Raw genomic sequence first — 288,358 nt, forward strand, 5'->3', positions numbered from 1 at the left:
AGTAAGCTTTGCTTAAAATGTGCGCATGTGAACATTTGAAACGCGCTTAAATCTGTGTCTGCACCTCATGTATCGAAAACGTGCAGCTGCTGTGAACGATGGTTAGTGATAAATGACGCTCTGTTAACGGTCACTGACATAACTGCAGGCACGATAGCTCTCTTGACGACGGTAATTAATCGGCTGGTTTCGGCAGCCAAAATGCGCTAAGTGTCCACCTTACGTGTGTGAAGTTTTAAACACTTTATAAAACATTTCTTGCTTTCTGACAATGATAAGACAACTTCATATGCTTGCTGAAAATCATTGCACCGCCTTTTGTACCAACGTACTGCGCCTTTGCGAGCGAACTTTGGAGCTGTTCGAGCCACGGGAGTATTTTATTTTTGGGAATCAGAGGCGGTCCGACCCCCTATTTGTACGTTCATGCGTGCGTTTGTATATATGCGTGTTTACATAGGTACATACAAAGTTTCGGTTGGTTGGAAGCCCACCCCCTCCGACTGCACGAATGACTCGTTCGAGCGTAGCCTGTATTAAGAAGTGCCCTTTGCTAAGCGCCTGCGAACAATTGGCGCTTGTAGCTCGCGACCATTAGAGAAAAAGGCGGAACACCGCCCGGCATTTGGCTCCTGCGCGCGCGAGGAGTGGCTTCGCTGCAGAGCTGGATCACGACGGCGGACCTATGCGCAACTCTGCTCCCTGCGGGAGCATATACAGGAACACTAAGGCAAACTTCATTGCAGGGTGCCTGCAGTATCGCTTGGGACGTGCGTGGAAGTATTTAGGAACGAGCTCAAATCTTCGCGTAATTTCAAGCCCGTAATTTACGCAACATTTTTTTTCCTTAGTTCTGGTTCTTCGTGGACAAGAGAAAAACATGTTAGTGCGTGAGTCGCACGAAAGTGGAAGATCTGCGGAGTTTATTCGGAATTTGTGGATTGTTTTCAGAGGACGGTGCTGTCTTCACAGCCTGTGCTTGTCTTGCCAGACTTTTGCAGAGAATTCACTCTGGTGTGGCGCCAGCAACCGTGGCCTAGGTGTCGTCCTCGCCCAAGTTAACAAAATCGGTGGAGCGCATCCCGTGCTGTACCTTAATCAAAAATTGACACCGCGAGAAGAGGCGTTTAGCGTGAACCTCGGAGAATGAGCGTTTTTCGCATGGTACGGGCAATTCAAAAGCTAGGGTGCTATATTCAATGCACGAATTTCACGGCCAAAAAAAAATTATGGGGTTTTACGTGCCAAAACCACTTTCTGATTATGAGGCACGCCGTAGTGGGGGACTCCGGAAATTTCGACCACCTGCGGTTCTTTAACGTGCACCTAAATCTAAGTACAGGGGTGTTTTCGCCCCCATCGAAATGCGGCCGCCGTGGCCGGGATTCGATCCCGCGACCTCGTGCTCAGCAGCCTAACACCATAGCCACTAAGCAACCACGGCGGGTATGGCCAAGAGCGACCATTGTCCTTTCGCATGACTGAAGCAAATGTCGGGAAAAAAAATACGGGAGACTGCTAAGACGGAGTTTCATTTTGCAGGAATTCAACTTCGAGGTAAAGTATAGGAAAGTGAGCCGGAATAAGATGCAGACGCGCTGAGCCGGGGATTTTCGGCAACAAGCTCAAAGTGTTTTTTTTTTCTTTGGGAACGTGTTTTGCACGAATCGCTATCGATGTTATTGAGATAGGCAACCTATTTCTGCCTTACCACGAGCTGACCACGACAAGAAAGGAGAGAGACCGAGAGAGGGGTAGAACATCGTAACGCGATGCGGAGATCATAGCGCCCGGTAGGCGGGTCGCTCGGGCATGCCGACCAGTGCGCTATGTATTTATGCGCCTACTGTTATAATCGACTGGCAAGGGTACTGAACTGCAAACCTTTCACAGTCCGCTGCAGTTGTTTCGATCGACCTGCGGTGTTAACGATATTCGGAGAAGCGACCTTCGAACCTTTCCCGGCCCGCTGCGACGACTCGCTTTGTAAAACAGACAATGCGCCTCCTGCGGACAGCCAGCGGCGCCAGCGAGTCTAGCCACGTTCGGCGGACCGAGTATTGTTAGTTGATTCGCTGTCGCCTTCACGGTCTACTTGGAGCAAGATAACTCCTGGAAAATGATGTTTTGCGGTGCTTTCTCACGGGCCCCAGAAGTCGTCACAGTCAATGGACAGACGCGGTGGCTAGCTGCGGGGTCAGCTCTGTGATCAAGAGGCGCCTGCTTGGGTCAAGCGTATCAACCCAGGTCTACGACGACCCACTGTCCTCGGTGTGTTCCGTGAAACCGAATTGCGGAAGTGAGTGTGTGAACCCTCCCCCTAAAAAGCGGGTCGACTACGATGACTCTCCCATTGGACGAAGGTTGAACGGCAGTTTTCCCTCACATAGGGATCTATGGAGGACAGATGGTTTTTAAGCAGCCATTGTCGGCTGTTCCGCGTGCTTTCTTTTTCAGTCATACTAGACTGATGAAATGTAACGTTCTCCACCCTTCATGTATGTTTTGTAAATAATTCCCATATTCCTCGTTCTCGATGAGAACAAGTCCCTCCATTCAACAACTTCCTCAGCGTGGATGAGTCGGACGACAGCATGGGCCACCTACCACTTATTTAATGCCAGACCCCAACTCTTACCCTACGTATTCCCAGAAAGGTTGACACAACGAAGCGAGGGCTGGGTCCTCGAGTTGCAGTGTGACATCAGCCATCACTTCTAGAACAATACCCGAGGCCGCGACCAAACATCGACGCTTCGGGCAACCTGACAGCTGCTCCCCCTCAGGCCGAATCTCTTGGCGGCGGAGGCTTTTGTTACGTCTCTACACGACGAAATGCGTCAATTAAACGTTTGCCAAGAGGCAACCCCACGCATCCATCAACGCCTACCAAGAAGTCAACGCAGCGTTGACACCGACTGCTGACGGGTCCACAAAAGGCACCCCCCCCCCCACACGCACACACACACCACCACCGCAACCAAATAGTCAACGTAGCGGAATACATTTGCAATTGTTAACCCTTCAAGGCGTTCTTGGATGGTGCGATCGACCCTCGCTGAAAACAAATTGCTAAGAACGAGGGCTATGTATGACTCGATGCAAACGCCTTGTCGTTGTAAATAAATTTGACCATCTCAATGTCCCAAGTTGCAAAAGACAGCCTTTTGCAACAATTGCAACAGATAGCGAGGCAGCATTCCGATAAGCAACAAAGCCGAATCTGTCAATGCAATCGCGCATGCAGAAAAGAAGCTCCTTGTGTGGCAATGAATTGTCTTCGATAAAGATAATGAACTCACCTGAACTCTTCACAAGGAAGGATCATCAACCTTTAACAGATTCAATTCTCCCTGTAGAAACAGTGCAACGGGCTTGTGCCATGTATCGGACTCCGAAATAATGACGGGCAAAGGCTAGTTTACCTAAGTGCGTCATTGTTGAGAAAAAAAAGTTCCAAACTAGGCAATTTGCCTTCTTCTGTACTTAACCAAACATTCTAGAATTAGTGTTTCGTACAGTTTCTCTAGTGTCAGACTTTATCTTGAGAAGATAGATATTTCCATGAGGCCGGAATACCGACGTGTCATCATCATGAGCCAATTTTATGTCCACTGCAGGACGAAGGCCTCTCCTTGCGATCTCAAATTACCCCTGTCCTGCGCCAACCGATACGAACTAGTGCCCGCGAATTTCCTAATTTCATCGCCCCACCTAGTCTTCTGCCGTCCTCGACTGCGCTTCCCTTCTCTTGGCACCCATTCTGTAACCCTAATGGTCCACCGGTTATCTAAGCTGCGCATATTTTTTTTCTCTTAATGTCAATTAGAATATCGGCTATACCCGTTTGCTCTCTGATCCAAACCGCTCTCTTTCTGTATCTTAACGTTATGCCTAGCATTCTTTGTTCTATCGCTCTTTGCGCGGTCCTTAACTTGTTCTCAAGTTTCGTCAGTGTCCAAGTTTCTGTCCCATATGTCATCACCGGTAAAATGCACTGTTGTACACCTTCCTTTCCAATGATAATGGTAAGCTTCCAGTCAGGAGCTAACAATGTCTGACGTATGCGCTCCAACCCATTTTTATTCTTCTGAGAATTTCCTTCTCATGATCATGGTTCCCTGCGATTAATTGACCTAGGTAAACGTACTCCTTCACAGACTCTAGAGGTTGACTGGTGATCCTGAACTCTTGTTCCCTTACCCGGTTATTCATCATTATCTTTGTCTTCTGCATATTAATCTTCAACCTCACTCTTACACTATCTCTGTTAGGTTACTCAATCATTTGTTGTAACTCGCCTGCAGTGTTGCTGAATAGAACAATGTCATTGACAAACCGAAGGTGGCTGAGGTATTCGCCGTCGATCCTTACTCCTAAGCTTTCCCAGCTTAATAGCTTGAATACTTCTTCCAAGCACGCAGTGAATAGCATTGGAGAGATTGTGCCTCCTTGTCTGATCCCTTTCTTTATAGGTCCCTTCCTACTTTTCTTGTGTAGAATTAAGGTAGCTGCGGTATCTCTGGATATTTTCCAAGATATTTACGTAAGCGCTCTGTACTCCTTGATTACGTAATGCCTGTATGACTGCTGGTATCGCTACTGAATCAAATGCCTTTTTATAATCTACGAAAGCATATAGAGAGGCTTATTGTACTCTGCCGATTTTTCCATTACCTGATTAATTACATGGATGTGATCCATTGTAGAGTATCCCTTCCTGAAGCCAGCCTGTTCCCTTGGTTGTCTAAAGTCCAGTGTTGCCCTTACTCTATTGCAAATTATCTTGGTGAATATTTGATATACTGGGAGTAAGCTAATGGGCCTATAATTTTTCAATTCTTTAACGTCTCCCTTTTTGTGGATTAGTATAATGTTTGCATTCTTCCAGTTTTCTGGGACATTTGCAGTCGATAGACAATTTGTATATAGAGCCGCCTGTTTTCCAAGCATTATGTCTCCTCCATCTTTGAATAAATCGACTGTTATTCCATCTTCTCCTGCCGCTCTTCCTCGTTTCATGTCTTGCAAGGCCCTTCTGACCTCATCGCCAGTTATAGTAGGAGTTTCTGTATCCTGTTCATTACTGTTTCTAATTGAGGTATCCTAACTCCTCTGGGTACTGTACAGGTCAGTATAGAATTATACCACTGCTTTTACTATGCCTTCGATATTGTTGATGCTTCAGTGCATACATCTTAGTTTGTACTATGCCAAGTTTCCTTATCACTGATTTCATGCTGCGTCCATATTTTAGAGCTCAGTCTTTCTCACGTTATAATTTCGAATATTTCTTACTTTTTCCTTGTTGATAAGTTTTGACAGTTCCGCGAATTCCATCTTATATCTTGCGTTAGACCCTTTCATTCTTTGTCGTTTCTTTATTAGGTCCTTCGTTACTTAGGAGAGCTTGCCTACTGGTTGCCTTGGTGCCTTACCTATCACTTCAATTGCTGCCTCTGAAGCCAGCCTAGTTACGGTTTTATTCATTACTTGTATGTCATCTTCATCTCTCTGTTCTAAGGCTGCATATTTGTTTGCAAGTACCAGCCTGAATTTGTCTGCTTTTGCCCTTACTGCATCTAGGTTGACCTGTTTCTTCTTGACCAAGTTTAGTCTTTCTCTCTTCAAATGGAGGTGGATCCTAGCCCTCACTAACCTATGATCACTGCAACTTTACCCTGCGTGACACTTCTATATCCTGCACTATGCTGGGACCAGCAGAAAGTATGAAATCTATTGCATTTCTTGTTTCGCCATTAGGTCTTTTTCAGGTCCACTTTCTGTTGCTACGCTTCCTGAAGAAGGTGGTCATTATTCGAAGCTTATTCCTTTCCGCGTATTCTACCAGCATCTCTCCTCTAGCGTTCCTAGAATCGACGCCGTAGTTTTCAATTGATTTTTAACCAGCCTGCTTTCCCCCCACTTTTGCATTGAAGTCGCCCATTACTACAGTATACTGAGTTTGCACTTTTACCATCGCTAATTCAACATCTTCATAAAACTGACCTACTTCATCATTATCATGACTGGATGTTGGAGCGTAGGCTTGTCCTACCTTTAATCGATACTTCTTATCAAGTTTCATTACGACTACTGCTACTGTTGCAACTCGGGGTTCCGAAGACGTGGGATCCACTTTGCTCGTGGAGGAGTAAGTGAATGTTAGGCTTGTTAGATACGGGACCTTTTCCTGAGCCTCCTTCGAGTTCACCAGACCACATCGAATCGCGCCACAGCTAATTAAGGAGCGCAGAAGCACGTATACCACATTCCCGAGGCGCGGCACGTGCAAACAAGTTGGCGGCCCCCACCTCGTACGCCGCATCTGGAGCTATTCACAGCTTGACTCTTCCCGAAAGTGTAGCGAGAGCCTGGCACTGTTCCAGGTAACGTGAGTCCCGAAGCAAGACGGCTGTAATGCACCGTGAAGGCCTGGCAGCTATCCCCCCATCCGCCTTTGTGAGGGCATTTGCAAGCCAGCGAGGAAATACCGCAGGGGGAAGAAAGCCCTCGGACAATTGGGGCCCAAGGAGCGACCCTCTCCGCCGGGTGTGACACAATCTCACGGGCACCTACCATTGGCCGAAAATGACGTGGCTCCGAGACACCGAAGGGCTTAAAAGACACAGACCGGGAGCAGCAAAAGAGCATTTCTGAGCATTCCTTGATTCATCTCTTTCGAGCTTCTTGCCACGGTCCGCAGCGTCCGAGTTGCTGCCGGCCCGTAATGACTCTATGACTGTTAATTCCTTGTCGTCTCACTGTAAATAATGTAAATAAACCTCCAGTTTTTCATCCCGACGTCCTCCCCAACTCTTACAGGCTGAGTCCGATATTCAGGAGGTTTGACAAACACGTTTATACTTACATATGTACAAGCAAATTTAAAGCAATAAAAAAAAGTTAAAGGGACCCTGAAATGGTTAGGACAAATTTTTTAGGCCCGTACGTTCGCACCACCACAAGTGAAGCGTTACGTTGTAGCAGCCGATTACTCCCGCCATCCGTTGCCCTTTTTATGCCTTGCGTGGTCATTGTTCAGTCACTTCAGCCAATTCGGCGTCAGGAGACCGATTACAGGTCCCACCAATCCGGACGTCGGTTGCCCTTTTCCTTCGAAGGGAGCTTTGTCGGAAACGCACGCACGTCACTGGGCACCACGGTATATTTCTTACACCGTGCTGGGCACAAACAGGGACAGGGAAACGCTGACTCCGATCGTACACGGACTCCGTCCCCGGGGTGGTCATACCAATTTGGGCGGCTGACAGGTGATGGCCGTATCATTGCACTGACCGCCCCTCCGGCTTGGACGTGCCAATTTGTGCGGCTGACAAGTGATTGCCGTATCCATGCTAATTGCTCAAACTTCTCCAGAACGAGGTGCTCCCGCGCTGGCCATAAATCATCCGTTTTGAGAACCGTTTTGACGAGGCTGTCGGCCCGTTCCCCATAATCGTGCGAGCCGTGACCGGAAGGTGTCGCGGGGTGAACGGCCGATCACAACACTACCCTCTCATTAATGTTGTAGAATTCGTCGATGTTGCCCGCTATGTCCTTATGAATTAGGAATCCTACTCCGTATTGCTTCTTATCTGGGATACCTCTATAGAAGAGGACATGGCCGTTAGTCAGCACTGCATAAGCCTCGCCAGTTCTTCTAACCTAAGGCCAATGACATACCAAACAATGTCTGATATTTCCTCAAAGAGTCCTGCTAAGCTAGCCTCAGTCGACAGAGTTCGGGTGTTAAAGGTTGCCGTGTAGCTTCACTAAGAGCCTTACACTTATAGAGGTCGTTCTATTCCGGCGGCGGCTGCTTACAGAGGAAGCTTTAGCTCGGGTGCTCCTATCTAAATACACGTAAAATGAGAATTCGTTTTTCTCGGCAACCACTGCAGTGAATTTGACGAGGTTTATTGCATTTAAAATAAAAACTGAAAATGTAGTGACTTTTGGTTTCCAATTTCTTATTTAGATCGTGCATTTATTATTAAAAATTGGCAAAAATCGAAAATTTTCAGAGAACGAAACTATCAAGTTTACAACTCTCTAACTCGGAAAGGAAAAATGATATCACAATTCCGTGAATTGCATCTGATAGTACATCTAAAGCGGACAAAATTGATATGTTACATATAAATGTAATAAAATGCAGTAATATGGAAATACGGCTTTTGCAGAACCCTTGTACACAACATAACAAATTCACGTAAGATATAAATTGACATATTGAGTTCATCCGCTTTGAATGATCTAATGGGTGCCGTTCGCAGAACCGCGATATCTGTTTTTGATGCAGAGCTATTAATTGATAAACTTCGTGCATCTATTTTTTTCGAACTTTCGAATCCTTGAAAATTCGATTAACAAAATTCAGGCCATAAATCGAAATTCCGCTTCCAATAGTCACTAGAATTTAACTTTCTCTCTCAAATTCAACAAATTTCATTAAAATCGGTCCAGGGGCTATCTCAGAAAAGTGTTTTTGCGTTTTACATGTATTCGAATAGGACGCGTCGGAGTTGGACCCGAGCTCCGCTCGCGCCCTATCTTGAAAGCGATCTTCGATGTATTGGACAGAGTGCGTCGAATCTCATAGCTTCGTGTGCACTGTGTTCTCGCCGCTTAGTTCGCGATGAAGCGAAAGGCAGCACGAAGGTCATTTCGCTCGCTACTGCTGCCGCGCTTTCTCACTCCAGCGTTTTGACAGCGAGTGTAAGCGGTTATCGAGTGAGATGTGTTCATTTTTGCTTGTGAGCGCGTGACACCATGCTTGTCAATTTAGTTAGTAAGCGAATGTTTAAAAGTTTATACGGTTGATAAAACTAGCATGCATACTTCGTATAGTTGTCTACTAATTTGGTATCGCAATCGATGCTTCGTCTTTCGGGCGAAACTGCTACTTCTTTAATGAATTAGTACTTCTTTAATGAATTTACTAATTGGGACCGGTGTGTTCGCGAAGCGCACCCACTTGGAATGAGTTTTCAGAATGGCACCAATTTCTAGATAGTCATTCCCAAAGTGTGCGACAAAATAGATGGGCATTTAAGAGGAAGCTTTAGCTCGGGCCCAACTCCGACGCGGCCTATTCAAATACATGTAAAACGCAAAAACGTTTTTATGAGATAACCCCTGGACCTATTTTGATGAAATTTGTCGCATTTGAAAGAGAAAGTTAAATTCTAGTGACTGTTGGAAGCGGAATTTCGATTTAGGGCTTGAATTTTCTTAAAACAATTTTCAAATATTTGACCGTTTGAAAAAAATAGAAGCACGAAGTTTCCAAATTCATAGCTCTGCATAAAAAACCGATATCGCGGTTCTGTAAACGGCATCCATTAGATCATTCAAAGCGGACAAATTCAATATGTCATTTTACATCTTACGTGAATTTGTTACGTTGGTTACAACGGTTTTGCAAAAGTTGTATTTCCCTATGATTAATTTTTTTTATATTCATTTGTAACATATCAATTTTGTCCGCTTTAGATGTACTATTAGATGCAATTCACAGAATTGTATTATCATTTTTAGTGGTTAAGTTACAGAGTTGTAAACTTGATAGTTTCGTTTTTTGAAAATTTTCGATTTTTGCCAATTTTTAATAAAACATTGACAATCTAACTCAAAAATTCGAAACCAACAGTCACTAGATTTTAAGTTTGTCTTTTAAATGCAACAAACCTCGTCAAATTTGGTGCAGTGGTTGCCGAGAAAAACGAATTCTCCTTTTACATGTATTTAGATAGGAGCACTCGAGCTAAAGCTTCCTCTTAAGTAACATTAGTGCTTCAATGCATACAACGACGATTTCTTTAAAAAAGTCTCAGTTTCGCCCGAAAGGCCAGACATTGACTGCGGTAGCAGATTAGTAGACAGCGAAACGGTGAAACCCGGTTGCAACACCGAGCTGTTCAGACCTGCGCGAGACAACGTAGAAGAGGCGAGTACAAGCAATGTTCGCTCGTGTTATAGATAGCCCGCAGCGGATGTGCACGTGGGATGAAATGACGAGGGAGCCGTAGCAAATGAAGGAACTATATGCGCGCTTGTATTTCCTGCGCTTGTTGATCGTTCAGGTTCACTCTTTGTTCCCAGTGATGCTGGGTATTGCGCGCTTGTATTTCATATATGCTTGTTCTGCGTTGCGGCTTCCCCTATATAGAACGTCGGTGTCGGGCGGCATTAGCCCGCGGCGTCATTCCTCCTGTTTATTGTGTCCGGCAGCGTGTTGCTGTAGTTTCCAGCTCTGCGCAGCGTCGTTGAGTTGTTTCTATCGTAATTTGTATTGACTCTGACATTCTGCATTTCTGCGTTTCCGTTCGTCTTAAGTAAGCGGCTGCGGTCGTCTTGCGCCATTACGGTAAACGCGACAGCGCTGCGGCGACACGAACTGCTGCGGAAGGCGGCGCAACGTGAACTGATGAAGCAAGCAAACTATACTGCAGGTGGCGCCGCCAGGTGCGCTCATGACTTTCCGATCATTATAAGCCGTTATTGCTCTTTAGCGCCTTCCGTCCGCGTCGAACCATTCATTATGAACCGTGATCATTCGTGCTCCGGCAGTGGCTACGTCTGGCACGGCGCGGCGCGGGCCGCATCTTGAAAGCGATGTGCGATGCCGACAGAGAGTGCCGACTGCTGATAGCTTGGCACGCTATGTGCTTGCCGCTTACTTAGCGTTGAAAAGAGACGCGCAGGCCCGTATCTTGAAACCGACCTGCTACACACAGGCTGAGTACGCCGTGTGCTGAGAGCTGCGTACGTGAGCGCTGTGTTGTTCTTGCTGCTTCGTTCGCGTCGAAGCGACAGGCTATAGCACGAAGGTACAGTTGCTCGATGCTTCGAGCTCTATCTTGAAAACGATCGTCTTACATGACGGACGGACGGTTTTCTCGTTGGGTAAGCATAGAAATGCTCACGCATTAAAAAAAAAAGAGCCGTGGATATATAACAATACACCAGCTACACCAGCAAGGCGCATCACGTAAGGCAAGAATGTGGTGTTGCAGGCAGACGCTCTTCTTACCAACGTGTCCTTCGGGTTCGTATGATGTCATACCTACGGTTCGCCCGAAGCAAAACATGCCGACGGAGGCTCACAAAACGGTAAAAATACAGAAATATCCGGTCGGAAATAAGGGAAACGATGGCTACATTCTTTCTTTTGCGAGCATAGTGTAAGTGGTTTCTTCTACTTTTTTATTCAATAATTTTAAGACATCTGGCAGAGAGCTTTAACAGCCCCCTGCTTACCGTTGTGTCATTCAGAGCGCTTTATCCAAATACCATACAGACTCCCAACGAACTTGCAGTGGACTTGCACTCCCATCGTACAAAAAAAAAGGGGGGGGGGATCACAGATAACAGTTCACAAGCCCAAGGCTACGTCTTCGAAATTGTAAAGAAAAGTTATTAATCGAATTGTTGTCGCTTATTGTTATGCGTATTTCCATAACTTCCCGAATTTCCGCATGAATCTTTTGGCTACACTGTGGTTGAGGCACATTGCTGTATAGATAAGGAGGTATGAAAGGCGAGCTATTTTCAAGGGAGCAATTACTTTCGAAGATCCTTATTGATACTTAGAGGCAAACTATTAGAGTTGCGTGAGCTTTGTTTTATGCAGGAAGGTAGCAATTGACAGGGGTGGGTAGGATGTGAAAAATGGCCTGAAGATTCTTCCTCTATCTAGCCACAGTCTAGCCGACCGTTGATAAGCGACGCCATCTACATCATGTTACCGCCTTCGATACTAAACATCTTAGCCCCGTATTGAAAAATGGGCCTTAACTTGAAGCTCATGCTTGACTTCGTCAAAATAACGTTTGATGTGAACCCGCCGAAGGAAACGCAATGAGCGTTTTGGACACAGTCACTTCAGGCATCATCTAGATTAAGTGAAGTATGAGCTTCAAGTCAAGGCACATTTACGAGTACGGGAGTAATTGTCTGCAAGAACCCATCTCAACTTCTGTAGAGGAGAACAAGAAATGGTGGCCTACTAATCCACAACCTCTAGGATGCTGCAGGGCGGAAACAGCAGCAATTTGCGTTCGAAAATGCAAATCTATAAGCGTTTGTACCGAGTTCAAGTGAGCCGACTCGACCAACTTCCCTCGGAAACGCCACGCTAGCGGCGGTTGGAAGTCCGTGACCCAACTTTGCCGAGCGCGCGCTCCCTTCGGCGTAACGGAACGTTAGCTGCACGCCACGCCTCTGCGCTTCGCCTTTTTCACCTGTTCCGAGGCTCGGCGGATTCGAGTGCACGACAGCGGTGGCCTTGCACGCACCGCGATGGCGCAAGCACATCGCGCGTGGCCACTACGGTAAACGACCGGTTCCAGCGACTCGGCTTGGGAGAACATTATCGCGGCTCCACGGATAATCCCACTTGCACAGCCGGCGGGACCTGCGTGTGCACAAACGTTCAACAGCGCGCCGCAACGACAGGCAGATGCTCAGCTGCGCGGAACGGTTCCCTGTCGTACGTATATCCTGTACTGTTTGTACCGTTATGACATCCGGTGTACTGCGTGGCTCGTTAGTGCATCGGCCGTAATTTAGAGAAAGCGCTCTGCATCCGTTATGTAAACACTGAATGATGACGGATGAGTGACGGTCCCAACGCTGTCGCGTGGGGCTGTGAACAGAGCCGTGTAGATGGAGAGCTTGACTTGCACCGAAATCTAAGCACTACGGGCGTCTTCAGCTAAACTAAACCATACTAAATCGGCCAGTACAATCCGTGTGGTCCGTGTGCGCCTGACAGTGCGGAGCATAATTTTTTCCCAATCGAGTTCCTTACTTATACCACATTTTTGTCCATTGCGGTTTGCCAATTTAGCCATAATTTTGACGAGTGAGTTCTCAACAATGCCTATGCAGTCGTTCCCGCGTGCTGAAGCATTATCGGCCGGCGTTTTGCCATTGGCGGTATTTTGGACAACGAACACAGGTTTTTCTTGCTGTCACTAAATTGTAAGAATCGTTAGCTTGCTCGAGCAGCCGTGTAATTTTAACAACGAACGCGCGGTGATTACCACTAGGTGCGTGTTACAAGGTGGGCGTGACAGCTAAACAAAATGCTGCTCCGAACAAGAGCAACAACAATAATATTGACAATGACAAAAAAGGCACTCATGCATCGGTGGTTTATTTATTTATTTATTTCGTGTACCCTCAGGGCCAGGGGCATTAACGAGGGGAGTGGTTACATCAAATACAGAAAAAAAAGTACAGCGCAGTAAAATGGTTAATAGTACATAAATAGATGGCTCTCGGTTATACAGTGCTATCCGAGTGTTCCTGGAGTGCTGGTTAATAAAATGAAATACGGTGCATGCAGTGCAGTAATACAGTGTTCCGGTAATACAAAAAGAGCGATACAATTGGTAGTACGAAAACATGAATGCAATGCTCTTGTTTGGTTGAGGCGGGTAGGCGATTCCACTCAGCAGATGTACGCGGAAGGAATGAATGAGATATGACATTGGTTTGGCATAATGGAATTCCAACTTTGTTATTGTGATCTAACCTTGAAGAAATGTATTGAGGAGGGGAGATAAGTTCATCGCGAAGGGAAGGATGATGAAATATCTTATGAAAAAGTTCAAGCCTAAGGCCTTTACGGCGAGAGGCTAAAGATGGCAAATCAAGGTTTAATTTCATTACAGAAGTGCTGGCAATTCGGTTATAATTAGAAAAAAAACGAAACGAGCAGAGTTATTTTGTACCATTTTTAATGAGTGAATTAGGTTTTTCTGAAAGGGATCCCAAACTGCCCCGGCGTACTCAAACTTTGAGCGGACTAGTGACTTGTATAGCATTAATTTTAGGGAAGACGGTGCCTTAGTGAAATTGCGTTTTAGGTATCCCAGCATGCGGTTAGCGTTTTAATTACGTAAGAAGCGTGCATGGACCACGAGAGCTTTCTAGTAATATGGGTACCAAGATATTTGTAGGATGAAACAGGGTCTAAGGGGAGATTATTAACGCAGTAAGAAGGAAGCTGGTTAGAACTTCTGGACACGCGCATAAATTTACATTTTTTTAATATTTAATTCCATTGACCATGATTGGCACCAAGTAGAAATAGCGTTAAGGTCGGATTGAAGAGAGGATATATCAGTGTCGCATATTATTTCCCTGAATATTACGCAATCATCGGCGAATTAATGAATGTTAGAGGAAACACAAGAGGGTAGATCATTTATGTAAATTAAAAAAAGGAGGGGACCAAGTACCGGCCCTTGAGGTACGCCGGACTGTACTCTGCTTGGTTGTGAGTTTGATTCATTAGCAAAGACAAACTGAACGGTTAGAAAGAAAGCACTCAAGCCATGCAAGCAGTCTGGGATCAATGTTAATTCGATTCAGCTTAAACATTAGAAGGTTATGGCACACTTTGTCAAACGCTTTCGAAAAGTCTAAAAATATACAGTCGGCAGTAGAAGAGCGGTCAAGAATGACGTTTAGCTTATGCGTAAATAAAACTAGTGTTTCACATGAATATGTCTTGCGGAAGCCATGTTGAGATGGTGAAAAGAATGAATTAGTTTCAAGAAAGCTAGCGAGATTAGAGGCAAGTATATGTTCTAACATCTTACATTGAATGGAAGTGAGCGAGATAGGGCGGTAGTTATATGGAGAATGCTTGTCAGCCGACTTATGGAGTGGGATCACCTTCCCGATCTTCCATTCAGCAGGCAAAGAACCCTTATCTAGCGACTGTTGGAATATCACTGCTAGAAAAATTGAAGAGTAACAGCTAGTGCTTTTCAAAAATTTCGCGTTTATTAAATCGTGTCCTGGAGCCGAAGACAGTTTTAAAGATGAGATAATTGGTATGATGCCTGCTGATTCAATGATTATGGGAAACATTGCTTGGTAATCGTAGTCGTGCGTGGATGGAAGAGTAATGTGTGTATTTGATGAAAAGTTGTGCATGAAAACATCATTAAGTGTGGACGCACATTCGTCAGTTGGAATAACATTTCCAGAGCTGTCGATTAAGGTTATCATGTCATCCGCCTTGGGGTTAATGACGCGCCAGAATTTCTTGGTGTCGGTTTTAAGCATTGATGGCAAGGTATGGCCAAGAAAGTGATCCTTGGCTTGTTTAAATGCGGCTACATTCTCATCTGCCACCAGTTTGTACTTGGTTCAGCGGTTTACGCTAGGTGAACGTTTGGCTAAATTGTGCAGGCGTTTCTTTTTATTAGACAGGCGCCTGAGACGGATGTTATACCATGGGGCGTTTAGATTACATGCAAGGGTGCGCAGTGGGATGTATTTTTTTTTTGTTATTTCAGGAATTTTTGTACCAAACATATTCCAGTTGGTATGAACGCTACGGCTGTCGAAGTTGTTTAAAAACACGTCTAGAAAAGCAAATAATTCGGCGTTGATGGTTTCAAAATTTCCTTTCGCGTAGTCTCGAAAAGATTTGAATTTTTTACCGGGTTTTGGTCGCAAAATATTTGCGCCGAAAGAAAGTGCCGAATGGTCGCCCAAGCCGGGTAAATAGGTGATGTCGGAAACTAGGTCAGGCCGCGATGTTAATACAAGGTCAAGTGTGTTCTGAACGGATTCGGTAGTTCGTGTGGGTTGAGTAACAAGTTGTGAAAGTGAAAAAACAGTGCACATGTCTAAGAACTCATTGGCTAATGAAGAAAAAGGGCGTAAAGTTGGAGGTTCAGTGTTCCATATTATGTTCGGTAGATTAAAATCGCCAAACAAAAATAAAGGTAATGTAGAATGACGGGATGTAACAATGTTAATGATATCATGCATCTCATTTACGAAATTAGATGAATAAGTGGGGGGGGGGCGGTAATAAACACCAATGATTATCTTCTGGCGATTTATTTCAATGATGACCCAAACAGTTTCGAGGTCAGTATTGACATGAATGCACTGAGATGGAAATCTTTAGAAATGGCTAAGAGCACGCCGCCTCCCTGACGCAGTGTACGGTCACAACGATACAGTGAAAAATGGTGTGCAGTTTGAAGAATTTCGTTATCTTGAATCTGTGAATGTAGCCACGTTTCGGTAAGCACAAAAATGTCAGCATTGCAAGCTAGTCTCCAATGCAGATGCTAAGGAAGTGCGCTTATTCATGATGCTTCGAATATTAGTAAAGAACACAGATACGATGCATGATTCTCGTCCACATCCCTCACGTTTTCCTAACTGGGCATCTGCTGGGAATTTACATGCCGGCCGTTATCTCGTGGTTCATATGGCGCATGCTCGTTGACGGTGTCTGTCGCCAGATCATAGAACTGTTTTTTTTTTTCATTATTAGTGTGGTGTACCTTAACTGGAAAGGGCATGGTTGGGGCTGGCTTTTAGCGTACTCAATTAGTTTTTTACGGACGTGACGGGTGGCGGGCGAAAAATCTTCGGAGGTAGAAATACCCTTTTCTTTCAGCTGTGCGCGCATGGAAAGTACTTTGTCTTTTATTTTTGTGCTGGTGAATTTAACTACAATTGGGCGACACTTACTAGGCGTGTAGTATCTAATGCGATGAGCACGTTCGATTGCCGTGTCAGGCAGGCTGTCGATTACGTCAGTCAGTGCTTCTCTTATGCGTGATTCGGACTGTTCCCACGATTCGTGAGAGTCACGGATGCCATGAAATACGAGGTTATTGCGTCGCGATCTGTCCTCAAGTTCGTCAACACGCAGCAGTAAAGAGTCAAGCCGAGTTGTTTGGGCTTGAGCCGACGCCTGAATGCCAGTCATTTCATCATCGAGATGGTCTAAAACATTTGTTTTTGCTTCAAGGTTGTCCAATCTTTTCTGGATACATTCCATTTTGGTCTCGATATTCTTTTGACCGACCTTAAAAGCCTTGACGTCGTTAACCAACTCGGCCTGGCCCTTAGCAGATTGTACAGAACGAGCCTGAAGATCTTTTAACAGCCGGAAAAGGACTTCCGTCTGCTCAGAAGCATTTGAGGGCAAATTCTGCAGCTCAAGTAATGCCTCAGTTGTGGGGTCTCTCCTCCCGTACTCTTGGGACAAAGGAACGACAACACAGTAGTGCAAACAATCACAAGGGCATTTATTGCACCTTTCATAGATCAATGCCTGCTAGCCGAGTTGCTATCCACAAAACATGCCGATGGGCGCGCGACAAATCTAGAAGTCCGACTTACCGCGACCGCATAGCGAGCGAATATGTTCGCCCCATGCTGGATCCCAACGCCTGGTCGTTCGCGTGTACGGTCACGCCAACGGTGGCGCATTCCAAGGCGGCCACGCGAGACGGTCTCGCAGAAGCATGGGTCGGCGCACGCGCAGCACGGCACGTCCGTCCCGCTTGCTTCCCGAACCCCAAAAAGAGAGCGCCTACTGCTCCCGCACCCAAGTAACCCCGCCGGTAGCAGCGCAACACTCGCGCCATCTCTCGCGCTGCGCTTCAACCACATCGACCGCCGCGGGCGTCACGCAGGCCACGCGGCGAAGCGGGATTGCAGGAGATGGGGGAAAACAAGATATCTGGGGACGCGCGTGAGTCGCGCATCCCCACACAGTACGCGTAGTAGGACTCGGATTAGTTTCCACGTCACCTGAGCGCATTAACAGCAACGCCATAGAGAAACAATCTCCGACAATTTCACAGAGCCCTTGATGGCACGGAAGCAAGAGCAAAAATGGGTCGTCACCTTTATTAGCATAAAGCGGAAAGTTTTTCAAGACCTGCGAAGTGGAAAGGTGCGCTGTATGAGCCATGGTGCTCCAGATGCTGCTTCCGTGCCAACTAAACGGACTGACGCTCGCACAGCCGCTTAAGTTGCCACTGCGATGTGACGACACAGTTGACGACGATGGTGCGCAGAAGGCTGGGCGCAGTAGTTGTAGTGGGTCGATGTGGAGATAGTTGCCGGTCTGCTGGTAGATTGTGGCCTTGCTTGATAGTTGTAGTGGTTGCGAAGGGTCATACTCCGAATACGCTGTGCACGGACATAGCAGCAGCAAGAACGCGAAGATCGCCTGCGAAGTGGAAAGGTGCGCTGTATGAGCCATGGTGCTCCAAATGCTGCTTCCGTGGATTCACGAAAAAAAAGAAAGCCTGGACAATGTAACGACTCCAATTCCAGTGCTTTTTCCCTTTCGCACGCCGTCAGCGGTCTGAGCAGCGCTATGCCTGCACTTTATCACCAGGATCGGCTGGTCGTTAGCTTTGGATAAGAATGGAATATGATCGAGCGAAAGGAATCGTTACTTGAAAAGGCGGCAGCGCAATAAGACAAGGAAGGAGAGGAGACGATAATTAAGGACGAGCTCTGATCGTGTACCAGCGCTCGTCCTTAATTGTCGTCTCGTCTCCGTCCTTGTCTTATTGCGCTGCCGCCTTTTCACATATGTACCGAAACGCCCAATTTGCTGCTTTAATGAACGAATCGTGACATTATACCGGCCGAGAACTCGAGAATCGTGACCGTCAATTGCTTGTTATATGTAGAAATCGTTGCGCAGCCTCGTGTGAAACACGTATAGGTAAGGCTAGCATTGCTCATTGCACTGCATCGTTTAGTAATTTCAGATTGCCCGTAGCACAGTTTCGGCACTCATGCATCTTATACCGCGGTTTATGTGTTCACTTTCATACGCTCGCACATCTATGTTTACATCTCACGTGTACCGAGGCAACGTTCCAAAGCTAAATACGTGAAGGAGGGAAAACAAGCAGTACATGACATTTTTGCTTTATCACTGCTGGATGTCATGCGCATATAGTATTTGTCATATGAGAAAAACGGGAAATTTCGTTGGTTTGATTCCCAAGAAAATTATCATTTAAAGCGTTCGAAGGAGTGTACTTACGTTGAAATTTCAGCTTTTATTCTTTCTTTTTCCCTCCTTTTTGTATATTTTGTTGACGGCTAGTTGCTATTAAAGATAAATTTGCGCCACGTTATTGCCGAGGTTACAAAAGATGCGGTCAGAAAAGAGCGACTAGCAGAATCAGTCAGACGTGCTTCGTGAATAGTCCAGGGGATACACAGCGTGTTTCAGCGAACACTTTCAAAATTTTTTAAAGGTTGCCTGTGGCAGAGAGCTCAATTCTAGTTTATGAGTCGGTCTACTCGAAGCGGCGGACACTACTTGCACAAAAAATTGAAACGCAAAATAGACTAATTATTAAGAATTCACTAATGAACTTTCTAGCTGATTATCGTATGACCCATATTGCAATCTACAAATTCTAGCAGTGGACTTTGCAAGGCGGATCCACTTGGAACGAATTCTCAGGACGACACCAGTTTCGAGATATAAATTCCCGAACTTTGCAGAGAAATGTATTGGCGCTCCAATTGTGTGCTTCAGCGTATGAGACGACGTTTTGTTAACAAATTAACTGGAACACCAATGCATTTCTCCGCAAAGTTCGGGAATTTATATCTCGAAACTGGTGTCATCTTGAATATTCGTTCCAAGTGGATCCGCCTTGCGAAGTCCACTGCTAGAATTTGTAGATTGCAATATGGGCCATAATGTAACTAGCTAAAAACTGAATTAGTGAATTTTTATTAATTAGACGGTTTCGGATCTCAATTTTTTGTGCAAGTATTGTCCGCCGCTTCGAGTAGACCAGCTCATGAACTAGAATTGTGATATTTGCCACAGGCAACTTTTAAATATTTTTGAAAGTTTTCGCTGAAACACCCTGTATACTGCGACGATCACTTCGGCGATACTATCGCCTTCGCCTGACGTAGTGCTATCGACGTCAAGCGCGCGCTGATTGGCTGGTTGACCAGTACGTCGCGCAAAGGCGATAGTATCGCCGAAATAATCGTCAGAGTATACATATCCGAGGTGACACTGTTGCCGATAGTGATCATCGCAAAATACGTCCCCATATTTGCCAACTTGTTCTGTTCCGGCCTTTTCTTCTTTTGCCTCCATCATGACATACCAACAAGCCCAACGTGCAACTTTAGTCTACCAAAGGACAAGCAAAAAAATGAAAGAGAAACAAATGGTAGAAAATGCAGCGTCACACAATTATAGGCACAAGTTAAAGAGAGAAAAAAAAAGCTCACTAAGAGCAAACGCGAGCAAACCATGACGGTATACATAGAAGCTTGGTTACACGTAACAAAACAAAACAAAAAAACTTCGCAGAGCGCATGTCATCCTTGTAATGTCTGGATATCGTGCATATGGCCAAGATCTAAGAAAATATCCTGAAAGGGCCTTTAGCGTAAATTCTCCAGCATTCTAAGCTTGAACCACAGTTTTCGCCTCTGCCGGGCATACACGCGAGATGTCCTCACCTGGTTTAACACAAGCACGTCATACGGATTCAGCGCGCCCAATTTTACTTAGGAAGTCGTTTCTGAATGGAAGGCCTAATGCTGGAGTCGATGAAATAGTTTCCGCGTCTCTGTGTAAACTAATAGAGTCCGAATTTTAGTCCAGGGCCCGCTGCATGCAGAATTATCTTTTTGCTGCGTCGACGAAAACATTTTATCGAAAAAAAAAAGAACCTTCCGTACTAAGTTTCCTCTAGATGTGCTTTATGCCACTTCTAAACAAAGGACTGATGCGTAGAGTCTGCCGTGTTCGTGGACCCGTTTTGCCAGTTCATCTGCTTGGTAATTTCTGGAAGCGCCAATGTAGCTGTGTGTCCATTGAAATACAACATTATGTCCAGGAGATGCTGCACCATGTGCACCTTCCGTGATTAAAATAATGTAGTGCCACTGTATGAGTTGTTAACTTGGATGTTGGTATGCATAGGCGCTGATTACGGGGGGGGGGGAGGGGGGGAGGGGCCCGAGCTCCCTCCGGAGTTTTCCGGAGGTGGCCGAGCCCCTCCCGCCCGACGACGGTGATGCCGAAACCTACCCCTACCCCCCAACACACACACACACAACAAAAATTTCATTGCCAGAGTTTTGTCACCCACATCATTTGAGGTTTCTTTTGACTTGCCTCGGCTTTCCCACTTAAAATTTTATTGTGGCTAATGATTTGGGAATTTACCGCAAGAAACACACGAAACTAAGAAAGGACCGCACGAAGTGGTGGCTTATAGCTGACTGCATCATTGTTGGCGCGGACGTGCACAGCTTTTAATGCATACTTTCACTTTATTTGCAAATCCTGACAATAGGAGGACAAGCGCATTAGAAGCACTAGCAGCGGCTGGCTCATCCATATTTTCTCACTTCAGCATTGTTCTAAATTTACACTTTAAACACCATGCACATATACAACATATTTAAATATACACGCAGGACAAAGTGCATTATATATTTGAAAGTGAAGAAGGGCCAATTAAATATTATTTCTAAAGGTATGACTAGTATATGCCTAGAGAAGGAATATGTTGCTGTATGTTCACCTCGCTTCAAATTGCTTTGCGTGCTTTTTTGACCCCTTCGGCAGTCTTTTATCAACGGCGTGTGAAATGCACATGAATGATGTCCTCGACGGCCTTCGCTAGATGTTTTACCGGAAACAATTCTAACAGTTGTCAGCAGCCTCGCCCATTTGTGCTGCAATGGAATGTCAGGTCGATGCGACCGCGGCACGCTGACTAGTCCTTCGACTCATCGCTATGAAGACTCCACCAGACGTTATAGCGCTTCAGGAAACTAACGTTAGGAAAGACGAGTATCGATTGCCAGGCTTCGTGGGTGTCCACAGTAACACTCGATGCGCGGAACCAGCTTGTGGCTCTTTCCAGTGTGTGGAGGCGGCGCATACGCGCAATGCTTCAAAAGCATCAGTGTACGTTCGTGCTGACTTGGACTTCGCGGTTATTGACACAGACGGCATCTGTGACGATGAGTTTGAGTGTGTAGCTGTTACTGTGAGCCTCAAGGGTGTGTGTACGACGGCGGCAAGCATATACAACAGGCCTATACACGTTCTTCCGATACCTCGCTACTTGAGTGCTTAGTGTCTCGGTGTGGTGCATCGTTTGTGTTATGCGGAGATATTAATGCCCACCATCCACGATGGTGTAGCCGTCCCCAAGACAATCATGGGGCAGAGATTAACGAGATCATTATAAAAAACGATCTCCAAATACTAGATACTAGAAATTAGAAATACTAGATACTAGATACTAGAAATACTAGAAATTCATAGATATTAAGGGCACACTGAAATCTGATGTTTTTCTTTTTTGTGCGCAGGATTGCCAATTCGGCTCATTTAGAAGTGTATATTTACTTTCTTGAACGCATCGGTTTTGACTTTTCTCTACAAGTGGGTCGCTTCTCGGTCTGTTTATTATTGCGCTTTTATTTTTTGCCACGAACCTGTCTTTAGAGTATGTATACACTCGCATGAAAAATAAAACCGTCCCCAGTGGCGTAGTAAAGGGGGGGGGGGATAGAGGCCGTGGGCCCCCAGTGCCAGATGCCAGGTGGGGGGGGGGGTGCCATATATGTCTGAAGACCCCCCTCTTTACGCCAGCTTGACTGGGCGTAAATGGCAGCGGAACATTTCATGTGAGGGGCACTGATGCGGCATGCGCTTATGGTTTGTGTGTCGTCAGTATGTATACAGTGTTCCATTTATCAGTTTTGTATCGTTTGTATTAGTTCTTTATCAGTTTCGCGGTGTTGAATAAGAACACTGTCTCCTAGTCATAGCCAACCATCTCTTTGTCATTTTGTTGTTGTCACGGTGGTGGCCCACAGGGAGGGGTATTGAGCCCTATTCTCTTTAACCTAACTATGGTTGGCCTTGCTGAAATATTACGCAAAACAATTCATATATCAATGTGCGCTGATGATATTTGTCTTTGGTCTTCTGCGGTGACTCGTCTTCAAGTGCGCGCAAGAATTCAGTGGGCAGCCACCCGAACTTGTTCGTATCTCTGCAAACAAGGCCTTAGTGTGTCCATCGAAAAATGCGCGTTAATCGCGTTTACTTGCAGAAACATGGCACCGTATCCTGTTTCTCTCAATAGCCAGGGTATCAAATACCAAAAGTATCACCGCTTCTTAGGTGTGATAATTGACGGGGACCTTTCATGGAGCCCCCGCTGCATCTACCTGAAGCGGAGACTAATTTCGATTGTATACATAGGGAGGTTCCTGTGCGGAAAAACCTGGGGCACGTCGGTACGGTCCATGCTGCCGCTATACAGAGCACTGTTTCTGGGCTTTTTACGGTACAGCTTGCCGGTTTTGGCGAACACATGTAAAACAAACATTCGTACCTTCGAAAGTTTGCAAGGCCAGGCGACATGTCTTGGACTACCACGATGCGCCTCGACTCACGTAACAATCATGATTGCTAGGGACTACATGGTTCCAACATATATAGCGATTGACAACCTTAGAGCACACATTCCCCAGTCACTATATTGCTGCTTTGCCAGCCCAAAGACCTCAACCCACATTTTCCAAACTTGTTGCGACACATCAAGTATACCTTTCGTCGGGCTTTACCCAGCAGCAAGACAACTACCCCTCTGGTGCCTACGACAGCCACAAGTACGCCTCACGATCCCGGGAATTACGAAGAAGACCCGTCAATCAACAGTGGCTCTACGTCAGTTCAAACTGTCATTACTGAAAGAGACATATTAACAAAGCACGCAGATTTACACTAATGGATCTGTCTCAGCCACCAGCTCCACAAGCGCTGCTATCATCCCGGCCTTACAAGTCACAATTACGTTCAAAGTGTCCCGTATAACGACCTCTACGGAAACAGAACTTGCCGCTCTACGTGCCGCTGTTAATCCTACATTGAGGCTGCGGATCACCCGCCGTGGTTGCTCAGTGGCTATGGTGTTGGGCTGCTGAGCGCGAGGTCGCGGGATCGAATCCCGCCCACGGCGGCCGCATTTCGATGGAGGCGAAATGCGAAAACACCCGTTGTTAGGATCAGCCTGCAGCTATTTCAGCCCGCTGCAGGTGCGTCGATCCACCCGCGGTGGCGCCCTTCAGAGAACCAGCGAGTACAGCGCTAACCAACCGTGAACTTCCTTTGGAGAACTTCACTACGGCGGCGTTCATCCACCAAGCGCCTCGTTCGGAGAACAGGAGAAAGGCAGCTCTGGAATATTAGAGGCGCCGGCTGTGGTCGGGCGTGACCAGCTGACTATGGGGACGCAGGACAATTGATACCACGACGACTGCGCTGAAAAGGTCGTCTGCCCTCGAGAGTGCACTGAAACCCGTGCGGCACGTGTGTGTGAGCCCTCCTCCTCCAAAAGGCGGGAAGTCTACTATGACGTCGAACGATGACGTCGAATGGAGTGGTTATCGGCTGCTAGCGAGTGCTCGTTGTCGTGCTCGAAATGTACTCGTGAGCTGTGTGCTCGTTTGCTGTATGCTTTGTCTTTCTGGCTCCATTTGGGAGTCACGCAAGGTCCAAGATGTTTGACGAATCACGTACGACGCGTGTGGGTTCTTTTACTAACTGGATGAGATTTAAATTTATGCAGACGTCAAGGAAGTTAGTTATTTCTTTATGCTATTTGGTGTTAAGTTCTGCCAGTCAATAGCCGGGAAGTTAAAATCGCCAAAAAAAAGAATGCGCGCTTTGGGATGTGTAGCAGTAAGTTGATTTAGGCTATCATTTAGGTTATAAGAAAAACTTGGATTGCTGTGGGAAGGTCTGTAGCAGACACCTAGTATGACGGTTTGAGGTGCGGAACGGCAGATAACCCGTAGTATTTCAAGCTCTGAATAGATGCTAATAACATAACCAGCGAATTGCTGGTTAATGGCAATTAGAACACCTCCTCCTCTGGAGCCCTCGCGGTCCTTGCGGAAAACATTAAAATTAGGTAGATCGACAAGAACGTCAGTATCAGTGACGTCATCTGTTAGCCACGTTTCAGCTAGTATGAGTCTGTTGCTGGTAGATGATGAAACAAGATTACAGATATGTCCGCGCTTGGGGAGGAAACTGCGTATGTTCGTGAAAATAATAGAAAAAGAAAGATTTGGAAGTTTACCACGAGGGCTGCTACAAGGAAGTTCAGTTACATGACGATGAACCGTATGCTATGAGATTTCTTTTACTGTCTGCCATGACTCGTCGAATGCGTACCGGCTATAGAACCGATGAACCATGTTTTGTAGCGCAAGGAAAATGTTGTGGTTTTAGTTTTGGCACATCTAACGAGATGCTTTCGCGCATCTCGGACAGAGCGTGAAAAATCCTCCCCAATGCTGTAATCAGTCCCTTTTAACTTATGGCCATTAGAAAGGATTAGCTCATTGGTTTTAAAAAATGTAAAGTTGACTATTATTGGGCGAGGGCGCTCAGAAGAATGGCACCCAAGACGGTGAGCCCGTTCAATTTCTTTAGGGTCAATACTTAGATCTATGTGATCACGGCAGAGGCGGAGGACTGTTTTTTCAGATAGGGCGAATTTTTCCGATACATTGTTATCTGTGATTTTATTGCTACGTCGCGAGCGATTTACGGCGTCATCCAGGTGGGCTTCTATTCCTCTGATTTCTTTGGCTGTTTGGGTGATGTTAGTGCAGATCGTTTCCATGTCGGTGCGTAATGTTACCAGATCTTGATAGTGAGTTTATAGGTCGGATGATCCGTTACTTAGGTCAGATATAGCCCGTTGGGTAGTTGTTAGGTGGTTTCTAAAACCTTGAACCTCGGTGAGTAGTTGTGACTGACCATCAGACAGCTTCTTTAGTTCCGTGAGTACCGTGTCGGCACCTAGGTTTGACTCGACATCGCCAGCCAACAACAACAAGGTACGTACTACATCAGCACATTCATTAACAATGGAAATGCAGCACTGTGGGCTCGGTAGCTGTAGGAGACCGGAGTCGCTTCATTTTTTTTTTTTTTGTGTGTGTGAGAAGGCAATACTGGTTACAGACCTGCGCAGCGAAGGCGAACGGGTTTGATGACTGCATCGTGGCACAGCCACCGAGCCCACAGAGTGCCGCGCGTGGGTGATGCTGCTTTAAGGTCGCCTGTTCGGTTGTTGCCGATGATGGTAAGGGAATCCGGGGGCCGTTGAGGACCAGTAGCGGTGGTGCTGCCGGACTGTCCGAAGCTGTAGACAGCTGACAAGAGCCGGCGGTACACTCGAAGCGAAGTGGTTGGCTGGGAGCCGTGGCATCGGAAGCGGTGGGAACCAGGTTCAGGAACAGTATCTGGATGATGAGCGGGGCAGACACCTGGGCAGCGAAGGCGAACGGGTTCGATGACTGCATCGTACGCATGCAACTTTGTACGCATATTATCGATACCCTTTGCGCTTATTAACTGTAGAAAATATCTGCGTTCAGAAGCTGTGCCTTAGCGCGACGCGCGGTGGTGGGGAGAAGGGTGCACAGGAACCAGAAATGCTGCTGTGTTGCTGTTGCGGAACTCTGCTTCGCTAACGTTTGGGTTTCGTTTCATTACATTTCATTTTATTTCCTTAAAGACCCTGTAGTCGGGGTATTACATAAGGGGGTGGGGATACAACATATACAAACAATTGTTACAATGCATACAACTCTGTAAATAAAAAGTTACATCTTGAACAAATTGTGAAGAGTAGGTGACGGCAGCGACTTGATGAGGTAGGGAATTTCAGTCTTTAACTGCTACGTTGAAAAACGCGGCTGAAAATGTATTTTTGCGTGTATATGGTTGTGCTACCTGCAGGTCATGGCCAATGCGTTGTGACCGGCGCGTTGTAGGGACAGTGTATGGTGGGTGATTAAGCGTCAAATAGTAGAACCTGTGAAAGTGGGAGAGGGTGGAAATGCGGCGACCAAAGAATAGAAGCGATAAGGAACATCATTTTTTTTCAAGTACGATATGCTGATAAATATACCTGGTGGCGCGATTTTGAACTGCCTCGAGGGCTTTGGCGAGATATGCTTGATGCGGATCTCAGATGGAAAATGCGTACCCAAGTTTTGTTCTTACCAATGATTTATAAGCTTAACAGTTTTACATGCAATGGAGCGAAGCGAAAATGACGTTTTAGAAATTTCAATGTTTCGTTAGACGATGAAATTACATTAGTAAAAAAAATTGTGGGGTTTTACGTGCCAAAACCACTTTCTGATTATGAGGCACGCCGTAGTGGAGGACTCCGGAAATTTTGACCAGGTGGGGTTCTTTGAAGTGCACCTAAATCTTAGCACACGGGTGTTTTCGCATTTTGCCCCCATCGAAATGCGGTCGCCGTGGTCGGTATTCGACCCCGCGACCTCGTGCTCAGCAGCCTAACACCATAGCCACTGAGCAACCACGGCGGGTGAAACAACATTAGTAACATGCGCGTTCCAGGTTAGGTCATTAGCCAAGGTGACACCTAAGTATCTATAATATTCTACTAATTCCACGATGACGTTACCAATCTGATCAGAAAAGCGAAGCGGGCGGTGACGACGGGTAAATGAAACAAGTGAGCATTTATTAGGCTTGAGTGTCATCAGCCAAAGATCACACCATTCTTGTACGTAGTTAAGGTTAAATTGAAGAGCTGCTTGGTCCGTGATGATATTGACTGCGCGGTAAACAACGCAGTCATTCGCAAACGTACGCATATGGCAGGACACGTGCAAGGGTAAGTCGTCAATGTAAACTAAGAAAAGAAGGGGGCCGAGGACGGACCCCTGTGGTACGCCTGGTGTGACGGATGCAATGTTAGGAGAGTGGTTGTTAAATGTGACATACTGCGAGCGGTTAGTTAAACATTGCTCAAGCCATTTTAGGATGTCAGCATGAAAATGAGAAAGCTTGAGTAATACGCGCTGATGAGATATTTTGTCAAACGCTTTCGCGTGATCCGTCCGCGATCGCACAAGTCTGCCGGTTTATTTTTTTTTCAGTTTCCTTTTTTTATTATTTATTGTGCTTTCGTGCTGTTCAATCGCCGCCGTGGCGCAGTGACTTTGATGTTGCGTTGCTAAGCACGAGGGCGCAGGGTCGAATCCCAGCCGCGCTGGCCGCATTTCGATGGAGACGAAAAAAAAAAAAGCAGATCCATTGGGTGCACATTGAAGAATCGCACGTGGCAAAAATTAATTCGGAGTCCCCACACTACGCCGTGCCGCGAAACCATGTAGTGGTTTTGACACGTGAAACCACAGAATTTCATTTTAATGTTCAATCCCTGCACTGCATGCCGATAGCCAGTGGCGACAGTGTAGCGCTCTCATTTTCCTGCTCAAAACGGCACGTAAACTCACGACGCCCGATCATGCAAGGAGTTACTTTGCAAAAAATATTGCACTTTTCTTTTGACGCTGCGCGTACACACAGAGTACCGTTTATGTTTTTCCTTTTCTGAATGTTTCAATCTTTTTACCTGGCAAGCCCCTGCCCCGCCATTTTTTATGCGTATACAGATGGCCGGCCGGAACATGCTGTGGTTCACTTCCTTCCCTTGTCCAGTCTTTCTTTGAATATCTTTCTCCCTCGCTTTCGTTCTAAATATTAGCTCAAAATGACGCGGTATAACCTCAACTAAGGTTCACTAGTAACATATACAGTTCACCAAGTCGCTTCTCGACAATCAGGAAATATTTGAAGCTGTCCGTCAGCGTACAACGTTCACCGACGATCCGTTTGGAAGGTTGGGCACGCACAGCGATATAATGCTCTGGCAGTTCAAGGTGCATGCAATTGCCTCATTGCGAAAAAAGAAAGAAATGACGTATGTAAGGCAGCGAAGCAATGCGCTCCAAGAACTTGTTGCATCACAGTATAGAGAGGTGAGCAGAAAAGAGAAATCTGAAAGCGTCCCGATAAGTGCATTATGCTCCCAGCACATCGAGTCACGTCGTGACGCTTACATAGCTAGAAGAAATCAACGTGTCTATAATCTACGAACGTTTTGTTCGGTCGGGAATGATGGTGCATGATTGTTCAACGTACACGTTTTTCTTGCACAGTTCGTGTACTTTCTTTTATTATGGGGTGGACAAACTGATAGCACAGGAAGAAGATTCTCACGAGGCCCGCTGTGCGTACTTATTGCAATGAAAATGGCTATAAACTCCCTTGGGCCGACAGCCACAACATGTTAACTAAAGTATCCACTACTTGGAAGACGGGGTGCCGCCTGCAGGACGGTGTCGAATAATCGGTAAGATATTTAGCAGCGCAAACGGAAGCCGCGAAGAAAAGGACGCATGCAGAACGAACGACGGATAAGGAGTGAAACTTTGTTGCGGGTCAGCTGGTCCATTGCGAAATGGGACTGAGATAAGGGCAGAAACACATGGCGAGAAAACATCGCATGCAGAGTTGAATGTCCGCCCTTGTCCTCGTCTGACGTGCGTCCGCGTAGTGCAGCTAATTCGGCTGTCGTCTCGGCGGATCAAGAGCGCGTTTTCTTACCCTTGTCCCATCACTTAGCACTAGGTAACACTGCTTTATGTTTCAAATTACCTTGCGGTCCTATGTTTGAACCACGTAGGTGACGACCTTCAAACGTGTTAAAGCGCACACAATATATTGGCCTCGAGCTCCACCACTGGAAAAGCTGGCGCCACCATCGGCGTGACGTGCTAGGAGGCATCACGTGGCCGCGCTGGCTGCTTCGGGCGCGCCGAAGCGAGCTGAAAACGAGTTTAAATTCCCTCGTAATTCCCTCGCGGTCGTCATTTAGTGGCGAAATTTTCCCGCTTCGAGTGTCTCCTTTACAACGCTTGAAAGCACTACAATAGGTAGTGGCTGCCTTTGAAGGCGCGCAACATGGTAGGCTACTGCTCGGTGCCGCAGGGTCGGACGCTCGTAACGGAGGCCGGTGTCAGCCTTATTCACACGTAGCCGCAGGACAAGAAGCTGCGTGAAGCTTGGCTCGCGAAACATAAAACCGGCAAACAGTCATCGGCTACAACTCGGGTATGCAGCAAGCACAGACGCGAGGAAGATATCTGCTACGGCGCCCGGTTTGCGATGTTCTGAAAACGCGCACTGAGACGCTCGCCCGAGTCCGCTGCCCGACTAATGTCATGACGGTTTGGTCTATGAACTTGTCGATGCTATAGATACTGGCAAGTTCAGTGGAGTGGAAAGGCAGCGGTAAGAAGCACATTTAAATGAAGCATGGCATATGGTCATGTTTGTGTTATGAATTAATGCACCGGATTACAAAAAAGGAGCAGCGGGAAATTGCACGCTGAGAACACTGATAAACATACAGTGCGACGCAACTGGAGAAATAGTATTGAAAGGTCAAAGAATTTAGAAGAAAGAAAAGATTGAATCGTCGCGACGGCACATTAGTCCCCGTAGGCGTCGAAGTTTCTACAATGAAATTATTTTTGAACAGCTCTGATAGCGCCTACGCAACAATGGTTGCTTGTATACTGTCAAATGCTCATATTCTGCGGCCTAAAGCTCATGGCACGGTGCGAAAACGCGCGCGCGGAGAAAGCGAAACAGTGCGCGGACAAGCATGCAGGCGCGCAGTCGGTCGCTGCATTGAGGCTTCGTTCTATTACGCTCCATTTAGTTATACAAACGCTATAAGAACATATTTCACATAGTTTGCTCTCAGCGTTTACCTACCTTTCACGCAAGAAGCCGGTTCGGGAGACTCCATCGCGGCGACCGCGCGCAGTGGTGTTCACTGTACGTATTCGGCAAAGAGATAGCGTCTGTAAACGATTGTGTGCTTTCAGTTTGCCCAAAATTATTATTTAGACAGTAAGAAACTTCTCTCATTTCGAAAGCACTTACAGAAATGTCCGGGAGAGCTCGCGCGTGGTGTTTTCAGTGAGCGCTGACAGCAAAACCTATGAGGAGCGCGCCACGTGATCCCTCATACTACGCCAACGAGGCGCTTCCGATAGATGGCGACTCCGTAACTCCTCGCAGCCAATATCTGGTATGAGCATTGCCGCTTGCTCGCCGGCTATCGCAAGTGGTGCGCGAACGGCGCGAAGACAGTCGCAGGAAATCCATGGAGGAGTGATGGGGCCTGTCGCTTCTCCTGCATGACTGCGATGCGACTGTTTTTACTTGCAGTTCGGGAAGTCGTTGCGACGCTTCGGTAAAAACGAGTCGTTGCGAAAGCCAAGCGTGAGAACGTCTACCGCCGTTAAGAAGGTAATATTTATAAAATCTAGATGCGAAAGCGTCAAATGCCCCCTGAGCGAAAAAGCCGGCAGCGTCTGTAGCAGCGAAGAGACGCTGACTTCCCCCATCCACAGCGAGGCCACGCTGGATCGCGCTTGCTGGCTCGGGCAGCACGTACTGCTGCAGAGTCTGAAGCATCTACATCGTCGGCGGCCACAACCTCGGCGAACGTGGCCGTCCACGCCAGCACACCGCAGACGAAGTAAGGGAGCGGAAGAACGCAGCAAAACGAACGAAGAGGCAGGCAGCGAAATCCACTATCGTCGTCAACGTACACGACGATAGTGGACACGGCGGGCGGAGCGAGCGTTAACGCAAACATTACTCGCAGCGCAAAACTCGAAGGATCACTCCGTTCAATAGGACATAATAGCTTTTGCATTGCGTTGCTCAGGTGTCCTCGAATTTTTTTAAAATTATACTTTTACCTTACAAAGTTGCACTTGGTTTATGGGAGATGCCGGCGGAATGCTGCAAATTAATTTTGGTTACCTGCAGTCATTTACCGAGTAAGAGTTGTGCACGTTTTGCAGCGAAGTATAGAAGCGCTCCAAAACGCCAGACCCGTAAACGTGAGACGCGTACACACAAACGCGCAGGCGTAAGCGCCCGCCTCTCTGAAACACCAAACATCGCAGCGTGCTGAAAATTGGGCGCAATAAGGAGGGTGATGCGATGGGCAAAGTTACATGCGACGGGTGAAATATTGTTGCGTTAGGTAATGGCTTACCTGAATCCATTTTGATGCTGTATATGAAACCGCCAGGAGAAAAATATATGCTAAATGTAGCGGTTAGCCCTTCTTGCGAATAGTGTAATCGTTTGAAAACGTACCGGGGAAATATGAAAGTTGGAGGACGTACTGGGGAGCCACAAGGTAATGATAAAATTGCACTAATTGTGGTGCGCCTCGGCACCGGTCGGGATTCCGAAACGCTTGACGTAAGAAAAAGAATCTAATGGGTGTACCTGGTTGGCAGTTCGTATAAGATAGAGTGTGTGCTTGGATAAACATGCAGGTGAGGTTTCAAAGTCATGGAGAAAATGAGTGGCACCACGATAAAGCGGCAAAATTCCGCGGAAGTCGCGAGAACACCCTTTCGCGTAGCGAAATAATTTTGATATTGTCGATGTATAGAGAACGTGTGTGTGTGTGTGTGTGTGTGTGTGTGTGTGTGTGTGTGTGTGTGTGTGTGTGTGTGTGTGTGTGTGTGTGTGTGTGTGTGTGTGTGTGTGTGTGTGTGTGTGTGTGTGTGTGTGTGTGTGTGTGTGTGTGTGTGTGTGTGTGTGTGTGTGTGTGTGTGTGTGTGTGTGTGTGTGTGTGTGTGTGTGTGTGTGTGTGTGTGTGTGTGTGTGTGTGTGTGTGTGTGTGTGTGTGTGTGTGTGTGTGTGTGTGTGTGTGTGTGTGTGTGTGTGTGTGTGTGTGTGTGTGTGTGTGTGTGTGTGTGTGTGTGTGTGTGTGTGTGTGTGTGTGTGTGTGTGTGTGTGTGTGTGTGTGTGTGTGTGTGTGTGTGTGTGTGTGTGTGTGTGTGTGTGTGTGTGTGTGTGTGTGTGTGTGTGTGTGTGTGTGTGTGTGTGTGTGTGTGTGTGTGTGTGTGTGTGTGTGTGTGTGTGTGTGTGTGTGTGTGTGTGTGTGTGTGTGTGTGTGTGTGTGTGTGTGTGTGTGTGTGTGTGTGTGTGTGTGTGTGTGTGTGTGTGTGTGTGTGTGTGTGTGTGTGTGTGTGTGTGTGTGTGTGTGTGTGTGTGTGTGTGTGTGTGTGTGTGTGTGTGTGTGTGTGTGTGTGTGTGTGTGTGTGTGTGTGTGTGTGTGTGTGTGTGTGTGTGTGTGTGTGTGTGTGTGTGTGTGTGTGTGTGTGTGTGTGTGTGTGTGTGTGTGTGTGTGTGTGTGTGTGTGTGTGTGTGTGTGTGTGTGTGTGTGTGTGTGTGTGTGTGTGTGTGTGTGTGTGTGTGTGTGTGTGTGTGTGTGTGTGTGTGTGTGTGTGTGTGTGTGTGTGTGTGTGTGTGTGTGTGTGTGTGTGTGTGTGTGTGTGTGTGTGTGTGTGTGTGTGTGTGTGTGTGTGTGTGTGTGTGTGTGTGTGTGTGTGTGTGTGTGTGTGTGTGTGTGTGTGTGTGTGTGTGTGTGTGTGTGTGTGTGTGTGTGTGTGTGTGTGTGTGTGTGTGTGTGTGTGTGTGTGTGTGTGTGTGTGTGTGTGTGTGTGTGTGTGTGTGTGTGTGTGTGTGTGTGTGTGTGTGTGTGTGTGTGTGTGTGTGTGTGTGTGTGTGTGTGTGTGTGTGTGTGTGTGTGTGTGTGTGTGTGTGTGTGTGTGTGTGTGTGTGTGTGTGTGTGTGTGTAAAATTGCCGCTCGAAGCACTTTGCGTGTAATCGCGAGCTTCTTTCACGCTCGGAAAAACACTGTAATGTAGCACGTACTGAGCAACAGAAAGTTGTGTCGGTCGGGAGTTTTCCATGTCGCTGTAAAATTTTCTCACTGACACTTTTAATGTAACTTTAACATATGAGAAGTTAATCAGTTAAGACTAATTATCTAATTAGGCGGAATGAAAACAATTGTGCGAGTATCTCCAAGCGACGGCAAGCATTATCTTGGTTGTATCCAGCTACGTGGAATTCGCGTATATTTAAACTCTGGTTAAAGTTAGCTGGGACACTGTATATATGCATATATATACACAGACGACCAATTATTTCGAGGTTGCTGCCGACATGCCTAACACCAAACGCCACGTAAACCACTGTAGTGCCTTCACCAAACGTTACTCTGTAACGATACATATCACTAAGTCAAATGGAAGTAATTTAGGTTACCAGAATGTTCAATTCACCCTAAGCTTAATGTCTGTGCTTTATTCTTTGCTGCCACTGCACGCTGTGACTGAAGGGATATATATATATATATATATATATATATATATATATATATATATATATATATATAAACGCTTGTCTGTATAATGAAGCGTTGTTCCGCACTGTGAGAAGATCGGTTTTCATGCCTACAAAGCTGTTCACAGATGTGCAAAATGACAACAAATATATATATATATATATATATATATATATATATATATATATATATATATATATATATATATATAATGAGCTTTCCTTGTGCAGAATGGTCGGCGGAGCTGTGTCGATCTTGCCGCAGACAACGTATTCAGCGTTCAGACTGAACTATCCGCGAAACCTTAGATCGCGTCCGAGAACGGCGGTTTAGTGTGGTGGGCAAACCGGCAAGAATGCGCATGCATCTCGAAAGTGTACATTTCAAAATGCATGGAGCTTATGCGCTGACGCTGCTCCCTACACTAACGCACCGCTGCCGTTGACGCCCTGAAAGCTATAGGGAAAAGCCTGAGGCACAACTAATGTTTAACGTCTCAAAACTGCACAGTACGTACGTGGGTTACGAGGGACGCCCTAGTGAAGGGGTCCGGATCAATTCGTTAAAGTTCACCTAAATAATTCACTTCGAAGCTTTTTCATTCGTAAGTGCCGGTCAGATTCGATATGTCCTACATCACGATTGACTAGACGTGCTCTTACGAATATTTCTAGCGTAAGAACCTTTCTGTGAATACGGACCCTGGATAATATGTAAATGTCTGGAGATTGCCCGGCGCTCAAGGCGGTTCGCTGAGGAATATGAGGCGGAGCTTTGATAGTCGTACTAACAGATTCGCTGGATGTTACCTTGTTATCCTGCAACGTCACACAAACCTGCCGTTTTTTTTTTACACTGCAGTGGCGGATCAGGGTCAATATCCACAGAACTTCGTTTACGTAAGAGCTGTTTCGGATGTTCGCCTGTCACTATCGTAAGTGGCAGGCTCCCGAGCGCCAGTCAATGAGGAAACGCTCTTACGAAAGAGGGTCCCTTGTCACAAAAACCTCTTACGCTAGAATAGTTCGTAAGAGAAAACTTCAGGCAATCCTGACGCTGGACGTGTTATTAGCGAAGGCGACCAGCCAATGGCAAAGCTCACTTACCAACGAGGGCCTGTCCACGCAAAAAATTCTCCCTAGAAGCTGATGCTGACCAGTCATGATGTCAGACATATTATTAGCGAAGGCAGCCAGCCAATAGCACACCACACTTACGAACGAAAAGCTTTGTGAATTTGGCCTGAGGTTTCTTGAATTCAGGTCCAGGAGTGTAGGCCGGGGGAGAGGGATGAACACAGGAAAGTCGTCCAACACCGCCCTTTCGATACCTCTATTAAGCTATTTAGCACACACGTTTGCACCTTTTTTCGTGAAATGAATTAATGAACTTTGTTGTCATTTTGCACATCTGTGAACAGCTTTGTAGGCATGAAAACCGATCTTCTCACAGTACGGAACAACGCTTCATTATACAGACAAGCCTTAGCCGAGGCCCCCTAGAATCACCAAAAAACAGGCTTGCAGGATCACCGATATATACGATTGTCACGGAAACCTATTACAGAATGTCGGTGCATATTTGTTTAGTAAACAATGATTTAGAACATTTGATAGCCTCATTCTTCGAGGTAATTAAGTTCAAACGTTTCGTACGTATGCGTAAAAAAAAGCACTGGGTGAAAATGCATAGGAATATATTCCTATGCATTTTCACCCAGTGCTTTTTTTTTTCTTAACGAAGTTACTTAGGATTTCCCTTGTGGACTGTTCGTTTTTACAGCGTGCAGAAGCTTCACCATCTACGTGTCTAGTGCCGGCAAGATCATGACGGGCACGCCGTTGCTTCCCAAGCTGCGACAAATCGCCGAAGAAGAGCTGGGAGAAACGGACGAGGTCAGGCAGCAGGCTCTGGACGATCTCACCAAGCTTCTGAACGGTCAGCCCCTCACGTTTGTTCCTCGATGACTGCATAGTATTGTGCGAATACAGGAGTAAATGGTGGCACACGTGAATTTGTGCTTTCGCACGCTTGAACTTGTAAACAGCACACTCAGCCAGAAAAACGCGACCGTTGCGGCTTACACTATGCAGTCATATGCTCCACAGAATTTGCGCGGGTATACGAACACTATTGGCCTCGAGCTCCGCCACTGGAAAAGCTGGCGCCACCGTCGGCGTGACGTGTTAGGAGGGATCACGTGGACATGGCGGCCGCGTCGGCTGCTTCGGGAGCGCCGAATTAAGCGAGCTGAAAACGAGTTTGAATTCCCTCGCACGCTGCAATCCTCATTTAGTGACGAAAATTTCCCGCTTCGAGTGTCTCCTTTACAACGCTTCAAAGCACTACAATAGGTAGTAGCTGCCTTTGAAGGCGCACAACATGGTAGGCTACTGCTCGGTGCCGCAGGGCCGGACGCACGTAACGGAGGCCGGTGTCAGCCTTATTCACACGTGGCCGCAGGACAAGAAACTGCGTGAAGCTTGGCTCGCGAAACATAAAACCGGCAAACAGTCATCGGCTACAACTCGGATATGCAGCAAGCACAGACGCGACGAAGATTTCTGCTACGTACGGCGCCCGATCTGCGATGTTCTGAAAACGCGCACTGAGACGCTCGCCCGAGTCTGCTGCACGACTAATGTTATGACGGTTTGGTCTATCAACTTGTCGATGCTATAGATACTGGCAAGTTCAGTGGAGTGGAAAGGCAGCGGTAAGAAACACATTTTAAAAAAGCATGACATATGGTCATGTTTGTGTTATGAATTAATGCACTGGATTACAAAAAAGGTGCAGCGGGAAATCGCGCGCTGAGAACACCGATAAACATACAGTGCTACGCAACTCGACAAATAATAATGAAAAGTCAAATGATTCAGAAGAAAAAAAAAGATTGAATCGTCGCGACAGCACATCATAGTCCCTGTAGGCGTCGAAGTCTCTACAATGAAGTTATTTTTGAACAGCTCTGATAGCTCCCATGCAACAATGGTTGCTTGTATACTGTCAAATGCTCATATTCTGCGGCCTAAAGCTCATGGCACGGTGCAAGAACGCGCGCGCGGAGAAAGCGAAACAGCGCGCCGACAAGCATGCAGACGCGCAGTCGGTCGCTGCGAATCTGCGCGATCGCTGCATTGGGGCTTCTTTTTATTACGCTCCATTTAGTTATACAAACACTGTAAGAACATATTTCACATAGTTTGCTCTCAGCGTTTACCTACCTTTCACGCAAGAAGCCGGTTCGGGAGACTCCATCGCGGCGACCGTGCGCAGTGGCGTTCACTGTACGTATTCGGTAAAGAGATAGCGTCTGTAAACGATTGTGTGCTTTCAGTTTGCCCAAGATTATTATTTAGACAGTAAACAACTTCTCTCGTTTCGAAAGCACTTACAGAAATGTACGGGAGAGCTCGCGCGTGGTGTTTTCAGTGAGCGCGGACAGCAAAACCTATGAGGAGCGCGCCGCGTGATCCCTCATACTACGCCAGCGAGGCGCTGCCGATAGATGGCGACTCCGTAACTCCTCGCCGCCAATAGGCACATATAGAGCGGTCCTATCGCGTGCGATTAACATGGCAGAACACGACACGATAAAGTCGAGTCGAGCCGGCTTGTAGGACGGAATCCAATATGCGAGTCGGAATGGATGCTGGGGAGTGGGATCATTTAGTGTGGGGTGTCTAGAGGTAACTGAGGGGAGAGAGCATACTCACGCTACGGCCTCCGAGTACGCGGCAGCGCGTCCGTATCTTGTTCTTTATAGTTCAGGCAAAAGCCTTAGGCGACTCATGGGACAAAAAATCCAATGTTCGACATTACGCCGTCCGGTGTTGTGGCACCAACATTCATAGGGAGTCGAACCCTCGACCTTTGATGTTAAGGCGAATTTAAGACCCACGACCTTTTTGTAGGAGTCGAACCCTCAAATTTTGGTGTGAGTAGAGCCCGCTACCTGTGATGTTAATTAGGGCGAATTAGGCCATCAATTTCTTTATAAGAAAGCGTGATGCCGAGGCGAAGAAGCGTCAGCACGACCTGTGGTGTTCAGGCACAGTTAATTAAGATATAGTAAATAAGGCACTCGAGCCCACGACCTTTGGTGGGATTCGAACCCAATTGGAGATATGGGCTATGTCGGAGGCCACATTACCAAGCGTGCGCTAGGGCGCGGGGAAGAAGAGCGCGTCTCCTCTTCTAGCCCAACCGTGGCTATACATGGCTGTCCGCGCGGCTGAGCGCGTACGCGGCCCGCGCGCCGTATTTTGGAGGTAATCTGCGGCGGGCGCAAAGCAAGGGCGAGCCGAGATGACTTGTGGCTTTATGCGCGATGTCTTCATGTGCGCCTACTGTTGGAGGTTGCGTGTTCTGATGTTTCGGAGACGCGCTGTGAAGCGAGAGGCAACACGAAACGATTGCTCGCCGTCGCCGGCGCTCTTCTCACTTCAGTGTTATGACAGCGAATACTCACGGTCATCCAGTGAGATCTGTTCATGTTTTCCTTGCACGCGGGACACCGTGCTTGTTAATTTAATGTTTAAAAACAGCGCTAAAGAGGTACACTGGACAACACAATAGAGGATGGGACACAAACGGCGCTTCTTAAAAAAAAAAAAACAGGGCCGTGTGTGTCCCATCTTCTATTCTGTTGTCCGGTGTACGTCTTTAGCGCTGTTCTTAAACATTTTATGGAAAACCACCAACTCGCCCAATATGCCGTTCTTCTTCGGTTGTTAATTTAATCAGTAAGCGAATGTTCGCTGCAGTCGCCGATACTGCACTGTCACTGCAGTATATGGCCGATTAAACTGCGAACCTTATTTCGTGTAGTTGTCTCATGCTTTGATATCGCTAACAATGTTTTGCTCCTTGGGCGAAACTGCGACTTTCTAAATGTGAAAAATTGGAAGATCGGCCTAGGTAAGGCCCGCTGCCCTAAATCTTCGGTAAATAAAAAAAGATATTGATAATACAAATTCTCAAAAGTCTATAACTAAGTGGCAAAATATTAACAGAGCAAGTACGTGGATCACGGCGAAAATAAAGAGAAAAGAAAAAGGTTTACTTAACTACATGGACAACACAGGCATGTGCAGATAATGTGCAAATAGAGAAAATCAAATATGCACATTAACTGCAGTTCGCAAGGAATTTATCTATTCACTGTCTATATACAGGAAGATCTCGTAGAGCCAATCTCGGTTTGTTGGGGCACGACAAAGGCGCCCATTGTCTGCCCAGGGTATGGCCGCTTGTTTCGAACTGTTCAGACGACTGCGAAAGATCTCTCGCTGCTTGTCATGTTGTGGGCACTCAACGAGACAATGCTCAACAGACGCTTCTATTATGCTTCGGTGCGGGCACTCAGATGTGCTTTTCTTTAAACGTTTCGAGAAGTGAGGCGTATAGGCTACCCCAAGGCGCGTAAGTGGTGCAGAAGCGCGTATACAATGTGTGGTCCATATTCGAGAGTGATTTACCTCTCCCGTACGGCTCCCCTCGACAGGGGACGACATTGAGCACCGTCTTCCGTCTCCCTAAAATACGGCAAACGCAGTTCCAACTGCACTTGCCACATTTTAGGGTGTCAGAAGACAGAAGTGCCGTTCAAACGTTGCAGATGGCAAGTCGGGAGGGATGATGACCTCGCCTTCCCAAGTGTAGGGTAGCCTACCGGTCACGTCCTTGGTTAACCTCCCAACCTTCCCCTCTTCGTTTCTCTCTCTCTCTCTCGCCGGACCCGTCAGCTGATTCGACTCACAGCTGTCGGGTTCGTGCGAACGAGGCTCGCATAGCGCTACTTGAACCATGACGATCACTTCACCGACAGTTCGGAAGTCGCGACTTGTTGCTTGGTGGGCTCTTTTATGTTTGGTGGGCTGCAGCTTGACTAAATGCACATAAAAAAGGAGGGGAGTCTCGCGCAACGTTACGCAATTATATAAACCTGGGGTCAGATTCACTAACATTTTCGTTCATAAGAACTGTTAATGGCGCCTTCACAACTATTTCTGCGTTGTCATGGTCGACTAGCACCAGTTTTAGCGCGGATCGACCATTCTTGAGTACGAACCGCTTTCTTCGTATTGCTGGCGCGCGGTTAACAGGGATTTCGCAAATGGGATTACTTTCATACCTTGATAAGGCAGATAATTAGACTAGAGGGACTTAGAAGTACATAAAAATATAGGGAAACACCAATTGAGTCACTGTTAAAAATAAGAAAGTTTCATGTTGTCAATGTTTTTCCCCAAACACTTACAAAACAGGGGAAATTCAAACCGTTCGTAAGACGAACAGATGGTGACGTCGCTAACAAGACTGTATTCCACGAGGAAAAAACAACGTTGATTCCGTGTGAATTTTTGTTTGGGAGCTGCAGGAGCAATGGTTCTGCATAAAAAAACGGTAGCAGGTTCCCATACTGCAAGTTTTTAAATGGAGCCTTGTCATGGATTCAAATACATCAATGCACCGTTCCGTTAAAAAAACAACGTTTCTAATCCGTCACTTTCTTGCCCGATCTAGGCGAGCCCGGACTCAACTGGCACAACGACCCTGACTTTCTGCTCCGGTTTCTCCGTGTGCGGAAGTACAATGTTGAGGCAGCATTGAAGAGCATCACAAAGTACTACCGCGTCCGGGACAACTGTCGGCAAATTTTTGACGACTTCAGACCTTCAACTATTGTTCCAGAGTGTAGAGATATAGCCGCTGTTCTACCTCACCGAGATGCTCAAGGGCGGCAAATTTTGCTGATTAGAAGTGGTGAGTCCATGCCATTGCCTTTTTTACCTTCGTCGCTGAAAGCAGTCATTCATGGATTAGCACGTGTTTAGCGCCAGTTTTGAAAGATTAATAGCGCACTTCGCATTTTTTTTCTTTTTTTGGTGGGGGAGACATTTACTATTCTAGAATTTCCTACTGGTTCTAATGGATGTCATTTTATCACACCAAACGTAGACCATGCATGGATACGCTGATTTCTTGATATTACACTAACCTATAAAAGTTCGGCAGCATGTTACACTCCTGTAACACGTGAAGGCAAAAGCCTTCTGCACAATTGGTAATGCATTAAGTTATACTATAGGAGGGGTCCGACTTCTTGCAAGGCATAACGAGCCGCAGTGCGAAGTACACGTGTGGCAAGCCGTTGTCTGCGAGCTTTGGCCTCCTCTCTACGTTGCCGTCTCGCATTGTCGCTTTGCTGCTTTCCCAGTTCAGCTCGTGTTCAACGCTTAGCTGTGGCTTCACGCGCCCGTATAGCGGGATCAGACTCACTCCAACAACGTTAGTCTTCGATTTTACGCTGCATCCTCTCGGTAGGTGAATGCAGCACTCGCGGTCAAACTCATTGCTTCCGCCGCTTCGCAAGTAGCACCTCGTTTTTTGCTTGGCGAGCATCCTCGGCCGTAGCGTACTTCCTACACTCTAAAATAATTTACACCCTTAAAAGTGAAAAAAAGGGTGTAAATGCGGCTATAACTCACACCCTTATGGTGTAAGTTATATAAATCACACCCTAAGGGTTTGAGTTATATACACATTTACACCCTTTTTCACTTTTAAGGGCCTAAATTATTGTACAGTGTAGGGGAGTATGCAATGCTTTATTGATGATTCGGATGCTTGTTTTAAGCTTGTTCGTTATAGAAACGTATACTGGGTATGAACCATTGCTTACGGGGGTATGAGCCATTGCATCTTTGCTTGCTTACGGGGGTATGAGCAATTGCTGATGATAATACTTTTTGAACCACTCAAGTCGATTAGATGCCGCGTTCTTCTTTTTTTTTTGGGGGGGGGGGGGCATGAACCATTGCAACGAGCTACTTAAGGCATTCGCCTTAATATCAAGTATGCGTGCGTACGTAGGGGTTCCAGACAGTTTTCTCGCTTCGCCACCACACGACACACTGCTGCTTTCCCTTCTATACTAGCCCTACAATTAAACATTTCCGCAATCACAAACAGTGACGTAAATCGCTATGTGAGACCAATTGGTGAAATTATCAGTGATGAAGCGAACAAAGGAATTCGTCAACGTCGGAACCGAAACAACGAAATAATATTCTGAGGTATTGTCGGAAGTTATATCGGTCACCGCTTAGGTTTACATACACTTCCGTCACCTTATATATTTGAACAGTTGCAAACTGATGTGGTGGAATTTCACGTCCAAAAGCTGAGATATGCATGAGGAGCACCGTACAGGGTAAAGTTTGGCCACTTTAGGTTCCTTTACGTTCCCGTTAACTGAGCGAAACGAGCGTTTCTGCATTCCGCTCCCGCCGGAATGCGCCCACCGCAGCCGAAAATCAAACAACGGTTTTAAAAGTGTCTATCACGTAATTTCGAAACATGTTAGAGGTGAGAGCCGTGTCAGCTATATAAATACTTACACATCAAACACTACTTTCTTTGCAAAACACTTTTTCTCTGCGCAAATTTTTTTATGATACAGTGTAGACAGTGAATCATAGGACAAAACTGGGCCAGCGTTCGGATTCTTATGAACGTTCGACCATATATAGAAAAGAGTACCGCTGCGTTCGTGATGTGCGTTTGGGCGAGGATCCGTTTCCTTGCTCAAAGTCTGGTTTGTTTCCAATACGATTAGATATTTGCAAAAGATAGAGTTTAAGCGCTTGTGTCGTCAGTTCATGGGCACCAGAGGCGCTAGCTTTTTGTGCCCGGTAGAGTGCCTTCACACGGGTGCCCAGGCTGTGCGTATAAAAGACGTGTGTATGAAGGCTCCCGAGTGCCCAAAATTTCTGATCATTTGTGAGTCGTGTCAGCGTTCAGCACACGTTTTTTATTATGCAAAAAAAGGTGAGGCGCGCAGACAGGACACAAGAGAAGAGAAGTGGACGACACGAACACCGACTATCAACTGAAGGGAGCACAGAGGCGAAAAAAGAAAGACTCAAAACTAATCTGCGCATGCTCTGGAATGGTATCACCACTTGTCAGTCGGGTACATGTGCATGTCTACGTGAGAGATAGCTGTTAAGGCACTTAATCTCTTCCTTATGTAAAGTAATCGAAGGTTTACTCACGCACGCACTTCCACCGTTATAGATATGCCATGCCTCTACCATAAGACGCGTATCTTCATTCTTGTGTCTGTACAATATCACGCATTCATCTAACTCTGGCGTGCAGTTACAATCTTGGCAATGTAGGGAAATATTAGAAGGCGATCCACCGGTTAACGACCTTTTATGTTCCATTAGCCTCTGATTGATACACCGCACCATTTGTCCTACGCAGAACTCGCCACAGCTAAAGGGAACTTTATAAACCACACCCATACGACAGTCAGTAAAACCGTTGTTCTTATTGTGCATCACTGGACAAATATCTGTTCTTCTTCTGCCTTTTACCGGCTCCTTTTCCCTCTGCACGGCAGCGCATATGTTACCTAGCTTATTGGGGGCGGTGAAAGCAACATTAACATCATATGTACTTGCAACTTTTTTAAGCCTGTGCGATACTGAATGAATGTACGGAATAGCCACTACTCTTTCTTTGCTATTACTGCTTTCTGTAATCACGTCTGTCCCCCTCGAAACCGACTTCTTTAGGCGTTCAGCCACAGTGGCCACTGTTACGCTAGGATAACCTGCTTCTAATAGGCGCCGGACCTGTGCATTAAAACTGGTGCTCATTTTGTGCATGCAGGATCTGGTCAGAGAAGGCACGAATGGCAATTCCGTTTTTTACTACTTTGGAATGCTTGGATTGAAAGTTTAACAACGGCATAGAAGATCTTGGGGAGTATTGCTAACAAACGTGATTTTGTTCGAAGACCAAGGCAATGTCTAGAAACTGAATTACGCGTCGCTGAGGAAATTCCTTGGTAAACTTTAATCCTCCTTCATAAAGTTTAAATTGCTCACTTACTGAGGTAGCAGCGGAATCGAATTCTTCCCTCTTGTAGAAAATCAGGTAATCATCAACGTAACGAAATATCTTGATAACGCAATCACCTAAGGCTTTCCCTAAGCATGCAGCTGTCAACTTTACTCAGGTAAATATCTCTAAAAATAGGGGGCAACCTTAGAGCCAATACAAATGCCTGACTTCTGCAGAAACACGCCATCTCTCCACGCAATCAGCGTCGACTTTAAGTACATTGAAAGAATATCTAGAAAAGCTCCCGTGGAAACACCGCATCTGTCAATAAAAGCCGACTCTTGCACTTGTTCTTTAATGCACTCATTTACGGAATTTAGCAACTCGTCATGCGGCAAGGAGTAATACAGGTCTTCGATATCTATGCTGAAAGCTGTACAATCACCAGGATTTTCCTCTCTCGAATACTGAACTAGTGCCTGAGAATTACGCAAGCAAAAGGGGTCTGAACGAACTAGTTAAGCTAATTCAGTTCTGTAGGTAACTAGCGACACAGACCTGCCACGTCCCTTTTTCTGACACCATAGCACGAAAAGGAATTTCTTGCTTATGGGTCTTCGCCGAGAAAAATAGTTCTAAGGTGAGGTATTTTGCTTTATTGACATTATAGACAACCCTATCAAGATTATTTCTTGACAGGAGGTCAAGCGCACGTTGCTTAACTGCCGAGGGCTTGAGTTTTACTGGCTGTAAATTCTTTTCTATGGCTGAAATCGCTTTTTTCTGAAAACATGTCATCTGGCATAATTACGAAATAACCTTCCTTGTCGCATATTACTGGTCTAAGCTTATGTTCCACAAGATAATTAACTAGCGGTCGGACAGGGTCAGACGTCTTAAAATGAGAATTCGATTGTTTGATGCTTGCAATGCAATCTGAAATATAGCGCGAGCGTTCTTCTTCCGGGACGAACCTGGTTATGCAGCGTGGTATGCTTATATGCTTAAAACGTCAACGGGTTTTATGTTAGGCTTAAAACAGTGCTTAGGACCTAAAGCAAGGGTTTTTCTATGGGTATTACTTACGATGGCGTCTCCAAAAACCAGTGCGTTATTTGACGCTGAATTATTCGAAAGGTGTTTCCTCTTACTTTGTTGAAGCTCAGGAAGTTTCATCCTCCACAGGAAGTCCGCGTGTTGCTCGGCTAACCTGTTCCAATCGGCGTAAAGACTGTTCCAATGACGACCGTCTCCCAGGGCCTCGCAACGGACCTTTAAACACTCCTGATAGAACCTAACTTGGCGCCATGATTCAGTGGAAAGAATAGCTCCAATCCTCCTGGCGTGTCCAGTTAATGGTTGAAGGAAGCCGCACATAATTTAAACTTCCAATGGGACTACACGATTACGCGTAAACCACGACATGGTTCTAGCGCGTAAGATACATGTCGCAATTAAGGAAGCTAACGAAGCAGGATTGTGCAGAAGGGGAACACGGAAAAGGGCTCAGAGTACTAGAAATGAAGCTTAGAACGACAGAAAGCTGAGCTAGTCGGTAAGGATTCATTATGCAAAAAAAGGCTCCCTTCAGTTGTGCTCCCTTCAGTTGATAGTCGGCGTTCGTGTTGTCCACTTCTCTTCTCTTGTGTTGTCTGCACGCCTCACCTTTTTTTAGCATAATGAATCCTTACCAACTAGCTCAGCTTTCTGTCGTTCTACTTTTTTTGCGCACACAGCAAACTCAACGCTGGCAGCAACGCCTCAATGTATGCAAAGTGGTAAGCAAAGTGTCCACTTTAGCCTGAGCTTTGAGTCCAGACTTGTTATTCGTGCTGAACAGGTCGTCTGTAGTACTGCAGTGTCGTCACAAAATTGTACGTGTCGCCGACAATCGGCCATCGCCTTATCATTTTCTTCTTTTTTCTTTTTTGTGGTGATGGTGGTTTCAGGCATGTGGAACCCCACTTTGGTGCCGCAGATTGATGTACATCGAGCCTTTATGCTGTGTCTGAAGCACCTCGAGCGAAGCCCTTCAGGTCAAACGGCCGGCGTCATTGTCATCAATGACTTCCAAGGGTTCGGTGTTGAGCACGCTAGGAACTGCAAATTGGCCCCAATGAAAGACCTAACGGACTACGTACAGGTGGGCCCTTGTGCATTACCTTCGCTTCAGAACGAAAATTATGCAAATAGGAGGGAATATGGAAAGGGATCATGCTAGCTCAGTGCTTGAAAAGTTGGGAAGCAATGTGGATGTTTGGGCTTGTTAGTTCGACGTCATGGCAAATCGCAGCGCGCAGAAACAGACGGACAGAAAAAGAGACGACCAGGCGAGCTCTCATTTGTCCGTCTTCCTTTCTGTCCAACTGTGTGTTTCTGCGCTACGATTTGTGATTTTGGGAAGAATGGATTGGTAGCGCTCTACCATTTCATGGTTCAAAATCTTTCATACGTGTTGGACACCATCTCAGATATTCCTTTAAAGATTCTTGCCTTGTTGCTACATATTTTGCAGAGCCGTTTGTAAAGGGTAGCCCTCCCTTCAATGCTTTTGAAGATTTGCCAGGGCCGTCTTGATTTCAAACTTTGCTTTGTAATTATTGCAAAAATAAAATTCGGAGAATATCGAAGCCTGCACCTTTACCAAATGTAGAGTTGGCATGCTTATCAGGACCCTGTCCTTATGTTTGCAATTGCGCCAGTGAAAATATATCAAATGCATGTATTGCTACTTGTGCATGCGTCTAATGATAATGAAAGTTGGCGTGCATTGTCATTTTCGTGTGGTCAACTTGTTCATTTCTGCAAGTCTTCTTAAAACTAACTCACTAATTAATAAATGCAAATGACCCGAAATGTTGATTCTTGTGTATCAAAATGTGTAGTTTTCGCACTGACTTGATCGAAGCAATAATATGTCATGTGGGGCAGTAAACATCAATGGAATTTTATTCTGGGTGTCACACGAACTTTGTTTTTGTGCGTGTGCGCGTTTCAAGCAGCCATTCCTTTTTTTTTTCGTTCTGTTAGCTAATTTAGGCAGAAAAGTATTGTTTATATGAATCCAGAATGTTCACAGTGGTTCCTTGGGGTTAAGTGCTTTCACTATTGTTAGAGCAATGGCCAAAAAGACTACACGGGACACTGACTAAAAGTGCGCACTGTATAAATGCTCACCTTCTTGTAGTTTCTAACGAACATGTCTTTTGAAAGACTGCCTCTAGCAGACATGTGCATTTCTCTTGTATTCAGCTGCATGAATTGCACGAAGAAGCGGGCTTTTCTTGCACAGTGAATCGCAGTTTCCAATTACCTAATTAACACTGTTACAATAGTAACTTTTTCATTATTTTTTTTTCGGGTTAGATATTGCAATTGAGAAATCCAAAGACGGGAATCAATAAGTAAATTTCATTGAACAGAATTTCTGAGACTGGCTCCAGCTTCCATATGTCTGTCCCCGAAATTTGCTAAGAAGTGCTGTGGCGTTCCATTTATTGTTTTCCCCAAAAGCTTACTTTGTGCACTGCATGTGAAAGCTAAATGGAACGCCAATGTATTTCGTATAGCACATTTTGGGAACAGATTTCTCGGAACTGGCGCTAACCTCGGAATTCGTTCCGACTGACACTTTTCTGCCATTCCGCACATATAAAGTGATAATTAAATGGTGCATTATAGAGTAACCTTGTAATTAGGCAATTGCATATTGCGATTTTTTGTGCAAGCAATGTACGCCTCCGCTAGTAACATAATACACGGCGGCATGAACTGCGCTGTCTGCCACAAGCGAGTGCTTAACGAAAATCCTCGGAATTAAAAAGATCGCTTGCTGTACTCTACTCGTTAAATCGAACAAAAACTAGAAATATTGTATTGAATTCGGCGAGTTGGAATAGCAAATTCATAGCATGCAACCAGCGCTGAAAGGTCACTATAACCATATATAAGAACATCCAAAAATACGTATGACGCAGCGCTGTCTTCCAATAAATGTCAATTTGAATCGTACATGCATGCACATATACGTTGAACGGATGCTAGTAAAGCAACCAAGAACCAAAGAAACAACAGACAAACAAAACATCTGCGGGCGCTTTGCTCACTTAAACCACGATAGGCAAACGCCTATATCTGACTGCCTCTGTCGCTGTTGTCTGAACTGTTCTGCGAACGGATGCCGCCGGGGCCGCGAGCATGGGATGCAATCACAGCCATATGGCTGCAAGGTTCGTCGCCGATGTGCGCGCACCCCCACGCGCCCACTCGCACAGCGCTACGGGCATGGCGCCTCCTCTCCTTGCTCCCCTCGCCGGAGATCACCGCTTTCCTGCGTCCACCACGGACTGCGCCCGGACACTCATGAGCCACTAAAGGCTTACGCCTTAATAATAGCGATCGTAAACAATATGTGCACGAGCGTGTGCAAAAGGGCTGTGAAACCCGTAGCCACCTATCGTACCCTCACGATCTGGAAAGAAACGTCGGCTATTTGTCTGCAAGCTGTACTGACGCCGTGCTTACGCATCCATAAGTCGCCCAGCCGCACTATCTACGCTGCCTCAGCGACAACGAATTATCTCCGCTACAGCGCGTTGTCCTCCCAATATGGCACGTACGCGAAGGGCGCAGCAAACCTTCTACACTGCAGAAGTGATAAAATTTGAGAACAATAATGAGGTATGCTCATCGCTATGCATGCATTTAAACTCGAAAACCTAACGTCGCATGTTTGTGCCAAGTGTCTCTCTATTTCTCCTTAATTAGACGGAACATTAGTTCTTAACCGACGCTGCCAACAGTAGATCACTGCCACATTACAAGTGTAAGAATTCAATTCAGCATCACTATCATTATGAGTAAATCCGTGCTGCTGCCCAAGCATGACAAAACGGTAAAATTACGTTTGGGAGCTTCCGCTACTGCAGCCCGACATCTGACTTAGCACTTTTTGTGAGCCTAATTATTGCCAGCGTATCCAAATGTCGTGTAGAAGGAGGCGTGACATGGTCAGTTCATGGGCTAGTAAGTGCAGTATCATCCTAAATTTTTTTTTTAATTCTTGGGTTCTACGCGCCAAAACCGCTATATATGCATCCTAAACTACGTCACATTTGATATTATGTTTATCTTTTGACAGTTTCTACTGTTTTGCAGGCATATATAGATGCTGTGGGCCGGCGCAAGGCAGCGGTAGTACGAGATTGACGGGAGAGGCTTTCGCCTTGCAATGAACATAAAATAGACTTGCGATGATGATGTTGATGATTTTTACTGTGCGTGCGTGTGCGCGTCCCTGCGCACGTCACACAATTACCTTGCTCTCTATATTGCCGAAATTAAGTAAATGACCACCATAATTAATTCCAGTCTGTTTTTTTTTTATTCAGACCGAAATGGTATCCCTGTCAAGAATATGCTATACCTACATATACTGTGTTGTAAAGTGTGCGACGGTGAGCTAGTTGCTTTGACAAGGCTTGCAACGGTAAACGGCACAAGGGATCCGCCATGGTTCCTTAGTGGCTACGGTGTTGAGCTGCTGAGCACGAGGTCACGTGATCGAATCCCGGCCATAGCGGCCGCATTTCGATGGGGGCGAAATGCGAAACGCCCGTGTACTTAGATTTAGGTGCACGTTAAAGAACCCCAAGTAGCTCGAATTTCCGGAGTCCCCCAATACGGCTTGCCTCATAATCAGATCGTGGTCCTGGCGCGTAAAGCCCCATAATTTAATTTAAAAAAAAAAGAAGGCAAGGAGAAGGAACACGTACCACGAAGCGCTAGCTGATTAATAACTGAAGAGCTCTACTGCGAACAAGGGAGTAAGTAGCGCTCACAACCTACATGTGAAAGCATGAACTACCTGCCACGGTAACTCAGTGGCTATGGCTCTGCGCTGCTGTGCGCAAGGTCACGGGTTCGATGGAGGCAAAATGCCAAAATTGCTCGTGACTGTGCGTTGGGTGCACGTTAAAGAACCCCGGGCGATTAAAATTAACCCGGAGTCCCCCACTACGGTATGCCTCATAATCAGATCGTCGTTTGGGTGCATAAAACACCACAATTTAGTTTTTCTTCCTTTTCTTTTTAAGCATGATCTCCTATGACGCGTGAGAAAAACTAAGCACGGAGGTTGCCTAACAAAATAAAATATGCGGAGCCTTCTGCGCGCTAATATTATGGTGCCCCGTCAAGCTACATATATTTTTTTTTTCACGTGTACGTTGTTAAAGCTATCTGTTCCTTTCGCAATAAAACCCTTCAGTTGTTTGTCAGCACTTCGAGGTATATGTGTTCCTTCTGCTTGTCTTCATCTTCTGCCCTGTTTACTGTAACAATATGAATATAGTAAACTTTTGACTGTGCATACATATTCTTACTAGGGTTTACGTTTCGCTTTAGCCACAACGTGAATTGATTTTGACATATGCTTACGACTATATTCCAGCTCTGTGTTTTATTTGCGAGGTTAAAGAATGTTTCATATCTAATTGCTTGATTAGTTAAATTGACCAGCGTGCATCGTCTGCCTGTTTCTCGTCCCAGGAAAGCATGCCGCTGCGTCTGCGGGCCGCGCACGTCGTGCGAGAGTCGAGGGGCTTCGACTTCTGCTTCGCTCTCGTGCGTCCGTTCTTGAAGAGCAAAATTATCCAGAGGGTGAGTGCGTCAAAAACGACTGCGGCTACACGAAAGTGTTCAAAGCCAGTGGCGTGAGCACACACGGATAACAGGGTACGACGACCCATTCCTTAATTTCTGGCAGTGCCATGTACAGTTTTCTCTCTTTCTTTTCCTTGTTCAATGACTATACAGAATTTTTTAAAAAAAATCGCCTGTGGCAGTTAGTATAATTTTAGTCTTTAAACTAGATTGCCGAAGGAGGCGGACATTACTTGCATGAGAAATCGAAATGCATAATCGACAAATTAACAAGAAATTGTGACGTTTCTAACTAAGCACTTTAGGGCGCATATTTCAATTTACGAATTGTAGCCGGTGATTTCGCAAGGCGTATACACTTGGAACGAATTCCCAGGATGACGCAAGTTTCGAGACATTCATTTCCAAAGTGTGGGACGCAATACACGGGCGTTCCAGTTATTTTAGTGCTTCAGAGCATAAAACGGCGTTTTATTAAAGAAGTACGTGAAACAACAGCGCATTTTTACCGCAAGTTTGATAGTGCATGTCTCGAAACGAGTGCCATCCTCATAATTCGGGAACTTCGTGTTCAAGGCAACGAGACTGTAGTTAATATGACGCGTGGTTTCACCGGCAAGAAAAAAAGTAATAAAAACGGGCAGAACATATCTCACGATGACTGTCGACGGTAAGGAGTTAGCATTAAATCAATATACCCGCACATTGTATATTGTCACAGTCGAAACGAGCCACGTGTGAGGCGCAGTGGGATTCCTCTTCCGCGTTTCCCCGTGTCACGTGCACCTAGTTACCCAAGTTGGCGTCAAAGGAGTCCCGCTGCATTACACGCCTCATACGTAACTCATTTCGACAGTGACAATAAGCTGTGTCGCTATATTTATTCACGGCTACCGCTTTACCATCGACAGTCATCATGAGATGGGTTCTGCCGCAATTTTCTTTTCACAAATTGGTTGTCAGCAGCGCCTATAGGATTCAACCACTTTGGAATCGACCTTGGCAAACCTCTGGAGCTTCCGCTACAGTTAGTGAACACTAAGTTGTCAGACTGACTGTGCAACGTCAGCCGCACAACACATTTCATGACTGTATTTATAGTGTCGCGTACTGTCGAGCGTGTTAACATGCGACAGGAAGCTTCTGTCTCCTCGGTATAAATTTTCTGCAGCAGTACTGGTTTTGCGCTTTCATCCTGCTTGGGCCTTGTTTGCAACAGTGTAGTACGTTTTCTCAGCTTGAGAACCATATGGCTTGGCTTTGGTAGCCGGCTTCACAGAAAGAGAGATATAAAACACATTTTATTCGCTGTAACAGTAGTCCGGGTCGTCGAAGATGCATGCTTTCGGTTGCATCTGGAACACGTGATGCATCGATGAGACTGTTAAGCGATGTTCCTTCTCGGTTCAGCACAAGCGTCAATCTTCGCGCCATAGAACCTCACTTCTTTCTCTCGACACTAGGGATGTTCGCTCGTTTGCGCTCTCACAACACTTTTTCCTTGAAGGCTGACGCTCAGTGTTGTGGAAGATGGCGACTGATGGATGTTGGGGTCTAAGACGTCCATGCCGACTCGAATGTAGCGGTGTATCTGAATGCATTTGCGTCCTGTTAAATACATAGGCCGAGCTTTCTCAAGACTCTCCACTTGAATTTGAATGGGTTTAATCAAGAACTGCTGTCTTGCGTCAGTTAAGGCAGTGTACGCTTCAGATGTGGCCGTCTGAATGCTAGTAGAAGTGATGATGATAGTCGATGGCTTTACCGCGTTACAACAGTCACTCTAGCTGGCATAAGGAAACGAGGTCCAAGTTCCATGACTGGAACGTTTCAAGAACACGTTGGTAAATTCTTTTGAAGTGATAAATTGATTTCGATCGAACGGCTTTCAGACTCATTTCCTGGCTAAAAAAAAAAAAAAAAAGAACGCATGCACGTCAGCTGCTTTGCTGCGACTGCGTAGCGTTGTCACATTAAAGGTCATCGGAATCGAAAAGGAAAAACACAGTTCGCATTCCTGCGTGCGTTTCTGTCGAAGAGAACTCGCCCATGGTTGCACTTTTGGGCTTCATTTGCAAGGATCACACTAAGACGTGCACTCTATTATTTGTCGTCAGCTGAGATTCATGCGATAGTTCTCCGCGTGCACATGAGTCGGACTTTGCAATAAGGCACAATAAAGCAATAAATGTATGCAGGAGGGACCGACCCGCTGTGGTTGCTCAGTGGCTATGGTGTTAGGCTGCTGAGCACGAGGTCGCGGGATCGAATCCCGGCCACGGCGGCCGCATTTCGATGGGGGCGAAATGCGAAAACACCCGTGTACTTAGATTTAGCTGCACGTTAAAGAACCCCAGGTGGTCGAAATTTCCGGAGTCCCCCACTGCGGCGTGCCTCATAATCAGAAAGTGGTTTTGGCACGTAAAACCCCATAATTTATTTATTTTTAATTTGCAGGAGGGATAAAAATGAAAGCGAATGCGACATAAGCGTTCATTGAAATACAGAGGTTTGGCTTTTTATTATGAAGTGTAACACCTATAACTTAACAAAGTCATGTTCACATCAACGTCGTTTTCTTTTTGTTCCTTTTTTTACGTACTTTTTAGATACACTTCCACGGACAGAAGATGGAAGGGCTCCACGAACACGTTCCAGCCAGCATACTGCCCGAAGCTTACGGTGGTCTGGTGTCTGACAAAGTGTTTCAGAACTTTTGGCGTCAACTGGAAGCCGAGGATCACTTTTTTGTAGAAGATAGTAAATACGGCTATGAGGGCGACAGCCGCGAGACATCGTCGGAGCGCACGAACATGATAGTAACACACCTTTGATATGAAGACGAACGCTGGTACGCGGACTGCCCAATCTTGGACCACTGATCCACGATTTTAGACGTCGACGAGTGTGACTACGTATCTTATGGGCGAGAATAACGCCGTATCTGGGCAGAATAACGGAAACACCAGCAGTGCATGTTATTTGACCCACACTAATTTGAATCGTTTCAAGATTTTGCAAATGTTCGAGAAAGCAGCAGCGTGATCTGTGATGCGCAGCTATATCAACACAATGACCTTCCTTCGCGGCGTCCTCTTGTCAGCATTTTTGCAATCTTCCTAAAGCGCGCGTCTTCTTCTATTTACTATATGTCATAGTAATTTCCCTGACATGAGGAGGAAGTGGATGTTGACTGCAGGCGTGTCTAGCCTTACTTAAATTGCCAGACGTTGCTCCATCTGAGCGCCTCTTTCCACGAGTTTGATTAAGCTAGGCCGACAGGCACGTCGTTTAGTGCCGCATCAATTGAAGCCAGCGCGAGACAGGTGAACACGACAATGCGCACAAAGAGGCGGCACGCACCCAACCTTGGGCGCCATCCAGCGCACAAACCACCGCCCACCTAACGCATACAAGGCCCTCAAATGAATCTGCTGAACGTTACCGCCACCTTTGAGCGAAATCTACATCGCCGTCAAAAGCTAAGAGTATGAGACCGTTAAGACCGCCAGGACACCTTCTTCCTGAATGTTCAGTGTTCTTGCGGGCGTACCCAATACAGCTGTTTACAACCATGTATGATTAAAACTTTATGACTGGCGTTTCTCTACATGTTGTCGCAACAGCATCCAAACAATGCAAAGCATTTGCGTTCTGAGTCAAGACGTTACGTACAGGACCGACAGTCCTTGCAGTCATCACACGGAGTCGCCAAAGAGCGAGCGAGTGGCGCATCGTTTCTTCGCCTTCATCATGCGGGGCTTGCCGGTTCACTTATGTTCCGACTCGAAAAGCGTTATCCGGTGTGACGTTTCATGGATAATCAAACCACATTATAAACGCTTTGCTTGTCAGTGTTCAGTGACAGAATACATATATCCGTCACGTATTTTCGACGCATGAAGAAATGGGGTACCACGGTTCAGTAGCATCGACTATACTGTCTGCGAAGGCGGACACGCCGTGAAGCGTGCGGATGCGCGTTGCGCAGAACAGTAGTAGACTGCGCAACTCTTTGGCCATGCCACCTGACTTCCCCTGGCTCTTGTCTCTGCCGTTTTCCAAAACCCGTTTCCCAGAATGGAGTAGAAGGCCAGAGATAATCCCATTCGCTTCTAATTTAATAAACAGCTAATTATATCGTTCAATTCCCATAACAAAATTATCGCAAGAAAATACATACAGGCGAGGACCGTGGAGTGCGAAGGAGGACTCAATGTGTGACCTCCAACGTTCTGGCGAGAACAAAGGCTGGAGCGGCATCTGCGCTATATTATCAGGCTTGCTCATGGCACAAGACCTACGGTGCGTTTGTTTTCTGCAGCGATTCTCATTCGCTGTGGTCATCACTGTCTTTCTCTCCCTTGCTCTTCTTCCCTCCCCTCACAAACGTGCACGCAAAAGACTTCCTTTGATTTCCCAACAGTGATGCGTTGACGTTTCCTTCATTTTTAAAGTAAAAAAAAATATTTTTCGGTATATAAGATATGTACTGAATATTTTTTTTCAGTCAACGCGCCGCATGCATTCATTTGCAAAAATTGGCCTCTACCGGTTGCCACCCATAGGTAGATAATACAATAGTGGTGTATTAATAATACACTCTAACATCATCATCACGTTCTCTAACGTCCAAAACCACCGTAATGCCTTTAAGGCACCAGCGGACCACCAAAAGTTCATTTAAAGTCATTTCTTCATCTATGGGAAACTTCGCACTATGTGGCTCGCCTGCTACAACATATTGTCATAGGTGATTTGCTGCCCTTGTCACTTTGGGTGTGTAGCAAGGATGTTTAAAATATAAATTCTGGGGGCTTGTAAGGCGTCCCTAAAGTTAATTCCGACTGACTAATGCCATCTTAATATAGGCGTACGAAGAAACATTATCGCGTCACGGAGCGAATGAACTTGTGGGAAGGTTATATGGAAGACTACTATTTCAATATTCATCCAAAGGTAACAATATGGCCAGATACAGCAAGTTTTTATTTTTAGTTATCTTAGAATTTATCCGGCTCGGGCGGCTCGAACCACCCGAGCCGCCCACGCCGCCTCGTCCCCGACCCAAACACTCCCCATATACTGCCTTCTCCAGATTCCGCTAGCGGCGCGCTGCGCGATTTGTTACTCGCAAGAGCCAGTGCGGAAGAAAAACCCTGCCGCTCTCTTTTTTTGGCCGAACCGCGTCGTACGCCTACCGAAAGCAAGCTTTGGAGGCGTTCTCAGGAACTGATTCGGGTGCGAGTGAATATAACATAACAAGGCAACAAATCGACAAACACAGAAAGAACCCTACAGTGAAGACGAGCGAGCACGAATTTCAACTAAGCAAAAAGAATGCATACATGAGTTAACGAAGGCGAACATTCACAACGCCCTCACACCATCCCTTGCGCCGTAATCTCAGAAACGCATAACAGGTTTTCATTCATTGCGCCTCAGATAACGTTTTCATACTAAATACGCTGCTTTCAGCAGTATCTTTATACACAAAGCGACGCTTAAGATCACTTTTTTCTTGGTTTAAAATAGTCAAACGATGCCTTTAACTGACCATTTACAAAATAAGAGTATCACTTGAACGAAAAATACAGCGTCTGCTGCACCGATGCAGCATTGGCGCCGACGTGGTCTGAAAAGGCAGGTTCAGTCTGTTGCGGCTTCGGCGATGGCATTCTGCCACACACGAAAGCGAAAGGGAATTAAGAGCGCGTGCAATACATAAGCCACTCGGACACGCCCTGACCCCGGCAGTGAGTACGTGTCATAGTCAACCTAGGATCATAATTAACGCATCTCGCTGTAAGCACGTTTCATTCGATGTGAGGCAGAAGAGGGGACATTGCACGGGATGGCAACGCGCAGCGCGCCAGGGGGGAGCAATTAAGCACTGTCCATTTCACTGTACGGGGAGCGCACTGTTACGATCGGCCTGCGGGGGTTGGCGATCTTCGGAGAAGCGACCTCCGAACCCTTGCCAGCCCGCTGCGATGACTCGCTTTGTAAAGACAACAATGCGCCTCGTCAACAACCCGACGGCACCGGTATGTCTAGTCACGTTCGGCGGGCCAAGTATTGTTAGTTGATTCGCTGCCACCTTCACGGTTTGCTTGGAGCAAAAGAACTCCTGGGAGGTGATGTTTTGTGGTGCTTTTCCACGGGCCCCAGAGGTCGTCACAGACAATGGACAAACGCGTCGGCCACTGACTGCGGGGTCAGCTCTGGGATCAAGAGGCGCCTGCTCGGGTCAAGACCCCTGTCTACAAGAACCCTCTCACCTCGGTATGTTCAGAGAAACCAAAATGCGGAAGTGAGTGTGTGAACACTCCCCCTCAAAGGCGGGTCGACTAGGATGACTCTCCCACTGGACGAAGGTCGAACGGCAATTTTCCCTCACCTAGGGATCTAGGGAGGACAGAGTGTTTTTAAGCAGTCGGCGGCTGCTGAGGGTGCATTTTCTTTCAGTCATGCTAGACTGATGAACTGTAACGTTCTCCACCCTTCATGTAGATATTGTAAATAAATCCCATATTCCTCGTTCTCGATGAGAACAAGTCCCTCCCTTCAACAACGTCCCCAGCGTGGTTGAGTCGGACGACGGCATGGGCCAGCTACCATTTATTTCATGCCCGACCCCAACCCTTACACGGTATAGCGTTGTCAGCGATAGTTCAGCCTAGTGGCTTAGTCAGGTTAGTGGGGGGGGGGTGACACTCCAGGCACCGGCCATCCCCGCCTCCCTGCAAAATAATTTCTTTTATTTATTTATTTATTTATTTATTTATTTATTTATTTATTTATTGGTACCTCAAATACCCCATTTGGGGTTTTACATGAGGGGTGGGCATATTTAGATCATATTTTCAATGAATGCCTTGAACGATGAATGACTGGAGTGGTGCACCGCTTCAGCAGGTAGATGATTCCAGTCTTTCGCTGTTTGAACGAAGAAAGAGTTAAGATGAGCGGAGGTGCGAGCTGGAGGGGGATAAACAGCCTTTGAATGGCTATGACGGGATGAAGTGCGATGCGCAGACGTGATGTCGGTCTTATGAAGTAGTCAGTGATAAAATTTGTAAAAGAGGCACAGTCTTGCTGTTTTGCGGCGCTGCTCGAGGGTTGGAAGGTTCAGATATGGCTTAAGTTTAGTAACGCTAGTGTGGTAAGAGTAGTCAGAATGAATGAACCTTGCTGCACGATTCCGTATGGATTCTAGTGCTGTTGCCAGGTTAGATTGGTGTGGATCCCACACTGAGCATGCGTGTTCCAGCTTGGGTCGAACGATTGTTAAATATGCGAGTAGTTTTACTGACGGCGGAAGAAGACGTAGATTACGGCGCAGGTACCATAGTACACGATTGGCATCATTGCTAATGTTGCAAATGTGCGAGGACCAACTGAGGTTATTGGACAAGTTAATGCCTAGGTACTTATAAGAAGTGTCAGCACATATTTCCGAACCGGCGATAATGTAATTAGCTGAAATAAATTATTAGCGACGATGGAAAGTAAGTAGCGACGTTTTTTTGACGTTGAGGGACATTAGCCAACTATTACACCGAGTTTCAATGACGTTAAGGTCGGACTGGAGAGCGCGAGAATCAGCGTCGTTAGTAAGAGGACGATAGATTACACAATCATCAGCAAATAAACGAATTTTGGAAGAACAACCTATCGGTAAGTCGGTAATGTATATTAAGAAGAGTAGTGGCCCCAGGATTGTGCCTTGTGGCAAGCCGGAGATAACGGGCTAAACGAGCATTGGTTAGCGTAAACGAACTGTTGACGGTTAGTCAGAAAATTGCGTATCCATTGGAGAACACAAGGGTTAAGATTAAGACATGATAGTTTTAGGAAGAGACGTTCATGAGGAACCTTGTCGAAAGCCTTCTGAAAATCTAGGAAGAGGGCGTCTATCCGTATGTTTTGATCAAGATGCGAGCTGATTTCATTAACGAATAGAGCTAGTTGAGTCTCGCAGAACATGCCTTTCTGAAAACCGTGTTGATTAGGATTAAAGAAATTAGCGGATGTTAGGTAGTTTACAATATGAGAATAAATTATATGCTCCATTAGTTTAGAACAAACACTGATGAGGGAAATTGGACGGTAATTGTGGCACGATGACGATGATCCTTCTTTTGGTACTGGAATTATGTTACCTAATTTCCAGTCTTGCGGCACCACTCCAGATGATAATGATTGCTGAAAGATATGGCATAAAAATACACTAGAGATGTGCGCAGTGTTCTTAAGCATTTTGGAATTGATTCCATCGATGCCGGCTGAGGATATTAATTTGAGGGATTCAGTTAGCTTGGTGATACCATGTGCTTCGATTGTTATATCTGGCATCGTTGGGTTGTTGAGGTATGGACAATCTAGGAGGTCAGTGTTAAATTCAGAAGTGAACACGGAAGAAAAGACAGAGTTTAGTTCTTCAGATACTTTATGGTCTGGTACACGGTTATTGTCGTTATCATATAATAATAAAGGTTTACGGTTATTTGGGTTAATGTATTTCAAGAATTGTTTGGGATTGTTTTGCAGCATCTTAGGAAGTGTAGTTGAGTAGAAGGTTCGTTTAGCTGTTGCGGCCAAAGAATCAAACTCCTTTTCACTGACGTAATATTTTTCCCAGGCCCGAGCGGTATTGGAACGCTTGGATTTACGAAACAATCTTTTCTTTTTATTGTTTAGTCGTTTTAATGTGTTGTTGAACCATGGGGACGAAGGTCGCTCTGTTAAAATGATAGTTGGTATGTAAGTCTTAGTGAGTTCGATCATATTATTTTTAAAAAGCGTCCAGTTGGTGTCTAACTGTGCGCTTCGGGAAATCTATAGTGTACCAGTTGTAAAACTCGGTTAATGCATTGTTGATGCTGATGTAATCACCTTTATCGTAAAGTGTTATTTTCTTTTTTGATTTTTTGCACTGAGGTAGCTGCCAGGATAATTCTGCATGCAGTACCGAGTGATCACTTAGTTCTGGTAGATGTGTTACAGAAGAAACATTGTCGGGATGGGATGTTAAGATAAGGTCGAGTATGTTAGAGCACTGTTCGTTTTCTCGCGATGTGTTAAGAAAATTACATTCAAGGTTATTCTTAGACAGTGTTATGGCTGGTTCGGACCATGTTACATCGGGAAAGTTAAAGTCACCTAAGAGGAGTAGTTGCGCATGATTAAATGACTTCGTAACAGTTTGAAGTGCCTCGTGGAAGTGAATAGTGAAGGAAGCATCTGCCTCGGCGAGTCGATAGCATACACCGACAAAGTTTGTAGGTATGAAGAACTGCACAATACGAATAAAATTTCTAGAGGTGAAGTTAGTAGTGTTAGTATGCTGCCTGTCTGACCTCGCCCCCGCTGCCTTTCCCTTCCCGTCCCCGGTCAAGTGAAAAAAGATTCTGGCTACACCGCTGGTTAGGCAGGTTCGAAAAAAGAGCAAATGTACCCCAACTCATCAGTGAAGCATTTACGAGAGGGGAAGCTCCTGTATCACAAAATGTCCTAACGCTATAGGCTATTTGGTTCGGTTGTAGCGAAATCAGACTTAGTAGCACGTCGCAAACAATGATAATGAACATTACGGCAAGGCAGCAAAAACACTGACAAAAAAACTCGCAGTTTCGGCCGAAAGGCGAAGCGTCTATTGCGATAGCAAATAAGTAGATAGCTATACGAATTAAGGATAGTAGATTTATCATCCGTATAAAGTTGTAAACATTCGTTTACCAAGTAAATTAACAAGCACGGTATCACGCGCGCACAGGTAAACTTGAACACATCGCGCTCGATGACCGCGGAAACTCGCTGTCAAAACGCTGGAGTTCGGAAGCGCGGCAGCAGCAGCGAGCGAATTAACCTTCGTGTTGGCTCTCGCTTCAAATTCAACTAAACGTCGAAAGCACAGCGCATACGAAGCTACCGGATTCGGCGCATGCACTTTGTCCACAGGGCAGATCGCTTTCAAGATACGGCGCCCGCGCGGCCGCGCCGTAAGCAGCAGCCGACGGAGTGGAATGCCCCCTCTTTTTCGCCTCCCCGCGCCCCGTGCCTCGGCCGCGACAGAAGACGGCCCGCTTCCGCTTCGCCTGCCTCCCTCACGCGAGCGAGATTTAGCCGCAATCGTCGGCTGACCCTCCCAAGCTTTCGCTCGCACAAACAGCGTACGGCGCGCGGCGACAATGTTATCGCGTTTGGACTTTATATGGAGCATCACGGCGACGGCGACGATGACGGCGACGGCAGAAATTCACTTGGAGTGTCCGTATAATTGCTATCGCAACAAAACATTACATTTTCCTGACAGGTTGCCGTGAGGTTCCTGGCATTTACGCACGTCCGTGCGAATGTGTATTGGGGGCGAGGACTTACGGAGTCGCCGTCTGTCGGAAGCGCCTCCCTTGCGTAGTATGAGGGATCACGCAGCGCGCTCCTCAAAGGTCTCGCTTACGGCGCTCAATAAAAACACCACGCGGCAGCCCTCCTGGACATTTATGTAGGTACTCTCAAAACGAGGGAAGTTTTTGACTGTCGATGTAATAATCTTGGCCAAACTGAAAGCACATAATCGTTTACAGACGCTATCTCTTTACCGAATACGTACAGTGAACGCCACTGCGCACGGTCGCAGCAATCAAGTCTCCCGAACGGGCTTGTTGGCTGAAAGGTAGGCAAACGCTGAGTGTAAACTATATGAAATATGTTCTTATAGTGGGCTGTCTGTACCAAATGGAGCATAACAGAATGAAGCCTCAATGTAGCGATCGCATGGGATCGCAGCGACCGACTGCGTGTCTGCATGCATGTCCGCGCACAATGTTTTGCTTTAGCTGTGAGTCCGTTTTCGCACCGTGCCGTGAGCTTTAGGCCGCAGCATACGCATTTGACAGTACACTAGCAACCATTGTTGCGTGGACGCTATCAGAACTGTTCAAAAGTTATCAATTGATCAACTGCGCTATCGACTGCTCAAAAGCAGACACCCAAGGCGGTGAAACCTCACCGCTTAATCAGAACCACAGCGCAGGTGGGGCTTTAAACTTTCGTTTTCAAACGCTCGCTTCGGCGCTTCAGGAGCAGCCGACGCGGCCGCTGTGTCCACGTGATCCCTCATGCCACGTCACGCCGACGGTGGCGCCAGCTTTTCCAGTGGTGGAAATCACCCCCAATATACTTTCTAGGCTACGACATACGCATAAATTGTAAGTCAAGCGTAGCGTCCGCTCTGTCGTTTCTTCCTGCGTAGTTCGTATGAATTCGCACTACCATGTCGTCGACTGCGTCGGCAGCTCATGCACTGCGCGAATTCTTTCACTTTACAATGCGTAAAGGTAGGTCCTCACTTGCGGAAGTAAGCGCGCGCAAGGCGGCGCGCTTAAAAACGCGCGCCGCGAGAGGCGCTTTCGCGGCAAGAATTCTCTAGAATAGCAGCTTGGGCTTGCTGGTTTTGCATCCTGGTGTCAGCAGCGCAAAACGTAGACGGGACACGAGACGAGAAGACGACACCACAAGCGCTGCCGAAATAAGCGCGCAGCCTTGCGCGCGCTTATTTCAGCAAGTGAGGACGTCATAGAGTTTATATAACCAACTCTAGAGAAAAAGCTGGCTCGAAAAAGTGGGAACCGCTAGGGCGCCGCCCTGTTGCTACTGGTCAATGTGGCCAGCGCAGTTGCTATTGAGAGCTGAAAACAAGTACAGGTCATTTGTCATTTAAAAACGCATACCTGATGGCTTTATGAAGGTGACACGTCAATATTAAGTTTACCGAAGGCGGTCGCTGAGTGCGTGACTTATGTAAGTCACGATGTACGCATTCATGCAATAAAGGATGACATGAATTTCGGTTTCGGATCTGTTTTTGGAAGTGTAGTAGTTTCGTACAGTTTAGGTTTGACATGCGATCGCGCGTCAACATCGGACGCTATGGCACATTCGTGCCTTTTGTGCCACCCAAGCACCCAAGTGCTCTGGCATATACCTTCACATGTAAGTAAACGAATGTGTCTTCTTGTTCAGAACATCACGCGAGTAGACAGCTCTTGTGATGCATCACAATTGTTTGAGAAGCGTCACAGTAGAGCATTTTTTTTTTTTTACATGCGGAGCGGTGTTTTTATTTGCAGGTTTCAACTTCAGTAGGAAATTGCTGGACAGGCGGACCAGCGCACCGGAATGTACTGGCGAATCCACGAGCAAGTCATAGAATCTGTTTAATTATTGCACTTTTAATAATCATGCTTCTACAAAGACCACAGCAGAAAAATAGCCTGATGCCGAATATTTCTGTGCCATAAAGCAATCAAGGGGCGAGTGCCTAATACGGACGAAATCGAGTGCATGAACCCACATATTAATAGCGTAGGCGTTTTATTAACTGTGCAATATTTTCAACTCTTCCTTTCATGCCATTTCATGTGGCATATCCTCTATGGTCACAAATGTGTGCAGCGAATCAATTTGCATGATCGACTCCGGGCCTGTCGGACCGTTTACTTGCACTTGATGCTGAGTCTTTTACATGTATCCATAAACTTAGGTTCACGTTTGTAGCGTCGAAACTATTCTATTCAACTTTCTGTAGTAGCTTGAGCTACAGTGACCGGCCCTACTATGTGTGATCTGTACTGTGTTCTACTTTAGTCTTTAGATTTCTCCTGTTGCTCTTCCTTTCCTCTTTTCTCCCCTCCTTCGCATCTTCCGTTTCTGTGTTGCTGTCACCTCTCTTCTGAAGAGTAGGCAGGCGTTGTGCCCCTTCCGGTGGCAGTTGCCAGCCTGCTCCTCGCTTTCCCTTTCCTATTAATTGTGTATATGTGTTCAAAACTAATAATAATAATAATAATAATAATAATAATAATAATAATGCAATGCTGACATAATCTCAAATACCACTAAGTAGCTGGGACACATTTTTGTTGAGTATACTCGCAGGTAAAGTAAGTAGATCATGTGGACACCTCCAGTTCATTTTCCTTCAATCAGTGTATACAAGGGGTATGCAAAAATAGTTTTTCCCGCGCACCGATTATTTTGCTGTATAAGCAAGAGAACCCACCACGTTAGTGTAACATATGTTGTACATCACACTAATATGTGCTTTAATTTACCAAGTCAGATGAGTTACTATTATGGCTCATTCAGTCAAATCACACTGCAAGCTGCATTCATCAATCTTCTATTGGATTTTGCAAATGTTTAATGAAACATGTTTCCCTCTTATGCAGATATGCAATGGCAAGCCCTTCTGTGTGTTCCAAAGGTAAAATTGAAGCTCTAAATTAAAGAAGACATTTCTAGTCAGAAGAAACAACTAGCAAAAATGGTGAATGCATAATATCAAAAACTCAAGGTACAGAACTTATGAGAAGTGTCGAATGGTTTTAAGGAAAGAATGGTGTTTGAAAATGCGAGACTCTTTAGTGGAGGTCAAGCAAGTCAATATAGGTAGAATACTCTGCAAAATTATGCGAGTAATGGGATAGCAAACAATGGGACGGGAAATGCGTTGTTTATCTGCAAACCAAATCTAATGATTGTCATTACATGAGTCACTTTAGCATCATGAGACTGCTGCTTGATAAATTCAGAAACAAACCAAACAACAAGCCACGTAAAAATAAAAAACAATTTGATTATGCTCTCTCCACACTGGGATAAGTAAAAAGAAACGGATCAAATCTAATGTGGACATATCGGACACCTTGTGAAACACTAAAGGAAAAATTCAGTTTCGAGCTATGGCACTTGCCGCATAGATGTGGGGGGCCTTGCACCAATAGTGATAGTTACCACTGCATATAGAAATTGCAAGCATTCATGCAGACAAGGATGATTCTTTATATTTTTGGCTACCACTTCAAATGCCTCCACCAAGTGTTACAATGCTGCACGCAGCCATAAGGATCTCACAGCAACACCTGCAGGTAAAAAGCAAAAGCAGTCGAAGTGCTGTTGCATTCTGGACACTCTTTGAAAACTTTTAGGCAAGAACAGTGCAAAAAGCAGACATGAGAACTGCATTTATTTGCATAATTCCCCACTTGAATGGCCTTTTCTTTCTGCTTAGACAATGCCTACGCCTAGCCACAGCAGCTCCCTCATGCAGACTCCGCAAGCCAAGAGGCCGCGGATGCAAATGCAGGTAAGAGGTAAGAAGCAATAGCACTCGTATTGACATTCATCTAATTTCTTTCTTTTTCTTACGTTTAGGCAGCCAGCCCACCTCGAACAGCCACCTTGACTGCAGGTGTGTCACCCTAGTTGCCAAGGAAGGATTTGAGGGAAAGGGACAGGCAATGTGAACAGCCACTTCTCCATGTAAACGATACTCTTTCTCTCGGATGACTCCTACGCCTCGCCACGCCAGCTCACCTCTGCAGACTCCACTAACAAAGATGCCGCGGAGGTACGTGCAGGTCAGAGGCAAGAAGCAGTGGCACTGGTGTTGACATTCCCCCAATTTCTTTCTTTTTCTTACGCTGCGGCAGCCTGCACAACTCGAAGAGCCACCTTGACTGCGGGTGTGTCAGCAGATTTCTGTTGCACATATGGTCATAATAAACTTCAGTAAACTTGAACTTGATAATAAACTTGAAGGCAAATGGGACATTGATGCATTGCTTTTTTGAACATTCAGTGTGCACATACAATATATGTTATACTTTTCAGCGCTACAGAGCGTATTTTGAAGCTTCCCTCTATATTGTTCACCTTTTTTTACGTATGTGTTGTGTGGCCCTGAATGCAGTTCATGTTGTAGCAGCTGCTTTGTCTGTCTATTACACACTGGATTAAGCTTGTGATATCCACATGTGCGAAAGGCCTACACTCCTCTCACATATACAAAATAAGGTTCTATGTAGTTTTCAGTGTTACAATAAAAAATAAAAGTAAACAATCCTATCGTGTAATTGTGTTTATTACAGTAATTCGTATGACAGTCATTGAAAAGTTGACAACTTGAACAGATCAATCCGTCATGGTAAGGAACTGTATGTACACATATAGAAAAAAAAGGGATATAAGTGTGTGTGTGTTTCTAGGGGGGGGGGGGGGGGTTATAGGATTTGTGTGGTACGAAAAAACGTAACACCGTCCTCTAGACCCATTCCTTTAAGGTAACGTAACAAAGCGTATTATGCATAAAGTTCAAACAACTAATTCTGATACTACTACATATACGCCCGGCGACGCATGCTACATATGCCATGACTCGCATTCGCGACTGCACCGGATGCCCTGCATATTATTCTGGTTAATCGTGCTCACTGCACCGAGGCAAAAGAAATATCATGGGCGCAGGTGCCTTTAAACTATCTCGACCTTGCGAGGCAGCTTCGCGCGTGCCAGGGGAGCTGTCCGTGCGAACCAAGGAGGTTAAAGAAAATTTGAAGTACTTGCTGACTCACAAGATGAGCCAAGATCATGCAGAGACCTTTTTTGGCTGTATCAGAGGGCGAGGCGGCTTCAATAATAATCCGACAGCAGCCCAGTTTATAGCTTCCTACAAGCGTCTTCTTGTGCAGACGGAGGTGAAGTCCTTCGAATCTGGAAACTGTTCACAAGACGTTGTGTCTGTCTTGGGCGCGTCTGTTATTGCATCTCAGGACAGTGCAACTACAGCTGTCACTGTGATTCAAATGCATTCCATACTACAAGCTGAGGACCATGACTACACGCATCGAGTTGACTACCCTGAAATCCTCTCTCCATTTGTGAGTTCAGTAGTACCCTACATTGCAGGGTTTGTCGCTCGAAAAGTTGCTGCAAAAAGTACCTGTGATCAGTGTATTACAGCTGTTTATGCTGAAGAACAACCAGCGCTGGTGAAACAAAAGAACCGAGGTGGGCTTGCGTCACCTTCAAAGGATGTGATCTCACTTTGTGAAATGGCAGAGAAGGGGCTCCGTCGGTTGCAAGCAGAATCTGAAAGCATTCAGACAATTCATTTGAAAACAAAGCACCTAGTACTGGAAGTGTTGAGCTTGTCGCCAGAGAAAAATTGGTTTTCTCAGTTGAATCAGCATCTCATGGACTGCGATCCATTGGACAATCATGTCTACAGCCTGTGCAAAAATGTAGTGGAGCTGTGCATTAAAATCAGGATTCATCACATAACAAAAGAGAGGAATAGGTGTATTACAAAGGACAAAGTGAGATCTGTACTTTCAAGGCTGATCATATTTAAGAATCAATGAAAATTCAGTATGTAGCATCAGGCATGGCATTAACAGTGAATAGTACGACAGTTTGTATTTGCAGAACAAATGTTTGTAACGAGGTTGTGTCATTTGGATGTATGGCTTCATGCAAGCCATGCATAACTGTGCATTCTGAAGGGGTAATGATGTGCTGTTTAGTCTCCAGCACAGTATAGCTGCATGCATGCGTTGTATTTGTTGCATGCGTTGCTATTTCTTGTGCTTTGAATTGCATTTCTTTATGAAAACTTTCAAGATTGTTCAATTTCTACATTTCAAGAGATTGCATAAAGAAGATGAATAAACGCTAATTACTGTACGAATTCGTTTTTACTTTACGACCTGTAAAACATGCGCAGTGGGTCTTGGCTAAGACATCTCCTGATCCCCAGGTCATGGGCTCTATCCCGGTTGCAGCAGCCGCATATTAATTGGTGCCGATGAAATGGAAAAACGCCCTTATACGCGGATATTAGTGAGCGTTAAAAAAAGCCAGGTGGTCGAAATCGATCCCCAGACCTCCAATACAGCTCGCCTCCTAGCCCACAGTGTTTCACTGGAACTTTAAAATCCGTTAAACAAATAAAAACCGCTGGAAAAGGCGGAGAACAGCGCTGCGAAGCGCTTGGCAAGCCGCTTCTTGCCCCCCGCAACATGGCCGCCGCCGGCTTCACCTGAGCCCATTGGCCGGTATAGGAGACCTCCACTCCAGCAGTTTTTATATAACCTCCTTGGTGCGAACACTCCCTGGCACACACCTGCCTCGGCGGCCCCAGCCTACGTACCGTCCTGCTTCGAGCTTTCATCCCCCCACTGTCCCTTGGGTGCCCTGGACCTGGAATTCTTGCGCCGCCTAATTTATTATAATATCAGGTGCTCTCCTGAGACTTCCGTTTGTCGGTTACATGTGCCCTACAGCTGGATCAATACTTGTAAAAAAAACACGATCTATTGTCGCGACGAGAAAAGCACCCCGCAACGAAAAGAGCGCCCAGCGGCTTCTGAAACATACCGCGCCCGTGCGAAGAGAATTACGGAACGCCAACGAGGAATCTGACCACAGCTTCGAGCTCTAACTCGTAACCTAGACGAGTGACATTCCTGCAACAGGCGTGACCGCTGAAAACCGCATACCGCCGGCAACTTCAACAGGATCATCCGTCGGTTGCATAACTGCCACCTGCCCGGCCAACGTCGACCACACCAACATCACCCCGCAACATAGAATAAACAACAAAATTATAAAGCCCAAACACGCAGCTGCACGCACACCACATCACCACACAACAAACTAGACGTCATGCTGCTACGCTGCTGCGGTTGCCAGATTAAAACTGACTACCGTCGCCAAGTCTAGCAAGCATCTCAGGAGTTGGCAACCTCAGCGCGTAGCAACATGGCGGCGTTCTTGCGGTTCCCGATTTCAATGCATGGGCCCTATGGGTAGCTTGTCCTCTAGTGTTAGTATAGTAACTCTATGGAGAACGTACCTTGATTGTCACGGTCTGCAGGTCATGGCGGTGCGGCGCTCATGCAGATCGTAATGAACCCCACGCTCAAGATTATCTTATGCGCGCTGCATAAAACGTAAATTATCAAACTGTCGCGATCACCATATACGTCAATCCAATGTTAAACGAAATGCGATAAAAAATATGGACCGAACGCATAGGGTTGGAATTTGTGTGAAGCGAAGCTTTATAGCGCAGCGGTAATTAAATGCTACACAACTAACGGCGTCATTTACACAGTAGCGCAGGAGCAGATGGACGACGAAAGAAACAGATGGGACACAGCGCTAACTAACAACTGAGTGTTTAATAACTAGCATACCAGAGAGAGAGAGAAAGAGAAGGGAAGAAGGAAAGGCAGGTAGGTTAACCAGACTGAGTCCAGTTTGCTACCATACAAGTGGGGAGGGGAATAGGGAGTGAAAGAGAGAGAGAGAGAAAACTTAGGTGTAGGATGTCTATAGTCGGGCGCTCAAGTCTGTTGCCTTCAGGCAGTGAAAAAGCGCTCGAACTGCTTTCTGGCCAGGCTCCCAAGATCTTCGCTTCCGTAAATGGCCTGTCATCCAGTCTATTCAAGGCACACTGGAGAGTCTCACGTTGATTATCGAAGAGAGGACAGTGACACAGAAGATGACTGATGGTCTCTCCACACTTGCACTTAGCGCACATTGGTGAATCCGCCATTCCAATACGATAGCTGTATGAGTTGGTGAATGCTACTCCTATCCACAGACGACACAGCAGTGTTGCGTCACGTCGTGAAAGGTTCGCTGGTAATTTAAGTTTCAGTGATGGGTCGAGGCTGTATAAACGACACTTAGAGTTCTGTGGTGTATGCCAGTAACTTAACGTGATGGTACGAGCGAAACTGTGAAGCTCTCTTGCAGCGTCGACTCTCGATAAAGGTATAAGGAGTGTCGGTGCCCCAGCCTGGGCACGTCGGGCAGCGTCATCGGCGAGGTGATTACCAACGACGCCACAATGTCCCGGTAGCCACTGAAATATGATATTATGTCCTCGTTCAGAAGCGCAATGGCAGGTTTCGTTGATTTGTGGCACCAGCTGTTCATAGTTGCCACGTCGTAAACTTCGCAAGCTCTGGAGGGCTGCTTTCGAATCCCAAAATATTGCCCGCGGTTCTTTTTCAATGTATTCGACAGCAGCGTGAAGAGCGGCCAGTTCGGAACCTGTAGATGTCGTTACATGTGAAGTCTTAAACTTGGTGACGACCGATTGAGATGATCGAACAATGGCGCCCGTATAATTTGCCGAGACGGAACCAACCGTGTAAACATGGATTCGGTTAGCGTATGAACAATGCAAAAGTTCCAATGTGATCTGCTTTAGAACCGCGGTGGTCAGGCTAGCTTTCTTCACTATTCCTGGAGCAGCAAGATACACAGGAGGCTTTTTTAAGCACCACATAGGGGATGGCGTTCTTGTTGCGGGTGAGTGCCTCAAAGACAAAGAGTGCCGGTTAGCCACAATTGATCTGGAGAACGCTGCCTTGGGTCTTTTCTCAGGCAAGCGAGCGAGAGGGTGGTCAGGGACTCCGGATATATGGCGAACATGCGCCCGGAGTGCGTCGATAGCTTTATAGGTCCTTATTGGATGGTCTCTCGCGGTGGCAATTGTTGCCACGGTTGAAGCATTTCGAGGTAGCCCCAGATATATTCGAAGGACTTGGCCTTGAATGCTCTGTAGGACATTGATGTTAGTTTTGTTAGCATTGCACAGCACTGGTGTGCTATATCGCAAGTATCCTAGAAAGAGCGTCCTGTATAGTTGAAGCATAGATGCCACGTATGTGCCCCACGTTTTACCGGCCAGAAACCGTAGTATATGGGAGATAGAAGTAAGCCTCTTCTTCAAGTACGAGATGTGGGGGCTCAATGAAAGGTCTCTGTCGATAATAACGCTTGGGAATCGGTGAGTTTTTGCGTAGGAAATTGCTTGGTAGTCAATAGAAATGGGGTACCAGGTCATGGGCTTGTGGGTAAAAGAGACTAAGGCGCACTTCTCCGTCGAAATGCTGAGGCCTTCAGCACGCAGATACGATGATGTTAGGGTCACTGCTTTTTGGAGCCGTGCACGCACCTGGAGACGTGTAACTTCCGAGGCCCATATGCATATGTCGTCAGCATATATGGAAAGGTTTACTGTATGTGGTAGAACGTCGGCAAGTCCAAGAATTGCAAGGTTGAACAAAGTGGGGCTAAGAACCCCACCCTGCGGGACGCCACGGCAAGTGGAATGGTCAGCGGTTCGGCCATCTGCACTGTGTACAAAGAAGAATCTTTTGAATAGATAGCTCCGAATCCACCGAAACATGCGTCCACCAATTCCATTATTTTCTAGGGCATCAAGGATGGCTTCATGCGTTACATTATCATAATCGCTTTTCACAGTCTCCTTTTGAACTAATGGCGATGAATACAACCGTGTTAACTTTCATAATATGCAACGTGTAATTGCATACGACTTTCTGTTCATTCACTACACTGCTCACAAGCTATGCCGAAATTCAAACGCCTAGTCAGGCAGATGCGTTTACACGGCGATGTCACGTGTGACAGTGTGCAAGTGTGAGATGTCTATAAGCGGCGACGTCACAATGACGGAGGCATTGCACGGTGCTTTTCTAGGGAAGAATGGCGATGAGAGGTGTATGTACAGAAAAGCGCGACACGTATCTAGCTGCATTTTAGGATACTGCATTCCTCTTGTGTGACGTCGCAGAATTGATGGCGTAATGTCTAAGGAAGCGTACAGCAACGTTCTGCTTACGTGGGCATGTAGAAGTTCTGGCTATCGGCTTATAGTCTCCGGATCTGAAGTATATCAAATGCCTTTGGAAAGAACCGGAACGCCGCCTGAAGCAGAAAACCGCAAGCAACGCCGAGCAGAAATTTTGTCAGCTGCAGCAAGAGTGGTCGATGATACTCCAAACGGTCATTGACAATTTGCTGAAATCCATGTCTCGTCGCTGACGAGCTGTCATCGAAACAAATGGATTCAAACAAAGTACTAAACATACTCTTTCTTCCAAATTTGCGGGTGTAGTGCCTCATACGCTTATTTATTTTTGGATAAAGGCACAGTCACTGATGAGTTTAAAATAGCAATGCATTCAGCTTTTTTCAATACATTATTCTAAGAAATAATGTTACTTAATGTTTATAAATATATCCACCTTTTTCATGCGAGTACAATGTTTTATAGTTAGAGTTTGTTTACATACATTATGGTTCTACCGCGATTTAAGATGTCAAAAATATCCTTAAATACAGCTAATAAAAAAAATACTGAAAATGGAAAATATAACATTTTGTCCTTTACTATACGGTTATATAACAAGAAAGCTATTCCATTTATGTAAAAATCTAGAACAATATGAACGCACGTGGTCGTCTTTCAAAATTGTTAAGTCACAAGATTTTGTTTTCGAAATATATCGTCACTTCCTGGCTGTACGGATAAACAGATGTATTTCGTAGCTCGACTGACGGATACTCCGCATTTTTTCTTTTTTTTTTCCCGGTCAAGTCTGTATCTCGTGCTTTGTTTGAAATCAGGACGAGGTCACCGTGGCGAAGGGCCCCGTTTTCATCCTTGAACACTGGTTTGCCGACTACATGCCCACTAGTATACAGTTGAATTTGCTTAATCCGTGTCATGCGGGGCATGCCGAGCTCTATAATTTCATCAGCCGACTTGCAGGCAGTCTTGTCGTTAGCTGGCAGAGCCATCATTTTGCTTTCCATATTTCTTGGGACAGAAACTTCTAAAAACCCTTAAAACATCACTCCGTCTCACTTTAATTTCGGTCACTCTCAATGCATGTACAAACTTGCATGTACAAGGCGACCCAATGTCATTCACGACAATGCGAGAGAAGTTATATAGCGAACAACTAAGCGAAAGCTATGCTCCCTTCGCATTTAGGACAGGCACAGAATACCTCTTGTATGTATACCTCGCGAATCGAACTTGGCTTTTCAGGCCGCTGCGCGTATAATGTAATATAATAATACAATATTACAATAATTTATTTCCATCAGTGCAGCGTAATTGCGACTTCTATCTGCGGAACAACACATAATTTCTTTTAGCTTTGTCAGCGCTCTTTCTGCCGCGCCGTCAGTACCAGGAGCTCCCTCAGTGATATACTGGGTTTAACTAGTTGGCCGATAACACGCTTATTTCTAGGCCTCCGGACAGAGCTGCAGCGGTGCAGCAACGTGCCAGGAAGAACGCTTTGCCGTCTTATGCTATCGGTTCCCGTTCTATTTTTTTTTCTCGATTAATTTTTTTCCTCTTTCCGACTTCTTATGCAGTCTCCCAGTTCTTTTTTTTTTTCTTATTAAAATATCAACAAAAGCTTTTTTTTTTCTGCGTACAGTGACGTGCCCTACATTGTGGGTAAGCGCCACGCGTATATAATAGGCGAAGTAGAAACAAGCAAGTGTTACGCGGTATGTCCTTTCGGCTTAAACGGTTGCAAGGTGGGATTACGTAATGTGCGCTGCATGTATATGTGCAATAGCTATATCGGAGCGGTAATCAAACGGAGGCGATGTTAGACGATAACGCCCCCCTTTGGAGGTCAACGCCTGCTTGTCGCGGGTATACAGTCGGCGAAGGCCGACGAGCCAATTCTCAGCAGCCGCTGCTTCGCCGAGCGGGCCGACTTTTTCTTCCGTGGGGAAAGGGGCGTTCGGCCGGTTTTCTCATTTGCATGTGCGAAACTCAAACTCTTCGGAAACTCACAGCGCATCGAATTAAAGGCTGTTCTTTACAAAGAACGCACTATTTATAGGGCCTCAATCACGGACTATATAGATATCCCATCGCGGGACGCTACGCGTATATGTGCACAACTTATGCTTTACATTCACCACCACCACCTCACGGTCTAAATGCGGAAAAATGCGCAGTCACATTGTTTGTGAATGTCTGAAAGCGCATAAAATGAAGCGCTGGTGAAAATAACGCATCCCCTCGTCATTGTACTCAATCCCGATCCATGCACTGCTCATGATCCGAAGTTCTGGGCCGTCCCAGCCTATTCCCTTCGTAGAAAATAAATTGGGCGCCTAGTGAAAATGGCGAGTCCGAGTCTCATACTTAAGTGCCGGCTCTTGGGAATAAAACACATTCGATATGGTACTGAACATCAAGAGAAAGAGACGAAAACGGCATGAACAGGAAGTAGAATCAAATCCAAAATCAAAATGACAACCAGAAAAAGGACAGTCTAGAGGCAATCACTGCGATAAGCAGTTAAAAAGTTGTTTTCACTCACTTCGCTTCTCTAGCTGCTTCTGCAAGAGAGTTGCCTGCAATCAATGGCGTTTGCGAAACACTCTACCTCTGTCCCAATCGATTATCTCAATACTTCTGTATACGATCTTTGTCCTCACTCGACCTCTAATTGCGTCATATTTGGCATTTAATTGCACCAATTTCCATTATCTAACGTTATTCAACATATGCAACTGACATCTTCAGGTGTTCAACCCTGTGCATTACAAAAGTTACGTCCCTGTCTCTTCCCGTTCGCCCATGTCGATCACTCATGGTGACCAACGTGACGTCAATTGCCGTATTTGGCAGACGATTACGACAACCTGCACTGTCTCACATCCTTGAGAATTTAGAAGTCACATCTTCAGATTGCCTTATTTCCGTATTTCTTCATGTTCGCCCATGACGACCGCTCAAAGTGGGGGAAATCGGCATGACATTTTACGTTACGTACGTTACTTACAAACCCAGTTACATAGAACTTCAAGAGCTTACCACAGTAAAAAAAGAGAAAAAGAAAACCTTCTAAGTTCGTCACTCTTACCACGTTTGGGCGCACCCGTTCGCATTATCCTTGTTTACGTTTAAATACGTACCTAAAAATTCGGCTTTAACGAGCACTATTACGATAGTTATCAAATTATAAAAAGGGGAAAAGGGGAGGGGGGCTCGTTACCCTCTAAACCCATGCGCTCTTCCCGTTTCAATTACCGCGTATAATTTTCATTTATCAGTAATTACGTCAGGCGAACAGTGCTTGAAATACATTCAGAGTGCAATGATCAACAGTTGAACTATGTTCCCTAGCATAGCGATTTTTGGTCGCCGAGTTCAACAGACGCAATTGAGCACTGAAAGAACATAAACATGCAATGCACGCGCGTTCCAAAGAAATAATTTTTACAAATGGAAAATTCACCGCGCTCGCTCAGTTAAATGTACGCAAAGCTCGCCGAAAATGTTAAGGTCAATCAAGTCAAACAAAATATTATATTTACAAGCACGAAGAAAAGAAAATAACTTTCCTTGCTCAATGTCTCCAACATACACTTGTCCCCGAACGTCGGAAGCATCGAAATAGCAGAGGCTGCTGTTTGCCATGCGAAAATGTCCAAGAACTTTCTAGTTTCACGGTTACAATTTACTACAGATATATATATATATATATATATATATATATATATATATATATATATATATATATATATATATATATATATATATATATATATATTTGGAGAAATAAACGTGTCATCACACTGAGTGTGATGACACGTTTCGACGAAACCAAGCTCCCACTTGCTTCGGTAAATGTTCTGCCAGCTAGATCCGACACAGGCATGCAACCTTCGATAGAAGCAAGGACAACTTACCTGCAAATTCGGCAGCATTCCTTACGCGGCGTCCACCAATGCACGAGAAGTTGCCTCGTTTCGCTGTTACAACTGCGCGTGCTGATGTGTCCAGGGCGGCTGTCACATATGCTCCACAACGCCCACATCCCCTCGAACCAACTCGCTCGTATATCATGTTGCAGAAGGAGTGAAACGCTTCTCACCTGCAGACTATATATGACACATGTGGGAATTGCGCCGACGGGCGATGTAGATATCTCACTCGCCAAGGAAACGAAGGCTACGGACGCAAAACGTTTACCTTCCATCGCAGCCGCCCAAACAAAACGTAATAAAGTGAAGCCAGCGTCATACTAAAGAGTTCTTTAATTAAAAATGAAACGTTAAGTTGTAACATTATCATGTTAACATCGTGAGTACAAATTACACTGAGAGCAAGTGTTTAAAAGAGCGTCGTGAATGCCTTTTCACATATTGCAAAGGATTTCATTTGTAAAGACGTGAGCTTGACTTTTCTCGATATCCGAAATATTGGAAAAAGATGCGAGCGCTGAAATACGTGGCGTTGCCACGACGTTAGAGGGGCGCGATGCTCAGAAATGCTGAGAAAAGAAAGAAGTTCCCACAAATTGCTAGCGAAACAAATTCATATGGAAGTCTATATGCACTCGTGAAAATCGCGGAAAAGCATGTGGAACTTCGAACACTTCGAATGCCTATCAGAGCACCACTGACCAAATTATATATATATATATATATATATATATATATATATATATATATATATATATATATATATATATATATATATATATATATATATATATATATATATATATATATATATATATATATATATATATATATATATATATATATAGCAGTGGCAACAAATTAAACAGCTTGGTGCTGACGTTTGTGTACGAATAGCATGCTAGAATTCCTATGTCCTTGGTATTCGAACGAAATACCATTGAAAGGACATATTTATGTGCCCGGGCAGACAAACACCAAACCGCGCGCGCAACACAGTTTCCGAGTGACCGCAGCGCCCCCGTTGACGCCGCTGCCACCCGCATAGCCCCGACAACAGTTTCAGCATTCAGCGGGCGCATATTAGAGCAAGTTCAGGTCAGAACATAGAGCGCGGCGCCGGCCGCGCAACTGGCGACCAGAGCCAGGAGCACCGAGCCGCAGAAGAAGGCCCTGGTCAGGGGCAGGCCGCAGGCAACGTTCATGCCCATTGGCTTAGAGAAGCAGTCGGCCTGGAAGTGGCTGAGCACGGCGCACGCGTCCGGGTTCGAGTTGACCCACGAGCTGGCCACCGCTTTCAGGAAGCGCCGGATCTCGTCTGTCTTGCGGCGCAGCGCGGTCGCGCGGTCGCTTGCGAACAGCAGAAGCGCCCAGAGAACGGCTCCGCGCAGCGCGGACACCGTCAGATTGCCGGCGCCCTCTGGAGCCAGCGGCCACTGAGAGGCCGTGTGCAGCAGGTACAGCGCCGCTGCCAAGAACCAGACGAGTGCGACGCCGTCGAAAGCCGCCGCCACGTTTCGCATCAGCTGGCGCAGCGCGTAGAAGTCGCCCAGCACGAGTCGGTGCACGTGTGGCGGCGGCGGGCGGTGGAACAGCTGCACCAAGGTCTTCTCGTACTTGAGCAGCTCCAAGCCGAGGTAGTGAGACACGTGCCCCAGCATGGCCGCAGTGAAGCACAAGGTGCCGAAGGCCAGCAGGTTGTCCACGTAGAACGAAGTGACGACGAATGCGCGCTCCAGCCACTCCTCAGGCAGCGTGGCACTCGCGTGCGCGAGCACGCTCACGGATATGGCCACCAGCCAGAGCAGAGCCGTCGCCTGTGTGATGCGCCGAGCGAAGGCGGCCCGCGGGTTGCCAGCCAGGCCTCCGGGGAACTCGCGGAGCACCACCCGCACTGAGCCGCTGTGCACGCCCAGCTTGTAGTTTACGAACAGGGCGAGTAGGAAGACCGTGTCAAGGATGATGGACCCCGTGTACTTTCGCAGCTCGTCCAGACGACCGTCCACGTCGTCTTTGACGAAGAGCAGGTAGTAGGCCACTCGCGAAGCCAAGTAGCACGCGTAGAATATCCGAACTATCCAGCCCCACAGGTTGCAGAAGGACTGTTCTTTTTCTGCTGGCAGCATGTCCATGCCGAGACCGACCGATTCGGCCGACGTCAGAAGGAATCCACAATCGTTTCGCTCCATTTCGTTCGTGAAAAAAGCTGTACTAGAGCCAGGTGACGCTCGTCAAAGGGCCACTTAGCTTCTGCTTCTATAGCTCCATATATACTATGGCCGTTTTCGTAGGATGTCCACGCCCCTCGCGACTATATGTCAGCACATCACCACGCGCAAACCATCGGTGTAACACGACTGCTCGGCAAAAGAAAACAGTCCAAGGTATGCGTGTCAACAGGTAAGGGAGCCTGAGGCGCGACTGTTGTAAAATCAGCTAGCCCAGTAAAGGACTAAAGGCTTGCGATCGCCTCTTCGATCGCCTCTCCGATCGACCTTCTCAAGACTCGTTGATCGGCCTTGCAAGCCAGACGCTAACATCTCGAGTTGAGCGCGATAGCATCGAAAGCGGTAATCTGATGTCCTTTCTGCATGCGTACGATTGTGCAGTTTTTCCTTGATGCGACTGTTTCATGGAACCAAAAACATTGACAGCGGAAATAAAGTCTATGATAAACGTGGTGCACATCAGTCGGAAAGCCGAAGGATCCATTGTCGGTTATAGTTAAATGGAATGGGAAATGTTCGGCTAACGGCGAACTTTTGAGGATCGTTTCAGAATAAAGATATGGTAGTGATATTAAGGCAAACCTTCTCGCGCCTTTTTTGCTCATGTCAACATTAAGATATTGCACAGGCTCGCATAGCTTAGACGTTAGATATTGCTATGGACCATCCCCACCTGTGCCCGACGGTCACTACATCACGACTCCCATGCAAGGCGTTCTCCTTGCACATGGTATCACAGTACGCCTTAACGTTTTATCTATTACGACCGATTGCGTTTGCCTGCCAGTTGCCAATTTCGGCTTGACGACACAAGTGCTGCCATGCGGGATGGCCCGGCTTTGCACCTTCGAGGATCACACAGTAGCATCTATTGTAGTGGACGACAGTTCAACTTTCAGTCGGATAGTACAAGTTGCAGTCTGCAACTTGTACTATCGCCGACTTACAGAGAATGATTGCGCCCGACTTGCCGTCCGAGCACGCTGGCAAGCTCTTTCAATATCTTTTACAACTGGCAATATCTTTTACAACTTTATTTTTCGCTCGAAATACCATGTTTTTAGTTTTGCTTGTGTTCACCTTTAGGTAATTTTCCTGCGACCACTGACACATGTATTGCAAAAACTCACTACCTGTGGAGGATAGGTCATTTTCTCTACTACCCGTAATGAGCACCGTAAGGTCATCGGCGTAGGCAGTAAGGTTCACCGGTAGCTTAGTGTAAAATATATCATTTAAGCAAACTAAAAACAACAAAGGGCCTAAGATGCTGCCTTGCGGCACGCCCGATTTTATGTATTGGCCATCAGACAGAGCATCCTTGTGTGCTACAATTTGTTTCCGATGTTGAAGGTATGACCCTATCAAAGAATTAGGAATCCCTCTTATACCATAGTGGTTTAGTTTATTTACTAACAAGTCATGATTGATTAAATCAAAGGCTTTGGAAAAGTCAATATAAATTCTGAGGACAAGGAGCTTGTCTTCAAATGCATTTATGATGAGTTCCTTTTGCTTGAGCAGTGCCAACTCAGTGGATCGTTTTGGTCTGAACCCAAACTGATCATCCGACAAAACGGAATGCTTATCTAAAAAATTAGTTATTCTCGTGTGAATAATTTTCTCTATGCCTTTAGAAATTACCGGTAGAATAGAAATTGGCTTGTAATTTGACTATTCAGAGGTAACGCATCCTTTGTGTATCACGATAACTTTTGCAATCTGCATCTGCTTAGGAAATATTCCACTACTGAGACAAAGGTTGAATATGTATGTTAAGATTGGGGCTAACAAATCAATTACATACTTCATAGGTTTTATTTGAAAACCGTTAATATCTAAAGCCCTACTATTTTTAAGATTTCTGAATACAGAAATTATTTCATTTTCTTTTGTAGGGGACATAAACATCGACATCGAGACTCCTGGTGCTTGGTGAATTGACGTGTTTGTTGAATTAATAGGAGAGCATACTGTATTTGTGATATTTACAAAGAAGTTGTTAAAGGCATTTGAGAGATCCTGCCCTGTCAGCATAGCACCATCGCGCATAATGCAGCTTTGACCACTGTTGTAGTGACGTCCAAGTAGTTTACGTAGTTGATGCCATCGATGCTGAGGGTTCATGCTAGAATTATCTGAGAACGAATAGCTGAAGTATTCGACTTGGCTCGACGCAGTTCTTTGTTCAAGCTATTGCGATATTTCTCATATTGAGATAATTTCACGGGATCCTTAGATTTAATGAATTGCGCATATATTTTCGTTCTTTTTTCTATTTTTTTCAATAAGACATTCGTAATCCATGGTTTCTTCGAGTTTCGTTTGCGACAGCATCTTAAAGGAAAGCAGTTTTGATATATGTGGTTTAACACAATCATTAGTGAATCGTACGCAACATCTGCGTCAGGCAGCGACAATATATGGGAGAAGTCGGTTGTACATATTTCATTACGAAAGGTGTCGAGGTATTTTGAATCAATGCAGCAATAATAAGACACCGGTGATTTAGAAGCATGTTTAGGGTTGGTATTAGCAATAAATGCAAATACTGGAAAATGATCACCGATGTCAGTTATCAAAGTTCCGGAAGTTATAGTGCTTTTATCGTTGTTAGTGATAATTAAATCCAAAGTAGTTGAAGTGGAACAAGTTACGCACGTTGGTACAGTAATTACATTCACAAGAGCATAAGAAGCAAATAAAAAAGCAAATTCTCTCTGCTCTGGTGACGCGGTTCGCATATCGATATTCATATCACCGGAAAGGTATAGCACGTGCTCATTTATAGACACGTAATAAAAAAGTGCTTCTAACGACGAAAAAAAAATTTCAAGTTTTCCGTCTGGAGGGCGGTAGACAACACAAAAGATATTTTTGTCACTCTGAACGGTTAACACTTCACAGTCCGGAGTGCAGAACGCGAATTTCTCAAGTATTGTTGCAGGAAGCGAATTCAACAATTTGCAGGGATACACCACCACCTCTTCGAGTTTGCCTGTTATTAGCAAAGTGAGTATAATTGTCTAGCACAAAGTACGTTGAATCATCGTGGTACCAGGTTTCAGTAAACATTATTGCATGGAACGAAAAATTAAGGGAAGTAAACAGGCTGCGTATTTCATCAGCCTTGTTGCACACAGAACGACAGTTCATACGAAAAACAGCAACGCTATTTTCACAGTAAACGCTATCTAGATCTGCGATAGAAGAAAGTTCGAAGCAGGTCATGGGGGCATCCATGTTTTTAGCTCATTTTATTCAAATCATTCGAGCTAGTGTTGTATATATTGTATAATCCCCCCTCAGCTCTTGCTGGAGCCTGTGAGGTATATTGAATGAATGAATGAATGAATGAATAAATAAATAAACACCGGCGATTCCCTCCTATTCATCGCCACCCCTACCGAGTACCATCGGATGAGAGTCAAGTTATCCATGAAGAAGTTCGCAAAATGCTTGCCAAGAACATTATTGAACCATCGTGTAGTCCTTAGGCGTCACCTGTTGTTCTGGTGAAAAAGAAAGATGGCTCATGGCGATTTTGCGTGGATTATCGGCACCTTAACAGAGTTACAACAGAGGACGTGTATCCCATACCTCGATGTGATGACGCCCTTGACTGTCTCCACGGTGCTCGCTATTTCTATTCTATTGACCTTCGCTCCGGCTACTGGCAGATTACCGTGGATGATCTAGACAGCGAAAAGACCGCCTTTGTATCACCTGACGGTCTTTATCAATTCAAAGTGATGCCATTCGGTCTGTGTAACGCTCCAGCCAAATTTGAGCGCATGATGGACTTCCTTCTTCACGGTTTCAAACGGTCCACATGCCTGTGCTACTTAGATGACGTTATAGTATTCTCCACCACATTCACCACGCACCTCAAGCGCCTCTCAGCAATTCTAGACGTTTTTCGTCGAGACGGTCCGCAACTCAAGGCGTCAAAGCGCCATTTTGGCGCTTGCGAGATTACCGTGCTTGGACAACTCGTTGATGCGAACGGAGTGCAACCGGACCCAGGCAAAATCCGTGCTGTTACACACTTCCCTGTTCCGAAGTGTGTCAAGGATGTCCGCAGCTTTATCAGCCTATGCTTGTACTTTCACCGTTTCGTCAAAAATTTTGCGGCCATCGCACGACCTCTTACCGAGCTTTTGAAGAAAGACACGAGCTTTTTTAGCGTTTTGAAAGAAAGATAACAAGGCCTCTGCGTTCTCGCATCTAATCAACCTTCTCGCCACGCTGCCCATTTTGGCCCATTTTGATCCTTCTGCCCCTACCGAAGTCCGTACCGATGCCAGCGGCCACGAAATCGGCGCAGTAGCACAACCTCAGCGCGGCAACGATCATATCACCGCTTACGCGAGCAGGCTCCTCTCAACCTCCGAGCGCACTGTATTCCATCACTGAGCGTAAGTGTCTGGCCTTGGTGTGGGCGGTTGCGAAGTTCCGCCCTTACTTATATGGCCGACCCTTTTCGGTCGTCACAGATCACCACGTGCTTTGCTGGTTGTGCTGGCTGAAAGATCCTAAAGGACGACTTGGTCTCTGGGCGTTACGCCTACAAGAATATTCGTATCCTGCCATATACAAATCTGGCCGTCTCCCCAAAGACGCTGATTGCCTGTCCCACCCCCCAGTCGGCCCGCCTGACGAGGCCGACAGTAGCACCGCCAAAGGCATTTTCTCTGAGTCCGCCTTCGCTAACATCGCCGATGAGCAGTACCGGGACCCATCGCTGCGAGCACTCATCGAGCGTCTGCACTCTTCACCTACCGCCGCCTGTGTTCGCCCATATGTCCTCCAGGACGGCGTTCTGTACCGAAGGAACTTCCTCCCTGACAGATTTGATCTTCTTGTCGTGCCCAAACATTTACGACGGACTGTGCTTTTCGAGCTCCATGACGCACCCACGGCAGGACACCTTGGGGTTTCTCGCACGTACGACTGCATTCACCGCCGCTTCTATTGGCCCGGTCTAGCTCGCTCCGTCCGACGCTATGTTTCTGCCTGTGATTCATGCCAGCGTCGGAAAACGCCTCAGGCGTTGCCTGCCGGTCATCTCTAGCCGATCATCATCCCTTTTGAACCGTTCTTCCGTGTCGGACTAGATCTCCTCGGTCCCTTTCCCACGTCATCCTCAGGCAACAAATGGGTAGCCGTTGCAACTGATTACGCCACCCGATACGCCATCACACAGGCTCTCTCGGACCAGTTGCGCCACTGATGTCGCAGACTTTCTCTTGCACGACATCATTTTGCTTCGTGGCGCTCCGTGACAGCTGTTTACTGACCGTGGTCGTAAATTTTGTCGAAAGTTATCGCAGACATTGCACGTTCCTGCTCCACTCAGCACAAGCTGGCCACCTCGTACCACCCTCAAGCCAATGGAGTGACGGAGCGGTTGAACCGTAGCCTCACAGATATGCTGTCCATGTACGTTTCGAAGGACCGCCATGACTGGGACATTGCCCTTCCTTACGTCACATCTGCCGACAACTGTTATCGCCACGACACCGCGGGATTTCCTCCATGTTATCTATTGTATGGTCGCAAACCGACCTTGCCCCTTGATACTGCACTTCTTCCTGTTGCGACCCCAACAAGCGAGTATGCGCGCGACGCCATCGCCCTGGCCGACGATGCACGGCAGCTTGCACGTACTCGACTGACGGCCTCGTAAACTACCCAGCAGCGTCTGTACGCCTGTTACAGTGACGTACAGTTTTCGCCTGGTGCGTTAGTGCTCCTCTGGTCACCCTCTCGTCATGTGGGCCTTTCAGAGAAGCTCATTTCCCGGTAAACGGGCCCCTATCGCGTGCTACGTCAGGTGACGCCAGTGACCTATGAAATTGCTCCGGTCAATTCTACCTCACCCTCTACTCTAGCATCCAGTGATGTTCTGCACGTCAGTAGGCTCAAGGCCTACTACACTGATTCCGAGCCCGGCCCTTAGTTGCTCCAGGACGGCGCTTTTGCCGTCGGGATTAGCTACGGACCAGTATTCCCGATGTCCACTGACGAAGAGGCCAGTGGTGCGAAGACGACGGCGACGATTAGCGGCTAGCGCGGGCTGTTGCCTTTTGGCCAAGTGCAGCGCATTGATCTGTAAATATACTTGTATATAGCGTCACGTCTGCGTCTTCCTACGTAACAATATTGCCCTCAGTGAGCGCTTGCGGACCCCGCTATAAATGAATAACATTTTCCTCGATGGCAAGCCACACTTTGAGCGCCCACGAGGAAGAGGAGTGTTGCTATCTTCTGGCAGACCTAGCTTTGCAAAAGCTGCGGGGAATTGCTCCGTCTGAGTGCGGCTTATCAAATGATTCAGAGCTAAAAGCCCTTCGCAACGCATACAGAGAGTCTAATCGCGAGGATGATGTTCATCCGGGGCACAATACGCTGCGCGGAATTCATCCCACTTTGCCCTGCTAGCCCGCTCACACCTGACCAGAAATTATGGATGGAGATGGATGGATGGATGGATGGATAGATGGACGGACGGATGTTATGAGCGTCCCCTTTGGAACAGGGGGGGTGGGTTGTGCCACCAAGCTCTTGCGATTATACTGCCTAATGTTTGCCTAATGCCTTAATTATTTTGCATCTCTTAGTCCTGTAGTGTTACCTTAACGCCATACAAAAGTGAAAATACACCCGCCGTGGTTGCTAAGTGGCTATGGTGTTGGGCTGCTGAGCACGAGGTCGCGGGATTGAATCCCGGCCACGGCGGCCGCATTTCGACGGAGGCGAAAGCACCCGTGTACTAAGGTTTATGTGCACGTTAAAGAAGTCTAGGTGGTCGAAATTTCCGGAGTCCTCCACTACGGCGTGCCTCAGAAAGTGGTTTTGGCACGAAAAAACCCATAATTAAAATTAAACTAATTCCAAACTTGCCTTGATGCTTGCGACCTTTCAGCTTAAATGATATTGCGCAACGAAAAAAAAAAAAAACGACACGGACGTGAGAGAAGACGGCACACTAAGCGCTTGGTGTGTCGTCTTCTCTCACGTCCGTGTCGTTTTTTTTTTTTTTTTTTGTCGCGCAATATCATTTAAGTAATGGATTACCAACTTGCCCGGAATGCTGCTCTCATTAAGTTCACCTTTCAGCTGCCGGACGAGCGTGTTCTTTTTGTATATTTCTGGCGCATGGCACCGGATAAAAAATAATAATGCAATGATTAAAAAATGACTTTCTAATCATACAGTTTTAGCTGATGGTACATGGAAAAAAAGTCAGTGCACACGAGGTAGGCAGTTTTACAAATATACAATATTACCTGACATTGCAAAAATTAAAGAGGAACATAGTCAGTAATTAACAAATTCAGATTACACAACGTACGCTAGTTAATGTTGCATAAAAGTTGCGTTTATTAGTACTCTTTAGGATGCATTTGGGGAGGCGATTCCATTCAAGAGATGTGCGAGGCCAAAAAGAACTTAAGAAAATTAATGTGACAAGCTGGATACCTACTTTATAGAGTTGATGAATACGATGCGATATATGTTGCGATGGAAATATCAATTTAAAAGATGGAAATACAAGGTCAGCTTCATGTGCGGTTGGAGTAAGTATTCGATCATAAGTTGAACATATAAAACGAGAGGAGTAATTTTGAGAAATTTTAATGAGGTAACACATTTAATGTAATTTTACATGTTGGATGCGTACTCTAATTTCGTTCGTATTATAATGTTTTCTGTAGTAGTAACTTGAGAGGGGATGGGTGGTATTTTAACAGTAGCGGAGCAACTAACCCAAGGTTTGATTCGCATTGTTACTAATGTCGAAATAAGCTGACCAGGGGAGATTATCGGTAATATGAACGCTTAAATACTTTAATGAATATTCAGGCTCTAACATAGTGTTGTTAAGTAAGTACCTCGAAGAGGCGTTTTGAATTAGAGTTGCTCAGGTAATGTTGCTGCTACGTCTGTGGTGCCGCAGGGCTCCATTTTGGGGCCGATTCTGTTTCTTGTTTTACAGCGAAGCTGAATATCGCTAGGCGATTAGTCCGTCCGTCTGTCGCCTGTACGCCGAAACCTCCTTCGGCGCCACCTCGTGCGCATGCGCGAAAAGAAGAAAGAGAAACAGAGGCGTTCGATTTACTGCGCTAGCAGTGACGTCGTTGCTCTCCGTCACAGCCGAGCGCGCGCGTTTCTCTCCGGCTCCGAAATGGGTTGGCCACGCGTCATACGTACTCCTGAGAAGCAGGCAGGTTTCGATCAGCAACGCCGCGAGCAGAACCGGGAACGAGCTCGTCTACGCCGTGCCGATCCTGCAGCCCGGGCACAAGAACAGGCTAGTACAGCCGAGCGCAACCAGCAACTACGTACCAAGGATCCGGAAGCTTACCAAGCAGTCGTTTAATGAACCGTTGGGATTAACCCAGTGATAAACACCGGGGTTCACTGGTTAAACATCTGTACGGAGTGCTTGGACGGTGATTTCTTTTTATTAATATTTGTGCTGTTATCAAAACTGAGATATATATATACAGTTCTTGCGGATGATTGTGTACTGTGTGCAAGGGCATTTAATGAGATATTGTTTTCTATTGGCGGCCAACCTGAAGCGAATTGAGTTGAATTCTGGGGTTTTACGTGACAAAACCAGTATTTGATAATGAGGCATGCTATAGTGGTGGACTGCGGAATAATTTTGAGCACCAGAGGATATTTAGCGTGCCTCCAATGCACGGGACACGAGCGTTTTTGTATTTAACCGCATAGAAACGAGGCCGCCGTGGCCGGGATTCGATCCCGTGACTTCGTGTACTCCAGCGCAATACTATAGCCACTAAGCCACAGCGGCGGGTAACCTGAAGCGTGCAGAAAATTGGCGTGTCACTAATAGCATGTCCCTGAACATAAATTAACGAGTACACGTCAGCTTTACTAGAAAAATCAGATATAATACAAAATCAGATTTGTTAAGTGGCCAATAAAAAGAATGTCACTCAAACATTTAGGTGCTATGCCGTCAGAGGATGGCTCTTGGTCATAACATGCTAATATCGTAGTTAGAAGAGCAGGGCATGTTCTTGGCTTCTTGCAACAAAGTTTAAAACACGTAATCATTAACGTAAAACAAGCAACGTATAAAACAATTTCACCAATTGTGGAGTATGCTTGTCCTGTGTGGGGTCAGTTTTCTGATGTGCATATTAATGCACTAGAGAAAAAAATCCGTTATGACAAGATTCGTCCTGGGGAGATACAACCACTTACACTTAGAGAAGTGTAAAAGAAATGAAAAGAGAACTTGACTGAGTCATTTTGCTTGAACAACGAAGTAGGTTACGCCTTGAGCTGTTTTACTCGACCTTCCATAATCATATATGGGAATCTGCTCATAAGACTATCCGAAGCAGAGCGCTGCACGGGCCGGTTTTTCAGGCCCGACCCAGCCCGAGTCCAGACCCGTGCAGCGAGTTAAATTCCGGAGCCGCGCATTTGTTTCCTCACGTAAATAACAAAATTACAGGGTCTCTTAAGATCGCTCTTAAGAGGTGAACGGCTAAAGCCTACTCTTCATCCTCTTATCATTCGCCTGATCAGTAAGCATTTTTAGTCATTTGTGATCAGTTGTAGTCGTTACAATTCGTCGTTAGGCATATTGATCATTAGTAGTCATCAGTAGCCATTCCAAGTCATTCCAGTACTTATTAGTCATTACTGGTCATTACTAAACATTTCAGACATTTCTAATGAAGTGTAGTCGTTACAAGTTATCGTTAGACATGCTGGTCATTTCATAGTCATTACTAGTCATTACAAATTATTTTAGTCATTATTAGTCCTTACTGCTCACTAGTGAGCATTTTTAGTCATTTGTAATCAATTGTGATCATTACAAGCCGTCGTTAAACATATTGGTCATTTCGTAGTCATTAGTAGTCATTTTAGTCATTACTACTCATTACTAGACATTTCTAATCAATTGTGGTCATTACAAGCCGTCGTTAGACATATTGGTCATTTCGGAGTCATTAGTAGTCATTACAAGTCATTAGTATTCACTATTAGTTATTACTAGTCATTATTAACCTCTACCAATCTCTATTAAAACGTTATCATTCACTAACTGTCACTATCAATCATTTTTTCATTCTTTAATATGTCTTTAATCTGTCTTCATATGGCGTGATGACGCTTCGGCGGACACTCCGGCGGTCAGGTCTGCTGACACAAACTTCACCATGAGCCTAGAAAGGCTTTCGCCTTAATAACTTAAAGTTGGGACGTACCTTTTCAGTACTAATCTTTTAATGCGATTAGCATTCTTTGCCTACTACAGGCGTTTTGAGCCTACCTATCTGTCGTACATACCTGTCTAGACTCTTTCGCCGACACAATGGCCGAAGTTGTCAACCAGTTTGGGCCACTAGGTATATGGTCATGGTCGTGATGCCGTCATGGTGATTCACTCGTCGCCATTCAAATTTTGTTACCTAACTCTCGTCATGTCGTCGCCGTCGCGCCTTTTACGCCGACCCAGTGGGACAAGCTGTCTAGTAGCTTGCGCCACTGGGTATGTGCTCGTGGTGGTGATGCCGTCGTGGTCGTTGCAACATCATTTCACCAACCACGTCTCGTCATGCCGTCGTCATGACCTCATCGTCGTCAGGCAATCGCCGTCATACCTTTTCGTGATGCAGCCGCCGTTACGTCATTGTCGTCATACACTTCTTGTCATCCGATTGGCCTCATTCCATCGCCGTCGTTGTGTCGTCGTCATACAGTCGTCGTCATGCATTCATCCTCATGCTGTTGTAATGCCGTCGCAGCCGTTCCATCGTCGTCATTCTAACATCGTCATGAAACTCTCGTCATGCTGCGTTGTCACACAGTCGTCATCATACCACTGTCGTCATGCCGTCGTCGTCACGCTGTTGTTTTCCCATTGTCACGACTTCAGTAATATCATACCACTGTCGTCCTGCCGTCGTGGCCACACTACCTTCGTCGTTGCATTCATATCAATCCGTCTTCCTCATTCTGTCGCAATTATTCTGTCGTCATTCTATCGTGATTATGCAACACCGCCTAGATAGCTCAAAGCCTTCTCACTTCGATCCATGAGGCCCCCCCCCACGCTACTGGCCCGAAATTTCCATTCACAAGGCTGGCGTGATGAAAGCGGTGGCGTCAAAATCGCTGTTGCCTACTAGGGAGCATCCTCATTAGATTCTATGGAAGTCGGGCCAGTGACATGACGCCATGCATAGGAGTGAAAAGGCCCTGTGCTATCTAGGTGGTGTTGGATTACGCCGACGCTGTCATGCCATCGTTGTCATGGCGTCGTCTTCAGACAGTCGCTATCATGCATCCGTTGTAGTATCGTCGTCGACACGCCGTCTTCGTCATGCCATCATTGTCATCCCAACTTCGTCATCCGGCTGTCGCCATCCATCGTCGTCATACACTCATCATCATCTAATATTGGAGTCGTCATGCAGTCGTCGTTATTCCAACGCCATTTAAGAATGGTCCTATGACTGTCATCATCTCGTTGTCGTCATACCGCCTTTGTCATTATATCGACGGCATTCCTTCTCTCATTCCACAATCGTTAGCGCGTCGGCGTCATACAGTCGTCGTCATCTAATATTGGAGTCGTCATGCAGTCGTTGTTACTCCAACGTCATTTAAGAATGGTGCTATGACTGTCATCATCTCATTGTCGTTATACCGCATTTGTCATTCTATCCACGGCATTCCTTATCTCATTCCACAGTCGTTAGCGCGTCGGCGTCATACAGTCGTCGTCACGCCGCCATGCTCAAGCGTTACTATGGCAAGTGAATGCCATAGCAACATGGGGGGATACCGGCTCAGGCCACACATAACCAAACCAACGGACACAACTACAGATATTAAACAAAACTAACTTCAGAAATATGGTGCGTGTCTACACGCTCCAATGCTAGGCATTACTATCGGCAGTCCATCATGAGTTGAGTTCTGCAGTAACATTTTAAAATATTTTTTCCCAATAACACTTGTCGCTTGGAGTCCACTGCCTGCGGATGTGGTGTACCGCAGAAACCTTGATGCCTTTTACCGCCTCCTGTAATAATGCCTCAATGGCGGTGCAGATCATGTATGAATTAAGTATAAAGTTAAGTAATCTGAGACACTGCGTCTTACCAGCACTCACGTATGGGGCAGAAACCTGGAGGCTTAGTAAGAGGGTTCTACTTAAATTGAGGATGACGCAACGAGCTATGGAAAGAAGAATGATAGGTGTAACGTTAAGGGATAAGAAAAGAGCAGATTGGGTGAACGAACAAACGCGAGTTAATGACATCCTAGTTGAAATCAAGAAAAAGAAATGGGCATTGTCAGGACATGTAATGAGGAGGGAAGATAACCGATGGTCATTAAAGGGACACTAAAGCGAAACAATAAATCAGTTTAGACTAATGAAGCGTTGTTTGAGAACCCTGCCGGCAGTCATTTAAAAAAAATAGTTTGATTATTAGATGAGAAAATGAAGGTCCAAGTATCATTATTTGAATTTCGCGCCGAAACCCCAGCTCCGGTACGTCAGCGTGACGTCAGGGATTCCAAAGTATGTTTTCGCATTTGGGCCGCGTTGGCTGAGTATAGGTTCCCGAAAATTGTTATGTTTATTATTTGGTTCCTTTAGAACACAATGTAGTCGATCTGTACCGCTATATACAATTAGTAGGCCCTAGAAGATTCCATCAAAATCCAAGACGTCACAGCCCCCAGGTGTGGAAACTGAAGTAGGCGTCGCCGTCCGTATTTCGTTCTTGCGCTTTATCTGGCTTACCAAACTTCTTATCGTTGTAAGAGTGGTGTTTTTGGTGTTGTAGAACGGTAATTTACTGATGCAGAAGAAATCATATTTCACTTTAGTGTCCCTTTAAGGGTTACGAACTGGATTCCAAGGGAAGGGAAACGTAGCAGGGGACGGCAGAAAGTGAGGTGGGCGGATGAGATTAAGAAGTTTGCAGGGACAACATGGCCACAATTAGTACACGACCGAAGTAGTTGGAGAAGTATGGGAGAGGCCTTTGCCCTGCAGTGGGCGTAACCAGGCTGATGATGATGATGAATCTGAGACACCCACATGAATTTACTTTGGCTAGCTTTTATTTCCATGAGCCATTGGTTATGCCACTCAGTTAAGGCGTCAATGTCAGAGAAGACCCCATTGATATCTTCACCATTTCTTTAATCTGTAGATAACTCAGTAATCAGTGAACATAGGAACCATGAAGAATTTTACCTAATCACACTACCGCGTCTTGCTTACAAAATATAAGCCTAGCTTGCATGAGTCGCGAGTAAACGAATCAAAATAGACGGATTCGTAATAATTCAAAAGACTTCGGAATTGAAATTTGCTTTCAGCACTTACCACGTTGCACCTTTTCTCGTATTGTAGCCGTGTTGCTTTGTTTTTCAAACAAGAAATTGTTGACAGACACTTTACATACTCGGCAATTATCAGTGTGTGTTAAGCACTAAATCGATAGCCGTTTCATTGGCGGATGCTGATGACACCAGCATAGTGAAAGAAATTAGCAATTGCTTCTCCGCAGCAGCAAATCGGCATTCTCTGGGGTAATTATGAGCTTTGCAGAAATCCGTAAATACTGCTTTTTTCCCTGTTTTCATACGCAATACAAGGCACGTAGTAGGCATCCCCATCGTTCTCGGTGAGCTGAACTAGGCAACGACTTCATACTTCTGGGAATGACGCACGTTACATCAGACGTGCGTGCAAAGTTTCATTCCTGTCGGTTAATTACAGCGTTATGCGAGCTTTATGCTCATGTTCTTTGGCGTCTTGGGAGAACGACACGTGTCACTGACTTTCAGTGGGGAGGAAATGGTGTTCAAGCGTGCATGCTTCGCAAAATCATAAGCAGGCAAAGTTTTAAGCTGTTGTGTTAATATCACTAGCAATCCAAATTCCTACTGCAACTGCTCGACAGAAACAGCTTCGCTGGAAATATTGCTGTATTTTGTAAGGTCGCACACAGGCTGTGTATTTCTTAGATTGTCAGAGTTTAACCTTATAATATTTCAGCCGTGTACTAAGAATAAGTCGAGAGAAACATAGCGTCTGTAAGGTGACTTGCAGCGTACCGTTTTTGCAATTTTCTGGTACACACTTACGAAGCACCTTTTAAATTATTTAATATAGAAGCAGGTCTTTAGTAATTTTTAGCCAACCAAACGCCCTCCTGAATAACATTCCTCCTTCTCCCTTTCTTTTCTGCTCTTCCTCCCCAAGCAACTTTACAAATGTTTCCTGCCAACAAATCTAATATTCTAACTCAAACTTAAGAGAAGCTTTAGCTCAGGGCCTCCTATCTAAACACACGCGAAACGAGAACTCGTTCTTCTCAGCAACCACTGCACCAAACTTGATGAGTTTTGTTGCATTTAAAAGCAAGAGCTAAAACCTGGTGATTGCTAGTAGCAAATTTTTGATTTAGGCCGTCAATTGTTTAATAACGCTTGTTGAAAAATCTCAAATATAGAGAAAACGAAACTATCAAGTTTACAAATCTGTAACTCAGCAACGAAAATTGATATAACAATTTTATCTATTGCATCTAATAGTACCGCTAAAGCTAAAAAATTGATTTATTATACACGGCTGCCAAATTGACCGCTAATATGTCAATTAGACTTTTGCAAGACCCTGTAAACAATGTACCAGATTCACGTAAGGTATAAATTGATGCACAGAATTTGTCCGCTTTGCTCTAACGGATGCAGTTTACAGCGCTGATATATCTGTTCTTAGTGCAAAGCTATCAATTTGTAAACTTCGTACTTCCATTTTCTTGAATCTTAGCAACTTTTGAAAGTTCCTTCTAAGTATTCGGGCTCTAAGTAAAATTCCGCTTGCAACAGTCACTAGAATTTAACTTTCTCTCTGTCACAAATTTCATTAACATTGGCCCAGTGGATACCTCGGAAAAGCGTTTCTGCGTTTTACACCTATTTGAATAGGTGGCATCGGAGTTCGGCCCGAGCTAAATACATGCGAAATCGGCGATCGTTTTTCAGAGCAACTGCTGCATCAAATCTTATGAGTTACGTTGAATTTAAAAGAAACCGTTAAAATGTAGTGATTTCAGAAAGTGATATTTTATTTAAGCTATCTACTTTCAATACGTAAATTACAAAAAAATCGCAGAATTTCAAGAAACAAACATTGACGTATAGAACTCTACCTCAGCAAATAAAAACGATATCGCAATTCTATAAACTGCACTTAATAACACATCTAAATCGGACAGCAACGATATATCATACGCGACCTTGAAATGTACCCCTAATTTGTGAATGTTGTTGCAAGACCCTTCCAAACATTGTAACAAATTCACGCAAGATGTAAATTCATGCATAAGATTTGTTCGCTATTCATGATCCAACGGATGCAGTTGATAGAAATACGTATTTGTTTTGCATGGCTGAGCTGCTGATTTGTAAACTTCATGCTTCTATTCTTTTTTTCAATTTTACCAATTTTCTGCAATTCTTGTGAAAAATTCAATTGTCTAAATCAAAATTTTATTTGCTGCAGTCACTGCAATTTTGACTTTCTTAAATGCAACAAATTTCATTCAGATCGGGTCAGTGGTGGTGGTGGTGATAACTTTATTGCACACAGGGGAGTTGCGGACACGCAGGTCCTTGGGCCCCCGCACGGCCCCACTGCACTCAAACGTTCATGTCCCGGAGGCTCATGACGCTGGCAGCCCGGCCTGTGGCGATGGCTTGCTTGGCCGGGTCCTCGGAGCGCAGTAGGGTCTCCCAAGCTTCCCAAGTAGTAAGGTGCTCCAGGCCCCGCGGGGGAGGATCCGCCGAGCAGAGGAAAAGGATGTGATCGAGAGTGGCTTTGGGGTGGTGGCAGAGGGTACAGGAGGGGTCGGTGTGGACGTGGTGATAGCGCGAGCGTATATAAGGGGAGGGTAAGGTGCGTGTTTGGAGCCGCCTCCAAAGTGTCTGGTGATAATTGTCGAGGGAGGGATGGGGTGGGGTAGAGCCGACGCTCGGTTTTGCAGGCTTGCGTCAGTTCAGTGAATGAATGCATGCGCTCCCGTGAGAACCCTGGATCGGAGGCCGCCGGTGCCCGGTGATCGGGTCGGCGGTTTTCTCATAAAAGCATTCCTCCGTTTTAAATGTACTTGAGTGGCTGGCATTGGAGATAGGCCCGAGCTGAAGCTTCTTAAACAATGGATCACACCGGTTCTACGGAAAACCCATGAAACAGAAGCCTGACGTATGCTCGAGACAGTGGCCACCGTGGTGCAGAAATAAAAAAAAAAACACTCAAGGAAAACATTTTCAACGGAAGCTTCCCGGAAGCCGTTATCTCGGCTAGACATCTCTCCTTAATGACGACCAGTTGTCTGGCCAGCTAGGTGTCTAGAAAAATCGTCGATTCATTGCTAGTAGAGCAAGTAGTTGGCCGTCTTCAAGATAAAGCTCATGCATAAGCGCACTCGTTTCCATGTACCGAGGGGAAGCGGCAGTCTCAGGGTGTGCTTCTTTTTATTGTGTTTTCTTTAGTTGTGCGTCATGGCATACGCCATGGCGCGATTTTCAACATCTATAAGGTCGATACGCCACGTGGTGACGACAAAAGGAAACTGACCGAATTGTCCATAATTCCACGAGACGTTCATTTGAGGGATCGCCAGTAGTTTGTGCACAGGCGCGAGCAAGAGAGGGCGCAAGAGAGAAAACCTGAGGGCTTTGGCTTCTTGAATGCATGCCTCTGCCTAGGTACTACGGATGAGGCTTCTTAGCGCGTTACAGTCTTTTGTCCCTAGGCATGCCGGCATTGCGGAGTGGGATCGAGTTTGTTTACGCTCGGATGCTGGCTGCCGGCGCGGTAAAGTAAGTGAAGCAGCGGGCTAAGTTAGTCATGGCGCATCGTAGCTTTCTCGCGCCTGACGGCGATTTACCTTGTTACTAACATCACAGATGTTTCTGTGGGAGCAGTAGCGACTGCAGTACAGCCTGGGCCGCATATATTGAATATCTAGAAGGCAGAGCAGAGCGCCTTAGCAACCGCGGTTGAAGTTCTCAAATGGCTGAAAGGCCGCCGGTGACGATGACCGACCCAGGACCAGCGCCGCAGGGGCGAGAAAGTTTGTCCGACGTACTTTCAGAGGCAAAGTTCTGACCGGTGTTGCAGAATTCGCGGGGCGCGGTGGTGCTGAACTTAGCATCACAAGTTGGCGGCTGGACGCATTTATGTTTATTCAATCGTGTTTTTTACTAATTGTAACAACGTGCCATTATTTCGCATTATTGGTGGCGCCTCCGGGACAACAAATGACGCCCTCAGGACGCCGCCGACGCCTGCGCTTGCCAGGAGTGTATAAGATCGGCTGTCCGCTATCGCGGACAGCCAATTTTTTATGCGAACACCCCCTGGCACGCTTCGTCCTCCGCGGCCTCAACCCACGGGCCGCCCTGCTTCCAACTTTGATCCCCCCGCTACCCCTTGGGTGCCCTGGAGATCCTGCGCCGCCTGCTTTATAGTATAACCTCAGATGCTCTCCTGAGGCCTCCGTTTGCCGGTTACATGTGCCCTCCTGGAGCAGTGCTTGTAAATGTCCAAGCTATCGTCGCGACGAAAAAAGCGACCCGCGATTTATACAACACCAGTCAGAACATTGCCCCTTCAGACACAGCGATCACCAAATGTGGCGTCCATGCCCTGCCTCACCGCGCGGGCAACCAGCAGCGGAGCGTAAACAAACTCGACCGCACTCCGCAATGCCGGCATGTCTAGGGGACAAACGCATACAACGCGCGCTAAGAAACCTCCTCCTTAAGTGCCTAGGCAGAGTCATATATTCAAAAAGCAAAAGCCCCCAGATTTTCTCTCTCGAGCCCGCTCTTACTCGCGCCTGCGCACAAACGACTGGCGATCCCTCAAATGAACGTCTCGTCATAATTCCTGGATATGCGCATAGTATGCGGCTCACCATTCACTCCAGTTCTGCATCGTGGTGGAACTTGAGGAGGTGCCCAAACACCTCTCTCCTGAATTCCAGTGCCTTCGCAGGAACAAAAGGTCTGTTCTACAGCGACTTTAGATGTTTTTGGCGCTGTTATATGAGTGTAACGTAGACTGTGGCGTAACGAACTTGGGGATAAAAAAATGAACAGTTATTGTGGCTACATGCAGGATTCGAATCCGAGTCCCACGAGTTCTAAAGAAAATGTACTTTAGCAGAGAAGTTTGGGCGTGTTGGTAGTTCAATCGTAAACTGGGATACATAGCGCAAAAACATCAGTGTGTCTGTTGCAGTGGCTTCCCAGTGAGTATATATATGCTTACCAGCTGCAATAAATCAATTGTTGAAAGTTAGCGCTCGTCCCGTGTTCCTGCTTCGTCCTTGTGTCGTTTTTGCGCTATGTATCCCAGTTTACGAAAGAAAATGTCTTATAATTCGCTCAAATATAGAAATGTTTTTTTAATTACATGGCAGGATATCATTATTCGCCGCTTGCATTTTCTCGTCCAACTTTTAAAAGCATGTTTTTAGAGTTGCCTTGTCGTGTCAGGGACTGTCATCTCCCTGGCCTTCGATGTACGGCACTCGACGAATGTTTTTACCCAGTGGTTGTGCGTCTCGACACGATCAGGCGCATCGCGTTCTTATTACTTTTCTAAAATAACTAACTTAGGTTCACGTTTGTAGCCTATTTCTGTTTTCGGTTGACGGGACCTCAGCCATTATTTCTTCTATTTCAACATTCTTTAGTGACGTGACGTGCAGTGACCGACCCTACTGCGTGTGACGTGTACTGTGTGTGTTCTGCTAAGTTCTTTGAGATTTGTCAGCTTGCTTTCTTCTTCCCTCCCCTTCTTCCTATCTTCCATTTCTATGTTTCTGTGGCTTCCTTTCTGAAGAGTAGGCAGACGTTGTGTCCCTTCCGGTGGCAGATTCCAGCCTGCTCCTAGCTCGCTTACCCTTTCAGCTGTCTAGTGCATATATGTTTTCATAACAAATAATAATAATAGTGCCTTGAATTAATGTGGTGTCGTGTTTTTTAGAATGTTTTATTCACTCAGCTGTACTCCACTGGCATAAAGCGCGCAACAAAAGCCAACAATACTGTGCATATAAATTCGAACACTAGTTAAATGATGGGTCTGTTTGCAATTTCAGTTAATCGAATGGCACTGGTACTGTGGGTCGGAAGGAAGGAAGGAAGGGGGTGTGCCTTCTGCCTCTTGAGACATCCTGGCCATCCAAAGCGTCAAAACCAGTCTCTGCCAAGACCACAGCCTAAGCGGAGAACATTGCGACGGTGCCTAAAACAGTCTCATCCATCAAAGACTTTCAGCTTGTTTAACTTCTCAAGATGCTTGTCAACATAATCAGATCTCTGATCACCGGCGTCAGACACCAGCAGCATCAGCAGCAGAGCAGCTTTTGGAGGCCCTCGTTCCACTCCTTAGCGGCCTTCATTAGACGTTCTAATGGAAATAATCTGAACACTTGTCTAAAACCTCGTCCCTTTGTGCTGCAATGGAATTTCAGGTCACTGCGACCGCGGCATGCTGATCTAGTTATTCGGTTCCTCGCACTGAAAACTCCGCCAGATATTACAGCGCTTTAAGAAACAAATGTAAGAAAAGACGAATTCAGGCTACCAGACTTCGTACATGTATATCCACAGCAACGAGTCATGCAATATAACCACCATGCGGCTCCTCTCAGAACGCGGACGCTGCGCATTCACAAAAAAAAAAGCATCAAAAAAGCTTCAAAAGCATCGATATACGTACGCACTGACCTAGATTTCACAGTTATTGATACAGACAACATCTGTGACGCCGAATTTAGGTATACAGCTGTCACTGTAAGCCTCAGAGGTGCAACGGTGACAGTGACAAGCACATACAATCGACCTACACGTTCTTCGGAAACCACACTACTGGAGTGCTTAGTCTCTCGGTGTGGCCCATCGTTCGTGCTATGTGGAGACTTTAATGCTATCAGCACTAGTGTTCCCGTCCACAAGACGTAAAGTCGTGGGGTGGAGATTAATTAGCTTATTATCAAACATGATCTTCAAACGCTTTATGGCGGGCCACCTATGTTTGTGGGCGCAGGAAATGAGCATTCCACCGTCGACCTTGCGATATCAACGAGATGTGTGTGCCTGGGCTGGTCATGCGAAGCTTACCCATGGGGCTCCGATCACCTAACCATTTGATTGATGCCAAAACATACTTTGAGCCGCAAGGCTACTATCTACACAGTGACAAACTGGAAAAAGTTTCGTCAGCTTATTTTCGAGGCGCCATCACATGACAGTCTGTTCTGGCGAATGATTGTCCACAACAAGGTATGGTACGACGACGGCGGAGCACAGATAAACTAAACCCCGATCTTAAGTTTTTGAGGCTACGCGCCTGTCGACGCCGCGCTTACAGGAGATCACAGCGCTTTAAAATAAGCGCCAACTGGACGCTGTATAAGCGACTTGATGCAGCCATAAGCCGGCACACTAAGCAATTCCGTCGCAAGAGTTGGGCAGCCCTGTATAGTTCGTTGCATTATGCGAGTGGGTTTGGGAGTGTATAGGGCAAAATAAATGCTCTCCGCAATCCTGAAGCCTGTAAGAATTCAACGACCGCATTGTACGTAGCGACCGGCCAGTCACCGAAAATTCTTGCGGAAGCACTTGCAGACTTTTCGTCTCTTCTATGTCAAGTGGCATCACAAACGGCAACCTTTCATCTCTGACAAGTCAGAGTACCATAATTCTTTGCTACGTTCCTGCCTGCCAGATGGACTGAAGGCTTTTCATGAAAGTATACTATAGTCGGGTACAACTTAAGAAGGCAGGAGAGGCCCCGCACAGATGATCGAAGCGCGTCACCCGATTGCCTCCGTGACTAAAGAAATAGTCCCGCTGACGCGACTCAGCCCAGTTCGAAGCGCGGGCTGCCATGTTCTCCGTCGGCGGGCTCACCGGCGGTCCGGCTCATGACGTCAGGTTATAGTGCGGCTCACTGGTGGAGGCGCATCTGCATCTGCCTTTGAGGGGCAAATGCCGCTGCCTTCTAAAGTTGTACCCGACTGTGCACCGTTTTTTCGTAGGCGCCGCCATATTGTGAACGCAGTGGCGCCGCCTATGAGCAGCGCAATACTGGCTTGGGTGAAAGAAGGTGTTTTGTTTTGCATGAGGGGGGGGGGGGGGCAGGTATACGCTCGGCGGTAGGTTCTGGCGTTTGTTTTCGCGGTCGTGCGGTCTGGTTAGTATAACGTGCATCTTCTACGTGGTAAACGGTTCCGTGAGACGTGCTGAAGTGGTTTAAGGCGTCATGGACGGAGTTTCTGCTGGCGTTGAGGTGGACGGAACACGCAGCGCGATGTGTGCGCCCATATTTGAGCCTAAAATCAGCCTCGGAGATCAATTATGTATTTCTGAATGTTCCATTCACTAACGTGACCTTATTGCAGTATTATCTTGTATTTCTAAGCTGCGGTTTAGGAGCCATGAAGCATACGCGACGATCGTAACAGCGTGGGTACCGTTCTGCTACGATAGGAGCTGGGATGTTACACCTTGACAAGCGTTCAAACTGTTCGCTGCAGGTTACATTGCGTGACTACTTGGTTCGATGGATGAGGTTTCTGCCCCTGAATAAAATAGTTTTGGCAAGTAATAGCAGCATACCTTAGAGTCTGAATTAAGCTTCTCCAGCAAAGGGACTGTTTACGAACTGCGCGAGCGTCCTAAGCAGTGGTAGGTGCTGGATTACAGATATATCTGTTCCATATACCGCATGGTCCAAGCATACGCCATCAGCGGTTATATATCTAGAAACCTTGTGCAGCGTGACTATGCGAGGTCGTATTGCGGCATTAGCCCGTTTTCTCTTGCTTTTTCGAGGAAGAGGATGATAATCGAATTTTTTTTTTCGGTTGTGTTCGTTCCGTTCTCTACGACGCACTCACACGTATTACGGAAATTTTGTCCTCAAAAATAGCCATCGCGTTCTTTTTATGCGATCCCTCTCATATATATTATGGCTGCATCCAGGCCAAAAAGGCAATGCCGAAGCGCACAGCTTATATATCTATCGTGCTGGTTCACCAACCGCAGTGATCGCTGTGTTGAGCAGTGCCATCGGCCTCATGCAGGAATGCTAGCGTAGACATATAATTTCAGGCCTACCAGACTTGCCGGTGCCGGCGCATCACAAATATTTGATAGCACCTGCCGCTTAGATGTTTCATGGTTGCCTTAGGTTGGCCGTGCACGAGCATGCGCTCTTATGTTTTACGTTTTACTCCCTACGCCAAGCGATCAGACAGTGAGCTGATTTACTATTTCATGCCTGTAATACAGATACACCGGTTTTTTTGTTGAATTAAAATCGATATAAGCAAAATAGTTCACAACACATACACACACAGCGACTAATAATGTGCGTACACCGCGGCTGATAAATTGCGTCACATTTTTGCGACCCCAAGATATATTTCCGCCAACTGTAGTTACCGATGCACCGAAAGGCTTCCCTGACGACCTTATATGAACGGACATGGCGTAAATGTCACAAAGTACGATCTAAAACATCTCGAAATCGTTCCGCAGCACGCGACAGCAATACTTTCAAGCAGCGCCGCGCAGGATCACCCAAGCCAGAGAGGAGCAAAGTCTCGCCGCGCGCCCTTTTCTCCTCGCCCGATGAAAGACGAATATTGGCGGCGAGGAGTTACGGAGTCGCCATCTAGCGGAAGCGCCTCGCTGGCGCAGTATGAGGGATCACGCGGCGCGCTCCTCACAGGTTTTGCTTTCAGCGCTCACTGAAAACACCACGCGCGAGCTCTCCCGGACATTTCTGTAAGTACTTTCGAAACGAGAGAAGTTTTTTACTGTCCAAATAATAATCTTGGGCAAACTGAAAGCGCACAATCGTTTAGAGACGCTATCTCTTTACCGAATACGTACAGCGAACGCCACTGTGCACGGTCGCCGCGAAGGAGTCTCCCGAACCGGCTTCTTGCGTGAAAGGTAGGTAAACGCTGAGAGCAAGCTATGTGAAATATGTTCTTATAGTGTTTGTATAACTAAATGGAGCGTAATAGAACGAAGCCTCAATGCAGTGATCGCGTAGATTCCCAGCGACCGACGCGTCTGGATGCTTGTCCGCGCACTGTTTCGCTTTCTCCGCGCGCGCATTTTCGCACCGTGCCATGAACTTTAGGCCGCAGAATAAGCATTTGACAGTATACAAGCAACCATTGTTGCGTGGGTGCTATCAGAGCTGTTCAAAAATAACTTCATTGTAGAGACTTCGACGCCTACGGGGACTGTGTGCCGTCACGACGATTCAGTCTTTTTTTTTTCTTCTAAATTCTTGGACGTTTCAATATTATTTCTCGAGTTGCGTCGCACTGTATGTTTATCGGTGTTCTCAGCCTGCAATTTCTCGCTGCTCCTTTTTTGTAATCCAGTGCATGCATTAATTCATAACACAAACATGACCATATGCCATGCTTTTTTTTTAATGTGCTTCTTAACGCTGCCTTTTCACTCCACTCAACTTGCCAGTATCTATAGCATCGACAAGTTCATAGACCAAACCGTCATGACATTAGTTGGGCAGCGGACTTGGGCGAGCGTCTCAGTGCGCGTTTTCAGAACATTGCAGACCGGGCGCCGTAGCAGAAATCTTCCTCGCGTCTGTGCTTGCTGCTTACCCGAGTTGTAGCCGATGACTGTTTGCCGGTTTTATGTTTCGCGAGCCAAGCTTCACGCAGCTTCTTGTCCTGCGGCTACGTGTGAATAAGGCCGACACCGGGCTCTGTTGCGCACATCCGGCACTGTGGCACCGACCAGTAGCCTACCATGTTGCGCGCCTTCAAAGGCACCTATATAGTGCTTGGGCTTATAGTGCTTTCAAGCGCTGTAAAGGAGACACTCGAAGTGGGAAAATCTCGCCACTAAATGAGAAGCGCAGCGTACGAGGGAAGTTAAACTCTCGTTTTCAGCTCGCTTCGGCGCTCCCGAAGCAGCCGACGCGGCCGCTATGTCCACGTGATCCCTAATAGCACGTCACGCCGACGGTGGCGCCAGCTTTTCCAGTGGTGGAGCTCGAGGCCAATAACGAAGTGTGGCGGAGCATGTCTGTTCCCCGATGATCGGAAATCATCCGTGGTGATACCGATTTGAAAGCATGGGCGTACGAAGCACCTTAAATCCTACCAGTCAATATAACAAATGTTATCAAGCTGACTTGTCTTCATCAGGGCGAAGTTGCGCACTTAAGTACTAATTAAGAATTTCAGTGAACTAACGCTGTAGACGCAGTACAAATCGTACATGCACGCCGTGGGGCAGCTACGTATCCGGCTAAGAGAAAGAACACTTTATTGTAGGAAAGGTGGGTATGATATCGGAACCCTCAATCCAGGGGACATTTTTCCACTGGGTTCAAGGCATAGGCGTTGACTGCGTGGAGTCTGCGCGGGGCCAGAACACGCCCCCCCCCCCCCCCTTTCGCCCCAAACTGTCCCGGGGTGTGGGGCTGAATCTATATAATGGCTGAGCCATTACATGGATAGAGCGCGATTCCAAAAATTTCTAGGTTCCTTCTTTTTACATGCCAGTGTGAAGGCGTTGTTGAAGTGGGCACACAACTTGCCTCAACCTCCCAGGCGCGTACGCCGATATCTAGCATGTGCAGATCAGGGCGTACGCTGCGCCGTGCTCCCATATGGGCTGCAGAATTGAGCGTCTTTTCCCTCTCCCAAACCACGAAGAAGAAGAGAAGATCAGGGCGCCATTCGCACGTCTGGTGTTCTGAGGGTTGTTGCCTGTTCCACACCTATACAACTTGGTTGCCCTGCAAAGCTCCGCTGACCTATTTGGCAATACAGCAGCAGTAACGGTCAGCAAAGTATGAGATTGTTGGCTAAAAAAGCATCGGTTGCAAAAAAGAGAACACTCACACGAGTAAGAGCGGGCGCGAGAGAAAATCTGGGGGCTTTTGCTCCTTGAATATATGAATGTGCCTAGGCACTACGGAGGAGGCTGTGTGCGTTTGTCCCTAGGCGTGCCGGCATTGCGGAGTGTTGTCGAGTTTACGCTCAGACGCTGGCTATGGTGGCTGGCTGCCGGCGCGGTGGAATAGGTGAAGCAGCGTGCACCGACTCCCCGTTTGGCGACCGCTGTGTCGGACAACCTGTCTCGCACCTGCGGCGCTCGTGCTGAGTCAGTCATGCCGGACCATAGCTTTCTCGCGCCTTGCGGCCGATGTAACTTGGAAATAGCATCCCTGAAGTTTCCGTGGGAGCAGTAGGGACCGTATTAGAGGCCAGGCCGTATACATTGAACATCTAGACGTCAGAGCGCCTTAGCAACCACGTTTTAACGCAAGTGGTTGAAAGGCCGCCGGTGACGGTCGACGCCCTTGCAACTGCTACGAATACGTCGCGCTAGCCTAACGCCTCTTACGCTTACCTAACCTAACGTGAACCTAAGCAAACGTGGCCGAGACACAAAGACAAAAATCCCCACGGCGTAACCGCTGTGAGAATACACCGCGCCACCCTAACGCCTTTTACGCTAGCGTATAACCTAACCTAAGGTAACCATGTGAGCGAGACGCAAAGCCAATAATCCTCACGGCGTGACATCAGGCAGTGGCTTTCAACCGCGGTTGGTAAGATTCTGTGCGTTTATTTCACTCAAAGGTGACCACTCAAAAATGCTCGTGAAAAGTAGCGCACAGCAGCATACGGAAAGGCTGCCAAGAGCGAAGATATTGCACCAGGAGAGTAGGCCGGGCTTCTACTATGGCAATTGCGATGAATGGTATGGTATGAAGAACTTTATTGGGTCCTGAAGGTCAACCCTGGGTTGACTCGGGCCGCTCCCACGTTGGGACTGTCAGGCCAAGCCCTTCAGCCACACCGCGGGCCTTCTGGACTGCCCGTAATTGGTCAGCAAGTGATCCACTGTGTAGCATTTGCCGCCACCATTCTTATTCCTTGTCACAGTCTGTAAAGACCGCGGGGCACTGCCAAAGCATGTGGTCAAGAGTAATGATGCCATTGCACTTATTACAATTGGTTTGAGTTTCCCTCTCCGGATAGATCCTGTTAATCAAATATGGGCTTGGGTATGTCCTTGTCTGTAGCAAACGTAATGTGACCGCTTGGGCTCTGCAAAGCTTACCGTGTGGCAATGGGTATTCCCTTCTACTTAAATAATAGTGCTTCGTGAATTCATTATATGTTAATAATCGATCCCTGTGTTCCCCGGGTGAAGTTGCTCGGTCTTGAAGAGCACAACTAGAAAGTCCTCGTGCTGCTTCATTTGCCACCTCATTGAGGTTTCTCCGAGTTTCGTCCACCACGCCCAGATGTGCAGGAAACCAGCGGATTTCGATCCTCTCACTGTTGACCTTCTCTAGTAACCTTGTTGCTATCCGTGTCACATATCCGTTAGTAAAGTTGCGTATGGCTGTTCTAGAGTCGCTGTAAATGTGTCCACCGATTAGCCTCGATGGCTAAGGCGATTGTTACTTGTTCTGCTACTGTTGGGTCCTCGGTGATGGCATCCCGTATGTTACCTTGAGTGTTTCTTTTTTTTTTTTTTAAGGTAAAGCGCCGTATGGGGGGCAAGAAAGGTTTAATACGGCATGACTGACTCAGCACCAGCGCCGCAAGTGCGAGAGTCCGTCCGAAGTACCTTCAGACACAGCGATCACCAAATGGGGTGTCCGTGCAGTGAAGACCCGCCCACGCCCACGCCCTCATAACCGCCAGCCACTGTTCCTCCGCGAGGCTGCAAATAGTTCATACTTGAAACTTTTCCTGTTACCTAAATAAGGCGGTAAGCACAAAAATAAAGTTATAAGCACGTAAATTTTTATGCTTTAACTCTTCTATTACCGTGAAACGGCGAAAGCCTGATTCTTTATTGACCTGAAATAAAATGCTAACTATTTACTGCCAAGTTTCACTTCAGTTGGCAGTGAGGTTTCACAAGCAAAACGGGCTCAGCAATGAAATGAACTGAACCGAGGACTTTTGAAGAGTGAAATGCTGCGACTCCATACACTTTGTCCATGTCTGTTGCACACCTCATCGCTCCCGCCAATGAAAAGACTTCAAGAACAGCAGACGCTCCGAAGGTACCAGTACGACACAGTTTTGAAAATGTCGCATACGACGACTTTGCTTCTCTAGTCACCATACTTCTGTGATTGGCTAGCGCAGTAACACAACGCCGCGTGGTCCGTGTGCTTGGTTGCCAACTGCTGTTTTAAAGCGAAAGCTTTACTGGCCGCGAACTTGCGATTTCGCCATGGCGGTGCTCCGAGCAGGCACATGACGTCACAATGCACGCCTCACCGCAGATTTCTATCTCTCGCTCCCTAGTCACTACTGCGCATGCGCCACTAGTAGCAGCGAGCCACAGGTGTTCCGCCGCCGCAGTTTGGTATGATGTCACATGCGTTCCTCGTCGTTGCGCTCGCTTCGCCAGCTGCATCGCATTCCTGATAACATGTCGGAGAATTGAAAAGGAGAGCTCGCGTGCGCCGCAGCCACAGTTGAGGCGGCAGTATGGACGGCGACAATTCTGATAAGCGGGAGGAGGTCTGGAATCGACATCGGAATGAGATGAAGAAACGAATCGCCCAGGAAACAGACGAACCGCGCGCCGAACGACTGGCTAAATGCCGCAACATAGCTAGACAACCAGACTAACCTGGACTTGCAATCAAGATTAACCGAGGCTAACCATGCTATGCCTTAGCTTTCACTACGTATATCCTGGCATAGCCGAGCTAAGCCACTGCCAATTTCTTTAAAGCGAAGTTTTCCTTCGCTCTTCCTTCGACTTTCCCACTGCTGCTGTCGCGCACACCGCGTCGGGGGTGGTTCAGAGCGTGTATATAGATGACAGGCACGAGTAAGAGAGGAAAGGCGACGGGAGAAACTCGTTTTCACCCCACCGTGTCCAATGTGCACGATACCCTCTGGAGCTTCCTGGCCGTCGCCACGTTAGCTGCTTGACAGATGTAATTATCCGCGACTTCCCTCAGAAGCATTGCAGAAACCTTTCTACTAACGTGTGAGGCCAGAGGGGACGCAGATAGAACTGTAGAGAGAAGGAGAGGAAGAAGAGGCAGTTCCCATACAAGAGAGGGGGGAGGTTGCAAGGATGGATGTTATGAGCGTCCCCTTTGGAATGGGGCGGTGGGTTGCACCACCAAGCTCTTGCTATTATGCTGCCTAATGTCCTACCTAGGTTAAACAAAAAAGAAAAAGAACACCGGTTGCGCCACCAAAACCTTGCTATTATACTGCCTAATGTCCTACCTAGGTTAAACAATGAAAAAAGAAAAAACAAACACCAACTCGCACAAACAAATTTTCTGATCCCCCATTGCGAACTGTGCTTTTGTACGTCTCCGTTTTTTGTCGTTTCCCTACTTTTCTTCCACCACTTCTCCAATTGCCTCATACTAATCCCTATTGCGGACATGTTTACTTTTCCACTGCTCTCACTGAACCCAAGGGCGTCAAGGAGGCCAGTGGTGCCTAAATCGACCGCTGGGTAGACGTCTTCATCTTTATCATCATCATGGTTATGCCCATTGCTCTCCCATACTTCTCCAACTGCCCCGGTCATGTACAAATTGTGGCCATGTCGTCCCTGCAAACTTCTTAATCTCATCCATCCAACTATCTGCCGCCCCCTGCTACACTTCCCTTCCCTTGGAATCCAGTCCGTAACCCTTAATGACCATCGATTATCTTCCCTCCTCATTACATGCCCTGCCCATGCCCATTTCTTTTTCTTGATTTCAACTAAGACGTCATTAACTCGCGTTTGTTTCCTCACCCAATCTGCTCTTTTCTTATCCCTTAACGTTGCACCTATCATTCTTCTTTCCATAGCTCGTTGCGGCATCTTCAATTTAAGTAGAACTCTTTTCGTAAGCCTCCAGGTTTCTGCCCCGTACACGAGTACTGGTAAAACACAGCTGTTATACACTTTTCTCTTGAGGGATAATGGCAACCTGCTGTTCATGATCTGAGAATGCCTGCCAAACGCACCCCAGCCCATTCTTATTCTTCTGATTACTTCAGTCTCATGATCCGGATCTGCGGTCACTACCTGTCCTAAGTAGATATTCTCTTACCACTTCCAGTGCCTCGCTACCTATCGTAAACTGCTGTTCTCTTCCGAGACTGTTAAACATTACTTTAGTTTTCTGCAGATTAATTTTTAGACCCACCCTTCTGCTTTGCCTCTCCAGGTCTGTGTGCATGCATTGCAATTGGTCCCCTGAGTTACTAAGCAAGGCAATATCACCAGCGAATCGCAAGTTACTAAGGTATTCTCCATTAACTTTTATCCCCAATTCTTCCCAATCCAGGTCTCTAAATGCCTTTTGTAAAAACGCTGTGAATAGCATTGGAGAGATCGTTTCTCCTTGCCTGACGCCTTTCTTTATTGGGATTTTGTTGCTTTCTTTATGGAGGACTACGGTGGCTGTGGAGCCGCTATAGATATCTTTCAGTATTTTTACATACGGCTCGTCTACACCCTGATTCCGTAATGCCTCCTTGACTGCTGAGGTTTCGATTGAATCAAACGTTTTCTCGTAATCAATGAAAGCTATATATAAGGGTTGGTTATATTCCGCACATTTCTCTATCATCTGATTGATAGTGTGAATATGGTCAATTGTTGAGTAGCCTTTATGGAATCCTGCTTGGTCCTTTGGTTGACAGAAGACTAAGGTGTTCCTGATTCTATTTGCAATTACTTTAGTAAATACTTTGTAGGCAACGGACAGTAAGCTGATTGGTCTGTAATATTTCAAGTCTTTGGCGTCCCCTTTCTTATGGATTAGGATTATGTTAGCGTTCTTCCAAGATTCCGGTACGCTCGAAGTCATGAGGCATTGCATATAGAGTGTGGCCAGTTTTTCTCGAACAATCTGCCCACCATCCTTCAACAAATCTGCTGTTATCTGATCCTCCCCAGCTGCCTTCCCCCTTTGCATAGCTACCAAAGCTTTCTTTACATCTTCCGGGGTTACTTGTGGGATGTCAAATTCCTCTAGACTATTCTCTCTTCCATTATCGTCGTGGGTGCCACTGGTGCTGTACAAATCACCATAGTAGAACTCCTCAGCCACCTGAGCCACCGCAGCAAGCACATGCTTCTTCTTCCTTCTTATATCTCGCTTTATAGGTGCGTGTTCTGAGGCATCCTGATCTCGCTTCGAAAAATAATGAGCTTCCCTTTGAGCAAGTTCCGTAGACTGTCACGCCACACTGTGGCCATCGGCGAATTTTTTTCAGAGTATCGGAGTAACCGCAGGCGGCGCAGTGGTAGCGCATTTGCTTGCTTTCTTTGTGGCGGCCAGTAGGCTTGCTTATCTGTTTTTACGCATTGTTTGTGCAAGATAAAATTCAAAAGCAATCGCATGTGCTGCGTGCTGCAATGCACCAACAGAGCTGTGACAAGTGAAGTGAGCCTCCACTCATTCACCCAAAGATGTGGAAAAGAAGAAAGTAAGGTTGCAAATTGGCAAGGCGGGTACACCACCGATGAAAGTATGCAGTGTGCATTTCATTGGCAGTGACTTATTCTGGAGCCACATAGTTAAGAAAATGAAAGTTCTTTACGTATGTGCATTCCTGTATTTGTTTTTCTACGGAGAATCTATGCTCTAGTTATAAAAATAGAGCTTGCTACAGTGTATTTCAGCAGCGTGAACAACGGCACGGCTTTGATCCTGAGTATATGTAGTTTGCGAGTGAGCTCGGAAGTATTTGCTCAGGTTTCACCTGCATTAATTCATAGTGTATGGTTGCCGCGGTGTCTCATTTCACCAGAAACACGTTTTCATTCTCGCTTCATCCTGTGGCCCTCCGCATAGCCCAGCTCGAGCTGTGCACTTGTGGCCAGCGCAACGAGAACACAGGATCATTTAACATTAAAACTGACATGTTTGTAGCACTTTGTCACAGCTCTAGAGAAATGCTACAGTAGATCTACGTGGGCAAGGGTAGCAAGTATTTGACCATGTTTTAGCGGCAGCAGCCCGCAGTGTGGTCACCGGTCTATCCTCCTGTCGAAAACCCATGTGTTTACGTTCTGGGCTGTACCCCGTGTGCAAACGCGTGGCCACACTTTGTGGCTACAGCGGCCCTGAAAACAAGATTGGTAAAACGTAAAACACAGACACTGAATTCGCAACAAGCTTGTGGCATGACTCCTCGTCACTCAAACAATAACACAAACGTACCAGCGAAAAATAAAACAAACGGCATGGCTTTCTGTACATCTGCATGCGCTAGCATAGCGACGTACAAAGAAATCTGAAAAGTCGCAGTTGTGATAACCTTAGTAATGTCCTTCCTTTAATTAACGAATATAAATATCTCCTCATAAAAACTCAATCCATGAAAAGAGCTCGAGAACATCACAGAGCAGTAAAATTACTCTTTGTTGTGAAACAACAATACGTGAAAGGCAGACATTGCAGGTCGTCGCAATTAGCACGACGAAAAAGATAAAAGGCATTCTAACGTTCCTTGATTGAACTTTCCGGTCATAAATTTCAGCTCATGCGGCTTCTGCCGGGCATGTGACGTCTGCAGGCAAAGCCCCTCCACAGCGACAGACAGTGCGCAGCAGGCCTTCACAACCTCTTCCCCTTCAATGAGGCCCCGCATCTGTGTTTCTGAGGAGTCTATGTGGCGCATGATGTCACTCAATGACTGATTGTGAAAAACGTAGAGCTATCTTCAGCCATATATGACCTGACGTGAAGGACGTACATGTGCTCAAGGGTTCCTATACTCTCTGTGGGTGCCATATTAAGTTGCCTTGTGCACCACCTATAGGCGACTGAACTTGCGACAGCTCAACGTACAGTACAGTACGTTGCTGCTATTTCTGAAAAATAAACACCATGCAAATATGTCGAGCGGGCAACTTGTGCAGGGTGCGCAGAAGCAAAGTAGCATTAATTAAAGCGCACCGCAGAGTCCAGGAGACACTATGGAAGCGGTCGACCGTCAAATCAACACTTCTGTGCCCGTGGCGTCAGCTTTGCGGCTACGACATTGCTAGAGGTCGTGGATTTGATCCCAATCGTGGCAGCCGCATTTCGACAGGGGCGAAATGGAAAACGCACATGCACTTAGATTTTGGGACATGTTAAAGGACATCATGGTGTCAAAATTAATCCGGAGTCCACCACTATGGCGTGCCTCGTAATCTGAGTGTGGTTTTGGCACGTACAGCGTCATAATCCAATTCAAGTTTAATACTTCTGCCACAATGCAATGTGCCATGTGAGGCAGTGACAATGTTCAACCCTCTCAGATGTTATAAAATATGGTGCATAACAACGCCTCAAGCAAGCACCTCTCCCTGTGTGTTCTGTGTACTACGCAGACAAACAGCCGTGGTGCACACAAGCTGACATTTAACATCAACTCACCACTCTCGTGTTAGCCTAAACGTTGAAGAAATTAAGCTTTAGTTGCCACCATCACCGCTAATTATCGTCAATCAAAGCATCCAGCATGGAAAGCTTCGCTTATGTCGATTCCCACAGTGCGCGGGATCTGCATAATTTTTAGGTTGTATTCTACTATTGGCGGCGAGGAGTTACGGAGTAGCCATCTATCCGAAGAGCCTCGCTGGCATAGTATGAGGGATCACTCGGCGCACTCCTCGTATGTTTTGCTGTCAGCGCTCGCTGAAAACACCACGCGCGAGCTCTCCCGGACATTTCTGTGAGTACTTTTGAAACGAGAGAAGTTTTTTACTGTCTAAATTATAATCTTGGGCAAACTGAAAGCACAGAATCGTTAACAGACGCTATCTCTTTACCGAATACGTACAGTGAACACCACTGCGCGGGGTCGCCGCAAATGGAGTCTCCCGAGCCGGCTTCTTGCGTGAAAGGTAGGTAAATGCAAACTATGTGAAATATGTTCTTATAGTGTTTGTATAACTAAATGGAGCGTCATAGAATGAAGCCTCAATGCAGCGATCGTACAGATGCGCTGCGACCGGCTGTGTGTCTGCATGCTTGCCCGCGCACTGTTTCGCTTTTGCCGCGTGCGCGTTTTCGCACCGCGCCATAAGCTTTAGGCCGCAGAATATGAGCATTTGACAGCAGACTAGCAACCATTGTTGCGTGGGCGCTATCAGAGCTGTTCAAAAATAATTTCATTGTAGAGACTTCGACACCTACCGCCGCCGGCGCGACGATTCAATCTTTTTTTTTTTCTTCTAAATTCTTGGACGTTTCAATATTATTTCCAGAGTTGCGTCGCACTGTATGTTTATCGGTGTTCTCAGCGTGCTATTTCCCGCTGCTTCTTTTTGTAATCCAGTGCATTAATTCATAACGCAAACATGACCATATGCTATGCTTTTTTTTAATGTGCTTCTTACAGCCCCCTTTCCACTCCAGTGAACTTGCCAGTATCTATAGCACCGACAAGTTCATAGACCAATCCATCATGACATTAGTCGGGCAGCGGACTCGGGCGAGCGTCTCAGTGCGCATTTTCCAAACCTTGCAGACCCGGCGCCGTAGCAGAAATCTTCGCGTCTGTGCTTGCTGCTTACCCGAGTTGTAGCCGATGACTGTTTGCCGGTTTTATGTTTCGCGAGCCAAGCTTCACGCAGCTTCTTGTCCTGCGGCTACATGTGAATAAGGCTGACACCGGGCTCTGTTGCGCACATCCGGCACTGTGGCACCGACCAGTAGCCTACCATGTTGCGCGCCTTCAAAGGCACCTACTACCTATTATAGTGCTTTCAAGCACTGTAAAGGAGACACTCGAAGTGGGAAAATCTTGCCACTAAATGAGAAGCGCAGCGTACGAGGGAATTTAAACTCTCGTTTTCAGCTCGCTTCGGCGCTCCCGAAGCAGCCGACGCGGCCGCTATGTCCACGTGATCCCTAATAGCACGTCACGCCGATGGTGGCGCCAGCTTTTCCAGTGGTGGAGCTTGAGGCCAATAGGAAACCTCCTCCGTAGTGCCTAGGCAGAGTCATATATTCAAGGAGCAAAATCCCCCAGATTTTCTCTCTCGCGCCTGCGCTTACTAGCGCCTCGCACAAATGGCTGGCGATCCCTTAAATGAATGTCTCATGGTTCCATGATAATGGGTAACGTAAGCAGAACATCGCCTCAAGGGGCGCCCTGCATTCGCGGGCCGTATAGTATACACGCCGTGTATACTTTGCGTGTATTCGCGGGCTTCTTTCAAGCTTGGAAAAAAACTTTTGTGTAGCACGTAATGAGCAACAGGAGCTGTATCAGGAGCTTTTCAAGTTGCTCGACAATTTTATCATAGAGACTTGTAATCTAATTATAATATTGGAGAAGTTGATTAACTCAGACTAATTATAAGGCGAAATGCAAAAAATAATCTGAGTATCTCCAAGCGATGGCAAACATTACCTTGGTTCTTTCCATCTATGTATTTATATTTACAATAGCTTTTCTTTGACACCGCAGTGGCGCTGCAAGCACAAGCAATATTCGCATTTGCGTTTGAACGCAAAGCTCTATTCTAAAACTCCTCACTCCTGTGTGCCCCAACAATTGCAAAGCTCTTTGGGGCCAGAAACATTTCGGGCCCCTATTCTAACACTCTCCAATTAAGCATTTTGATTTCGCATAGAATAGCAGCCTCATCGAGTAATATAGAATATAGATCATAGGTGAGAATTGCGCTATTTGCCACAGGCAATATTAAAAAATTTGGTGCAGCTAAACCGCCCCCCCTCCACATATTATATATATATATATATATATATATATATATATATATATATATATATATATATATATATATATATATATATATATATATAGAGAGAGAGAGAGAGAGAGAGAGAGAGAGAGAGAGAGAGAGAGAGAGAGAGAGAGAGAGTTGGGAAAGCTCACCAGGTCCCAGCCCTCGGTACACCACAAACCAGCAATATCCCCCAGACCGACTGTATGCGCTTTATTCTAACTGGCCTCCACACGGAAGACCCACCATTACGGCTGCTACACCAATACTCGTAACATTTTATGGCACCGCTTCTGCACACTACACCCTTTACCTGCCTCCACATGCCTCAGCTCTAACCCACTGACAAATAGATGACTACAGCCACATCATACAAAGACCAAAAGTACCAGCTGCTAGAGCCTGCCCGCCCACCCTGTCCGTCTACCCTGCCCATCGCTCGAAATGGCGGTTGTAAATAAGTGTTGGAGTGACCCATCGAGATTGGAGTGACCTACCATCGTTGCCATACTGCAGCACCATGTTGTCAGCTTTATGTATATTCCAAATGGTACACTGCAAGCGAAATGCATGTGACGCGATGCACACTGCTCACTCATGGCAGGAGCGCCTCCTCAAAGAAGAGCGCGGGCTTTTGTTTCAATATTTAGCTGTTTTCTCAGCGTACATCAGTGCAACACTTTGCAGACATAATCTTCACTTTGTGATATACGCACCACAATAGTCTGTTTACAATATCCCAACCTGGCGAGGGCAAGTTTTCAGTTTTGCATTGCACGAAAAAAACAATGCCTCAATAACAAGAGCTCCTTGCTCGATTTGCAACTTCTCAGGAAAGCTTATGTGCTTCACTTAAATATTTGTTGGCATTCTAACTGAATAAATTTTGGCCGAGTTATTCACAGTATACAGTCTAAGGTTATCAAAATATGTCCAAAAACATACTTCTCGCCTTTGTGCTTTGAACATGTGCTCCTAGGAATTGTGTGTCAGACTCTTAGGCTGCACATCCACAAGTGAGGATGCACTCAAGTCTTGCCAAAGCTCTTTCGTCGCAGCTGCCCCAAGTGCAGTTGTTTTGAGAATAAGCAAAGGGAGCCACAAACAAAAGGTAGTTGAATCTGTTCAGCGATGACAGTACATGACTAGTGGTAATGTCTTTGTGCTGACAAAGCATGAGACATCAAATACGCTAGAGTGTGCAGCATTATTGGTGATACACAAGCCAACTTTGATAACCTAACTGTTGGCATGACTCAGTCACTTGAGTCTCATTGTGAAATTTCATGCACTTGTATAACAGGCACTGTCCCTCCCAGTGACAAGTACAATCTGGTAGCATTGCATTTGCCACTAGTCCACTAGCAAATGGAAGGTCCCAACATTTTTAAATTGCGAACCAGTACCCAGGGTACGAAAGATCACACAGGTGTTTGAACTTCCACAAAACTATCTTAACATTCGTGCTACAGTACTGAACTCAGTTACATGCTTTAGTGACAAACTCTCAAAACACTCCCATGCTGTTTTCTTTAATTGAAACAGTGAAAGTTGATGCACATCAGCTCACGTGCCATGTACCATTTTCCAAATTTCACAGGCAGTCATGTCTTTTTCACAAACTTGGTAGAAAAGAGCCATGTGCCTATATTACAGTCAATGACTTAACATGGCAAGAGACTTGATGCAGAATGTGCCTTTAACAGGAGCTTGCTCATGACAGACAAGAACATCCTGGAAATCCAGAGGAATGCTATAGAGGCATTGACACAAAGAGTCAACTTTAGTGCCTCATGGAGCTTGAAACAAAGGCAAGAGAATGCTCTTAAGAACAAACAAATAAGGCACTAATACAGTGCCATACACACACACACACACACACACACACACACACACACACACACACACACACACACACACACACACACACACACACACACACACACACACACACACACACACACACACCAAAATAAAGGCATGCAAAGCATTTACACACAATAAGTTTGTTCAAAGTTATTTGCAACAACGAAATTCCTTGATTTTGCAGAAATCAATGACAACCTTTTGGCAAAAGCTACAAAAATGTGCCTATAACCAATGGCTGCGTAGTACTGGACGGGCCATGATGTACACTAGTCTTCATGCTTCACCATATGATCTCGTATATATAGACCAGAGCTCTTTTCCAACCACATGCAAATTAAAGAGCTACAAGTTGTTACCAAGCACAAAAGCAGGACTTGACTATTTTAAGGAAAGCATAAACCAGGCATAATAATTGAATCTGGCAATATGTTTAACAGGGTGATGGTGCAGTAGCACAAGTTGAAAATGCTAGACTAGATTACAGCACAAAATTTTCAGAGACAAAATATTGCTGCTAGTCTGTTCCATCTAAGTGACATGTAATACTAACAAAAATGTTAACATGGTCTTCCAATTATTGAAAATGTAGCACTAATGCAGCCGTAATTCAGGGCATCAAAGAAAATATGGATACTGTAAAAGAGTTGAAAATGTTAAGCTAAAAGCAGCCAGAACTTTAATGACGAAGTTAGAAAAACTCTGCATAAACTAGCAAAAAATCTAGTCTTTACAACTTCTGCTTTTATAAGGTTTCATTAAGTTAAAAAGGTATAAAAATGATACCACACTGATTAAATATCCAGTCCTATGTGCAAGACTGCCATACAATATATGTGTATATATGTGTATATTAGAGTATATAAAGTATACATGTACATACATGTATACAGTATACATGTAGTACGTATATAAAAACACCAACAAAAGATGGTGACAAAAAAGGTGAAGCAGGATGGCTTAACAAAGCTAAATATCCTGGCATTTGCGAGACATTAGAAATAAGTGATGCACATATTGATTGTGCACTGATTCTTAGGTCTTCTGTAGTGTGCCCTAGGATGACTGGGGGGAACACACCAAAAGAACAGAAGACAGCAAGTGACAATAATTGACACAACAACAGCAATAACAACAACAAAAAAGACAAAAATGCAGCTTTTGGTGGAATGCCTACCAGGGTAAGATATTAGTTCAGTGATGGTATCACTCTACACGAAGCACAAATTTACAAAAGAATCTTTTAAAGCCATGTAAACATTCCTGACCACCAAGCAAGCTTTCAAATCAGGTTAACTCCCTTTCTATGACTTCACAAAATGACAACTCTAAAGAAAAAGGAGAAAGAAGAGCTGAAGAAGACAACCAACACAATCATAGACCATAAACACAGCGTGTCGACAGTGTGGTGCTCAATCAATTGTTCATACAAGTGACACAACTAGGTTTGACATGGCAGCAATGGTAGAGTGGGTAGGAAGGCCTTTGTTCTCACAAAACACATCATGCTGTTGCCGTTAAGCACGCATGAGTGAGTCTTGCCGCAAAGGTAGCTCTAACAATGCTCATGGGTGAAACTTTGGCTGCCTTTGACGAGGCATGTGAACTTCAAGGTGGATTTCAATGCTGCAGTAACTGCAATAACGTGGAGCTATGGTATGGTCTGTCAGCAGGCGAACTGCATCCTTTTCTTCTTCTTTTTTTTTCACTCTTTGTTGTTACTTTGCTTCCCACTTGCACATGTCATTTTCATTTGTTCTTGATGTTTGCTGGAAGTCTCTTGGTAACACGGCCACAAAACAATCCCCCTACAAAGATGACGCCTAATACACCCATGGCTACCACTACAAAGTAGTTCCGTGAAGGAGAGTTGGCAATTTGTTGCACTACATCTCGAATGGACTCCACAGGTGCCACCTAAATGAGAAAATGTATGGAAGCCAAATCAGAAAGGTCACAGAAATTCAATTTGCCTAAAACAAGTGCTTCTCACTTTTTTTTATATATACATACAGTTTACTACTACTATTACTTCTTACAGCATGCAGTACAACTTTCAAGATGAATAAAAATGGAAACTGCGGTCAAGGCTCTGGTACTAAAACACACACACACCCACACAAACACAAACAAACAAAGGAAGGAAGGAAAATGTACCCCATGAACACCTTTTTGTTGTACACATTGCTTCCTTCATCAGCAATTTTTCGCACAGCCTTGACTGCTCTTCCAATGTGCAAGTAATTCCAGACCTACCTGAGCAGCATATTCAAACATTTCCACTCGTTTTGAAAGCAGTGTTCGACACTCTTCCGTCAAGGCAATTGTATCCGACTCTAAACCCGTCAGAAGGCAGGAAAGCACTAAGGAGAAAACGAGAAACAAGTGCCTCAGTATCTGCAATTCCAGACATGGCCAAAATTTCAATGCAGCATTGGACATATGCAAGAAAATGTAAATGTCATATATACAGGGCATTTCACGTAACTTGAGTCAAGGATCTAAAGACAGTGGTTAACCGACACTGAATGAAACCAACGACATATGGTTTGCCATCATGTAGCACTCCTTAGAGTACTTATTATATTCCGCCAAATTAGCTAATTACTAAGATCAATTATGGAAAAACTATACTATTCACTTTAGGGCCAAGGGCATTTTGTTAGGTCATAGAGGGGATGCAGGAACGACCGATCCGATTTTTTTGTGGCAATGTACGTGCTGCGTGGTGATTTTTTTTGACGTTTAAAGAAAGCCCGCGAAATATGAAATCAAACCACATGGCGGCGCTCATGCGCTATCATATTGCAGCACTCTCAACCGTGCTTCAAGTGAAAGAACCGTGCGCGCAGACAGTTGCAAAGTGAGTGGCCGTGGCTCTAAACATCGGCTTCACAGTGCTTCAGCACCTTTGACAGTGCCACAAGGAAAAGAAGTGCTGTTGTCCCCGATAAGCGATGGGCTTGAAGCACTGTTCAGAGCATTGCAATATGATGGCACATGAGCGCAGTCACGTGGTTTTATTTAATATTTCAAGACCTTTCTTTAAACGAAAAAAAAAAGAAAAGAATACGAAAGAAAAAAGACGCAGCACCATGTACGTTGTCACATAAAATTGGATTGGCCGTTTCTGAACCCCCTCTACAACGTAACGAAATGCACTTGGCCCTAAAGTGAATAATAAACATTTTGAATAATTTTTATCAGTTAATTAACTAATTCAGCAGAACATAAAAAATTTTTTGAGGAGTGCCACATGATGGCAAACCTTATGTGGTTGGTTTCACCCGTCTGTGGTTAACCACATTTTAAAATCCTTGGTTCAAGTCAAGTGAGACACCATGCATGTGGGTCATACCATTTCAAGTGTACTAGTAGGTGCTTTTGTGACCGTATTAGATTCTGCTGAGAAATATCATAGTATTTTACCTCAATATGGGAAGCACTTATTCAAGCAATTTCTTCCTGAACAAAATTTTCTGACGCTGTGAGGGTGCTTCGAAGGTTGCACACGCAAATGACACTATGGCGGGCAGACAAATTTCTTCAAAATTACTCCTTTGACCTATTACTGCAGTTTTCTTTTTCTATATTCTGCAGTCGTCACTCTTTAATGATAGTCATTGGTGTAGCGGGAGGGGGGGTCGACCCCCTCCCCCTCCCCTCCTTTTCCATGGAACATAAAGACTCGGGAGGCCGGCTCCAAAGGAGCAACATGGATGAAAGAGAAAGCTTGAATGTGAAAGAAAGTCAAGGGCTAGTGGCAATAGAGGAGGGGAGGGGGGACGTCATGGGGACGATCCCCTCTTTCGTGCACAGAATATTGCAGCCCCACTAGTGGCACACCTCTACCTCATTCTGGATTCTGTTAACCACAACTGCCGAGGGTGGATCAGTGCTAAAAATTCCAACACAGGTAAAGATGGGACGAGCACGTACATAAAGTGTGGGGACATTGTTGCTCCCCACCAGGCCTTTATATTGTCAAAGAGCTTCTCATTTCTCGTACTTGACTGAATTGTCAACTACGCTATGCGGAAGAAAAGCATTCCAAAAACATTGTGACTTGCTTTTCTAGGAAACATATATTAAGCGCCCCCCCCCCCCCTTTCTGCTATTCTTTTTATTTCACTTGTCACTGACTTTCATTATGTTAATAAACTTGAGAAGAGCTTGCTGTTAGGCTAGTTTGTACACACTGCTAAGAATGAAAACAGGGCCAATAGATGGGACAAAAAAGAAAAACCTTCAGAACAGGCACGTACCCAGGGGGGGGGGGGGGCCCGGGTTCCCCCCGAAATCAAGTGGCATACCCCCCCCCCCCCCCCCCCCTCCCCACCCACGCCACCACTCCTCACACATTCCTAAAGCGCCGCCAGATCAATGTTGAGACTTCGCAGCTGTTCATCGGTCAGCATTATGCTGCCTATTTCACACCTTTTAGAGGGTGGTAGTTATCGGCATCTCTTGTAATGTGAAGGACAGTTTTCTCGTGAATTCCGCACCCGCGCGATTAACTCGAGATACGTTCAGTTGTCACCATCTATTCAACCGTCACGCGCATAGCTGTTGCTTTTGTTAGTTCAACCTTCTTTGTTTAGGCTGATCCTGGGACCAGGAGAGGGATGCGGCTGTTACTCAGCTGGTCTGTACTCTCATGGAACGAGTTGCGGCCGGAGAAAACGCCAATTGCGTTTAACTTATCCCTTTGCTTCATTGTTTCCTTGAGTTACGGCTCGCCGCGACGCTGGCAGATGCCTGGAACCATATACACGTGATATGAGTTAGATAAGGTGGCAAATAAAATAATGTGAAAGAGCGTCCATCATGAAACCCTGCAATAACCCTTAAACCCATAAGCAAGATGACTGTCGCCCGTTACCTCGTCTGTTTTTCCCTAGCTGTATAGCACTTTTCGTTCAAAATTGGCAACTGGAAACAAAAATAGCAAGGAGTTGAGAAATTAAGCGATCTACTAAGGGAGAGAGCCAAGGCAACAACCAAACTGCAAGCAAAAGCGAATAATAAAACAGTTAACCGTTGTTTATGAGAATATTTATGGATCAACATCTTTTTATTTAAATAGGAAGTAGAGAAAACGCCGCCGGAAGTGGAGCACAATTACTTGTTTTGAATGACGCTTCTACAGTTATCGGTCGAACCGCCTCACGTAGCCACTTCTCTGCTGTGCTTATGTGGGTGTTTTTCTAACCTTTCGCAGTGAGCGCAGTGCGTCTAGAATCGCAGAGTCCTGCGCTCTACACGGTTGTATGGGACTGGCGGCCGCACAGCGTTACGCAATTCGCGGAACTGTCAAAACTGATCAACAAGGCGAAAATAACTGATATTCGAAACTATAACATGAGAAAGACTGAAGAAGCCGAAAAAAATGAACGCAGCCTGAAATCAGTAAAAAAGAAACCTGGCATAGGACAAACCACGATGCATGCACTAAAAGGTAAGAAGGATAATATCATCAGCAATCTCGAAGATATAGTAAAAGCAGCGGAAAAATTCTAAGCTGACCTGTATACAATACCCAGAGGAGTCACGATAGTTCCCTTAGAAACAGTAATGAACAGTATACAGAAACTCTCCTATAACTAGCGATGAGGTCAGAAGGGCCCTGCAAGACATGAAACGATGAAGAGCGGGAGGATAACATGGAATAACAGTCGATTTAATCAAAGATGGAGGAGACATAATGCTTGGAAAACTGGCGGCTCTTTATACGAAGTGTCTATCGGCTGCAAGGGTCCCAGAAAACTGGAAGAATGCAGACATTATACTAATCCACAAAAAAAAAGGAGACGTTAAAGAATTGAACAATTATGGGACCATTAGCTTGCTCCCAGTATTATATAAAATATTTACCAAAATAATCTCCAATAGAATAAGGTTAACACTGGATTTTGTCAACCAAGGGAACAGGCTGGCTTCAGGAAGAGATACTTTACAATGGATCACATCCATGTCATCAATCAGGCTATCGCGAAATCTGCAGAGTACAATAAGCCTCTCTATGTGGCTTATATAGATTACGAAAAGGCATTTGATTCAGTAGAGATACCAGCAATCGTAGAGGCACTATGTAATCAAGGAGTACAGAACGCTTACGTAAAAAGCTTGGAAAATATTGCTACATGCGTGAGGTATTTGTTTGTTTGAACGAGGCGCGTAGGCGCCATTACTCCAGAAAAGAGGAGGAAGAACGAACTGGGCGCGCGCTGTGAATCTAACCGGTCAGCGCTGCAACCGTTGTTGTAAATATAATCTGTAAATAGTTTCTCGTCTTACTGACTCGTCCTTCGCGTAAGAATATCTACAGAGGTTCTACAGCTACCTTAATTCTACACAAGAAAAGCAGGGAGAGACCTATAGAGAAAGGTGTCAGACAGGGAGACACAATTTCTCCAAAGCTATTTTCTGCGTGCTTAGAAGAATTCAAGCTATTAAACTGGGAAGGCTTAGGAGTAAAGATCGACGGCAAATATCTCGGCAACCTTCGGTTTGTCGATGACATTGTTCTATTCAACAACAATGCAGACGAGTTACAACAAATGATTGGAGACCTTAACAGAGAGAGTGTAAGAGTGGGGTTGAATATTATTATGCAGAAGATGAAGATAATGATAAATAGCCGGGCAAAGGAACAAGAGATCAGGATGGCCAGTCAGCCACTAGAGACTGTGAAGGAGTACGTTTACCTAGGTCAATTAATCAAAGGGAACCCTGATCATGAGAAGGAAATTCACAGAAGACTAAAAATAGGTTGGATCACATACGGCAGACTTTGCCAGCTCCTGACTGGAAGCTTACCATTATTATTGAAAAGGTGTGCAATCAGTGCATTTTGCCAGTGCAATATGTCCAGTGCCAATGCATTTGCCAGTGCATTTCCCAGTGCATTATGCCAGTGCATATGGGGCAGAGTCTTGAGAGCCAGTTAAGGACCGCGCAAAGAGCGATCGAACGAAGATTGCTAGGCATAACGTTAAGAGAGAGAAAGAGAGCGGTTTGGATCAGAAAGCGAACGGGTATAGACGATATTCTAATTGACATCAAGAGGAAAAAATGTAGCTGGGCAGGTCATGTAATGCGCCGGTTAGATAACCGCTGGACCATTAGGGTTACAGAATGGGTACCAAGAGAAGGGAAACGCAATCGAGGACGACAAAACACTAGGTGGAGCGATGAAATTAGGAAATTCGCGGGCGCTAGTTGGAATCGGTTTGCGCAGAACAGGGGTAATTGGAGATCGCAGGGAGAGGCCTTCGTCCTGCAGTGGACATAAAACATGATGATGATGATGATGATGATGGAGGTGGTGCCCAGGATGCGAAGCCCAGGATGCGAAGCATACTAGCCTTTATTTTAGTTGTTGAACCACTGTTTAGCCTGGTGAACTGCTGTTGCTTGGCTATATTTGGTTCGGCTAGACGAAGAAACAACTCATGCAGGCGAGCGCATGAGCTGAGACCCGGCTATGTAGCTACGCGGCCGTAAGCGAGCGCATGAGTTGAGCCTCCGCTTTTGCAGCTGTTATGACGTCATATGGTAGCTACGCGGCCGCGCGCGGCGCAGCAAGGAAGAGCGGGGTTGTGCGGCTAGTATGCTTCGCATAAAAGGAGGAACATGTGAAATAAGCCGAGCTAAAATGCCAACTGATGTGCTGTGCAGTGAAGGCAAAACAGATGCTCAGCGCAACCTTGTGAATGCGCTGTTCAAAAATATTTTTCTCGCTTAAGACTAAATTTACATTTTCAAAGCTTTCTAGATAAATTGGCAGCAAAGTACAATGGTGATTAGGCCATATTTTTACTTGGAGCGCTGCACTGTGAAAATGAAGCCACAAAGTGAGTCAGAAGGTCTTTTTTCCATTTCTGTCATGATTTTAAAGAATTTTTAGATTTATTTCTTCTCAGAGTATTTTTATCATACTTTATACACACATACCAAGCCCATATTGGGAATATATTCCTCCATGGAACAATGAGTTCTTTCTCTAAAAATATAGAATATGCGGCAATCGACAATTTTTTCTCATGACCAAAATTAATGTAAATTAAAACAAAAAGTAATAAACTATAATAGTAATGAAAGAGTGCCGTATATAGAATACAGAAAAATGTCCCAGTTGTAGGTTGAAACAATAATTTTTCTGCCTGACATAGTTTCACTAGTGTGCGTAGCCTTCGAAGCGCCCTCATGGAACCATAAAATTATTTTCAAGAAACCGCTTGAATAATTACTTCCAACATTGACGCAAATAGTATGATGTTTTTAAAGAATTGGAGATGGTTAAAAAAAAAACACGTAGTCCACTTCAGATGGAATGACCCATATATATAATATATATATCTTAGCAAGCCATCCGTACATCGGAATCAGTGTTACATGAAGCTTTCTTTGATGTTTGCACGTCAAAGGAAATGTTATTCAAATGTAACACTATCTGTAAAAACTTTTGTTCAGAATGAGGCAAATGGAATATAATTTCAAGCACTTCTCTGACAACTTCTTCAATTTGCTGTTGCTGCCTTCTTCACTTCTTAGTAGCTTACTGGGGCCCTAAACCACCCCTCGGGCTTGGTGAAAAAACACAGTCCGTGGATAGCATACGCTGCTGTGGATCTCGCAAGCAGAGTGTGAAGTTATCTTTCTCTCAAACACTCTCTTTTCAAGAGAAGCCTGCTCCTCACTCTTTTCTGGACACTTTATTTATTGGTTGATTATTATATCAATAAAGAAAGGTTTTTCAGTGCACTTTTTCCTACTGTTACTGTGTATATTTATGGACGAAGTTTAATAAACAGGATGAAGTAAGTGAAAATCTGCTTTTGAATTTCGATAATTACGTACTTCTGGAAGAAGTCAACTATCGTCTGCTCACTCTTGGCCACGGCCGCCCTGCTTATCGGTGCCGTAGCCGTCAGGTCTCACTAATTTCGACTAGTTTTGAACACTCAACTAGCCTTGAACCACTCAAAACTTAAGGTTAGATCACACGCACGCTTCCCGACGTGCATTCGCTCTTGGCCACTCCTGGTTAGACGCCTTGGCAGACTTTGCTTTGTAATGAATGCTTCAAAATGCGCAAGTTGGATGTGACTATCAGTCGGTCAAGCTGGTACAGGACACAGCTGATCTGCACCACGTGGCACAGTCAGATAGGAGCATGTGAACGTGAGCGCGCACTCTAGCCCTGTCGTGCACAAAGGAAATGCTGCAGTTGCATGTAGCTGGGGTCTGCTACGTAGTGTAGATACTGCGGCTCTTGCGGGGTGCCGCGATGAGTCAACTGACGGAGTGCACTGAGGCTCGCTAAGGACAACCACATCTGGCGCATTGTAGGTACCAAAATCTGAAATAATGGCATCTATGTGAACATCCAAAATCAAACTTGAACTGCATGCCACGGTGACGCTCAGTAGGCGGAGCGTTGTGGGCACATCCCGCTCTGCCATAGCCTTCGCAGTGCAAATCATTGAAGAAGGAGTGGGAGCACCACAAACAATATGTTTGATTGCCAATAACTCCGATTCTGCTTAACACAGTGAAGAAGTTTTTGTGGCAAAGTATTTCTGAAATAGTCTAATTTAATTTCAAATGCATTTGTCAACTTCGATAAAAAGTGGTTCAGGGCCCCTTTAAAGAGTCCCTGAAATGGTTTTTGCCATAGACACCAGAGGGTATCTCTCAAGAAATACTTTCTCTCTAGAAGTTCGCATCAGCACACTATAGTAACACAGGTACAAGTGGCTAAACATTACCTTCCTTTAAGGTGCGGCATTCCCTTTCTACTTTTATACCGTGCGGCCATCACTATCTCCTGCCTCCTTCATGCGGTGACGCAAGTGTTGTCTACTTCCGGTTGATTTGAACCCAGTGTGTTCCTGCATCTCTCTCCTACACAGTTTTTCTTCTTAAGCGTGGGCTAGATTGAGTGTAATTTCAAGATGTACTTCATGCGGCGGATGGAGACGTGGTGGCACTACATGCAATTTTCCCTGGCTTGCGCTACATGAAGCAAGAAGAGCTGGCTGCCGCCGCAGGCATTCACAAACTACCAAGTAGCTGCTTCCGCTATTATTTCTACTTGATAATCGCCTGATAACATGTCCATATCTAATAATACATACATTTACCATTGCTCGTAAGATTTCTTAGTAGCCGTCAGTGAAAAAAAAAGGAAGCGCTGCCGCTAACTTGTAATGTGGTAAAATGGGCTATTTATAATGTTCCCTCTAGTCTAGACCTAATTAAAAAAAAGTACATTGACACTGGGAGTCGAACCCGCACCTTCAGCATGGGAGGCAGAGACTGTACCACCACATACCGCTACACCAAAGCCTAACTCAAGATGGCAATTCTCTAACGGACATTTTGACATGTCGTAGGGCATGTTCAATTAACTTTGCAACACCGTTTTTCTGTATCTCGGCATGTTAGGACATTTTTCTGCTGCGATTCTGGGCTCTGTGATAAATGCATAACCTGTGATTGTCGCTAACAGTGCTTTTGTTTTCAAAATTACGAGGGATCGCTGTGTTCAGGCGGATGTGAACAATTGGTCTCAGGCAGAAGTCGGCTATTCGTTTGAAGAAATGTCTACATTTATTGTATTAGAGTTTAGTTATTTTTTAAACAGTACACAAATTACAATGCATAAGTATGCTATTAAAAAGAAGGCTAATGTAGCGGCACGTTCCAGGCATTCCTGATGACATAACGTAGATAGCCAATCGTATCACTAGCCAGAGTGACATCACTCATCCATGCTACATAGCGTGGGAAGAGGCAGCTGAAAACACAGGGAAGCGGCACTGCTGCGATCGGTAGCAATGTGCGTTTTTAAAACCTTAGAATAAATGACACCACTAGCGATGTGCGTTTTGAAAACCTTATAATAAATGGCACACTTCATATGTGATCAGAAGGACCTACCCTACTAACTCCGTATGTTTGTACACAATCGTTTCAGGATCCCTTTAACGTTGCTCACTCATTCTATGCTCTGGTCCCATTTTGTTCACTTCGGTTTTTTTCTCCATACTTCTTCACTTCGGTTTTTTCTCCACACTTCTTCACTTTTAGCTGATCGCTCCTTGCTCAATACATGCTCTGGTCGCACTTTGTCATTCACTTTAAAGAGCTGCTTTTGTTTTGTGCTGTTAGAATGCAGTCTGCAGATCAACCCAAATATAAAGTCCCTAATTCAGACGAACAATGCCCATGTGCAGTCTCGTAACATATTCATATTCTACATAACACATATTCCACGCAGCTAGATGAAATTTCCCTCTAACTTCCTGGCTAACAAGTCCTGTTGACAAGATCACTAACAAGTTAGCATTAAAGTAGCCTCCATAATTACATTTCTGTAATTATGGAGGCCACACAGCATACCACAGCAATTAAAGAAATGACGACAGATGTCCCTCCACTAGCCAATACTTCAAAATATCGGCACAAAATTCAGCACCTAGAATACACAACAGCACAGCTCTTTTCAACATATATTCAAAAGAAAACAGTCTTTTAAAGCAGTTTATGTTGAAGACAAGAGGGCTCTACAATTTTGTGTTTCTACTGCACTAAACTGTTTCAAGAAACTAAAAAACCCAGCTTACTGAAAGGCATTCAGCCGTATGAGTTTACTAATGCAATTCCCTTGAGGTCCAACAAAGTTTGGCCTGATTCTTTGCACAAGAGCAGCATTTCACAAACCATAATGCACTGGCAATGCAAGCCAAATGCACACTGTTCAACTCTAAATAATGACACTAAAATGCAGAAAAGGTAGTAAGGACTTACGGTGGCCCTGGCCAGGTGTGAGATCATGGCAGAAATGCTTGATGTCATGCAGACATGCTTTGTACAGGATAGGATCAGCCTGAACATCAGCCTTGCCTTCATGTATGAGACGAGCAACTTCCTGTAACCAAAATGAAGGAACAATTGAAGTCATCTTGGAAAATAAGTTGGAACGTGATCAATGGAACAGTCTTGGAAATCATGAACCATACCTTCTTACACGCTGGGTTTTTTATGTCACGGTTTTGAAAGTGTGATTTTAAGCATTCCTCTATGTCACGGTCATCCTTGCAAGAACTCTGAATCTGAAAGTAAACAACAAAGCTTCAGACTTGGTTGGAAAAATAGTACAGCAGAACCTCATTCATACTATCCCATTTCGTACAATTTACCAGTGATCACAAACACAAAAATTGACCCTAATACAGTTATGGTTCTTTTTTACCAGTTAATACGTCCCTGGAAAAAGCGATCTTTTGGCACCAACATTCAGTACCTTGGCAAACTGCAATTGCACGATCTGCTTTCTGGCCACTAGATCCCATGCGAACAAGAGAAGGTACCTACGAGGCACACGCAATTGAGAGCAAGCAGTAGGTGCCCGCCACAGCAGCTTCCCGTAGCACTCAGCTGCCCATGTCACGCGGAAATGCCAGCACTCACTCACTTTTCTCTCCTGGTGGCAGCAAGTGCTTTCGTGGGTCGTCACACATGGCATTCACAACTATCACTGCCAACCCTATTGCATTGAGCATCCTCATCTATTTAGCTATTTCACAGCACGTGTGGCGCAGCGCCATTGGAAGCGTATACTGTGTTTGCAATTTCCTTAAAGAGAGCCACGAATTGGGTATCAATATTTTCACTGAAAACCTACAAATTTAAATAAAGGCCAGAAATTAAAATTTATAATGTCTATCAGGGCCGCTATCTTGTACTTGTTCGAAAAGTCAACGTTCAAAAAGGCCACGCCCATATCGCGGCTTAGGTCAATCTAGGCCAATAACGTAAGGCAAAACAGAACGTCAGCTTTTCAAATGCGTACAAGATAGCGGCCCGGGTGTTCATAATTAATTAACTTATTCAGTAGAATTAAATATGTCCTGCCTCGCGCAAATGTCACTGCACACGGCAGTCACAGCTTAAATGATATTGCGCGACATAAAAACGACACGGACGTGAAAGAAGACGACACACCAAGCGCAAACTTTCAACTAAGTTTATTGTGCCACTGCGTCATTGCCACTGCGTCACTGCGCCACTGCGTCACTGCGTCAATTTAAGCAATGGATTACCAACTTGCCCGGAATGCTGCTCTCATTAAGGCAGTCACAGCTTTTATTTTTTAAATGCTGAGAACATCTTTTAAAAAAATGCTGCACTCAAGTCATATTTAACATTATATTAAAGCAAAACGTCCCTTTAACTAGCTTATACTGATACTCCACTTATCTGAACCATTTGTACTACAGCACTTTATCAAAAACAAAAGCATATGAAGAATATACAAATTAAACTTAAAGCATTGATTGAGCATTCCATTACAATTTCAGGGATTTTCAGGCCCTTCTCAGTGACCCACACGGTCATGTGAAAAAAGAAGTCACTTTTTCTGGACTCTTGCTTTTCACAAGACTACTTTTTTGCTCTTGTGCCAAGCAACATGTAAGAGCTGGTGTCATTGAGCAGTATTACTGGTGGGAACTTCATAAACCAGTTGAGATCACCTTGTACAGGTGTCAACATGGCACAAAAATTTTGGAAAGCTCAAGTTGTCTTATGGTGAGTTTGTTCATCTGAAACTTTTGTACACAAGATGCAAAGCCAGGAGGAAATTTTAGACGACATTATTTGACTGAAATCTTCGCTAAAGCAAATTTTTAATATATATACAAAGTAAAAACAACCCCATGAGCCTAACCATTTTTTTCCCCTTAGGGCTGAACTTTGGTCCCTGGCACCACTAATGAAGCACTAGCCAATCGACCATGGGATGCTATAAACATGTGTGTTTGGGATTTATGGACAAAGCAGATAGTTTGCACACATTTGTTGGCCGAGGCAGAACAAACGCACATTTTCCAATAAGCTCCTTACAACAAAAAAACAAGAGCTGTGGCCTGAAATGCTGTCAAAAGGTAGAGCAGAGCAGTCAATTAGGTTGAAGATCACATACTGCTCATGTCTAACCTGTCTAGGCAGGTGGTGCAGTTAGCACACTCTTTGTCTTTGCAAATGAACAGAAAGTTCCAGTTATTCTTAGAAAGTTCATCAGAAAACCCATGTTTTACCTTCTGTGCAACATGCGACTGCTTCAAAATAGAAATGAATGCATGTCTTTCTTTATGTCTCACTTGGAGTCCGTGTAAAGTGCATGTTGTGTTGCCGTTAACATTGCTCTTGCATGAAAAGGCATAAATAGGAAGAGGTGCAAACGCGAAGAGTACGGTACTTCCCTTCACTAAAATCAGAACTGGCATGAGTGAGCTCAATGGTGGAAATGCATGGTTACTAATCGTTATTAGTCATGAGCACTGAGTGGTAGATCAAATTTCTGGCTTTACCTAGATAACATGGTGCATTGGCAGTGGAGAGCGTTCATAAGTGGAACTACTTTTTATTGTGCAATCATGAATGTTGTGGCAAGACTTGCACAAATTTTTCATAGCAAAAATTTTAATAGAAGTTTCCATTACTCTAATACAGTTTTGTATTAGTTGTACAAGTTTTGTATTGGACTAATACAAGTTTCTATTAGTTGTACTGATTTACATATAAGATCAATAGGCCCTGTGTATTAGGCTTATAGTTTTATACAAACAGTGTTGCATGCCTACTAGTTTCTCTTTAGACACACAGAAACCAATAGGCCCTGTGTGTTAGACTTATTAGTTTTATACAAACAGTGCTGCATGCTTGCCAGTTTCTCTATCAGACTAACAGGTCCTAATGGTCTTTTACAGATTTTTGCTGGTCTGTTAGACAACATGTATAGTTGGATGCAGCTGCTCTTGTCTGATGCTTGTTTCATGCGAGGGTGAAATCTGATGAAAAATAAGACTTGGGGACAGCTTGCTTGAATGGAAAGTGTTTCTAATTAATCACTGAATGATTAAGAATTCTGCTGTACAAGTGTGCAGCACACTGCGTTCGCACATTTCCATTAGTTTCAGTACACATTTCAGTACACTAAGCTAGTGAAACTGGCCCCTATCTCTCAGCGGTTTACACGAAAGCAATGTGTACTTACATGGTCTTGCCAATTACACTTCACTTACGATGTTGCCTAACTAGGCCTCTGTTCAGCCTCGTTGTGATGAGTAGTTGAGGAAACAGCTAGTGTTTACAGCACAGCGAATACCCCCTCCTCCCCATAAAAAAAAAAAGGATAACTAGCTGTATTCTGCAAGGCAGAGTTGTGGTGCCCAGTGAGCTTACGAACGATGGCGCTATAGCAGGAATCATATTTGTTTGCCACCATGGTTTGCCAGTGAAATTTCGTTACTCTCATGTCTTCTTCTGAAGTGTGCCTATAGTAACGTTGAACTTATAACTTAAATTGCTAACTTGTTACCGCATATAAAAGGCTTTAATATTTATTGATGTAAAAAGAGCAGCATCAGAGAAGGAAACAAGGCGGACGGGATGAAAATAAAACTGCAACTGTAATCAGCTGCAGTTGCGCACAGCACGTGTGCACTGGCAATTGCCATGTAAAGGCGAGGTGTGCATGCTTGTTAGTGAATTAACGATGTGGTTTTAAGGAACCCCCAGTGTTAGTGGCTGCAGAATCTCCTCGATGCCGTAGTATACAGTAGAACCTTTTTATACCTTCTGGAAAACAAGGCGAGAAAAAACACACTAACTGGGAAAACATGCGATCCAAAGTAACTAAAAAATTTTACAGACTCAACTGTAGTTGACATCTACTTAATGCAAAGCGTTGTGCGAATCATTGTGGCACGAGGCATGAGAGGCTGACGCGTGTCAAGATGGTGGGCCTCGGGCAGCCCGAGATGTATTTTGTTGTTTTCCTATTGCGTAGTGCTTTAAGACGGCGATGGGAAACCGAAACGAAATCAAGCTGGTGGGTGACACCTGATGCTGCTGGAGTAAAACAGGGTGCTCACATCATGCCGCCTGCAGCAGAAAACAGCACCTCATTTGGGTTATCGCCTACTAAAAGCATGCAGTACACTTCCAACGGCACTATGCCCCATGCACTGTAAAACAGATAGGTGAAGATGCTTATCGCAATAGGGTTGGTGGCAATAGCTGTGAATGTGGCATGTAACGACCCGGGAGGATATTTGCTGATACCAGAATAGGAAACTAAATGCGCTCCGGTGTTTCCATGCGACACGGGCGGGTGAGTACATGCAGTCAAGCTTCCGTGGCGGGCAGCTGCTGTTCTGAATCGCATGCACCTTACACATATTATTGTTTACATGACATGTAGTGGCCAGAAAACGTATCATACGACTGCAGTTTGGCGATGTACTGAACGTTGGTGCCAAAATATCATGTTTTCTGAGAACGCATATATTGGTAAAATATAAGCGTAACTATCAGGTGATTTCTTATGTTCTCGATTGCGAACATTGGCGCTGGGAAATCGTACATAATGGGATCAATCAACGAGGTTCTACTGTATTTGGATAATTTCATGTATGGATGCTGTTGCGACTTCAAAACAATGCAAGGCAATCGTCTGAATCCCTATGCTTTGCGACTTTGTAGATCCACCAGTGCGCATTAATGTGCGGTGTTTTCCCTAGCGCCGATTCTACCCTTTGGAGGTAATTATTCTACTTATTTATGCTTATAGTGCAGTATAAAGTTATTTTCTTCTTTTATCCCAATGGTGAACGTACTTCAGTACTGTGTCATCGGCCAAATCACTGTGCGCATTTCAGCAATGGCATGCCTGTTTCCGACAATGCAGTGCAATACTTCAGCCTAGAGTTGTTCCTTATCTTCACACAGTTTTGACGTAATACACAGAAAATCTGTCGTGCATGTGCCATCATTTTTCAATATGGTAATCACTTTGAACTAGAATATCACACTTTGTCCTAAAATTAGTTTGTTAATTGTGGAGCCACATTATTCCAATTCGGAAGCAAATACAGCCAAGTTGATATTTGCTCAATGCAATTTTAGTGGCAGAACAAGCACCCTTATTTTTATAAGTTTCTATATGTATGTATTTCTGTTCCCATGTTTTCTTCACCCCTTCCTCAAAAGGACGTCCTCTGGTTGATATGGATCAAAGTCTCTGGCAATCAAGATTGCTGACGTGACGAAGATCTCAAAAGGAAATGTGTAAAAATACATACTGTGCTAATAAATGTTTTTAGCAATTTTTGCAATTATAGCGGCTTTTCATTTTTCTGTATCTGGTGCATTCAGTAGACTCTAATGTAATGTTCTTAATGTGGTTTATGTAGCCTAAGAGGCTACAGACCTTCATATTCATACATAGGTCCAGTAGCATATCGGTCTAAGAAATCAATGTTGCAAGTGCATCATTGGCTTGCACAATACACCAATAGAGTTATTCAACTAATACACTAATAGATTGTGTTAGTGTCAATAAACTAACAATAGCCTATTAGCTTTTGTACAAAAATTTTTGCAAGGGTTGTCTTGGCTGAACTGCCAACAAATATTGAGACAAGAGTGCCATATTTACTCGATTTTAACATGCCCTCGATTGTAAAGTGCACCCATTTTCCATGACAAAAAAAAAAAAAAAAAGTACAATACCGCGCACCTCGTGCTTTCAATAGAAATACTATTTTCTCTCATTAGGAAAAAAAAAAACAGATCTATTCCCAATATACTAAAGTTGCGATGAATAAAAACACAAATGGAAGCGGCATACCTTGCCGCCAAGATTTTCACTGCGCTCGTACGAGTCGCGTGGGGCAATAGATATCACTCGTCATTGTTATCAGACAACTCCTTATCCCTATCAACAGACCAAAGAATTTCATCCTCGGTGCCATTCATGGCATTCGAAATCCCGCACTTTTTAAAGGCCTTGTCGACCATGGCAGACAGGATCGTGCACCATGCATCTTTCACCCATCCAGTAAAGTCCTGCAGCGAGGCACGCTTCATTTTATTGGCGGGCATGAATTCGTGGCTGCTATTGAAAAGCCATTCGATGTAGAGCGCCCGAATTATATCTTTTACTGGCTTGTTTAAACAAACATCCGGGTATTACAACAAGGTTGGTGTTGCATGCATCTTGAAGGGGCAGCGCAATAAGACGAAGACAGAAGGCAGGAACACATAGGTCAGCGCTGTCCTGTGTGTTCCTGCCTTCTGTCTTCGTCTTATTGCAGTGCCCCTTCAAGATGTTCAACCAGTACCAACTCGCTCAAATGTCGATCCTTCTACTGTTGCATACAGCCAGCTTGCCCTTGATGTGCTGGTCAAGGTGGCACCTGAACGCATCGAGCACAAGCCTCTCACACAGGCCTAAACTGCCGCCGGGTCTCTTCCGCCAAATGTTATCAATCCAGTCAGCGACCAAGTCCATGGTGATCCAACCTTATTTATTTGCACGCACAATTACACCACACGGAAACACGTTTTCTTTTGGGAGTGCCTTCCGTGTGAAGATAAGATACGAGGGCAACTTGTGCCCATCCGCAGCGCAACAAAGCATTGCGGTGACTAGTTTTTTCGTGGCCGGAAGACAAAACCCGCACTTGCTTCGCCCCCTTCTTTTCAACGGTTGTGAGTGGCGTCTGATCGGCATTTCCAATCTGTTTGAAGTGGTAGCCGTTTCTATGGTGCAACTTCAAGACGTACCGCTGAAAACTGTTCAATTTCTCTTCATATTCTTTGGGCAACATTTGGCATATCCCTGTCCGCCTTCGAAGAGAAAAGCCTTTTTTTTTTTTCATAAAATTTGATAGCCAGCACCTGCTCGCTCTGAAGTCACTCCGCATTAGCCCTTTCTGTAGGGCTAACTGCATCGCCCGTACTTTGAGCAGATTGGTCGTCACAGGCTGCTGTGCCACTCGCTGCTCTTGCACGTGTTCCGCGAGCAGCTCTTCTATTTTGGCGAAGCGGTCCTGCTTTGGTCCACTAGAACCCTTCCTTGTTGCTTTGCTGGCGAAAATATTCTCCTTCTGTTTGCGCCAGTCCCGCACGCAAGTTTCGGGAACTCCGAATGCCCGTGATGCGGCCCGATTTCCGTCCGTCTCCGTGCACATGACGACTTTCCTTTTAAATGCGGCATCATGGTGCACTCGGCGTGTCTTCGCAGTCGGCGCTTCCATGCTGATTGAATAAATGCAGAAAACGGGAAGACAGGCGGTAGGCTAGGTTACACCAGCGCCTGGTTACACTTAAAACATGGAGGTATGCACATGGAGGAAGCTACGGCAGCTAGGCTAGAAGCGCGTACGAGGCAGTCATTTTTCGAATGCCGATGGCGATATGGTAACACGGATTTAGGGTCGTACTTGATTCTAACACGCATGCAATTTTTGGACCCATTTTACCGGAAAAAAGGTGCACGTTAGATTCAAGTAAATACGGTAATAGGGTTCATTAGCAGTACACTGCCAGGGTAGGGTACCACATGAATAATTCTTTACAGTGTAGAATGGCACTTTCACTGCTGGTATTTCCGCAGAAAACTGTCTCTTTTCTGGAACTTTGTCTAGCATGTAATTTTTGCCCCTAAGAGAGACCGCACCACCTTTTCAATTGTTCTCATTGTGTGGTTAAGCTTCCAAAAACTTTTGCAAACAGATCACTAGACTTAACGGATGAACACTATGAAAGTCCAGACGTATTTCACTGTTATTAGCTTTGATAAAATTGAGGGTAGAGGTGAAAATAAAGCCTGTAGAAAGTTCATGGTGGTGACAGCTGTGACATGGTTTACACAAATCAGGACCAAGAAAAAGCTGAAATGGCATTCAAAGTTTCAGTCACATTTATGGATCTCTTAGGTACTTGGCAAAGTTGCAAATAAGTCAGAATAATAGAGTTTGTGTGAGACATCAGGCATCTTAAGAATTTGTTGGCAACTGCTTTCTGGGCACGTCTGTTATACTGAACTTCTAATCAGTCAATCACATTTTCTAAGTATCCCCATATCGCCAATCACTAATGCAAGCATGTGCTAACAAGATGCTCCTGCCAGAGGCACAAAGGGCATACATACCTCAGAAGAACAGGCTCTGGCCAAGACAGGATCTAGCTGATAGTCAAGTGCTGCATCACGTACTATGCCCATCACCACAGGCTCGCATGTTTTTGTCAGCTGATGCCGAACAAATTGTGCCTTGAGGCACTGAATTACCTATAAAACGAGGATAAAATACACACTCTTGTTATATTAGTCTGGTGTACACCACACAAAATCACTGGATATGCTAAATGGAACAGCAAACTCACAAAGCAGACACTCCTATACATGCTGCAATTCCAAAGGTAAAAGAAATATGCAGAGGTTTTCGAACACTCAGAACTCATTGCAAACAGTAATATGGTGAATAATCATATATAGAGCAAAATAAATGCAAAATTCCTCATACTTTATTTTTGTGGGCACATTGGTGCTAAAGCAAAAAAAAAAAAAAAAAAAACCACGCAGGATCCTAAACATGCAAGTTATAGCAACAAAATATTTTGTTTGAGCATCGTCTTTGGAATAAATACATGCACTCTTTCAAAAATATAAATTGCCTGACAAGAAAAAGTGGGCACGTTGCGCACTCAAGCTGCCCACGAAACAGAACACAAGCTGTCCATACTATAATGCACATGGCATCGAATCTTAACACACTGTGCAACACCTCAGAGGTCATTGCCAACAACCTGCTTAATATGATTCTGTTTCATCAATGTTGGAGGCTGCAGTTGCTCCCCATTGGTCAGAATATGGATATTAGATATGAAAAAGGCATCTTTACTACCAATACTACTTTCCTGCAACAAGGTTTGATGATATTCCATTCAGGGTTTGTATGGAACATTTGACTCAAAATTCAAAGAAAATACAAGGATGTCAATGATGCTAAAGGTCGAAATTCAAGGAGGGCAGAATAAACGTTAATCCCAATCATACAGTCATAAATTGTGAGATCTCGTCCTTCTTAGCTGCAATTTCTTGCAGATAAGCAGCAGCTGAGCTGGATATACTTCAAGCTCTTCAGTTTGGCTTTAGGTTGACTTTCCCACTGTAATGGTGTCGATCGCTTTCTGGCATGGCGGTTAGTGGTGTCTGACTTCAGCTAAAGATACTTGTCACGTTAAAGCCAAATGGCTGAATCTTACTTTCCGCCAGGCACTTCTAGAGCCTCGGTCTCAAAAATGGAGCCATGATGGCTGTGGTAAACAAACCAGGAAAACAGCAGAATGGCCACATGGCCTGGTTGCTTGATCTGGCTTTGTCTAGCTCCACCAATGCAATGGTGATTTAAACAAACATAACTTTGGTGGCTGTGGACCCGTCACATTGCAATTGTTTAGCGACACTCTCAGGAGAAAATATCCAAGATTGTTTCCTGATAGAGAGTGCCCATGGCCCTATGCAGCGTTTGTTACTTTGAATATTCAAAAGTCGCCCCCAGTCCCAGTTTTCAAGGAATTCAAGGAGCACACTTACTTTCAAGGAGTTCAAGGGCCCTTGAATCTCTTTTTTCAATTTCAAAGGTTCAAGGAAGTACACGAACCATGATTTCATCCTTCACAAATTAATGCTATGCTTTCAAAGTGCTTACCCTTTACAAGAGCGATGAATTGGGCTAGTTTGAGTGCATTCATTTTCCTTGCACTCTGTATTGCTGGTTGTAAAGAGGACATGAAGTGCACTCCCCCATGTCACTTCGTGTCCACTTTAGAACTACAGTTCATTTCGTCCCTGTTAGTGTCTTCCAGTACATAGTGCAAGGAAAATTAGTGCTTACCCATGTTTTCTCCCTTATTCTTGAACCATTTAAACAACACTGCACGAGTCAAACCTCCAGGGTAGCCTATACTTGCTGTAAATGCACACACTGATATTACAAAAAATCTTGTAATCAAGTCTATGCGAAAAAAGTGCAAGCATGATGGTATGTATCAGCACCATCAGTCAATTACAAGTCAGCAAAAGCATCTTTAGTTTGCCCACTGGGCAGGTTCCGTGGGCAAGCCAGTACATAGAGTACAGTAAAAGCACATTACTTTGACTTTCATAAATCTCGAAAATTGGATAAATCAAAATTGCTGTATGGTCCCAGCAAATGTACTGTATTTTGCGGACTATAGTCTGCACTTGGTGTACAGTCCTCAGGGGCCAATTGGGGCTTAAGATAAAAAGTTTTTATATGTAGTCCACACCCGCTGCACAGTCTGCAGGGACAAACCAGTACACAGTAGAGAAGCAAATATATTATTGTTCTAACAAAAAAAGTCTGGGCCTTTTATTAGACTGCATATGCTCGCAACTGTTCTTGGGTTTTGCACATCTATGAAGTTGTGTATAAATGTGTGGTACATTTTGCTAGGAAGTTTCACGCATGTGCTCAGAAGTCGAAGCACTTAAATGCAGCCATTTTTCGTATTGTGAGCAGAATTTACTTGCATATCCCAATCTATCAATATGGGCTGGAGATATTGCTCAGGCACAGGGACTATCATTTCACAGCCAATTTCGTTGTGTTCTAGTGCAAAAAAATTGGTTGGCACTGTATGAACTTGTTTTCTTCAAGCATGCTTCCTACCTTAAAAATACGATCATGTATAAATATTCCCATAAATATTCCACACTCTACAAAACTTCCAACTTTTAAATTTGTATAGCCTGTGGACTATAGTCCAGAAAACGCGGCACACATTCTTCTATATGGCATCAAATGCACCTAATGCACCTTGTTGAGAGATGAAATAAACCTTTTGATTTGATTTGAAAGTTTCATGGTACATGCCCATGCACCAGTTACTGCATAGAAGCCCTGAGGGCAGAGAGCCACTAATGAGCAAGTGAAAAGCAATGCTAGCATCAAACCAAAACTACTGAAACACCCCAATGGAGCATGCCTTACTGTAATCACTCCGAAAGAAGTTATTCTACTGTAGAGTAGTATCGTGCAAGTTCTCCTGAAAGGTTCCACATGCTTATAATTCACAGGAGATTATAAAAATTTCCACAGATTTCATACAAAATACATACAAGGGTTACTAATTTTTTTTCACTATATAAGAACATGCCTTTGCCAGTAAACTTTTCTCAATTACTTTTTAAGTACATCCAATAATTTGCCAACTCAGATCATTTTGATATGTTTTCAGCCCCATGAAATCTGAATTAACAAGCTGTCACTGTATGTGCTCTGTGTGTGTTACAGGGTTAAGAAGTCACAACAGTGATGCAAGACCAATGTAATCTGATCCAAATTTTGCACACATTAAAACTCGCACAAGTGTGCTATATATAAAAAAGCATATTGGTAATGCCTCGCTACCAGCATAGTGAGCAAAATGAACCTGACTGAGAAAGGTACACTAACAAGGAAGAAATGCTTTTATAAAGATAAAGAAGCCAAACAGATAAAAGGATGTTAGCCTGCTGTTTTACTTAGTATACTTCAGTAATCAACACTTAAGTGATAGCGGCATAACGAAGGCACTCTGCAGAAATCAGAGCTAGAATCTAGTATCCCATGCCACAATCAAGCCTATGATACAGTTGAATTGACTTGCAGAGAGCAACGTGGGTTTGAAGAATAGCATTTTTCAAACCTTCTTCTCTTTGCATTGTTAAATAAATACATAAATGAATGAATGAATGAATGAATGAATACTCAAACAAGCAAGCAAGCAAACAAACAAACAAACAAAAACCAACCTTTCCCTGGAGCTCTGTGCTTTCTGCTGCTTTGTCAAGCACAAGGGCTGAGCAGAACTTGGCAATGTCCATGCGACAGGCATGCTGCAACTGGGCATTGAGCCTGTAGTCTGTGTTTTGTTCCACCAGGCGGCGCTGCACCATGGTGCGGCACCGAACATCCATTGTAGGTTCTTTCCGATGGTCTGCCAGGCAGTGAAGAGCACGGTTGGGTTCAACCTGAAAGAATAGCACAGCTGCTTTACTTTTTTTAACACTTGCAATGACAGGTAGTGGGAACATAACATGCAAGAGAAGCTGTTCTACAGAAGCAGAGAAGACATGTAGAGGCTACGCCCAGTATCATCATCAGCAGCAGCCTGGCTACGCCCACTGCAGGGCAAAGGCCACTCCCATACTTCTCCAACTACCCCGGTCATGTGCTAATTGTGGCCATGTCGTCCCTGCAAACTTCTTAATTTCATCCGCCCACCTAACTTTCTGCCGCCCCCTGCTATGCATCCCTTCTCTTGGAATCCAGTCCGTAACCCTTAATGACCATCGGTTATCTTCCCCCCTCATTACATGTCCCGCCCATGCCCCTCCCCCATTTCTTTTTCTTGATTTCAACTAAGATGTTATTAACTCGCGTTTGTTCCCTCATCCAATCTGCTCTTTTCTCCCAGTATACCCAACCACAAGGGGTTATTTCAGATGCCAACTAGTACTGAGCCCTTTAATATGTGAGCATTAGGAATATCAAAGTCGAAAAGAGTACATGTGTGAAATGTGGGAAGCCAGTCACGTGGAAGAGGTAGAGAGGGGATGGTAAAGTTTAAAAGAGTACACACACACTCTTCTAAGCTCCCACATACATGTGCACGTGCATGCATGAATGAGAAGAAAGGAAACCAAGGGGCCCAATTTGGCTCGACAATGACATAGAGGACAGCACAGGGGAAATTAACGGTAGTTACTAACTGAACTAATGGCCGTGAGTGGTGGCACTGGCTAACACTCCCAAGGTAAGTTCTAGTGAACAAATATAAATATCCAAGAAAGTGGATGGGAAAATGGTGCTGCAGTAGCTCAATTGGCAAGAGTATTGCAAGCATAATGTGAAGACGCGGGTTTTTATTCCACCTGTGGCCAGTTGTTTTTTCATCCACTTCCATTTTCATTTATGTATCGGTTCTTTACTTCAATTGAGAACTACAGTTAATTTTCTCCATGCTGCCCTTCGCACACCTGCCAACCTGAAGATTTGGAAATTTCTAACACTATCGTGGTGGGGGGGGGGGGGGGGGCACTTTTTCTTTAAAAGGGGATTTACCTTTTGAGACAAGCTTACTTATGTTTTAACAACCACAAGTGAAATCAGTGTCTTGGAGAGTAAAGAGTGAAAACTCCCCTGGGGCACAATTTACCGTTGCAATGATTTTGCTGTTGACGACTTTGCCTGCTTCAGAAACTTCTCTGTGAAGGTTTGCTCAAAGCAAGTACCATTCTGGTGCCCCTTTACCATCAGCAAACTTTCGAGTGTTTTCTCACACAAAGATCAGCGAAACTCTGCACGAGTTTTGTTCACAGTGCTGAATATTCTCTCCCATTCAGCATTGCTGTGGGGAATGGAGAGAGTACCCAGCATAACCACTGAAATTCTGTGGAACCTGAGCGATCCGTCGATACTTCGAACGCTTCCTAATTGCGACCACTGCACGTCGCACCTTGGCTCCTTCAATGTGTCGGCTGGAACCTGATATGCTTGCAAGTTGGCAAACTCAACTTCAAGTGTGTCGATTGCTTCTTCTTTTGATTCGCCACTCTGCTGGGGTAGGATAGCAGGGAACACCCTAATAAAATGACATACGCTGTTGAATGAAGCAGTTTCCAGAGCTTGTACTTGAGCAACTTCAACCATCTTGAGATTGACATCTTCAAGCAAGAAATTTGTGGCGAATGTAATCGCATGCTGCTGTTAAGTGCAAACGTACAGCAGAGAAGAACGGCTCTATCTCAATGCTGCTCAGTGTGTCTCAACCACAGAGTAGGTCATGCTGCCAATGACTACGTCTTCATTACCTTTCTGGTTCTCTGCAGCTCCATAGTCAACTTTCAGCAACGAATGACATGCCTTGACAATACCTGGGCGCACGAGTCTAGTCAGGAGATCCTCGAAAAGGCGGTTCAAGAGGCCCCTCAGTACGTGAATCTGAGGAGCCTGTGCCTGAAGAAGGCAGTTTGCTTTCTTAAAAAGTGGTATAACATTTTGGAGAAAAACACAGCACGCTCTGCTTAGCTCCAATGACAATAAATAAAACAGGCGCTCCTCACGGGTCACTTGGCTGGCTTCCTTAGAATACTTGGTATGAAGTTTCAGTTTTTTTGCTTGAGGTCCAGTATGAGCTCTATTCCTCTTTAGCGAGAGCTCATCGCCATCAGTGCTTTTTTTCCAGAGGCCTGCAGCAGTCTTGTGAAGATGCGTAGCAGACTTTGGGGTCAGTGCAGGGTTTTTGGGGGGTTTGCGAGGAAGCCTTCGGAATTTGGTGTGACTCCGAAAACAAGCTCTGCTTGTTGCACTGCTTTGTTTCAGATAAAGAAAAGCTGAGTAGTGGTTTCCAATGGTCGAGTAGCCTCTTCAAACACTTTCCCAATGACAGCCAACATGTCGGCGAATGCTTCAACATCTTTCTGACCTCGGCATGATGCATATTTTGGGACTCTTTTAAGTCGATCCTTCCATTTCGAGCTTTTCTCTAGGTAAAGAAATGTCAAACAAAGCATCATCAACCTTTACAGGAAGACATGAAGCTCCTTTTTGGGCGGCCAAGTTGATGAGATGGCACAGACAATCAATCCCTATCAAATCTGGTTGAGCCTCTCTCATTACAGTAGAAACACTGTTTTCTTGCCGATCTTGACATTGGCATTGTCCGAACACATAGCCAACAGGTTTCCAACAGGCAAATTCCGAGACTTCATCTCGTCCAGGACCAGATTTGCAATTGTGTGACCCGTCGCTTCCCCTTGGATTGTCCCGAGGCAAAGAAGGCGGCTTTTGACTCTACTCTTTTTTTTTAACGAAATATGTCGCAACAATAGGGTAAAGCTGCATATCCCTATTGTTATTGCCATCCACAGCGATCGAAAATACTTGCTGTTTTAGGGCGTCCAGCAAAGGAGTCTCCGTGTTAGCAGCCGTTTCCCGAACAATTGACGTCGTCCTTGTTTGTCCACAGGCGTAGTGTTTCGCTTCTTCGAACTTGGGGAACATCTTCCGGAAAAGCGGTCCAGACTGATTGCTGACACTCAGCGGGATGTTGTATTCAACTAAAAATGCGGTGAAGAGGCATTCTGCACGTATCACACCGAGGTCAATGTCACTGCGTACACAACTTGCTAGGCTTGGCTCGCTGTCCGCGGCTCGCACGTATTTCTGATGCTTTTTCGAAGCAATGTGGACCTTGATGTCAGACTTGCCGCCATGCGAGATGTTCACATCACAAGCACACAAGGTGCAAAATCCGAATTTCTCCCCTTTTTTGACAGCACGTTTTCTGACCCCCCCTTCCACACTTGCCCACTTTGATCCATCTGCACCGACCGAAGTCCACACTGACGCAAGCGGCCATGGCCTCGGCGCTGTTCTCGCCCAACAACAGAAAGGTACCGAGTGCGTGATAGCTTATGCCAGCAGGCGGCTGTCACCTGTCTAGAGAAATTACTCCATCACCGAGCGGGAGTGCTTGGCTTCAGTTTGGGCCGTGGCCAAGTTCCGGCCATATTTCTACGGCCGCACGTTTTCGGTCGTTAGTGACCACCACGCCCTCTGCTTGCTGTCTTCCCTTCAGGAGCCGACTGGGTGGCTTGGTCACTGGGCTTTGCGGCTCCAGGAATTTTCATTTAGTGTCGATTACAAGACTGGACGCCTCCACAAGGACGCTGACTGCCTCTCGTGTCACCCCATGGATCCTCCCGATCCTGTTGCACATTATCCGGTGACCTGCGTGATGGCTTTGACTGACAAGACCGACATGTGCGCTGAACAACAACGCGACGCATCCTTGCAGTCCATCATAGCCGAAGTGCAATTTGGCCGCACCGACAGCATGTGCCGCATGTTCGTGCTGCAGGACGGCATCCTCTACAGCCGCAATATCAACCCTGATGGCCGTGAGTTGCTCCTTGTCCTTCCTCGTCATCTGCGACCTGTCGTTCTCGAACAACTTCACGATGCACCGACGGCGGGACACCTTGAGTTTTGTGACATACGACCGCGTCCGATGCCGGTTCTTCTGGCCGGTCTCTACCGCTCTGTGCGTCGTTATGTCGCAACTTGCGAATTGTGTCAGCGCCGGAAGGAATTTCCCCTGGCTCCTGTCGGACAACTCCATCCAAGTGAAGTTCCCTCTGAACCGTTCTTTCACGTAGGCCTTGACCTGCTTGGCCCTTTTCCGATGACGACTAGAGGGAATAAGTGGATCGCCGTCGCTACTGATTACGCGACATGCTACGCAATAACAAAGGCGCTGCCGACTAGTTGTGCAATAGATGTCCCCGATTTTCTCCTCCACGACGTCATTCTCCACCACGGTGCACCTCGACAGTTACTTACAGACCACGGCCGCTTCTTCTTATCTGGAATTGTCGACTACCTCCTCCCTCTGAACACAAGCTGTCCACCGCCTACCACCCACAAACGAACGGTCTTACGGAATGTCTCAACCGAACAATTACAGAGATTCTGTCGATGTACGTCTCCAACGATCACCGTGAGAGGCAGCTGCTGGGAGGCAGCCGTGGCAACCTTGTCGCATTTCTTAAAAAGACCCTTTTGGGGCCACCAATGCAATACCTCGGCAGAGCTCGCATGTTACTTGCCGCTCGTGACCTCTCTTTGCAGTTGGTATAGCAGTGCCATTCTTGAACACCGACAGCCACGGCTCGTTACACATGATCAGAGTGCGCAGGAAGCAGAGTTAAACAGTAAAGTCAACACAATCAGCAGATGGAAGGAGGAAGGTGGTGGGCAGGGGCATTGGCCTCCCCACCATTATAATTTTATCCCAACCAGCTCTGCCATCCCCCTAATTCGCTATTTTTCATGAACTCGCTATAACAATTATCGGTTATAACAATGAAATTTTCATGGCACTTGAATGTTGTTACAAGTGGGCTCGACTTCGTGAAACAGCTGCACAGCAAACATTTTTTTTTAACCTCTTGGAGATGGCGCATGATGTCCAATCCTACAGTTTGCAAAGATTTACATAGTATTCTACAGTTCAAGAAATGAAAAATGTGCAAATCTATGAGCAGGTGTCAGGTTGAGTGCCATACCTCTGGGCAGAATTGGCGCAATGCTGACTTGCATGCCAACGTGAGGCTGTAGTCCAAACCCACACTTTCTGCTTCTAACCGTTCTCGCTGGAAAATTGCAATGTGGCATTCTCGAGTTAGCTTATTCTTATGTTCCTTCAGGCACTCAAGCATCTGAAAAAGAGGCAAACAATTATGAAAGACAACTTTTGGAGTGATGATTGACTGGTGGTGTTTAATATAATAAAACAACATTTGGGCAAAAGAGACACTGTAGTGGAGGACACTAAATTGATCTTTAACACCTAGGGTACTTTATGTGCACCAAAATATCAGTGCACAAGTTATTTCATGTAGAGCTCATTCATAATGCAGGCGCTCCTGCCAAGAACCAAATCCATGACTTCGTACTTGACAAAATGCCACTTCCTGCCAAGCCACTATGGCATGTGAATCTTGGCGTAAAAAAAATATTAGCCATGCATTTGCACTATTAAAGTCTCACACTATGCCTTTATCTAGCAGGACAAAGCTCTTGCAAAAAAGAAGTTGCTAATGCATGTGGTCAGTTTTTAGTAAAATGCTACCAAAGGTGTCATGACTACAGCACAAACTAAAGCTGAACAAATACCTGGACTGTATCTGAACGTTTAGCTGTTGCTAAACATTAGCTCAACAGTGCAAGTTTGTAGCATTTATGTAGATTGATAAATCAGCAAGTATGCCAATCATTTTGGTGTTTGAAAAATCTGGTTAAGGAATGTTGATTGGCTAATAAAGTCTCACTTGAATACTGCAGACAAGATTTAGAACTCACTGCGCCTTCACCAGGATGTACATTGCCACACAGATTACGTTGGTCAGACACACAAGCAGCATCCAGTTTTGGATCTAGCTTGATATTTTCTTCCTGAAATGAATATCAAACACAAAACTTAGCATGCTTTATTAGTATTTAGTACAGGAACACTAAAGATGCCATAAGTTGACTTCACATGACATCATATACTAGACGATCACACAAGCAAAAATGCAAAAAAAAAGGCAGAGTAGATGAATTTTATAATCTGTCATAAAACTACATCATACTTATCTCTAAGCATATGAATTATGAAGTACGTTTAAATTTGCATTGACAAATTCTGTCTCTAGTTGTCACTCAGCAACATTTTGTACCTAAACATATTGTTTCATTTCTTTAGATTGTCCAAGATGATAAAAAATAAGTTTTGGTAAAACATTGAGAAATTATGTTTCGAGGAAAAAATGCAACAGCATCAACCATTTCCGTATAATATCAATAAGAAAAATTATACAGAAATGCTGATATATTTCATACACTCAATGACACCCATGGAATAAATTACTGTCAAAATTAACAGTAAAATTGGCAAAAAATTTTAATGCAAACATAAGTTGGATTTACTGCACCAAAATTTTTTTTAGTTTTTACTCCTTTTTGTAGAAAATCTTGATTCATAAAAATTTTTATTGAAAATCGGCCCCTCTGTGTACTGTACTCCCTCTATCAGTAGTTCCCTGCAGCAAGCACTGTGGACATTATAAATATTGCCTGAAAATAGAGAGGGTGAATACCATGAAGAAGGTGTTCACCCCTGCCCCTTTGTCTGTTTGCACCAGCGATTGACTCTCTGCACACACCATCCAACACTCATACTTGATCTCTCTGATAGAAGTTGCAAATGACGTGCTGCAGCGCTCACACAATGTAGTAGTCAAGCTATGTCATGCACTTTCTGTCTCTGCTGCAGCACCAGAGCTTTTCCCAGCTTGGTCACATTTGGCAACATTATGGTATATGAGCGTTCACTCACATTTGCAATTTATGCTGTCTTCTTGGTAACTGGACAAGTAGCTGCTTTGCTCCTTAGCTTTTTTTCCAGAATTCTCCTAGCTCATTTAAAGCTACTTGCTTAGCTGCTGCCTTAGCATAAAAACAGACTTTTGAGTGATTTCACATAGGCGACAATGTGGGTGACACACATTATGCTGCCATATTGCATGAGGTGGTGTACTTAGCTGCCAACCTCTACTGTTACTCCGGCATTTGCGATAAGTACTGATCCTTTGTTGTTACAGTTACTACATGGACTAATTCTCAGGTTTTAAATTAAAGCATGTTAGGTGGTGGATGGTCTCCCTGCCGATTTGTCTGACATTATGGACAAAAATGCAGAAATATTTCTTTAGTGCTCTTGCACCTCTTGCACCTTTGCATGCAAAAGAAGGAAATCTCGAGCACGAAAATATCAGCACACTGTCTCCGCTGTAAATAAAAGCTTATTCCTGAATCCCTACAAGTGCCAATGCCTGTATGGCTGCTGCTTATATGTTTGTTGGGAGCACTATATGTGCTTTGCAACAGCACAGCCTTAAAACACCTTGAAGCCTCCACACTGCTGCAGGAAACTACTTAGAGTATAGTTTGTTCTTAACCCAACATGGACTGAAAAGTTGAAGAGCATGTAGTAAAGTTTCTATGCTGATTTCCATTCACTGCAAACAGGTTGACTTACCTTCATCATAAAAATTCACGCATTCAAAGAAAAGCTCACATAACATTACCTTGCCATAACTTTTGGGAAACATATTCACATTATCATTATAAAAAATTAAAGAAATGATAACTTCCAGTAAATTTCTTACACTGTGATGCATCATCATCAGCAGCAGCTTGTATAAATTCCCTTACAAAAAATATCTATCCAACATCAAGCTAACCCATATTATTCTTGAAATTTCCTTATCACATTTCCCCCATATCTTGGTACCCATTCTGTAACTCCAACAGACTAGTGGGTATTTATTCCACACACGACATGCAAAACTGCACTTTTTTTGGACGTCAAGTTGAATAAAATCTATTTATGATTAATCTTTAAATTCATACCACCGTCTTTCTATCTCATACTATCATTTTCTGTTCTATAGTTTTGTTGACTGGTATTAACTTCCTCCTAAGTTTCTTTGTTAACCTAAATATATTGGCCCCACAGATCAGTACTGGAAGAATTATATACTTTTATTAGTAAGCTGCCATTCATATGTCTTGAGAACACTTGCCAAACAACTAATTTTTATTTTTCTGCTGATGCCCTTTTCATGATTTGTATCCCATGGCTACTAATTGCAAAACTCGTTTCCTTGTCAGGACATAGAACATTAATTTCCAGCATAATAATCTTCAAACTTACCCTGGATATTGTATAATGGTAGTGAAATTACCCCAGGTGGAGAGAAGGTTAACCACAATTGCAAAATTCAGGTACTTTGCATAAATGTCATGTACCAAGCAGTACTAGATCACTGAACGACAAAAAATCTCCACCCTCCAATGAAGCTGTTAGAAGCTTGCAATTCTTCAAAAGAACAAGCCTTCAGCACAAAATACTAACCCTTTGGAAAAGTTCTGCACGCAGCTGCTGCCTGCAACGTGAAGAGACTCGTGGTGTTTTCTCATCTGTGACATCATCCAGCACCAACTTGCTAAGACAGCTTACAACATCAGCACTGCATTGAATAAAGAAGTCACAACCCATTATTTTCCACATTTTAAAATAAATGTTCGTACCATAGTATTCTAGAGACACATAAGCAAAAGAACACAAGAAAGTATTTGTGGTTAGAAGGGTGCCAATAAACTTAAATAAGAACAAGAAAAAGTAAAAACACTGAGCTTGGAGTTTATTTGAGTGTTTGCAGATGACCTGCATAAATGAGGCTGAGACTTAAAACTTCATAAGTAGTGCACAGAATATTTATTGGAGAGGTTCATTACACAGCAATGCAATAATTAAAAGCATCTTCAAAGCAACATAGCTGCCTTGATTAGTTCTGTATATGCTGCTATTTTAACTAAGCAGTGAACACCGACAAGGTATTTGCAAAAAGCCAGTGCTGCCACAAAAATATGTATTCGATTCGACAATAATGATGTCATGCCATGCATGAAACGCTACAAATCAACAAAATTCGCAGTGCTTAGTGCTCTGTAGCAATGAAGATGTAATGATATGCACTCACTCCTAGGGGTCCAACAAATATAGAAGACTACCGTCCAGAGCTGGAATTGCTATTACGATCTTGAATAGGTCTACCAAAAACAAAATATACATAAAACTGAATCTATGTTAAATACAAATCGCCACCAATATATTTAACACTGCTTTCTGCAAACAAAATTATGTTCTTGTACAAGAATGTGCAAACATCTACAGTAGCAAAAGAATTGTTCAATAAGAAGCTTTTGAAATCCTGTATACCATGAAGTGAACACATGCTTATAGTATTATTCACCTTATTTCAGGTACATATATAATTTACCAAGAAAGCAACTGTTTATATTAAATGTTTTCAGTGAGAAGAAGCTTTGTGTCAAGAAGGCACAAAAATGTATTTGAAGATAAAGCGCAGGAGAGCACACAGGACGACAGGGGAGACGAAGACACGACAACAAAAATATAATTTGCTCCTTTCATGAGTGTATCAACTTTAGTGTTCCTTAACTGGATGCCAAAAACCAAAAGGTCATGCTAAATTCAAAAGTGAGCAGAGTTTGCTCTTGGACCTGTATCAAAAAATTAACACATTTTTGTGCAGGTTATGTTCAAGTATGAGTAACTAATCTCTGGCATTCAAGAAAAAAAATATAACATTCACACAGTTTTGAAAGTTGTATGACACTTGTTCTAAATGAGAGGTACATTAATGAGAAGCTGGAGATGTGCTAAATGAAAACCAACTAGAATAATGAGAGCAGACGTTCATATTTCAGGGCTCTTCGCTTGATGGTCATATTGCATGCTACTACCTTACCAGACACATTTCTGTCTCCCATCTTACTCTACACAAATGCTGACAAACAAAAATCAGCTTTCTCAACTTAATGCAAAGCAGCAAGGAAAACACGCGAACTTTCACACCTTATAACCACGCACAGAGTGCATACCAAAGTAAAATGAAATAATGGTGTATAATGCTACACACGGATTAAAACTGAGAACTTTCAACCAACAACTGACTTTAACAAGTTAGTATTTTTGCTCTGAAATGTGTAGAAAAACTCCAGTTGAAGTTGGAGTATCTTTTTTTAGTAGCTCAAAAAAAATCTCACAGTTGTTGCTGTAACCTTAAGCATAGACCACTTCCAATGTAAGTTGACGGAGTCACAAATATTCACTATAAGCGGCACTGCACTATAAATACAACGTTTGAAAGGCTGCACACATGCAAAACATGAAAACCAAGCAGCCGCATGTAACCAAGAATCAAAGCAAAGCAACCGGGATGTTCCCATCCATTTAAATTTACGAACACAGATAGGTTTATGTCTGAGGACCTGCAGTCTTTGCCAAAAGCAGACATACTAGTAACAGAGAGAAAAAAAAAAGGGGGGGGGGGCACAGATGAAAGCAAGTCTCCAACAAATTTTTCATACCTGTTCGATTATTTGGAATTCTCTGCGGCACCGCCGCCAACTCGACACAGAGCTAATGCCGAACGGTGACTAAAATTTTGCACCGCACAATGCCTCGTATGATTTCACTGACTGATCTGCATGCACAATGTCAAAAACACGGTCAATGAAATCCAAGTTGTCGCCATTTGAGTGTTGCACTTGCCACCCGTGCCTACACTTTTATTGTCAAATGTGGTTCCTGCGCTTTCCAAGTGTCGTACAGCCCCTGCAAAGTGTTTTGCCGACTTCACACAAAAACTGCAACTTTGGTCGCTGGCTGCCGATGAGGCAGCACGGCTAGGCCTAGCTGGCGAGGATGTTGGGCGGCATGCCATTGCGGGAAGCTGGCCCGGCTTGATACGTTTGTATCCGTAGACAATTAAATGGAGATCATGTTCATAGGCTGAACTGAGAGCAGCGCATTGGAAGAGGAGTTTGGAAGAGGAGTTGATCAGCCATGGCAATTACTGCGTACACCTAAGAAGTTTGCATGTTCGGGTACTGGTAGGAATGGCCAAGGCTTGCTTGTGGACATAAAGGTTAAAAGCTCCTAAACTGTATTTGCAGAACACAGCTTATACTTAGAACGACAGAAAGCTGAGCCAGTTGGTAAGGATTCATTATGCAAAAAAGAAGTGAGGGGTGCAGACAGGACACAAGAGTAGAGAAGTGGACAACATGAACGCCGACTATCAACTGAAGGGAGCACTGAGGCGAAAAAAGAAGACACAAACCTCATCTGCACATGCTCAGGAATGTAACACCACGTGTCAGTCGGGTACATGTGCCGGTCTACGTGAGAGATAACTGTTAAGACACTTAATCTCTTCCTTATGTAAAGTAATCGAAGGCTGATTCACGCACGCACTTCCACCATTAAAGATATGCCATGCCTCTACCATAAGACGCGTATCTTCATTCTTATGCCTGTACAATATCGCGCATTCATCTAACTCTGGCGTGCAGTTACAATCTCGGCAATGTAGCGAAGGATTAGAAGGCGACCCACCGGTTAACGACCTTTTATGTTCCGTTAGCCTCTGATTGATACACCGTCCCGTTTGCCCTACGTAGAACTGGCCACAGCTAAGGGGAATTTTATACACCACACCCATACGACAGTCAGTAAAACTGTTGTTCTTATTGTGCTTCACTGGACAAATATCTGTTCGTTTTTTGCCTTTTACCCGCTCCTTTTTATTCTGTACGGCAGCACATATCTTACCTAGCTTATTGGGAGCAGTGAAAGCAACATTAACATTATATCTACATGCAACTTTTTTAAGCCTGTGCGATACTGAATGAATATACGGAATAGCCACTACTCTTTTTTTGCTACTACTGCTTTCCGTAATCACGTCCGTCCCTCTCGAAACCGACTTCTTTAGGCGCTCAGCCACAGTGGCCACCACTACACTAGGATAACCTGCTTCTAATAGGTGCCGGACCTGCGCATTAAAACTGGCGCTCATTTTATGCATGCAGGATCTGGTGAGGGAAGACTTAAGGCACGACATGGCAATTCCGTTTTTTACTAATTTAGAATGCTTGGATTGAAAGTCTAGCAACGGCTTCGAAGATCTTGAGGAGTACTTCCAACAAACATGGTTTTGTTCGAAGATCAAGGAAATGTCAAGAAACTGAATTACGCGTCGCTGAGGAAATTCCTTGGTAAACTTTAATCCTCCCCCATAAAGTTTAAATCTGCACAATCATAAATCTGCACATAAAGCTTATCTGCACAATCCTGCTTCGTTAGCTTCCTTAATTGCGATATGTATGCTATGCGCTAGAACCATGTCGTGGTTTAGTCGTAATCGTGTCGTCCCATTGGAAGTTCAAATGATGTGCGGCTTCCTTCAACCATCAACTGGGCATGCCAGGAGGATTGGAGCTATTCTTTCGGCTGAATCATGGCGCCAAGTTAGGTTCTACCAGGAGTGTCTAAGGGTCCGTTTCGCGGCCCTGGGAGACGGTCGCCATTGGAACCGCGCCTATGCCGAGTGGAATAAGTTAGCCGTGCAACACGCGGACTTCCTCTGGAGGATGAAACTTCCGGAGCTTCAACAAAGTAAGAGGAAACACCTTTCTAATAATTCACCGTCTAATAACGTACTGGTTCTTGGAGACGCCATTGTAAGTGATAACCATAGAAAAACCCTTGCTTTAGGTCCTAAGCACTGTTTTAGGCCGGACATAAAACCCGTTGACGTTTTAAGCATACCGCGCTGCATAACCAGGTTCGTCCCGGAAGAAGAACGCTCACGCTGTATTTCGGATTGCATTGCTAGCATTAAACAATCAAATGCTCAATTTAAGATGCCTGACCCTGTCCGACCGTTAGTTGATTACCTTGTGGAGCATAAACTTAGACCAGTAATATCTGACAAGGAAGGTTATTTCGTAATTATGCCAGATGACATGTTTTCAGAAAAAGTGATTTCAGCCACAGAAAAGAATTTACAGCCAGTAAAACTCAAGCCTTCGGTAGTTAAGCTACGTGCGGTTGACCTCTTGTCAAGACATAATCTTGATAGGCTTGTCTGTAATGTCAAGAAAGCTGAATCCCTCACCTTAGAACTGTTTTTCTCGGCCAAGACCCATAAACAAGAAATTCCTTTTTGTGCTATAGTGTCAGAGAAAGGGACGTGGCAGGTCTGTGTCGCCAGTTACCTACAGAACTGCTTAGCTTCACTAGTTTTTTCAGACCCTTTTGCTTACGTAATTCTCAGGCACTAGTTCAGTATTTGAGAGAGGAAAATCCTGGTGATTGTACAGCTTTTAGTATGGATATCGAAGACCTGTATTATTCCTTGCCGCATGACGGGTTACTAAATTCCGTAAATGAGTGCATTAAAGAACAAGTGCAAGAATCGGCTTTTATTGACAGATGCGGTGTTTCCACGGCAGCTTTTCTAGAAATTCTTTCAATGTACTTGAAGTCGACGCTGATTGGATGGAGAGATGGCGTTTTTTTTCAGAAATCAGGCATTTGTATTGGCTCAAAGGTTGCCCCAATTCTTAGCAACATTTACCTGAGTAAGGTTGACAACTGCTTAAAGAAAGCCTTAGGTGATAGCGTTATCAAGATATTTCGGTACGTTGATGATTACCTGATTTTCTGCAATAGGGAAGAATTCCATTCCGCTGCTACCTCAGTAAGTGATCAATTTATACTTTATGGGGGAGGATTAAAGTTTACTAAGGAATTTCCTCAGCGGCGTGTAATTCAGTTTCTTGACATTTCCTTGATCTTCGAACAAAACCATGTTTGTTGGCAGTACTCCCCAAGATCTTCGAAGCCGTTGCTAAACTTTCAATCCAAGCATTCCAAAGTAGTAAAAAACAGAATTGCCATTCGTACCTTAAGTCTTCTCTCACCAGATCCTGCATGCACAAAATGAGCGCCAGTTTTAATGCACAGATCCGGCGCCTATTAGAAGCAGGTTATCCTAGCGTAACAGTGGCCACTGTGGCTGAACGCCTAAAGAAGTCGGTTTCGAGGGGGACAGACGTGATTACGGAAAGCAGTAATAGCAAAGAAAGAGTAGTGGCTACTCCGTACATTCATTCAGTATCGCACAGGCTTAAAAAAGTTGCAAGTACATATGATGTTAATGTTGCTTTCACCACCCCCAATAAGCTAAGTAACATATGCGCTGCCGTGCAGAGGAAAAAAGGAGCCGGTAAAAGGCAGAAGAAGAACAGATATTTGTCCAGTGATGCACAATAAGAACAACGGTTTTACTGACTGTCGTATGGGTGTGGTTTATAAAGTTCCCTTTAACTGTGGCGAGTTCTACGTAGGGCAAACGGGACGGTGTATCAATCAGAGGCTAATGGAACATAAAAGGTCATTAACTGGTGGGTCGCCTTCTAATCTTTCGCTACATTGCCGAGATTGTAACTGCACGCCAGAGTTAGATGAATGCGCGATATTGTACAGGCATAAGAATGAAGATACGCGTCTTATGGTAGAGGCATGGCATATCTTTAATGGTGGAAGTGCATGCGTGAGTCAGCCTTCGATTACTTTACATAAGGAAGAGATTAAGTGTCTTAACAGTTATCTCTCACGTAGACCGGCACGTGTACCCGACTGACACGTGGTGTTACCATTCCTGAGCATGCGCAGATGAGGTTTGTGTCTTCTTTTTTCGCCTCAGTGCTCCCTTCAGTTGATAGTCGGCGTTCGTGTTGTCCACTTCTCTACTCTTGTGTCCTGTCTGCACGCCTCACTTCTTTTTTGCATAATGACTGCTTATACTGACAGCATCACAGAGTCAAGGTTGTACATGTTATGTCTGCACTACACGACGACATGCATCATGGCAAACGCGAAACGAACTCATGGCCTTGACCGTCACGAAGTTTCGAATAGGCATTACACTCAAACCTCGTTATAACAAAGTTGAGGGGTAGCCGAAATTACTTCATTATATCCATTACTTCGTTACAACCATTATTGCCATTTACTGGTATACATGCTCAATGGGGTTCACAATTGTAAACATGGAAATGACAGCTTTGTGGCCCGTGGAAGCACTACACAGCCCCGCCCGTGATGAAATTTTAATAAAACAACAAAAGAATCTTTAGTGTGTGCAACAGGTGACTTAGCATCTGACACGACAACCTTTAGATAGCTGTCTTCTGTTCCATTGTAACGGGCTTTCGCGTCCGCTTTCCACTTAGCTCGTTGCAGTCAAGCAGCACGTCGCACACAACACAGCGCTCCGCTGTGTGATCGAGGAGGCAAACGAACTTTGCTGCGACGGTTTGCCTTGGCCGGCTCAAGGCCTCCGAGGTTACACCGATGCCAATGCGATTTCGGAGGTCACGTCCAGTTGCCAGCTTGCGTAGCGTGCCACAGAGAGAGGGAAAAGTGAATGCATGGCCTGGGCGGTGCGCCGTAGAAAAGTGAGAAGTGAATGCACTAATCTTCCACCCCGCCGCGCATAGCCGCGCAGCATGGCGCAATTCGCGCAGGGTTGTGTGTGACATCTGAGATTGCGCTGCGGAGATCTCAGAGGCCACACCGAGCTGCACCTGCCTGCGTGGCGCTCCGCCCATAAGTGAATGCCCAACCTTTCACATCACTGTGTGTAGCCACGCAGCCAGGCTACAAACAGGTGACACACAGGTCAGTGGAGAAGTGCGATCTTGAGCTGCTGCTTGTGCGCAGGTGTGCAGCTACACAGGGCCGTGAGAAAGAGCAGTGTTGCTCGAGGATGCATTCAATGAGGGGACATGGGAGTTTTGAACTGCTGCTGTGAATGAATACGGAGCTCTGCAGAAAGTGATGCACTCGGCGCACAATGGTCGGCTATATTTTGGTTTCGGAGACGAATCTAGTTCGTTATATCCACAGGCAGGACAATTTGACTTAGTTAAAACGAGGTTTTATATACATGGATATCAATGGGGATTTGAAGGGGAATTTCATTTAGTTCATTATATCCATTATTTTGTTATATCCCGTTTGGTTATAACGAAGTTCAAGTGTATTTCCAAAAAGCACAGCATATAGCAAAATTCTGGTAATGATTTTCCAACAATGCTGGAGTTGTAAACACTGTATTCACTTTCTGCACACAAAGTGAAGAGTGAAAATGCACAAATGTTCAGTGCAGAGTTTGCGGGTGGAGCAAAGGCAACCCACATGCGCCCACAGAGCGCAATACGTACAACGTGCTTCCGCCTCTGCCGCCGCGGCTTATACCCCCCCCCCCCCCCGCAGCCCATTCTTTGTTTGTTTGCTCCACACCTCTTCCTCCTCTGCATTCCCTTGGCTGCTCCTTGCACTCTCCTCAGCCAGTGCACCAGATTGGGAAGTGTGCTCCCTGCCTCATCTGTCGGCAGGAGTTTCTGACAGCTGCATTATAACCAGCATTTTGTCTCCTGCAGCTGTGCAGTAAGCGATATGCATATGCATGAAGTTCTATGGCACAGTAAATGGGAGTCAGAAAAGGCTGTGTTACAAAAGACTCTGCACTATAAGCAATGAATGAATGAATGTGTGGTGTTTATTGGCGCAAGGGCCAGGTATGGCCAAAGAGTGCCAAGCCAGTGTTGATGAGTTTGCAGTGGAGTTATGACTTCTATGAGGTTGATGTGACGTGGCTGTAAAGCGGCCTAAAATAGTCGCTGTAAAGTGTGTAAGATCTATATGCAGTAAGATTATGGCGATGACAAATGACGTGTACTATGAGCATTAAGGTGCATTGCAAAATAATGATATGATATAGTTAAAAAAAATGTACAAGTTTCTAAAATTCACTAGAGCACCATGGCCTCGTTAGAGCCCTTGAGACACAAGGGCCTGGGGGCATGTGCTATATAAAACAACTATCACAGCGGCATCCTCTAGAAAGAGGATGCGCTACGAATTTATGGGGCTTATAACATGTAGGACAACCTCATTTAAAATATTGAGGACTACTTTGGTGTTGAAAAATTGTTCTTTACCAAGAAACATAGCTGGGTGAAGAGGTATGCAAAAACGATATGCAAGAGGAAAATGTTTCTTCCTTTCAGATTCGGCTTTATGACACTCCAAGAGGACGTGGAGGACGGTCAGCCTCTCACCACATCGACCACAGGTTGGCGGTTCATTTTCAGTAAGCAGAAAATTGTGAGTACCAAATGTGTGCCCTATTCTGAGGTGGCAGAATAGGAGATCTGTTCGCCGTGATTTTGTTGGGGAGGGCCAAGAACCTAACTGTGGCTTTATAACGTGCAATTTATTATTTATTTCTGCATTCCACATGCGTTGCCAGTGTTGTCGCAGTTTCTCGCGCAAGAAAGGCTTCAAATCTGTGACAGGGACAGCAGCTGTATGAAAAGTGTTTAGTGATGTGAGTGATGTGGCCATTTTATCAGCCAGTACATTACCCTCGATACCTCTATGGCCAGGTACCCAGCATATTACTACATGTATATGTGATAGATAAATACTGCATAAGAGGGAGTAAAGTTCAATGAAAGCAGGATTTTTATGCTTTTGTAAAGAAATTAACGCCTTTATGAGACTTAGCAAGTCTGTGTATACAATTGCTCTGTCGAGTTTTAATTTCTGTATATGTTTTACTGCAGACAGTACTGCATAGGCTTCTGCAGTGAAGATACTTGTTTGCGGGTTCAATAAGTCAGATTTAGAAAGAGAGGGACCAACAGCAGCATAACATACACCAGCATGTGATTTTGACGCGTCTGTGTAGAATTCGGAGCAGCTGTACTTCGACTGAAGTTCACGGAAATGCATAGCGATTTCGAGGTCAGGTGCGCGCTTTGTGACCTCTACAAAGGATAGGTCACAGTCAATCACCTGCCACTCCCAGAGCGTTAATAGGTTAGCTGGAGGCATTAGGCGATGTTCGAGAACTGAGGCATCCATTTCCGTGCTAAGTTCTCTTGCACGCAGTGAGAAAGGAAGTCTCATAGAGGCTTTATTATGAAAAAGTGTTTTGCACGTCAAGTCGTAAACAGTTTTGAAACATGGATGTTCTTTATTGGAGCACACATTGAGAAAATAGGCAAAGCTGATGTACGTTCTCTGAAAATGTAGTGACCACTCGTCTGACTCTGCATATAGACTCTCGACCGGGCTTGTTCTAAATGTGCTAGTGGCCAGGCGGATACCCAGATGATGAATGGGGTCTAACATCTTTAGCGCGCTCAGTGCAGCAGAGTGATATACTACGGTACCTTAATCTGATCGTGATCTAACTAGGCTCCTGTAAAGATTCAGTAAACACTTCCTGTCGCTACCCCATGCTTTGTGGGATAGGACTTTAAGTAAATTCATAGTTTTTAGACATTTTGCCCTAAGACATTTTATGTGTGAGATGAAAGTAAGCCTCGAGTCCAGTATAACCCCTAGGAATTTGTGTTCATTGTTCACAGGTATTTGTTGTCCGTCCAGTTCTACACAAGGATCTGGGACCAGGCCTCTCTTTCTTGTGAAGAGAACACAAGAACTTTTGTGGGGGTTGATTTTAAATCCATTTTGGTCTGCCCACTTGGACTCCTTGTTTAAGCCCTGCTGTACCTGTCTTTCACACACTGCAAGGTTGCAGGATTTGAAACCTATTTGTATATCGTCTACATAGACAGAATAAGAAATGGCTGGTGGCAGTGAAGAACGAAGTGTGTTCATCTTGACGATAAAGAGAGTGCAACTGAGTACTCCTCCCTGGGGCACACCAGTTTCTTGTATAAAATGTTGCGATAATACGTTGCCGATTTTCACGCGGAAGATACGATTTGACAAATAGCTTTCAATTGTGTTCAGCATATTTCCATGGATGCCCATTCCCGACAAGTCTCGCAAGATCCCGTAACGCCATGCTGTGTCATACACCTCCATGTCGAGGAATATTGATAGGAAAAACTGTTTATGAACAAATGCATGACGGATAGTTCCTTCAATGCGCACAAGATGATTGGTTGCCGATCGTCCTTCTCTGAAGCCCACTGATTGGGATTGAGCATATTGGTGAGTTCAAGGAAATGTATGAGTCTGCGATTAATCATTTTTTTTCAAAAAGCTTACAGAGACAATTTGTAAGAGCTATCGGACGGTAACTTGCCGCCAAGGAAGGGTCTTTACCCTGCTTAAGAACAGGGACCACAATCGCTTCTTTCCATGTGGATGGGAGGTATCCTGCAGCCCAAATAGTGTTGAAAAGTGTGAGTAGTGTAACCTGTGTGTCAGTATGTAAATTTCTGATCATGTCATACATGGCTCTGTCAGGTCCAGGTGCAGTGCTTTTGTGTGTTCAATGCAGCTCTCAACTCGGCAATACTGAAAGGCCGGTCATACGGTTCATTCTGTCTGGATTTTCGTATGATTGGCTTACGTTCTTCTAGTTCTGTAAGTTTAAAAAAGGATTTGGAATAGTGGGTTGAGCTCGACACGCGCTCAAAGTGCTCCCCAAGTGAGTCTGCCTGATCTTGCAGTGTATCGCCCTGTGTATTTACCAAAGGAAGTGAATATGTTTGTCGCCCTATTAGTCTATTAACTTTGTTCCAGACTTTGGCCTCATCTGTATAGGAGTTGATGCCCAATAAAAACTTCTGCCAAATCTCTCTTCTGGCCTGTCGGCGCATTCTCCTGCCTTGGGACTTCACTTTCTTAAAGTTAATAAGATTCTCCGCAGTGGGAGAGGCGCGTAGCAACCCCAACGCTTTGTTCTGTTTTTTACGAGCGATCCTACAATCGTCGTTCCACCACGGGACACGCTGTTTGGATGCCAAGCCATTTACTTCTGATATGCATTTAGATGCGGCATCTATTATGAAGGCTGTAAAATACTCAAAAGCAGCATCAATTCCTAACGAGGACATGTCATCCGATGTGATACTAGTGAGAGTTCGGAATTTCTCCCAGTCGGCTGTATCAATCTTCCACCTAGGAGCCTGTGGTAGATATTCGTTTTTTTTAGGTGTTCTTAGCAGTATGGGAAAGTGGTCGCTTCCGTAAGGATAGTTGGTAACTTCCCATTCGAGTTCAGGCAGTAGACGGGGAAACAAGGCTAAGGTCAATTAAAGAAAAGGTTTTGTTTGCAAGACAGTAATATGTGGGTTCTTTCTTATTCAGCAGACACACACCGGACGAAAAAAGGAACTGTTCAACGAGCCGACCTCTCGCATCGATACGAGTCTCCCCACAAGCTGCTGTGTGCATTGAAATCGCCAAGAACAACATAAGGTTCTGGCAATTGGTCTATAAAGGACTGAAATTCATGTTTGTTTGATTGGTAATGCGGGGGTATGTAAAGCGAGCAAATGGTGATGAGTTTGTTTGGGAGAACAACTCAAACTACCACTGCTTCGAGGGACATTCGTAGCTGCACATGTTGACATGCTATGCTTTTATGAATAACAATGGCAACGCCGCCCGATGATGCAACAGCATCATCGCAATCTTTGCGAAACGTAACATACTGTAGGAGAAAGTTTGTGTGTTTCAATTTTAAGTGTGTTTCCTGTAAACACAGCACTTTTGGATTGTGTATGTGGATAAGTTCTTGCATATCATCAAGGTTTTTAAGAAGACCTCTGACATTCCATTGAATAATTTGTGTATCCATATTTAAAGTAAATTGGTGCTGTGTGTACGGAAACGGAAGTGATGCCTTAGATTACAGAGCTCTTTCGAGGCCCTGTAATGGGGGTTTTGCCCTTTCTGAAGCGTTCGAGGGAGCCTCGCCGCTCCTTAGACGCTTGGTGCGCCTTGAGGATAGGTGTAGTGTCCATTGCCTCTTGTGAGGCGCCGGACACGTGCTCTTGCGAGCGAGAAGTTACCAGAGAGAGTCCCGCCTTAGAGGGCAAGACCCCTGCGCCCACTAGCCCGGAGGTCGATGGGGCTCCCTGAGGGATTTGGCTGCGCCGGCTGTTGCCAGCGCTGGAAGGGGCCGGGGAGGTTGGGGCAGCCTCGGCTGCGCTTACCTTCGGGGTCGATGATCCCTTCTGCTGGGTTGACGGAGTAGCGCTAGCTGCAACTGCCGCGGGGGCAGATGGCGTAACTGCCGACTCACTGCTTGTGGGTCGGACAGCCGCCGGAGGCCGTCGTGTCACTGCCCCCTGATGCGTCACATCGGCAAAACTTTTCTTGGGCAGGTATGAAACCCGCCTGCGTGCCTCCTTGAATGATATATTCTCTTTTACTTTGATTGTTACAATATCTTTTTCCTTCTTCCAGGAGGGGCACGACCGCGAGTACGCGGCGTGCTCCCCGTCACAGTTTACACAGTGGAGAGCGTTCTCAAAAGCTTCAGAGGTGTGTTCTTGGGCACTACATTTCGCACAAGTTTGGCGACCTCGGCAGCTCTGCAAGCTGTGGCCGAAGCGCTGGCATTTGAAACATTGGTGTGGATTTGGCACGTATGGCCTAACACGGAGCTTGATGTACCCGGCCTCGATCGACTCGGGCAAGACACTTGATCCAAAAGTAATTATTAGGTGCTTCGTCTCAATCTCTTTACCAACCCGCCCCATCTTAATTCTTCTGACATTGATCACATTTTGCTCACTGAAGCCCTCCAGGAGTTCCGCTCCAGTCAGATCAAGCAAATCATCATCCGACACAACACCACGGGTGGTGTTCATTGTACGGTGCGGGGTTACTGTTATGTGGGTCTACCCAAATGACACTAGTTTCGGTAGTTTCTCATATTGTTTCTGATCGCGGAGCTCCAAGAGGAGGTCACCGCTTGCCATCCTCGACACCTTGTAACCTGGACCAAAAACACCAGTCAAGGACTTTGAAACAAGGAACGGTGATATGGTTCGCACTGCTTTGTTTGACTTTTCAGAGTGAATAACGTGGAAGTGGGGGAAATTCTGGATTTGGTGTCCGAAAAACTGGAAGACATCTTCGGTGCACCCTCGTTTCTGAGGGCGATCAGGAAGGGGGGAGGGGGAAAGAAGTTTCTATGAAAATATATAAACTTTCGGCAACAGCGCCGACCGCCCACCACGGAGCCCAATGAGGGGACGCGGCAGAGCTTGCATACAAGTCTGCACGACACCAATCGTACGCTGTCACTATAACCAAATATGGTGTACCCAAGGATGGATAGCCACACAGGGTTAACCCTTGCCGCCAAGGAGAAGGAAGTAAATGGAAGAGAGGAGAAGACAGGAAAGGTCAAAAAGTAAGAGATAAAGACGAAGATTTGAGAAGAGAGAGAAAGGGCGACTGCCGATTTCCCCCAGGTGGGTCATTCAGGAGGTGCCGTCTACGTGAAGCCGAGGCCAAAGGGGTGTGTTGCCGCCGCCGAGGGGCCGTAAAGGTCCAAACACCCGGCATTGGCTCAACCCCCAGGATCCCCTTTTCTCCGGACACGGCTAAGCCGCGCACGGCTACACGCAGGAGGGTCCAACCCTTATGTGCTCAGATACGTGGTGTCGCCACACACCAAACGCCTGCTGACGCAGACGCCCCTGCGGGGTGCACTATAAGCAGTTATATAAGTAGTCTGAACTATACTCACAATGTGAGGAGAACACACAATATGCTGAAGACAGGAAGGGAAAGGCAATGACTGGATGAAAATACAGTGTCAACAAGCATGTCATGTTCAAGTGAAACACTCATGCCACAAAATGTGATTTCTGAGTTTTGCTTTGCTGCTTGGAAAAAGAAAACAATCTTGATACAAGTAAGTATTCTTTTTAAATATATGACACAATCAAGTGTTTCATTTGATGATCTACAGCTTCACAATAATTTTTGCCATATCCCCAATAAACCTGTACAAAAGGTAACAGAAGACATTAACCAGTGATCCGAAGCTTAAAGGTACTCCTATTGGCACCATTTGGCACCATTCAACATTTGCAGAATGCAAGTGCCATTACACAAAGCCTTGTCCTGCTTGAGTGTGACAACCTGTATAAAGTAAGCAAGTTAGGAAGTAACACTCACGATACAGACTGCAGATGCATCTTCACATCAGTTCTTAGTAGCTCAGTTGAGGCAGCTTCTAGCAGCTACCACTGAAAAAGCTTACCCAGACTTCGAGTTCCCACAGTACGTCTGAGCGTCCTTCCGGCAGGCTTCCTTAAAGGCATAGCTGAACTTGTAGTCTTTCAGTGAAATCTAAAAAGGTATAAAAAGGAGGCACGAATTATACAAACATGGGTATGCTTTTTTTTTTAAGGGAATAGGAATTTAATCACATGCAAAGGAGCAAGCACAAAACCTACTCACCAGCTGGAAGTGCTCAAGAGCAGCCCTGCAGCGTTGGTCCTCTTTCATGCGAAAGTCATTCTTATGTTGAACCAGACAGCCCAGAAGGTCTCCCTGATCAACATCCTTAGAAAGTAAGTCCTGCAAGAATGGTTAAAAACTAATCATGAAATCGAGAACAGATAAAGCTCAGTTTATTCATAGAACCATAAACATGTGATCATATGTAGACCACAACAATTTCTTTACTCAGTACAATAGACTTTCATTAATTCAGCTCTGGCTATTTTGATTTTTCCGTTAATTATATCCTGAGTGAAGGTCCATGCTGTGTACCCATTCATTTCCATGGGCCAAACCTTTGTTATTTTGATCCTCAGTTTGGCTCTCACAGGATAGTTTGAACTTGACTGGTCAGCACGAAGATACCTAATCCCAATGGGGGGCCTCAATAGCTACATTTTCCACCTTCGCAGCACTATTGGAAAAACAATGCATTGAATACACGTCAATCTCCCACCGAAAACACTTATTTTTGGCATGTCGTAGGAAGATTTTCGAGTGAAAAGAGTAGTTCACGCAAAATTATTACAGTATTTACCAGATTCTAATGCATGCTTTTCTTTCCAAGGAAACTGGTCCAAAAATTGTCTGCTCGACGCAATCGGATACAAAACCAAAACTACATTTGTGGCACTCACAACAGCGTACCGTTAGAACCAGCACTGATGGCAACAAAACAAGTTTTCGCACAACATGACAACAACACACTGCTTTCAGTGTTTGATTACAAAAGCTCTTCGAAATACAAATTATATTATGTATGTACTAAGCTAGCAGCAACAAGTCACATCGCATGTTTTTTATGTTTTGGAGAATCACAGGCTTTGCAGCACAAACTAGTGAAGTGGTTGGTCTATGTGTGGGCCACCATCCCATTTGCAATTGCTGCTGAGCTGTTTGATAAATGCATGATATCAAATATGCAACTGACCGTATGGAGGATGACATGCTGTGGTCCACAGATGGTGATAAAGTGCTGCTTGAGAGTGATGAAGATGGACATTAAGTGTACATAAATTTCCATTGTTTTAATGTTTTTTCGATTGCTGGAATCAGAAGCAAAGTAAATTTTTCCTGTTAGGAAATTGTGCATGCGTTAGATTTCTACCTTGTTTAGGAGTTATAAGGTAATACAGTCGACAACCGATGTTTTGGATGCCTAATTTTTCGGACATGTTTGATTTTTTTTACTTTTTCCCGGCCCCAGGACATACCTCATAAAGTCAATGTATTACGTGGCTCAAAATTTCGGACCCTCTAGGGAGGGCTGTTCGATTTTTCGGACTTTCCAAGCGTCAGCCGGGCCAACTGCTGTGCAGTTTGAGCTGTGTCGCCGCCATCTTGTTTGTTTACATTTTCCTCCTGTAGCCTCGAAACCAGTGCCGGTCTTGCATGGCAGTTCCTCGGCTACTCGGATGCTGGATTGAGGCTATATGCTAGCAGCTTCCGCTTTCGTAACAGCGTCACTGCCGTAATTCAATGCTTTTTTTTTTTTCCTTTCTTCCTTCGACTGCCTGTTTGTGTTTGCCGTGCGTTGACGAGCTTAGTGAGTAGGCCTAGTCGTGGTCGTGCTGCGGAGATGCGAAAATCACGTTCTGTCACTACTGTGGCTCACATTTCATTGAATCGGCTTCAGTGCTTCAAGACGCTGTTTCCGGAACTTTTATTTTTGCATGCAACGTGGCAACAGGCCACGCCTGCAGCAGCACCTCGACTCACCTGCAGCAGCGCAGCCGACGGAAGCTGAGCTGGTGCAAGCGGTCGCAACTCTTTCATCAGCTTACGGCGACACGACGACTCTCGCCGAAACTCAGGCGGACCTGCTTGCACGCAAGCGAAGCGTGGTTCAGAAGACCATTAATCACTTTTTCCTGCCTCTAACTCAATAGTAAGCAATACATTGAGTTTTTTGGGGGCACATTTATTTTTTCGGACTGCCTGATTTTTCGGACATTTTCGCGGTCCCTTGAGGGTCCGAAAAATCAGTCGTCGACTGTATCTATGTTGGTTTTCTACTTTGAACAAAGGGTGCGCGAACACTCGGATATCACCAAATGAAATCGAATGATGAATGTTTGAATAATATCTACTTTATGATATTTTGGATATTCTATATACAGTCGCCGACCGTTTATTCGGACCTCACGAAGACTGCGGAAATGTCCGAATAAACAGGTGTCCGAAAAAGCAGATTAAGGAAAAAAAAATGAAATCCTTTATTTCCACGCACTTATTCGGGCTCGGCAGTAGGCTTGAAGAAATCGTGAATGCACCGTTGCACGTTGTTCCGTTTACGCGCAATCAGATAAGCCTGAATCTCGGAGAGGGTCGTACGGTCACTATAGGCAGTTGAAAGCACAGTCACTGCTTGTGCACGCTCCGCATGCGACGGCAACATAGCACATGGTGCATCATCTTCCGACTCAGAGTCATAATCCGGCGGTGCAGCAGAATCCTGACGAATGATCTCGCCGTCGTCGAGTTCTGCGCATGTCAGTACAGCAGTGCCAGCACCTGTGAAACTGTCAAATGAGACGATGTCCGGCATCACAATGCAACCACTGCGCAGGTCTTGGCAGAACATTTTTTGCGTCAGTAGGAAGCACATCGGAAAGTGACAAATCTTGGGCCTCCCGGCACCCACTTGCCGGCATTCCCCAGCGCAGTCTGTGCGGGAACTGTCGGCGCCATTAGACACTTGACGCGATGTTTCTGTATGCCGCGTTGGATCACCGTAACCTCGACACAGCACACAAAGCAAACACCACCATGCCGACACCAGTAGCACAAACGAAAAACATGGCCTACTCGCAATGTCGTGCGCGAACATGTGCGCAAAGAAACAAATCAGCTGCTGGATTGTCTTGACGTGGCTTACTAAGCTGAAACCGGAACTGCTGTAGAGCGACTCTGCCGAAACAGGCAGAAACGATGATGATGAGCGGGGATTTGCAGTAGCGCCACTTCGTGTAGCAGCAAGGAGGCTCCGTTCAAAACAAAAATGGCCTTCAGCAAGTCGAACTATGCACCGGTCAGAGTCGGTGCATGGTGCTCTCGATCGAGTTGGCTCAAGGAGTGTCAGAAAAATCAGACGTGAGGTTGCAAAGTGTCCGAACTTTCGGCAGTTGTTATACATTATGGTCTATGGGGAGAATGGCGGTGCCGCGAAGCAGACCGAATAATCGAGCATGTCCAAATTTTTGGAGTCCGGAAAATCAGTCGGCGACTGTATTCGGTGTAGAGGCCCACACAGTGCCACAAGTAGCATGCGCCGCAGAACCCCTCATGCCTGGTGCTGACCAAAAGAACACTGAGCGTGCCGCAAATGGCCTGGTCGGCTGACGCAGTAGCGGACTTTGTCACTGTGAGTGCTCCCCCGTCAACCCAATGTGGGGATCACACACACAGCACTCGAATACCGCAATTAGCAGAATGTTGCTCCATTGGCTGGGTCTGCCCCTGTCAGTGCAAGGTTTGTCTGGGTCAAAAGGACTGATCGAAATGATAACGCAAAGTGAACAGAGAGAACGGCAACAAAAGCAGCATGTGTTTCGTAAAGTGCGAAACCATGTGCGAAGATCGAGCTGATTAGCCGCCAACAGGCACACAGATCATGTTGGATATGTGGCAACAAACTTCAAGCCACTTCAAGAGCTGTCAATCTAACTTGCACACATGATCTCAGGATCTCGGCCTTCTGCGATGGCTTGTCGCCCGTTACCACATTGGCCAGCGGTGAATTTTCGTCAAAGCCACACTGCCTAGACCATTAGGCATGATCAGTGCTGCTTTGTCGGGCGTTGGAGACTGAAGTTACGGTTTGGTGCCAAATAGAGACACATCTACTCACAGCAGCCACGCGACACTCTGAAAGCTGACAAACCACCTCACAAATGAAAGGGAGTGTACAGGATGGCAACAAAGTTGTTCACAGCCACCATTTTTGCGACACACCTTACAGCAGCCTCTCATTCCTGACGCCATTCGAAAACACACATCAGTCTATTTCTGTAGCTTCCAGCAACCCGCCACAAGACTAGCTCTGGATTTACATGGTAGGTGCGAAAGTGTCACATGGTTAGTTGCATGCATCTGCACTGACAGCAGATAAAAGAGGGGGGGGGGGGGGTCATTGTGCGTCTAGAGCATGTGGCCCTTCAGATGTCACAATCTTTGACAGGAAGCAAATCAATCTGAACCTGACAATGAAATGGCGCAAACGGTGCCTGCTCTTTGCCGTTGGCCCCGGCTATGCGCAGAGCAGTTATTGAGTAATGTGATGCGCGGTCCTTTAGTCTGTCGCGCAGATTGGCCTTATGTACCCACCAGCCGTAATGTTGGGATAGCCTTTTTGTATTTTGGAGAAGGGCTGGAAAGCAAAACTTTTTATGCAATAAATAAAAGATTGATGCAAAACACACACCCACCATGAGACAGAACCTCATTGGTATTCAGTACGACAGTACGCCACTAATTCATTAGTTTCAGAAGAAAGAAAACACTTGATTCTATTCAACAAAAATCATATTGATAAATAAAAATATTTTCCACACCTTCATATACTAGAACTGAGCTCTAATCAGTGCTGGCATACTAATTTGGGGTTCCCTTTAAAAAGTGTAGACTGTACTGTATATCTTGATTTCTATGTATCTGAATTACTAATCGCTTGCCACTTTCTTGTGTGCAATGCTAGGAGACTCGCGAGCATGTGCAGCACCATATTTTATTGCCCGAAAGTTGTAATCATTAAATTTTGTGACAAAATTTTCTTATATTCAATATTCGATTCAATATTTGGCTTTTTTTATTAATTTGATTTGATATTCGATTTGAAATCTACTATTTGGTAGTCACATACCCCTACTCTGAACCCATAAAAAGCGGGCGCACTTTCGATTCGGGAGCATGTCAGAATTGGGAAAATACTGCCAAATGAATCAGCAGTGTGTTCTGGCATATTTTTCAGCCTCTTGTTTAATTTGACCTGCGGGATCATTTGATCAACTCCATAGGTCTGGTCAAAGTCTAATTAATAGTAGTCAGCTGTAGTATGGTCGAAAGAGTATACAGAATATCTGTTAACATAGAAATCATGACCCCAGTTTCTTGAATATCTAAATGTTTCTTTAGCCCTTATGTGCTGCTATAAAAATCCACTTAAATACCTTGACCTAACGAACATAAATATAACAAATCATTGGATATAAAGATGTGCTGCTATAAAAATCCACTTAATACAGTCACACCTTGATTTAACAAACGTAAATATAACAAATCATTGGATATAAAAATGTAAATCTGAAATGTTTCTCACTGACAGCATGCAACGAATCTGTGCTTATAATGATTATCAGACAGAGCAGGCTTCCGTGAATTCGGCTCCAGTTAATTTGGGTTTTTTTGTTTATTTATACCCCGACCAAAGGTCCCGGCTCGTGCCCTTGCATTTCTATAGACCCAAACTTTTTTTATTGCAATCCTAAAATTGGCCTTTGCGAAGTAATTTGAACCTTTGGGACCAGTCAGCACACACACACTCAACTCCTACAGCAACCACAACAGTAACCCCTTTAGGGGCAGCATGTGTGTTGGCAGAGCTTAGATGACAGTGAATGTATTGAACACACATCTCCCATCAAAAACGGCCATTTTCATCCTGCCCTAGAAAGATTTTCAAGCAATAATCGTAGCTCACAATGTCTAACTATGGAATTTACCCGATTCTAACATGCCCTTTTCTTTTTTTCATGGAAACTGGGCCGAAAATTGCTTGCGTGGTGCAATTGGATTATGAAACCAAAACAGACTTTCGAACGTTTATATGCTTTACCGCATAACACAAATGTAACGCGGCGAAGCTGACTTTAAAAATATGCGGCGAAGCCGACTTCAACAAACAGGTTGCCACTGTGCAGCATTTATTTCCTTTATGCCCATTTTTATTGTTACAAAACTGGGTGCGCGTTAGATTTCTACTTTGTTTAGGAGCTCTAATGTCAGTTGTATGTTAATTTTCTACTTTGGGCACACAGAAAGTTGGTGTGCATTTGATTTGGGGCGTGTTAAATTGGGCAAATACTGACAAATCAGCAGCGTGTTTTGGTATTTTTTTTAACCTTGTTTAATTCAATCCATCAGATTAGATCAATTTCATTGGGTTCATCAGGGTTGAATAAACAGAAGTGGGCTGTAGAACGAAAGTATTTTTGTGTTGAATGCGACTTCATAATAATGAGGTTCAACTGAAATACTCCTCCGCTCAAGGTACAAAATGAAGAAATCAGATAAATGAAGTCTAACCATTATTTACATGCAACTGCAAACCAATCATAAGACGGAAACTTTCATTGTGAGACTAACAAACGTGTTTCGCAGAGCCACATAGCTTGAACTGAATAGGTAATATGCCATACCCACCAAATCTAAATATCACTCACCATCTTGAATTGATGGAACTTTACAATGATTGTTGTGAGCAGTAGAATAACAGCACAGCAATAAATTACTCTGAAAGTGAAATGTAGCCAAACAAATTGCAAAGACAACTGTCTATTGTTCCCACTTTCCATTTAGATATAGGTCACTGGCCCATATCCACTGCTGTGAAGTTCTACAGACACTAGCTGTACACACCGCAATGGCACTCCAGGGCTAAATCTTTAACTACAGCTACAACAGTGGCTCCCAAACTATTTGGTCCAGGAAAGCTGTGCCAGCTTTCAAGTGCCTATGTTAGTACAAGAGGTGCATGAAGCTTTGTTTAGGCAGAGACATGTAATGACACTTAGGGCTAGTATCAAATTAGATGCCATGCTTTCAACCATTTAAATATTTCTTTTAATAGGCCAGGGCCAACGCTGCTCGCTCCCTCAAACATGCTGTTCCAAAAGGAAGCAGCATATCCATCACTGTCAAAATTCATAGGTGTGAAAATGGGGGCCAGGAATGCACTGATTTGAGGGATTGTGGAACTGAAAAAATGTTGCCAGCGGAAGTGTTTCCCAGAACACTGTTGGGAAACGATGAACTAGCATATGATTACTGCACAATGCCAATCCCATCCTAGACACAAAGAAAATGCACAATAAACTGGCACACGCTCCTATTAGATGCAATGAGCCATTCAGTGTCAATGGCTACTATGAACAAAGATTCTTCATAAAAACTGCAAAGCATAAATTGCTGCTGGTGACAATTTCTGCCTTTATTGTTAGATGTGGTAGTCATCACTTGACTAAAACTAAAATTGTAAGTAAACATACAGTACATAATTTGTGCTACCATGCACACAAACCTGCACAAGCACAATGGTAGCATCAGAGCTATACACATCTACAAAATCAACCAAGCTATTCTAGGGTCAGCCTTAGAGATATGTGCCTCCTAAACCACCTTAATGCAATAATTACAGCTGGTTTGATAGCAAACTTAGGCACAGGGCCAGCAAATGCCAAATCCATAACAATCTGGTGATCTGTTTAAACAATTTGTATTAAATTTGTATTTCACGCAGCAGACAGTGACCAAGCAATCACCACAGGTATCTGCTCGAACTGTTACTAGCATGGTTTGACTATATTTTTTTAAAAACAAACCTAATGTGAATGTTCTATTCACCTTTGGTTTCCAGCATTAACCCCTTTGAGGGTCAATGACGTAAATATACGGCGCCGTGAACAAGTCCAAAAAATGGTCGATGCCGTATATTTACGTCGCCATCTGTACGTTTAAAAAGCGTGCCAATTTCCTAACGTTTTCTTTTCTGTCATGTGCTGCCACTATGTGGGAATACAGAGAATTTTTTTCGCGCACCTCCCTCTCTCGGTTTTCATTGCATGGTTTGTTTTAGCGCTAGTTTGCTCCTGTGCGTCTATATACTAGTTTACTCCCGCGCGTCTATATACTACCGCTTGCACACTGGCGCACGGGCGTGCAAGCGGCGGTTTGGGTTTTGTAATGCGGGCGGTTTCCGCTTCTTGCGCTTGCAGAACTGATGGCTATCTCGTTACTCATCGCTCAAAGGGCGACCGCTTGTTTCTCGCTCGTTTAGTGCTCACAGGGGTGCACATAGGAACGATGGCGCCGTGCATGCGTGTCCGTTGCTTTCTTCTTTTTTTTTTTTGGCAATCGCAAAAACTGCCTCTGGTTGGCGATAAGGTGAAGATTAGCAGAAGTTTGTCACACGTTCTGCTTTTTTGACGGGAACACAACCACACAGTCTTCTTTAGTGCGTGCACCTACACAGTTTGATTACGCTATGGACATACATATTAGATGTTAGTGTAAGAGCAGGAACATTTGAGTCTTGCGAAATATTCTCGTGTGCACAATTTCAAGGCCTTCAACTATGTGTATAAAAATGCATCAAATTTTTAATTCTTATAAGTTTATTTCCTTTTTTTATTGTTGTTATTCATGAATGAAGAATACGTATATACCAACGTAAAAGATTTTTTTCTCACTTTATGGTCACCCTAGAAAAATTGTAGTAAATTTTTTCAAAATAAGTCCCTAAGAAGAATTGAAATCTGCAATAAAAAAGAAATCGACCCTGGGCGGTCGCATACGGTGAAAGAAATCGACCCTCAAAGGGTTAATTTTCGTATATGTATTAAACAGAGGCCGCCCAGCTTACAACACCTCTGTTTATGACTATGCCCTTACACTGCACAGGTCCTTCAGCACAGTCTGGCAGCTGTGGTAGAGTGGGTAGTTCAGCTCCAGATGCTCAGCTTCCTCCTCAGTATAGTTGGCCACTGCTGCCCGGCAGTCCCTGCTCAGTTTTTCCAGATTATCCTGAAGGCACTGCATCTCCTGTGACACACACAATAGTCGAATGAGTCATTCTTCTCCCACTTCTTACCATGAACAATACAAGTTCACTACATACCTATAATTAAAGCTTTCTCTAAACCACAATGCAAAAAACTGATATACTCCACATATTATAGTAAGCCCTTGTAGATGCAAGATCATATTACAGGTCTTTGCCGACATGCTCTCCCAATTAAAATTCTGACAAAGCCTGGCTTCTGTGACACTAATAGCCTGTTCAGCATGTTCGTCCAATACTTATAACACAGCCTAGTCGATCCAGTAGTTACCGGCCTTGCCCTAACCACAGAACAAGCGAAGTCAAGCCTCTAAGGCTGCACTTGCTGTTTGTTGTGCAAGTTGCAAGTTCCGCACGTCCCGTGTTTGTTTATTTGTTTTAAATAGCGAGACGGTCCTGGGGGACTACAGTGATTGCTATTATGAATTTACATTGCTTGGCATCATCAACCACCTTCAAGTGGCGCCAGCTCCACCCCTTATACCCGAGCCGACAAGGGCAGTGGTTAAGTGAGGGGAGTGGCAGACAATGACTGTCGTGAAGAAACCAGTGACTATTCGATTATTACAGTGCGGTTGAATTCTGTTATGTTACCAGAAGATGGAGATTCGGTACATGCATTGACTGTACTTTCATCTATCTGTAGCAACCACATGAAAATGGTCAAAATGCTGACTAACCAGGGGCAGTATTCTGGAGCAATCACTTTCATGGATATGATTATGTTTGCGTGTTTTCATGTGACTCAACAATGAACGTACCTACAGGAATGCTGCTGGCTGCATAGTTCCATGTGTTCAGCATTAAGTCAAACAAAATTGCGAAAAAGTGATTGCTCGAGAATGCTGCCCCATGGTGCAGGCAAGTGTATGCACGTGCAGAAACGTGTTGACAAGCTTTTTTTTAACCACATCTGCAATAAACTAACTTATTTTCTGGTGCATCCGGTACTTCGGACTTCCAATTATTTAGACTTTTTGGCAGTTCCCGTCGAGTCCAAATTATTGGTTGGTGACTGTGCTACATCTTTTTTAATAGGCTGGCTTGACAATGAACGTCAGGCCTGTCCTCAAGTAATCTATAACATATATAGAAAAATTGTCATGAGCACTAAACACTTCTATATTTTCTGATTTCAGTCACTCTGGCTCATTACACTCTAAAAAATAAAGAAGCAATGTGACCAAAATAGCACCAGCTATGTGCCAATGCTCTGAATGGTAAGCAGCAATTACCTCCCCGCGTCCCAGGTGGTCACTGCACATGCCAGCCAGGTCAGGCATGCATGGCTCCTCAATTTCGGGATGTAGATCAATGGAGACAGCTCGTTGTCGCATTACTCTTCGAATTTCATAAAGGCATTGCTTTGAAAGCTGAAAAAAAAAAAAGGAAGGGGGAGGGGGCGGCAGAGAAGGCATTTCTTTGTATGAATCTAATGTCTCCAGCAAAAAACCATGTTCTAATGTTCAATATCATCTCTATTATACTTTGCATAGCTGAAACGGAAGCACATTAATATGGGAAAGGAGAGAAACAAAAGGAAAGGTAGAGTAGGTGGAAAAGTATGTGTCCTTTCTTAAAGCGAAAGCTTTACTAACCGCATCGAGCCAAGTTTTGCCGTCTTCATCAATCTGACCTTCATTTGACCATAGCCTTGGCAACACATCACGCTGGAGGCGCACGCGCTCTCCGCAACTTGGTCACTGACTGACCACGTGACTAGCCGCGCGCCTGGCTAAAAGGAGCGCCGCGCTCACCTAGTCATTGCGAGCTTGAGGCGACTTCCCTGGGCGTTGCGTGGGAGAGGAAGGATTTGAGCCTTTGTCGCCAAGCGGCGTCTGACCACCCCGCGGATAACGCCCGGCGAGCTGCTTCACTAGAGAGGGTCCGGAATGCAACAAGCGTCGCACCATCAAGATCAATGTAGCGACTGCATTCGCGCCCTGTCCATTTGTGCTTTGACGCTCCGAATGTTCACGGCGTCTCTTTGTATGTCTAGCACTTGCGCTTTCCCTGTGGCACAACAGGCGTCGCACCGTCAAACACTGCGTGTCTACCCAAGCCTAATCACAGTCATGTCTAGCCACTGATCTAGGCACAGCTGTCATACCTGACTTAACGATGATTGTATACCTAAGTATAATAATTACAGCTAAACCAAACATTAACCAAGTGAAACCAAGACTTAACCAGGCTAAACCAAGCTTTCACTTTGCATATCCAAGGTTAGCTAAGCTAAGCCGCAGTCAATTCTTTGGCAATGTCTGAAGGGTGCAGTAAGAGCAACTGCACTTACTGCACATGTTCTGAATGCATGTATACATTCACATGCTACATAACAAGGTAGGTATTATAATGTGTCATGCTCAATAATATATCATTCAATAGTAGTGAAAACACTAACAGTGCCGTTAAAGATCTCATTTGTTGCAAATGGGCACAATATTAAGGCAAGCCAAACGTAATTATTACTTTACTATTTTCGACGGCATCATAGACAGCAAACAAATGTGGAAAACCCTAAACACAATTATATTTTCACGTAAACAAGCGGCCCGCGTTAACGAACTTAAAATTGACAAACATGTATTTAAGGGAAAAGCGTTGGCCAATAAATTTAATGACCACTTTAGTTCTTTATCGGACAGTACTCACGATGGGAATGCATAAAGTTATTTACTCACGCCAATAACACCCTCGATATTTATTTGCCCCACAGAACAATCTGAGGTAACTAATGTTTTTATGAAACTTAAAAAAAGTAAAAGCGAAGACATTGACGGCATAAAAATGGAACCGGTTATTTTTGTCCTCGATTTATTAGTACCTTGTTTGACCCATATATATAATCTTGTTTTAAATACAGGTCTGGTCCCTCAGCGTATGAAAAAAGCCAAGATCGCGGTACTTTACAAAAGTGGCGACAAAAACGAAATGAGTAATTACAGACCAATATCGGTATTGCCAGTATTTTCAAAGGCTCTGAAAAAAAATATTTTCACTAGACTTTCAAAATTTTTGGACATGCATACTGTGATTACAGTGGCACAATACGGTTTCAGGTCAGGTGTATCGAGAGACAGCACTTCTACATCAGAAAGAGGTCACACTAGGCAACATTGAAGCAAGAAAGCTCACACTAGGCGTATTCGTAGATTTTACAAAAGCGTTTGATAGAATTGATCACCAAACATTGTTAGAAAAATTGCCCTATTATGGCATCAGAGGCGTTACACTTGACTTAATAAGGAGCTATCTTAGCGATCGGTACCAGTGTGTGTCAATAAATAGGGAAATATCTATGCCCAAGAAAATCAAACGTGGTGTCCAGCAGGGAAGTATATTAGGGCCTCTTTTATTTAACCTTTATATTAATGATATTGTAAACATAGATCGACCAATAACATACATTATCTATGCAGATGACACAAGCTTATTTTTTACAGGAGCAAACCTAGATGAGTTGATTCAAGCAGCTAATGAAACTTTACATAAATTATCCGAATGATCTTGTCGTAATTGGTTACAAATCAACAGCTCTAAAACCAAGGCCGTTCTTTTCCGCGCGAAAGAAACGGCTTCCAAGTACTCACATAAACTGCTACTAAATAATTTTGAACTTGAACTTTCAGAGACTGTCAAAACATTAGGTATTATCTTTCATCAACATATGCTGTGGGATTATCATAATTAAGAATTATGTATTATATTAAGAAAAGCCCTAGGTATGCTAAGGAGGTGTCAGTCGTTTCTGCCGGTTCCTCAGAAACTTCATATTTTTAATGCGCTTTTTAGTTCCCACCTACGCTACTGCCAGTTAGTATGGGCATCTGGAACTCAAACATTAAAGAAAAAGATAGACACACTTCAGAAGTGTGCTTTGCGGGCTGTTGCAAATTTAGGCTATAGAGATCAATCTCATTTATTTATGAAGTTTAAGGTTTTAAAATTCAGTGTTGCCTATGAACATCAATTGTTGTTGTCGTTAAGGTCTGAAATTCGTAGAAATAGCCTAAACTTAAGAGGTTTAGCGCATTTACAGCCGAACATTTCATTGCGTCCCATCAGAAATTCTGAACACTGGTACATTCCCCGAACACGAACGAACTACGGTCTCCAAATGTTAAAATTCACCATTCCACACATACTCAATACGTTCAAGCTTACAGAAGATCACTTGCATGTCCTTTCAGGCAGGGAGCTATTCAACATGTTTACATAATCCGCTACAAGCCTAGAAAAATTCTGTCTAAATACAGCACTCCTTTCTGTTTACAGTATGTATTACTGTTATGTTACCTTGCAATAATTTTCTTGTTGTTGGTTTTGGTTTTTTGTGCGTGAATGATTGATGTACTTTTAGGTACCCAAGAGCGCATATAATTATGTATACTTGACAATTATTGTACACATTTTATTTATATATTTTTCTTTTTCTATCATACGTTAAGACTGTATGAAGTTTGTTGTGCTGTCGTTCTGCTGCCTTGTACGGATGGGAGGTGGGGCTAGTCAAGCTGCATCAGTGCAGCTTTTTTCCCACTTTCCACGCCACAACTGTTCTGTGTAAAACACACTGTACTGTTGGTGGTGAAAATAAACTTCAACTTCAACTTCAAGTCTTCAGTGGAAAATCATGCCAATGTCTTCCTTGCACCTCATGACTGTACTGCCTGGCTGCAGTCAAAACGTTGTTACAACGAACTGAAGGAAACAAAATTTGACACATACAGTAGACTTACATTACTTCGACTTTGATCAATTTTATTTTTTCTGTTAATTTGACCCCAACTGATGGTCTCGGCCAGGACACATACATTTTTATGGGCAAAACTTTCATTATTTCAGTCTTGAAACTGGCCCAAAGTGAATAATTCAAGCTTGACTGGTCAGAATACACATGTCTGACCCCTATGGTGACCACAATCTTGACCTTAATGGCTGCAGAATCTGTCTTGGTGGCTCCTAGGAGACAGTGAAACGTGTTGAAGACACATTATCTCCGGCCAAAATATGCTAGTTTTTGGCCTGCAGTAAGTTTATGCAAAAATGCTAGCTCACAATGAAAATTTACCATATTTACTCGATTTTAAAGGGGTCCTGAACCACCCCTTGGGCTTGGTGAAAAGACATAGTCGGCGGATAGCATACGCTACTGTGAACATCTCAGCCAAGTTTTGCTGTCGTACGTGGCGCATGGAGCTCACAAGCCAGAGTGTGAAGTCACCTTTCTCTCAAACTCTCTCTTTTCAATAAAAGCCTGCTCCTCACTCTCTCTTTGACACTTTATTTCGCAATAAAGCGGATTCCCATATGCGGCTGCTATTGGCCAATAGCTGACGTCAATCAAGAACGCTGTTTCGATCAGTGCACTTCATCCTACTGTTATGTATATTTATTGACAAAGCTGCCGCGCCGTAAGCAGTAGCCGCCAGAGTAGAAATCCCTCTTCTTCGCCTCCTGCCTGTGCCTCACGTGCGAAAGAAGATGGCGTGCTTGCCTTCCTCCTCGCGCGCGCGATATTGAGCCGCGATCGTCAGCTTACCCTTGCAAGTAAGTTGTCAGCCTGTGTCGGCATGGCAAAAGTCCATTTTATACGCCCGATTTTGAGAAAAATTGCTGCTATTTTCGTCCACTGTAGCCTATAGTCCGTTGTAGCTCAGTCCGTTAAGAGCAAACTTCGTCACATTAATAAAACAGGTCGAGCAAACTAAGGTTGAAATATGGTCCGTTATATCCGAAAGTTTGTTGTACACGGGTCTGTTGTAACGAGCATAAACTGTAACTCTGCTTCTGCAGAACACATTGAAGTACCTTTTTGCAGCAAGGTATTTCTGAAATAGCCTATTTTAACTTCAAATGCATTTCTCCTCTTCGATAAAAAGTGGTTCAGGGCCCTTTTAGGGCACTCCTTTTTCCCAAGAAAATTGGTCTGAAAATTGGGCCTGCACCTTACAAACGGATACAAAACCGGAACTTTTTTTCGTGATATTGGCAACTGATTACTGTCAGAGCCGACCCCTGTCACCACAAGATGGTGGCAGAACAAGTTTTTGTGTAGGATGGCTATGATGACATGCCACTTTCAGGATATAATAGCAAAAGGTAATTCAAAATATAAGCTATCTTACGTGTTAATCTAGCAGCAACAGAATTGTGTCATGTGTTTCCCGTGCGCCAGAGACTTTCATGTGTCGCAGGATAAACTGGCGATGCTGTTGTCTAAGCGTGGGCCGCCATTTTATTTGTGATGGTTGCAGAGTGGCTGGGAAAATGTGGAGTACAAAATACAGCAGTGTGCAAAGAAGTATGACATGTTGTGTTGCAACGACAGCAATAAAAAGCTGCCTACGATTGACAATGATGGACATAAAGCATAAATAAATTTCCACTCTGTAAAGGTGGACTCTGCAGGTCTCATCTGACTTAAGATTGCCAGAGTCAAGAAACAGGCAACTTTTTCTCTCTTCACTAAAACAGGGTGCATGTCAGATCTGAGTGCACATTGTTTTCTACTTAAACATAAAAAAACTGTGCGCTAGCTTTGAGGGCATGTTAGAACCAAGTAAATGCAAACAAGTAAGTCAGCGGTGTATTTGAATGTTTTCTGGTCCTCTTTCTTTTAATTCGAACCAACACATAATTCTACTAATTCTATCAGTCCCGTTACAGCCGAATTAGCAGAAGTAAACTATACAATGATTGGGTATGCAGTGACTTGTGGTGTCGAATGTTCAAACATCTTGAAAACAAGATTGTCGTTATTCAATGCTGTGATGATAGTGTCCGAGCCCTTTATGAACTACAGTACTTTGTTGATGCTAGCACGGGTGATGCTATCATCCGTGGGGGTGAAATGCACGCGAAAGCGTGGCTGGCTTCGCTTAATTCGTACCGCCTACGTGAAGATATCGTCAACGTGGCACAAAACCGTATCATTCGTCGCCGACTCCCAAATTCATCAAAATGAATTGTTTTCTCATTCAAATTTGCTTTTTTCGACTGCCCAATAATTTGGAAAATTCTGCGACCCCTTTCTGTGTAAGAAAAATTTATCGGCTTATGTACTTATTCACATAAAAGGTCGAATTTCGATATAACGAGGCAAAGTGCTGATTTTACCTACTTCGGTATATCAAGGTTTAATTGTATTTATGTTGATTGTTTTGTCTTGCATTGCTATTTTCTATGCAATGGCAAGGAGTGCACACAACAGTGCTTACTCTTTTTGTTTCGTGAAGCAAGCAAATGCTGATAACAAATGTTTTACATTAAAATGTAGACCATAAAGTAAGACATGCAGCATTTGAGCGCCAGAAAAGCAGTAATAAATATTTTTTAAGCTTGCTTAGACGAATATGAAAGCCATGCAGGAAGCCACGCATGCAGAACTTTTGCTAGTTATTTACTAAATATGCACACATCCCTAAAAACAAAATGTAAAATGACATCCTCTGCAGCCTTTAACTGGCTGTGAAATTACAGAAACAATAAATAATGTGAGCGCACTTTTCAGTTTTAGTCTGGTTATCATGCTTATAGGTTCAAAAGATACACAGCGTTAAATGCATAAACAATAAGAAACACCTTATATATGTGGGACATTACTTTGTTATAAATAATGTAATGAAGCAGACGCACCTCTGTGTACCGTATTTACACGATTGTAAGTTGACTCGTATGTAAGTCGACCCCCCCATATCGCTCGACCGGAAAAAAAATAAAATAAAAGAGCATACCCGAGGGCGCATTCGATAAGGAAAATTTATTAGTAGCTGACATGGTCACTGGACTACTCGTCTTCACTAGTGCTGCCATCATCATCGTTGCTGCGGTCCCACAGCGCGTCGTGGTCCAGCGAAATTTCAAATTTGGCAAATGACCGCAACAGGACATCTTGCAGAACAGCAGCCCACGCCAAATGCACCCAACCACACGCAGCCGTCAGGGAGGCTCTTTTGACAGGTACGGTTGACATAATTTCGCAGTCTTCTGCCGCCAGCCACTCGTACTCACGGCGGAGCAGAACCTTAAAATTAAGGCGAAGGTCCGGGCTTGTTTCATGACCACGTCGCACTTCACTGGCAGGGACCGATCTCGCATTTCAGCGACGTACGCCACAAGCTTAGCCTACAGCTCCGGAAAGCGTCCAGACTTCGGCACGTGGGAAATTTCTCACTTGCCGTCACAGGTGAAAATTTCGCTTCGCAGCAGTCGCCACTCTCGCACCACCCGTTTAGAAACATCGAAATTGCGGCCCGCTGCGCAGTGATTTGTTTCTTCGGCGTAAAGGATGGCAGCCCTCTTGAACGCTGCTGTGAACGAGTGCCGAACGATTAGTGGGCCTGGAGCACTCATGACGACTGGGGAAGCATAAAAGTAGCACGTAGCTGGCAGTCAAGTGGAATGCGTCAAACCAATACCAATGCCTTTAAAGGGACACTAAAGGTTACCAGAAAGTCAAGTAAAAGTGGTAGAGCAATGTTCTAGAACATCTAAGGCGTCAATCTAATCGCGAACAGAGCTTTAGTAACTGAGAAATTGAGGTAAATGCATGACACGATTTGAGACCCCCCAGCGACATTCCGGTACTAGCCCGATGACGAAAGCACTCCTCATAATTTGTTACTAATACTCGACTACTCGTATTAAAAATATAATTTCATTCGATTATAAGACGGAAGAAAATGCTACTTGTCTACGTCTATTCGATTCTAAGAAAAAATAACATTTTGACGTTACCCTTCAGTAGTATGGGTGGTTGAAAGGTTTCGCTTTCGCTCGACTCTGCGCCGCGCACGCTTTGGAGTTTCAGTAGTTTCGTTATCGCGTCGTGCTGTGCGGATTCTGCTGGCTCGCGAAACTTTCATTTCGAACAAGCAGTGATAATGCCACGTCCTTGTGATGTCGTGGGAAGCCCTCGTTGCTTTCCCGCTCCGGAGAGTCGGTGTCGAGGCCACCGTCGTAGTACGCAACGACGCCGGCAGCGCGAGCCCTCAGCAGCAGGTCGCGCTTGTCAGTGCTCAAATCGCTGAAGTTGAGCCCAGCATCGCGAGTCAATCAGTCATTGTCAGGGTTCATTGTGACGAGTGTCGAAGTTTGCGTCATAGAATAAAGTACCAGCTTATGGTTGCGCGTTTCTCCTTCCGCTAGCCACCATACTCCCGCTTTCGCTCTGCTGTCGGCTCTAGCGTCTTGGCTCTGTTTCTGGCCGCGCGTTTGCGTTTTGCGCAGAAAAGCCACAGCGCCGTCTGCGGATGCCGTTCAACTCACCGATGGCGCAACGTCATTATGAGACCATGATGTCAGTACTCCTCGATCGGAGGGCGGGCGATTTGAGCTGCGCTAGAGGTACGCGGACGCTTCAAAACGCATTTTCTCTTAAAATAAGTCTCTCCTTGGCACGAAACAAGCGTTTCAAGGTTTCTGGGATGGTATTTCAACAGTCCACGTTCACTTAATAGTAACCTTTAGTGTCCCTTTAAACAGAGAAAGAGAAACCCGCGAGTGGTGTCTGCTCTTCCATGAACTACCGATACTCCCCGCAAGCGCCGCCGTTCTGAGGGTGCCGCCGTAAATGGGAACAGCGGCGCTTCCATCAACTATCGACACCTCCCCATGAGTGTTGCATGCACTGTAAGACTCTCAAAAACCCTTCTGAAAAGCGAACAAACACGCAGGATAGCGAAAAGATACGGGTAGGGCCATAGAGCAAACATAACATTGTAACTACATTGTAGCTCCCGTTGGTATCGCTTCGATTGTAAGTCGACCCCCCAACTTCAGACTTTCAAATTTAAAAAAAGGGATCGACTTACAATCGTGTAAATATGGTATGTGCCGACTAAAGAGGAAGATGAAGGACTGTGTCGTGATTGCGAGCGAGCCCCACGCAACGGCCAGCCCTTGCAGTGCCTTTATATACCTAGCTTTCCACAACGTTGTGAACGACAATAAACTTCATAGCATTTGGTGGAGGTTGCCGAGATCCTTCGCCTCGTCCTGGAGTTCCGCACTCGAACCCTGCCAACAAGATCGCCCTGCACTATGCCTGATCCCGCCACATCGTTGCCTGTACCACCGGCTGCCACTGTCATTTGCGCCGGCGTCCCTCGTCAACGTGACCCACCCATTTTCAGTGGGACCGCCGAACACGACGTGGAAGACTGGCTGTCATCGTACGAAGGTGTAAGTGCCCATAACAAATGGGATGACCAGTCTAAGCTGACCCATGTGCCTTTCTACCTCGCTGACGTAGCCAAACTTTGTTTCTTCAACCACGAATCCGACTTTACAAGCTGGTCTGCATTTAAGACTCTCTTGATCGCTGAAGTATTTGATCGCCCAGCTGTGCATAAGCCACGCGCTGAACAGCGCCTGCGCCAGCGCGCACAGCAGCCTGGAGAGACATTCCCCAGCTACATTGAGGATGTTCTCGATTTGTGCAAGCGGGTAAATCCCAGCACGTCAGAGGATGACAAGATCAAGCATATCCTCAAGGGCATCGAGGACAGCGCATTCCAGATGTTGCTGGCCAAAAGCGCAACTAGCGTATCCGTCCTCATTAACCTCTGCCAGAGCTCTGACGAGCTGCGCCGCCAATGTTCCATCGCCTGCTAGAACATTCAGCACACCGATTCCGTCTTGAGCATCACGGTTTCTACTGACATGACCAACTCAATTCTCTCGCAGCATATCAAAGATTTCATTCGAGAAGAGGTGGCCAGGCAGCTCTCGCTGCTGCCTCACAGCGACGCACCTATTGCAGCTTTGCCTCCAACGTTGCAGTAAGCCATCCGGACTCAGACATCTGAAGCACTTCCTGCAGCTCCTACGACCCCCCCACCCTATCCTATGAGTGTGCCGCTGTCCCATACCGACTTTGCCACTCACCCTACTTTGCCACTCACCCTGCGGCTCAGTTATGCAGCCGTGGTTGCACGGCCACCTGCGCCGTCAGCTTCCTTTTCATTGCCCATGCATCCGGCTTCATTTCCAGTTGCCCGACCGTCACCAGTTTTTTCGTCCCACCGAGACGCGACGCACTCAAGACAACCGGCCTATCTGCTTCGCCTGCGTCACTGCTGGCCATGTGGCACACTTCTGTCGCCGTCGCGCCCCAACTGCGCGTACTACCTTTGACACGCCCAGCTATGCACCACAATACACCACCACCTCTCCATTTTCACTGCGACGTCTTGATACTGATCGCCGGTCGGAAACTCGGTATTCCCCTTCCCCTCGTCGGTGTTCGATTTCGCCTCTGTGTCGTCGAGCTCCCACTGAAGAGGGAAACTGACTGCTGCAGTTCCTGAAGCAAGCACTGCAAATACATCGATGTTCTCAAGACCTCAATCTTCACCACAAAATGTTATTACCATTTTTGTAGAGGGAGTACCCGCAGTGGCACTAGTCGATACCGGAGCAGCCGCTTCCATCATTCACGAGAGCCTTTGTCGCAAACTACGGAAAATGACTACAGCTCCCTCTGGCCTGGTGCTCGCCACTGCCAGTGCACAGTAAATTCACCCTTCAGCTGTATGTACGGCCCGTGTTGTCATCAACGACGGTCTGTACATAATCTAGTGTTTCGTGCTACCATCATGCTCTCACACCCTCATCCTTGGTTGGGATTTCCTGTCACGTCATCATGCTGTCATTGACTGTTCGCGTGCAGAAATGTCACTTTTACCACTATGTGAATCACTGCTGACAGCTCTCATCACTTTGCCGACAAACTCACTGTTGATGCCAACACAACCATACCCCCTTAGTCGTCAATGGCTGTTGTCCTGTCATCTGATGTCGCATCTGATGCCACTGTAGTGTTCATGCCATCCGATGTGTTTGCTCAGCACAAGGGCATTGTTCTTCCATTTGCCGTGCTCACTATAACATCTGGGTCAGCTGTGACGCTGGTCACCAACTACTACCAGTACCCGATCAGCCTACTATGTGGAAAGACTGTAGGATACTTCCAAGCAGTCGACTACGTTGACGGTCTCGATGTTTTTACCGACTCCCTCCGTTACGTTGCCGCCATCACTTTGGTCTCAGACTCATCACCTTCAGTGGGTTTTGACAACGCCATCAACCCTGCTCTTTCCCCATTTCATCGTCACCAACTTCTCACTCTCCTTCACAAGTTTCTCTCTTCTTTCGACTGTCATCATACATCATTGGGCCGTGCCACCGGTGTTTCTCACACCATCGAAACCGGTTCCCACTCCCCCTTGCGACAGTGCCCGTATTTGTCTCCGTCAAAGAGTGCCGAATCCTTGCGGAGCAAGTGGATGACATGCTCAAATGTAGAGTCATCCGTCCCTCTCAAAGTCCTTGGTCTTCACCTGTCATATTGGTAAGAAAAAAAAGATGGCTCCATTTGCTTTTGTGTCGACTACAGACGCCTAAACAAGCTAACGAGAAAAGACGTTTATTCACTGCCTCGGATCGATGACTTTCTCGACTGTTTACAAGACGCAGAATATTTCAGTTCCTTGGATCTGCGCTCCGGGTACTGGCAAGTTCCAACGGCCGAAACCTGACCGTCTGAAAACCGCATTCGTTACACCCGATGACCTCTACGAGTTTAACGTCATGCCCTTCGGGTTGTGCAACCGCCTGCTACTTTTGAGCATATGATCGACACCATCCTTCATGGCCACAAATGGAAGACGCTGTTTATGTTACCTAGACGACATCGTCATCTTCTCAACCGATTTTCCGACACACCTCACTCGCCTGCATGACATTCTGACCTGTCTCGCATCTACCAGCCTACAGCTTAACCTCAAAAAGTGCCGTTTTGCTGCAAGCAAGCTAACCACTTGGGTCACGTTATCTAAAAAGACGGCATCCTCCCGGACCCAGACACGCTCCGCGCCTTTGCAGACTTCCCAACACCCACATCTATCAAAACCCTCAGAAGTTTCATTGGCTTATGTTCCTATTTTCATCGCTTCGTATGCAATTTCGCATCCATCATGGCGCCCTTGACAAGTTTACTTTCTGCCAGTAACGGCATAGCAGCATGGTCACCTGAATGTGATGCAGCATTTCAGCAGTTGCGCCACTTGTTGACCTCACCATCGATTTTTCGCCACTACAACCCTGATGCTCCCACGGAAGTTCATACTGATGCCAGCGGAGTTGGCCTTGACGCGGTCTTAGCGCAATGGAAAGCTGGCTATGATGAATATGTCGTCGCTTATGCGAGCCGTACTCTAAAAAAAAGCAGAATTAAATTACTCCGTCACAGAAAAAGAGTGCCAAGCGATTATCTGGGCACTAAGCAAGTTTCGCCCATATCTTTACAGCCATTCTTTCGCCATAGTTACCGATCACCATGCCCTTTGTTGGCTTTCTTCCTTGAAAGACCCATCGGGATGCTTGGAACGTTGGGCACTTCACTTGCAAGAGTACAACATCTGCGTCATGCATCGCTCCGGTCGCAAGCACTCCGACGCTGATGCACTCTCTCGCTCCCCACTGACGCCTGATTTTGCATCTTTGTCAGCTTCCTCGTCCACCCTGTCACCATTGACCATCAATGACATGCTCACAGAGCAGCGCAAGGACCCAACACTTGTAATGTTACTTGACCACCTTGCCGCTCCATCTGATGTCCCTTCGACACCAGCACTCTGTCGCCAAGCAACGCACTTTTCCGTGCGAGACAACATTCTATATCGCCGCAACTACATGCCCGACGATCGGAAATGGCTCCTTGCTTTACCTCGTCATATGCGCTCTGACATCTGCGCGTCTTTTCACTCTGATCCCGTAAGCACTAATGCTGGCGTCCTCAAAACTTGCACAAGGTTGCGTCAACACTATTATTAGCGAGGCATGTACAACTTTTTGCAAAAGTACATTCAGTCTTGTACTACATGCCAACAAGGCAAGATACCTACCCAGCGTTTCACAGGACCGTTGCAGCCACTACCATGCCCGTCTTGTCTGTTCGATCGCGTTGGCATCGACCTCTACGGCCCGCTTCCATGCAGTGGGTGTGGAAATTGGTTTATTATTGTCACCATAGATCACCTTACTCGCTACGCTGAGACTGCAGCTCTGCCACCAGCGACTACCCGTGACGTTGGTTTTTTCATCCTTCACAATTTTGTTCACCACGGTGCTCCCCAAGAACTACTGAGTGATAGGAGCCGTGTCTTCCTGTCGGAGGGCATCCAAGCCCTCCTCGCTGAGTGCAGGATAATTCACGGCAAATCGACCACGTACCATCCCCAAACCAACAGTCTTACCGAGCGACTCAATCGCACACTTGGTGACATGTTGCGGATGTATATTTCATCCAAGCACTCTAACTGGGACACCGTAGTCCCCTTTGTTACGTTCGCATGCAACACCGCGACGCAAGCGACCACCGGCATTTCACCCTTTTTCCTTGTGTATGGCCGTGAGCCTTCATGCCCATTGGACACCATACTGCCGTACCAATCTGACGCTACAGAGTATACTCCGCTTCCCAAAGTCGCCAAATATGCTGAAGATTGCCGTCAGCTGGCACGTGCCCTGACTAGTGAGACTCAAGAACGTCAAAAGACAAGAGATGACCGTATTCATCAACCACCACACAACTTTGCTCCTGGTACGCATGTGTGGCTTTGGATACTAGCCCACATTCTTGGCCTTTCTTCCAAACTCCTGGCGCGTTATCACGGTCCATACCGTATCATCGGGACCACTTCACCGGTCAACTACATTGTCGAGCCGCTCACAGTGTCACCAGACCTGCATCGTCATGGGCGAGAGACAGTACATGTCAACCGCCTGAAACCGTATTATGACTTGCTCATCTTCTCCGCGCCTTGAGTCGCCAGGATGGCCACGCTTTGCTCCCGGGGCATTGTAATGAAGAATACGTGCCCCTATGTATGTGCCAACTGAAGAGGAAGACGAAGGACCGTGCTGTGATCGCGAGCGAGCCCCATGCGACGGACAGCCCTTGCAGTGCCTTTATATACCGTATTTACTCGCATAATGATCACACTTTTTTGTAAAGAAATTGACGCAATTCAAGGGTGCGATCATTATGCGGGTTAAATTTCCCACGAAAAGAAACATTTTCTTTTTTCATCCCGCATTTGCTGTGGGATGACAACAAGTCAACAAGCAGGCGGTTGCCGCTGTCAGTGTGGTAGACCAAAACAAAAATGGCGGCCGGTGGAGCAAGCCGAATGCAACAAACATGATTATGTTTCATTTCATGAGTACAGTATGCACATTGAAACAGCTTCTTCCGTATCAGTAATGAATATCGTTAATATTGGCAAGTTTGCGGCAATAACATAGCCACGTCCACTTTGAGGGGACAGAGACAGAGATCGGTGCATTTAGCTGCCAGTGACATAGAAACACATGGCGGGCATGCTGCAGAAACTGTGGCATTTGTCTTCACTGCGATCCTAACACTGCATGTTTCCGCTAAGGGTGGGCGAATATCTTAGCTGTGGTACAGGCGTCGGCGTATGAATAGGGTACACTTCTTATGTATCAGTCTAAATGTGGCCACTATTGTTGCCGCTTGCGATTTGTTGCATGCCCACGAGCGCGGACGAGAAGAATGGAATGGCACCCTTTATGTTGTTGTCGACCAAACCCATTATGAAGCCTACAAATAATAAAGCCGAGGCAAATTTGGTTGTAGCTTTTTTTTTTTTCATGGAAGTGCGGAAAGTGATGAAAGGAATGAAATAGGGCATCTGCTTAAGAATGTTGAGTGCATGCAGACCGCTTGGTATGTCTTCAAGAGTCGTTTGCGTAGCATTCGACAGATGGTAAGCGCAATCATCATTAGCTAGACTTCGCACACGAAATATCACTGTGACAAGGTCAGGGTGCGATCATTACATGGGAAAGAAAAAAAATCAAATTTCGACGACAAAATTCAGGGGTGAATTATTATGCAAGTGCGATCATTATGCGAGTAAATACTGTACCTAGCGTTCCACAATGTTGTGAACGACAATAAACCTCGTCGCAATAACATAAACAATGCTTTCACAGAGAGGGTCAGGTGCGTAGCACATAACTGTTACAAAGTGTTTTAAAGCACCAATGATTTGCGCCCACCAGTCTGCAAAGTTACAAAATCCATGCAATAGTGTGGCTTTCACTTGAAAGCAGTACATCAAGGTACATTAAGAACGAAAGCGTTTAATGTTCACTCATTAGGAATTGTAAAAAAGAAATGTCATGAAAGTGGAGAGAATGCATGGGAAGTGATAAACAACTTTGAATTGAATTTAATCTGGGCTTCTTATATAAATGAGTTCCCTGTGATAAGGATGGGAGCTTAAAGCTATTTGCCAGATATATGACATCTGCTTCACAGATGACAGATGATTTTGCAATCACAAAGAAGTGAAGTGGCACAATGACATGCCGTATTTACTCGCATAATGAACACAGCCCCCCCCCCCTTCCAATCAAGTGTTGTTGTTTTTTTCCTCGCATAATGATCGCACCCTGAACTTGCTGCCGTGAAGCAGGAGACACACGATACGATTCGGCATTGGATATGGCACCCGGCAGGTATGATTGTGTCGACACCATAGCGTATTGTGCATCTCTTACTTTTATTGCAATAGCAGTTATATGAACGCTACAGGTGCACTTTTGGCGCCATCGTCACAGCACGCCGCATGCTGTAAGTGCGAGTGAAATTGCGTGAGGGAAGCCTATGATCACTGCTCAATCTCGCGCGGGCAAGAGAGGAAAGCGGGGAGAAAACGCATAGTCTTTTGTTGCGCAAAAGGGGGCGGCAGCATTGTACTCTGGCAGCAACTGCATATTGCACGACCACGGCCGAGCGGCGCCGACAATCGCAGCTCAATTTCCCGCATGCAAGGGAGCAAATTGGGAAGGAAACACATCATCTTCCATCACGCACATGGCGACAGGGGGAGGGGACAGTTGGGGGGGGGGGGGTTTACTCCGGCAGCAACTGCGCATTGCATGGCCACGGCACACCCTATCTTGAAAGCAATATGCGCTAGGGTCCGAGTCTAGGTGCGACGGCGGCTCATACCTGTGTGCATGTTGCGTTCTTGCCGCTCAATTTGCGTTGAAGCAATACACAGCACACAGGCCACTTCCCTTGCTGCTGCTTACGCGCTTCCTCAAGTCGAAATTTTGGCAGAGTGTGGCCACTGTAATTGAGCGCGATGTGCTCATGTTTGCAAGTTTATATGGCCGATAAAACTACTATCCTTACTTCGTATAGCTGTGTGCACATTTGCCATTGCAATTGATGGTTTGCATTTTGGGCGAAACTGCAACTTTTTTAGAGGTGGCCGCGAAAAAAAAAAAAACGCTAAAAATTTTACCCCGCATAATCAACGCACCCCCAACTTTGTGCATGTTTTTCGGGAAAAAAAGTGCGTTCATTATACGAGTAAATACGGTAGGTCACATGAATGCTCCAAACAACTATCCTTACCTTCTTCATATGCCTTGTGCCAAATTCTTCAAAATAAAGAAAAACAAACAAACAAAACTACAAACAAGAAAGTGCACTTACCCGAACGCTGTCATCTGGATGGTATGCATAACGGTACAAACAAGGAAGCACTATTGGGCCTCTTTCTGGGTCCATGCGGGTGGGGTCATCATGCCATTCCTTCTTGGCTTTGCAGTATGTCACTGCATCTGCCCTGCACTCCTTGTACAAAACAGGGTCCAATCTGCACAACAATATAGTAAGTTAATCACTAGAGACCGGATTTTGAAGCACTAAAAATGTGGCTTTTAGGCATCTAAAACAGGCACCTAAAGCCTCACTTTAGGCACCATAGGGTCTGAAATAGGCACTATAAGGATATTCACAAACCACAACCTTTCTTTATGGAATGTTCATTGCCGATTTTCATGGTAAGAAACCTGAAGTAACATTCACTTGTGAGGTAGCAACCTTGTTGTGCAAGCCATCGATTCCCAGGGCTTTCATGGGCACACGAGAGGCCACTTCTTTGTCAACTTGCATACTACAACCAACATATTTAAGGTCCAGACCACACGTACGCTTGTGAACGTGCACAAGCTCGTGTCCATGCGGCACGGCTCGTACGCACTGTGATCCTAATAACAGCTCCTTTCTGTTATCGCAGGCTCGGGCAGCCTCGCATCAGTGCGCCTGGCTACACAGCTACGGCATGGTACAAGTAATTCTCTGCGAGGCAGATTTATATATATTTGTTTATATATTTACACCAGCTCGTCAAACAGCTCTAAAGATATAAAGATTATGTTTATAGATATTCGAGCATTTTGAAACACTGTCAATAACAAAGTACGAAGTGGCGTGTGCCAAGGAGGCTGAGTGAGCCGAGCGAGCGTGTGCTGTTGCACATCTCTTGTAGATGCTAACTGCCATTCCTTGCGAGGCATGGCAGGCGCAAAACGTGGAGACGCGAGCTTGCGCGCGTCAGCAAGCGTATGTGTGGTCTGGCCTTAATACATCTGTTTTGACATAATGAGCAGGTAGTGCCTACATAATGGCCAAACTTTCCTCCTTACATCACATTAAGTGGAGCAGGCATGAAAAACACGAAGCACGCAAGGAAAGCCATTAAGGGCTAATGAAAGAAGCTAAAATTTGTGGCTAATGAACTGAAGTCAACAAATGTTCCATAAGAAAAGAAGCATTGAATACTGTACATTTAGAAATATTTTTAAAACCTATGGCAGTAACAGAGTATTACTTTCTCTAGGTTTTGAAGACCAAGGTTGTGCCTCTTTTCATTCACAATAAGATGGTATAGGATCAAAACAAGTGCTCAACATCGACAGAGGTGAATGGAGCATTTTTATACTCCACATTTTTGAGGGCATCACGCTATTTGGGTAATTTTAGTGTTCACCTGTGAGAACCTTGAAAATTTCCTGTTTTTGTTTAACACAGCCTGCAATTTCGCACAAATATTTTCAACAGCTGCTGTGATACAGTGGAACCCCCGTTGATAGGTCCCTCACAGTTGTGTTTTCCCTGCTGCTATGTTGTGTCTTTGTGGTCGGGACCTAAATCCCATTGACTCCTATATAATATGCTCCCATTTGATACAGCGCCATTCTGTAATGTTCCCGCATCTTATGTTGCATTTGAAAGTGGCCGCCATGTAAACATAATGGTGCAGGGAGAAATTGACTTTTGCATGTTGCAACAAGTGGCAAGCAACAAGCATAGTCCATAGCAGCCAATTCATTGCAACAAGCGACCCAAAGTTTGCAATAAATGAACAAAGTTGCTCAAGCCAGGCACCGCACAAACATTTGGAGAAAGTATGCACAGAGCAGTTGGCGAAGCTGTTCATCGGCATGGTCACTGCTTTTAGCCTTCATGATCGTGGCGGCACTTGCAGTTTTCAGAATCGTCAATATCGCCGACTGCGCGAGTCTTGCAAAATTTGAAGCTTTGTCCCAAGCGACACATCTTTGCACTTTGTTGGCGCAATGACTGCTGTCTTCGTGGTGCATTTCTGCACTCGCTGAAGAAAATAGGGAGATTGTAGAAAGAGAGCGCAGGTGCGGTTTGCTTCATTTTTTTTTTTTTTTCTGGACTCTCGCCAGTGACACGGACGCTTACGGATGCGAAGCAGCTGGTGCCATCTTGTCGCATGCTGCGCCAACTTGCGATGCTCTCCGTGGCTTTCGCAATCGGCGCACTGATGGGATGCGCTGCACAGTAATGGCGGCAGATACAAACTCGCGTAGGCATACATTTTGCCCTGTCTCGGTTAAGAGGAACTTAGCAATGCAAATTTCTCAATTATTCTGCATGGAAAACGCCACCCAAACAGAATTTCGATCGTTACATCCGATATGCGGTGAATAACATATCGTTATGTACAGGCTTTTTTCTCATAGCCCTAATGCATAAGTTGATACTCTCAAGTCGACTCATGTGGTATCGCTATAAGCGGACTGCACTGAACTGAAAAGGTTGTGCAACAGTGTGTGACAAAAAAAAAAAAAGGACCAATTTGTGGCTGTCAGGGGACTGGTTTTACCACCACGACAATGCACCAACTCATGCAGCCATCTATTTCAGTGCACCAGTTTTTGGAAAAAAATAGCACAACTCCTTTGCCCCACGCCCCTTACTCACCTGACCTTGTTCCGTGCAACATTTTTATTCCGACAGAAATTATACGGACACTCCGTCCAAATTTGTGCCGTCGGCATCGCAGTCACCGTGAGGTTCTGTATATATTTAGGTATGTGTATGCTATATGCCATGGCTTGCTATATGACATGCGGTATATGTGGGTTATATTGCCACACCATTCTATGACTAAAGTTGCTCATACCAGGTCTTACATTCTTGACAGAATTACTCAGAATTTTGAGAATGTCAGCCCACAAACAAATATCATGAAACAAAACACCTACAGTGCATGCCCTTTATCTCAAATCTTCAACTTAAATAGTAACAGTGTGAAAGAATAGAGCTCAAACCTGAAAATTATGTAACTTCATTGGTACAGATGAGCACTACCTCCAAGATCGGCCCAGGAAAGAGGTTTGAAACATACCTGATACGGAAAAGTGGTGATAAAGTTACTAAGAAAGACATTGGCCTTAATTATTACACATAAATGAAATTGTCTGATGGCAGGATTCAAACAGAGGGCAGCTAGCACAAAAGCTTGGTTTTACTTAGTTGGCTTACGTTCACTTCAACTCATACTACCAGTACAGCTACGAGTCTTCGTGTAAGATTCTAACATGTTGCTATCCCATTCGTTGCTTCGCCCTTATGGCAAAACTGCAATGTTCTAAATTTTTTTTCCTCAAAGCAAGAGGAACGTAAAAGGGCTGCGATTTCACGGCGAAGAAGAGGTGAATAAAAAATATGAGAGGAGCTGTCACCGAACGAAACAAACAAGTTTGAAAAATGCTTCCAAGAATGGAATCACAGATTAGACAAATGTATTAAGTATAATGGTGAGTACTTTGAAGGTGATAACATTGTTTTGTAAGAAAAAAATAAATATATAGTTTTTGAAAAATAATTTCATTTTTTGAGGGGCACCCCTTCATATATGAAATGAACAGAAAGCAAAAACATACTTGAAGTCACGTGCAACAAAGTACTGGATCTGCAGCAAGGCTTCTCGGCAGGTGTCCTTCATTGCAATGTTGCTGACTTGGTCCATTAGGCATGACAACATCCTGAAAACCCAAGGGCTTATCAATAGATGCCTTGATGTTAAGATCTGTGAATGCATCACTATTCCTTGCAAAGGAACAAAGTTGTCACAGTTTAAGTTCAAGTTTCTTTTCACATACTATGAGCAAATAAGTGACTAATTGACAGCCACAAAGTCTGAGCATAGTGAACAGGATAATGTGTGATATAAATTGCAAGCGCAAGAATAAACATTCCACTTACAGCATACATGGATGCAGTTTCAACAGACAAGTGGCAATCATCACTTTTGCAGTACTCATGTTTAAGCTGAGAAGCAACATAGAGTCACCAAGTTCTAAATTCAGAACTAAGCATGATGAACAGATGCAACAGCCAAAACAAATGTGACGCAATGTATAGAAATCTTCCAATAAATGTACTGGTGCCTGGTATATGTAGTTCACCTCTATGAAAGATATACAGCTGACTTCCATTAATTCTATGCTGACGGGACCAACAAAATTAGACAGTTATAGCTCAGCGAGCCAGCAGGCCAGCAGGCCCACTGGGCCAGCGTAGAGGCCACTGTGCATATTGTACCGCGCATGCGCACTGGCGTCTATGCTGGCCCACTGGCTCGCTGAGCTATAGCTCTCTATTGATTGAATTATGTGGCAGGTCAAATGAAACAACCTGCAGAATAAAACACCAAAACACGCCACTGATTTATTTGGCAGTACAGATAAACTCTATATAACGAAATCGATAAAATCGGCAATTTGCTCCGTTATATAGTACCAAAATTTCGCTATGTTTAAATTCGACCTTTTATGCAAATAAGTGAAGTCAGCAATAAATTTTTCTTACAAGGAAGCGGCTGCAAAACTTCAAAAATTATCAGGCAATTGGAAAAATCAAATTTAAATGAGAAAAAATTGATTTTGTTGAATTTCAGTCTCCGATGAAAGATATGGTTTCATGCCATGTTGACAATATCTTCACATCAGCAATACGAAGCGAAGCCAGCCACGCTATTGTAACTACTCAGACCCATGGCTGATAGTGTTGCCTGCAGTGGACCGACACTAAAATGAAAAGCATCGGCAGCTGGGAGTGAATGCTTCGTCTGCCTCTGGCTTCAACGCCTCTGCAAAACTCAATATTACGCAACCTCCTGTACTAAACAAAGGGGAAGACAGCACACACGATGCCCCACAATCTCGGCACACTCTTTGCAGATGCGGCAAATTATCCCTAAAATGGGACGTGTGGGCTGCGTATGCGCTAAGCCGCACAGACAGTCATGCACAGCCACGCGCTAGAAAAGGAGACGCGCGCTAACCTGTCCCCCTCCCCACACCTTGCGCATGCTTGATCGCATTACTGTGAGCTCACTCTCCTCCTCCCCTTTCCCCTAGCTCCCGCAGAGATGGTGCTTATCATGCCACCATCCTTCTCGGCTCACCCTCGTAACCTTTCACTTGCACACAAAGCATAAGTGCACAGGATGCGATAGGATCGTATCACACTTGGACTTTGTATATGGAACATGACGCTGCTCCGCTTGGGCGGTCACTCTTGGTGGTGCAGCATACAATTTGAGTTATGCATTCGCAAGTAGCCGTTTGTAATTCAAAAATTTTACCATCTGTGTCTACAGAAGTTCCATTTATTGTCTCGGTATAGAGTTATACCGAGACTTACTACCGAGATTTATTGTCTCGGTATAGACTCAATCAACTACTGTTATATTGAGAATTTCGTTGCACTGAAGTTCGTTATATCAAGGTTTAACTGTATTGAGGTTCTAAATACATGGTGTTCTTCGGATAAAAAGTTATAAAAAGTTAAATATTTTGTTATATCGAAAATTTTGTTATATTGAAGCTTGTTATATCGAGGCTTAACTGTATTGGCCTGATTCTAACATGCCCCCAGATCAAGCACGCACCTGCTTTCTATGTGTCCAAAGTAGAAAACAAATGCAGAAATGACATCAAAGCTCCTAAACAAAGTAAAAATATAATGCACACCTTGTTGTTTAGGAAGAAAAATGGGCAAGGGTCTTATTATGTGTTGCATAATGGCACAGGCTTCCCAAGGTCAGCTTTGCTGCACAGTTTTTTTTATCAGCTTCGTCACAATACAGATGTATGATGAGGTAAAGCATACAATGCTGCAAATTTGGTTTTGCTTTCATATTCGGTTGTACCACACAGGCAATTCCCCCCCCCCCCTCAAAAATTAGAATCACGTAAATACTGTACCAGACATGGTGAGCTACCGTTATTACTTGAAAATCTTCCATGGGCAGGCCGAAAATAGAAGTTCTCAACAAAAGACGATGTGTTCAATGCATTCACTGTCCCCTAAGCTCCATCAAGACACACTGTATGCTGCCACTAAAGGGGTCGTTACTGGGGTCACCATAGGGGTCAGGTGCGGGAATGTTGATTGGTCACGTTTGAATTATCCAGCAAAGGTCAATTTTAGGATCAAAATAATTGAAGCTCAGGCCCATACAAATGGATGTGTGCCAGCTGTAAACGTCGGTCAGGATCGAATTAACCAGAGTCGAAATAACAGAAGTCAACTGGGGAGGTATTCCGCAAGAGTCCACCTAGTGGACATATCCATTTCGTCTGCTGTTGAACATTGATTGGCTGGGCTGGGCTGCACGTCCGCAGCCACGAGGCGCTACAGCCAATCAGCACTTCAGCAGCAGACAAAATGGACATGTCCACTAGGTGGACTCTTACAGAATATCTCCCTTGTATCACATAACAGCAAAATGTTCAGCACGACATGATACTACAGTCAAATCTCATTACTATGAACCCCACATTAACGAATTTCCCAAATTTAATATTTTAAATATCCCCACCAGACTGCCTATATTTTCAATCTAAAAATATTTCAGAACTACGAATTTCACTACAGCGTATATTTCAGAATAACGCACATAGTTTATTTTCCCCTTTATAACCAAGGAACATCAGTATTACGAATTCGGCTAAATGTACCAGTGCCGTAACTCTCGCATGACACAGAAACTGCGAGTGCAGTAGCTATTATCATCACCATGTCACAGTAGTTATCATCATCACCATATTGAGTGCCAACGGCTTCACCACAAAATTCACCAAGAACTTCACGACAAGAATTTGGCGATATTTACGCGAGATTGAACAATGAATGCAGCTAGCGACGGCACCAAGAAGAAGCGAAAGCAGTTTTCGTTACAGGACAAATTGGACGTATTGCAGGAAATTGACACAGGGAAAAAGCAAATCAATGTGTGCAGACAGCGTGGCATTGCCCCATCGACCATCGCGACCATTTTGAAAGACCGAGACAAGATTGTCAAGCTTCACCGGTAATCGCAACTCGCTCCTACAAGGAAATGGCTGTGACTGGGAAACTTTCAAAATGTGAACCAAGCTTTTCTCATGTGGTTCAAAGATGCGAGACTGCAAAAAGTTCCTGTGTCTGCCCCAATGCTCCAAGAAAAAGCCCGCGAATTTGCTGATACACTTGAAATAACTGGGTTCGGTGCCAGTGCGGGTTGGCTTTTTCGTTTCCGCCAAAGGGACGAAATAACTTGGCAGGTAGTCTCGGGCAAGGAAAAGGCTACTGACAGAGAAGGCACGGATTCCTGGCACAATTATCGTTTTCTGGAGATGGCTGAATCGTACTCTGAAGACGATATTTTCAATGCAGATGAGACCGCATGTTTTTATCAGCTCATGCCTGACCGGACGATGCACTTCAAAGGGCAGCAGTGCAAGGGAAGGAAGAAGTCGCATCTTCGAGTGACAGTCCTGCTCTGCTGCAATGCAACAGGCAGGAAGAAAATTAAACCACTCATCATCGGCAAGTACGTGAAGCCTCGCTGCATGAAAAACATCATGTCGTTACCATACAACTACTGCGCCAACAAACGAGCCTGGATGACCAGAGAACTCTTTTCCGAGTGGCTCATCAAACTCGACGACCAAAATGAGGAGGAGTGACCAAAGAATTCTACTGATTGTCGACAACTGCTCTGCTCACATTGTGAATATTCACTTGATGCACATTCACTTGGAGTTTCTGCCGCCAAACAACACGTCCTTGCTGCAACCCCTAGACCAGGGCATTATAAAGAGTGTGAAAGCAGAATTTCGTAAGCACCCTGTGCAGCGGTTGATTATGAACCTCCGCCTAAAGCAGCCGACTGCAATCAATATTCGTCAGGCAGTGGATATGCTCACAGGAGCTTGGTGAAACTTGAATGCATCCACCATTAACAACTGCTGGCAGAAGCAGGGCTCGTCAAAATGCCTGTGTAGCTTGAAGATGACCTGCAGGTGACTGACAACAACCCAGGAGACTTGTGGACCAAGGTTGCGGAACTGCTGCCTGCCATCTCTTCCTTCGACGACTACGTGGAGAGCGACAGCGCAGCACTAACGGCGGCGGACCTGACAACCGAAGAGATTGTTAACTGTGTTCGCGACGTCTCTAGTGACAATGACAACCCGAAGGAAGATGACTGTGGGTCACCAAACACAGAAGATTAGATTGTGTCGAAAATTATGTTTTAGTGCACATGAACAAAGTTCGGACTTTCATCACATGTTGCAATGACGTACCCAATGAGGTACTGAGCAAAGTGGAAGATGTAGATGCGTTCTTAATTGGTCGTGCGTGCTGCACGTGCCAGAAGAAAATCACTGATTTCTTCAAATAAAGCAGCTTTGATGTGAGTGAAACATTTTTATTTGAGAGTACGCTTGTCTGTACATGCATCTAATGCCAAGGTATGTCATTTTCATTCCTAGGTTTGTCCACTGGCTTATAACCGCAAGTTTTTCATTACAATGATACTTCAAAATAAAGAATGATTTTCGGCAGTCCCGTGTGATTCGTTATATCGAGATTTGACTGTATATTGTCCCCCATGAAAAACATTCATAAAGCTCACTGCAGTTTATCTCTCATCAAGAAAATATTAATGATGGCTAGTGAAGTGGTTATGTACAAACTTAAAGAATACAAAAATGCCTTTGACACACATTTCTGTATTATATATTACTGACAACAGAGTATTGTGCATCTCAGGAGCTGTGAAAACAAAAAAAAATTCTCCACAGCAATTGAATGAATAACACACACAAAAAAAAGAGGAATCTTCACATGCATGTGCAACTACCACAGATCCTCACTTAATTTCAGGGTGCATAGTTAGGCTACAAAAGAATTTGGCTTGCTCTAGTGCTCTGCAAAATACCAGAGTGGATAAATTTATTCAGCTATATATAGCATTACTTTATAGCATTACTTTATAGCATACAACAGCTGCACAATCTAGATGCCACTAAGAAAACGCTGTTACAGTCATGAAAGAAAACTCGGCTAATACCTTCCCCGCCCCGGCTTGACATCCTGACAGAGGTGTGAAGCAGTGGATTGGCAGGCTTCTTGGAGAACAGGGTCCACTCGCCAATCTTCTCCAGCACCAGAAACCTTCAGCACGTGCTCCACCTTATTTCACAAATGTGTCAACCACAAAAAAGGATGTGCTCACATTTTTCACAAAACTTCAGCATATACTGTAAAAAGCCACAGTTACAGCACACATTTTATAACAGCAAAATCAAGTGTGCTGTAGCTAATTACATAGAATTCATCAAATGACATTGCTTTCAAGGCAATAATAGCAGACAACGTGTTGATAAAAATACACAAGGCCACAGTGTAGGTATAAAGCATTTCTAATTATGAGTCTTTTCACTAAACTTGCTTTCAGAGAATTATGATGATCAATTAATTAAATTCTGGTGCTTTACATGTCAAAAACCAGGATATGATTATGAGGCACGCCATAATGGGGGCCTCCAGACTAATTTTGACCACGTGAGGTTCTTTAACCTACACCCAATGCACAGCACACAGGCATTTTTGTATTTCACCTTCATCGAAATGATGCCATTGTGGCCGGGATTAGATCCCGCGTCCTCGGGCTTAGCCCTGCAACGGCGAAGCCACTACACTGCCATGGCAGGTGATGATCAATCAAGATTTTCTATTATGCTTATATAATTATCTAGAGATGGTTATCGATACCAAGTCACCAAAACAAGGCTAGATACATATCTCAGTACAATGCATTGGCGGGCTAGTTGGTGCGGATCCATAAATACTTTGTATAGCGCAATACAACGGACACAAGAAAGGCGACAGTACAAGGCGCCTTGTCCTTAACAAGCGCCTTGTCCTGTCGCCTTTCTTGTGTCCGTTGTATTGCACTATACAAAGTATTTACTAGATACATATCCAATAAACTGCCAATCAGGAACATGGCAGAAGTCTTGGGGCTTGAGGAAAATTATGAAATGCAGTCACAGGCAAGATAAAAAGCACAGTTGCATTGAGCAAGTAGCACCCTTATCAGTAGTACCCTTATCAGCTCAAGTACCTACACTGCTACCTCTTCATGCCTCTTCACCAGCCGCCAGGTGGAAACCTCCGTGTCCGCTACTAATCTGGCTAAGTGCCTGAAAGCACGGTTTCCAAACTACAAATCTGACCAAGGTAGCAAGCGTGGCGATGTTTTTAGACCCTTGTTCTAGAGTACTTGAGTACTACAAGGATGCTGCAATGGAAAACTGGATTAAAAACTTGGCTTTCTTTAGAAGCAAGGAAATTTTCAACACAAAGGAACTCAGATATGCCCTCAACAATGAAAACATCTGAAGAGGCTCCCTCCACTTCAGCACTTTTAAAATATACTTTGATAAGCTCATCAACCAGCAGCAATTTTTTCGCTTACTTGTGGCAGCAATTTTCACTGCCATGAGCATTGGTTGAAAGATATGTGAATGAGAAAATTTTGGGCCGGAAAAAAAAAAGATCTATGTGTGTGGTGGTATAAGCATGGTGCCCACTGTCGGCTCAGTTTGCAAAGAGATACCTGCCAATATGAGATTCTAATGAGTCCCGTGAGCAGTTCTTTTCTGTTTGAAGGAATTGTGACACGCAGGAGAGTGTCGCTACTTCCCGAACATGTCGAGCAGCTATCCTTCTTTAGTAACAAAATATTACCTGAAGTTATGATACCGTCAAGCAAGTTTTGTACACTTCAGAATTTCGTTGAACACAAAGCATAATTTTCAGTCATTCGCTATGCAGTAAACTTGCTTTTTTTTAATCGCACGCCTGGTTGGTGAAAAAATGCATTTCTGCAAGACCAATAGTATTCATATTCGAAAAATATTCGATTCAATTGGTGTTTGGTTTTCATTATTCCCATTCACTTCGGAATTAAAAATTTTATATTCACACAGCCCTACTAAATATAGTAATACCTTGTTATAATGAAGTTGAATAGGGACCGGAACTACAGTCGCCGACCGATAAATCGGACACCGATAAGCTGGACATGCTCAGCGCCACGGCACCACCAATGGCCCCATAGACTTAATGTGTAAACATGACCGATATTTCGAACGGCCGCCAACTCTACATTTGATTATTCGGACTCTGTCTATGGCTGTAGTATACGCCAACTCTGCCGCCATTACCTCCTCTGGCAACCTCGACAAGACATCAAGTATGGCCTCTGATATTACATGTTAGACAGTAATATCCGAGGTTATGCCTTGGTCACAGTACTGCGCCTCAAAGATTTAACAGCAAATGGCAATCTTGGAGGCTTTGCCTAAATTAAAGGTCGCATCAATATCGCAATCATAACATCGTATTCCAGCAACCCTGCGCATGGTCTGCTCTCGTCATTCTGGCCTTTCGGACAGCGTTCCGCTATTCTGTGCTTAATTGTTTAGTTTGCATTCCAAACATCGCTCTGCTGGCTCCAAGAAGTCTTTCTCATGAATGTGTCGACAGGCCGCATCAAATGGCATCAATGGTGCCCGCGCAGTCTGAATGAGCCCGGCTCCCTAACTGATGAGCCTGAACTGCCACCTACCACAACGAGCTCAAATGGGGACATCAATGATGACCTGCTAGGCTGCAGTGTACCCATTCCTGCCACCATTATATCTAATATGAAGACGTTGCAGACTTCGACAGCACGATGTCGGCGTGTGCCTAACTGAACGATGACGAAACAATTGAGCAAGTTCTTCCACCATCAAACTGTGACTCAACTAGGGTAATGATGATGTGCTGTGTGCTCCAGAGCCTTCACATGCGGATCTGACTCAAGCTTTTGCAGTTGTTGCATAGACGTACAGAGACAACACAAAACTGGCAGAAATACAGGTGGACTTGGTCTACCTGTAAGGAAGCGCATGGAGTAATGAATCGGCCACTTCTTCCTTGCGCAGGGGCCTTAAAACATAATTAAAATAATCCTTCTTTTTTTGGATCCATTCGTTTTTTTTCGGATATCCAATAGTTCGGACTTATTTACGTCCACCGTGGAGTCCGAATTATCAGTCGCCGACCGTACTTCATTATATCCATTATTGCATGTACTGCACTACGAATCCCTATGATGGTTTCAAAAGGAATTTCACTTACTTCGTTTATCCAGTTTCATTATAAGGAGGTTTGACTGCAGTACATACAAATGAGTCCTCCAAAATCATTCATTTAGGAATGTCATTTTCATATGTCATTAAGTATCTGCTTGTGGGAGCCCCCAATTATTGACATTAAATGCAAATATAATTCAAGTAATGACATTTATTCTTCCTATGTGACAGTGATAGTGGTATTACATGTACAGAAGCAGAAGTGTCAGCTCACTTTCAATTTTGTGGCTGGGGGCTGCTACTATTTTATGTAGGGCTGGTGCATGTTAAAGAAGGAGCTTCTACACCGTAATGCCACCTTGTTCACTTCGACTTTAGAGCATTGTGACCACTTCACATTGCCAAGTAGTGAACTTGAAATACTATACAGCACTTTGGTATCAGGTATGAAGCTAAACTTAGTATGCCAAAAGATGTGCTGACCTGTCGACGGCACTGGTCTGAGAGACGTTGGTTGCCTTGGGCTGAAGGTCTGGCGTGCCTCATTAAGCAGTGCAAGGTTTTGCCATTGGGCTCAAGACGCCGCCGGCAGAAGGTTGCAATATCCTGCTCACATGATGATGCCAAGTCTGGTGTGAGTTGGTAGTTCTCAAGAAGGAAGCGACGGTGCTCCAACATTTCCTGTTGGCATTCAGCTCCCACTGGGTAGTCTAAGAATCAAAGACAAGGCAATGTTACCTACCACATAGAAAAAATAATGCTATACATAATTGCACACTGCAGAAATAACACCAGGCAGCACAGCATGGTCGTGAAAATCAAGGAAAGTACAGGGCTTGCTTAGCAAACAGCCCAACCTAATCAAACCTAGCCAAACCTAATTAGCACCTTATGTGTGTTGCCTTCTTGTTTAGTCCCGCATCTTTTCATACTGCAAGGCGTTCACCATGACCCAAAATCAACTAATGCACAAACAAGCCATTACTAACAGGAAGGCTCACTTTCACCAATGCCATGGAAAGCATAGAGGAAGACTGATTTTGATTTGCAGAAGGAAAACTGCTTTTATGTTGGCAATTTGATTTTAAAGGGCCCCTGAAACGGTTGGGGCAAATTTTGTAGACGCGTAGGGTACAGCTTAAGTAGAACATTCGCACCACAATTTATGTGGCGCGTTACGTATTAATGGAGCTACAAGCGATTAGAAGTTACCCTCCTCCCTAGCCATGCTTTTCCTCCTCAACTCATTCGCCGAGCGGTTGGGGCTAAGCTCCGCCTTCAGTGGTTCTGCGTCACGATGCGACGTCACATCGTCCACTTCTGGTTGTTTTGGAGCCCGACCCCGCCCGCACGAAACCTCTCCGCTAGCCGCTTGGCCGTCGGCCTCAAGCGAGAGCTATCGAAGCAGCGTGCGTTGCGAGCATTTTGTTGTAGCGCCGAACGTGTCTGGTATTCCGGTAACCACAGGTAAGCTGGTCATTTCGGCAGATGGCTGAAGGCATAAACTCAAGCTGATGAAGAAACTTTAGCGTAAACGTACGTGAGTGGCCTGATCGGTCTGCACGGTCCAGCCACATGTTGGCGCAGCGCTTAACCAGCCACACAAAGCGCTAATATTGCTCTAACGAAGTGTAAAACATTTAAAACATTTATAAAAACAACGTGTTGATGATTACACTCCTGTGAAAAATACACACCAGCAGTAAAGAAGAATACCCTTCTGCTGCTGTGTATGGTTGAGCTCTGTGCCACCAGGTGGCTGCACCATGCAGACCATTCACATTTGCGCTTCTGCTCATCCCGTTACGGCAGTCAAGCGGCCAGACCCTGTCCCCTTGCGCTTGCCAGACCCTGTCTCCTTGCGCTTGCCCTAATACCGGACTCGCGAAAAGCTATTGCGTTAGTAATCTTCCGGTGTAAAGTGACGGACACAAACGCGCAAACCCTGGCGCCGATCGGATAGCGGCAGTCCAATGCGCAGCAGCCAGTTCGCTCGTATGCTGCCTTGCAGAGGGACACGATGTCGCAGCTTGACATATTACCAGTCGCTACCTTTGCAGTCCACAAGGCAACAAAGTCGAATCATAGTGCTCACGAAAAGACTGAGACCGACTCTGACCGCGGAGCTCTCGTCAAAATGGGGTATGTTGTAACACAAGCAGACGACACTTGCTGTGTGCCGGAAGTGCTTAAGTGTATTGTAAAATTGTTCTTCTGCATTCTCTTTATGTTACTTTCTTTTTATAAAAACAAATGAACTAACATTGCAACTATTACTAACATCATTTGTTTACCACAAAGTTGGAAAAATTATCGATCACGCGCCCTGGTCAGCCAATCGGATAGCTCGCCCCACTGACGTCATATGGGTGATTTCCGTCATATGGGTAGGGGCGGCTTAAAATTACGCCGAGCAGTGTGCTGCGATCGGCAGCGATGTGCATTTTTAAAACCTTATAATAAATTACATGCTTTACGCGGAGCACTTAGATGTGTCAATTAATGGTCAGAAGGACTTACTCTAACGACTCAGTACGTTTGTAGAAAATCGTCAAAATTGTTTCAGGGTCCCTTTAAGAAGTTGCAGTTTGCCCCAAAAGGTGAAGCATCGATTGTGATAGCAAATTAGTTGGCAGCTATATAAAGTAAGCACAGTAGTTTTATCGGCCGTACAAACTTGTGAACATTGGCATAACAACTAAACTAACAAGCATGGTGCCATGCTCGCACAAGCAAACGTGAACACATCTCACTCAATCACCACGGAAACTTGCTGTCAAAATGCTGGAGTGAGGAAGTGCGGCAGCAACAGTGAGCTGCGAAAACACAGTGGTGGACTCTATCCTAGTCACAGATGGCTTTCAAGATACAGCAGCCCAGGCGGGCACACGCGGGCACCAGTGCCGCCCGCAGTAGAACGCACCCCGTGGGCACAGTAGAATGCGTCCGCGTCAGACCTTGTACCTTGTCCCCGTCACAGATGGTTTTCAAGATACAGCGGCCCGGATGACCGTGCGTGCCCGCCCAGGCCACCCAGAGTAGAACGCGCCCCCTCCTTATCCTCCTCCTGGAGCCTTGCATGCGACGGAAGATGGCGCACTTCCTCTCGTTTTTCTCCGTTTCGTGCGCGAGATTGAGCCACGATCACCAGCTCACCCTCATACACTTTCACTCGCACATACAGCATGCAGCTCACGGCAACGATTTTATCACCCTAAGACTTTATACGGAACTTCACAGCGACACCAACAGCAGTAATGCGCTTGGAGTGTTCATATAATTGCTATTGAAATAAAACAAGAGTGAATGAAAATATGCATGAATGATAAAGTGACCCACCACTAGTGGAGATTGAGCTCCCAAGCCCTGTGTATGCCATGTTCAGCTTATCTATGTACTTTGGCTTCAATGACTTTTCGCCTCAGTGTTTAGCACTAGTAGCTTCGCCTCAGTGTTTAGTGCTAGTAGCTTGCTAATTTTGAGGCTAAAGATTCCTACAGATCAGTGTGGTAACTTAGCCCAAATGCCATATTTCTACCTTAATGCATGATTGCAGACTAAAGATTTTTAGCTGAGACCACCCACAGCTGTATGTATGAAACATGAAAATAAGCAGGTAGCAAATCGTACTTTTCTGACACCCTTAAAAAAAGAAGCGTAGAACTGTATCAAAGAACCAGTTTGTAAAGTGCAGAAAAAAAAATTTATAGGAGCACTGACAGAAGAAATCTCGTTTTCTTTTCAAATGGACAGCTGTAAAACTATTAAATATGGTTTATAAAGCTTAAATTCTTCAACAAATAATGAATTACATCATATTTTAATGCAATCAATTCCAAGTGCACAAACCGAGTACAGTGTGGCTTTGCACTTTAAGCAGAACTCATTGTTACATCATGGAGATCGGAAGTGGTGGTCTTGTGGTACAGAAACCATTGCCATAGGGTCAGTCAACCCTGTTCAGTAAACCCCTACAAACTTTGAAAAATAGCAGCATCCTTCTCTCTCTCCCTCTGCTCGCCCCCTTCGTCTATATCTCTCTTTTCACGCTCTCTCTTCAACTGCGACTCCACCAACTTCACTGCAGCATAGCAGACAACCTTTTGCCAAGAGTACGCAGGCGTAGCGCTTCTAGCATTAGTGCTGACATTGTACCTCCGATTTCCATTAGAAGAGTTTCTAAACTTTGTAGCTGCAAGATTTTTTTTAATCTAAGTATTCCACAAAAGGCAAATAAAATGTGTTTGTTGCTAGCCAAGAGCCAAATGCATTGTGTACATTGCAAGTACGCAACATTTTTCCGCAGGTGTGAGGAAATGCTGGGAATGGTCTTGAGTGAGTTTAAAATCGCTACTGTCTCAGCCATTGGTCAACCCTCCTATAAGCTAGAAACTCTGCATCGCCCTTGCCAAGTACATTTGTGATGCCAAAGAAGTATGGCCACGGTGAAATGGGAAAATAGCATGCATTTTAGAAAAGTTTACCTAGAGCATACGCCTTTTGTGGGATACATATGCAGTTTATTAACGATTGTTTAACTTTAGATGCAGAATACAAAAAGGAGCAAAGTTGGAACAGCAGAGAGAGACAAGCTGCACATAGTTTTTAGATCACAGTTACTTTTTAAGCAGCTTTGCTCCTGCTGATTTGGGCTGCTTTAGGAACTCGTCTTAATAAACCTTAATGTTAGAAGCAAGTACCCCTCTGGCATATGGCATCTTGCACTGCAACAGGCCAAGGGTGGCACAGGTACCATCACAATTCATTTTCTGTATGTATTTCTTGTAATCTTGCCTCACACCATCTTCTAACACCTTTTAACTTTTTCCAAGAACAGAATTTGTAAACTTTACAAAAAATTTGAGAAAGGAGGCAGGCATGAGATAGCGTCACTAAGATAAAGAGGCACTTCTTCATCTATTTTCAATTGAGGGTCCAGACCTCGTGGTGTACATAATTTCAGAAAGCAAGGACAACAGTGACAACTGAGATTAGCCATTCTTGAGATGAAGAAGAAGGCACAAAGGAAAAACATTGTGAGTGAGCAACAGTAGGCTGAGATTGATGTAAACACCATTTTCAAAAGGTGTACTTGGTTTCATTTTCAGCGATCCTTGAGTAAGATGTTGACCTTGCCTGCTAAATTGCTGGCATAAATTTAATGTTTCCTCACAGAGCCAATTTTGAGAATTGCCAATGAAACCAGTTGGACGCCACTGAGAAGTTCAGAAGCAGCTGCCCGGGCAATTAAGCCTCGTAAGTGGGCACCAGTGACCTAAGGAAAGACGTAGGGGTTCTTGTCACTCCTACTCAAGCAAGAATTCTTCATAAGCTGCGACAGAACTCATAACTGGTCCAAGAGCAGGCTCTTGTTCACATTCATTTCACAGCGAATCTTTTAGTACAACTAGAAGTGTTTGAAAACGTTTTACGCATAGAGACAAATAGGTTGAGCACTATGAGTAAATTACATGTCTACAATAACAAAAAAGCCACTCTTGCCATGGGAGGAGGCTTCATAAGCCAGAAATGACAAAAATGAAAGATGGGTGGCAGCAGAACTTCATAGTTCCCACCATAGCTCACCGTGACGTCCTGGATTTTGACAACAGCTCCTCAAGCCCAGTTAATTTTTATCGGTAAAGAGTGTGTACATTGTACTGCAAACAAGGCAAAGCCTGAATTCAGCAAATTGCCAGTGCTTTTACTGTGCCACAACAGCTTAAATATGAGAAAATACACTGAAATACACGACATGACATTGATATATTGGCATTGAGGTTTCACCATGCATTTAAAAATTGGAAGTTTCTCCTTTATTTTCTACTCTAGTGATTAACTCTTAACCTAAAATTAATAAAGATAGAGTTTTGAAGCAATACTTTATTAGTCGAAATTGATTTGGTGTCCCTCATTAGTGGTCCCTTTAAGCTGGGCATAGTTAGTGGCTTTCCTACATAGTCAAGTAATTATGTGACGTAGGTGCTAGGAGCATGATTCTTGGTCATCATTGATCTTTACATTTACCTTTGTGCATTGCATTCTCAAGGCAAAGGAGGATCTGGGCCAAGCGGAACTCCCGGCGATTTGAGGTCTTTTCACGACAGCGATACATGCGGATGTCTTGCAGGCATGCTCCGCTCAGACCTTGGCTCACCCGGAAGTCCTGCATCGTCAGCTGCTCCCTCTGGGCCAGCTTCTCACGGCACTGCATATACCACACATAACACATAGGTGATGAAAGAACAGAGGGTGCTTACTGTGCTCGGCAAAAAGAAAAGGAACACATGGTCCATCATTTTGGTAGTGTCCACTCTTAATGCTTGATGGAGCAACATAAGGCCCGAGTGACTCCTTTTTTTTTTTCACAGGCCACAATTACCTATACCCCCTGTTGTTTTCTTAAAAATTCGGCTACCACAAGATGGTAAGCAAAAGGGCTGGTAGGTGCATTGGCAGTAAGTGAAGAGAGAAAGCACAGGTTGAGCACAAATGAAAGATATTTTACTGTTGTGTTGAGCTTTCAACCTATCTGGTCGATACTATTATGTCTTTTTTACAGTTTGTGCCCGTCCTGCAAACAGCTTATTTATAATGTAGGCTATTACATTTGTATATAATGCTATGCAACAGAGCAATTGTTTTCAGCTACCACACAGATTTTATGCACAGCCACTGTGGCATCCTTCCTCTGTGCACACATTATGGGAGTACTCCATTAATCAGTTACTATAGCCAGTTACAGGTCAAAAACACAAAATCTCCTCCGGTAAAAGAGCGCTGCTCGCACCCTCAGCCCTCTCTGTGCTTTGAGAAATAGTTCTCTCGTAGATCACAGTAGCGCACTGCGGTCACAGACCACTTGCACAAATAGCAAAGATCTGCATGTGTGGGGATGAAAAATACAACAGCATAAGCACAGTACATACGGGCAACATTGAAAAGTGATTAGAAGGCGATTACCTGACATTATATAGCATCCAGAGAGTCTTCTCATACACAATTTATAAAGTGCACAATAAGAAGTGGACTGGAACTAATTCTTTTACTGAGAGCTGCATCATTTGTACCTCACAAAGAACTGTCCCCACTCCAAGGTTCATTACATAGCAGTGCCTGACCAAGGCAAAGCTTGGGGACATATAGAGCAAAAATATTTAGGGAGAGGGAAATTCACATGAGCTGATTTGCTGGCACATACACGTGCTCCTCAACCCTTTCAGTGTCAATTCTTTTTTACCATGTGTGACCACCCAGGGTTGATTTTTTTATTGCAGATTTAAATTCTTCAGAGAGGCCTATTTAGAAAAAATATTGCCATAATTTTTTTAGGGTAACAGTAAAGTGAGAAAAAAATATTTTGCATTGCTATATATGTACTGTTTATTCATAAATAACAACAATAAAGATAGTAAATGAACTTATAAGAATTAAAAAATCGATGCACTGTTATACGCATAGTTCGAAGGCTTAGAACAATGCACACACGAGAATATTTCACATGTCTCAAATGTTCCTCCTCTTACACTAACATTTACGTTCATAGTGTAATCGAACTGCTTAGGTGAGCACACTCAAGAAAACTGTGTGGTTGTGCACCCGTCAGAAAAGCAAAACATGTGACAAACTTCTGCTAATCCTTCATCTTACCGCCAACCAGAGGCAATTAGTTAGCACATCTCGAAAAAAGGAAATGCATGTACAGCAGCATCCTTCGTATACGCACCCATGTGAGCAAAAAACGAGCAGGCGGTCACCCTTTGAGCAATTAGTAAAGAGATAGCCATCAGTTTTGCGAGCGCAGGAAGCCCAAACCACCCGTGGAACAAAACCCAAACTAACCGCCGTGCACCCGCACGCACACCAATGTGCGAGCGGTAGTAGACACGCCGGAGCAAACAAACCATGCAACGAAAGCAGTGAGAAAGAGGCGCGAGAAGAAAATTCCCTGTATTCCCGCATAGTGGCAGCAGACAGCAGGCAAGAAAAAGTTAGGAAATTGGCGCGCTTTTTAAATGTACGGATGGCACCGTAAATATACGACATTGACCAATTTGGAATTGTTACCGGCGCCGTATATTTATGTCACTGACCCTGAAAGGGTTAAAGGGACACCAAAGGCAAATATGAAGTCAAGCTAAAGTGACAGATTGGTGCTCAAGAATCTCTAAGGTGTAAATATTATTGCAAACAGAGCCTTAATAATAAAGAAATTCAGGGTGTCTACCAAGCTGACATTTTCAAATTCCCTGAGTTTTCCAGGTTTTCCCTGAGCAACACAGCATCACCTGATGCTGTCATTCTCAAGTAAGCACTTAGAAAAAAATATACTTAATAATCCAGTTTGAATAGAAAGCAGTAGTGTTCATTTTATTCAAAATAGAAAACTGAAGGTAGGGGATAGCAAAATACCACAGTGAGGATAATAACATAGACAGAAAATAAAATATCTTCGAAAAAGAAAAATGATCAAGCCCATTGTAAATCGAGTCACAATTGAGAACATTTTCAAATACGAAAAAAAAAGAGATGCATACAGAAGCAAATATTTTTGAAAATGAGCTACTTCTACTAAGTGATATCAAGATCATTGGTATTAGGCCCGAATTTTGTCACAAGTGAGATTTTCTCAGTAGTTGGAAAGTCAACCTCAACTGTCCTCACATACTCTTAGCTCACCCACAATGCCTTCGTTTTGTGTTTCACTGCTTTCAAGAGTTTATTTTAGTTTGGATGAGGGTCACCTGCACCTTTGCGTCAGGCAACACTTTGCTTTTTGAGCTTAATCTCCTTCAAAGAAGAGGCGGCACAATTACTTTCCCTATCATTTCTCAATGCGACAGTCATTTCTGTTCTTGTCCTCGTTCCGCCGCGCGTTCGCTCCATGGACCATTTGAAGCATCCTCTTGGTCAGTTGTACAGTCAATGACTGATTTTTCGTACTCCCTAGGCGCCACGATAAAGTCCGCAAGAATGAATGTGTCTTTTACTGCCCTTAAGGGCTCAAATCGTCACAGGCACGCCCGAAAATGCTTTGAAGGCCAGCCAGTACACTTATTAGGCATATCTGTGCTCGTACTGTGACAGGAAAGGGCGGGTGCACGCGTGCATAATTATGGAATCCGCACTGTATCACGTGACAATTGCCCCTTCCCACGCTTGTTAAGCTTCACCGCACTACTTCACATACACTTCATCGCGTAACATTGTTTGTTCAGGCAAAGCTGCCTTTCGGGAACCAGCATTATGCAACGCGCCATGCTTTCAAAGCTTCGAAGCCAATCGCGAGGATTACAGAGGCGAAGTCGGTGCCACTGCTAACAATGGTGAATTCTTTCAATGAAAAACACGGCACCTAATGGCAAGAACCTTAATAGGGGACAACGAAGCAGCTAGGTCTCGCGTTGCCGCGGTGGTGACTACAACTGCCAGTGAATCTGCGTGCGAGAGCGCTGGTTTGAGGAGGCGAGATAATCAAAACGGCGCTGTTGGCTTTGATTAATGCCGTTTTGGACCTGCGGTCACGGCAAAATGTCCGGAAAATCGGACAGTGAAAGCTTCTTGCGTCTGAAATTACAGACATTCTTATACATGGACTCTATGGGGCTCGTGGTGGTGCCACGAAGCCGTCCGCCTTATCGGACATTTCACAAAAATCCGGCATCCGGAAACTCAGTCATTGACTGTACACTGGCAACTCCTACAGCCGACGACACGACGTCAAAGACAATTCGTTACGATTCCTCTCTTTTACTCCACCCAGCAGTAGGGCAACCTTCGTTCCTTTTCAATAAAATGACAGCTCATTTTCCCTGACTGAAGCAAAATTCCCCGAATTTCACCCTGAGTTTTTCCAGACTATTCAATATCCCTGAGAATTCTTGGTTTTCCCGGCTGCTAGACACCCTGAAATCGAAGTAAATGCAGGACATGGTTAGAGACTCCCACGGGACATTCAAGCACTTGCCTGATGACGAAAACACTCCTCAGTTAAATTTTGTCACTAGTACTCAATCACTGGTGGCAAAAAACAATCTTGTATTGTAAGATGAAATAAAACGCTACTTTTCCAGTTCTACAGTCAACGACTGAATTTTCGGACGCCCAAATTTTCGGACATGCCTGATATTTCGGACGTCTTCGTGGCACCGCCACGAGCCCCATAGAATCAATGTATAAGGACATCTGAAGTTTCGGACGCTCGAACCCCCCGCCGTCCAATTTTCCGGACTTTTTGACGCGACGGAAGGTCCTTTGGCTCCTCGCGCAGCGCCCTTGCGAAGGAAATCGACTTGCAGCCGTAGCATATCACCGCTTTGAACCACAACTAGCCGAATCTAGCCGTCACACACCAATTTGGTCTGGCCACGCTGGCTATGTTTATCGCCGCACTTCCGCCTCCGGCGGAGTTTCCGGAGTGGCGCCATTTCGTTTCTTATCGCCGGCCACGTTTTGGCTAGCGTGGTGTGTGGTTGTGCTGTGCAAGCGTGCTCTGCGACGCTAGGCCTAGGTGCTTCGACGCTCGTCAGCGAGCTCCACTGTTCGCAACTTGAGGATTTCGCTTGCCTTGGATGGCCCCCACTCCGTCTTCGTCGTCCTCGCCGTTGGCATCAAAGCGCGGAAAGCAGTACCGTCGGTTAACGATGGAGAAGAAAACTGCCATTATTAAGCAAGTCGTGAGCGGCCGATCCCAGGCTGGCGTGAGCAAGGAGTTCGGCGCCCATGGACGACGTGATCAACGACCTCCGCTCTGCTGGAGTTTCCATACCTACGGAAATAACTTTCGAACAGTTTGCCGACGCTGACAACGAGCTCGACTTCTGCGCAGAACTGACTGACGAGGAAATAGTCCGTCAGGTTGTGAGGGATTCAGAAGACTCGATGTTGAAAATGAGGAGCCAATGCCTGCGCCGACTACAAGCGCCGAGTTGACGCGTGCACTGTTGACTCTTTCATCGTTGTACAGTGCTGACATGACCCTTGCTCAGGTCGAGGCGAATATGATCGCATGCAACCGGAACGCCGTCCAAACAACAATCAACAAGTTCTTTAAGCCACTGCAGCAATAACACCGGCTGCCCGACGATGCAATGTACATAATAAACCGGCAGTCGGCTGCATACACAGTTTTTGAACGCCTCTTTTTATAGCCACTTCACTGATGCTTTGGGAGGGTTTCGGAAGCCTGGTACTTCGCCCTTTACCTCAAGATCCGATAAAAAAAGAAAAAGTGCGTTTTTTTGCATGCATTCATTTTTTCGGACTGCCTGAATTTTCGGACGTTTGTACGTTCCCTAGAGGGTCCGAAAAATCGGTCGTTGACTGTATTTCATTTTTTAGAAAAAGGAACTCATTGAAATTACCCTTGATGACGACGCGGGCGGTCGAAAGGTTTCATTTTTGCTCGACTCCGCGGCGCCCACGCTTCAGCGTTTTACTAGTTTCGTTATCGCACACTGCTGCGCTGGTTTTGCCGGCTTGCGAAACTCGCACAAAGTGCAAGTAGCAGAGAATTCAACTTCTATATGATGTCGCGGGGAAAGCAGCTGAAGCGGCGAATCCACCGCTCTAGATGGATGGATGGATGGACAAACGGACGGACGGACGGACAGATGGATGTCATGAGCGTCCCCTTTGGAACGGGACGGTGGGTTGCGCCACCAAGCTCTTGCTATTATACTGCATAATGTCCTACCTAGGATAAACAAGAAAAAAAGAAAACACTATGAAGTCCCACAACCAAATTTTCTGATCCCTTATTGCGCACTGTGCTTTTGTACATCTCCATTTTTTTGTCGTTTCCCTACTTTTCTTCCGCCAATCCTCCAATCGCCTCTTACTAATGCCTATTGCGGACATGCTTACTTTTCCACTGCTCTCGCTGAACCCAAGGGCTTCAAGGAGGCCAGTAGTGCCTAAACCAACCCCTGGGCAGACGTCTTCACATTCTAATAAAACATGCTCCACAGTTTCCCTAGCTTTACCGCAGCAAGCACATGCTTCTTCCTTCTTACATCTCGCTTTATAGGTGTGCGTTCTAAGGCATCCCGATCTCGCTTCGAAAAGTAATGAGCTGCCCTTTGAGTTATCATAAGTTGTTTCTTTCCTGATTTCATTTTTTCCTCTTAAGTAGTTACTCATGGCACCTTTCTTTTCCATTGCTGCCACCCATGAGTTTATTTCAGCCTCTCTGACTTTCCGCTTGACCTTCTTTGTTGCTGTGTTGCCCACCCTACAGGCCACATACTTGCTGGTAAGCTTCCTAGTTCTTTTCCTCCACTGTGAATCAATGTTTTTCCTGTACAGATGCCTCTACAGTCTCCCCGCCCATTTACTTTCTTCCATATTCCTCAATCGTTCTTCATACACAATTTTACTGCGAGCTTCCCTCACTTCAAAACAATTCCAGCCCATATCACCCTACACAGCTTCATTTGTAGTCTTCCCGTGAGCGCCCAATGCGAGGCGTCCCACTGATCTTTGGTTCCCATCCGAGTCCCGAATGTACCCCCGATTTAAAGCAAACAACCACATTCCCAAAAGTGAGACCTGGAACCATTACACCTTTCCACATACCTCAGAGCACCTCATACCTATTGTATCCCCATAGCGCTCTGTGCTTCATTATGGCCGCCATTTCTCTTCCCCTTCACTCTTGTTTTTTCCTGTGTTTCCATATATCTATTGCCTTCGTTTATCCATATACCAAGGTATTTATATGCTGTTACCCGAGGTATTTCCTGGCCCTGTATTGCCACTGTCTGTTCACTGTTTTCACTGAATACCATAACACCTGATTTTCTAACACTAAATTTCAAAGCTAAATTGTTGCCTTCCTGTCCACAGATAATAGCCAGACGTTGCAAATCACTTTGCCTGTTAGCTAGCAACACCAATGTCGTCTGCATAAAATAAACCTGGAAGCTGCTCTACTACTGCACCCGCCTGTTTGTATGAGAGATTAAATCAGATATCACTTCCTTCTAGCGCCCTCTCCATCCTTGCCATGTACATCATAAACAGCAGTGGGGATAAACGGTACCCCTGCCTCAGTCCCTTGTTGGTATCAACTTTCTCCTTGCTCCTCATCCCTTCCCATTCAATGCAAAATGTATTTTCTAGGTAAATCTCTCTCAAAAGCTGAAGATAACCATCGCCTAAGCTTTCCCTTTTCAGAATATCCAACACAATATTGCGGTCTACATTGTCATACGCCCCTGTAATGTCTAAAAAGGGCACATATAACGGTCTCCTTTCTACTTTGCATATTTCAATACACTGAGTAAGGACAAATAAGTTATCATCCAGATGCCTAGCTATTCTGAAGCCAATCTGAAGTTCTCCCAAAATGCCATTTTTCTCTGCCTATTCTTGCAGCTTTAATTTGATTGCCTGCATTGTTAACCTGTATATCACCGATGTAATGGTCAACAATCTATATGAATTAATTCTATCCTTCTCCCCCTCACCTTTATAAATTAAATTGATTCAACTTTGTCGCCAACTGCCCGGTATTCGTCTACCTTTTTTTAATTTTTTCCCCTGCTTTCACTAGAGCTTCCTTACTTTTTGGTCCTAGTTCATTAATCAGCCTAACGGGAACCTCGTCTAGCCCTGTGGCTGTGCGCTTAGGAATTTTCTCTTCGGCTTTTTTCCAGTTGAAGTTTGTCAGCACCAGCTTCTTTTCCATCTCGTTCTCTTTCATGCTCCTTTTTTCTTCAAATAAAACCTAGTCATTGCATTGGAAAGATTCGGCTGTTACTTTTCGGATGTAATTTATTGCCGCTTCTCTTTCCAGTCTGTTTTCATCTTCGTCTAGGATACGTTGTTGTATTGTTGTTGACTTCCTGCCTAATAATTTTATGTGGTTCCCAAATATTCTAGGTGCCGCCTTCTTTTTCTCACGTATTTCTGACAACCAACGTTCACTTTCACCTTTTATCTTTGGTTGCACTAGTATTTGAACCATAGACTCTTTCTCCCGGTATATTTCCCATTTACTGGTTAGTTCATCCTGCGGCAACTGCGCCTTCTTTGCCTGCCTGTGCTCTCGGGATGCTTTCTGTCGTTCGGCGATCGCTTCTCGTATCTCCCTGTTCCACCAGCTTTTCGGTTTCTTTTTTCCTGTCCAACGAGCATGTTGTTTCTCTTTCTGTATTTCTGTCGTTATTACACTTAGAAGCTCACTATATTCCCACTTTTTATTTGGCCATTTGCCAAGTTGTTCCTAGACTCTAGTAACTATATTTGTTATTTGTTCAGCGTTCAAATTTGGATTGGCCATTTTGCACTCCTTGCTCTCTTTCCCAACTACATATCCCATTTTCAAAATGATGCATTTATGGTCACTCCCTATTCTGCTATACCCTTCCTCATCAATGACCATTTCTCTCAACGTATCATGAATTCCTTCTGTAATCGGACAGTAATCAATGGTGGATTGCCAGTTTCCCACTTCTCACGTGATCTGCCCTTCACACTTAGGCCCTGTATTCACGATAACCAGTTTATGTTGCTCACAAAGATCTAGCACTGACTTCCCGTGATTGTCGGTATAGCCATCTAGATCCTGTAAGTGGGCATTCATGCCACCTAATAGGATAATTTCGGCATCAGTCCCGAAACCCTTAATATCAGCATTTATGCATTCCACTAACTCTTGATTCTTCTCTATGCACAAATATGTTACGCCCAGCCAAGTTTTCTTTCCACTAATTGTACCTGATAACGAAAGATGCTCTTGACATTTTCAATTTACTCTTTTCCATTTGGCTCCCTGATCGATGAGCATTTCGAGCTCCCCTCCCTTTCTTTCCGACTTAGTTTTGTTACACCCTTCCCAAACATAATTCTCAATCAGTGGCGGCTCTTCCTAGTCTCTAAGGTGCGTTTCTGTAATCGCATACACCCCTATTTGTTCTCTATTTAACTGCTCCTCAATCTCTGCCCACTTTTCCTTTCTTCTGCCGTCCTGCATGTTTATGTAGCATATTGCATGGTAAGCTCTCTTTCTTGTTTCTTCCTTTTTCTGTTATTGACGGCGATGCTATACTGAGGTTCCCTTAGGGGACCTTCTTCATTACTACCTACTCTAGCCTCCTGAGTGCCCGTGGGCGCCCTAAAAAAGCAACAGCGTGACCACCAAGTCGCGAGCCCACTTCTCGTACAAGCCTGTAATTGAAGTGGATCCCGTCTCGTTAAAAACCACCACGCCTTCTCACTTCCCTGTTTACTTGGACAACCTCGAAACCTTTCTCTCGACTCATTTTCCATATCACCTCATTAGCAGCCACTATGGCTCTTTGTACGTGACTGTCACATACAGGCACCTCGGACACCGTGCACACCACAATCTGCACCTGAGGGGACAGCTTGCGCAAGTCGTCCACCCCCTTCGCCAAGCGCTGGGCTAGTCCTGTCCCGTTCCTGTTTAGGACGTCATTTAGCCCACCTACTACTGTGACAAGGTTGCGCACGTGGGCATTTTCCGCGAGCTTTGCTTTTGCTCGCTCCATGACAGAACCCAGCGTCCGCCCCGGGACTGTCCCTACCGCCACTCTTTTATCGCCTTTCACCCTCTCCACAATTGCTTCTGAGCACATATCCAGGTTTGAGTCGCCGGTGATAATCATCATTTCACTCTCTCCTACCTCTCCCTTATTTGGAAAGATTGGTTGCGCTTTGTAGACGATCACAAAGAAGAAGACAGGACAGGCGCAAACTAACAACTGAGGTTTATTCAAGGAAAACACTTAAATATCAGACCATGCCAGCGCAGGCGCATCAGGGTATCAGCAGCAGAAAAGAAGGCTAAATTTTCTGGCGACCACACCTCAGAGCACTTCAAAAAGATGTAGCCTTCTGACCTGTATCTCATGCTACGAGAACGATGTACTGCACTCCGTGCACCGGCTCGTACGAGTACCCCTTGTTTTGTGTAAATAAGTTTGCCTTTCCAATGTAAATAAACCCCCTGTTCTGTTCCTCATCCTCTCGACCTTGTACTCTTCACTAAAGAAGCAACCCTCGTCAAGTAAGCTCGAACGACAGCGTGGGCCCACTTAGTCTCCGTGTGATGCTCCGATAGCATAGGCCAGCTACCCGTTACAAGACACAACGGCGGGTGTAGGCTGGAGAGCGACCCTCTGTGTGATGCCAGACTCCAAGACCACTTTCTCAAGTCCTACACCCCACCTCACTTGCCAATGCACTTTCCAATGCCAGTACGCTTCTTCAGGTACATCAAGCTAAAATAAAGCCCTTTTTTGTATAAATGGAACCGAGAGAAAAGAACTTGAACACATGATGGCTAGCATAATTTGACAAAGAACTCAGGTTCATATCCTGCACTAATAATATGCATCCGACTCACCTGTTCACTCATCTCTCTGTTGGAGCGGTGGCGCAGAAGGCAACGATAGATGCGACCTTCCCCAGATGCCACGTGAGGACACAGGCGGTCTCTGTCTTCCTGACACGCAAAGAAGAGGGGCCGATCCAAATGAAAATCCTCCCCTTGAAGTCTGGCCAGGTGCAGCAACTCCCGACGACAGTTATCCTGAAGCTGGTTAATTACACGTGATAGGCACTCAAGTGTTGCTCCCTGCGAGTGGCGCTCCTGGATGAAAAAAAAGAAAGCCATGAAACAGAAGTGTAACAGTACACAACATCAACTTCGTTACAAAGTTCTGCATTATCTATAGTGGTGCAAATCACGGTGAAATAAGATTGACATAGTGCACACAAACAGCACCATATCACACTACCAAAATTCAAATAGAAAACAGTCAACATTTTAATACACATTTCCCACATACACATTCTAAAGAAGCATATGTCACAAAAACAATACCTCAATCTTCTACAGAAAAACATTATTTTGATACAACCAATTTCTGTTGATTCAACTTCAACACAGCACATGGAACTCATTTGAGTGATCTGAAGTTTGAGTTAAAGGATGCCTTTAAAACTTGCATCAAATCAAATATTTACTGGAAACATCCATATATATGGCAGTCTAGCTGTGCTCATACGGAAATGCTATGCAGACAACTGTGCAAAAAGGATTCGCACTGCTTAATGATTCAAGCACGACAACGGGACCGCTTGGTGGATGGCGCTTTTTACGCCACCAGTGAACGCTGGGTGATCTCTGTGGGGCCAAACGCAGTCAAAATGCATCACAAAGGCTCTCGCTCTTATCATATACCACAATGCACCAGCTCGATGTTCCCAGCTCACACTAGTGGCCCAAAAACCACCGACACCCACGTGCTCAGCCAGTTCTATCAAGGGTGTGTAATCTAAATATATCTACAAAAAATCATGAAAAAAGGAAAAATGATTCTACAAACTTTTTTTGGAATGTGAAAACAAGGTCACACTTACATCTGAAATCTTTGGTATCCGACCACAAGTGAAGCGGTCAATGTCTGAGCCACAAGCATCCGTAAATTTGTACACAAGCCGGTAGTCTGAGAAGACCACTGACTGCATGCGCTCCAAGAATGTGTGGCACTCCGGTTCTGTTGCATTCTCACTGTGGTCTATAAGGCAGGCCAGAAGCTGACCCTTATCACCTGGTAAACACTGAGGAAACTGTGCAAGAGAAAAATCAAGCAGGGTTTTTTGTTAGGGCATTCGTCATAAACTTAATAAAAAATTTATACACAGCTACACCTAGGTAGTAATGGTTAAAATGGATATTCCCTTCATGAAAGGAAAAATTGTCATTCACCTAAACTGTAGCCAGAAGCTACAAAAGACAGTTTTCCCTTTCATGAACCTTCCTCTACCTTGCGCACTTCTGCAGAACTGATATTTCAATAATATTCCCTCATGCATTGTTTTGCATTTCTTTCCTTTTACGGGCAATAACCAGTTAGTGGCACATTCACAGTTCAGTTGCAGCAATGAGTGGCAGTGGCATAACCACAAAGAAAAAAAAGGGGGGGATTTGTAAAAACCTTTCCAGCATCCCGCCTTCACTTACGAGAAAGGGCTTCAACCTTTGCTCGGCTCTGACATTACCGGCAGCGGCTGGCGACGGCGCTCCAAAAAAGCACTTCGTCAGCAGCCGCGCTGTATTTCAACTGCCGCATGAACCCACTGGCGTTTATCTCGGAACCAAGCACAACGCGAAGCTCTGTCGTGGGCAGCACGAAAGGCGCAAAGCAAGCGATGTTTTTTACAAAGCGCGGTTAAGAGCGCAGTAATCATGGCTCATTTGGCCACACAGCGCGCATTGTCACGTGGTATTTTTTAAGCTCGGCGGGCTTTCGTTTTTCCCGAATAAAAACGGCCACGCTAAGTCTATCTCGCTGCAAGTGCCTGGGTTGGGCAATATTTGTGGAGCTCCACAACTTTCCTATTGATGCCTGAACTTTTGAAGCTATATTTAAAAAGTTAATTAATTTATCTTGGCTAATTACTAAAAAAAAGACGAGCAGAAGAATGGTACTGCAAGTTTAGATAAACACTAACATAAACGCAATTTCTGTTCTGAAGAGCGCATAGGATTTTTCAAAATCTTGGTACAAGTTAGCTGGGACACCCTGTATACTCCAACTAATCTAACTATAACAAATTACTACTGCTCCCAAACCCCTTTACTAATGAAGTTTTACCTCTTTCTCTTTAACACAAGAGGGCTGCTCATTTTAAGCACACTATCCTTCCCCTGCTTCAGCATTACGAGAGCATCCTCAAGGTCAGATCTAAATGCCTGTTCCTTTAAATTGCTTTTCAACCTCATTCCTGCTGCCTTTCTTTCACCATGGTTTTCACCAAGAATCCTACATCAGTTATTCTGACAATTCTCTTAAAAAAAAGAAAAGTCATCGTTGTTACTACCATATCTTATATTTGGACTGACATTACATCAATTAATGTTCTACCATGCTAGCCAAAAACATTAATTATAAGCATGCTGCACTGCATACAAAGATGTTCCAAAAAGTCTGTACAAAGAGGGGAGCAAACCATTTCCATCAGTCGTTTGCAAAACTTTGATGCTGCATCATTGAACCGGTTGTCTTGAGTGATATCACGTCGATATTTCCAGAGTAACTGAAACAAAATAGCAAAATGGTATCAATAATGCTACACGTATAAAGTGACAATTTCTGAGGCACAGTAACAAACTTGGATTCATTTCAATGCAGTTTACAGTAAAGTGTACATAGGTAATATAGCAGCTTTAGTCAATGATGTAACTGGACCACAAGTTAGGGAAACTTGTACAGATGTGAATCCTGTACAGAATATGTTAAAACAAGCTTTACCAGTAAACAAAAATACAGTAGTGGCACAGACTTGTCCCACGTAAACCTAACATGTAAAATTTGTTGTTTATAAATGATGTTTCCAATACTGTGCAGCTTAATTTTAGTGAAAATTATCATATGTTTATTGGTCTTTATTCATATTAATATTCATAAATTCTGGTGAGATGTTCTGCAGAAACGTCAAACAATAATGATTTCTAGCACAAAAAGAAAATGGCGAAGGGCACTGTCAAGAGTATGTGACCACCACAATACTCTTCTGATGACAATTCTTGTCACCACTTACCATAAGCACTCAATTAGCATTAGCACCCATTTCATTCAGAACTCAACACATCATCATGTGTCATGGCACTCTTAGGTCATATCTGGCCTTTACACCATTAAACACCCCACATCATCAATTCTTCTCATGAGTTAAAAACTCACGACAAGCTAGCTACAAGCATATAAAGCTACAAGAATAAAAAGCATGACGTGAAAAACATACACAAAAGAATCGAACAGGATTGAACCAGTCCAGAACACCAGGAGCAGCCATGTTCAAAGGACCCCAAGCATCAGCTATGCAGAAAGAGGGGGGAGCCCAGCCACAGTAATAGAAGATGCTGATTCCAGGTTGTCCAGGTTGGTTTTAGCTATACTGTCAATATTATTAGCGCTATAAATGTTATCCTAGTCCAGTGGGAATTCGCCTACTGAGCTGTAATCCAGTTGACACACTCTGCACATCCAAGGTAGCATGTCCCTGGGACTAACTCCAGTGAAGGTCATGAGACTCACTCAAGAACTCAAGAGTCTTATAAAGATGTGCAGAACCCTCAGTCACCTACCTGGTTGGTCTCAAGGAAAGAACTGAGTGCTTTACAAGTGCATTACCTTTACCAGCCTATAATTTGTGCTGTTTTCAGTTAAGAACTGATATCTCTATAACCTTATGCCTAAATAATGTGGCAAAAGCATGGCAAGAGTGGCCATTTTTGCATTATAGTGGGCAGCTGCATGAATGGAGCAGATGTAGCAAGGAAGTGAGGCAACCAGAAATTACAAAGCTGGAATATGCTGCCCAATAATTCAGAATAAGATAAGGTGCCAACTTGTATTAGTTAAACTTGATTAGGAATGTAGTAGAGTATAAACATTGATTATAAGGCATGGTTTGTGCACCAACACACAAAAAGTCAGACTCACTATGCACAAAGCAAGCCTTGGTACTGAATTTCAGAAAAATAATGCCACCATCACAAGGATAATGAAAACAACACAAAAGGAGTCTACTTCTACAATAGCACATTACTACTTGTGGGAACAATATTTCGAAAATAGGTATAATAAAGGAAGCTTACATGATGGCAGGCGTCAGACAGCCCTTCATCTTCTTTTCGCTGTAAAAGAAAAATGTCAGCCAAATGTACAATTCAGATCTCAATTTTTAGGAAATGGCAAATATAAAATGACAGGAACCAAACAACTTTCATAAAGACTACCATATGTTGGATTATTATTTCACATCAGCATCACAGATTTTTCTGTCAGTAATATTTAAAGTAAAGGTTTGATTTTATTAGCAGGTGGTTCCAATACACCAGGCTAAAACACTGCATGGTAGAGTTGCACATTGCAAGAACCCAAGAGGGAAGGAGCATTTTTATGGATTACGCATATATTAGACAAAAAGAAGCAAATACATTATCATTGAAAACTAAATTTACCCCTACCATGTAAAAAATACCTTTAGTCAACTTGCAATAATTTGCAACTCTGATCATACAAAATTTTGGTTGATTCAACCTTTCGGCTTCCTGGGGAAGGAAAATGCGGCCATAAACAGCTGGCGAGAGGTCAGTCGTAAGGAAAGAAGTCTCAAAATGCGCCCACGCTCATTACTTAGCTAGTTGATTATGCTAATTGACTTGATAATAAAACGATGTCACCAATGCAGCTGCATGTTCATGCTTTTGATAACAAAGATGCTCATAATAGTGATCATTTGTAGTAATTGCTACGACTGGGTGCATGGATGTCTTATTTCCCCTTAATTAAGGATGGTAATGTGTAGAGTCCATCTCTCTTGATTCTTCTCTTACAAAGTTACCATTAGCTTGTTTTCTGTGTGTATCTATTTGATAACTTATTCTGTTTCGGACCATATTCTAGTCAATATTACATGATTTAACAAAATATTAGTCACTAGAAAATTAGCACAAATCTACTGTAATTGCTAGCAGCCTTTTTCTTCAACTAATTTCAACAGATAGAGTTAGGCGCTCATGTTGTAAAATATGCCATAACATAGCCATGCAAAGATCCTATACATCCAAGCTTGACCTGAAAATGTGTGCTGTATTTTTGTTTACCACCCTAAACCCTTTGATCACGAGAATTAGGAGTTGAACAGCGATTGTGGAATGTATGACAAGCTACATCAGATATACACAGACATAGATATTAAAAGCTGTCATTACGTTCCTCACTACTCCACAGATGTTATCACCAGCATTACAAGCAAATTGAGATATAGGTCGCACTAATCAATGCTCTTGCAGTGCTTGCTGCTAAGCTATTTTAATATAATAATGGATGCCACACACTCTCATTGTCACACTCAAGTATACAAACATATGTTAGAAAATTTTAAATCCCAAGCAGTCAAGCATGAAACTAAAACAGCTCAGCCACAGAAGGCCTTGGATGCAGTGCAGCTGCAGCTGGCAACCAGGCAGCTGGCAACAAAAACCACTGGTGTTCACCCCGACTTCCTCTAGCAAGCCTTGGGCCATCATTTAAATATATTATTCTCTCGATATATATAATGCATCAAGACATCTCTTAGAAATCTGCTTTAGATAATAATTTGAACTTATTATTATTGCAAAGCTGCATCATTCCTCAAAGAGTATGAAAACATGGACATTACTAAACATTGCAAATGATGATAACATGTGCCCCAGATGAAAACTGTCTATACTGTACCCAGGAGTAGGCACAAACATTAAATGCTTCATATTGTATCGTCTCATTAGTGTCTTTCTTGTTGCAACGAACTGCTTAAAGGGACATTAAAGAAAAATCAAGGGACCCCATGCATGTGTGTTTATTGCTGATAAGTGAAGCTTTCTTTGATGTCTACTGAAATGTCTTCCCTTCTCCTTCACTTCTGCATAGATCAATGCTCCTCGCTTGATGCGCACTCTGTTCACATTTTGTTCCCTTTTCTTTCTCCACAATCAGTTACTTCTGTTACACACTTCAATTTTCTGTTGCCGACTTCTTCCTTCCTTGCCTCTTGTTCTGCTTGTCTATTAAGCAACTACCCAATGTCCCACATACAGTGGCATGTGGACATTTGCACATACACAGTGGCTGAACTTTTCAGCTGAAGCACATCACTGATCACTTGACCTTATATCACTGTATTCAATATTCAACTGATAACATCAATATATGTTGTTTATTTCTGCAGAGTCAACACAAAAGTTGACAATGCAACAATGATCAAGTAACCAATAATTATAGCAATATGTGGTCACATACATGTACCATTACTGAACCGTATTGCCTGTGGTGGCCTTCGTCAAGTGTATTCTAGCTTACATGTTCCAGCACCTATTCATAAACAACATCTAGCTATATGGTTATCTACGGAAGCCACCTTTGTATATTCAAAAAGGGCTTACCTATAATTATGCTAAAATTTTTCTTTGTTCACTTTAAACACCACCCATTTAGTCTGTAAGTGGGCAAAAAAGGAGCATCAGACCAATGCCAAAATTCTGAAAAGACAATTTGTCCCCTTGCTGAAACTTTGGCACCAGATTGAGGTTCATCTCTTGTTCACCTTGACTTCCTACAATCTGAACCTTTTAGTTTTCTTGTGTATACCTTGAAGACATGAGGAAACCTAGGATTTTCTGATAAATGTCATAATCATTTGCATGATAGCTGCATTGCTGGGAGACATGCTATTGGCTGCAATATCAACCGCCAGTGGCAGCACCATTGCCACAATAGCGTGGATAGGCAGTCAGTGCCACACTGAAATGTACACTGTAAATGCTGGTGATTTCAGATGATTGTATGCTAATCAAATGTGCTGACTGTGGTGAAATTATAATGCGAGGTGCTTTTCTTTTTTGCTTTTTTGGCTGCACCACATTTTTAAAGATTGCATGTGGCATATAGCACAATTCTAACCATTGAACTAAATTACTCAATGAGGCAGCTATTACTTCGAGAAATCAAAATGCATATTTTAATAACTAGCAGAATTACACTAATGAACTTTTTAATTATTTACTTTAGGACACATATTACAATTTATGAATTGTAGCCAGTGGGTTCACAAGGACGACCCACCTGGAATGCATTCTCAGGACTACACCAGTTTCAAGATAATTTTTAAAGTGTCAGACAAAATGCATTGGCGTTCCAGTTACTTTTGTGCTTCAATGCATAAAACAGCATTTTGTTTAAAACGTGGAACAGCAGTGCATTTTTACTACAAATTTGGTGCCGCACATCTCGAAACCGGCGCCATTCTCGGCATCTGTTCCTAGTGGATACGCCTTGCGAACTCACTAGCCACAATTCATAAATTGAAATATGTCGTAAATTAAGAAAGGTAATTAATGTAAGTATATTACATTATACAATTAAGCATTTTAATTTCTCATAGAAGTAATGGCAGCCTCATCGAGTAATGCAGCTCATGAGTTACAATTGTACCATCTGCCACAGGCAATTTTTAAACTTTTGCTTCAGCTAAAAAAAAAACACCCTATATATATTGCCTCCAGTTCTACATTATTGCGTGAAACATGCATAATGTTCTTATTTTGCTTGAAAGAAATGGAGACTGTTGTTCAATGGAGTATTGGCACTAAGCCACATTGTCTGTTTCAGAACTACCTTGGTGCTTTTTGTGCATGTTCTGCTTGCGTTCTGTCTACTCTGTTGGCACTGCTTTTGCACAGCGTAACCAATGCAGAATGATCTGCTAATCTGACACTGGTTTTAAAAAAAATGCCTGTAAAGTGTTAAGTGTTAATGTGCACTCTTGTTCACTGCTTCTACCCATCCTTTTTCTCTCTCTCTTTCTGCAAAGTCTAACACAGTTAATCAATTCAGTGGACATGCTATGTCACTGAGTGACAGCACATCAGCATGATCACCATGTTGCTTCACAGACTGTTATTTTGCTTGCAGTAACAGTAAAAACATAACACTTAGATGACAAGCTGTCTTGGCATAGTTATGTGCTCAACAATGGTGATAAAAAGTTAGAATTACATTCAGAGATAAAATATTATGTCATTTCCTTTGTTTAAGCAAACAATAACCACTACCTTCCATCAAGGTAACAACGACACACTAAGTAGGTTACAGTAATAACGGCAAATCAGGGTTATATGATGCCCTGCATCACACATGATCATCATGTAATACTGTATTTGCACTTTCATTCTGAACCAGAAAATCAAAGTACTGAAGTACCACAATTCATTTACGAGGCAAAATGATTATCTTGTAGTGACATCAGAACCACCAAGTAATAGGGCACCATAGGCACAGATAAGCCTAGTAGCATAACCACTAAACAACATTCAATTATACACCAAAGATCAAGTGTATCTCACAATATATGAGCACTTAAGACACTTTTTCCACTGCTGACTGGTCTTCACGTCACTTCATGATTTGTGGTGTCACAAATGTTGAAGAATCACCAACACATCGCAACAAAAGGTTGCTAAAGCATTGCGCTCGTGGTCTCACTGCAAGACCTTCATTTGTTTAGAATGACAACTTATTTCTCCTGATATGCTTGAAAAACAATCTGGCAACAAAATTGAAATGACTGTAGCGAACAGAGGGTTAGACAATCACATACCGCGGGCTCGACATGTGCTGTCATTGATCCTAATACAGTGCAAAGACTACAGTGCAAGGCCAAATGTGTCTGCACACCCTCAAAAAATACACATAACAGCATTTATGACTGTGCTACAACCATGGAACAAACAGCCTTTATGTAATATGCAAGCTGCGCATGCACAGATAAAGACATAGTGGCTAGCAGGCAATGTGACGCGTCATCCACACTAAGTGTGGTACAATGAGTGCCTGCCAGGTTGCAACCCCACTCGATCTTGCAACCAATAGTGCATTGCAACTGATGCAGAAACAATTTAGTCAATCATGAAAACAGAAATGAATCAGAAGAAAACTGAAGCTGAAGCAACCAACTTCTACTCACAGATACTTTCTGGTTGCGAAGGCAAAGCCATGGGGGTCTATGAGCCCACAGCTAACTAGGCCTAAATGTTGCACACGACGTGCTTTGTCTGCTTAAACAACCATTTGTTCCTGAAATGTCTTGAAGCCTCTCAGGCAAGCTGAGCAGTGAGTCAGCACACAACAAATGCCAGAAGCTATGAATGCCACTGTGTTTTTAGGGGAATTGTAAAACTATCGACAATCTAAAGTTTACAAAAACTTAAAAAGCAAACGAAAACGTGAAATGTCTATACTGACTCACAAATATGAAGTATCTTTGCAAATTGCATGCTACAGCAGAAAAAAAACTTTCTGAAGTTCACAAATATTTTACAAAAATTACGGGACTAGTATTTCCAGCAGTGCTGCAGCTAGTAAGATCTAGTTCGGCAACTTTGCCTTCCCATTACAAAAAAGAACTCCGCAGGGATAGATATTTGGTTCTGCATTTAAGTGCCATTGGCAGGCATGTGGTAAAGCCATTGCATACATGACATGCAGTGTACAGGTCGCAAAAGAAACTGTAACAAATGTTAAAAGAAAGTAAAAAGGTAGCCAATCACAAAGTACTGTACTCGGTGCGTGAACTTGTTTCTTGCTTAAAATAATCAGTGAATTGGTACAAAGGCTGGAAGTGTGCACTGCACGTATTTTAACTTGCACAACAACACATTTTCCACAAGAAGAATGGCATCGATGTCTTGTGCTAACTGTTCGTCTTGTGCTGGTTTCACAGGTTTAACACACAGAATACTTGCAGATACGTAGGACAAATTGACACACCCACACTCCAGGTTAATTTTCACCATGAATTACAGCAGCTTCCTATTTTACAGAACATCTCCACCCCACTTCTCGCGAACGCAATCTCCATAAACATAATGCATGAAGCCCACCAATTAATATCAAGACAGTTTGTGCATAAAAAGAAAAGTATCGATGCACAAAATCAGCCTGTATATAGACTAACATGTTTACTCCCACTCTGCGTTAACACAGCCGTCAGCATGAGCCCCTAAAAAAAAAAGGCTCACGCAGGAAGCTCTGCGAAATTAACTATGACTGTCGCACCTACTTCCAAAAAACCAGCGACTCACAAAAGCGAAATCCCGAAGGTCAATCATGCACACTTCCCTCAATGCTCTTCAGAGCATGCAATTTACACTCCTGGCAACAACAACTAATGTTTGTAGCGAACCCAAAGCGAGCAGACCACATCCACAACAATGCTCGTGGGATGCGTACCCACCACATTAAGACAGCTTAAATACTGAACTATTATTACACATTTATCACTCCAATTATCACACATCATCTACAATGGCCAAGAAGGATAAGGGAAACCAAGCGATTGTTTCTTTTTTCATGGGACTGTATTATTAATTATACATGAGGGTTAAATATGCAATAAACTTAATAATATTGACAAAGGACAATGGAAATGAACTTGTAAGAAAAGACCTTTCCACAGGTGGGAACTCACACCCTCTGCAGAATGCATGCAGTGCTCCACCAAACGAGCTATAGTGATGGCTACCCCTTCATCTACTTTCTTGGGTTACTTATGCGCATGAATTTATAATCTAGCTTTCAGGAGTGTTAAACAGGACCACTTGAGGCCACAGCAGATGTAGAACACCCATTAAACTGCATCTGTCACATAGTAAGAGGTAAAAGAAGAAAGCTATTGGCCAGCAAGTTCTATTTATTCAATTCATTGTGTAGTGAGCAGCCCAACTCTGGCAGCCCTGATGCCTTGAGGATATAAACAAGTGCTTTTGGCCTGTTGCTTGTTTCCAAGACCAAATGTAATGTTCGCCCCAGCATCCATCAAGCGATGTTTCTTTTATATGCAGTGTGATGCCTGCAGTTGACTGGATGTCTACATTCACTGCCATGGCCTCAAGCAGCGCTGGCTAACAATCCCTGGGCTAGATTATACATACATGCAAAGTCTATCACAAAAAACTGAAGACCAGCAAGCTATTGCCCCCAACAGCCAACTGGCCTACACTTCTTGCAATAAGGTTCACATAGACAAAGTGACTCAGCTAACTTTAGCCAAGGTACTGAAAATATGCTGCAACACTAAAGTAGGATGCGACTAAAAGAATACGCTTGGTTAGCCTTATGAGCTAGTTACACTATCTTGGTACTTCATCTAATTGTGTATTTAGCCATGATTTCAGTCAAGTTAGTCAATTAGTCAAATTAACTTTGCAGGTTATCTTAAATTTAGTAAGAAACTTCCATTAAGAAGGTTGTAGAGCATGCTACGAAGTGTCAATTCAGCACTCTTTAACCTTCAAGCTATTACGCCACAATATTTTTCCACATCATAATAAAAGCACGTGAAATATTGGTAAAACAGAATGCTTCTCTACCCATTTACGCACTGTGACTGCAGTGCTGTCAATCGTGCTGCAAATGAAGAAATTGCACTTTTAACTTAGTACACTGCTGATGAGACATCGGCAGGATAGCACTACAGTTGCTGGCAACGAGATTCACAGCAGTGATTGGCTTTGTTTGTGCTACTAGAATCAACAGGCACAGAGGCTCCTCATAGCAATAAGCAGACTGAAGGACCTAAAATTGTAGCTGCCCTGTCACGTTCTTCATGGCAGCACACTAGATTAAATGCAGTATTCATTCATGCACTGTGATCAAGGCCCACAAATGGCTGGTCACGTGGTCTCTTTTCATATTTTGCAGGCTTTCTTTACAAAGTGCAAGAAATTACTGCATAACAGCTAGAAAGTTCAAACGTGCTGGATTGAACATTTCTTAGGATGCTTAACAACCTTCTCATTGTAAGTTTTTCCTTAATATTAATGTAAAGTTTATTATTTTTTGGCTAATTATGCAATTAGACAAAAACATTTTTGAATGATGCGACTTGCTCTCCAACCCCCATAAAGTGGCCAACAACATGCTTTCAGCCATGGCCTATAGCATAAAAGCATAATTTTAAAACAGCTAAAATTAGCAGGGACATCATGTATATCCAAGAAAATAAACAGCAGGTCAGGCATTGCCATGGCTCAATTTGTAAACTATCGCATCTGCCACACAGAGGTTATTGGTCAGGCTCACAGCAGTACCAAACATCTATTAATTTACAGTTTTACTTCCCTTTTTCTTTATAGAATATACAAAGCTTACTGCAAATTTTGCTCTACCTATAGTTGCACAGCTCATTTCTTTCAAAAAGGTTAATAATTTCCCCCATGCTTTTCTTGCCTTCATTGGTCTACTAGCTTCACATAGCTGCTAACTAATAATTTAACCTCTAGGTACCTTTTATTCTTCGCTCACTGCAGAAGTGATAATCGGGCCACTTTCAATTGTGTTCAACTGAAAGTCCTTTGAATCCCTTGTGATTCATTTACATACAGAAGATGTAGTGTGCATTTTACACTACTATGAACCTCAATAATAACTGAAGTATAATAAATGGTTAAAGACACAGTGAAAGAAGTGAATATGCATGACAGTGAATTAATTTATAATTACTTTCTGCATTACTTTACCTGGTGGTTGAACATCACTTTGCTTAAAAAAAAAAAAGAAACTGCAAACAAAGGGCATGTCCTCCTGCTATGTAACAAACTGCCATTCAATAACCAAGAGGAACACATGAGTCTCTGTAAAAGGTTATTCAAACCAAAGTATGCAAGGAAAGTGCCTTTCTTTATTACTGGCAAACACCACATCCACTTTCCATTTATATCTGCCAACTCTGGTGGAAAGTGCTAAAAAGGCATAAAGTGAAGAACAGTATCAAGCTGGGCAAGCTAGCAAAACACAAACACAACCGCGCACGGAAGAGAGAATACACCTTGTGTGTTTACACCTGTGTGGTGTATTCTGTCTTCTGCGCTACATTTTATGCTGAAACTGTAGTTAAGGATGTTAGAAAGATTGCACTGCACACACATGCTTGCCTACTTGTCCATATGATAGCAGCATGCCATCTATATTGGTGGCCCTGTGGCATTTCCCAGAGCCCCAGACCAAAAGCAAGAATGTATGGAAGCCCCATTTTCCTTGCAAAGTCACAACCTGACATTGTGACTGTATATGTATAGACACTGACAATGATTCCTAAACTTAAAGAGCTCGATTTTCCTTCTCATCTTTTCCAAAATTCCAGCTAGAATATGTCACACAATTCTTTTAGTATATGCAGGGCTTTATGGCTTTCTCTTGTGCTTGCTTGAAATGACACAGGACGCACAACAGGGAATTCATTTAAGTTTTAAAAAGTTAATATTTAGATCCACAAGTGTATATTTTCCTCATTGCAGTTCCAAGTAGATGGTACCAAAAAAGTTCTGCCCAGCCTCTTCTTTCCAGCTGAACAGTTTTTAGTTTCACAGATGTTAATGAAACAAAGAGTCAATGAATCACCCAGTGGTACTGTGAAATGTTTTAAGTTTTAGATGCAAACACTGATGAAAAATTTGTAAGATGCATTGTTCCTTGGATAAGACCAGAGTACCATCACAAAAGTTTTATGCACTGCATTTCTTGCTTTTTTTCTATAGCTGTCAACTTCATAATTGCTGCATGAAGCCACAATTCCCTAAGCGCACCATTAGCAACTGACTATGACACCTTTTAATGCAATCAGATGAAAACACGCACCAAGTGCTGCACCGCTTCAGACATGAAGCAGAAGACTATTTACATCTTCGAAACAGTAGGTGGCCAGTCAAGTGGTATCGCAAACTACTCAAGGGCGTGCCAGTCTGCTCAGTGCAGTGGTTGAACAGAAGGCCATACAATGAGCAATACCATGTCTCTGAAAGCTGCCAAAGTGACCCTTCCTATTGTGTCCTTTTAGAAATGAAGGAAGATGCCCTCTCCCCTCTTATCCCATGGAGTGTAGAATGCACTCTGCTTTGCAGCACACAAACAGTGTTTCTGTATGCATCAGTGGCATCTAGCAAGTCAGGTTTCAGTGACATGAATGGTCTCTTGCATCATGCCCATCACGTCCACTGCTTTTGGCAAGCTTTTTGAAATGGTCGCATTAAAAGGTAACATAATTATTTGTTGCACTTTCGAGGGATTGAGCCTCTGTAACATGATTAATGGGCTGACATATATCCAATAAATAAATAAAAATGAAACTAACATTTTATACCAGCGCTTCTTGGTCATCGAATGGCTTGGCTGACACATAACAGCATCAAAGAAGGCTTCCTGCATCATGCACACTAGATAACAACCCTGGTACATACTAGACTTACAAAACACACCTAGGGTGGTTAACATGTTAAAATATTGTGAAAATATGAAATGGGACCCTTGCGCAAGTCACTAAGTGTCATGGCATGGCACCCAAAAGTCACTCCAAGCATTGAGTTTTCACAAATATAGAGGACGTTTTAATCATGCGTCAAATATAACTTTTATGCACCACTTGTATGTTTGCAATCTTTTCATTGAAATTAACATGTCAAGTAAAGTCAATATTTGCTAGTTATAACATTGTCAAGCAACCCTTCTAACAGAGCCTGGTCCTGCAAATACCCAACCCCACACCCAAGCAGTAGGAGGCCGTGCTGACTAGTTCGGGCCCTCATAACCAGTAGCAACTGGTGCGGCGGGCCCGGGAGACAGCAAGAGCCACAGGAGCCCTGGGCTAAGGGCGCCTCCCCGCACACGCAGAAAGACATCTGCTTGTCCCTTTCTTTTCCCAACATTTTTCATCCTCCTCCTCTTTGCAGCACTAAATTTAGAAACAATTTCATTGTATCCAGGTAACTTTAGATACATGGTGTGGAAGTGCTTGTTTCTGCAACACTACAAAAATTAACTATGTTTTAGGTTGCAAGGTTCTTTCCACCTTGACTTTAGCCTAAGTTCCCCCAACTGTACTTTTTGTTGCTTCCAGCTCTTTAAAAAGCAAACAAATGAACCACAATAAAATAAAACACATCAAAAAACATTACCTGTAATAATTTGAAACTTCAAAGTCATGGTAGTTTTTTGCAACTTCTTATAAAGAAGGCAAACAAATAGTTAAGCCACATGATGTTCAAACGACGTGATACAGCAAGACGGCTTAATGCTTTACCTTTTTCCTGCTCCAAAGTGACAATCTGATATGTGAAGTTCAACAACACTTCTGACATTTATGCACCTTGATTACCCCAGAATTTTTTTCTTTACCCTTTACAGGCACACGCCAGACCCATCAAACAAGCTATTTTAGCTAAATGCAACATAAAGCATATAAGCTATTCTCTTATTATGGATACCAAAAACGACTATGCGACTGAACAAACCACAAGGCAAGTGCAGCAGTTTGAGGTAGTTGGCATTCCCAAGCACGAAACAAGTAGTATTAATGGACAAGCTCTTTGCTGTCTATTCTAATAAATCATCAGAGTGCGAAATTTCACATTACACTGGCACAGTAAACACACAAAGTTCACAATTCTCAATGTCCCTATGTTGATGAATTTAGTAAAGAAGCTTTTGCTTTTCAATCTGAAGGTATTTAAACAGTGAAGAATTTAAAAGTCTGAGCATCTGTACTATCTTGATCAAGTAGGGCAATCTTATGAATTAGGAAAAACTTGAGGCTATTACAAGGAGCATGTTACATTTAGTATTATCCCAGCTGTCTATCAACACACTGGTAGCTCTCTGCCACGTGCACTTCATGAATGGTGAGGGTAAATTACACACATTGTATCACCAATTCCCTCATACATCATGTGTGACACTTTATTTACATCATAGCTTTTATGAGCAAAGCCCCTTGCCGTGCACTGACATTTGCAGAGTATAATTATCGAAATTCACATTGCAGTTATTTCTTAATGGAGTAGTTTATCTAATATTGGTGCATGATAGCATTATCTTAGATATTTTATTTTTTTTCCTTCATGTGGAGCACCCTAACGTAACAGTACTGGCATAAAGGTTAGCCTGGCATATTACCATTGTATGTACAGTCGCAGCCACTGCTAGTGGGAATATGAAGCTGTGGCATTGCTCTGTGGACAGCCCGACCACCAGCGCCTCATGAAGTCTTGCGGCACATGTGCAATCAAAGCGATTGGCGAAAAGCCTGACAAGCTGGCTACTATGGTGAGTCATCTGCCAAGACTTCATGAGACGCAGTTGGTGGCCCTCTGCAGAGGGCTGCCATGAGCTCCCGTATTCCCGCTAGCAGTGGCCGCGCCTCTACATCATTTTATCATGTCTGTGTACTCAGTCCCATCGATGTGTCCCCAATACACATTCATGAACTTTCACTGAACCATACAGATATGCTTGAAATGGTAATGTTGAAAGAGAAAAGCCATCAAGAATGGCCAGAGCCATGAAGGATCCCTTTGCGGTAAAAGGCAGCATTGAATCTCAATTCTATGGGCACCAACCAGAGCACCACAGACAATGTACAAAAGCACTCAAAGAATGCCATAGTGCGCATTTCAATTACAATTTGCAAGGGGTAGGAGCACTGACAGTTGCCATATATGTGTTTGTACAGTGTAATGTCACTAGGTGCAATGTAAAATGACAATCACCATTGCAACAGTACTGCAAAATCAAATATGCATCTTGTGTTATATTTGTGGGCCAGAGTTTTGAGGCATTCAAGCTTTAATGAAACCGTTTGCTTTGGTTTCACATGTATAGATGCATAAAATTTTCACAGGTGCAAAATTGTTCTTCAGATTATATGCTCATTTGTATAATGCATGGGCTCATTACAATGCCCACAGAAGACAAGGGTGACAGCAGGCTATCCTTGCTGCATGTATGCATGTGCAAGTTTTTCAACGGCTTCAGTAGATTGCTTGAATAAAACTGAGTGACACGCATTCTCCCATGTGCCCAAAACTTGAGCAAGATATAGCCTGGAACTCTGGAGGTGGCAAACATGACTGTGATGGTACAATTTAAATGTTTCATAAAATAATGCACCGTAAGCAGTTCAATAGTAGGTGGATGATAGAGAGCGCCATCATGAACTATTTTATGCCTACTGGTTTAGTCGTAAATAAAATTATGTATTTACAGATATGTACCTTGTGAACCACACGCCACTAACAACACTGAAGATAGTTGCGGTCGTTAAAAGGCATTTGTGATCAGTGACGTTCTCGACGAGGCTAACCATTTGGCAATTAGGACCCTCCCTTCTCCCCTTCCCAAATGCGGTGGATCTCGTTGAAAAGTGAGACGTCTTCTCTTAACGCCTAGCCGAGACGAACATACCTTTCTATAAGCCCCACTACCAGAAAATCTTGATTTTAGATTATTACCAAACATTATTACAGCCTTGCGTGAACACGCCTGTTTACGAGCCTCCGTGTTCAGTCTGCAAATGTAAACCATCACACACATTTTTGTAACAAAGGATAACCATTGATATCTTTTCATACATTTTTAAAATGTGTCCATAGTACTGAATAACTGAAGTCACTTCATACAGGTGTGCAGGTTTTGCAGTCACAGTTATCACACAGCCACGTGTTTTTGCGAACAAAATGAACCCAAAATAAAGAAAACTGTGTTATCAGTTACGTGCGCACAACAGCGAGCAGCACGGGTTAGGGTGCCGCGCGCATCGAGGCAGCCAGCACGGGTCGAACGACGACGGCCTCGCCCAAAAATTTACTCGGATAGACTAAAAGCACCAATGCGCTGTTGTATTGGTTGTCATGTAAACATTCACCAAGGACTCACTCAGAAGCAAACATTTACCGACAAATATCCCAACAGCTGAAGGTTACGTCATGCTCAGAACTAGATTCAATCAGCGATGTGCAGGAACAGAACCACTTACATGGGCGTTCTGAACGCAGTCCAAGACATTAAAATTGTTTTTCAATTGGCTAGGAGAGCACAGATGCTGCAATTCACTAGCACATGCAGGATCTTCAGCTAGCTTCACAACACTCGGCTGCTCAACACGCCTTGATTTGCTGGCAGCGCCAGGAGCCACGTTGTTGTTCAAACTGTCATCCTGCGCGCTTACACTGGCACAGTACGCGTAAGGCGCGTGCTGAAGTACAACGAAAGTGAATAAAAATGCGAACACACAGCACCACGAGTTCCTTTGCCAACACGCCATGCTACTATGCGGCGTCACCGAAACAAGACCGTTCGTAAACGCCATGTTGCTGTTGACGGCCCGCCTAAAGTAACGCCAACCCTGCCGCAACGTACAGGGCTGATGCGCTGACCAGCCACAATAGCCACATATCCACCCCATGCGCGCAGCTCTCGAGACGCGCGCGAGTTGCAAGCGCCAGCGCCCGCATGAGGGCGCCCGCTACCCCTCAGCAAGAGCTTGGTGGCGCAACCCACTACCCCGTAATAAAGGGGACGCTCATAACATCCATCCATTTATCGACGGCTTCCTCAGTCATAGACATAGAGTTTGAAACTCTAGATCTTCCAGAGAGTTTCGAACAATAATTATTGTATAAAACTCTATGATGTCCTCGGCATCATAAAGTTTCTCACTAAATTACCTAGAGGGAAATCTGGCGCTGCTGCGCTGTGGTGTGCATAAGAATGCCGATATATTGTGACTTCGGATTGGCATCGTTGTCAGAGAAACAGGACACCTTGAAGACGCGCTTGGCAAGCACCGTTCCGTCTGTCACAATGATTCATTTTCTACTAAAACAGCACGTGAAAAGCTGTTTTGGTTTTATTATTACGCAAAAACATGTTTTGTTTAACTATGAGAACTTGTTATTGTGTGTACGATTATATGTTACGTAAAAAGTATCAGCGGGCCGCTAAAGTTGGAGGACAGACGACGAGATTCGCGATCGCTTCGAAACAGTTTGTCGGCTGTTCTTGCTTTTGGTCGCTTCGTCATTCATTGTAGGTGAGTAAAAATGTAATATGCGTGAATGGAAACATTTTATGAAGACTTTACTTTGAGAATGCGTTATTTGTGTAGCCGTATCCACGTTTTAGACGAAGCCTCGTACAACACCAGCCAACACAAGCCTCGCAGACACATATACCTACAGTGTACTACACTCTACACTCTTAGGCAAAGTTACAACCTTTGGCTTGCCCCTTCTGCCACACAACGATAATCGTCATCTGCCTTGATGCGTTTCCTTTCTTTAACGCTGCGAGCCCGGAGCTTTCCAGTAACGAACGGCACGCGCGTTATCAGCATAGAACATAGAGTTTCATATTAGTATACCTAGAGGCAAATCTGGCGCTGCGATCGTTCAACCATCATGGGAATGATGGGAAGTACAGGCTTCGGATTGGCATTCTATTGACTGGCGAACTAATCTACAAGTATTTTTTTTTTTTTTTTTTTGCAGTTTTGGTTGCGCTTCAAGCGCAATTGCTATAACCTGCAGTGGGACAGCGCAACGCAAAGCTCTCTGCCTTTGTTATGTTGCTCGGAGTGGCGATAGGGCGCTGGGCCAGCGACTGGGACGATGCTTGTGTCGCGGTGTGGCGTTGAAGCCCTGACGAGAAAGCGGCGGCATCGTAAACGTTGAAACAACATGTTTTGAGCGTTTGGACCTTGGTTTGTTAAGTGTGTTATACCCGTGTCACACGGGCGTTTGGAAGGCCTTCCAACCGATAGTCAGTTGACTCAAAGGTCAAGTTCGAGCTGCTACACGGGCGGTTTCGAAGGCCGCCGAGTCAACAGTCTGTCGAGTCAACGGAGCACCCTACAACTCTATCGAAATCTCGATGGCCTTTGAGCAACGGAAGCGGAAACAGCGCGAACATGCCCTCTCTCGTTCACAGTGTGCTCGTGCTCACGGTTAGAAAGAACAAATCAAACCAAATGTTCTAAATATACTATATATGAGTGTTATTCATTATTCAATAAAGTGTTTTTGCCACTTGACATGTGCGAACACACAACAAAACGGCAGCCGCATCGAGCAGCGCAAACGCTGCCGCAGTTTCGCTACTCAACAACTTAAAAGCTAAACATATATGTATGGCAATGTATAAACAAATTTTTTAATGTATAAACAAACATAACAGAAATTATAGTGCTTTTAAATGGTTTTATATGTTGTTTAACTTTTCGTGACATGAAAACGAAAATAAAGATCCGCAGCGCCACATAATTTTTCGAGAAACGCCTGAACCACTCAGCGGCCTTTCAAAAGTGCCGTGTAGCAGCGCGACAACTCCTTTGAGTCGATAGAGTGGTGGCGTTTCAAAGGCCGTTGACTGGAAGGCCTTCCAAATGTGCCCGTGTGACACAGGTATTAGGTTGGCACTGTAGCGTTACGTGCTTTATGAAACTTCAGAATAGGACAAAGAAGGCACTACTTATACAAGACACATACAAGCTTCTCTTGGCTTGACAATCAAATTTTATTGAGAGCTTCATTATCCATTGCTCGTTTATGTGCTCATTGAAATGCGTGTTTTAGGACTTTGAGAACACAAATTTGTGGTAGGAAAGGTTGCTGCTTCCTGGATGTACTCTGGTGTCGCAAAATGGGTAAGTGCAAAGCCACGCCATAACGCTTCGGAAGCGGTACGTCAATATTGTGCACATTATATTACCCCTTCATCTTCTTCATCTGTATATATTCATCATCATGGCCAGCGTCATCGTCTTCAGCGCGCGACCTGCGCAATAAACCGTTGAGGCTTAACAGCTGTCTCGCAAGTGGTGGAGGCTGCTTTCGATTCCTTGGTCCTCTACGCCTTCGAGTTTCCCTGGAGCTTCGTTCTGGCCGCCGCTTGCTCCACGAGGAGGATCTTCCAAGAAGATCAAGATCCTCCAGGAGCCTCCGGCGTCACCGTCTCTGTTCCAGCGGTCGTTCCTTCATGGGCCGTCAGCACGCGGCAGCGCGATCCCACCATGTTCGCTGGCCTTCGTAGTGACGACGTTGATGACTGGCTGGACAATTATGACCGCGTGAGTGAGTCTAACCGGTGGGTTGACATGCACAAGCTTCGCAACGTCGCATTCTACCTCATTGATGTTGCCAGGACTTGGTTTCTCAACCACGAGAGCACCTTGCCTGTCTGGGCGGCATTCAAACACCAGCTTCGGCAGATTTTTGGCGCTCCCAACGTCCGCTCTGAGGTCGCGAAGAAAAAGCTTGATGGACGCACGCAAAATATGATGACGAAATACTCCTAGGAGGCCACTAGCGTCCTAGCTAGCACTGCATCAGATGTGCTTAAAAGTACTTGAAGACGTTCAGCAATCGTGACAGCCAACGCAGCCTTCGAAAGAGTGAGAGAGTTCGCAAGTGCCTGTCGTCTGCGAGAAAAGTCTCGCGTTTGCAGCGAGCAGGCGTCGTAGTAGACGACACTTGTAGCATTCCGCTCAAGGGCGCAACGCTTTGTCACAATACATAGAAATACTTGATGAGTATATTTATGTAAGTACATGCAGGGTTGTTCTGCTGTTGCAAAAATGAATAAATAATTATTCTTTGGCGTTAAATCGGGAACAGAATCGCACAAGTATGCATACCCTGGTGTGTCCTGGTAACAAACCATAGTAAACCATGCTTCTATCTGAAAGTCATACAAAGCTTATGTAGCGTGTTGTACATTATATAACATACTGCAGAAATATAATTAGATTTTACGCGATAATATTTGAGTATAGCTTTGTTTACTGCGTCACAAGCAAACGCCACTAGTCTAAAGACCGAAGTCAATCCGAAGCCTGTACTTCCCATCATTCCCATGTAGGTTGAGGTACAGTGAACTAGAAGTATTGGGATTTTCTAGTGCACTGTAGTTGAGGCAACGCTCATGAGAACCCCCGTAGACACTAGCGCCACATTTCCCTCTAGAGTATTTATTTAGAAACTCTATGGTTTACACCCTTTGGAGTGCCCCTGCTGATAACGCGGTGCCGTTCGTTACCTGACCGTGCGCCGCCCGCGCCCTATCTTGGAGGTAATCTCCGGAGGGTGGAGAGTCCGGGCGAGCGGAGATGGCTGGTGGTTGCATGTGCGCCGTCTTCGTGCGCACCTACTGTCGGAGGTCGCGTAACATCAATTTTCGGAGACTCGGTGAAGCGAGAGGCAAGAGCTTCCCGCTGCCGTCGCTCTTCATCACGCCAGCGTTGTGACAGTGAGTGCTCGCGATCATCAAGTAAGATCAGTTCATGTTTGCCTGTGCGCACACCACGTTTACTAATTTAATTAGCGAATGTTTACTGCAATTTATACGGCCGATAAATCTGTGAACCTGACTTCGTGTAGTTGTCTAATACTATGCCATCTCTTAAATTAAATCATGGGCTTTTACGTGCCAAAACCCCGATCTGATTATGAGGCACGCCGTAGTGGCGGACTCCGGATTAGTTTTGACCACCTCGGGTTCTTTAACGTGCACCTAAATCTAAGTACACGGGTGTTTTTTTTTCATTTCGTCCCAATCGAAATGCGGCCGCCGTGGCTGGGATTTGATCCCGCGACCTCGTGTTTAGCAGCGCAACACCAAAGTCACTAAGCAACCAGGGAGGGTCAGTTCGCTATCTCTATCAATGATTCGCCTTTCGGGTTGAACTGCGACTTTTTACAGCGAAGCTGTATATGGCTAGGGTTCCGTGAATTTTTGTTCTCCGTGAACAAAAACTATCGTCATCAATGGCTCATAGCCCCGTAAGGCAGAGACTACAAGCACTCAGCAAAGTGAAGCGAACAGTGCTTAAATTCCTTATAATTACGCATACAACATACAGAACAGCATGTCGAAAACTGCCATCATCAATAGCTCATACCCCGTAAGAAATGGCTCATACCCCCGTAAGCAAGCAAAAAATGCAATGACTCATAGTCCCGTAATTGTCATGGCTACTCACTTTGCGTGAATTAGCTGTGATGACACTACCCCTTTTGTCGCTGTCGGTAATTTCAATGTGGATGTGTCGGTGCCAAAAAGGGAGCGGTTTAGGCGTTCCGTGCTGCAGACGTATCCCCTGCGATGCCACACCGATCCGGCCCAACCGACCACCCAACGGCGTATGTGCATCGACTTGACATTATCAAAGAATGTGATTGCAGTTGGGAGTGAAATAATGACCACTGATCCAGACAGTAAATGACTGTGCATACCTTTCGTCACGATGACCACCCATCTAGACAACAAATGAGCTCGTACCTTTGTTCAAAATTATGTGTCGCCTCGATGTCCTGTGCTAAACAGCCTCGCTGGTCAACCACCTTCACAGAGTGGAATGGCTCATGATTTTTTATTGTTGTTGTCGTTGTTGTTTCATGGAAAACGTATAACGTAGGCGTGTGGCAATATTCTATCAAATATTATGCTATGAGATATTCGCTTCGGCTCGAATTTCAGTATTCTAAACGAACGAATATACGTATTTTGCCGCGTATAAGCCACACACCCAGTTACAACACCACGGAAAGAAAGAAAAAAATCTGCTCGCATAACCCACAGAAATAACTGCACACTGCGCCCGAATCTTTGTAAAACAATCTCCATTCGCGGATGCACAAATCATCCGGGTCGTATCTTCAGCCAGCGGCTCAGTTCCCTACCTCTTTGGTGACGCTGATGGCAGAGAACCTTTCCCTAAACGTGGTTTCACGGCAGCATAGACTGCACTGCCGTGAAACAACACGCCGAAGCGAAATTCGCGCTGCCGTGCAGCCACACCTCAAGTCGAAATTCGCATATACCCCTCCCCCCACCCCTTACCGACACAATTGCTAAATTTTGTAAATTTTTGGTGCGTCTTAAACGCACAAAAATATGGTAAAGTTTTGTGATTGTAAAGTTTTGTAAAGTTTTCTGATTTGTGCAACATTGAATATACACAAACTGGTCAATGCACCCTGCAATCTATAGCTACTTAGCTCATTCTTTTCTAGGTAAGGCTCAATGCATCAGCACTTAGTATCATGGAGACAGCGAGTGGTGGTGCCAGCTCAAGGCCGCGACGTCTTTTCGAAGCTTTGGGGGGTTTGTTTATTTACCTCTGTGCAGGGACACTGCTTCCTAAATTAGCATCGTCTCTAGAGAGCATGTCCTGATTTTTTTTTCCTCGCACCTCCTTCTGTCTCGTCCGTCGCGTTGCCCGAGTACAGCTATGAATCTGCACCAATCTACCCGCCTGTCACTCAATATGAGACCAAATGTGTCCGTTTTATTAACGGGCCTCTTAAGCGGCCTTGAAAACTTGTATCGCCCTGGACGCTATAATAACCGCTCTGTTTCCCCATTTCCATATCGAGATCTCTACTGTAATACAAATTAAGTAACAAAAGACTTTTCAATAATATTCTGACACTTTGAATATTCACGCATTTGTGCGCTAGCTTTGTCTTCAATAAAATAATAAAAGTGACCAACTGGGGCGCGATCGGAGATATTATGTTCGATAGGCGTTCTGTTCAGTTGCTGCAACGTCACAAAGTTGCAGTATGCAAAATTTGTGACAGCGGGGCGGAGAGAGCAGCCAATCAGGAAGCGATGACCTCCCCAGAAATTTACTTCCGTCGTTTGTCGTCTGCTTGCAAACAGTATACTACAAAACCAAATGTTTCTCGTCTTCCAAATGAATTAAATCTTTATCTAAAAAAATGTATTTTTTCTTCTCAAGCCCAAACACGTTTTCAAATAGTAGTACGTGTGACTACTGCAATTTATAACTATTAGGTTCTTTGCGTCGTCCCTAGGTGGTGCCGCGCACAGCGAGAAGAAAAAAAAAACGACGGGAAGAGTGGCGCACTTTTCAAGAGGCAGCGACAACATTCCAGTGGCTCGCTGGCACCGATGATGTTGTCGATTTCTCTGTACAACCAACGAATTATTTTTTTCGAGAAACAAAAACGACGCCGGAATTCACTTTCTGCCATTTCTTCAAACGCGTTTCGCGCCGCCACCCGCTCTCCTCCTTCCCCTAGAAACGCCAGCGCAACAACCTAAGTTCGTGCCATTCCGCAGTCGAAAATGCCGCCTGTTGGATCCAATCCAATCCACCAGACGCGCCATGCGAAGCCGTATGATCGCTCCAAACTTCCCAGCTCCCGTCGGGTTCAGCGCCTAGCAGACGAAATGTTCGGTGGGAGGATGATTGACAGGAGCGTGTCGTCATTTTGACGTCACCAAAAACGTGGCCGCGCCCCGCGGCTGGCGACGTCGGAGTGGAGTAGGCCAATCGCGCGCGCCGGTAAACGAACGCGCCGAACAACCATCTCCGATCGCACCCCTGGTAGCGCTACAAAAAACAACTGAGTAGAATAACAGCATATCCAAACCCTATTGTTGCAGTCGCCACTGCGATAAGAATGTGGTCGCAATGAGCGTTCGAGCGATAATTGCAACCTAGGGCGCTATAACGTAAAACTATTCCAAACTTTTCTATTCCAATTCTGCAATCAGCCCTCCGCGATTGGTCAAAAACTTTTTTGGACCACACCCAATTCACCTGTCTGTCACGGACGTCACGAAAACCGCGATAGCTCCCCATCTGATATGACTTGTACACACTGATTATGCATGATTTGACCGAACAAAAGAAACATAGTTATTTCTGATTCGACACCTTATCGCCATTAGCCCTCGGCTATTGGTTATGAGTTTCTGGGCTGAACCCACTTCGCCTGCCTGTCACGCGACGTCACAAGACCGCAGAAACTCACGCGTCAAAGTGACGTGTACGCGTTAAAGATGCATTGTTATGCCGAGGAAAACTGAATTTTCTTCTAAATAGCCGCAGGCTTCCCCGTTCCGAAAGGAATAAAAGATGGCTGCCGCCGATCGCTCAGGCACCGGCTACTCGCACCTGCCGGCGAGCATGGGTTTATTTACATTTAATAAAACTTTTTGCGTGGCCGTGTAACGTTTTCGAGTACTTTCGGCACGTTTACAACCTCGTTCTGCCAACTCTTCTTTGCTGAGGATCCGTTTTAGCGTCATTCTTAAGCTTCCATTGCATGCCGCCGTGAATGTCGACGAGCCTCCGCGAGCTACGGAAAAGCGGACCAATCCCAGACGCCGGCACCACCCTCTCCATCCGGTTATCGATTTTCAGTGCAGTGGCTCGGCCCCATCGAATCCCTCTCCACTTGAGCGTGCTTCTCGCCTGTTGTGAGCCAATTAGATAAGACAAGCCGCTCAGTGTAGGCAATGTTATTCGTTTTTCAAGCAAACAAAAGTGACCTCCTTTGAACGAGGAGAGCGTTTGATTGGTCTTTTGAGACAACCCTACGGGTGACCACCCGATGCTTCCGTCAGCGGTTACGCAAATTTGACGTCAGGAGATTGGAATAAAAACATATTAGAATAGTTTTGCGTTATAGGGACCCTATTTTATTGTTTATCGTTTTGTGCGCCGTCTTCGCAGCGCGAACCTTCCCTGGATCGTGGGGCACAACGCGTCTCGGTGAACCCAGCGCTGGCAGGCTGCCGCACAGCTTTGAATTGTGCTGCGTCATTGGTATGGACGCCTGCCGTAAAACCAAGGGGGCCAGCGATGACGTTGCTGTATGCACTATGTATACTGCTGCTGGCGCAAACGAGAATTGCGCCATCAGCTCAACAACTATTGAGCTTCGCGAAAAAGAAAAAAAAATAGGTGGTAGTCTTGCGCTTGGACATCGTGTATCCTCGTAAGAACCACAGTGGTGCTCCTTTGCCTGAAGCGTAAGGAGACTGCGAGTAGTAGCAGTCGCATACACTGGTTATATTTTTTTTCTATTGCGTACGCTGAGTGAAAAAAGAAAGCAGCAACCTGAAAGTATGAGCCACCGGTAGTCGTAGTCGCTCTTGTTTGCGGCGACGTTGCAGCGGTCGCGCGTGGTTCCCGGCGGCGACGCGAGCTCATTGCAGGGCTGCCGCATCTCCGTTCTACCTCGGCAAAAGGAAAACCTGTCAAGTGGAAACGTGAGTGTCGTGGGACCCTGAGAAAGGTCTGATGCAAAGAGGGGTGACATGCATGATGAGACTGAGCTGAGTAAGTGCACGAGGCTACGTGAGAATTTCGCACTAACATGTGGTTGTGCGTAAACCGCCGCTATTCCTGCGCATTTTTCATGCTCGCTGAGTTCACGAACATGAATGATGCGTTCGATAATCATGATGCCATGAGCATCGCCTTTGAAACGGAGTTGTGGAACCGTGCCATTATGATAGTTCTTTAAAGCTTTGTTGCATTTAAATCTTTGAATTGATCGAGACCAGCGCTGCAGCTGCTGCATGCTGCTGCTGAGATTGCATGTTTGCGCTGAATTTGTTGACATTTGTTTTGTTGCACGACAGCGTGCCAATGGAAATTAATTGTGCAGATGCGAACAGTCATTCTAGCTGTGCTCAAGGAACAAAGTATCTGAATGGAAGAGATTATTGTTCATGTGATTCAATACAATTAAATGTTGTTGGAAAGAAATTGACAGAAAACGCGAAGCACCATGACGGTGGGGAACGCGCGCGGCGCCCGTTGGTTACGGGTTAGAAGCCCGCCCGCGAGTGGTGTGTTTTAAGTGTGAAAATGGAGCGTTGTCGATGTGAATCAGAAAAATAAATACGTTCAGCTGGGACAGGCCCACGTTTGACACTTTTCGCACGCAATGTTACGCAACGTGGGCGTCTCGACTTGAGGCTATAATGGAAGAGTGATAAACACCTTATTTAAAATCAGAAAGGATGAAGTCGGTGGAGGCCCCCCATTCCAAGGTCTCGCTGGTACTTTTCTTCAACGCGCTTTCTAATGGGAAGTTCAACTTGCTACTGTGTGCAGAAAGTGTTTTATGAGTGCGATACCAGCGTTCTGCCAAAATTTGACGCTCTGATATAGTCCACAATGATCTCGCGCCACACGTACAGCATATTCTACTCTAATATACGCGACAAGACGCGGAAAGACAAACGTTTAAAGCATGTTTCGCATGCAAGCGACGACGCGGCGGTGGTCGCGGCGACTCGGCGCGCAGACGCCGTTACATTTGCCATGCTCCGTTTTGGTGCGACGCGTGCGGCTGTGATGCACAGTGTTGGTTGCGGAAAGCGACTGTGAGCCGCGGATATCGGCGGTCTTCAAGAGCTGCGCCTTGCTCCACATTTCCATGTTTTGACTCGCTTGAACTGCGGGTATCATCGGTGTATTAAGTTGGTGCTGCACTTTCGCGCTCGTAAGCCTTGCAGAAAAAAAAGTCGCAGTTTCGCCCGAAAGACGAAGCGTCGATTCCGAGAGCAACTTAGTGGAGAGCTACACGAAGTAACAATAGTAGTTTTATCGGCCATGTAAACTTGTAAGCATATGCATACTAACTAAATTAACAAGCATGGTGTCACACACGCACAAACAAACATGAACACATTTCACTCAATGACTGCAGAAACTTGCTGCCAAGACGTTGATGTGAGGAAACGCGGCTGCAGCACCGAGCGAATTCACCTTCGTGTTGCATCTCGCATCAACGCTAACTATAAGCCGCGAAAGCACAGCGCGCGGCGGTCTCCTCGTCGCAGATCGCTTCGCGGCCGCCCAGGCCCCCCGGAGTAGAACGCCGACTCCTCCCTACCCTCACTACGGAGCCTTGCGCGTGACGGAAGACGGCACGCTTACCCCCCGCTCTCTTGTGCGGGCGAGATGGAGCCACGGTAGCCGGCTCGCACTCGCACGCTTTCACTCGCATATTGGCGGCGAGGAGTTACGGAGTCGCCATCTATCGGAAGCGCCTCGCTGGCGTAGTATGAGGGATCACGTGGCGCGCTCCTCATAGGTTTTGCTGTCAGCGCTCACTGAAAACACCACGCGCGAGCTCTCCCGGACATTTCTGTAAGTACTTTCGAAACGAGAGAAGTTTCTTACCGTCTAAATAATAATCTTGGGCAAACTGAAAGCACACAGTCGTTTACAGACGCTATCTCTTTACCGAATACGTACAGTGAACGCCACTGCGCGCGGTCGCCGCGATGGAGTCTCCCGAACCGGCTTCTTGCGTGAAAGGTAGGTAAACGCTGAGAGCAAACTATCGGAAATATGTTCTTATAGTGCCTGTATAACTAAATGGAGCGTAATAGAATGAAGCCTCAATGAAGCGATCGCGCAGATTCCCAGCGACCGACTGCGCGTCTGCATGCTTGTCCGCGCACTGTTTCGATTTCTCCGCGCGCGCGTTTTCGCACCGTGCCATGAGCTTTAGGCCGCAGAATATGAGCATTTGACAGTATACAAGCAACCATTGTTGCGTGGGCGCTATCAGAGCTGTTCAAAAATAATTTCATTGTAGAGACTTCGACGCCTACGGGGACTGTGATGTGCCGTCGCGGCGATTCAATCTTTTTTTTCTACTAAATTCTTTGACCTTTCAATACTATTTCTGGAGTTGCGTCGCACTGTATGTTTATCGGTGTTCTCAGCCTGCAATTCCCCGCTGCTCCTTTTTTGTAATCCAGTGCATTAATTCATAACACAAACATGACCATATGCCATGCTTTTTTTTAATGTGCTTCTTACCGCTGCCTTTCCACTCCACTGAACTTGCCAGTATCTATAGCATCGACAAGTTCATAGACCAAACTGTCATGACATTAGTCGGGCAGCGGACTCGGGTGAGCGTCTCAGTGCGCGTTTTCAGGACATCGCAGACGGGGCGCCGTAGCAGAAATCTTCCTCGCGTCTGTGCTTGCTGCATACCCGAGTTGTAGCTGATGACTGTTTGCCGGTTTTATGTTTCGCGAGCCAAGCTTCACACAGCTTCTTGTCCTGCGGCTACGTGTGAATAAGGCTGACACCGTGCTCCGTTGCGTGCGTCCGGCATTGCGGCACCGAGCAGTAGGCTACCATGTTGTGCGCCTTCAAAGGCAGCCACTACCTATTGTAGTGCTTTCAAGCGTTGTAAAGGAGACACTCGAAGCGGGCAAATCTCGCCACTAAATGAGGACCGCAGCGTACGAGGGAATTTAAACTCTCGTTTTCAGCTCGCTTCGGCGCGCCCGAAGCAGCCGACGCGGCCGCTTTGTCCACGTGATCCCTCCTAGCACGTCACGCCGACGGTGGCGCCAGCTTTTCCAGTGGTGGAGCTCGAGGCCAATACAGCATATGGCGCGCGGCGACGATTTTATCGCCCTTGGACTTCACACGGAACCTTACGGCGACGCCTACGGCAGAAATGCGCCTGGGGTGTCCATGTAAATGCAGTCGCAATAATAAAAATACTGTGCGTCGAACTGCTAGTACGACTTTTTTTATTCACATTTATGTCTCTTTTAGCTCTTTATAGGCGACAGTTAAAAAGTCTTGCTAAGTACACGCACACAGAATTAGGCATATGGAAGCAAAGGAATGGGTTGGTTCGTATTTACGCGCTTTGGGCTTGAAGCTCGTGCACGTTTGCCAATGGCTCTTGTTTTCGAATGCTACAAGGCGTTCGGACGCCGTCTCGGCCACCATGATGTAAGAGGCCTATGGACGGCTTTCTAAGAAGCTCGATCGCGTCACTTTTTGCCTCTAGGCACTAGAGTAGAAAGTCGGCGGCCTTTGTAGAGCTCGGGGTACGTGACCTTTTAACATGAAGAAACAAGACCAAACGAATCTACGAGCGCGCTAGCACAGAGCTGTAAAGAAAAACAAATTGTGGTTCTCCCATAATCGAGAGTAAATGCAAGCATGAAACGGCTACCGGCAAAGCAGATTGGTTAGAGATGATACTTGGGTATTGTGCACGTTCGCAACGGCACACCCCATAACACCCCACCACACCACAGCACACGAACCTGTTTTGAACTGAACCTCATTGCAAGTGTCGTCTCGGCCACACAGCCATCCTCAACGCGCCGGACGCTGCCGGCTTAGTCATAGAGAAAGACAAACAAGAGCAGAGACTCCCATCAGTGTTGAGGAATTACCACTCCGAATTGGAATGACTCCGGAATCATTCCACATTTTCGCAACCCCTGAATGGAATGGGAATAGAATGGCGACAACCTTTGAGGAATAGAATGGAATTAAACGCCTTTTCCCGGAATGGAATGGGAATGGAATTGCGTATTTTTCCGAGAGTGAAGCACTTACTCGTCTACGCGCTGTTTTTTGTCAAAATGTGCCGAAGAAGCAACCAACCCACGTTCAAACATTAGTAAGTCAGAACCTCGAATTTAACAATAAAGCAGTATTTTTAAAATGGCTTGGCTGATTACAAGCACGGCACATTTATAAGCAACGCGCCTACTACAATTCTGTCCTTATAGACTGAGTTCCTCCGGAGTTTGTCTCTCGATTCTTCGTGTAACCGCGGTTCTATGCCGTTGGTATCCGTCGTGCGGAACTTTTTTTTTTTACCTCGGCGGCGCCTTTGCCTCGGCCGCCTGCTGTCTCCCCACCCTTCATTTCTTTGTTTTTTGCTTCCGTTGCCGCCGGCGACTCGGACGCATGTTCTAAAAAGCGCTTCTCTTAAGTTGTGATGCGTATTGACGCCAGTGTTGCGGAATGGGCGCCCCCGTTCCATTCCTATTCCATTCCGCGGGGCATTAGAACTTGCCGCAGTTCAATTTCTGTCTATTCCTTGGAATGAAAAACTTAGCCCATTCCCACTCCGGGAATGGCCGGGCAGTTCAATTCCATTCCTGTATTTCCTCAACGTAGGAAAGGCATCTTGGTAGTTTTATCGAGTTACCGATGAACGCACCATAAAATTGATGTCATCAGACGCGTTAAGAACTGCAAAAAATACGCAAAACACGTTACCAAGGTCGAGGAATAGTAGCTTGGTGAAATATCTCGCGCAAAACAACCACCCTACTAATTCCCATGGGGGCAGTTCTCCCGCAACTTATAGTATTTGCATGGTCAGCATGTTTTAACGGCTTGTGATGTTTTAATATTGTTTAAGCTGAAATGCGTTAATGCTAAAATGACGACATAGCGCATTTTTACTTAGGTGTTCTCGTGAATTTTAAATGCTGCAATAAACGTCGCAAGCAGTGCAAGGTGCCAAACTAAGCTTTATTTCGGTTTTATTCATCGAAATTTTGCAACAAAATGTCATCAGCTAAATGGGCGCTTCGCCGTTTAGTTTTGAAAACTCGAAGTGTAAATGACGGCTGCTTCAACGGTTAGTTCTAAAAACAAAACAAAAAAACGAAAAAGCGAGATAAAATGGTTGCCTTCTACCTAACTATGTGTTGCTCTTCACAAGCATGGGCTGTTCGAAAGAGGTGCTTGACAGCCGATTGCTCTTCGCGGAACCATTAACTTATCTCACGAAAGCCGACGTCGACTTTAATGGGAAACATGGCAGGACGACGCATTTGAGGTGCTGAAAGGACGGCTGCAGTCACTACCGGTGCTTTCACACTTCGACGACAAAGCCGAGACAGAAATGTACACCGACGCAAGGAGCGTAGGCCTCGGTGCCGTGCTAGTTAAAGGAAGGACGGAGTTGAAAGCTTAATAGATTACACTAGCCGGTCACTGTCAAAACCGGAAGAGAATTATTCTATACGATGGAGAAAGAGTGCCTTGCGATCATTTGAGCTACGGCGAAATTTCGGCCTTATGCATATACGGCAGGCACTTCAAAGTGGTAAGAGACCACCACGCCTTGTGCTGGATGGCAAACTTAAAGGACCCTTCAGGTCGCCTAGCCCGATGGAGTCTCAGACTCCAGAAATTCGACATCACCGTGGTATGTAAGTCCGGGAGAAAGCATTCTGACACCGACTGCCTGTTGAGCGCCCCTATTGACCCGACGACGACGCCAAGCTTCCTAGGAACAATAACTGCAGACAACTTCGACGAACAGCAACGAGTAGACACGGAGTTACGAAGCCTTGTGGAGAATTAGAAGGCAAGACCGACGTTGTCTCTATGGGTGTTTCGGCACGGACTATCTTCGTTTTGCTTGCGCAACGACGTCCTCGTAAAAAATAACTTCTCCCTAGTCCGCGCAAACTGCTTTCTCGTCGTACCAGCAGCACTCCAGCCAGAAGTCTTGCACGCCTTGCACGACGATCAGACAGCCGAGCACCTTGGGTTTTCTCGTACGCTCGCAAGAATACAAGAGAAGTCCTATTGGCCGCGCGTGATCGCCGACGTCGCTTGCTACATCAAGACGTGCCGTGACTGCTAGCGACGCAAGACACCACCTATAAGGCCAGCGGGTTTACTACAGCCAATCGAGCCTCCTTGCCGACCGTTTCAGTAGATCGGGGTGGGTTTGTTGGGACCCTTTCTGACCTCAACGTCTGGAAACAAGTCGATCGTCGTGGCCACTGACTACCTTAACCGCTAGGCCGAAACGAAAGCCCTGCCCAAAGGTAGTGCAGCGGAAGTAGCCAAATTTTCGTCGAGAACGTCATGCTACGACATGGTGCGCCAGAAATCCTCATTACTGACAGAGGAACGGCTTTCACGCCTTAGCTTACTCAAGCCGTAGTGTAGTATAGCCAGACAAATCACAGGAAGACCACTGCCTACCACCCGCAGACGAATGGCCTAACAAAACGCCTGAACAGACGCTCGCCGACATGGTAGCGATGTATGTACGTCAGCGTCGAACACAGGACATGGAATGCCGTCCTGCCATACGTAACCTTCGCTTACAACATGGTGGTGTAAGAAACAACGCAGATCGCGCCGTTCAAGCTGGTTTACGGCAGGAACCCGACGACGACTCTAGACGCCATGCTGCCGCTGTTACGATCGGCCAGCGGGGGCAGTGACCTTCGAACCTCTCTTCGATTTCCTGAGACGAATCGCTTAGAATTCTGTTACCGATATGTTCGATTAGTTTCAAATCATTGTCACTTTTGAGAATGGTTTTACGAATTTCTTCCGTTAAGTCCTCTACGTCTACCTCAAGCTCTTGACACGACCACAACAGGTTAGCTCTCGTCAAACACGATGAAACAATGGTCGCTACTTTAAGCTTCGGCTCTGCTGTCGCACAATACTTGCTGCGATACACACGCAAATCATAATACAAGCAAAATATGCCCAACGATTCAAATATGTTGACCCAGAGAAACTGAAGCCTGGTAAATCTTACATCCAAAACCAAATGCTTACCAACAGAAGCAGCACCATATCACCCGTCCTTTTCCGCCGTGCCCTGTCAGTTGTAAGAGGTGGTCACTCCCGAGTCTCCTCCAACTTGATTGGAATACCGGTCGTTCACCACGTCCCAAAGTGCGGGAGGTCAATCCCACCGCTGCCCCCAGTTGTAGGAGCCTGTAGTCGTGGCCTCGGAGTCTGGCGTCACACAGATGGTCCCTCTCTAGCCTACGCCGCCGGTGCGTCTCGTAACGGGCAGCTGGCCTACGCTACCCGGGCGTCACACGGAGGCTAAGCGGGCCCACACCGTCGTCCGAGTTTTCCTGACGAGGGTTGCTTCTTTAGTGAAGATTACGAGGTCGAGAGGATGAGGAACGGAACAGGGGATTTATTTACATTCGAAAGGCAAACTTATGTACATAGAACGAGGGATACTCGTACTGGCTGGAGCACGGAGCGCAGTACATCGTTCTCGTAGCATGAGCTACAGGTCAGAAGGCTACATCTTTTTGACGTGCTCTGAGGTGTGGTCGCCAGAAATATGTAGCCTTCTGACCTGTATTTTAAGCGATAGCGTTAAGGGCCCAGCGCAGAAATTGCGGTGAAGGCGTAGGCGTCAGCGCCGGCGTCCGAGAAAATCATCCCGAACCACTATAGGCGGTGGTTCGCGATGATTTTCTCAAAGGGGGGGGGGACAAAGTATGTCATTTGCCCCCCCCTCCCCCACTTTTGAAAGCGACCACTTTCGGCTGCATGCTGGAAACTCCAAAAGTACAGCTGAAGTTAAATTTTCTTTCTTAATATATATTGAGAGAGAGAAGTCATAAGGGAAAGCTGAGTCACCACATAAGTAATGCTTTTCTTTACAACGCGTCTTCTACTTGGACAGCGCGGATTGTCTTCTGTGCCTTCTCGGGACAACCTGTAGCGGACGACACGCGGGATTCACCATACACGTTCGCGTTGCGGAGAACGCCTGGCGCTGGGCAGTTCCCGCCGTAAGAAATGTCAACTTGCGCAACTTACATCACGCCCAGTTTTTTGGGACCGCTATATGCGTATTCGAAAACACAATCAGCTTGGTATATTTAACCTGTGGGCGAAAGGAAAGACCGGATAAGTTATTATAACCAGCCGCGCACAACGACTGGTGTTCCTTACGGCGTGAAATCGTTGGATTATTAAGTGCTAGAACTGTTTATCTCTGTCCAGAGATAGCCTACAAAGCGTTGAAGTCTCAGTATCTTATCATCATCAAAAATCTAATAAATCTCTTACAGATATAACTGTCGAATTTTATTGTGTTATCGCGAATTATCGCAGATATGTTCGTGAAAATGACATTGGTCTAACGTGCAAAGTCATTTCAATACCTATAGAACACTGACTTGAATTTGTCCTAAAGGCACGTGTCACTTCCGACTTTGACGATTTCATATTCAGGCTGTTTCTAAAGAAGAGCTACACTATTACGTGTTTCCCGGCAGAAGGAGAAACAGCAGATATTCCATATTTTGAAAAAATGAAGGCCACTTTTTGGTGACGTGTACTCAAAATTTGCACTGTGTAGGTTGCTTATGTGCTCTGAAAACAGTTACTGAATAGTCGGTTTCTACCAGTTTTTATGCATTATACATGCCATTTAGTTTTCACCCCCGGTATCCTCGGTAAAATATGCGGGGCACGGTGTATTCGAAGTACAAAGGAATGTTCTGATGGACCAGCGAGGTATGTTTATTCTGTGTAGGCTATTACAGCCTTTGTAGAAAGTTACTCATTGAAGCGTTCCAGGGTGTCATAATTCCGCTAATCGAGATGTTTCCCAGACTCTTAAAACAGGAGCACGAGAGAAGATGGGATTCCCGTGACTATGAGAGAACTTTAAGCGCAATGCACTGCGAAACTTTCACTTTCCTACTTAAATGCAAGTCTTGCAGATAATTACTAAACCCCTGCTTTTCCATGTGCTTTCGTGCATCATACGAAATTCTTAGTGCCCTCGGCAGGCACGTATCCGGGAGGGGCATATTATAATGGAATGGCGAAAGCCTAATACTTTATTGAACTGAAATAAAATGCTTGCTTCGCTGCAACTATTCATTCTAAAGTTTCACTTCAGTTGGCAGGGAAGTTTTATGAGTGAAACGGGTTCAGCAGTGGAATGAAATGTACCGCAGACTTTTGAAAAGCGAAATGCACAGACTCCATACAATTTGTCCATGTCTGTTGCACACCTCATTGCTTCCGCCGATGAAAAGGCTCTTCAAGAACAGCAGGCGCTCCGGAGGTATCAAGTACGACGCCATTTTTGAAAAGGCCGCATGACGACGATTTTGTTTACTTCTGTGATTGGCTGGCAGAGTAACACAACCTCGCGCGGTTCGTGTGCCTTGGTTGCCAACTGCTGTTTGTTTAAGTTGTAAGCTACTATAGAAATCTACTATAGACCGTTTCATCGGGCGAGGAGGAAAGGGCGCGCAAAGAGCCTGTCTTCCTCTCTGGCTTGTGAGATCCGGCACGGCGCTGCTTGAAAATATTGCTGTCACGCTTCTTTCCTGCGTGAGACCATTTGATGTGGTTCCTTGCTCACCAAGTAAAGGAGAGGTGTATCTCACAGGCGTACTTGTGAGATACACCTTATTTCATTTCTCTTTTGCGGGTTCACGCGTCTTTATGGCGAATGGTGGGCGTTATTCACATTTGTACTAGTAAAGGTACAACTCCACCCCCCATTTGCATAGAAATGGTACCTTGGGTCCCCCCCCCCCCCGAAAAAAAAATTCTGGGTACGGGCCTGGTCCTCGATGAGCTAAGCAAGGCATCTTGTTTTTATCTGTGGAAAATGAGGGGCATGGTATGGCCAACCTGTAGGCAGGGTGGGTTAAATGCGCATTTTGTAGTAGAATATGTGTGTAAGTGGTCCATAGCGTTATTAGTCTCTTTTACGAAAGGTGTGAAACTTAGACGGCTGCGCTGCATAATTACAACTACAACTCAGGTCAAATTTTGCGAATATAAGGGGAACAATACGCAAAGCTTATGTGCAATGGTAAATGAGTGTCGATCAACTACAAGGTTAAAGAAAGAGTAAGCAAATATTCGAAAATATCACGCTACTGCTGTTAGCTAGCTTTCTCAATGTCCCAAGGGAACTCTGCGTTTCAGATATTTATAATTTGAAGGAATAGTCAGTATTTTAGGTGCAATGTGTCGCGTAGTCCTGATGTTTCTGGCTCATTTAGAAGCGATACGAATGACTATTAAACCTCTAGCTTTTCTTTTTCTTTTTAGTTTTTCATGCGTGGTACATTAGTTTCTTCTGGTGTCCTCACTGAACTAAAGGAGGCCGCTTCGTTTCGTTTCGTGACTGTAAGGACAAGTTAATGGGTGATGTGCAGGTGAGGTTCAAAATAGGTAGGTAATTGGGGCACAATAAATTACGTATGCAAGCACTCTAGAGTGTTATAAGCGTGTCTAACGAGCCGGAAATAATTGAGCCCGCTGCCCTGGCAGAAATATAAAACCACCAAGACAAAATTTGGCGAAAACTGGTGTTAGGTTGTGGAAACTCTCTGTGCGAACTTAAATGCTGTTCGATCAAACACTACCTTTGTAAAAAAAAATATTATTCAAGTGGTAGAGCGTGTGATATGGCCGCTATCAGCTGTGCTACCCAATGTCCCGACATAGCTGTTGAGTACAGCAGGTTTATATATTGCGGAAAAGGGATGGAGGACATGGTAACTGCAATGTGCGACAAAATTTTTACGTGCCTGGTCCTCTTAGAAGCGTTGCAAATAATTACTAAGCCGTCGTTTTTCTTTCCCTATGCATCATAACACGTCCCGACTTGGTTTCAGCGATGTCCTCGTTTAACTAAACAAGGCATTTTGTTTATATTTGGTAAAAATAAAGGGCCTGTTATGAGCAATATGTAGGTGAACTTTAAAGGTGTGGGTACTAATTATGACATTTGCAGTAAATTACGCATGCGAGCGATCTGGAACTTTATGAATCTGTTTTGCGAACAAAAAATTTATGCCGTTGCTTTGAGCATCTGTAAACTCAACCGATATCAAATTTAGAGGGAAATGAGCGGCGTGGACAGGCCGCCATTGGAATCTGAACCTGGCAACGTTTAACGTTAGAACGCTATCTAGTGAGGCGAGTCTAGCAGTGTTATTGGAGGAATTAGAGGGTAGTAAATGGGATATAATAGGGCTCAGTGAGGTTAGGAGGACAAAAGAAGCATATACAGTGCTAAAAAGCGGGCATGTACTGTGTTACCGGGGCTTAGCGGAGAGACGAGAACTAGGAGTCGGATTCCTGATTAATAAGGAAATAGCTGGTAACATACAGGAATTCTATAGCATTAACGAGAGGGTGGCAGGTCTTGTTGTGAAACTTAATAAGAGGTACAAATTGAAGGTGGTACAAGTCTATGCCCCTACATGCAGTCATGATGACCAGGAAGTAGAAAGCTTTTATGAAGACGTGGAATCGGCGATGGGTAAAGTCAAAACAAAATACACTATACTGATGGGCGACTTCAATGCCAGGGTAGGCAAGAAGCAGGCTGGAGACAAGTCAGTGGGGGAATATGGCATAGGCTCTAGGAATAGCAGAGGAGAATTATTAGTAGAGTTTGCAGAACAGAATAATATGCGGATAATGAACACCTTTTTCCGCAAGCGGGTTAGTCGAAAGTGGACGTGGAGGAGCCCGAATGGTGAGACTAGAAATGAAATCGACTTCATACTCTGCGCGAACCCTGGCATCATACAAGATGTAGACGTACTCGGCAAGGTACGCTGCAGTGACCATAGGATGGTAAGAACTCGAATTAGCCTAGACTTGAGGAGGGAACGGAAGAAACTGGTACACAAGAAGCCAATCAATGAGTTAGCGGTAAGAGGGAAACTAGAGGAATTCCGGATCAAGCTACAGAACAGGTATTCGGCTTTAACTCAGGAAGAGGACCTTAGTGTTGAAGCAATGAACGACTATCTCATGGGAACCATTAAGGAGTGCGCAATAGAAGTCGGTGGTAACTCCGTTAGACAGGAAACCAGTAAGCTATCGCAGGAGACGAAAGATCTGATCAAGAAACGCCAATGTATGAAAGCCTCTAACCCTACAGCTAGAATAGAACTGGCAGAACTTTCTAAGTTAATCAACAAGCGTAAGACAGCGGACATCAGGAACTATAATATGGATAGAATTGAACAGGCTCTCAGGAACGGAGGAAGCCTAAAAACAGTGAAGAAGAAACTAGGAATAGGCAAGAATCAGATGTGTGCGTTAAGAGACAAAGCCGGCAATATCGTTACTAATATGGATGAGATAGTTCAAGTGGCTGAGGAGTTCTATAGAGATTTATACAGTACCAGTGGCACCCACGACGATAGTGGAAGAGAGAATAGCCTAGAGGAATTCGAAATCCCACAGGTAACGCCAGAAGAAGTAAAGAAAGCCTTAGGAGCTATGCAAAGGGGGAAGGCAGCTGGGGAGGATCAGGTAACAGCAGATTTGTTGAAGGATGGTGGTCAGATTGTTTTAGAGAAACTGGCCACCCTGTATACGCAATGCCTCATAACCTCGAGCGTACCGGAATCTTGCAAGAACGCTAACATAATCCTAATCCATAAGAAAGGGGACGCCAAAGACTTGAAAAATTATAGACCGATCAGCTTACTGTCCGTTGCCTACAAAGTATTTACTAAGGTAATCGCAAATAGAATCAGGAACACCTTAGACTTCTGTCAACCAAAGGACCAGGCAGGATTCCGTAAAGGCTACTCAACAATAGACCATATTCACACTATCAATCAAGTGATAGAGAAATGTGCAGAATATAACCAACCGTTATATATAGCTTTCATTGATTACGAGAAAGCGTTTGATTCAGTCGAAACCTCAGCAGTCATGGAGGCATTACGGAATCAGGGTGTAGATGAGCCATATGTAAAGATACTGGAAGATATCTATAGCGGCTCCACAGCCACCGTAGTCCTCCACAAAGAAAGCAACAAAATCCCTATAAAGAAAGGCGTCAGACAGGGAGATACGATATCTCCAATGCTATTCACAGCATGTTTACAGGAGGTATTCAGAGGCCTGGAGTGGGAAGAATTGGGGATAAAAGTTGATGGAGAATACCTTAGCAACTTGCGATTCGCTGATGATATTGCCTTGCTTAGTAACTCAGGAGACCAATTGCAATGCATGCTCACTGACCTGGAGAGGCAAAGCAGAAGGGTGGGTCTGAAAATTAATCTGCAGAAAACTAAAGTAATGTTTAACAGGCTCGGAAGAGAACAGCAGTTTACGATAGGTAGCGAAGCACTGGAAGGGGTAAGGGAATACATCTACTTAGGGCAGGTAGTGACCACGGATCCGGATCATGAGGCTGAAATAACCAGAAGAATAAGAATGGGCTGGGGTGCGTTTGGCAGACATTCTCAAATCATGAACAGCAGGATGCCACTATCCCTCAAAAGGAAAGTGTATAACAGCTGTGTGTTACCAGTACTCACATATGGGGCAGAAACCTGGAGACTTACGAAAAGGGTTCTGCTGAAATTGAGGACGACGCAACGAGCTATGGAAAGAAGAATGATGGGTGTGACATTAAGGGATAAGAAAAGAGCAGATTGGGTGAGGCAACAAACGCGGGTAAACGACATCTTAGTTGAAATCAAGAAAAAGAAATGGGCATGGGCCGGACATGTAATGAGGAGGGAAGATAACCGATGGTCACTAAGGGTTACGGACTGGATTCCAAGGGAAGGGATGCGTAGCAGGGGGCGGCAGAAAGTTAGGTGGGCGGATGACATTAAGACGTTTGCAGGGACAACATGGCCACAATTAGTACATGACCGGGGTAGTTGGAGAAGTATTGGAGAGGCCTTTGCCCTGCAGTGGGCGTAACTAGGCTGATGATGATGATGATGATGATGAGTGGCGTGGGAGCGGGGAGGGAAAGGAGGATACCATGGTAAATTGGTAAATCATCAGGACAGCAACGAAGCCCATCTAAATCTCTTAACCACGGTAAATGCCATGGCGAGGTAACATATGTGCTGATGAGTTACTGGCTTTTTTAAAAATTTCCAGCCAGAAGTGCTCCAAAGCATTACATGTAGGCAAGTTTTCAAATGGAAGTCATATATATATATATATATATATATATATATATATATATATATATATATAACATACAGGGTGTTTCAGCGAACTCTTTCTAAAATCTTAAAAAGTTGTCTGTGGCTGATATCACAATTCTAGTTGACGAGCTGGTCTACTCGATGTCTACTTGCACAAAAATTGAGATGCAAAATCGACAAATTAATAAACATTCAGTAATTTAAATTTTAACCAGTTACATTATGGCCCATATTGCAACCTACAAATTATAGCCGTGGAGTTTGCAAGACGATCCACTTGGAACGAATTTTCAAGGTGGCACCAGTTTCGAGATATAAATTCCCGAACTTTGCGGAGAAATGCATTGGCGTTCCAGTTAATTTGTTAACAAAACGTCGTTTCATGCACTAAAGCACACATGTAACTGGAACGCCAATGCGTTTCTTCGCAAAGTTCGGGAATTTATATCTCGAAACTGGTGTCGTGCTGAGAATTAGTTCCAAGTGGATCCGCCTTGTAATGTCCACTGCTAGAAATTGTAAATTGCGATATGGGTCATAAGATAATTAGCTAAATGTTAATTAGTCAATTTTGCATGTCACTCTTTTGTTCAAGTAGTGTCCGCCGCTTCGAGTAGACCGGTTCATAAACTAGAATTGAGCTATCTGCCACAGGCAACCTTTCAAAAAATTTGAAAATGTTCGCTGAAACACCCTGTGTATATACACACGGGCCATATATTAAAGTATGCAATATAATTACAAGAATCAAGAAGAAACAGCTTCGCTGGAAATCGGATTGTAATTCTTCAAGTTCGCACACATCTGCTGTCATTTATTATTGTGGATACTGCAAGTAATTTGTGTTGACAGTACTTCGTTTCGTGTAACCTCCACGATACTATTACCTAATCGAGCGATTCATTTATGCTGTAGACTTAAACACCAAGTACAATTCCTTGTTTAATTATTCAATTTGTTTCTCACCAATTTGAATTTTTTATGTATGTTGTACTGCTGCTACTGGTCGGGACCCGGGACCTCTGTGAGGCCCTCATTGCCTCTTGTTACTGCATCTTCTTGAGATTTTAAGTACTTGCAAAAAATATATGCAAATTCAAATAATTTTTCGGGCCCCCATGGTTCACCCCGTGTGATTGATAAATAAGTCTATGTCTGAAGGCGGCATGACCTGGTCATCCAACCATTTGTGGTTTCTTTCGAGAAATTGTAGCAGATCGTTTATTATTGCTAAACACGCATAAAAACTGGGCATTAAAAGCACATTTCTGTCCAAAATATGAGCTAGAACTCGCTGGCTCTAAGCCCCGGCCTACGGCGCCCACCGCCATATTGCCAAGCTACGTGGGACGTCATGGGCTGCATGGAACCGAGCCATCGTCTGCTACAAAATCGGCCATCGCGCCATGTGAAGTTGGGGCGTAGCTGCCGTTTCTTGCCGTATTTGCTCCAGATGTCGCGTGTCATGTCTTTGACACTGCCAACTTCGCGTGATGAAGCAAGCGAGGAATCTTTGAGCAGCACATGCAGCGATGGCGTAGTACACGCTGCGCATTTTGACTTCGACCTCACCGCCACCAGCTCAAGTGACGAAACACGACCTCTGACATTAGCGCGAGCCGGCTGTCTTGCGCAAATCTCAGAGGCCATGAACGAAGACCGCGTAGTCAATATAGACCGCGAAGACCGCGTGGTCAACATAGATGGCGACATTGATGTTGCGCTAACTGGTGCTGGCGCCTTTCCGCAATCTTGATATTTCATGCGTTCAACACTGCTTAACCCTCCGTTCAAGGGTGGCGAAGTCTGGTGCTACTTCGCACAATGCAAATTGTTACGCGCGTAGATTGTTTGCTGGCATGCATTTCTCTAGGATCTGTACTCAACAAAGCTACGATGTTGTTAAGGTTCCGCGCGTTCCCACCAGTTCATTTTTTTTTTTCACTGTAGTTGCGTGCAGCATATGTAAACAAATGCCCGCGCACATGTGTCCGCGGCGCAAGGATTTGGCGCGATGTACGCTTTGGCTGAACCTTCACTTGAACTTGCTTTATTGCACCAGATATCCATATAACAAATAGCAGGGCTAACGTTTGGCCGGGGCGCTGCCTACCGGATGGGTCGGTGCGCGAACACGGTCGGCATCGTGTCTGGCCCTGGCCGCAGCCTCAGCTTTTTCATGGGTATCCCAAACTCGGAGAGCAGGCGCAAATGGTCGTTGTAGCTGCTTGGCGTGAAGTGTTCTTAGAACAAAACAAAAGCGTCAGATAATCGCCAGTCCTTCCTGCCCACATTAATCTTCCAAGCCTTAAGTTTGACCGGCTCCTTGGGGAACCTGAAGTACGATACGGAGCACTCCTTGCTACGTTCGCTCTAGCACCCAGCACCGCTACACGGGCACCGCGGTGGCTTTGTTTCAGCCGTTAGAAGTTGAACGATTCCGATGGAAAACTGAACAAAGCAGAAGTTTCCCGCATGCCCGCACAGGCTGAGAGGCAAGGAAACACCGTTTGCAGGAAATCTGGATAAGCTTAAGTTCAAGCTTCGGTACAGTACGTTCCTGCTATTTCTGAAAAATAAACGCCATGCAGATATGTCGAGCGGACAAATTACGCAAGGCGTGAAGAAGCAGAACCGCATTAATTAAAGCGCACCGCAGGGCCCAGGCGACACTACGGAAGCGGTCGACTGTCAAATTAACACTTCTGTGCCCGCCGCGGTAGCTTTGCGACTATGGCATTGCTAGAGGTAGCGGATTTGATACCGATCGCGGCAGGGGAGAAATAGAAAACGCACGTGCACTTAGATTTTGGAACACGTTAAAGAACATCATGGCATCAAAATTAATCCGGAGTTCGCCACTCCGACAGGCCTCATAATCCGACTGTGGTTTTGGCACGTACAGCCCCATTATCCAATTCAAGTTTAATACTTCTGCCACGATGCGATGTGCCATGTGAAGTAATGACCATGTTCAACCCTCTCAGAGGTTATGAAATATGGTGCACAATAGCGCCTCAAGCAAACACTTCTCCCTGTTTGTTCTGTGTACTACGCAGACAAACAGCAGTGGTGCATGCAAAGTAACGTTTAACATCAACTCACCACTATCGTGTTAGACTAAACATTGAAGAAATTATGCTTTCGCCTTCAACATCACCGCTAATTATCGTCAGTCAAAGTTACCAGCCTCTTCCTTCGACTTTTCCACTGCTGTTACTGCTGCAGTCGCTGTCTTGCACGCCGCATCGGAAGATGATCCAGAGCGTGCATATACATTGCAAGAGCATGGCAGAGAGGCAAGGCGACGCGAGAAACTCGTTTGGAACTTTCCATCGCGTCGCATATGCATAATGCCTCCTGGAGCTCCCTGGATGTCGCCACATTAGCCTCTTGACAGCGATAATTATTCGTAACTCCGCCGCAAAAGCATTGCAGAAACTGCAGCGCTTATCTTTCTACTAGCATGCAACAGTCCAGAGGGGAACGCGAAGAAAGGGAACCGAGGGGATTTTTATTAATCATATCATAAGAAGCCAATAAACAAAGACACCAAGGACAACATATGGGAAATTACTTGTACTTACTAAGGGAATTAAAGATATGACAAATTACTGGAAATTAAAGTAGACGAAAAAACAACTGGCCGCAAGTGGGATACGAACCCACGTCTTCGCATTACGCGTGCTATGCTCTTACCAAATGAGCTACCTCGGCGCCGTTTTCCCATCCACTTTCTGTGGTATTTAGGTTTTACTACTGGAACTAACCCTCGGAGTGTTAGCCAGCGCCACCACTCACAAGCCTTGGCGGCGGATGTTGGACATCCTTTCTGCGGCAGGAGTCACGAGTACGGTGATCTATTTGGGTGACGCCAAATGGTCAATAAACCCACACATGCTACCTGAAGGCATCAATGTTGCCGGTTTCGAGACCCTCGCAATATAATGAACGAACAGTGTGTGGTGTAATGAACAGTGTGCCGATATATTTAATGCTGCCTTTTCATCAGTATTCACGAAAGAACCTGAAGATACATTCCTTTCTCTACCCTCCATTACTGAACTGGCAATGCCAGCCATCATTTTTCATCCAAATGGCATTTCGTGCGCAATCGACAAATTGAAAATTTCATCGTCAGCCGGAACCGACGAAATTAACACAAAGTTTCTCAAAAACACTAAGGACATTTCATCCAAGTTTTTATGCTCGTTGTTTTCTCAGTCACTCGCCACAGGTATCATCCCAGAAGACTGGAAGATGGGGAATGTCGTTCCTGTTTTCAAATCAGATAACAGCGACTCCCCACTCAACTATCGCCCCATTTCCCTGACTAGTATCCCTTGTAAACTCGTGGAACACGTCATTTACTCCCAGATAATGCAGCATCTAGACTCTATAAATTTTTTCACTCCATCCCAACATGGATTTAGAAAAAGTTTATCGTATGAGACACAGCTTGCCATCTTTCTTCGCGATCTTCATTCCAACCTTGATGCTAACTTACAAACTGACGCCGTCTTTTTAGACTTTGCCAAAACATTCGATAAGGTACCTCATCAATGTCTACTCTTAAAACTTTCCAGACTAAACTTGCATCGAGAAATTATTGCATGGTTAAAAGAATTCCTCACACATCGTTCACAGTCCGTTGCTATTAACAACTACTCCTCTAACCGTCTATCGGTAATATCGGGCGTTCGTCAGGGAACTGTCCTTGGCCCCCTCCTATTCTTACTTTATATTAATGATCCGCCACAAAATTTATCATGTCATGTCCGTCTGTTCGCCGACGATTGCGTTATTTATGCCCCAATTACTAATACCGCTGATCAAGAATCCCTCCAGCACAATCTTAACCGCATTCAATCATGGTGCAATCACTGGTTGATGACACTTAATCCCAATAAATGCAAGCTCATGTCTTTTCATCGTCGTCACAACCCGCATTTATTTACTTATAAGATTTCCAATTCTGCTGTCGAACTTGTCCCGTCCTATACTTACCTCGGCATCACTATCAGCAATGACTTATCATGGCGCGAGCACGTAACAAAGCTAATATCATCTGCGAATAAAAAACTAGGCTTTCTTAAACGTCTTCTTCACGACGTCCCTCAAAATGTAAAGCCACTTGCTTATAAATCATTAATCAGGCCAAAACTTGAGTATGCATCCACCATCTGGAATCCACAGCAAGCATACGTCATTGATTCATTAGAAGCTGTGCAAAACAGAGCCGCCCGTTTCATTCACCGCTCATACTCATCCTATATTAGTGTTTCATCTCTGAAGTAACAGTCCCAATTATAGTCTTTCCCTCCGTCGCCGTATTTCTAGCCTGTGCCTATTCACAAATTTTATTATTCCCAGCTCAAACAGCAGCCATACATCTGCGCACCGCCATCACGCAAATCTCACCGAATTGGTCATCCGCTGAAAGTTTCACGCCAACGTGCCCGTACGACTACATTTTCCAAGTCATTTTTCCTCAGAACAGCAAGCGACTGGAACGACCTTCCCTATGAAATTGCAGCCATCACCTGTCCACCAACCTTCCTAGAAAAAGTTACATCCCACCTGTCATCATGAAAAAAAAAAAAATATTTGCTTTCTTATGTTCGCTCGCAGCTGCCATTCTATGGCGTTACTCGAGGTCGCGGGTTCGATCCCTACTGCAGCAGCCGCATTACGACGGGCACGAAATGCAAAAAAAATTATGCGGATCCCACACACTGTGGCAATCGGTGTAAGCGAAGCTTTCTGTGCTGTTTGCTTTTATTGACGATAATTAGCGGTGATGTTGACGGCGCATGTTTAATTTCTTCAGCGTTTGCGTTTAGTCCAATAATAAGTTTGTGATTTGCTGTTAAACGTTACTTTGCGTGCACCACTGTTGTTTGCGTAGTACACAGAACGCAAAGGGACACGTATTCGCTTGAGCCGTTGTTGTTCGTCATTAATCATAATCTCTGACAGGGTTAAGCATTCATTGTCTCACATGGCACATCGCATCGTGGCTGGAGTGTGAAACATTAATTGAACTATGGGGCTGTACGTGCCAAAACCACAACCGTGCTATAAGGCGCACCGTAGTGGGAACTAACTGTAAATTAACACTGAGTTAATTGGCATAATAGTAGGAGCCGATGAGAAGCACGTCCGCTCCCGTCGGCGACCGCAGCGCCACCCCGTAGTGGGAACTTCGGATTAATTTTGGCTCTCTACTGTTCTTTAACATGTACCGAAATTTAAGTGCCCGAGCGTTTTTGTATTTCGCTTCCGTCGAAATGCGGCTGCCGTGGTCGGGATCGAACCAACGACCTCGAGCAGTGCCAAAGCCGCAAAGTGTTGATTTGATTTGCGACTGCTTTCGTAGTGTCGCCTATAGACGACCGCACGCCAAGTTTCATCCTAGACGCCAGCGCTCGTTTCTCCCCTGGCGGAACGATTTCATCTCCAACGGGTGTAGGTTTCCGCCGCCGCTTCCCTTAGCGGTCTTGCCCGCGTTCAGTTCGCGCTGCGCGCGAAACGTCTCTTGTTTGCGACGGCGCCTCTTCGGATGACCGGAAATTATTATCGCGTTGTTTACTGTCATGACAGCAATGTAAACACGAAAGGGTTGATGCCACCAGTGAAATTCTGCCGATTCACAAGAAAATGGTACGAAAAAAGCAGACGACAGACATGGATTACTGCGGTGCGCCGAGTGAAGTAAACAACTGGCAAACGAAGCGAGCGCGTTCATTAATCACTCCTGAGTGTATGACGGTTTTTATATGTAACCCACATGAATTTAAAAATTACTCGGTACATAATTCCTTTATTCATATAAAAACTTTGAGTTGTTCGACGAGCGCTTGTCTTGTCTTCTTTCTCGTGTTTCGTTTGTGTGTGCGCTGCCAAAAAATGGAAACCACTTCTGTTGTATGCGCTAGCAGTGGCCGAAGTTCACGCGTGCCGAGAAATTGAATACATGAACGATGCATTGAACATGACCGGAGTTCATTCCCGCTTCACCACTGCGTCGCTCGATCGACTTACTGGACGATACACGCCCGCGTCTTGGTCGCGACGGCATTGCTGAAGCAGGAATGATTACTAATACTTTCAACTTCCGTCTCTTGGGCACTGTTAAAAAATGCCAAGCTGTCTACATTGCTGCCTCTATTCCATATTGTAGGGGACGTACTAGTTAAAGTTGTGTGCGCATGTCGTACTTGTGCTATGCAGCGATATATTTTTTTTATTTCCGCACAGTGTCGATGGAAGTCCGTTGTCGCCATCAGAGACAACACGGATTTGTAGCAAACATTGTGAGACACTGCAAAAATGACTAGCTCGTATGTGCCGCATCGTATGTGCTGACGATTTTTCCAGCGGCACATACGATGTCGTTTACAATTACCTGCTCAGCGTCACTTACACGGTTAAACAGACGCTGCCTTTTTGCAGCCATAAAAATAATCGTCAATCGTATCGATCTTCTTAAAGGTAAATAGAAGCGTGTACAGTCTGTTTCACACTTAGGGGAAAACTCGGAACGTATTGCATCGCGATGCGGCAAGCAATGGAGTCGTGCGGTGGCAGCAGCTCGAGCAGGCGCAGGCGCTCGAGGGGCGGAGTCGTGATCTGCGTCGTCTGCCACGGCGGCGCGCGCTGGCCGCATTGTCGGGAAGCGTGCTACTGTCAGGGGCAGTGCACCGATTTCATCGGTACTGCGGGAGCTGAGCTTATATTCTTTACTAAACGTTGTGCGAAGCCTAACTCCGAGGCAATGAAGGCATTGGCGATAATGGAGTTCCACAAACTTCTTTTGACAGCATGCTTGGTTCGTTCTTTCGAAAGACCGGGGTACTGAGCGCGTGCACGTATATTTCTTCACTGTGTGTGCTACCGTAATAAGCAGTGACAAGACGCACCAAGATGTGCGCGGAACGTGCTCAGTCTTTGTTTGACTCGAAAGCAAAACAAAGCACTCAACAATGATAACTATGGGGGTCGAACACGATGAAACAAACGGATACGATTAAAGAAATGTTTTAGGTTAGGACAATGAGCCGGAAGTGATTTTTCTCGACAATCATGCACTACACCAGGCAGACCCTGCCCGCCGGCGGTGAATCGGACACGTCATGCTCGGAACTTCAGTTAGTATCTCGTCATGTCCCCAGCGGCAGCGATGACAGCGCTCAACGTGGAAGGCAGTGAAGTGTAGAATGACTTGATCAGGGATGTCTTCATTCGCAACACGTCTCAGTCGCTGACAATGGTGGATCGAAGCCTATCCTCGGGGGCGACTGATAGAGGGGATGTTGCGCCAGTGATACTTTCAACGAGCCCCAGACATTTTAAATGATGTGGGCGCGGGGATTGAGGCGGCCACTCCAAGAAAGTGACTGCGCGCTCTTCCGGCAGTTCTTGCACAACAGGAGCAGTGTGGATCGGCAACCTATCGCGTTAGAATATACAGTCGCCTTCCAGAAACGGGCCGTCAAGAATGTATGGAATCAGTACGTCATCTATGACTGCCCTGCACCTTTCAGCGATGAACTTACCTTCGAGGCGTATCAGTGGGCGTCGCACAACGCTTAGTAAAGAATACCGGCTCATTTCACGCAGTAACCATGAGATCGGCGCCCTGCAACTGGCAGTAGAACGCTTCCCGACAATGCTGCCAGCGCGCGTCGCCGTAGCAGACGACGCCGTTCAAGATCCCGCCCCTCGAGCAGCTGCGCGAGCTGCTGCCGCCTCCTGACTCAAGCGCTCGCCGCATCGCGATGCAATGCGCTCAGAGTTTCCCTAAATGTGAAACAGACTGTAAATCGCCCTTCGAATGATATGTCCACGCGCACACACGTAGGCACACACCGCGCGCGGCACGAAACGTGCCCAAACACGCGCAGTGCAGGAGGCAATCAAGGCGGTGCGAACGAGAGATGGGAGAGGGGTACCGCCCGCTATTAGAATTTTGCTTCGCATGCGGCGCTCTCAACGCCGGCGCAGCAGCGCCGCTCTCGGTGCCGTTCTTGTCCATAGCCTACGGTGCTTTAATGCGGCTTTGCGTCTGCAGGCCCTGCTTCAGTTGTCCGCTTGAGAAATTTGCATTATGTTTATTTTTCAGAAATAGCAGAAACGTACCATACCTTGAACTTAAATTTATGATGTTTGTCTGCAACTGCTGTAGTGTCTAGTTGTAGCGTTTACTTGCCTCTACCCTTTCGCGTCCTCCCCTCATGTATGCGAGCGAAGAATTGCGAGGCTGTTACTCACTCCTTTTGTGACTGCATAGGTTCTACCCATTCTCTGTCTCCTGTCCCTACTTCCCCTTCACCATTGTATATATCTCCCCTCCGGACTGTTGCACGTTAGTACAAAAGCGAGCGCAGCAGCTTCTGCAATGCTCTTGGGGGGGGGGGGTCATGGATAATTACAGCAGTCATGAGACTATTGTAGCGACGCCCAGGGAACTCCAGAGGGCATTGTGATGACCCTCGATGGAAAGGTCCAAAGGAGTTTCTCGCGTTGCCTTTCCTCTCTGACATGCTCCTGCCATGTTGAACCATTCCCCGACGCGGCGTGCAAAACAGCCGCAGCAGTGGAAAAGGGAGACGTTTTCGCAACTCCCCAGTCTAGGATGGATGCTATGAGCGTCCCCTTTGGCACGGGCGGTGGGTCTTCTGCACCGCCGCCTACAGTGACGTCACACGTCACGTGTGCGACAGTATTTATTTTTTCGTTTGCTTGACTTGCGACCGGTGTTTTCCGGGCGCGTCTTCGAGCGCAGGCTCGCTTGCTTTGGTCCACGTGCGACCTGTTAGTTTATTAACTTAGTGCAAATGACATTGGCGTGTCTACGAGCGATACTGTTGATGTTCAGGCACCCATTCTTACAAGACACTTGCAGGACTTAAAACATGACGATAGCATCTGGTCTGGCTGCTTAAAATCGAACGACGAGCTGAAATAGCTAGAATGACCACTGGCTGCTGCCATCGTGCAATTGGAGGTTCGTTCGTCACGAAGAAAGTCGGGCGAATGCACTCATCGGTGAAGGTGATTAGTACCGCTGTCAAGGGGGCACTTTCCATCGCGGACTACCTCGACCCGGTTAGAACTAACTGTGCGCTGCATGCAACACAGTCATTCTCAATTGCATATTTGACTTGGACTGTCCTTATCCCAAATATGATCTAAACGTTTGATTCGGATTGACCTCAATCGCTAATCAAAGTAGGGAAACCTGAAGGCAGTGAACGCTTGTGTTTCAGAGGCTGAATGTTCGCACTAGTTGCGGTTGGCTCGCTGTGCCAGCTTGTGTGGATTGCTCGAATAATTTGGGCACAGGTAGTGTTAATGATACCGCGTAGAGCGGTGTAAACTTGTTCGCTTATCCCTTATAATCTTCGTGCTGTAGAAACGAAGAAATTTCACATTGATATCTAAACCAAATGCATGCTTCTGTCTTGACGGGTAAATCGGCGAGATAATTATTGAAGCAGCTTTTGTTTTTTAACGCTGCAGCTGGGTTAACTTTGGAAAATCAATTACTGGAACAGAGATCTGCCGACTCTGCGTGAACGGTGAACCATTCCTTGAATGGCACATCGAGTACACGTTGCAACGGACAGAAAAATTAAATTTGAGCTCTACAGAGGATGCGCTTAACCACGCCACAACAATGTGAATACAGGCCGAAGCTGTTTAGCGGCCGCGCACAAGAGTAATAATAATAATAATAATAATAATAATAATAATAATAATAATAAAAGGCAGTGCGATCGTTCTACACCAAATGACTTCATGCAAGTGCCTTCTAGAAATAGGCGCCTCTATTGTGTATCCCGACGCGGTAATCAAAAGTTAGTGCTTCTCCTCATCTGATGGTAAGCATAAGTAAACAGTGACGAATAGCCGCGGGCATCGAGGCACCCTATGAAGGGGCTTTGAACAACGCCATTTAGGAGAACTTACACAAACAATGAACAGCAATAAATAAATAAATAAATAAATAAATAAATAAATAAATAAACTGCCCCTCACGTGACGTGGGACGTCGCTGAAGGTTGCGTCTCAGAAGCCCCGCCCTAGAGGGGCGAGTTGTGAAAACAGCGTCTCCCAGGGGAAAAGTCGAAGGAAGAGGCAAAGAAAGCGTCGCTTTAAGAACTTCGCCTTAACCCCCCCCCCCCCTTCCTGCTTTTCATGTGGCTACCGAGTCGCGCCCGCCCCAACTGAACGTGCTGCAGATGTATGTGTGTGTGAGGGGGGGGGGATTGTACCAAGAAAATTTTGCTGCTAGATAGATTTACATTTTTGTTGTCACAAATAACGGTGTACATAGGTGTTTAGACAGGTCTTTTATACAAAGTCTTCTTCGCCGTGTAATTTGAGGGGCATCCTTCGAGCTTTGACTGTCTATTACGAGCCAGTCTATTTACTCGCCGAAGCCAGACCGTCGGTCTCTGCCGCGTGCAGTTTACATCTAAATTCTGCTTGCCGCGCTCCGTTTTTCTCGCGCAGATGCCGCAGCGCTTCGCCGGGGGGCTGTGCAAGTTCCTATTCCACCACCTCGAGCGGGCCACGTTCGGCAGGCGCCTGCGATGGGTGGACCGAGCGTCGGGCGTGTTCAAGCTGTACTGGAGACACGGCAACGGGTGGTCTGCATCTCCTGAGGACGACTTTGCCGTGTTCATGGTGGCTTCACCTCACCTGATTAACGCTCCCCTTTTTTTATTCAGCTTTTTTTTATCATTTTGCTCGCATCTTGCAGTGCTCATAAGTACTCGCAGGCTTGGTGGCTAGTCGGCAGTGGATTTAAATTACATGATTAATGATTAAACTGGCCTTCACAGCGCCTGAAATATGATACGGCGTCAAAGGATCTATTTTTCTCAAAGGGGCGTGGAAACAGTTTAAACACGGTAAGGGAAAATTGGTATGTTTTCAGAGCGAGCCGTTTTAAAGAAACCGGCGGAAGCTGCGACATTGCAACGAGTCGGCATGTGGATCTTGCTTGTCCACGCGGGAGCAAGAAGAGATAAACCAACTGCTTGCACTGTTGAAAAGAAATTATTTGGACTAACGCTGAAATGTAGGTTCACATGCGCTAAACATGTGCTGCAAGTTGAAAATAACAAGGAAAGCAGCATAACACAACGGGCATTGGAGTGTCCCGTTGTGCCCATTTTTGCCCAAAAGGAACAATGAGTGAGTGAAAGAAGTTTATTTCGGTCCAGAGAAGAGACAGTGCTCTAAATTACCACACATAGAAACCGATATACTCGTGCTATATATTAGTGAGTGTTCCTCAGTACGTTCGATGACAACACAAAGAAAGTTGAAAAACTGTAGGACGAAGTCACCAGTCATTCTTTTATGTGAAGGCTGCATATCTGAAAATGAACGCGCAATATAGTGGCCTGCATATGCCGGCACATTAAACAAAACAACCAGCAAACATATAGGAGAGGAGACAAAAGATGAGTGTGGGAAAAAAATAAGAAGAGCGCACGATTGCATTTACGCGTTCGTCGTGTGGTATGAATACATCAAACGTCACATAAGGACACATTATAGATCGCTTGCTATATCCTACGGCTTTAGAAGCTCGCAGTTTTTTATATAATTTTTAAACTTCGCCCTATGCTACGTTAGCGCTATGACGTTACAGCAGGCTTTGTTGCCACCTCTGTCAAACCTCGAAAGGTTACTCATAAGCGCACCGTGGAAAGAATAGAGAAGCGATAGGCCAGAGCTCTGCTATCAGCACCGCCTCAGCCGAGAGGAACCAAGGATTTTATAGGGGAATGGGGAAAGTAACCATAAAGACGTCTTGGATAAATAGAAAACCATATCGCACTGATTGAACCGTGTTACTCAGGTTTCAAGAAAATGTGTTTCGGGGATATCCTCTTGACTCGGAGCTTCACTTCGTATATTCTCACCCCTCGACTTCGTCTGTTTTCGCAAAACGCATTCTCTCACTGTGTGCCTCGTTCGGGATCGCCTTCCATGATTTATGCAGCGGTTCTCAACTCTCTGCTACGCCTCCGCGAGGTTCAACCCAACATCGATGTAGTTTCCACTCCACTTCAGGAACTATAGTCGACATCCTCACTCCAAGTCTTCCTCCGCATTGCCAAGAGTACGCTCTGTCCTTTGTTGCGTACTCCAGGGTAGCGTACCGTACTGCTGCCGAGAAGTAGCGGCGCCTGCCTAACGAAGCTCGACCGACATTACTTATTGGGTATCGTGGCGTTGTCGGCGGGCTGCAGGCATCCGGTAGATCATGGCGACCAAGCAGGGGCGAGACGATTTGCTAGTGCGAAACTTGCACTGTTTATTTAAAGGTGGTTGAAAGAAAATAAGAAAAGCATGAAGTATGAAGTCTCAAGTAAGAAGTATATCACAGTACATTTCGGAGCCTCTTAAATAGCTCTCTACCAGTGTGGGCGGGATCTTGCTTCCATCGATGACACGTGACAGGCACGGAGAGAGGGCCCCTCCTCCTGCAATACCGAGCACGGAAAGGAGAAGTCGATCCTCTTTTCGACGAATCCGGGGAGAAGGTCGGGTGAATGACCCCTCCGGTGCACGTGGGCTCCGGTTCAGATTAGGTCGGGTGAACGACCCCTCCGGTGCACGTGGGCTCCGGTTCAGAGAAGGTCGGGTGAATGACCCCTCCGGTGCACGAGGGCTCCGGTTCAGAGAAGGTCGGGTGAATGGCCCCTCCGGTGCACGTGGGCGCCGGTTCAGGAGAGCTCGGGTGAATGACCCCTCCGGTGCACGTGGTGTCAGACGCCAACCCTAACAGCATCTCCGTCGGGGGATGAAGATCCCGACGTGTAGGGGCCAGCAGCCGCTGTACGAGGGAGCGGCGTTTCGGTATCAGGATTCCCCGTAGAGGTCACGAACCCTTCGTCCGTAGCAGGTAGATTCCGGGGAGTGGTCATCCGTCCTCTTGGCGCTCTTGTGACTTTTCTCCTAGGTCCGGTCCGGTGAAATTGGTCTTTGCAAGCAGGTCTCGCAACTTTTCGTCTCCTTCGAGGGCAAGCAATCACCCCAGAACAGTGCCGGACCCACAACCACAAAGCAGCGAGCACACGGCCACTCTCCGCCAAGACACACCCGGCTTTTAACAAAAAAAAAAAGAAAACCCGCTACACCTTTCCCATTTCCTACGCGCGTCCTTCCCCCCTTAACACTAAAAACAGCCATTTCTTGAAAGCGTTAAGGCGTGGTTATTAAAATCAGCTAACAATCGGCTTCACTTCGGAAAAACATATGAATGCACGAAAAATATGCCATGGAAACCCGGATGAGCATGAGGCTTTCGATACTCTAGGGGCAACGACTTAAACCGTCGGCATTGCCGTTAAGCTTACCCTTCTTGTAGCGAATATCGAAAGTGTACTGTTGAAGAGCCAAGCTCCAGCGCTAAAGACGACCGTTTTTCGTAGACATGGACTGCAGCCATGTGAAGGGACAGTGGTCAGTCTCTATGGTGAATCTTGAGCCAGCGATATAGCAAGCTAGCTTCTGTACCGCCCAAACTACGCAGGCGCATTCCTTTTCTGATGCACTGTATGCTTCCTCACGAACTGAAAGCTTTCTACTCGCGTACAGTACAGGGTGTTCGTTCTCGTCATCTTTCTTTTGACAGAGAACCACCCCAATACCCCTGTCACTGGCATCACACTGAAGAATGAATGGCCTAGAGTAGTCGGGCGCGTTCAACACTAGCTGACTCGTTAGTGCGTTCCTCAGCATACTTAACTTAACTTAACAGTTAAGTTGGCCTCTCGTAGCCGACACAACACGGTTCGCAGGTGCTGCATATGGTCCGCCCATGATGAAGAAAAGATAGCTATGTCATCGAGGGAAGTGCCTTTTCTTTCGCGTCATCCCACTTTACCGTTTGTGGTTCTGTTTTTCTGAGAGCATCCGTTAAAGGACTCGCAATCTCGGAATACCGCGGAATATATCTTTGGTAATAACCCGCCAAGCCAAGGAATGATCTGATGTCCCGCTTGGTGCGTGGTTGTGGGAAGTTGTCTATCGCGGTCAGTTTAACCTCGGAAGGCCGACGATGGCCTTGCCCTATTACATGACCTAGATAAGCTACCTCCGCGCGCCCTAATTGGCATTTGGGAGCCTTAACAGTTAAGTTGGCCTCTCGTAGCCGACACAACACGGTTCGCAGGTGCTGCATATGGTCCGCCCATGATGAAGAAAAGATAGCTATGTCATCGAGATAGGGAAGTGCAAAGTCCTCCCCTTATGAAAATGAACCATGAGTTTCTGTAGAGGACGTGATGTGTTCCTAAGGTGACATCAGACATTCATAAGAAATGCATCGTCTAATGTTTTTTGGCATCACAAGTACATCAGAGACTCAAATGACAATGCACCTTAGGATTTCTGATGAGAGGAGTGTACAGCTTTTTTGTGTTATTGCTAATGTCAAAGTACATCATATATGAATGTGTACGATGCCAAGTCGTGAAAAATTCTTTGTAATGCGACAGCATTAAATGGCTCATGAGCCGCAAAATCCAGCATTGTCGGCGTGAGCACTCGATGTACAAAGAGGTTACAAACTCTCAACCTTTCATGGGAGTCGAACACACTACCTTTGGCGGCAATTAAGGCTACGAACCCAATACCTTTGGTGTTGATTAAGGCACCGTTAATTAAGACAGTTATTGAAGATCTGGTTAATTAATGCACTCGAACGCACGTACGACTCTTAGTGGAAGTCGAAGCCTGTTATTTATATGTTAATTAAGGCGCAGCTAATTATTATGTTGTTAATTAAGACACTCGTACCCACGACCCTTGGTGCTTATGAAGGCGCTGTTAATTAACGCGCAGTCAAGATGCAGTTATTTGAGGCACTCGAACCCACGACCTTTGTTAATGATGACGATGCTAATTAAGGTACAGTTAATTACGATCTAGGAATTAAGTCACTCGAACACATTACCTTGTGTGGGAATCGAACCCACGACCATTGTTGTTAATGAAGGCGATATTAATTGAGGTAATGTTAATTAAGATATAGGCAATTAACAACCTCGAACCCACGATCTTATGTGTTAATGAAGGCAGTGTTAATTAAGGCACAGTTATGATACAGTTATTTGAGGCACTCGAACCCACGGCCTTTGTTAATGAAGATGGTGCTAATTAAGGCACAGTTAATTAAGATCTAGCAATTAAGTCACTCGCACCCAGTACCTTGGGTGCGAATCCAACCCACGACCTTTGTTGGTAATGAAGGCGATGTTAATTAAGGTACTGTTAATTAATATAGTCAGTTAAGGCACTCGATCCCACGGCGTTCGTTGTTAAAGGTTATGTTAATTAGGCATATTCAATTAATATATAGTTACTGAAAGCACTCGAACCCATGATCTTGTGTAGGAGTTGTGCCCACGAACTTTGTCGTTAATGAAGGCGATGCTAATTAATGTACAGTTAATTAGGATATAGTTGATGAAAGCACTCGGACACATGACTATTGGTGGGAGTCCAATCCGTGACCATTGGTGTTAATGGTGACGATGTTAAGTAATGAACCGTGTATTACCATACAGTTAATTAAGACACTCGGACCCTTGGCCTTTGGTTGAAGTGGTTCCGATTCATCGTTAGGGACAGTCTAAGAGACAAAAATGATGAAAACGATATAACACAGCGTGAGCGCCGAGTACTCAGGAAACGCTTCCGATATATCAGGGCTAGGCACAAAACAACGATGTCATTTTCTTTCCTTTTTAAAGAGCACTGTAAGATGGTGTTACCCCGTTATCACATTTGGTAAACAGTGCAATCCTATAGCGTATGCCTTGTTCTGAGCAGTTTGATTTCTCGGATGTGTTACTAGTCTTTAAGTGGCAAACCGACAATTGTGCAGATTGACATGATCATGACATGGAAAACTGCGCGTAAAAAATTATGGGGTTTTACGTGCGAAAACCACTTTCTGATTATGAGGCACGCCGTAGTGGAGGACTCTAGAAATTTCGACCACCTGGGGTTCTTTAACGTGCACCTAAATCTAAGTACACGGGTGTTTTCGCATGTCGCCCTCATTGAAATGCGGCCGCCGAGGCCGGAATTCGATCCCGCGACCTCGTGCTCAGCAGCCAAACACCATAGCCACTGACCAACCACGACGGGTAAAAAGAAAAAAAAAGAAAAGAGAACTGCGCGTAAGCGTCAGCGTCTATTTGCTGGAACGCACTGTAGTACTTGGTTGAAAGCACATCGTACGCCAGCGCACATTTCTGGCATATACCACATAGGACAAATGCACGCTACCGAGACATGTGGGTTTTTCGAGGAATCTTCGTGGATAGCACGATCAACACAGAAGGCACGAGCGACAGGAGTGCAACCCGCGCACATTAAACGCACTAACACGAAAGCAAGATACGGACGACAGGGGCGTAAGCTGCGCCACACGAGCAGATTTGATGCTTTCCGACTGACACTGTTGCAACTGGCACTAACACATCTCACACTGCACATGTGTCCCTCGGAGATCACGTCAACGATGTCTGAGGCCATATAGTTGATGTTAACGACAGCAGGAAGTTATTTAAATTGAAGTGATGGCGCAGGTAGCACGGGGAGCAGCGAAATGCGTAATTCACGGGTTTTATGAGAGGTAACCGAAGCGAAAATCGTTCGAATAACGTCACCGCAACGGCTTTCTATAGGGTTAAGATTTTCAGATCTTGAAGGCCATGCTTTTGCTGGCTGCAGATAGCAGAAGCGATTCAAATTGAAAATGCGTTATAGAATTTCTTTCTATCCCAAACTATAGCTTACAATATAGACTTATCTGCGGTTCTGTTTGTCTTGCAACAGCTATGCGCAATTAGGCAGCCGCACAAATCCTCAGGTGACGCTAGCCGAGGCATTGGCCGGCCCCAACCGACCTGTTGGTGGCGCCACCCACCATCCCGTTTCCAATCCAATCCAATCCAATCAGCCTGTCACTCTGTTTACGAGTCGGTCGGGCGTGCGAGCTCCAACGATGTGCTTGTTTGAACGTGTGTTTTTGTGTTTGCTGTAACGAAATATGACTTAGTTCGCGTGCGCATAAGTGCCACAGACAGCTTGTGTCTCGCTGCAAACTCGCCGTGTGCGTGGCGCGCCAGCCAAATGTGGACCAACGATGTTCATGCCGTGGAGTGCGTTCCCTTTGTCTCTGGTTGTCGTGGAAAGTTGGGTGGACGTCGCGAAGAAATAATGCGTATTGTTAGCGTGCCACTGCTCCTCCACTATGCACCGGTATGTCTGCTGGGAGTAACATCGAAGCATCGGCAACTTGGAGGGCGCTTTTCGACCGCGTCGTGCCATTCAAAAGGTGAGTAACCGTGCTTGCTAACTACACACGTGTTGTGCGTGCTTCTCGGGGTGGGCATAGGGTGCATTGCGAACGTAGGAAAGAGAACTCCCACGACAACAGTGAAACCTATGCCGATGCTTGCTGGGTGTCAGAGTTTAGTTGCGCGAATTTATTGCCATAATGCGGAATTGAAAATCTTGATAAGCGTTTTCTTCTGATGAGAAAGATTAAGTTCGGAAATAATCGTGTTCATCATGCGCGCTTGTGCGTGAGCTCCCGCATTTCTGCTGAAGTCGCATAATAACGACTCATCTACCTCTTGACCGATTCTCACTGCAATGACGTTTCCTCGCTTATAAATGATTCGACGTTGTAGATAATCTCTGCTTACAAAGTTTTCGATTTAGGAGTAGTATTAGGAGAAAAAAAATGTAAGCAATCACAGCGTGCTACTGGTACAGGTTTGTTTTGAAGCGGTGTTGCCATAACTTTGACGTAACTAAACATTACAAGGGATAGTTACTTAATGTCATGAAAGAAACTCTAGAATCGTTATGTAAACAAACATTCATGTAATGCGCTGCTGCTGCTGCTGCGTGTGAAATTTTGCCTTGTTGAAGGGGTCCCCGTTATCGTGACATTCATCAGTGACTTCGACTTTGTGCTCTGTTGCCACCCTGCACCAGTGCAGGCATTGTTTTCGTGACTGTTTTTACATGCTCCTTGCATGTGTTCACGATGTGATTGTCTTATTCTGCCACAGCTATAAGTTAACACAGAATTCTCTTTGTAGTGGTGAAGCCGTGACCCACAGCAGTGTCCACATAACCCGTGGCCATGGCTGCAGCAGCACGGCATGTAATCTGGATGGACATATCAGGTATGCTTTAAGTGTACGTGTTCACAAAAGTGGGCTTCGGTATCATTAGTGGATAAGTGTATCGACATATTACCTAATGAATCTTGCTAAATAGGCTAAATATTTATGCAACTTTATTCCACTTGCTGCTTATTTGTGTTTGAAGACAGTATGCACACGTAATCTTGTTCTGTTAAAACTACACCTCGCATGTCCTGACGTTTAGTATTTTTCTCGCATCAATTGCTTGGCTGCAAGTCCATTTTATTTTTGCCTATTACGCAGTATGTTTCTTTTTTATTTTGGTTTTATTTGTTTGGAACTGTTTCTTATGCTGTAGCATATATTTCCCTGTTTTCCTTTCTGCTTATGATACATGTGCTGTTTTTGTCCATGTAAGAATTCGAAGTGTAGTGTGCCATATATGTCACAGGTCTAAGCACGCAGTGTGCATACCATTGTTTAACATTGATATTTACAATTATGTCTGTTTTGTTCTCAGAATAGCTGTCACTGGCAAATACACATTTGATGAACTCGAATTTCTTGAAATGAAATAGGGAGGCCAGTATTCATTGTGCTGCAGTTACTTAAGTAGTGAGGTCTTTTCTGGTAAGCTTTCTATTTTTTCTCTCACTTTCTTCGTATTCATTTCTTTGCAAGCTGCCCCTATTTATGCTGGTAGGCATTGTAGCAGTTGTGAGTGTCTACTGCAGCAATGTCACAGCTAGTTTGCACACACTACAGGATACCAACAGATACCCATCACTGTTTTTGTGCATTTCTGAGAACCAGCTGTGTCCACTCGGCAAAACTTGTAGTGTCTATTTGAATTTGCCAATCAGTTCGTGTAACTTTTCAGGACAAAATTTACGCAGCGAGGGAAGGGAGACCACGCAGCATGACCTTGGCTAACAACTGACTGTTTAAGTTGTTGGAAGGACTAACAAAATTAGCACTCGTTGTGCACTTGTGTTGTGCACCAGTTAATTTGAGGGATGGCAGAAGTTGTAATACAAAGGCATAAAATCATGATAAATGGTCTTTGCATAAGAAGAAGTAAGTGAATAGGCACACACTAATTTCTATCCCTTGTAATCTACAAAGGATGCCTTTCTTCATGCATTGATAATGGGAGCTGGCTCACACTTATTGTTATTTATGTGGTGTGCCTGACTGATTTCTCTTGCCAATTTTCATCCATGGGTGAAAACAGATAAACAATCCTAATCTGGTCTGAAGCCCCGTTGCGGATATGTGTGGCCAAGTCGGACGAGCATACTGGTCTTTTGAATGAAATATGGTGATCTCATAGGTACATATTTAGGCACCAGCCAGTCAGTGCTATGTACATTTGACCACATGTGAAAGGAATACAGTACAGTGCCTCTGACACGTACTGGACAAATTTGGTGCCACCTTTAACCAAGCAACCCTCGCTTGCCTCCTTGCCTTTCTAGATTCAATTTTCAATTCAATCAGTTCATGTAACTTTTCAGGACAAAATTTGCGCAGCGAGGGACGGGATACCACACAACATGACTGTTGTGCATATGCTGCCTAATTTATTTTTGCTGGAAATATATGTGCATTGCAGTCCACAAGTGAATTGACAAAGGCACCCAGGCATTGGAGGCTTGCTTAGTTAAAGATACCCAAAATTTGTTTCGTATCTCTGAGGGTCAATGTAGGCTATTCTTTTGATCACGTGCATATTTGGCCCAATGTACATTGGGCGCGCTGACTAGCCGGTGCCTCAGCATGCGCCTAGGAGAGCACCATAATTCACTCAAAGGACCAGTGTGCTCGTCCCATTTGACCATGCATTGACACGACAAGCTGTGCACTAGATTTAGATTGTTTATCTGTTTGATACAACAAAACAACAACGATTGATACAACAAAATCAGTGAGGAATACCACATCAAAAAATGGGACGTGTGTCAGTCAACGCTCATTATGATTGCATGACAAAGAGGAATACTCAATAATGACGTGGGATAGCAACCACCATGCTTATTTATTAAATTATTTTTATGCAAGCTTGTTTATCATGCTTCTACGGATTTGTTTTTCAACTTGTGCCCTCCCTCTGAAAGCAGCACTCGGGTTTAAATGATAAAAAACACCAGACATGGTGGGGTGTATTTCTTGAATGGGATGTATGCCATCATTCAGGAGGCCAACACATGCATGACATAGTAGGCTTGGAATGTATGAGAACTGTGCCCGTAGCTGATGCAAATATTCTGTAACGACTGGCACTTGGATGTCTCTGGGATGCATTGGGTTGCCTGTGCACAAACACTCCTACGCTTATTTCCAAGCCAAGTAATTAGTGAGATTTTCTCATTCACGCTAGCAATCCACAGACACTGCTGTCCTTTGTCAAGTGGAAACCGATATAGCTGAAGTAGTTCACGAAATGTACACACGCCACAGCTGATCCACGTTGCACGTTTTTACAGCCAAGAGCAATTTCTGCTGACTGTAGTTACTGCTCCACCCAAAGTCCACACAGTGGTTCCTCAACAACTTTGTGTGAACCGACCCCACATAAATTTTTCGCAGAACTAACTATAAGATCTCCAGATCGTTCTGCAGCAAGTGATACAGCGTGTATTTCTGTGGTTGATTGCCAAGTTTTGTTAATTTTCTGTCCTTTCTACCATGCAGGGTACACGTGCACTTACTTCAAGATGACGACACTCCACCTCAAGAACAGCCTCTCCTCAGTGATAAGTAGCGAGATTAAATGAAAGGAAAATATCACATCCGTAACCAGACTGATACTGTGTTTTCCTTCCATTTAACCTCCTTCTGCATTTAAGGAAGCATTGATATGCCCAATAAATGTTTTTGTTAAATATCTTTCTTTGAGTAATGTCTAACATGCAGCATATGTTGGGCCCATGTACATGTTGTCAAAAGTGCTGCATCTTCGCTGGACATACATACATGCATACAGGCTGCATATATCAAGCACCAAAGACAGTCACGCACAGGTAACATATTTAAATAAGGTCTGACTGCCATTGCGACACATGAGAAAATGTTACCACACGTGGTGGCCAATTTTGTTATAGGAGTAATATGAGCACCAGCAGTCTAATGTATAAGCTCATTAGAGATTCATTAGGAAGACGTGAGAAAGTCACAAGAAAACTGCTTTGGAGCGCACATTAGGAACACATTTCATGCTCACAAGAAAAACACGCGTCAAGAATTCTACAGAAAGACGGTGGCCAATATGTTTTAGAATGACATTAGGAATACATCAGAAAATTCCAAAGAAACTCATCAGAAAGTCTAATGGCTGTGATGTCAAAACTCGTCAGACTTTCTTGTGAAACTCATCTCATATTTTCATAAGGGTCCATTCCTCGTAGCACCTGGTCCATAAGGCTAGAGACGCAATATGGCGCATTCTTCCAAAACTCAGGGCTTTCGGACGAAATGTTCCCATCGGGGAAATAAACGCTGCAAGCCTGCTTGCCCTCTTGGTCAACGGAACCTGCCAATACTCTCTGACTAAATCGAGCGTAGAAATGAAATTAGCACTGCTCACTTTCTCAAGCCTTTCCTCGATATGCGGTATTGGATAAGTCTGGTCCTTCATGATTAAATTGAGCCTGCGGTAGTCGATACATGGCCGCGGCTCTTTCCCTGGGACCTCAACTAAGATCAGAGGCGAGGTATAATCACTCTCTCCTGACTCGATTACACCTAGCTTTAACATCTTGTTTATTTCAGTGGTCATGACTTCACGTTGACGAGGCGAAACGCGATAAGCTTTCGAACAAACAGGGTCCGACAAGGTTAACTCGATATCGTGAACGATCGCAGTCGTCCTGCCCGGTGTGTCTGAAAACACGTCTTTAAATTCAAACACGAGTTCCCTCAGTTCGGCCCTCTGAAAGGGATTCAACTCCTTCTGTTCTACTAACTTATCAATGGTCTCGTCAATGTCTTTTGTCTCCGTCACTGCTGTTAACTCTGGAAAGTCGACAGGCATTTCCTCAGGTTGGTTATTCGAAGAGGGTTTCACAATCATTCGCTTTTCCCCAACTTCAAAGCGTCGCGTGCGGGCCGTCCTGTCATAGTAATGCTCAGCATTGTTTTGTGCTTTACGCATTTCCTGCTCGGCAATCATTGTGGCAGGGTTTACGTTCAATAACTTGCTGCATTCTGCTTCTCGCGACATTTCAGGCTCCGCTGCTTTCCTGGTTTTTTCATTAGCTGGCGTACTTTCCGCCTCATCCCTTATAGGGCTATCCTGTTCAGTACTAGTTGACCAATCAGCCGTCAAACCGGTTTCTTTCACCACTGGACTTTCATCCACTGCTTTAGCCGCGAGCTCCTTTGCCTTGGAACGAGTTAGGGCTTGCACTGTTCCCTCACTAAACCCGATTCCCTTGCGTCGTAGCAAATCCTCTGATTTGTTAGAAAACAAATACGGATACTGCGGCGGAAGATGTGCCGAGACGGCGGCTTCAGTGTCCAGTACTCCGAAAGGGCCTTCAATACGAATTTTGGCCACCGGGAGACAAACACTGGAGGCCTCTACGGCTTGCCTTATCGAAGCACATTCCCCCGTGAACTGGCCTGCCTCTACGTACGACGGATGCACTACGTCCATTGTGGCTGCCGAGTCGCAAAGCACTCTACACGGTTTGCCGTTTACCACGAGGTCTCGAATGTACGGTTCGAGCAAGTTCAGATTCTCTGCGTTACTACTTAGTGACATCAACACTAGTTTGGGATTTCTGCATCCCACGGAGATATGCCCCGTTTGCCGGCAGTTGTAGCAAACCACTGGTTTTTTGGCCTCGAAAACCTTTGTCTTTTGCTTTTCCGCCCTCTGTTCGGGTGACTCCTTTTCTCCTTCGCTGTCCTCGTCACTACTTTTCCCTGAATCTGATCTTTCCTTTGTTTTATACCGACTCGACTTCGACCATCGTTTTGGCTTGTTGGGTCTGCATTTATTCATCTCCTCCTTAGGAGCTTCGCTGCTTTCGTCCGCACGGCGAGTTACGTACTCCTCAGCGAGATCGGCCGCTCTCGAAACAGTGTCTACGCCTGGCCTATCCTGAACCCAATACTTGATGTTTACTGGCAACCGGCGGTAGAACTGTTCTAAGGCAACGCACTGCATTGTCTTTTCGGCATCGCCGAGTGCACCCTTTTCTCTGAGCTATTCCTTCAGGTTTACCTCCAATGTGTATGCAAAATCTGAATATGACTCACTTTTGGTCTTCTCGACTTCCCTGAACTTTCGCCTGAATGCTTCAGCTGTTAATCTATACTTTTTAAGCAGATTTGCTTTGACTTCATCGAAGTCCTCTGCTTCTTCTTTCCCCATGCGGGCGAAATATCAGCTACCTCACGTGGCAGTTACGTGAGCAAGCGTTGCGGCCACGTGTTTCTCGCGAATATTGCCTTCTCACACGTGCGCTCAAACTGCACCAGAAAAAGACCTATGTCTCCTCCTACTGTGTAGGGTGCCATCAAGTCTGTCATTCTGCGCTCGCTTTTACGTGCCTCTGTGCTAGGTCTTTCGCTATTTTGTGCTTTCAGAAGCTCAATCTCCAGGCGCTTCATTTCGAGTGCGTCGCGTGCAGCACGGTCGCGCTCTTCTTTTTCCTCTAGGCGCTTACGCTCTTCTTTTTCCTCAAGGCGCTTACGCTCTTCTTTTTCCTCAAGGCGCTTACGCTCTTCCTCTCTTTCTTTATTGCCCTCTAGGCATTCCGTCAGTTCCTCGTCGTCTGCCCCGATCGCTTCGATCGCCTCAATGATCTCCGGCTTTCTCTTTGATTCGGCAATTTGGAGGCCCAACTCTTTGGCCAAGCTCAACAATTCCGGCTTCTTTAGTGCCTTCAAGTTCATGGCTGCCCTTAGCGCTGCTAAACCTTCACTCGATACAACCTTGACGTACTCAAACTTCCCTCAACGGTTTAAAGAAAAATCACTGCAATGTACTTTCCAAAAAATACGTAAAAGCCAAGTGATATCTCAGTGAAGAAAAGCCATGCACTCACCATATGCAGTCATGATCCGGACACCTTCCTTCCGAACGTTGTCGCCAGGACGAAGAGGCTACGATCTCGTAGTTGTCGTCCAAGTTGGGGTCTCCAGGATTCCGTATCCCAATCGCTGCCAGCCAGTTTGTTGCGTACTCCAGGGTAGCGTACCGTACTGCTGCCGAGAAGTAGCGGCGCCTGCCTAACGAAGCTCGACCGACATTACTTATTGGGTAGCGTGGCGTTGTCGGCGGGCTGCAGGCATCCGGTAGATCATGGCGACCAAGCAGGGGCGAGACGATTTGCTAGTGCGAAACTTGCACAGTTTATTCAAATGTAGTTGAAAGAAAATAAGAAAAGCATGAAGTATGAAGTCTCAAGTAAGAAGTATATCAAAGTACATTTCGGAGCCTCTTAAATAGCTCTCTACAAGTGTGGGCGGGATCTTGCTTCCATCGATGACACGTGACAGGCAAGGAGAGAGGGCCCCTCCTCCTGCAATACCAAGCACGGGAGGAGAGGTCGATCCTCTCATTGACGAATCCGGGGAGAAGGTCGGGTGAATGACCCCTCCGGTGCACGTGGGCTCCGGTTCAGAGAAGGTCGGGTGAATGACCCCTCCGGTGCACGTGGTGTCAGACGCCAACCCTAACACCTTACACAGGCCATGCTGGAATATAATCACGCCCAGCTTCCTTCACGCTAGGCAAGCTACCTTTATGTACCGCCTGGCGCGTGGCTGTCTGCCAATTAGCTACCAGCGCTTCACAGTCATCGCGATTCGAGGGCTGTGCCCTTTCTGTGGAGGTCGCGAGGACACAGTCCATATATTTCGCAGTGTCTGCTTTTCACAGCTCTCCTCCAACGGATAGCTAGTCTATTTGGCCTCCCAGTTGCTCCATTCCAAACTGTTCGCTTCTTGCACCCGTTGCCTAAGCAGGCGACCAACGAGTTCGTGCTTCTTCTTGTCGAGTGTTCATAACAAGTTTGGTTAGCACGCTGTGATGCAGTTTTCGGGGGAGAGCGCCGGGTCTTCACAAAGTGATTGCAAAAGCACGTAAGGAAGTCCGGTTCTATCTCACCCGAGAGCGGCATCACTTAGGCGAGAAGTCTCTCGAACTGCATGTGGGCTCGCCCTGCCGTGATGTTTGACGAGTCAGGTGGAAAGCTTTCCATTAAGGTATGATGCATGCGCCTAAGGTTGCTCCACTTGGCCGTGTGTGCCAGTCGATGCACGTGTCGTCGTAAGTCTGCTGAAAGAATGCAAAAGGTATAATTGCTTCGAGCAAGTTCATACAAACTAGTTCTTGAAGCAGGTGAAATTGGCAGCAGCTATGTCGCTGAATAAGTCACTGTGATCTATAGAAACAGTTCATTATTTACTGTTCCAAGTTTTCTGCTGCTTGGTGTGCCTAGTTCTGTTACCCACATCCGTATGTATCATTGTGCTCAGGAATAGCTTAAAAAACAAATGCGTGCTACCCCCTCCCCTCGCCTTCCGTATTCACAGGTTGGCAGGTATGCCGATGCAACCGAAAACTATGGAATGCTTGACACGGGACAGCGCCGTTCAACCCATGAAAGATGTCTCCGCCTGTATTCTTGGTTGGGCTCGCACTTTATTATTTGTGAACTGGCGGAATGACCCCTACTAAGGCCGCGCGTCCATTGACTGTAGCTCCAGCTGCTGTTCTCATTGTTGTTGTTGCAGCCTTTCATACGGCTAATAATGCTTTGGAACGTATCCCACCCCACCCTGACTGACCGATCGACCGACCGACATGTTCATCATGCTCACTATGCGACCTTGCTTTTATGACCAAGTAACTATGCTCGGACAGAAGAAGACGAACCGCAGAAAACGGCGAGAAGGCCGTTTCCCATATGACTGCTGCGGCAGCTACTCGAGGTTCATAACTTTCAGCACTGGCATCACCAGCTATAGGGAATCACTAAAATTGACTCCTAAGGCAGGACTCTTGCCTCCTTTGCTGCCGACCATTATTTGTGCTGTGTGAATGACGGCGGCCCTACATTTCTGCGAGGCACGACCTATAGTAGTTGCTTGGACTTAACTTTGGTGTCACGGCGCTTTGCCTCGACCGTCCAATGGTTTACGGACATAGAAACACATGGAAGCGACCATATGCTAACATACATAAGGATTAGAGGAGTTGAGCAACGCTCCTCTACTGTCTTGCGTACAGTTGATTGGTCAAAGTTTAAGAATATGGATTACACATGTCGGGGAGGCCTTTCACACACTATCGAAGAAGCAATCGCAGAGGCACTGAAAACATCCATCTGTTCGCTTACAAGGTCAGCAAGGCGAACAGACTTGGGCATGGAACTGGAGAGGCTGCGTGCGGCACGCCGACTGGCGGAGGGGAAGTATCAGCGCACGAAGTCCGTCTTGGATCTGAGGGCTTCACGACGCATACAAAGGAAAGTCCAGCGTCGCATGGATAAATTTGAAGATAAGCGATGAAAAACTTTCTGTCAGTCGCTTGATCCCAGAAAATCGCTCTCGCACATATGGAGAGCGGTTAGGGGCATTCGCTCATCTCCGCATCAAAGGAAGCCCTTTACTGCTTTGGCCCTCTACCAACTCCGCTCGGAACTTCAAGTGGCTGAAGAGTTCTGTGCACGGGTTGCTGGGTCCGTGGCAATTAATAATGACGTAGCATTAAATGACATCCCTGAGGCACGTGTACCAGAAATGAACGTGCTATTTTCACTCGAAAAGCTCGATGCTGCGTTGGCGACCTGCAGGAGTTCTTCGTCACCAGGACCTGATGGTATCACGTATGCTCCCCTATGCCACCTTGGACATGACGCACGAGATGAGCTGCTCAACTACTACAATGAGTCTTGGCAGAACGGCGCCGTTCCTAAACAATGGAAATCGAGTCGCTTGATCCCCATTCTGAAACCTGGAAAGTATCCACTTGAGATCTCATCATATCGTCCGATTGAGTTTTCGAGCTGCGTCGGCAAAGTGATGGAAAGAATTATTCTTGTTCGCTTGGAATGGTACCTAGAACGATTCAACATCTATCCGGACGCCATGACAGGCTTTCGTCGAGGTCGCTCGTCCATCGACAACGTCATTGACATCGTAACATGGGTCCAAAATAAAAAACACCTCAAGCGCCTATCTGCAGCACTTTTTCTAGATATAAAAGGAGCATATGACAACGTCTCCCATGGGGCCATACTGAACTCACTTGAGGCTGTTAGAGTTGGTGGCCGGATATATCAATGGATTCGGGACTATTTGACTGAAAGGCGCTTTTTCTTGCAGACCGAAGATGGCCCAACTTCAGACCATTACACCTGCCGTGGTGTGCCGCAGGGGGGAGTGTTGAGCCCTATTTTGTTCAACCTCGTCCTGGTAGGACTAGCGGAGTACCTACCACAGACAGTTCACCTCTCAATATACGCCGACGACATTTGCATCTGGGCCTCTGCGGTGACTCGCCCTCAGCTAAGAGCCAGGCTTCAGCGGGCGGCAACCATCACAGCGTCTTATCTTCGAGAACAAGGCCTCAGTGTGTCTACTGAAAAGTGAGGATTACTTGATTTTACGCGCAAACAAATGTCATTGTATCCTGTTTCCATCAATGGTCAAGCTGTATCCTATGTTAAGACGCATCGCTTTCTGGGCGTCATCATTGACCGCAACCTCTCGTGGAGCCCTCACTGCGTCTATCTGAAGAAGTTAGTCGCCATTGCTCAGGTCTTCAAATTTCTTTGCGGGAAGAACTGGGGTACACCAGTCCATTCTATGATGCAGCTGTACAGGGTATTGTTTCTCGGACTCTTACGTTACAGTCTACCAGTGTTGTCAAATGCGTGCAAGACGAACTTTCGCGCCTTGGAGAGCATACAAGGTCAAGCCGCACGTGTTTAGGGTTGCCTCGGTGCACCTCAACAGCAGCAACAATGTCATCGAGCGAGACCATATGATCCAGACACATGTAGCTGTCGACTCTCTCAGAGCGCACATTCGCCATATGTCAAGGATCCCCGACCATCATTTGGCCTCCCTACCCGCCGAGAGACCTCAAGCGACCTTTTCACGAGTGATTAGCGGTCATCAAGAGTGCATACCGACATCTTTTACACCGGCGGTGAAGCCTTCATCTCCCCTGTGGTGCCTGCGACAGCCTCAAGTGAATTTTGCTATTCCTGGAATTACAAAAAAGTCCAATCATCCAGCGCCGGCTCTGAAGCAACTTACGCTCCTATTACTGCACCAGACGTATCATGACTGCATTCATATATATATACCGATGGTTCGACCTCATCTACCAGCTCAACTGCCGCGTTCGTTGTTCCATCTAGGCAGGTTACAGTTAGATTCAAATTGTCCCACATGACTACATCTACGTCGGCAGAACTTGCAGCTCTCTATGCCGCTATGACGTACATCACCGAACAGCCAACAGAGAAGTGGTTCGTATTTTGTGATTCTAGGGCAGCTTTTCACAGTATGAAATCTGCGTTACATCACAGAACTTACGAGCAGATGATATCTAACATCAGGGAAGTGCACCACCAAGGTCTGGAAAGAGGACACCACATTATATTTCAATGGATTCCTGCTCACTGTGGCATCGTCGGAAACAACCTAGCTGACAAGGCTGCCCTGTGTACCCATGAAAATTCCAAGACGCGTCCAACACCTTTGGCGAGGTCGGACGCTGCCAGGGAACTTCGCCTACTTGCACGCAAGAAGTCACAAGGTCTCTGGATTTCAAGTGCCTTCAATTGCAGATTACGCAAACTGGACCCCACGCTTCGGCTACAACTACCATCTAGCCTTTCCCGTGGCGAAACAACCGTGCTGTGCCGCTTGTGGCTGGGAGTGGCGTTCACGAACGCATACTCCTACCGTATGGGAATGGCCGAGAGCCCGATGTGCGACTCCTGTGGGTGCGAGGAAACCACCGAGCACCTATTGTGTACCTGCCCTCGCTACGATGTCCAACGCCTCTCTCTGCGGGCAACTTTACACCGACTAGACTCGAGACCGTTCACCGAGTCAAGGATACTCGGACCGTGGCCACACACCGTCACTGGCTCGAAAATCGATTCGTGCACTAGTGCAGTACTCGAAGTGCACCGGTTTAAGAAACCGTCTATAGTGTCCTTGTGTATGGTGTCCCTCCTACACGTACTCATTGCTTACTCTCTCCCTTTCTTCCTCTTTCTATTCGCATTTCCCCCACCCCCAGTGTAGGGTAGCAAACCGGATGCTGTTCTGGTTGACCTCCCTGCCTTTCCTATCCCTGTTTTCTCTCTCTTGGATAAATGTGCTCTCAGGCGTCAAGCTCTTAGTGTGCATCCTGCTCACTATGCGACCCTACTTTGATGACCAAATAATTATGCTCGAACAGTATAAGACGAACCGTGGGGAACAGCGAGAAGACCACTCCCCATATCACTGCTGCAGGAGTTATGCCACGTTCATAGCTTTCAGCAATCGCAGGCGTCAAACTTCAGTGAATTTTTCTACACCTGCTTCGGAAACATTTCTATTCAAGGTATTTTACCTACGGAACTTTACACTCGCTCCGGGTGTGCCATGGCATGGTACATGTACTATCGGCCAAAAAAGTAAACGGACCACGGCACCGCTGGCCGGAGCGGCTGCGGGGCCGCACCGGGGCGCTGCTATCTCGCTCCGCGCGCTGACGGCGAGAGTGCCCCGAGTGACGCCAGACTTCGCCCTCTCTCTCTTACGGATCCTTGTCACGCTTGATAAATTTCTAGTGCGCCGTTCGGTTGCTCTGCTGCTGACGGTCGCGACGAAGGGGACTGTGCATCGCCGGTAGTTTAGCACATGGCGCTGTCG

At 45.1% G+C, this 288,358-nt stretch overlaps 2 protein-coding genes across 2 annotated transcripts; one reads left to right on the forward strand and one right to left on the reverse strand.

The window, feature by feature from the left end:
• The first annotated feature begins 12,268 nt into the window (after positions 1 to 12,268).
• LOC142572942 (alpha-tocopherol transfer protein-like) lies at positions 12,269 to 54,238 on the forward strand. Its single transcript, XM_075682405.1, has 6 exons — positions 12,269 to 12,496; positions 35,743 to 35,898; positions 40,492 to 40,731; positions 45,774 to 45,967; positions 50,374 to 50,484; positions 53,097 to 54,238. The coding sequence occupies exons 2-6, from the start codon at positions 35,787 to 35,789 to the stop codon at positions 53,319 to 53,321; spliced, it is 882 nt and encodes a 293-aa protein (XP_075538520.1). The 5' UTR covers positions 12,269 to 12,496; positions 35,743 to 35,786; the 3' UTR covers positions 53,322 to 54,238.
• Positions 54,239 to 112,497: 58,259 nt separating this feature from the next.
• Glg1 (Golgi apparatus protein 1) lies at positions 112,498 to 234,350 on the reverse strand. Its single transcript, XM_075668674.1, has 23 exons — positions 233,932 to 234,350; positions 220,184 to 220,222; positions 218,533 to 218,619; positions 216,940 to 217,149; positions 215,921 to 216,166; positions 205,576 to 205,756; positions 200,032 to 200,258; positions 196,473 to 196,594; positions 191,008 to 191,109; positions 187,460 to 187,622; positions 171,150 to 171,287; positions 169,746 to 169,895; positions 161,037 to 161,156; positions 160,837 to 160,925; positions 146,256 to 146,370; positions 143,657 to 143,749; positions 142,861 to 143,013; positions 137,542 to 137,760; positions 133,873 to 134,010; positions 125,891 to 125,983; positions 125,679 to 125,799; positions 116,118 to 116,224; positions 112,498 to 115,778 (listed from the first exon to the last, which is right to left on the reverse strand). Exons 1-23 carry the CDS (start codon positions 234,262 to 234,264, stop codon positions 115,611 to 115,613), a joined length of 3,414 nt encoding a protein of 1,137 aa, XP_075524789.1. The 5' UTR covers positions 234,265 to 234,350; the 3' UTR covers positions 112,498 to 115,610.
• Positions 234,351 to 288,358: the final 54,008 nt, after the last annotated feature.

This window comes from Dermacentor variabilis, chromosome 1, assembly GCF_050947875.1.
Source record: "Dermacentor variabilis isolate Ectoservices chromosome 1, ASM5094787v1, whole genome shotgun sequence".
Taxonomy (NCBI): Eukaryota; Metazoa; Arthropoda; class Arachnida; order Ixodida; family Ixodidae; genus Dermacentor; species Dermacentor variabilis.

Bases quoted from the DNA above. Each gene is read 5' to 3' on its own strand.
- Glg1 (XM_075668674.1), bottom strand. From the start codon at position 234,264: ATGGCGTTTACGAACGGTCTTGTTTCGGTGACGCCGCATAGTAGCATG. The intron at 216,167-216,939 runs GTAAGTGTGACC...TTTTTCATCCAG, and splicing joins GGATACCAAAGATTTCAGAT to GAGCGCCACTCGCAGGGAGC. The intron at 161,157-169,745 runs GTAAGGGCATAG...CCATTCTTGCAG, and splicing joins TGCTGAAGGACCTGTGCAGT to GACTTACTTTCTAAGGATGT.
- LOC142572942 (XM_075682405.1), top strand. From the start codon at position 35,787: ATGACGGGCACGCCGTTGCTTCCCAAGCTGCGACAAATCGCCGAAGAA. The intron at 35,899-40,491 runs GTCAGCCCCTCA...TGCCCGATCTAG, and splicing joins TCTCACCAAGCTTCTGAACG to GCGAGCCCGGACTCAACTGG. The intron at 50,485-53,096 runs GTGAGTGCGTCA...CGTACTTTTTAG, and splicing joins AGAGCAAAATTATCCAGAGG to ATACACTTCCACGGACAGAA.